Source organism: Durio zibethinus, chromosome 23 (assembly GCF_047325235.1).
Source record: "Durio zibethinus cultivar Kanyao isolate XHJ-2024 chromosome 23, ASM4732523v1, whole genome shotgun sequence".
Classification (NCBI taxonomy): Eukaryota; Viridiplantae; Streptophyta; class Magnoliopsida; order Malvales; family Malvaceae; genus Durio; species Durio zibethinus.
Genome location: NC_143184.1, coordinates 4,390,561 through 4,665,285, shown reverse-complemented (window position 1 = coordinate 4,665,285; position 274,725 = coordinate 4,390,561). Strand labels below are relative to the sequence as shown.

Here is a 274,725-nt window from a genome sequence, read left to right as displayed (position 1 = left end):
CGGGGCAGAGGAAATTAGTACACGAGAAAAATAATTACATATATGAGATAAAAACTATCAATTCTGTATATAAATATTGTTCTCAAGGAAGCCAAATGTTTCAACTTCCACACATTTTATCTCTAGTAATAACTAAACCATTCATGTTAGTTGATCACAAGGACTTCAATTGTAAGCATAGCATCAAAAATAATCTTGTAAAGTAGTGACACATAATCACTTAACAGTGGTTGATAGGCTTAAATGGTGTATATATATACATACATACATACGTGTATATATATATATATATATTACTCTCTAGTAATTTAAGATATATTTTCAGACATAAATCCGCCATGAAAACACTGTTATATGTAAAAACAACAATATTCAAGCAATAAAATAATCATAAAATAACATCCTTATAAAATAAAGAATACAAGGATGGTGAACCCACCTTGTGTGCCACAATTTGAAGGGAAAGCTTGTTTGCTTCAAGATCATAAACATATGTTGAGTCGTCACTGCTTCCGGCAACAAGTTCTTGTCCATCAGTTGAAAATTTCACAGAGAATATTCCAAAAGAATACCATCCATCATCATCAGCAGAAAAGTCCAATCCTTCATGGATCTCCTGAAAAACATAGAACGCCAAAAATGTGACCAAAAATATTGTCAGGAAAAGAATGCTTGGATGAATATAGAAAGACATACTCGATCAAAATATTTCATGTTGTTCAACCTTAAATCACAAAGTCAATATGCTACCCCCATAAGTATGATCATTCTAGTTACTCTATTCGGTCTCAACTTTTAAAGATATACATATATCTAATTGTCATGTTGGGAAGTTGTCATCCTGAACGATTACTTTCCTGACCCAGGAGTGTCTGAAGCGTTGACATAGGTCCTGATGGCCCAATTCCTAAATTCTAAGCATGGGTATGGGAACAAAGCCCATTACCAAATATCTTTGTTATGCACATATAAGTTTCTGGAAAAGCTCCGCTTCATGCTAATGAAATCATTATAGGCACGGTTAGACTGTTAATAACAAGGTTTAAAAGATGTTACTTATGAACAGAAGACAATCAGACACTGAGAGAACTAAACTGCCAACTCCAACTTAAGTGCTTTTAGTTGCCACCATGAGAATTTTGTATTTCAGTCTCCAATGTGAAGCTAGTAAACTAATTGTCAACCGGATTTCAAAGACTAAAAAGAAGAGGCATATTACCGTGATGTTTGCAAGGGACTCTGAGGCAGCAGACCCAACATTAACAATATGGACCATTGGTGATATGCTGGTATAAACCTGAAACGAGGAATAGAAATTTGATTAAGATATCAGCAACAAACACGATATTTAAGGCCATTTAGATATGAACCTTTGACTCACCTAATGCAAACAATATTACAGCAATAAAATAAACAATAGTGTGTTAAAAAATAAAAACCCACATGTACGAAAACATTCATTCTTTATTTAGAGTTTGAAAGAAACTAATCCAAGTTAATGTCCTTAATTCTGTATCTCATAAATCATTAGAAAATGATTTGCTCAATAATGATGGTTGCTTTTCAATTACGTGTTTTTTCCATCTTTATTCCTTGAGTTTTTAATCTTCTGCATTATTTTCACTTTGTAGGTTGACTTTAGGTGAGCGAAGGAAAAAAGAGTAGCATGTTCAACACAGACTATCAACCTAGTTATCAGTGCATAAAACCATTACACGAAAACTTGAACATTAAAGCAGACAGATGACTAGATAATGAAGGAATGCAAAGGTGCATGCACAGACATGCAGACAAATCTATTTGTGGACTACAGGCTCTGTACAGGCATTGGATTCATCCTTAAGCATAAGTCCCTGTAACAATATCCTATGTTTGTTCATTTTTAGAACATAAAACAAGGATCAGGAAACCAGAGAAAAAAAGTTCTATCTGGTATTGTTTTGTCATGTCACATTGAGAGTGAGACAGAAACATTCTGTATGATACTGGCACTAATGAGTTTGGAACACAAAAGCTATCTGATTTTTCTTATCACCATCAATCTTTGTAACGAGACCTAGAGTGCTGCTAGAATCCTTAAAAATTTAACCAAAGGTGACATAAAGTGGGAAGATTTTAATCCATTTAGTGCACAAAGTGGGACGACTTTAATCCATTTAGTGCTTGAAATGCATTATCTTGGCCACAATGATCCCTTTCATATTTTACTCCAGAATATTCTGTTTCATAGAACTAGCATTTCCCCAGCAGAATATATGTCAAATATAGTAGTTTTCAAAAGAATTAAGTTGATAGGAAGGAAGACACTGAGCTCATGTAAAAACCAGATAGGGAGAGTTCATTCCAGCAATAAATTCCCTCAGCATCACAAATTTTGCTTAAAATAATGAGCAAAAGAAACACAATTTGGAATGATCAAGCCATCTCTTGCATGCAAATATAATTAATCATATCTAATCAAAATCACAAGATAGCGCTGATCTGGAGAAAGGGATGTGTCAGTAACTGTCCAACGCAAACTTTTAGCAAGAATGTTCTTCTGAACCTTCCAGCCTCTATCCACATTGTATATTATAATATCGCTTCCCTGAAATCAAGCATTCACAATCAATTAAATCAAACCTATTACTGCCTATGATCCAATCAATTCAATGTCAAGTCAATCTCACTCAGATATAAGACAATGAACAAAAGAACCTGAAACCCAGCAACAAATAGAGAACCATCACCTTAAAATTGAGAAACATAAGCCCGGCTGGTCATCTGGTCTACAAGCCAAGGACCATTTACCGGCAAATATCTGCTAAGCACGTGACAACAATCTGCTGATGAGAATCTTCCTCTTCCTGAATAATTTCCTTCTTGACCTGCCAACATCATCACTGGGGAAATAGGTAATTTCCACTTTCCAGGCATGAGTTGACGCAGTCGTTCATGAGGCCCTGATCTGAGGTTTGTAAGCTGGGCAATCTCATGGTCGACATTATGCAATGGTTTGTTGGACCTATTACTGCTGCTGGCTTCATTGGTGACATTATCGCCATCAAACAACTCAGATTCTATCTCCAGCCTACTCATGGCATACCCCATTTCATCAATGGCAACACCATTGGGTGTAACAAACATTTTAAACATAAAAGCCCTGGCGATATTTTCCTATGACAAATGCATTAACACATCTGTTAAACCTTCATACCAAACATATTTATTTTGGGTTCCTAACATGTCAAACCTGAAAAAAAGAAAAACAGATAGAATTGGGTATATGAAGAGATTTAAAACCAAAAGCAAAAAGGATTTATAACAGACAAACAAATTCATGATCAATAGTCAAGACAACGAGTTTCGGCACAGTTTGACCAATTTTAAGTCACTTTCATACCCAAAAAAAATGGTGTACAGATAAAACCCAAAACAATGAAAAGTATTGGCTTTTAATTAGATTCATACGTAAAAATCACATCTTTGTATAGTGTACCACCTTAAATTTAGTGATAAGCATGAAATTAAACCAAAACCAGGTCCCAATACAAGTCAAAAGGCAAACGTTCATCTTTAGTTACTCAGAATGTCTTCAGTTACCGCCAAGTCAAATTGTTTGCACGGTACAGAATACATTCAAAACAAAAGCAGCATCCAAAGATTCGATCGTTAAACAAAAAGAAAACCTAACTCACTTGAACATAAGTGACAACTAACAAGAAAACTGCATAATAAAAGAAAGATTATAAAAGTAAAAATGAAAACATAAGAGTTGGAAAGTGGACAAGAGTGAACTGAAGCTTGCCTGTTTGTTCTGTTACAGAGTTGAGAAATCTTTTGATAATGCTGAGATTTGGTCCGAATAGGGGTTCAAAAAAAAAATTTGGGAAAATATATTTTCTGGGTTGTGACTTATGGCGTTGTGTTGTTGACGATTTTTTTTTTACGAGTGGGTGCCATAAGCGTACTTAATCACTTAACATATTGAAACGCGTCCCTTCACCATGTTACTTCCAAAAACGGTGTTCCATTTCCATCCCATGCTCTAACGATGTCTTGCCCTTTTCCCGTCTCATCTCCACACTTCTTTTTCTTCTCATAACAAATGTCATACTAAAAATCAACATTCTCAATAGCTGGGGTTTCCTTCCAAATGTGCCACAAACTTTCCAATCATTTTTTTTTTCTTTTCGAAATAATAGATTTAAACATGAAATTGAAATCTTACACTATTATAAATAAAGTAAATAATTGATTATTAAAAATGAATATTTATTTTTAAGTTATACTAACGATCAAATATTATATTCATATAATTAATTAATAATTTATAACTTAATTAAATAATAAAATGCACACAAAATAAAACTTGAATCTAAAACTTTAAAATTTTAAAATCTCTTACTGCTGAATCAAAGTTTTATTGATTTAAAAATGAATATTTACTTGTTCAAGACAAAAGACCTTTTTTTTTTTTTTGTAATTATAGAACTTTTTAATGAACCAGATGTTACTATTATGATAAGATTTTTTTTTTTTTTGAGGCATACATAATCAATTTATTTTGGTCCTTGAAGAAAATAGATAAAAAATTCTTTATATTTTCACCCCGATTGAATAAAACCTGTTTAAGTTTAACAAAAGAGAATTAATGGTTAATTTAGCATTGAAATTGAAAATTGTGTTCCATTTAACAGTTACTTTTGATTCAATTTCATTTTAGACAACAAAAATGCAAATTTTCACTTTAAAATTTTAATTTATAAATTTAAAAAATATTTAAAAAATATTTTTACTGTCAATCGTAAATCATAATTTGTGTGTGTAAAATAATTTTATTATTAATATCATATCTTTAAATTTTTATTATTTTATGCATATTTTTTAAATATTTTAATTTATTACAATAATTTTTTACAATAATATCAATATTGCAGTTGCCAGAAAATTTTGTGCCAATCTGCCTTTAATATTCAATTGGATTTCAACGCATCAGCACGATTGAAGAATTTAAGCTGCGCTTGTCAACTGATGGTCTTTAGCTCCTGTGGAAAAACGCTGAACTTCATCCGTTTTTTAAACTTTTTTATCCTTCATTTAATATAATTTAACTTTTTTTTATTTGTATTTAAAAATAACAAAATAATTTTATTAATTTATTATATAATAATAAATAAAATTTATTATTTATATAATAAATTAATATAAAAAAATTTATATTTATATTACAAATTAATAAATAAACAAAATTGTATTATAAAATAATAAACTAGTATTTTTATTAATTTTTTAATTATTTATTAAAAAATATTATTTATCATAAAAATAGTTTAATAACTTTTAATTATTTATAATTTTATAGATATAAAATAATTTATAATTTTTATTATATACAAATTTTCATCTAATATCTTTAATTTTTCTATTATAGTTTATTTTATCTTCACTGTTATATTTATATATAAACATATATTTTCATTACAAATTTTAATTTTATTATTTTAATAATTAATTTCACCTTTATTATTATTTTTAATTTCACAACAATCAATCTCTCTATTAATCCAAATGGATGCTCAGGCCTTTAAGATTATATCTACGGCCGGTTTTGTTTCAGAAGCACCGCCTCCCGACCCAACCCGGTTTCTCCAGTCAATGGGACCGCACGGGTAAATTAGAATCCGGAGTCATTGCCTCCCCAACCTTTTTGATTTCAGAATCGTCCGATTCACTAAAACCCTCCTTAAACCCTAAAAGGAAAAGCATGCGTCCGTTAAAATCACAATGAAGCGCGTGTTCAAAATCTCAGACGCAGCAGCCCAAACAGAGCTGCTATCAAATCTCCACAGGCACCCGTCAAAACCCAAACCTTTAATCCCAGTTTTATTCAATCTTCCCAAATCCTCTCTTTACAAATGTTATGGAGACGCTGTTGCCCCGAACAAGCACCCTCCGCTGCCCAATAAATTTCCCAGCAACATTATGGACTTGTTCATTGACAAGCTTTCTCAGGTGGAGCCCCAACCGCATCTCACAGAGAAGCTGACGCGGAAAGTGATTCAGTTGAGAGATGAATTGGTAAAGAGTGTTGATTGTTTGGAGGAAGTGGTCAGGGTTTTGGAGGAGAAAGGTGATTGGTTACTTGGGAGTTGTGAATCTCAGGGTGCTGTGCGTACTAACCATGCTTTTTCCGAGTTATTGAAAATTTTGAATTCTTCGCCTAATGTGGCCATGGAGGTATGTATTACTATTTTCCCTCTTTTCAGAAGAAAATTCATTTGTTTGAATTTAGGGTGAATTTGTCTAGGTTTTTGTTATGGATTTTTTTTCTTTATTAGTGTGGTTTTATTTTAATGCTTAATTGGGGGATGTTTCAGAGCTCCATTGTAGAATTTTGTTTTCATATTATACTGTTCTTCAGGTGTTTAATTGGAAGAGAAAAAAGGCAGAGCAAGGTTATCCCATGACCGCGAAAGAATATGTTAGTGGTATCACCATTGCTGGCAGGACTAAGAACGTAGATCTTGCTTTTGAGCTCTTTGCTGAGGCTGCTAGTAAGCAGCTTAAGAAAAAGTCTACTTACAATGCGTTAATGAGTGCCTATATGTATAATGGTTTTGCTGAAAAATGTCAATCAGTGTTTCGGAATTTTAAGAGGGAAAAGAATTTTAGTCCTTCAATTGTGACATATAACATTCTTATATCACTCTTTGGTCGTTTGATGCTGATAGATCACATGGAGGCAACATTCCAGGAGGTTCAAAATTTAAATCTCGCTCCTAATATAAGTACCTATAACAATTTAATTGCTGGTTATGTGACTGCTTGGATGTGGGATAGCATGGAAAGAACTTTTCAGTTGATGAAGACTGGACTGGTTAAGCCTGATATTAACACTCATTTGCTGATGCTTCGAGGATATGCACACTCGGGGAAATTGGATCAGATGGAAGAGACATACCAAATAATAAAGCATCACGTTGATGACAAGGAAATCCCATTGATTAGGGCCATGATATGTGCATATTGTAGGAGTTCTGTCAAGGATAGGACCAAAAGGATTGAGGAACTGTTAAGGCTAATTCCAGAGAATGAATACAGGCCTTGGTTGAATGTGTTGTTGATTAGACTTTATGCTCAGGAGAATCATTTAGAGAGTATGGAGAACTTGATTAATGAGGCCTTTGAGCGCAAGACTGCTGTATTGACAATACGTTTGATGCGTTGCATTATCAAAACTTATTTCCAATACAATGCTGTGGACAAACTGGCAAATTTTCTAAAGCGCGCAGAATGTGCTGGATGGAGAATCTGCAGGTCTTTGTACCACTGCAAAATGGTTATGTATGGTTCACAGAACCGCTTCGAAGAAATGGAGAATGTCCTCAACGAGATGGACAATTTCAAGTTGGTTTACACCAAAAAGACATTTGTGATATTGTACAAGGCATACTTAATGAGTGGTAACAGACATAAGGTTGAAAAAGTAGTGGGATTGATGTGCAAACGTGGCTATGTGATTCCTTTGGGAGCATATCTATCATAAAGCTTTTGTGCAGCAATATTCCAGCAGAAGTCGCAAGAAACATTTAGCTAATCAGCATTTCTCGTTCATCATGATCATAACACAGAATAGAGATTTCAAATTACCCATAGGTACACATCTGGTCTCGGTATTGCTCTTGATTGACATTCTCTCCCTATTGATTGGTGTTTCATGAAATGTTGTTACTAGGGAAGGATACATTGTGTAATTGAGCCCTCCCCTACTGCATCACTTGAGCTCTTATTTCCAATTTTTATTGTTTCGTTCAGCTGCCACAATGGTCTTTCAGATGTTGTGAAACTATTCTTCATCTTAATAACAATCATCATTTGGTCCAAAAAAATTACTTTACGTTTGCACTCACTAGACATCCTTCACCAAGCCTAAGATCTAAACTTTATTCTAGTTTGTCTGAATTTATGCAAACACCAATAGTAGCTCCAAGGAGGTTGGGAATAAATCTGACCTGGTGGACTTTTAAAGGATTGCCCTTGTAATTGGTCCGCCAGCTTTACAATTAGTTTAGGAGAATTTGTTTCTGGTGGGGAATTACAAGGTTCTAAGAATGACTTGAGAAGGCTATAGGAAAATATAACTGGAATTGGACTCCGTAGTTTCTGTAAATATATTCAAGGTGTCACTTTCTACCAAATGTTCCTGCTTGTGTCACACCCCGCGTGGCTTCTGGCCTGTGACACTTGCTTATATCTCTATTATTCAGTAACTATCAGAATATCCTGCCTGTATGCTAGTAGACATATAGTGGGCTTTATCTTACCCAGTTAGATTGAAAAAGGAGTATGAGCTGCTGCTTTCGACTATTAGGTGGTTCTACATGTCTAAACCTATAACATCTATATTTCAGTGGTTGATGGAACATTGGAACATGTGGGACTGCCCTGGGTTATATTAAGTAATTAATTGTTTGTTGAATGCCAACAGATTATTTTGGTGACCTAGCTGTTTATTGCCTCTCTGTCCTACAATTTACACTAACTTAACCTGGCTAGTGTCATCTATCTTTTGAATTGAAAGGAAAGGGAGCAGGAGGGATCATGCATTTCTTGATCTATAAGAATACCTCTACAGTGACACTTATCTCACTTGCTAATTTCCTTAAATTGCCTCAACGCAATTTCAGGAACTTACTTCATCATAGCAATAAAAGATTATTTAACTTGGTAGTGATTAGATGCAGTCTAAAAATCATTCCAAGTCTATCTACCTAGCAAGCTGCTAGTTGAAAATAATTCTGAAACCCTAAACCCTGGGCATTGTTTTTTTCTATGTTATGACGAGAAATGTGAAATTCTACATTTTATCTGATTCACTCATGTTGAGTTGAATAATTGCTCATTCTTTAAACTAAATGAAGATATTCATAGTTCTTTGTGTTTATTCATATGGTTATATACTACGATTGACTGGCTATCCATGTAATTGCAGAAAGTTCTACATTGTTTGATGGGCTGAGACTACCGGTAAGCTGATTGCCACAGAGAGTGAATAAAATCCACTAGAACATTGAAGATCTTATGTTTTCTTCTTGCATGCTTCCTGCCTTTTGACAAACCATAGGGGTTATAAAAGATATAACTTTACCTTAAATTAAAGGAGTCGTAAAGCTTGTCATCTGTGAGAAAGAGAGCTGAAGGTGGCATCTAAGGTTCAATCTTGGCAGTCATTATTCGGTACATATTGAATGGGATGATCTTAGTTTACTCCATTAGTATGGCAGCCAATATTCTCATTTTCATGAGTGTCAGTTTTTTTTTAACACCAAATACTTGATAACCTGCTGAGTTAATTCTCACCCTTTTAATGACCCAAGTTTGGCAGTAAGGCTAGGTTCATATTACTGCTAACAATTTTGTTCTCTCTATAAATTTAAAGTAAGACCATAAACCACCCGACATATGAACATTCCCGTGAGTTACGTGGAACTTAAATAGATCTCATACTTATAAAGAGTTGGGATTTTATAATAATAGATCATACAATAATAAATTGTTAGTCATATGATTTCATATAGTTGACAACAATAAATGAATTCATATGGTTACATGTAAAAGTGAACTGTTTAGTCCACTCTAACTTAGTATGATTTGTTCTTTTTCTTGGTTTTGGAATACAAAACAGGCCTCACATGATGATAGTGTATGTTGAATTTCATGCTAGATTTATACTTTGTTTAAGCATCATGTCATCCAATAGAGTAGACCTTTTAGATTGGGGCCCAAGTTTTTGCCTCGAATCTTAATGAGCAATGCTGTGCGACTTTTTCAGGCCTGGCCATGTCTTGATGGGATTTTTTGTTTGTGATTTCACTTGTTAACAGTTGAAATATTTTATGTACCCAGTCGCATGGAATGCATCAATAACTTAACTGAATAAAATTTACTTGGATCTATTGGGATGGAAAGAGTTTAGGTGTGGGTCGTCCGTACAATTGGATCCAGTGTTGCTGTCGAGCGACTGTGAGTGCCGACTCTTTGGAAAAACCAGTTGACCTCTCAGATTTAATTAAGATTTAGCTGTGGGCTATGGGCTGTGGCAGCTGTAAAAATAACATGTTTTCCTACTTTAGGAAGCACATTCTTTGGTGTCAACTGAGTAATATTAATTTTTTGGATTTTTTTTTTGTGATGATATAACCACATTTACACGCCGGTGAAAAACACTACTCGAAATTCGGTTGAACCATGTCGGAAGCAAAGCTGAACAAACCGAAAAACTGTACGTGCAACAATACAGGAAACATGTGGAAACATGTTTGAGATGGAAGAAACAGGTTAATGCCACCCCTGCCAAAGTTTTCGCTTCACATTCATTTCCCTTCAGGGAATTTCCAACATCTCATGTAAGTCGAGTACTAGATTGTTTTTCTTATGGTTTTGCCTCCAAATATTCTACTCATGTTTTTTACTAGTTTTTCTGTTCAAAGCCCATTAATTGCTCAACAGTGGTTGGTTTTTTGAAATTGAAGATACAGGCATGAGACACACCCTCAGAAAAAATGAAAAAACAAAACTCACTATTGGTTGACTAAAACCACGTAAAAAAAAAACTCAGTATTTGTGAAGTGCTTTTGTCTTTCATGTTTGTTGGATTGATGTCATCTTTTTCATCTTTTATCATTCCCCACCTGTCTCTTTTTCATGCATAGAAAAGAAAAAGCTCTGTTCTGGAAATTTCAAATTTTTGCATGTGAATTCAACTAACTCCATTTGATGCCAAAACTTGAAGTTTAAGATTCTTTCTTTCTTTCTTCTTTTCTTTTTTTTTTTTTCCTTTCACTTTCATATAATTTTTTCCACCACCACCACATTTTTTTATTTTACTATGGCAATCCTTTCCATTTTCCTTTTCGGGCTTATCTATACTTGTCAGCCTTATTCTTGTATTTACTCATGTTTTATTCTTGTTGTCCACTACCGATTCCTCTATCTATCGCTCAATGTTTTCATAGATTACTATTTAGAATACATTTTTAATGTGATTTAAAACCTACATTGATTAACATAGCATTTATCATCACAGCAAGTCAAAATATTACTAACTATTTTACGATTTTAAGGTTAAATTTTCATGTCAATAATTTATTTTTTTTATAAAAACAATTTAAAAATAAATCTTAACATCTTACTTGCCTTGAAAGGATTGAGTATAAATTTATTAGTTACAAAAACTTATTTTATTGTCTTTTGAATTGTGATCGAAATTTGAATTTGAAATATTTAATTTTGAAATCAGATTTAGTACCACTGAATCAATGACTTAGTGATTAAATAAAAAACTTAATTTAATTGTATTAAAAATTAACCATTACTTTAAGAAATTACTATTTTTTTCACTCAAATGTAATTTAAGATTAAATCTTTTTCAATTTAGATGACACGACGATGATATTAGATACACAATCAAATTAACAAAAAGATCTAAACCCAATACCAAATACATCTTAAATCAATAAATTTCAAATGAATTAATGATAAATGCACATTTTTAATTGGAATAGAAAGGACCCTCAGATTGATAGAGTTGAAGGGTAGAGAGTTTTCAACTTAGATCTTAGTGTGAGGCTGAAAGAATAATTTAGGAAGGGTGACTTGGGAAATGGAATAAAGATTAGTGTGAAAGGGGGAGCAAAGTTTCAAGTCGGCAAGCAATGACAATAGTAAAGTAGTGGAACATTGTGAGGCAACTGAGGAAGTAGGTCAAGGATTTTGTTCCTAATCTAATCGTTATTGAATAAAAAGACAGTTTCTTGACAATGACTACACCTTGTCGTATTAGAGAATATTTTTCAAAGACATAAACAGTTAATTCACAATAGGACAGCCTCATAATAAGACAATGAAGAAAACAATGGATGAAATTCATTGGTCATTGATGATCTTAATTTACACAATAAAAGGTTAAAGAACAAAAGTTAATATGATGAAAATTAAAAAGAGGGTGAATATTTTGGTGATTGGCAGATGCAAAAAACTAAGCATATATTCTAAGCAAAGGCCTCAAAAGTCAATTGAAGACAGGGTTCCATGTCCTTGTCTAGAGCTTACCTCTTCCTACCACTTAGTGGCCATTAAACCCTTTAAAGCAATCCAACAGCCTGAATTTTAAATCTTTTTTTTTTGTTTTGTTAGAAGTTTTTTCAAAAGTGGTCCCTCAGAGTACTTCCAAAATTCCCAACCACTATTTGAAGAGTTTCCTTTCTAACATTAAAAAAAATAATAATAAATAAATAAAACAAATTTCTCTTGGATTTGGCCATTTATCTCAAACTCCAAAAAAAATCCATAGACGAGCTGACAAGATGTCTCCTAAAATAAAGAAAAATCAAAATTGAACCGAAACGATGTGGGAAAGATGACAAAACCCACGATTTTGACTTTCAATCCAATCATCATTTTATTATTTATGCTTCCAAAAATTTTTGATTGGTTGGGGATTTGGTTTTGTCTTTAGAGTGACGAAAATGGTTGCCTACGTGGTCCGCCACGCCACACGCCATCTTTGTGCACGCTTTCATTACATTTACAAATTACAACTAAGCTTTTCACCACCAAATTTGAGTTTTAAATCCTTGAAGGGAAACGCCTACCAAATTGGCATTCAATCAAGTTACTGCTACCAATCATCTAATCCTTTCTTTAATTAATTAATTATTTAAAAAAAATTTTATAAAGTAGTTGAATTTTCTTCTCAACTGTCAAGTATTTATTAGAGTGGAAACGATTGGCTGAATGGTTGGTTGGAAAATATTGAAGCATATAATAGTATATGAAATATTATCTATAGTTTCTCATCTTTTCGTGACGCATCTGGTACACAAAATAGATAGTTAAGATGCCCCTCATGTAAGCCAAAAAATCATGCCATTTTCTAGGGGTGTTTACCTTGACTTGGTAAAACAAGTATCCTCCCACTTAGAAATTTAAGGGTCTTGCAGGCTTACCAAGTTCAAGGTTCCAACTTGCCAATGGATTTAAAAAAACCAAACCCCCTACAATATGAATCCTGTGAACACAACGGCACTTCATCATCGATGGAGATTTTTATCAAAAGAAAAAAGCATTTGCCATGCCTAGCAGACAAAAGACCGACTATCTGAAACCTACCGCTGGTTTATTATCTCATCCCCTGGATACGCACTGCAAAAAGCTTGTTGAATAAGGAAAATGCCTCTCCATTCCAATATAACATTTTGGTTTCGAAGGATCTGCTTCATCATAACAAGGGATGTGGCGAATAAAGCAGAAAAAGATCGAAAACTTGGCTCTTCAAGAGATGTTTGATACCCAGAAGCAAAGTTTGACAGAGAACAAAATCTTTATATTTAACTCTAGAACACAAGTATATAAATTACAAGTTCATAACAAGATGGATATATTCCAATCCTTGTTCTGAAATTAGTGCTAAACAATTACCAATTCTTTGAACCAATTGATCAACCACCAAACATTTACCCATACACTTCTCTTTGTGGCCGGAAGCTGACTGGGGTAAGCATTTTTATATCTGGCGGCTCAGCGAATGCCATCAACTTTATAAACAAGTTCCTATCCTTGGAACCAATGAAACAGGCCTTCTCACAATAATATCTTTATCCATCTAAAAGAAAACCTTAGGAAATCGTCTTCCAAGTGAAAACAACCGGTCCCCAGAGGTGAAGAATTCGACCACCACCACCACAAAAATAAGTAAGAAGTAATAACACTACAAAAGCTTATAACTACACACCACGACTTCGAAAGGGAAAATACGGAGTGAATTGTCAAGCTTTGTTTACGTATTCTGCCTGTAGTTAAGGTCAAGTAGACTATTAACAGTTAGAATTCACGAAGTTCTTTATCTCCTCCATGAGGCAATAGAAGTGATCGTTATTAGGCAAGAAGTAGAACCCGATTGTAGCCTTCTCTAGGAAAAGAAGTTTCACCTTTTGACCGGATTTATCAAGTCCTGTAACATATGCTAATTGCCAATCTTGAATGAGATCCAAACCAGCTACAACAACAAGACTTTTTGGAAACTTGAGTCCTTCAAGGCTTCTGCCCCTGGGGCCAAACGGATTACACGCCGGATGGTCTCTATCTTCTCCTTCTGGTAGATAAGCTCTCCAATACCAATCACGGTCTTGCAGTGTGACAAAATACTTCCCATCCAATCTCTTTTCTGATTCTGTTCTCATCTGCCCACCAAACATTGGATGAAGAAGAATGTTACCTAATACCTCAACATCTGCTTCTGCTGCTCTCACGGCTACATGGTGAGCTATATTTCCGCCAGAACTATCTCCAGCCAAGTAAACATAGACTTTAGAATCCTTTCCACTTTGAAGCCAAGTTCTTGATTTAACCCACTTAAGAGCTGCCCAACCATCATCATATGCACAAGGGTATCCGTGTTCAGGTGATCTGCGATAATTTACAGACACCACAACAGCTTTACAAATGCTAACGAGGCGGCGACAAAAGGTGTCGTAGATAGCACTATTGGCAGAGGAATGAGTGAAACTTCCACCATGAAAGAAGACTATGACTGGAACAATCTCAGTGGTGCTCAAAGGTTTTTCAAGGTCCACAATGCCCCATTGAGCCTCATTCTGAGAAGAAGGCTGATAAACCCTGTTAAGAAGACCGGTGGCTCCATCGACATGATCAAACGAGAAAACCCCATCAACAGGGTTGATATTGGCAGAGACTTTGCGGTCAAGGAACTCCGATAAGTCTCTGTTAAAGGTTCCATCTGGACGGCGCTGTAGATTGTATGCTAGCTTGAAATTGGAAATGAGGACCCATGTATTCAACGGAACAACCCTCTACAAAAAACAATAGCATATAATCAGAGCAATTATAAGCTTTGCTCATCAATATTAATGCGCTCATAGACTTGAAAACTGAGAAAGAGACTGATCATATGGCAACGCAGAGAAAAATATCACCCAAAAAAAACCTCCATAGACCAGCAAGCAAATTGTGGGATGAGGAATATAGACTTAGCGCCAAAATAGGAAAAGAAGCAGTGGGGGCCAAAACACAACTCCAAAATCTTCAAATCAAAGTTGAATTTCTAACCTTTTCTTCAACCAAATTATTCTTGAACATAACAGACTATAGCAACATTAAAATTTTTGAAGAAAACAAAAGTAAAAATGTAAAATCAAAACACTCCCACAAATTATTCCGTTATTCAGAACAGTATATAATTGGACAAAAATTCGGTTAAAACCAACAATAAAACCCCGAGAAAAAGGTCAAAATCTTTCGAACCCAAGTTGAAAAAAAAAAAAAAGCAACTCGATTTGCTCGAAATGAAAGTCAAATCCCCCATAACATCAACTTGCTAGAATAAAAACTGTTGAAAACAAAACAAAGACCGTAAGAACAAAATCACCATTTAATCTTCCAAATAAACCCCAATTGTCTACCTAAAAGGAAAATGAAAGAAAATACCTTGGATTCATTGAGGTTGACTTCATTGCTACCAGCCATGGCTCAACAAACCAGACTCCAAAAACCAAGAAGGAAAACAAAAAGGAAGAGGATTAAAAGCCCACCTAGGAAATGAAACTAATCTTCACAAACGCAGAATCATAACAACAAACAAAAGCAAGAGTTCATCATGTGTATGCCCCCCCTTCTTCTCTTATCTGGTTTCTCGGGGTGTCTTTTCTTTGTACTAGATTATCACCCCAGTCCCCTCCTTTTCTTTTTGATTGATTCCTGGTTCTGAATTTTTTTTTTCTGAACAAGAAGAGACACTTCCTTTCTGAAACAAGGAACCTCCAAGAAAATATAAAAGAGAGAGAGAGAAAGAGAAAAAAGACTCTTCAAATAAAAGAGATAGAAAATGCAAAGCTATATATATATATATATATATATATCTGCGTTAAACAATGCAAGTACATAAAATATAGAGAGAGAGAGAGAGACAGAGAAGGGAAATGTTTTTAATGAGTCAAACGGGGGGGAGAGAGAAAGAGAGAAACGACGGAGGAGGACGTAGACGAAAGAGACGACAAGCGGGGCGGCCGAATAAACTGTTTATTTGGGTCCCACGTCCCTATCCCCTGCCCTTTCCCTTTTTTTCCTTCTATAAACTAACTTCATTTTTTTTTTCTTTTTTACATATGTATCAATATTATATTTTATTGTTTATTAATTGAAATTCTCTTTTTTTGGTTTCTACTTGTACTCCCGTTTGCTACCCAACATTTTCATTTTTATAGATTTGGCTATGGCTATTGCCACTCCTCCTTTCTGCTTCGGTTTTTTTTTTAATCATTTATCTGTTGTGTTTCTTTCCTTTTTTTTGAAAATAAGGATGCTTTTTTATCTACTAATAATAATTAGCATATCAAAATTTTATTTATTTTTGTTTTAGGGCAAAAAATAGTATTTTAGATAATTGTGTTTGTGATAAAAAAAAAAAGAAAGGATAATTTCACAATTTCGTATATTCCTTGTTCCATAAAAATTTGTACTTGAAGCTTGTACATAGGATCAATATTTTTTAAAAATATATAAAAAAAAAATGTAAAAGGGCGGTAATTCTTCGGACGGTTTCTGGAAATAGCCAAAATCTGGCCCTGGCAATAGCTGTACTGAACAGAAATTTTCGCTGGAAACAAATGAGAAGGAGACAAGAGTTTCCTGCGTGCGGCCGACGCCAAGGCACGTGGCGACAAAGGGTTCCGTCTCGACTCTTTTGCCCAAGCCCCCTCCTGAAATCCCGAAGCTACCCTCCTCTTCCCCCACAAAACCACGAAACAGCCACTGAGAACGACACGTGTTTGTCGGGGAGTGGAAAGCACGTGACGGCATGGTTTTTGTCAGAGCCTGGGGGCGAAGGCTTTTTCTTCTTTTTGTTTTTGGTTTTCTTCTGGGGTCATCTGGGCTGTGGATTTTGTCGTATTCCATAGGAGAGTGTATATATCTATCATTCGTGGGATTTGGACACGTGGCATCGTGGAAGCTCCCATTATTGACGGGCCCCACATGAACACACTTCCTCAAAGGTCTCATTTTTCAAACAAGTCGATCCGATTATCAAAGAAGAGAAAAAAAACTCTACCGGTTCCAGAACCATGATGGGCAATAAGCCCTCCGAAATCGCCACGTGTTCTCGTTTCATCCTGCTTTTGGGGTTAATTGATAGATTTTTCCTCTAATATATTAGGTGGGTCCTACGAATGAATCTCCACCGTTGGTTTTGTTTGATGAAAAGATCAAAGCCATGATTAGGGGAGCAAAAAAAAATGTTGACAAAACAAACTCGAAAGAAAACGCTGGGTACTTTATTGGAGACATGCTTATTTGTACTTAAAGCCAATCGGGACCATTGATTATTTTGTCTTTTCTTGAGTAAAAGTCTAACAAATATTGTATCCCTTACATTGTTTGGATTTGAATATACCCAATTGCCCTTAGATTTTCTTCTGTTCTTTCCTCCAATTTTTTCCGATCCAAGACTTTTTTTTTTCCTTCTTGCCCCCGCCTCGTATAGGCAATGAAAGAGAAAAGCACCAGTGGTTTTTTATAATCAACAATTGATAGTGACGATTGGATGACAAAACAATGAGAAAATATTAAAAATTAAATAAAATAAGATTTTCAAATACCAGTGTAAAAGAATAATCCAAAAACATGTAATTGTATGATATATATGTTTATTGACACATGTTACGTACAGCTTATCTTCTCCTTCGATATTGATTTTTTACCAAACTCATAGAATAAGTCAATAATAACTAAACACTAACAGCCAAATATCATCTTCAATCTCATTGATTTTTTCTCTATTAGAAGAAAAAAAAAATCATCAATAACAAAAATAGAGTCAAATATTTATTCATCACTCTCCAATTCTTTATTCCTCTTTGATTTTCACAAAAAAAAAATAATAATTTTAGTGTATTTTACAATAAAATTTTATTTTTATAAATTTAATATCCTTTCATGATTATAATTCCGATCATTATAAAAAAAAATTAAATATCTATATATACTATAATTAACATTTAAAAGTAACTTTCGAAAGAGCATTTAAATTAACACATCGTGAACTATTTACATGTCCGGTGATAATTTATTTTTAATTTTAATTAATTATTTCGATCACGTTACTTAATGTAAATTGTTTTTTAAATAACATTATGCAAAGTGAGGCCACCATTATTGTATAAGATAAAATAAGAGCATTAAATTTTCCTTAGTAAACAAATAAAATGAAACGAGTGGAAATGGAGTAACACAATCGCAAGCAGGAGCAATAATAGCCAATAGGCAACGGCAAAGAAAAAACTAATGTGTTGTCGTATACGAAGGTGGCTATGCATGTGCCACGCACACAGATATAGCCGTGTTGCTTTGTAATTGCTACTTCTCTTTTTCTCCGCTTCTCTACTTTCTTTCTTTCTTTTATTCATTTATTATTTTTTTTTTAATTTTCTTCTTCTTCTTGTCCAGCTTCAGACTACGTGTCGCTCTCTGTCTTTTGTTTAAGCCAAGCTATATATATATATATATACAATACAAAAATTAGTAGTTGTATTTATCTTTGGTTATGTTTTTGGGTTGGGAGCTTTTATTTTGTTTTTTTTTTTTTTTTTTTGTTCCAAAGCAAGTTAAGGTGCGGCCCACCTCAGTTTTGGCTGCTAATGCGTTAGGTCAACAACTAGGAACAGCTTTCGGCTGCTTCCGCCCGTTGGGTCAATTACCCTTTTCCCCTCTATCTACTGCAAAAATAAATTTTAAAAAGGGAAATTATTTATGATATTTTGTACATAAAACTTACTATTTACTACACAATTTAAAATTTTCGTGAATTGAATTAAAAATTTGTCTATATTTAGAAAAACTTTTAAATTTATATAAAATTTTAAAAAATCTCATTACTTATAATTTAAGAAATATATTTATTTTATTTTATATTTGATATATGTAAAAATTAAAATATAATAATTTATCTTTAAAAAAAATTTTAATTATATAATTTAAATAATTAATATAAATTTTAAAATTATAATTAAACATATAAATTTAATTTTATAAATTAAAAATAACTGTTTTTCGTTAGTAGAGAATTAAATAATTGTCTAAAAAAATATGAATCTTTTTTATAATTATTATCTATTTTTTATGTATAAATTAAATATAATATAAAATAATTATTATTTTATTTTATTAATAATATTATATTATATATTTGTTAATATATTTAACAGTAACAAAGAAACAAGAGAAATAACGTTGAGCACGTTAAGTAAATTGATGTATAATATCTGTGTTAATGACGTAGGCTGCCTGCCTCTGAAATCTGGCTGGGCTGGGCTGGGCTGGGCTATGTCGCATCTATCATCTGACATCAACGCATACATCATCACATTTTTCTCGTTGATTGATAGGATTCTGTCAATTTCTTCTCCTTCCTTTTTCTTTAACCTAATCCTATTTTCACATTATAATACCAAAAGTTTTTTATTACAACTTAAAAAAAAAAAATTTGTCTTTATCATTATTTTCTTAGGGCTTTTGGCGGTATTATGAATAAAGTAGAGAGCAGCAGCGACTTCCAAATGCTTCACAAGTTGCATACCAACTTCAGAGACTCAAAAACTCAAAAAGAAAAAGACTATCTTTTCATTTAATTACACACTGATCCCAAAAAGAAAAAGAAATTGTATTTTTGGCATGCCTACTTCAAGCACTTTACCTCCAACTAGATAATAGCCAAGCAATTTCCAAGTGGAAAAAGAACTGGGAATCAAGACAAAAACAATGTAGAATGAAATGTGATTTTGGATTGATTATGTTATTCTCTCCTTCAGAAAAACACAAAAATCATCATCACCTAACTCTTAACTACGTACAATGTATGTGTTTGGTCTTTGGAATGACTAGGTTATTTCTTCTTTTCTACAAAAACAAGCTTCACATGCCTCGTGTCTCACCTTTCATCAAGGGCTTTATCCTTTTATTATTATTATTATTATTATTGAAAGAATTTCAAAGTACATGGAATTCTAATTGCATAAATAAAAGTTGAATGTTTGAATCTAGCCCTAATATATATCTAGCACTCAAGGATTTGAAAGTATATTGGTAGGGTTAAGAATCAACCCATTAAGATAGTATATTTTTTAATCTCAAGCCACAAATCGATGTTGCCAATTTAAGAAAAATATTTTTTTATGAAATTATTAATATAAAAATTGTAATTATATTAAATATTATATATGAGAAATTAATTAATCAAATATAACAACTCAACTAATGAACAAAAAGTTTATAATTAAATAAATTTAATATAAAATCTCAAGATTTTATAATCTCTTTTTTTTTTTACTTTAATTGATAAATTATTTGTATCAAATGTATGAAAGTTTAATTAGTACAAAAATCTAATTTCTTAATATTTTATAATATATAATATCTTAAACTTAAATTTTGAAACTTTATCAACAAAGTTAATTCGTTAAACATTAGTGAGCAAAATTGATTATAGTACCAAATGTTTATCTAATTGCAGACATAAAAGGCATGGATGTATATACTCCCAATTCATTTTGTATTTTTGGCATGAATGTGGGGAATGAACTAATGTTTTGTATGTTGGGAGGAGTCAGTTCCATGAATTAGCCAATTGGGTTCTTGAGCTTGGTGCTGTGATAGGACACTCAGGAAACCTTTTTTTCTTTTTTTTTTGTTGTCCTTAATTAATAACCATAGATGTTAAAGGATTAGGGGGAAGTCACACAAATTACGTTTTCATCGTTTCACAAGTCAAATTCAATGGGAAAAAATAACAAATAAGTTTATGAATTTTATCATTTTATTTAAATAAATAAATCTTCATTACAAATAAATTTTTTAAAGTAAAAATTTATTTAAATAAAAGTTAAAATAATAATTTAATTTAATTTAAAAGTAAAATAATTCAAAAACTTTGGTAATATTTTAGTCTATTCAATCATCCTTCAAGAAAAAGGCGTGTTTAGCTACGTGTTGAGCCACTGCCTATTGTGAGTATTGTCGTACCTTTACTGATGCAATTGTTAAATCAAATGATAAGAACGAATCCCTGGCTTTATTTTATTTTATTTTATTTTTTGTCCTTTTTCTAATGTCTATATGATTTAAGAAAAGACGTTACGTAAATAAGTTGTTTTCTTTTTCATCTATTAAACAACAAAAAACTTCCTCCGTTGTTTTTGTTTTTCATGGCTATTCACATTTTTGTTTAAAGGTGCTAGAAATTAAACTAACTCTCAAAACGTTTCGAAAGCCAATGATGATTAGTATTTAAATTAGTCGGTAAAAATGGTTAGCCAATCCAGCATGAAAAAAAAAAAAAAAAAAACCCTAAATTTTGATTATCCCATGGTTCCATCAATTGTTACTAAACTTTGGTTTATCTAATAATAGTAAATGGATGGACTGAGTCAGAGTACATGCTATCGAAGCATTAATTAATTGGACCGTAAGCATTTGATAAATGATTAAACTCCGAATTTAATATTGTGATAGAAAAAAAAAAAAACATAATGAGTGACAGCAGTTGTGACAGCGGTGGCGAGGTTTAACCAGCAGAAATTGAAGATTATGAAATAAAATATAAAAAAGAAAACGACCGTGGGTTTGCCAACATTGGGTTCCCTACGGTGACAAAACTGGGTGTGCAGCACGTTTTCTCGATGTCTCAGCGGAGACATAGACAAAAACAATCTCCCTGCCATGAAAATTTTATTAATCACGGACGAATTTAGTGAATAATAAGATATTGTACGGTTTCTGAGGTGAAATGGAACTCGGTTTCTCAATGGGTTTCTTATTGATTGAAACTTGCAAGGACTTCCCTTCTCAATAGTTCACTAATTCCTCTGTTGACAAGAAAAAGAATGGTCAGCTCAATTTGGGACTGTCTTTGTAGTTTTAGCTGGAAAAAAAAAGGTTGGAATTTTGTAACAAATTGTCTTAGGAGATATCGATGATATTAGGACTTAAGATTGTTCTTTGGTTTATATAGTTGAGAGTAATCGGTTTTCTACTATAGTCAATGGATTAGTAGAATACACAAACGCATATTAGCATATAATTTGACAGGGAATTGAATGTTGAAATATACAATCCCAACTGTTTTCACCCTTTTGGATCAAATAAGTGCAAACACTCGTATTTGTTGAGGTCTTGGAGGAGATGGATTGGGCTGATTAGGGGAGGAATCTTTTGGGGCCTTGAACGAGTCGACTGAAGCTAAGAGAGAACAATCAGGAGGTGTTGTTCGTAGACACCGCTCTCTGGCCAATCTGGTATCGTAAGCCAAAAAAGCAAGCAGATGGAGCAATAAGAATAATTAAGAGAAAGAAAGCACGAGAGAGAGTGTGCATGAGGTCGTATAGAGAGTGTACCTCTTACGTTTACCTGTCTCGTATAGATGTAGCCGTTATCAGTGTAGCAATAATGTTGGATCTGTCCTTTCCTGACCTCAACGTTAGCCTTTATATGTTTAATAATTGAGAGGTATTAAGAGGCTGATTCACGACTCACTCAGAGAAATTACTACCTTTCGTATCACAGTATCTATAGCAAAGAGACTTTACCAAACAAGGAAAAAAAAAAAGAAAATAAATGGCCTAAACATGCATGTGGATGAACAACAATTACTTTAACTCCATTAAAGGAGTTCAAATTGGAGTGGGTGGAAGGGAACTTAAAAATTCTTGTACCAACCTCCTCAACAGTTATATACGTCAAGATCCTTTGTGATAACGGATTGAACAGGTGCTGAATATCCCATCTCAAAAGTGAACAAGTTAAAATTAAAAGGCAATTCATTTTGCCTACTCATCAGTTTTATAGAGTAATGACAACATCTTTTAAGGGATCATAGTTCCTTAAGCAGATTTTACTTTGCAGGAAGCATTGCCGACCAACATGTTGCCTATTCAAGTTAGTGTTTACTGTTTAGTATGTGAAAGTTTAGTTCAAGTAATAACAGGAATTTATGACTTACACAATATCCAAAATTAGTTTATAGGTGCCCAGAACTGCTACAAAAGTAGAAACAAAAAAAATCTTCAGCAATCCTTTCCTGTTACTATCTTTCTCGAACTTGCAATCCTAAGCTTATCTTTGATATTTTATATGCTGCAATAGTATCTCTTCTGTCTCAGCTTTAACACTGCTTTCACCACTTTCTACATCTTGGTTGTTGGCCATTTGTTATCTGAAGCAGTAATGAAGGAGTGGGATCATTAAGATGAAAGGAGATTGTTTTGCTATGAGTATCTAGGCATGACATTAATGCATATATATATATATATATATATATATATATATATCTCCAAAAACTAGAAAGTACAAAAGAACATACTACAGAAGAAGTGTCTGTAGTATGTCCTGATATCCTGGAGGAAAAGGAAAAAGCTTAATTTCACATGGATTCCTTAGCTATATTCGCCAGTATATGCATTATTACAGCAATAGAAGAAAATATAAAGGACAGAGAGAACCAAGATACCAGCTTTAGATTGCAGAGGTTATACTAATAAATACAACAAGTTGCCTTATGCTCAAGACTGCAAATAAGTAAATTATTTCTAACAAACATATGAGTGCAACTCAATAGGATCTACTACTGATGGAAACTCTTTAGATTAATAAATCATCTTCATGTGGAAGATGATTGCAGATCTTTGGTATTGAAAACTTATGACCTGGTCGAAAGAACATCATCAGACTGCCTCCCCAAGCTTTCATAATTAGCCCTCGCTCAATGCATTATTTGTAAAAACTAAAACTATACGCAAGCATCGTTATTATCCATATGACATGTTGTAGGATAGCAAATAAGGCGATGGGTTTAACAATAGTTTACAGTAGAACATCAATTTGACAATTTTTGGAAGGGTTTTCTGCTGTGATCAGAATAGGTTAACTAGTTGAAAAAATCTCACGCATTCCTCGAAGTGAGGCCAAATAAAAAGACAAAAATGCCTCAAATATATCGGTTGTTAGATCTAAGAATAGCATTTCTCTTATTTCTGCACTCTGGTGAAGAGGAAGCTGAATAAAATAATCAAGGACACGAAGCCTTATTTGGTTGGGGCTATTCCATGTCAACCGTCAAGTTTCAAATTTTATGAAATCGATTAATGAACTTTTTATACACGTAAACATCATATTTTGTCTGAAAAATTTTTTGGTAATAAAATGAGCTTCATTTATAAAATTATGGGCCCAACAATTGAAAACTCAAACAAAAAAATTCTTGAACCTTGATTTTTAATTTTGATTATTAATTGAGTTTTGATTTTGATTTTTAATTTTAATTTTAGTTTTGATTTTCAATTTTGATTTTGTTTTTACTTTTAGTTTTCTGAGAAAAGGGGAAAAAAGGGAAACGTCAAAAAACAAAAAAAGAAAAGTAAAAAAAAAAAAAGACAGAAAATCAAAACCTGTGTTTGGTTTTTTAGAGAATTTTGGATTTTAATTTTGTGAAATTTAATGATAGATTAATTTAGAAAAACTTGATTCCCAATTCAATAAAAAAAGAAAGATTTAAAAACCTAAATCTTAAAAAATTTTCTTAGATTCGGTAAGATTTCCTAGTTTCTAAACTAAAAGGGGTTAAATCCCTGTATAAAGACAATCTGTCAGAATAAAAGGGAGGAGGAAGGAATGTAGAAGCAAAAGGGCAATAAAAAACTTTTTGGGTTTATATTTTTTTTGGGATTTGTGTTTAGGGTTTTAGATTTTTATTTTGATTGTTTGAGAATTGTAGTTTGATTTTGAGTTTAATCTTGGATTTCTAAAATTTTTGGTCTTCTGAAATTTGATTTAAATTTTGGGGATTGGATTGTTCTTTTTGTAATTTTTTCAGTGTTTTGGATTTAAATTTGAATTTTTTTATGGGATTTTGATTTTTTCAACGAGTTTACGTCAATTTCTAAAAAAAAATTGAGTTTGTTTAAATTTATTGACAATCAATTGAATGTTTTTTAGCATCAAATTCTAAAATTAATGATCGATTTGTAAATTTATCGACGATCAGTTAAATTTTTCAGTGTCAAATTTTGAAATTAGTGGTCGATCTTTAAAAATTCTTAAATTCTTTGTTTGAAGTTAGAGAGAGGTAGGAGGAATTGGGATCTAGAGATAGACTAAGCTAGGCAAATTTAAGAAAAGTCTTATTTTTTTGCCTTTGAGTGCAAAATGGTGCCATTTTGGGAAGAGCCAACCCAAGTGGATCCGCACTTAGACTTGGTAATGATCTAACGTGCGTGTAAGTTTTTTTTTTTAAATTCCAATTTTAATTTATTTTAATTTATAATTTTTATTTTTTGGATTATTTTTTGTTCTGTTTGTTTTAAGTTTTTTTGTTTTTTATTAGGATTAAAAAGAAAAAAGAAAATTTTGATAAGAATATTTATGATTGTATATTTGCTTGATTGGTTTTGCATGAAATTATGTATTTGCATGATTATTTTTTATTAATACTTGCATGATTAATATTCTCATAATGATTATATTTACTTGCATAATTAATATATTTATTTACATGGTTATTTATTATTGCATGATTATTGATTAATTTAATTGCAAGTTTGTTTGTATAATTTATATTATTATTTGCATGTTAATATATTTAATTACATGTTTGCATGATTATTTATATATTTAATTACATGTTTATTTGCATGATTTATATTATTATTTGCATAATAATATATTTAATTGCATGTTTGCATGGAAATTATTATATTTACTTGTATGGTTATTTTATATTTATTTGAATAATTACTTAATATATTTATGATTGCATGTTATTAATATACTTATTTGCATGATTATTAATATATTATTTGTGTGACTTAGTAATATATTTGCATGGTATTTTATATTTAATTGTATGATTATATTTAATTGCATAATTGCTAATATATTTACATATTTTTATATTTATTGTGTGCATAATTACATGATTATATTTAGCCACATGATATATTTATGTGATTATATTTGATTATATATTTGCATTGTATTTTTTATTGTATGATAATTAATATATTTGCATAAGATTCTCATATGAATATTTTAACATGATCTAAGTATGATATTTGGTATGATTTATAATATATTGACATGATAATTTTTGCATGATATGATTTTTTAATATTTATTGTATGATTGCATGATTACTTGATAATTTGATAGAATTTTGTATTACCATGTTATGATTTTGATTTGCATGATAAAAATCATTTTTTATTAAGGCTTGAGCAAAATAACATATAATTAATGTGATACTAAATTTGGGCATAAAAGGGTGCTAACATCTTTCATGTATGTAATCGACTCCAAAATATTAGTTTGGATAATATACACCAAAATCTATTTTTTTCAGGAATCTTTAATTTACAGTTAAGACAATCTTAAAAATAATAGATTCACGTAGGTGATCAGTCACACATAAAAAAATATATTAATGATAACTCCATAATTTTTGTGTATATTGGGAAATTTCTCAACCTAGACGTTGTGACAATATACAGCAACAGTCACAGTCCTCAGGTAAATAAGCAGTTTCTATAAATAATGGAACCTTTCTTTGTTGCATATACTTAACAGAAAACAAGCTAAAACTGAAAGTTTCAGATGATATATGGTAACACAGACTTAAGTTAGTGTATAGAAATGGTAAGAAACAGGAGAGATCTAGAAAGTTTTGTAATATGATTGTTTGGTTCAGCAACAGCTTGTGATATTACTCACATGGAAAGATTGCAATGGATCTTTGGGAGCTACTGGCAGTCTGCCAAAACTTTTACTTGACTAACAGGGGATGATATATATATATATATATATATATATATATATATATTCCTAAAAAGTGCAATGGAAGAGCTCCAATGCAGCATCTACTGACGCACAAATGCATTGGAAATTCGGAATTCTAGCTTTGTTCTTTCTCTAGTAATTTAATTAGATAAAGGGAAATGTGAAAGACTCTGAAAAAAATATAAGTCTGAATCATTCGAATAAGAGCTAATTTTACTTTTGAAATATGTATTATTTGCAGACTAGCAGTGCATTCAAAAGTGTAACACAAGCATGGTAATAGAAAAAAACAGATTAATAAACCTAATAACCAGTGACAGCTTTCAATAATAATAAAAAGAAATTACAGAAATGTCTTTTCACTACAAAAATTCAAGAGTTTGCCCATGCCAAACGAAAATATGAGCTCATAACAAGTATAAAATTCATTAGTTAAAAAGTTTTAGTCACAGATAGTTATGGAATAGTCAAATGGCAAGTTACTGTCATTGGATCCTACACCAAATTTCTAACCATCTTTCTGAGAACAAGCATTCAGTGTTCTCAATTCTAATCAAATTTCCTTGCATCATATTCATGGGGAATGTTGTGGGAAATTACTACATCCCAAGAGGAATGGTCTAAGAACTTTTGTTTCTTTAAAGCTATCTCCTCACCTCGTAGATCTCTGGTTCTGACGTTTACGGTTTAATCAGTCAAGGATGTTGTGTGTCTAAATGCTTTTTACCAAACCATACACAAGCGGTCAAATGCTTAACAAAACAAACAATTCAAAAAATACGAAGAGTTTACAAAAAAGAAAAGAAAGAGGTTTAGGGATTCCTCAATAATTTATCACAGGGAAAATATTTAATGGCAAGTTGGGGACAAATTAATAATGGAAGCTGATGTAAGTATAAGCATTATTATAAATGCAAACAAATAATTCCAGCCTACCCCAGGTTATTATAATTAGAATCTATGTTTATTCTTAAAGATCCCATCAAACAAATGATTAATCCTCATAAAAAAGAGAAAAAAAAATCATGTTAAAAGATAATATTTTAGGATAAACACAAAGCGTAACAGTTAGCCGCTTTTTCTTATCCGTTCAAACAGAAATGGTGGTCTCCCTTTGAAAATGTCACAACTATGAAAATTCCATGACAGTAGCAATTTTCAAAGATGAAGTGGTTGATCTTTCATCCATCAGGAAAAAGTGCCTCTTTTTCCTGCACTCCTCAAGGCTGCTCCTTGTTCAAACGATTAGAAAGCCACGACAATGACTCCTTCCTCTCATTTTCGAAGTCTTTCCTTACCTGCTCCATTTTCACACCACTCAAATGTATACCAACAAGTCAACATTAAATTAATCAATTAACTTTATAATAATCTAAAAGTAAGCAAAGAAGAAAGAGCATATTTTTTTCTTCTATCTTCATTTTCCTCTGCAATCAAATAACCCCTCCTAAATCTCAAAAGTTTTCCAGGGAAAGAGGCTGGAGTTAGCTATTCCATGGACAGGTTAGTGAAAGCCGATGTGAAAGAAGTAGAATTAGTCTTCATGGGAGGTCAAAAGAGCACCGCAGCTTTCCGTTTAACAAATCTTATGCATACCATGTCCGTGGCGGTTTCTTTAACCACCCAAAGTCCATCTTTCTTCTCTTTTAACAAGCCTTTTTCCATAATCCCTCCCCTCTCATCTTCATCCTATACTCTCCTCTCCCAGCGGTCTGATCAACCTCCTCTGTCCAATCCTCCAGATTCCATCGCCGTCAAAACCACCATGCTTCCTTTAGGCAAGGCTCATCATGATGATCTCCGCCACCTGTTTTCCAAGCCTGGAATCCACATATTCAAGGACGCTACTTTACCAATCTCCTTTGTGGGTCCTCATGTGATTCAACATCTCATTTCTAGCCATACCTATATCGCAGATGTTGATCTGTTTCTGAACAAAGCAATTTCTGGGTGTAGTGAGAATCAGCTCACATGGTTACTCAAATCAGCTGTCGTTTCAGGGGAACCTAATTTGGTTTGTTCCCTTATTGTTCATGGTGGAGATCTAAATGATAAGGACACTAAAGGAAGGTCCTTGATCTCCTTAGCTGTTGAAGCTGGAAATTTTGAAGTTGTCAATGTCTTGATTTCTTATGGTTGTGAAATTGATAATTCAGTTGATCATGTTTTGCACTATGCAGCAGCAATAGATAGAGTAGATTTGATAGATTTCTTATTACGGGCTTATAAAAATGTGAACTTGGATTCTGTTGACCTCTGTGGTAGAACTCCAATTCACATAGCTGCAAGTTACGGTTATACTGAAATGATTAGATTTTGTTTAACAGTTGGAGGGAACCCTGAAGTTTTAGATATTAATAGATGTACTCCACTTCATTTAGCTGCTCAGGAAGGTCATTTAGATGCCGTAGCGTGTTTGTTAGAGGCTTCAAATTATTCTAAATATGCTTTGAATAAACAAGGGAAGACTGCTTTTGCACTTGCTGTTGAAAATGAGCATTCAAATTTGTATGATTTGTTGCATTTAGGTGATGCTTTGAGCCGAGCTGCAAGGATTGATAATGTTAATGGGATAAAGAGTTTACTTGCTGAAGGTGCAAATGTGAATGGAAAAGATCAGAATGGATGGACACCTTTACATAGGGCTGCATTTAAAGGTGGAATTGAGAGTGTTAAGGTTTTGCTTAACCATGGTGCTCAGGTTAACCTTGTTGATGATAATGGGTACACACCGTTGCATTGTGCAGTGGAGGCAGGACACGTTGAAGTTGCTATGTTGTTGATTGCTCATGGAGCTAAAGCTAATGTGAAGAGTCTCGTTCCTTTGAATTCTGATTGTTTTAAGAATCACCCTTCTTATGTTCAACCTGTGTGTCATGAGAAGGAACGAGCTTGACTGGCTGTTTTGTTTATTTTTCTTTTCTTGTGGTAATTTTGAAACCTGTACAGAGGAGTAAAATTTTCATTGTATAATGTGGCTGGTGTCACTTTCTTTGGTTAGAGGGAGAAGGGAGAATGTTCTGCTCCCAACCAAGCAGTAAATCCAGTTCAGAGGATCAAATTTACATGCCCAAATGAAATGGGATTTTGCCTTTTATCAGTATTACTAGTTGCGTTAGGTTCAGTTTTGATAATTCAGTTTCCACCAAGTCCTGCCTTTTTGGCTGTTGAGAGAAATGAGAAAATTCATAATTTATTGGAGTTCAATTTGGCCTAAGCTAAGTATATAATCAAGTAGTAGAAATATAATATTGTGACGTTTCCATTGTTGGATCATTTCTATCACTCAATTGAGAAAATTGGTGAACGGTGACATCAGAAACTAGGCATGCTAATGTACATCAACTCTCACTACTGAAACCAGAATCATTATCAAATTATCCAACAGGTTGGGCTATAGTAATTTGCCATAGAGAAAGTCCATGGTGGATTATTGGGTTTGTGCCTTATTTCAACCAAGGACGGGTGGGTTAGTAATTGGATACAATAGAAACAGCCCAACTGAAAAATAAATTATTGTTAATTAAAAAGATTAAATTGAAATTATAAACTCTAAAAAATAAATAATATAACCAAAAGTTTTCACTTCCCGCCTACGCGTCTAATCTAAAATCAGTCGCACCAAAATTGAGCTTCCACGTTGGCGATCCAAGTGAATTCAAACCCAACCAATCAAAACACAAATCTAAAACCTATTTCCACGTTGGAAATCCATGTATCGAAAAACAAATTCCACGTTGGCGATCTGCGTGAAAGCCAAACAACCAATCAGAAAGTACCTTTCACTTCTATATAAACCCAAAGCGCAAAAAACCATATCTCCGTATCCCACCAAAAGCAATTTCAAACATTCCTAAATCTCACTTTCGCTTAATTTCCTCCTTGAAAAAAAAATTTCTTCATCCATGAGCTCTGCAGCAACAACAACCAAAGGAGGCCGAGGCAAGCCAAAGGCCAAAGCCATTTCCAGGTCTAGCAAAGCTGGTTTACAGTTCCCTGTTGGACGCGTTGCTCGTTTCCTGAAGAAAGGACGATACGCCGAGCGTGTTGGATCTGGATCCCCCGTTTATCTCTCCGCCGTCCTCGAATACCTCGCCGCTGAGGTTTATGAAATCGAAAATCCTCCATTTATGTGAAAACCTTTAAAATTTAAATGAAGGCATTAACTAATCTGTTTTTGAATTTCTAATCTCACAGGTGTTGGAGTTGGCTGGAAACGCCGCAAGAGACAACAAGAAGAACAGAATCATTCCGAGGCATATTCAATTGGCTGTGAGGAACGACGAAGAGTTGAGCAAGCTGATGGGAGGTGTGACGATTGCAAATGGAGGGGTTTTGCCTAATATTCATCAGAATTTGCTGCCAAAGAAGAATGGGAAGGGAAAGGGCGATATCGGTTCCGCTTCTCAGGAATTTTAGGGAGTATTCATTAGTACATCATGTCTCTTACATTGGTTGGGTTCTGTTGATAGCATGTGATGAAAGTATGGTTTTACATGTGTAAATCTCTTCCTAAGTAATGAAAGGGTAGAATTGAATTTTGTTCCAGCTTTTTGTGCAGTTGCTCTCTCTTTATTCATTCATGTTTCTAAAATGTCAGCCAATTCGAATTCCATTACATTATTATTATTATCGTTCTTCGACGAGCAGCTTTGAAGGGTGTTCGATGAATCAAGCTTAAAATAAAAAAAAAAACTCTGATAAAAGAAATGTGCACTAGCTGTCTGTAAAAATGGTTAAAGGAGTTGTGCCTTTATTTACTTTGTTTTGGGATACGAGTTATTTATGTTATAGCAGGTAGAAGGGAGAGGATGCTGTGATTGTTTCCCCTCGATGAAACTGTTCCGGCCACTCTGAGAATATAAACATGCAGTCCATATTATTAGAAACAGGCAAGACAACCTCGGATGGTCAAAAATAAATAAGATTTGCTTGGTTGTTGCGGACAAAACAGCGGCTCACGTGGTGGTTTGGGGGGTAGGAAGCGTGACGCGTTTGAGCCAGGTAACATTATTAGGATGGAGAGCGGCATTTTCTTGTACAACAAGAACAATTTGGTGTTGAGAGCAGTCAGAAGGTGGGGAGAGTTTACCATGGAATTTATGGAAACACCTAATATGAGAAATGGGTTCTGATAGATCTTATGGAAACAATTCAAATTTGTTCACACGTGGCAATATATAATAAAAATTTGTACACTTTTTTGATAAAATATGAGATTTTGATGTTTAAAATATAAGAAAGTTATAAAATTAAAACTTAAACTTTTTAAAAATTATTTTTTGTAAACTTTTTCCTTTTTAACAAAATTTTAAAATGTTGTTAAAAAATTAAAAAAATAATCCCAAATCCCTTACAGACAATTCCCATCTTCTAAAAATAACATTAACCAAACGCTAAAGAACTCGAGATCGGAGCTCAATGGTGGGGCCCAGATTGTTGGTCGGGACCCTGTCTTTTTTCTTCTATTTTTTGGTGGTTTTAAGAAAATTAAATGATTCTTTCATACATATTGAGAATGTGAAATAAGTGGAGGCCTAACGCTGGAGGGCGGATTTGTAGTCCCTATGTCGATAACCAAAAAACCAAAAAAAGAACTTAAAAAAAAAAGAGTCAAACGTTAGAGATGTCCGTAAATCCGTGATGCAAGGGGGATGTGTGTGTGTGCATCGTTCGTTTAGAATTTTATTGCTTTCCTCTTTGTTTTTTTTGCTTGTATATAGATGCGGAAAAGCCGAGTTCTGTAACAGTACGAGAGTTGATGGTCATTGTACTTCTCCTATCCTGTCGTCCTTCCGTAACAAATTGCCCATTAAATACCAAGCTGATTACTTCGAATCCCAACCCAGATTCGATAGCTCTAGTTGGCGTGACACTGACACCAGATAGAGCAAATTGCCCGTAGCATTATCAAATTCTTAATTCCCTCGGCAAAAAAAAAAAAAAAAAAATCCAAATCTTTGCCGCTTCCATTGTTAATTCATTTTCAGTTCTTGAGACAGAAAGGGAAAACATGGACCAAAAAGAATGAGGCAACATGCTCAACTCAAAGAATTAGCAAAAGCAAATCATTGAATTTCCGTATAAATTCAATATAACTTTGTACTTTTGGAATATCTTTCAATATCCTTCTTCATAGGTGTCCTGCATGAAATCCATTTTAATTAATCATCATACAACATCTCAGTAGAAAATGCATAAACAGATTCCTTTTTCCCACTCAAACTACAAAATAGAGTGGCGTACATTAATGTCTAGATTCAAACTCACAATAATTTGCTTACCATTGTAGCTGCTTTTAATGTGCTTCTGGTCAGGTTGTATTGGGATTCACCTTCTGAATACCTCCCTAGAAAGCAGAAATGAGATTTTTTAAAAAAAAGCCTCAATGATGATTTGGAGGAATCCTAAACAATGGAATATAAAACAAAGGGTTGGTAATCAACCTCCTGAAAAAGATTTAACCTGGGTATTAGGAGGACCACCATTAGAAGCCAAAATACTTCCCTGAAAGTATACCCATTGCAAGTGGGCTGTAGGCCAACAAGTTGATGCTATAGAATAGTGAACGAGTATAACAAAGAAGAATTTTTAAAGATAATGTAATAATAACAAACCTTTTTCATAATCTACATAAATGACTAAAACTAAAATAAAGAGTTAACAAAGGGAACTTCCAGTGAATATTCAGAGCCCTAACTCTAACTTTTTAGCAGAGAATGAATAAAGTATGTCTTTTACATGGAAAGCAGAAAATAAAGAATCCTATAACACTTCAATTATGAGCAGCAGCTCTAGGTGAAGGTCCCTTCTGTCAAATTCATATTACTGCAGAGGTAAACTCTGTATTTTTAATGATAAATCATATTTCAGAATGACAGTTTAATTATAGTAAAAAAGAATATGATGTAAGGACACGGAATGCATGACTTATCCTTATCACTTCTACGATTTTCCAGAGATTGGTTCTATTGAGATCCTATACATGATGAAATTAACTATCCTCTTCCCTTCTCAATTTATAAACATAAAACTTGCAGTATACCTCTCATGGCGACAGCCCTCAGCCATTCCAGAATCAAAAGTTTGGCAGAGCAAGTGGTATGAATTCTATCATAAAAGAAAAATATAAGCTGTTTATCAGCCTCAACATATACAAGGCAGCGAGAGACGGAGGATATATTGCTTTAACCACCAAAGCACAGACAACCTGCATGCATAATATCTTAGGGTAGCAAGCATTATTTTCTGCAAAATGAGAAAGAAACTGAAAAGAAAGAAAAAATAAAATATATGAACAATATTTAAGAAAGTTGATTTTATCTTTTCTCTGTTTGCATATTTTGTCTCAAATTGGCAACTCCACAACACCAACCTGTCCCCCAAGGAAATAAATAAATAAAGGAGAAGATCTACATACAAACCGATCAGGCCAATGGATTTGATAAAGATCAATGTAATCCATTTGCAGACACATTAAACCGCAAACTCAAACATGAAGCTATAGAGCATAATAGAATACAAACACACACAAAAAAGGCACACATAATATCATTCTCCTAGAAATAAATTTTTAGTTGTTATGTGTTGTGCATATACATACACATCACGGTACAAAAAATCGATTTGTATTAGTTATGCGCAGTCATGGTAAAACCAAATATGATGATGGTTAAGTTAGGTTATAGATAGCTCAGTAACTTCAGTTGCACTAGTGTGTTCTATTTATCCAATCTACAATCAGGTACTTCAAGAAAACCAAATTCAGAGAGGTATTTGCAATTATTATAACTTAATCATAAGTTACAGTTAAAATGTTGATTATCCAGAATACCCAAAGCACCGTTTCTAGGAAACAAATTACATAATTTTAAGAATGGGCCTAAATGAGTAAACTTAACATGCAAGGACAGTAGTCAGGAATTAGCAAGAGAATTCCCCTTGATACAAGTGATAACGAAATCATACATGGGATATTAGCATAAAAACATCATAATACACTAATTACATAGGAAAACAATTTCAAACAGTGAACAATCGAGACACATTTACAGTGCAATTGATGATACAGCAACCATAACATATGGAACTAACCTGCTATCTGTAGCCTCAGTAATATTCCTGGCACCTAAACACTTTGGCCCATCTCTAATCCAATTCATTTGCCCAGAAGGACCAGCAATCTGTCTCATAACCACTTGTTATGATCAATATTCAATGCAAAACTTTTAAAAGTGTGACAAAGATTAATGGATTGACAAATATACACCATTAGGGAAATACTCAGTTTGAAAATTTTGATTCCCACATGATGAGAATCATCATATCCACACAACCAATGCTATAAACTTCACAACTAACTCGCTGCAATTCTGGACACAGTCCTGATCAACAGACCAAAAGGTATATTAACAATATACACCATTAGGGAAATACTCAGTTTCAAAATTATGCTTCCCACATAATGAGAATCATCATATCCACACAACCAATGCTATAAACTTCACACCTAACTCACTGCAATTCTGGTCACAGTTCTGATCAACAGACCAAAAGATATATTAACAGCTAAGGGGGTGAAAAGCATAAAAAGGCATCCCTTTTCAATTTGAACTTATTCTACAACGTATATTATACTAGTGCCACATGCAAAACCTTGGATTGAAATGTTTGTCTAACTCTAAAAAGATTTAGTCCCATGCAGATACTGAATTGAAATTCTTCCTACTACTGAACAAAGTCTCACCCTGCAGGTTTAACCAAAGGACAAAACGCATGAAACTGATTTTCCTTTTTCTTCTTTTCTCGCAATGAGACTAAACTGAAGTATACATATCCGGAGTGCACTCATACACAAACAAAGATTAAGTAGGATAGGTACAAAACATCAAAATGGACACTGATAATTAGAGGACAACAACCACTTAGTTAAACATCTGATAAGGCAAGAAACAGAGCTAACCTCGGTAGCAAGGACAACAAGATCAAGGGAAATCTTCCTCTCTCTAACCCATTGACCAAAGTATTTCTCACTCTTCCCTTGAGTTTCAGCATGCTGAGGAACTGGATACCTATACTTGCAAAACAAAATATGAACATAAATATCCCAACGCTTAGAAACCAAAAGAATGCGAAAAACCCAAAATGAGTTTAAGGTAAGTAGGAGGAAATTGTACATTTCGGCAGAGTCAAAGAAGTTGATTCAGGTGTCAAAAGCTTGATCGAGAAGAAGAAATGACTGAGGAAGAAAGTTCTGCTCGCCAAAAGTCATTGCTTATAAGGACAAAACTCAGAGAGATAGAGACATTACTAGAGTTCCAAGGAGAGCCTTGAAACTGTCAACTTAGGAGCAAGGCTGTCTAGACGAAGGGACATTCCTCCTAATGTCAACCAAAACCCTGGAGAAAAATGGCGGGACTTATCAGATGAGAGGATAAAGGATGCTCCCCGGCTCTGCTACGAACTTCCATGCGGTCGTTTAATGAAAATTCCAATACCAGATATAATAAGCAAAAATGAAAAACCAATTGGAGATGCAGGGGATCAAACCCTGTACCTCTCGCATGCAAAGCGAGCGCTCTACCATTTGAGCTACATCCCCAATTGATATTCATCATCAAAATATCTTCCTTGGCAGGTTGTCTTTGCAAAGTATCAGAATTTGAATTTGACGAACAGAATAATCCGACCCATCATAAAACACCAGAAATATCACGGCCGGTGGTAAGTTAAGCCTAGCTTACTTGAAAGAAAGAAAATTATTGCAAATGCAAGGTAAATAGTATTAAAAACGTTGCTCATCTGAGAATTAATATTTCCAGATAAAAGACACCAACTTCCTCAAACATTTCATCAGATGAAAGTCTTGTTCTTATACATATTCATTTGATTCTATAAGAGAAAATGTAGCATTTCAATTTGCAGAACCTATATTCAACCAAAGCAAAACCATCCCAAAATTAAAACTATACAGGATCGATTGAAAGTTCAGAAAACAACCCATCAAGATCAATCTGATTCTTTTTTTTTTTTTTTTAATAATAATATTATAATAAAGTTCCAAAGCAAGGAGACTCTCTGACACTACAAAAATGAAAGGAGAATCTCCTAAAATTCTTGTGAAGCCGATCCAATATCACCCTTCCCTTTACCAATCTTCTTCGGCAACAGATTTTGATGAATGTTCGGTAGAACACCACCGTTAGCAATCGTAACAGTCCCCAAAAGTTTACTCAACTCTTCATCATTCCTCACAGCCAGTTGTATGTGCCTGGGAACGATACGATTCTTCTTGTTGTCCCTAGCCGCATTTCCAGCAAGTTCAAGAACCTGCAAACATAAAGAGAGTTTTTACATTCAAGTTTTTTAGTCCATACGGTCAAATTTCCACCTAATTGTTTTCGTTTTGGTCCGACCCTATTAAAGTAAATTACGATCACGGAAATGTTAAAAAGAATAGAGGAAAAACGAAGGGTACGGACCTCAGCGGCGAGGTATTCAAGGACGGCTGAGAGGTAGACGGGGGCACCGGCACCGACACGATCGGCGTATTTTCCGGCTTTGAGGAAGCGGGCGATACGGCCTACGGGGAACTGGAGGCCGGCTTTCTGAGATCTGGAAACAGATTTGGAGGATTTAGGCTTGCCTCTGCCACCCTTTGTTGATCCTGTTGAGCTCATCTTCGCTTTAAACCCTAGATTATTATTGTTAAGAAGAAGAAACAAATAAAATTGGGGCAGATGCAGAATGGAGAAATTAAGTGAACTTTTCTGTGACTATCAATGAGAAGAAAGGTAGGAATTTATAAAGGGAATGGGAAGCTGGCTTGCTGGCGGGGCAATATGTTTTGATTGGTTCAGGGGAAGAAGCCACGGATTGCCAACGTGGAATTAACATAGTAGTGATTTTTCCCTATTTTCCAATTTTCTATTTTTTGTATTGGGTTAATGCAATAAAGCGCCAAATGGGCCATTGCGACTGTTGAAGATAGCCACGTGGCTCTTCACGGAAGTTTTCTTTCTTTTTCTTGAGCGCCCCGTTTTATTGCGCCGCCAAAATTCAAAAACCCTAAACACGCCAAATACCTCGATTTTGCAGCAAAAATTGCAGAAATCAGCCCAGAACAAACAACAATAATCTCAAAAACCTTCCTAATCAAACCTAAACCACGAACCCAAACCCAAACCCCAAAATCCTAATATAGGTCTTCTTTCAAATCTACTCAAGCCCCAAACCTCGTTTCCTCAGTCTCTTTCTTCTCCTTTTCTCCTTTCCACACGGACCCACCTTTCGCTGCAGCCTAGTCCGCTCCCCTTTCTCTCTTCTCCCCTCTCCCCATCTCCGACGGGCGACGTTTCCTCCTCCTTCTCCGTCTCTCCTTCCGACCTCTCCGGTCTCTACCAAGTCTTCGATGTCAAAACCCGGACCCCACTTCGTCGCCTCCGGTCCCATACCGTCCGGTTTGTTTCGTTAAGTAACCAGTTCTTGGTAAGCCCCATTTACTTTCTGGCGGCGACGATGCTGTTGTTAAATTCTGGGATGTTGCTGGGGAAAGCGTGTTTTGGACCTAATGGGCATAAGGATTATGCTATGCGGTGATTGTAGTTCTGTAGGTGGTGATATTTATAACAGATTCTTATGATCATATTGTCAAGGTTTTGGATTGGAGAGTCGAAAATCGGAGGTAAGCTGTGGAAGCGAATCCTGGGAAACAGGTGGAAGATGTGATTCTTGTGGTGGATTAATTGCAACTGCTGGTGGGAATTCAGTAAAGAATTGGAATTTGTTTAGAGGAGGGAGGTTGGTTTATTTTATGGAGAGTGGGAATTCAAATAACGTTGTTACGATGGAATAGCGATCGCAATAATGTCATCATCGTCGTCGTTATAAAAAAAATGTGATTGAAAAATTTAATCACTCAATAATAATGTAATAAAAAATAACAATAATAATGAATCGTTATTACTATTATTTTATTTTTTTTATCGATATAAATTAATTTTTTTTTTTAAGTTTCAATCCAATTTCTTAATATTTTTAAAAATTAAAATAATAAAATAACGAAAATTGTAAAAGTAAAAATAAAAGCAAAAGATAACTTAGTTAATCAATTTTATTTTTATATTTTTAGTTTTAAAATTTATCTAAAAAATTTTAAAAAATAATATCAATTATTAATCATTCAATCGATAGTTATTTAAATTCAAATCAACTTCAAATCTTCAATTAACAATAAAAATAAAAAAATAAAAAAAATAAATTATCTATTTTTTTAATAAAAGTTTTATAAAATAATATTAAATTTTGTGTTTATAAAAATATGAGTGAAAAAGATAAGAGTATACGAAGGAGATGTGAAAAAAAAACAAAAAAGAGTTAGTTGAGTTGTTTTAAGGGAACAACGTTGTAAAAAGGTTGAAGATGAATAAGAGAAATTTTTAAAAAAATTTAAAGACTATTTAAAAGAAAATCAAATAGTGAGTCGAGATGTTAGATCTTGTCTCAGATAAAATGATGGGTGAAAGAATGGGATCAGATGAAATGGATGAGGTGGGTGCGTCAAGGGTAAAATGAAGTGGAATGCATTGGAGGTAGGTTGGAGATATATGATTTTTATTTAATTTTATAATTAATTTTATTAAAATATAAATTTAAAATTTTATAATTTTTTAAATTTTTTTTGAGAAAATTTAGTTAAAGAAATTGAGATTTTTTAATTTAAAAAATTATGAGATTAATAATTTAATACGATATATATAGAAATTTTAAATGAAAAATTTTAATAAATTTTTGTGTAAGCTAAATGAAAAATAATTAAAATTAAATATTATATTTTGATTTTATTATTTATTAATTTATAATTTTATATTTAAAATTTAATAATTTTTTTGTTGTTTTACTATTTATATTATTATCAATTCTTTTGCTATTAAATTAATTCTTATTAATTTTATTTTCATTTTTGTGTAATTATTGAATATTCTATTTATTATAATTTAACTAAAATTATGAATAATTATTTTTAGAAAATAAAAAATATAATATCATAAACTATTTTAAAAATCATTAAATAAAAATTTTTATAATTATAATTATAATTATTATATTTTATAACAAATTATGTAAAACTAAAAAAATTTATGATCAAGATGATGTTCATAACCATAATGATTTCTATTATATTCGAAAATACAATAAACATAATACAATCAAATATGACTGCTATTTAAATCCAGTCAAAATGAAACTATTAAATTTATGTAGGAAGAGTTGGGAAGGAAAATGGAGGTTAGGATTTTTAGTGTTGGTTTAGATGTGTATATGAAAGTTTTTGATTATGGTAAAATGAAGTTTACTCATTCCATGAGGTTTCCTGCTTCCTCTTATGTCGGTTAGCTTTTCACCCAATTGTAAGACTAGAGTGATTGGGACAGCAAATGGGAAAATGTAGATTAAACTGCTAGCAACATTAGTCAATGTAGCAATTCTCATGGTTGGATTAACCCCTGCAAAAAGTGTTCTACTGTTGCTTAAAAAAAAAAAAAAGTTGAAAACCTGGCCACAGCAATATCTGCATCTACCGACTACGTTGTATGCGGCGCCATTTGTATTTGTCCCCCGCTGGTCATTGATTATCATAGAATTTGGAGACCGGTATTACCTTTTATGAAACATAAAAGTTACAGTCACCAGCAGAGCTCCCAATTTTTGACAAGCAATGACCCATGTTGCGATTGTATGCAGCTATGGTATGATAGTTACTACGAAGGCAGTGAGTAATCGACAACAAGAAATGTGAATATTTCCTTAAAACTAAAAATTTCATTATATATAGCAGACAATGATTAATTAAGGCAGGGGATGCTGGACAAGGTTAAACAAAGGACGCCCGTTCTCCAATAGCACCCAACCGAGGGCAATGGAGGGTTTAAAAAAGCTAAAACTGTAAAGTGAAAACACACTAATCAGCTAAGCCTAATTCATTGTAGTTGGATGCCCCTGCAAGGTCAAAATCAAAGCAATCAAGTTAAAAATCGAACTTGTCACACCCAATCAGACAAGCATTAATTTTCTGCTTCAGGACATCAGAAAGGGCATATTACACGTGAAAATAAATCCTCTCCTCAAGACAAGGTTTAAAAACGTCAATCAACTTACCAAATAGGATATAAACAAACATAAAAAAGACTAAATCTTATTATGAGAAGTTCACCCGTTTATTACTTATTAGATAAAATGTAAAAGAAAAAAAAAAAACATTTTGCTATGCTCCAATATTATACCAAAACTTATATCAGGATTGGGTCTCAATAACAAGCTAACAATAGATCATAGCCAAAATAAATAATCAATCCTAAATGCTAACCTCTTAGGATCATATGTTTAATAAAAACAGATAGATAAATCAACATATGCTTAAGTGTACTGAGTACGTTTTACTTTGATAAGATGGAAAACTAGCTTTGTGTTATGGACATATTCACATCAAGGTTGGACGGTACTTTAACGTTGTCATATGGAACAGTTGCAAAGAAAATCCTATAATGGTGTTTCAAACAGAAACTGAAATTTGGGGACTATTAAGTTCCAATGCTGTTCCACTTCATAAATCCCCAAGTTATCGTGTCTTTCATACTTGTCAAAGTAATGATCAACAATAGACAGAAGCAGGTGCCTCAAACAACACATACAATGCAGTTGCAGTTCACATTCTAAATTCTCGTCTTAGCCAAAAGACCAATCTCCAAATCATGCATGGAAACTAGAAATGCATTTCATACCTGAAGTACTTGAAGCAGCTAAATTATCTGTTCCAGAAGCTCCAGTCCTTGACTGGCCTCTGTTTTCTTCTCTTGAGACTCGTAATGACCTAGGACTCAAGCGCATGTACCCAAAGGAGCATTCTCCTCTTCCTCATCTTTCTTATCTCCCTCACCCTGAGCATCTTCTTGGTCTGATGAGCTAGTTGACTCCTCTTCACTTGAATTGTACTCATCAAAATGTTTTTTCCCCTTAATATTTTGCCGCTTCGGGGGACAACCCTTACATCCTGCAATCGTCCCTTCCTTCTCATCTGCAATAAACCAGCTGAATTAGTTCTTGAATTAAAATACAAAGAACGGAATCATTACTCAACAATGATGATATGATAAGAAAACCACAATGCTTGGGAACATGTGATCAAATTTCTACTTCACATACAAAAGAACAAGAGAATGATTGAAGTGAGATTAACTAGTACCTTGAATCCCTTTGTTCTTTGCACACTTCTCTTGCAAACTATCATAAAATGCAGTGTAGTGGCACCACCTGCTTGGATCCTCATCTGTATTTACATTCTCTGTCCGCTTCTGGATATCCTGTGGACTACAAAATAATAAAATATTAAGTGATGCATACTGATCAATCCCTGTCCAAAGAATGAAATAGAATGTCTTACATTACATAGTAGAAATTTCTTAAATGGCTCGGATGTCAGGCACTGAAAGTCTTGATTCAAAATGAAGCACAAAAGCTTCCAGCAAAGACAGCTGTTTAGAAGCAGCTTGAAAAGGCATGCTCAATGCCTTAACAATTCTTAAATCTATGGTCTGTGCTTCTTCCATGCAGCACAGATGAATATTCCAGCAAGCCGAGCAGCCAGGTGCTTACAGTCCTAAAAAGACTCACATTTTAAGGATTCATCACTTTTTGAGGGTTCAACATGTCAAGGATAGACCTGGTGAAATGAAAAAATGGGCTCAACTACTAAAGGGGATATACAAAAAGAGAGAGACATATCATCAATGCTTCCAGTTCATGTCAATTTTAGGCTGGTCAAAGAGTATACTTCTAGCCTTCTATAATCTACATGCCACTCCTACAAACTCTGAAGAAAGCTCTTTGATTTTAAGTGGACAACACTCAAAGCCCAAGTAAAAGCTTTTCTGACTTCATTTCACTTTGATTATTTTCAAAAAATGGGACAAATATATTCTAAAAACAGAGCAAATTAGCAAATTTCAATTAAAAATGATTTTACAAACTCTTTCTACGTGAATATAGTCTCAAATAACCTATACAAAAAGCCCTTTCGGTCATTACTCCCAATAAGTGGCAGGGCTTTAATGTTTGCTTCATGTCTATGAAAAGAAGAAAAAGCTTTGTTTGTCTTCTCACTTCTTTTTTTTAATTGTAAGAGATGGTCAGTTGGTTTTGATGCTGAATCTCAGGGCTTATAATCAACCCTATTGAGATATCCCTTCATTAGGTACATGAGGTTAGTGCATAAAGTTGAGAAGCAAAGAAAAAAAATAAAAATTTCCAGCCGTAAATTAGCATACAAGTAAATATTTTTCAAAAAGACATGCTGAAATTAACATATACTGCAAAAATAAAAGAAATTGTAGATTAGTACATGAGGTCTGTCACCAATGACTAAATTTCACCACAATAATTGAAGTCAAGAATTCTACCCTCTTCAAAGCTTCTAGAAAGATTACAGAGATATCATCATCTTTTTTCTTCAGAACTGTGATCAGACTCTTTACAATCTCTACAATGCCAGCTCCACGCATCACAAAATGAGAAATTATCTCTGGAGCAAGATAATCCTGCAGCAGAAATTGGTTTTTGACTGAGTTTTGTAAATCAGAAATATAATGGGAAACAACAAGAAATGCCAAGAATGCAAGAAATAGCATAGCAAACACTGACCTTTGGAACCGTATCACTAGCTATCAACTTTGCAGCAGCAATCATGGCTGCATCTCTATTTGTCTCCTCAATATACTCTTTGTTAACATCTTCGTCTTCTGTGTCATCTGCAAAACATACGTTCAAGGTGTAACTAAACTTTGCAAATAAATAGCAACATGAAAGTTTAACATGAATTCTCATCAATGTATGCAGCCAACATCTAAAAGGTGTTAGTTAACAATAGGCAGGCATGGAAAAGTTACCTGGCTCCAGTTGATTTCAACCATATGGTGAGGGGTAATGGCCCGGTTAGCAGCAAGTTACAGATTTCAAAGATTGAGCTCAAAAAAGGAAATGAAAGAAATCATCACCTGAAATTTTGAGCTGTTGCTCGCAAAGCCTCCAGAAATTTTGAAGAATAGGAGCATCTGGACAAATCCTAACTTTCAAGCTTTGTTGACAAAAAGTTAGTCTTCCTAAACAGACAGCAGACATCTGCTAGCATAGTACAAGCCTGGGTCATTAGATGAACTTCATTAGAGAAAACAGTAAACGGTCTTCTGGAATTTTCTTTAAAAAAATCATATATTAAGGCAAAAGGATTAACCTGCAGGCTAGTTGATTTCCAGATTTTCCACCTTCCCTGACTTCAGGAGGAGCATTAAGAAAGTACTCAAATTCCTCGAACAAGATGCCACATTTAGACAGGAGAGAGGATAAGGATCCTTCAGAGACAGTTTCACTGTTTATAATAGAGTGCAAAGACCAGGCAACACCAAGCACATATTGAGCAGCAGAAAACTAACAACCTAAATGAGAATGAACAGCAGTTATGAACGAATGCAAGGGACAGAAAAAAAACAAAATGAAAGATTTTTAAATTTGCTCATTTAACTTACTTCATCATCCAAGTTTCTGAAGCTGTGAAAGATTGTGATACTATCTCCATATAATTGATACAGGCCTTGATAATTGAAGCTCACACAACCATTTTAAATTTACAAGAAGAGAATTCATCCTCTCCATCCTGTAAATTTAAAACTTGTCAACTGTATACATTCGGTTAACAAGGCCACAATCAAGAACAAAAGGCCCAGATAGAAACATACAATCACTTCTTTAATAGCAGATTTAAGCTTATCAATAAGTTCATCTTCAAGCTCCTTGAATTTATTATGAGCAAAATCATGCAGCTCTCCTAGACTTTCAGTGAAACAGAATTTAATAGCCTTCACACAAGATCTCAATGTGTCCTTCTCACCATGCTTGAAAAATGCATCTTTGATGAGCTGAAGAATAGTTCTGAAATTCTAGAAGGGAAAGCAGATCAGTACTAAATATGAAAAGGTACAAAAAACTATCTCATAACTGACATTAACAAGCAACTTTACCACCTAACTGTTCCTGTCTCTTCAAAGAATGAAGCTCAAGGTTATAAACACAATAATCTCAACCAATGATGGAATTTTGGCCTCATCAGCCATGAATTTATGCAGAAGTAATGGGTAGTTCTTCATCATGGCAACAGTTATATATCGCCTGTTGCTTTCAAATATTTCCTGGAATTTTAAAAAAAGACAAATTGAGATTTAGTCATCTTTGTGAGAGGCAATACAATGCAGTGAAAATCATCATACTAGTAATGCAAATACAAATAATACTGCAATTAAATCCTTATATGAGCTAAGGAGGAATGATAATAAGGAGTAAGAAACAAAGAATTTAGATACTTTTTGAGGTAATATTGCTTCTGATTATCAGAAGCTGGAACAATCCTCTCTCCAACAGCCTTTCTGACAGAAGCAAAAAGAAGCCTACTCAGGTTTGTTGCATGTTCATCAGCTATTAATGGATTCTCATACAAGAGCATGGAGATGATACACTTCCAATCCTCCAAAGCAAATTACTTAATTACCAAAGACAGTATATAATTAGGGCATATAAATGCCATTTTGAATGCCTTGTACTTTTACTTAATGATGAGGTAATTGTTCCTCAGAAGCATGTAGGCCAGATTGATGGAGGTGGAGCTGGAGGTGGAGGTCAAACTTGGAAGTAATTCCTGGGACACTCCATCTAACTAGTTTTCCTTTGTAACGACCATCACAACCACTATTGGCATTTTAAAATTTCAAAGTAGACTGCCTCAAACATTCACATGCACCACATGTACAAAAATGTCTTTGGTAAAGATAAATTTTGAAGGATGAAAACTTTCACGAACTTAGACTTCTTTGTTTGTTAAATCATTAAATGTTATTTCCCTTCTTCTTCCTCATAAACATTGCATGCAACAAATACAATACCCAACCTTGCTTAAAGCCTCTAAATCCCCACCTTAGGATGTAAATAAATCTCCGATCTGTGCCTATTGCCTCCCCTTCCCAACCTGTCACGAGCAACAAGGAAAATACTCTTCATAGAACAACACTACAAATATGTACTTAAAAGGACCAATTTTATGGTAAGAGCAAAATGTAGAAACCCATAGCCAACATAAACTAAGATCATAAGCTTCATTCATAACTCTAGGGATCTTCAGTAGAAGCATATAAATTTAAAGATTCAAAAACAAAAGAAATTCAAAGTCAATTACCGATTTATCTCTCGTCCGCTCTTTTCGAGACATCAGAAATTCCCTCAGCAGCTCGACTTGGCTTACTTTTGGGACGAATTTCTTCGAAATCCTCGGGTGAACCCTCCCATTCCTCTAGGTTGGGGCTCCCATCATGGGCATCGCTACTCCTTTCTTGATTCTCCCTATTGTTACCGTTTGCCTCACGAGGTTCATCTCCACCTCCTCGAGTTTGAAACCTAGCCCTTTTTTCACCAAAATTAGGTCAACTGATATACTACAAGAATTAATTTACATGCGCAGAAAGAGAGAGAGAGAGAGAGAGAGAGAGTAGACAACTACCGAACGACGAGTAGTAATTGTAGGGTCGAGGCGCACCGTCATCCATGACCTAGGATTTGAATTACTACTAGAGAACTTGACCGGGACAGAGAGGGAGAGAGAGAAACGGATATCTGCCCTGAGATGGACCGAATTAGCAGAAATAGAGGAGAAAATGAAATCTCCCGCCAAACGATTTTGTTAAGTTCTAAGGGCCGTGAGATCTTAGTGATTGGAGGCGAGGGTAATTTAGTGTGAGAACGTCAAGGACTCGTAGTATGGTAAGTGGTAACGGATACACTTGATCAAGTCGCCGCTAAGGCGCTACACTAACTCTACTATTTTTAAAATAAAATAAAATAAAATAAAATAAATCAACAAGATAGAATTAAATGCTATAGTAACGGTGAGGGTTAATTTGGATTTATGTTCATTGTTTTTAATTATTTTATTTTTTAATAAATAATAAAATGACCGACTGCACGAAACCTATTATATCACATTTTACATTTCGATTTTCATCCTTTTTAATTTATCTACTAATGTTACTTTTTTTGTATAATTAAAAACATTTAAATGAATAATAACATAATGATCTTGTTTTGTATCTTAATAATATAATAACCGCGTCAACTTCTAACAAGTAAAGCTTATTTGGGCCAAAAAAATTATTATTATGTAAGCTTATTACAAAAGATATAAATAATGAAAAAAATCTGTATCAGTAACAACTTTATATATTGATATTACAGATTTCTTTCAATGTAAATGATTACTTGAAAACGTTTGGAAAGAACAAATTTTTTTAGTAATATAAACCGATTCAACCAAAAATGTATTGGAACATAGCAGGATTCGCCTTCCATAGACACACCAAGCTCCGCAATGACAGATATTTCACATCATAATTTCTATGTATCAGGGACACTCAAACCTAAAATGAAGAGTCATCAATCTGACTCGAGTCACTTTCGGATAAAAGAAAAAAATCTAACCAGTGGATCACTTTTCAGCTTTGAATCTAAAGCACAATGTTGAAACTGTCGGGAAACTGTCCAATTCTTTTTAACTTGAATCTGTCGATGAAAAGGCTCCTCTGTACCAAGGGACTTAGGGTTTTAATCATAAATCAACTGCAATTGCTAATAGCCTAGTAAACAATGGCATAAAGTAATTTGTAATAATCATAAATATACACTACATTCGATAAACATAGAAGCATGTAAGTAACATCAAGATGTGTTGGCCATGGACTCAATTAGGAGCTGATAACCTTCTGGCACGGCTGTCTGTGTGTTAACACACTCGGCAAGTGCAGGTACGTCTGAACCAAGGCCATGAGACATGGCCAGAAACAGCAGCAAATGAAAATCCGAAATTCTCTTCACAAATGGAAGACTCTTTGTTCTATCTAGATGACTCTTCAGTGTCCCCATTGTCACATGGTTGTTTCGGTTCTCAATGGGAAATGTTGAGGAAAGAGGTCCCTGCGTTAAAAGCAACTATAAAAATGAGTTCCAAAGTAATAGAGGAAGGTGAATCTGCAGCATATCAAAATTGCATGTGCATAATTAAAAATCTCCCCCCCCCCCCCCACTTTCTCTTTCTTCACAAAAAGAAAAATAAAAATCGTCAAGTGATGGTGAGCATCAATCTAATGGACCCTTCCTCTTTCTTAACAAAAAGAAAAAGAAAAATAGTTAAGGGGTGGTGAGCATCAATCTAATGGAGATATATCGCCGGCATTTAACCTGTCCAACCTAAGAAATAAATACATTAGAACCACTCTTGTTTGCAATGAAAGACTAGCAGCAAATGCAGATGATAACTTTAAGGCACATGACAACTCTGCCGGCAGAAATTGACATTGGATGGTGTTTTTTGGAGCCTTAGTATGAGTGTTGCACATAGTGGAGTTTCCTTAAATTTGGAGGGCCATACCTTCATTGCTAGGTATAGTTCCAGGCAATCCATAAAGTTATCATGAACCAAGTAATCAATTGGTATCAAACCAAGTTAAGATTTCGTCCAACAAATGCACTGCTACTAGGAGTTGAATTCATTGGATACAGACTCTAGAACTATAGAGGCTATTTATAGCATATATCACAAAAGAAACTAGATGTATCGGTTATACTTACATAAATACTACCCGTGACTGAAGCCAAAGGCAACTTCCAATTTTCCACCAAACTTAGACTGACACCAGAATTTCTAACCTGGACCTCACTTGAATAGTAAAAATGCTGGCTATAGTAATTGATTAATCAAATACATGGTTTCTTTATTGCGTCTATCATGTAATCCAACCTAAATATCATGGTGTACCAACAGCAGGAGCTGCAATCATTTTCCTTTGCTGTAGGTCAGTAAACCATCTATAATTTTAAGGGAAGACCTTTATTTGGCATCCCTATTTGCTTCTTTCTTGGTTTGACAAAAGCGTCCTCTTAAGCTATAACCATCATATATATAAATATCAATCTATCTTCTGGACATGGTAAGCAATTCAAGAAACGAAAGACACAGTAAACAACTCCAAAGAAACTTCTCCATGATGGCTGCACATTTGCAACTCCACCTTCCATTCCGGGACTATTTAACAATGAACTCTCTTGCGAACTGTTATTAACCTAAATGTGGCCTTCCATTAGCTTTATATGTTACTTTCTTCTTCACATACAAAACTATGTGTGCCACAAATGCTAGTTGATAACATTTTGCATGCCTCCTCTCAAGCAATTCAACGGCTAAAATTATAGTGACACTGGTCTAAACTAGAGGTGTAAACTAGCACCGTGAATTATGTAAACTTCACATGCAACACTCACACCTTGTAGGTTAAAAGGTTAATTAGAAACAACAACAGAAAATGAAAACAACCGCAATTATTAACTATAAAAAGCAACTATTTCTACAACATTAATTGATTAAATCAGATAATGAAAAAAAAATTCCGCACCTGATGGTCGAAAATCTTTACAACCACCAAGAAGAAATCATTATCAACCTCCTTAACATCCTTTCCACCAACGACAACATCTTTCTTCATCTTTGAAAGCTTTGGATCATCATCCTCTACAAACTCTGTCACAAACCACCCTTCCTTAAATAACTCAACACACATATCACTCATTTGAAAAGCCTCAAAATGTACATCCGCAGCCCCATCTTCATTGGCTTCCAGCTTCACCACAACAGTTACCCATTCCTTCAGCCCGCTCTCGGCGTGAAGCTCTGCCACCTGTAGAACCTCCCTGTTCGAAAAATTATAGTCCTTTTTGCCTTGCATTATCGTCTGGGTAAAAATAAACCCTACTCTCTTAATCCCTAACCCTGCCGCAATGGCATCAACCAACTTCTCTTCTTCGGGATTCCTTAAAAGGATCAAATCGTCTTCCAATCCTTGTTGAGGTGGCTCGTAAATGAAATCAACTTCCACTCTACCTTCTTCCGAGATGGTGCCGTACATGAACCCGCCGCGTTTGATAGCAAACGCCAGCGTTTCATTCACGTATCGTTGGAAAGCGTATGCGCAATCGCGGTCAAAGGAAACAGAGTCGCAGTGAGGGGATTCCTGGCGGGTGATCCGGGTTTGTTTAGCGATGAGATCGTCCATGGTCATTTTACGGCCGAATGATCCGGCGGGAGACACGGCAGGGCCGCCGCGGACGGTGCGTTCGCCGTGATAGTAAAGATAAATAATGGAGCCGTGAGAGAGGTTTAAGGCGGAGAGTAGGGTGCAAGGGTCGGCCATGTCGGTGAAGCGGATGAGGTCGGCGGGGGTTTTAACTAAAAGAAGATTTTTATCAGTGGAAAGGGTTTGGTTCTGGATGGAGATTTGGAGTTGGGATTCAATTAGGGTTTTTAATTGGGAGATTGATATGTGAGGGCCATCGACTTGGATCCGTTCAAGGCCGTCTCGACTGCGGATTCTGATCATCATCTTGGAATCGAGACGGTAGCGTTTTGAAGGCTAAAAGAGTTAAACGAGTTTCAGCTGAGATATGAGCTAAAAAAGAATTATGGTTTTGGCTATTTTCTTTATAATGGAGAAGGGAAAGTGACTGTTGGAGACGACAAGAGCTTGCAGTGAAAGAGTTGGGATTCTGATGAGAGTTCCTTTTTGGTGATCGCTTGTATACTATAAGATTGGCTTTTCTTATACCCAAAACGTCACCGTTTTTTATTTGTAAACAGTCCAGAATTTTCTTAAGCAGTTTTGGGACTTGAGTAACACGATACAAGCAAAAGTTGGTATCCTAACTTAAAACTAGATGAGAATTTAGCCCCGTGATTCAAATTTATTAATTTTTTTTTAAGAATAAAATTTTAAATTTATTAAATTTTTTTTTTATAAAATTTTAAATTTATTAAATTTTTTTTTAAGAATAAATTTAAAAATAAATAAATTATTCAATCTTTCAGGATCAATAAATAATCATCAATAAGATTCAAATCCAAAATTTTTTAATCCAAAAAAATAAATTTAATTAATTAAATCAACCACTTATTAATATTTATTGGATATTATTTTTTAAAAATAAATATATGAATTAATTTTAAATAAAATTTGAATTATTATTCATCAATTTTTAATAAAAGCAAAAGTTAGAATTTAGAGTTTGTTACTTGCACATTAGAAATAATACTGGTATAAAAAAAAAAAAAAAAAAGCCAAATAGAACATATGCAAGATTTAAGAAAGAAATGGTGGACTTTTAATGGTAATGCTTAAGCATTAGAATTTTATTTAAAGAGTGGCTTGTTTAAAAACCTTAATACATTAAAAAATTATTTGATATTTAGTAAAATTTTTTAACTCTAGGAATGAGATTAAGATGATGATATATATATTTTTTATTTTTTTTAAATATACATTAAAATATATATATATTCATATTAACTCCACTTGTAAATTTAAAAAACTTTATTATTAGTAGATTTGATAATTTCTAGTACATTACAATGACAGAAAACAATTAAATTGCAGAAACAAAGTGACTGACGGATTAATTAACAACATAACATTTCTTCCTAATCTCCCCTTCAGTCCCTGTGAGAACTCCAATGGCTCCCATCTTCTTCATTGCCACTGCAAAGTCTTTGAAGAATTTCGATGAGTCAAGCATATCGTTGACAGTTTTGACGGCGTGATTGTTTGTCAGAAGGGCGGCATCGGATTCGAAGAGGCCCATATGTTGCTTGAGGATAACAAAATAGTGATTATCAAACTTTAGAGAGCTACCAGGATCCATTTCCACGGTGGTTGTGTTGTCACTAAGGCTTCGGCATTTGGTCTTCAAGAAAGCAGCATAGGTTGCGTTCAACGAAGGATCTTGACCTCCTCTTCCAGTAAAATTGTATAGCCTGGGGCTGAAGGTATTGCAGTGGCCTCTTCCAATCGTATGCCCACCTGCATTTTTTCCAATGATTTTCTGTAAGTACTTCGGCAATTATAGTCCATTCAAAATTTTTATTAAAATGCTCAGAATTGCACACTCTTGCTCGACTTGGATGATCTGCTTCTTCTAGTTTTGTTTTCTTATTAAAGAAGTTGACAAGTTCTTTAATTTAATAATCTTGACTTTTTGCATGCAGCCTTCATTCTTTCTTTTACATATGAGAAAATATGATTCGAACATAAATTTAAACCTTTATTTTTATAGAAAAAGAATTTTCTAGACATGATCGCAAAAGGGCTTTTGAGGAAACTGAGACTGTTTTTATGGTCACCCAAATGTTCTGTTCAGTGATATTTGTTTCTCTTGTTGTTCAAAAGAACTATTGATTCTGTCTTCTTTCCATCTTATATATCTTAAAAATTCATTGGATAATGTACCTGATAAAACCACCAGGTCTTGCACATTGAGGCCTTTGATAGCAAAGTTCCGAACGAGACTGGTGAAGTTGAAAAAAGGGGAAGGAAGATTAGCCAATGCCTCAGAAATTCGTGACACTGTGCCATCTCTTCTACCGGTAAGAACTTCCCACAATGGTTTTTTGAACTGCAAGTTAATATTCAGTGCACTAGTTATATGCTTTCATCTGTCGAAAAATCACTTCTTTTTAAGGTTTTTGCTTAACTTACTTTATATGAAACTGAATCCCTGGCAGCCAAGGCCAGAACATCAGCACAAGATACTACTCCTGGACATTCCTTCTCCACTTCTGCTTTTATATCTTCAATGACATCGAAACCCGACAGGCTTAGGTTCGGAACTGCCTGCTTTTCGGCAGTGTTGTTACTTGTCGAGTTCAACAAAATTGAAGCTTCACAACCCTGAAAATTAATTTCCAATAACGTGTAGGCATTGAGATTAACATATGCACCATTAATAACCAAATGTGCTACTACACAATATTTAGAAGCCTTACCCTGACAAAGCAATCATGAAAATGCATTCTCAGGAACTTTGCTGGCAGGTCGAGATTCTTAGCTACATGTTTCTCGGTAGCGTTCTTGATTATCTCCTCTGCATCAGGACAGCTAGCCTTGTAATAATTCTTCCTAAGCACACCTCCATGGCAGGTCCCAAGAACTCCAAAAACTACAACACAAAGCAACAGGAGAATGTGACTCTTCATCATGATATCTTTAGAAGAAGATGTAATTCAAGTGAATCTGGCAATGCAATAGGCACAACCAGCTCTGCCTTTTATACTTGTGTTTCGGCATTTTTCCGGTTAAGCAATGTATATTTTAAAGAGACTTCTTCCAAAATCCAGTTAAGCAATGTATCTTCCATCTATCTCTGAGTTACTATATTTTTATGTCTCTTAAACTATTTTATCCATGTTCTGATTTTTCAATCCAAAATGTATAGTCAAAGTCAAACATCTAATGTGAGACAACTATTGTAAAATTAAATGGCTACTTTGGCCTCCCCCAGATTAATATATTTGTAAGTGGCAGGGAGGTCTTTTTAATCTCTAATGATTAAAGAATCCTTCACATTATGCCTGAGTTTGCAGCTAAGGTCTCGTTTGATATCGTTGAGATTGATAATACAATAATGGTGGTATTTTATAACCTGGATGAAATTAAAACCATTGCTTAAAATAGAAGTAGAATTTTTTTTCTCAGTACGAATTAGCATTACAAGCTTAAAATAGCAGAAGTCAACGTTACATATATACTAATCCAGAATTCAGATCAAAGCATGATTACTCTTTTAGAAAAAGAATTATATGAAATTTTTATAAATGAAATTTGTGAAACTTTTTATTATCAATGAGTAAATAAAAATAAAAATTAATAGATTAAAATGTCTTTTACATAAATTAAACATAAAAATTTTGAGATAAATTTAATAAATTTTGATATATTTATTAAATAAATATTTTTAATAAAAATATTGATAAAATTTTTATCATTAAATAAATATTAGTCAAATTTAAATTATAAATAATATTTTAACTTTTTTACATATTATTTATTTTCACATTAAATTTTATTAATCTATCAATTTAAAATTTTCATTTATTCATTTTTAATTAAAAAAATAAAACCAAAAAACCTCACTTATAAATTTTCAAATAAATTTTATCATTTTTTAACTAGGCAGAAGTCGCCTCTCGACATGCTCGCACAAATATTTTCTTTTTGGCTTCCCAAGGTTTTTTCTTAATCAACTTCATCGTGCTATCATCAACAAAATATAATAATTATTATTAACTACCATGTTGCTTGCATTTAAGACTGGCATGCTTGATATATTTATTCTTTGCGTAATTATAAACAATTAAGATTGACTTCCAAAGAAAAAGGGAATAGCAATTCTATAAGTTGATTCAAACATGTAGGTGTTCGAAATTGAGATATACATAAATACATTCAGATATATATAAAGAGGAAAAAAATTTAGAAAAATTATCACATTCATTAATAGTCTGATCTTTAAATTTAACAGGAAGAAAAATAATTTAAAGTATAATAAAAATTACATGAATCAAAACCAAACTCGTCCCATAATCCAATGCTAATTATAAAATAATGCAGCTTTCGTAGTTGTTTCTTACATCCCAGTTGTAATTGTAATATAATAATAATTACGGTGCCTCGTTTGACTGGATGGAATGAATCTAATCAAGTAGTAGAATTATTTTTGTTCTTTAGAAATAAATCAAGTGGCAAGATTAGATGCATTGACAGATTTTTAATACAATAAAATACGACAAAACATTTACTATAACACACGATTGCTTGTGGTTTAAGCAGGAAAAACACATGTTCAGGGAAAAAAACAATCTTTTTGTTGCGTTGCCTTCACACCACTAATTAATGCTTTTTCAAGTCACCGTCTGAAATGTTCGTAAGTCAGGAATTCAAGTCCATCTGTCCAAGCCCAAAATAAAATCAACGAGCTCAATTAGATACCCAAAATTCGGGCTCATCAAATTGTACTTGGTGTTAGAAAATTTCAAAGCCTTGGTTGATTGAGCTGACTACCAACTTTGGTGGGATCCATGCCAAATTTCTCCACCCCATTACATAGAGTTGGGCCACTGTTGGGTTGACTCAAAAGTATATATACTTTTGAAGTTCAATGATTTTAAATACTGCGTGTATGAAAACAAGAAATAATCCGAAACACGAGCTTAAATTTTTACTTTTGTTTTTGGGTTTTCAGCAGACCATAGGTCCACAAATAAGAAATCTTTGCCGGCCGGCCCTTCTCACCTAGCTCACCCCAGTACAATGACCAAAATGACCTTCACCCAATCCTGTTTTGGTTGCTCTCTTTGCAATCACTGTTGCTTCTGTTGGCTTTGGTTGAAATTGTTTGATTTCATGGCCGACATCTAAAATATTACTATGTGAAAGGCATTCTAATGGCTGCTACTTATATTAGTAATAAATTCTTCACTACAAAAATATATTCACAAGTTTTTTTTTTTTATTATTTATAAGAATAACTCAAATCCGAGCTTCAAGTTACAAGTCCCATCATATTGTATTAACTTTACTCACGCAAAGGACAGTTGGAATCAGAAGATTCCTTGCAAATCTGAAGCGTATATCCAAATATCCAAATACTGTAAAAAACTATGGCTATTGAGCTCAAAATTACTGTATTTTTTTGCTACATTCTTGATTTGAAAGCATTCGTGGCTGCTCTTTACAGAGAAATTCATTGGCTGGCTTGGCTTCTGCTTATTAATGGGTGTCTCTTCTCTCCATTGCAGTCTGGACTAGAAATTAAAGGGATTAATTGCATGAAAATCCTCAAGCACAATCTATAATCTTATAAGTCCTGGAGAAAGAAAGAAGCCCCAAAGATTGTTAAGAGGATACTGATATAATTACAGAAGCAAGATTGATTTTCATTTGTATATTAATTTCTTCAGGTTACAAAACCATGTTTTCTATGTACAATTGACAGTATATTCAAACAATTGAATAAACAATGGAAGAATACCCAGAAAAAAAAAAAAAAAAAAAAAAAAAAAAAAAAAAAAAAAAAAAACAGGGAGAAAACTGAAGAACATGGAGCAGAATGAATGAGATACATAAAAACTAAAGAGGACTGGAGAAGTCATTTGGGTAGTTAGAAAAACAAGAACAAAAAAGAAAGGAAGAAAATCCAGATTTTAAGATGCCAGGCAGGCTTCCCAAAATAGCCTGTTCTTTTCCATCTCATTCATGGTTTTGGTTGAATCAACAGAAACAGCTGATAATTTCTTTTCTTTTGCCACTACTCCATTAATACGCTGATCATCCCTGCACTTTTTATACAAATGAACCTCCTCTTGCTCCACCACCTCCCCATCCTTCTCATCTTCATGATGATCATCATCACCAACATTTGCTAATTTGTTTTCTAAGCTATCAAGCTCTCTAACCCCAGGAAGAAAATCAGATGTAGTATCACAGCTGCATGACTCAGCATCATCATTATCATCTTCTTCAGCATGGTTGACAACAGACATGGCAGGATCAAAAAAACCAGCTTCTGAATCACCGGTTGCCTCGAAGAGCAAGAACGAAGAGACATCAAAAACTTTACTTTTAATGTCCATATCTAATTGCCAACACTAGATCGAACAACACAAACAAAAAGTACAAACTTTGTTTTTAAGTCTTTCCAACACAGCAGAAATTTTTATATAGCTAATCGTAACAATTCAAATAATATCAAGGAAGTTGTCTATAAAAGGACATGAAAAGAAAAAGAGAGGTGGGCTGCTGCTGCTGCTGCTGCCGTGTTTGACACAGGGATTTTCTATTGGATATCAATATTAGCAGGATGGCTGCTGACTTAAAAGTTATATTTTATGCAATGGAGAAGAAAAGATATTTGTATTAAAATGGAAGTGACATCTGCCTTTTTTTTTCTAGAAGGAATACTCAATGTTGAAATGGATGGATCACAGTTCAGACCCACCATTCTGGAAAAAAACAAAAAAACACTTCCAGAAGCAAGTGTCGACGCACGGATTTTACGTGTTCCTGTCTTGGACTTTTCAAAGTAGATGAGATCATAGGCTCATTTCATTTTTACCTATTCCTCTCCCGTGATTTTATTATAGTCGTAAACAAGCACCCAAAATTTTCCACTACATATGAAATATCAGGTTGATAGAATAAATAATCCAAAGAAAAAGACAGTGCTTTGAATCATGTTTGGAACACAATTCAACAAATGTGAGTTTGAAATTATTGTTGTAAGATACATATACTGCGACAATTGAGTGATATTTTGGGTTATTTTCAACTAAAATTTTCAGTTTCTGGATGATAAAAAATCAAAGAACTATTCAAACAAAGAAGACTTGTAAAGTGTTTATTACTAGTCAATAGTCATCTCACAATTTTGTTAACGTTTGAAACGTGGATTACAGTAAATAGCGACAACCCATTTCTGAAAATGATTGAGCGAATAGTAGTTGTTGTAAGAATTAATATATAATAATCTAAGAAAGGAAAATTACTTGTGCGGCTAAGCTGAAAAAAAGGTTACCGAAATGTACAAGGTATGACTTTTTCGTTGTGGCACAGGGGGTGTTTTCTAAATAACGTGCACCAAATGTATACTGCAAAATTACATGGAAGATACTATGTTTATGGCAGTTTTTTGGTTTGCTCCACGTGTACAACAATCGGAAGGTATTTGATTGTTTTCATTTTCTGGCAGAGCAAGTCTTTTTCTTTTTTTTTTGCTTTGTTTGTTTATTTTTAAAGAAAGTCATGACATAACAAAAGAAAAAAAAATTAAGATCTAAAATTTAGATTTAATAAATATCATATTTTAAAAATAATTACAAAAATTAATTGAATTAAATTATATATTTTTTATATTTCATTTATGCTCTTTTTACTTATTAATAAAGTTTAATTACGAATTTCTTTCATTCTTGATTTATAACCATTTTAATTATTCATAAAATATTTATTTATTTATTCCGTAAGTGAAACTTGTCTATCCTTTTTTAAATTCCATTTCTTGTATGAGGACTAGTTCAAATGGAAGACGATGATATTGAGTGTTTCAAATCAACCAACTTAAGCAAAGAGTTCTTGTCTAATGAATGAGGAAGTTACGTATCAACTTACTACTTAAGAAGCATTCTAAGTTATATATGCATTGTATATTTGATTAATTATAGTATTTTGTAGCATTCGAACTTTTTTTTAATAGCTAATGCATTTTTTCATTCAAAAATTAAATTCGAAATTTTAATCTTTCAATATATATTAAAAAAAACATTTGTAAACCACTTCGAGAACAACAAATAATTTGATTTGATTTTAAACATAAAAAATCAAATTTTTATTCATGTTTAAACACGTCAAATTCAAAACGATAGATTCATCTGATCTTACTGAGCAAGTACAACAGGTTTATTGACGGTTTCAACCAGAAAGCAAAAGACTTGTTCTGCTTCAAAATTTGACATTTAGATAGTAAGTATCAAATAAATGAGTTTGTAAATTTCATTGGTGTAAATCATAATTGATATTGTATAAAAAAGTAGTGATAAAAGAAAGAAGAAACGAGGCTGAACAGTCGAGTTTGGCATAGAATTGTAGGTTCAAATCTATCACCTGCTGGAAAGCACTCAAAACTCGCCACAAATCAAGAATGGGAAACGTGGAATGGCAGAAGAGAAAAGAATCATGAGGAAGCATTGTGGATAAGGTTGATACTGATGGTGACCAGATTATGACCCACTACACAAACAACATTCATTCACGTCACTCGTAAAAAAAAAGAGAAGTGGAAAAATTGGAAAGGACGGCCAAAAGTAGGCAGCCAACAGATTTACAACAATCATACTCAAATATGAATACTAGGCTTTCTTCTAGATGTTAAGTGAGCATATGTAGTTCAATCTAAACAAAACAAATGCGTTTCTTTGCTTTGTCTACCTATATACAGTCTTATTTACAGGAAAAACAAGAAGAATAAAGCAGTGGGGATGCGCCAAACACCCACAGGAATATTTTGACAAATGGCATGACAGAGAAGAGAGACGCCTATGGAATGAACTGAAATGAACAAAACAGCACCTGTTGTCAAGAAATGGGGGCAGGACGCTTCAACATAGTCCAAACTTTCCTGTCAGATTAAAATGTCCTCATCAGTGAATAAATGAAACTTGAATATCAATTAGGGCGGTATAAACTACTTGGAGCTAAAAGTTAAGGAAAAGATTGCTTCAAATTTTAGTAGCAGGGATAGTTTAGTGGGTGACAGGTGCTCAGATTGAGTAAAGCATTTTATCTTTAGGTCACCGTAAAACATGCAATTCCAACTTCGTAGAACTTGCAGCATAATCTCAACAAAATAAATGATGGTCACGATACATAGCATCCTAGTCTCATTGCGTATTCAAGGTTTTGGATAAGAATATGGGCATTTGCAACCAGATATGCTTGATGCTTTCCTACTTTCAACAATACCAGATCAATAACATCATTTGATGATATGCTTGATGCTTCTGAAAAGAAATGCAATACAATGCTGAAATACATCACCCGCGAAGCTCCAATTCAACCTTTCAAATACACTAATAATATCAGGTGGACGCATAATTTGCTAATGTAAATGGTGAGAAAGCAAAATAAATAAAATGAATCCCAGACACACAGCAAGACTCATCTTCCAGTTGTTCAGCCTTCTATGATTTTTCCAGGTATGACGTTTTAAAATATTTACCAGCAAAATAGTCTACCCTCAATAATTAGTTCTTTATATCAACTTGATATTGGCAGCAACCAGCAATACTACAATTCAGTATACCTCTAACCACGCAATGCCCCTGAAAAAGACCAATTCTCATGCAGTTATGAACTAATACAAATAAGCAAGTATAAAATCAAAGGATATATAAAATGGCGGAAAAAGTTCATCATGTCAGAAATAGTTCTGCACAAACTGAACGAGGCTTGTGAAAGATAGTCAGAAATTAGCAAGATCCAAGCCCTACACTACAGTAATTCCGATTTTAATCCAAGTGATGTCATGATGATGATTCTCATAAATGACATAGATGGTACCTTAATTGTTGGTAATGCTTCTTGATCCCAGGACAAAGAACACTCAACATACAAGCAACAAGCATTACCTGAGATGTTGGGTCCTTGGTTATCCTGCGACAGCAGATGTACTCAGGCAGGAGAATACTCAATTGAAAGAGCAGAGCATGAGAAATACCTCCACATTTCAACGGAGTATTGGATGGGAACCATCAAGTTAATATATCTCCAACATCTTGAACCAAACCACTGAAAGCAAAGATTTGCATACTGGAAGTTAAGTTCAAAATTCAAATATCTTACATATTTCACAACTACAAGTAAAATATGTAAAGACTAATTTCAGGGAAGGGAAACAAGTACGTATATGACAAATCTTAATTCCGGTAAAAATCTGCATGGGACAGACTTGGAGGGATTACATGGCAAGATGGACAGAAAGGAAATCACATGCAAAAACCTCAAAGATAACAGGACCTCAATGTACAGATGATTTTATAATACCTGAATGTCATAGATCAGAATGCATTTCTAAAAGAAACTTGGACAATCACTTCAGACAACTTGGATATAAACAAACCCACTACTAAAGCCATTCTTTTCTAGGATAACAGGAAGCTGCTCTTTAAAAAAATATCAGCAAAAATAAATTGCCCCAGTGAACAGAAGAGAAGTGCTTAAGTACAATGCTCTCGAGTGAATATACACAGGAGTTGAATAAACTCCCAGAATGTACCTTGGTGAGGAAAAAAAATCAAATTGCAGAAAAACAAGTTATTGAATGTGGAAACAATACATTTAGGGGACATTGAATCATGATGTCCCCACAAGATTAAAATAAGAACAGATATTCTCAAGGAAAAATCAATAAATTAATAATTAGTGTCTAAATGGAATTCAATGATACACAGAATACAAATCGTGTAGGCAACGAATGCACCATGAATTACAAGTTTCTGGGATTTTAATCCCATGAAGCAATTACAAGAAGGATGGAGTGACACATATAACCACAGGTTATCCTCAATCCACCCAAAATGCTGATACTGAAGTCACCAGTCAGTCAATATATCCAAGTTCCATGTTGACCACATGTTACAGACATTTTCTGCTTCCTTCCAAGACTCACCTCCCAATCAATAAGGTTTGTTCTGTTTGTTGTCTCTCTTAAGCTGAACCTTCAGTTTCTTACCACCTAATTGGCATCCATTCATCATGTTTATTGCATTTTGAGCAGCTGCTGGAGAGTCGTAACTAACAAATCCTGCAAAGAGGGGGTTCTTGAGAGAGAAAATTCCTTAACACTATATCAGATTAAGAGGTAAAGATAATGCACATACCAAAACATTTACTAACCCCCGTTGCTTTGTCAACAAAAACCTTTGCACTTAAGACCCTACCAAATCCTTGAAAAGCGGTAGCCAACTCTTGATCACCAAAATCTTGAGGTATGTGATAAATAAATAGATTTGCACCAGGTGGACCTAGGTCAGAGCATAGACTAATTAATAACATGCCACCACCAAGATTGGACTTTTTGAAAGACAACAAAAACCAAGATGACCATAGATAGCAAACCTTCAATCTGACCTCCTGAACTTGTACCAGCACTGGAAGATGATGAAGAATTACTGCTTGTATTTGCTTGTGGCACTGAACCAGGTGAACCAGTCAATGGACTGTGGCTCATGATTCCCCCGGGATATGCCATGGGGTACTGAACACCTGTCACAGCTGGATAAGCCGATCCCACATAACTTGCAGGAGGCATAGCATTATTTCTAGGAGCAATATTGGGAGCGAGGTCAGGTGTGATTCCTTGCAATGCACCTTGATTTACTGGAGAAACCATATTGTGGAATGGAGGCTGATTCTGCATTGGTGGCAAGCGGTACTGCATAATTCCATAACTTCCTGGAGCCTAAATAAATAATGAGATGATCAATCATATTTAGATATTAAATGCTCAGTCAAAACATCATACAAACAAAATTAGACAATCCTCCGTAACTTGGTTAAAATTGGAGAAAATAGAATCACTTATGAGACCCAAAATATGTTAGATATCTATGGTCATCTTGGTTTCTGTAAATCAGCATTTGAAAAACCTACCTGATATCCATAACCATTGTATGGAGGAACATAACCCATTGGCATGGCTCCAAACAATGAAGGATGTTGTGAATCAGCATTTGGTATATTCAAAGCTTGAGATTGGGCTTTCTGGGCCCTCCGAGCTTGTCTTTCCTTTTCTGTATCTGCCCATTTGACAACAACAGGGACACTTGAGCCCTAAAACAGCAGAAGATAAAGATCAGAATATGATACCCCATTTTTATTCAAGAATAACTAACACACTACTGGACATGATAAGAAAAGGTGCTACTTAAGGCAGTGGCTACTACCTCCTTAACTCATATTTGGATGCCAAGAGATAAAGATATGCCTTTGATTAAAGAGTAAAGGCTATTTATCTGGTACAAGAATGCAGTCTAATGAAGACAAGAACTTCCATTGTATCTACGCATTCCAAAATCCACTATGTTATAGCAGGAAATTGCAGATGTAAGCCCAAGTGTGACTTGATCAAGACAAAGATAATGTGCTTCTACAGAGAGCCCATTTGGTTGACAACTTTGATACTAAATGCAACATGCAACAATTCACGACAATGAATTTGGTTTTGTGGCTTGCAATTCATAATAGGGTTATTAAGCCACAGAAATCATCTTTTATGCATGTGCAAATGATTTCCAGGTTTATATTGGAAACTTTAGTGACTTGAGTTCTTGCAAGTGCTAACACCATGAATTAAGTGATAACTAAATTATGATGTCGTAATTCATTCCTATGAACAATGACCATGTAAGATACCTGATTAGTACATAATCTTTAAGTGCTTCGAAACACTTATTATGCAAAAGATACCATATAAAACAGGAGTAGGTACTCAGAACAATGTTTGAGCTAATTTGTTGATTTTCAACAGCAGGAACATGTACAAAATACAAACCTCCATTTTATGCTTTCCATTAATGGCCTCCAGGGCGTCAAGGGCTTGTTCTTTTGTCTCATACTTCAAAAAGGCACAGCCTGCCATAAAGAAACCAAAACAGCTACAATTCAAATACTGCAATCAGCTTAAGATTGAGGTTTTTATGGTTCATACAATTAAGCACTTAAAATGGTTTTCTTCTTTTAAAAAAAAAAAAATAAAGAAATAAAGAAAAGGAATCCGATATAAAAGAAAAAGTACCTTTACTTGTCTGTTGAGAACCTCTTAGGATCTGTATTTCCTTTATGGTTCCATAGTTAGAAAATAAAGCAGAAACTTCAGCTTCCGAGACATTCTTTGGCAGCATGCCAACAAAGAGTTTGTGCTCTAGATCCATCGGGCAGTAAAACAAAGACACAATTCATAATTTAGTCAAAGATTTGATATTAAAAAAAAAAATGAATCACCAAAGTGTGAATGAGGATCAATTCTGCCAACCTTGTAGGAAGCAGAATTATAAGCAATTAATTCACTGAAGTTATACATACCTAATCTTTCCAACTCGCCATCTGCATACTTCACTTGTAATGGACTAGAAGCCTAAATAGGACAAAAAAACAGAAACATGAGTTCTAATCAGGGAGGTAACAAGACTCCCACTTAGTAAAAGTAATCTCCAAACACAAATATATTAAAGCAGACATAGGTGATTGCAATAAAGTACTTCATATTGGATTGTCCCTAGATTTTTCATTAAAAGTTGTATAAAAGGACCGAGTTGTTAATCACTCTAAACCTAGATCAGGGATATGCCATGTTGTATAAACAGCCATATCTTATACCACCATATCAGAATGCATGATGATCAATCATGAAAATAAAATGTGAATATGACTTGCCACAACGCACATCAACACCTGAGGCATAAATTTATCCGGTCACACTAGTAACCACCTAATGATACATCAGTGTTAAAATCAAATTTATCCCGGTCAAGCAAATTATACATTAACACTGTGTCCCAGAAGAGACACTCGCTTTGTTTCTCTTTAGATTCCTAGATCTGTGCTTATGCACAATTATCTAATTCTTCTGCTATTGTTTAAAATCTATCAGATCTAACCTGTACAAGCAATTATATATTGAGCATTTTCATTTATGATCTGCGCTTATATACTTTTAATTGCAATATTACAATTGAAATTGCGAGATCCTTTCAGGCTCGTTTGTTTGTCCAGCTACATGCAGATATTCATTTCTTTTCTACATTGTGGAGAAAGAAAGCACTGATGTGCTTCCAGTTCATACATCATAACTACGCTACTTTGATACAGCAGCTCATTTCTATGGTAAAAGGAAAAAAATATTGCAAGAACAAACAGGTGGTCTAAATGATAAATAGTCAACAACTAAGGCATATAATGGAACTCAGGGCAGTGAGTCAGACAAGGCAAGATCTTGGTTATATTGTGAAAGAGCAAGAAAATAAGCCCAGCTCATATTGATGTTACCTTATAATTGTTGAAAGGTTCATCTCTTGATCATGCATTTCCTTAATTACATTAATACACAAAAATGCTTCCTCTTATTCCAAAAAGCTGCAATATCACCTCATTCTTTTCTTTTCAAATTATATACTTTCACTCATTATGTTGACATTAGTAGCCAGACCAATTCATTTTTATCAGCTACCTCCTTGTTTTCAACTATAGTATAATTCTTAAGATAATCTAAGCTTTTATTTGCCCCAAGATTTTAATAAGGTCAAACAAATCTGAAAGGTATTGACTGACATAAAATGATAACAAGACAAATGGCTGGAGAGTAGTTAGCCTTAAACGACAACCTATAAATAGAACTCCAAGACCAATTGTTTGCTTAATTATTTGAAATTCAGAAAATTCATGGTTTCAATAACCAAATTATCCTGTTTCTTGTCCAAATTATGTTCTATAAAATTTAATCTCCAGTATATAAAGCCCCAGCCTTCATCTTCTACACAGTAGTAAAATTTCTCAAAACTCCATTTCATCAGAAAACAACCAGGTGTTAAGTGGAAAAAAAAAAACTAAGCTTACAGCATGCTGGAATTTGATGTAGTGATCTCCTTTTCCATTGTCTCTAAAACTCACGATATCAATTTACTACAAATGAGCTTTATAAATAATTATCAAACTTACAGTACTCTACATTCTAAAACTGCATTATTAGCATGTACCCTAGTCGGCACAATGAAACAGTTATGAATTTCTACTGAGTTCGTCACAAATACCAAATAGACACAAGTTTAAGGTACTTTTACTGGATAGTTAAGACCTAATTTCATATGATGCAAGCTGTCAGTATCAAAAACGTATAAAGCAAGCAAGAGTCATGCCACAACCACAATATCCAAAATGCACTAACAATTTTGATTGCTTCAGAGTTCAATAGTCAAATAGAGTGGACAGATTTCGTCCTCAGGCGCTACATTTGCATGTCAGCTTGTCAGGATAAGCTACAAGCGTCAAGTTAATTACAATAAGCTAAGATCACTACAACCAACTTTGGACAATAGCAGGTAGATTTTCAGAACAATAACTAACAATGTGGCAATGAATCACTAGAAATCAAGGCAATACAAGGAAACAAAATTCAAAAATTGAACTAACCCCAGGCAAAGTCTTCTTATTATGACAGGCATTGACTGCCTTATCGGCCTCTTGTCTCGACGGGCATATAACAAAGCAACATCCTTAATCAACATAGAAAAAAAAACCCACGAGAAAATAACTCAAAATTAGGGTTCCAAACATCAAAAACCTCACTAAAACACCGCAAATCTCACTCCAAACTAAACGAATCATACAAATCACTAAAAAAAAAAACAACGGCAAAAAGAGAACGAGAAATGTGAGAGATTAGAAACTTCAAAAAGAAATAATAAACTAGAAAAAGAAAACAACAAGGTTGAACCTCTAGAGGTGCGAGTAGCCTTGTCTTTGATGATGTTGACTTCGTCGACCAAAGCAAACTCTTTGAACATTGCGAGAAGTTGAGCTTCCGTCATATGCTTCGGCACTTGACCAACGAACAGCTTCACGCTCTCTTCGTTCGTTGATTTCTTCTCCTTTTCTCCCTCCGCCATTGATGCCTCTCTTCTTCCTCTATTTTCTCTGTTTTTTTTTTTCTCCGAATTTTCTTTTATTTTCTCTCTCTAGCGGAAAGAGAGTTTATTTGTTTTTTTTGGGGGGGAGGTTTTCTTGATGGCAAAGTTGGATCTTCAATGGATTTATTATTATTTAATTAAAATAGCTGCAAAGTGGGGCTAGTGTTTGGGTTTATTTACGATACCGCCCTTCCAGCTGCGCAAGTCGATGTCCATGTACTTGTACAGTTGTGAGCTGGAACGAGGATTTGAACACTGAAGGAAGGCCGATGTTGAATGACGTATTTACCCTTTTCATTTTCTTTGCCTTATTTGGTAATTTTTATTTTCACTTTTTGGTGATTCCAATCCGCTGTCTTGCTTTGGAAAATTTTATGATTTATTCTACCAAAAAATTTATCATTTGCTAAAAAGAACACTACAACTTAAAAAAGTGCAAGGGAATGTTTTAGTTTTACGCTGACATCCAGAGTCCAAGTCATTTTGAATTTTTTTTTTCTTCTTTTCGAAACCAATTTATTTTCTTAGGGCAATAATATTTATATTTCTTAATTCTTACTATATAATAACCCTACAAAAGATTTACTAAATCTCCAACTTTTCTAATATAATTAAATACATTTTTTTGTGAAATTTGAAGAAAAAAATTTTGTTGTTTACATGAAATTACATGATTTATTGATATCTTATTTTAGCTAACTTTTAGTTTATAATTTAAAATTTATGATTAATATTTTAAATTGATTGAATAAAATGAGTATTATTTTTATAGTACTTTTGCTTGCCATATTTTACTAATAAGTAGCACAAATATCACTTAAAATAAAAGTTCAATATTTTACTAATAAATCACATAAATATTGATAAAATAAGTATTATTTTGATGTCATGAATATGATTTATTTTTTTAGAATGATTAATTGCTAATTATATTTAAATTATCATTCGAGCATTTAATTCAATGGTATATGTGTTCTTTATTCAATGAGTGAATATGAATTTTAATTCATTTAAAATAGTATTCAATAGTATTTTTTAAATTGTTATAATAATTTAATTACTAAGATAATTTTATCACTTATAATTTAAAATCAACTTATATAGTTAATAATTATTAATTATTAACATTTAAGAGTTAAGAATTATAAATTTATTATAATCAAACATTTATATTTTATATTACTGAAAAATCAAATATTATTTTTTAAAGTACCAAAATAAAATATTTTATTAGTTGCACAAATTAATAGTTTCAATGTTATCAGTTTAAATATAGTAATATATAAAATATTAGTAATATTTTATTAACTTTATAATAAGGTATAATTAATTTATTAAATTAGAAAAAAAAAGCATTTATTGATAGACAAACTAACATTTATAATATAAATAATGCAAAAAACATTTGAATTAAAAAAATAAAATTAAATATATTAAAATTATAATAAAAGACAAATAAAAACTTTTAAATTATGTATAATATTAAAAATAAATCAAGTAATTAATTTTTTAATTTGGTACAATAAATATTATTTAAAAAATATAAAAATTTTATAACATAAAATAATTATAATTTAAAAAAATTAATTGACACATTAAATGAGTAATATTAGTTATATAATTTTACAACTTTACTTTTATGATAAAAATTTCTCGCTCTGAAAATTATATTACTTTTCAAAAAAAGAGTTTTTGGCAATACATCCTTTTGATCGGTCAAGATGAAGTAGCGACACTATAAAAATATATATATATTTTAAAATTATTAATTTACTTTTAAACTCTCTATATTACATATCTGATTAAAAAATAATATCATGCATTTAAATTCTCTTAAACTCACAACTTTTAAATATCAATTTTAATAACATATCAACTTATCAAAAAGATAATTAAGCTAAATATATATTTTCTCAACGCTCAAATATTGGTGTGACGCTATGTTTTTTTTTTTTGTATTTTGCATTGTTTGACACGTTTATGCTTTTTAAGTGAGTTAACTAATATTAATAAAACCCATTCCTTTTTTTTTTATCCAATTAGGTTTTAAAGAAGAATATTTACCTTGTCAAGTAGTTTGGTAGTATTACCAAAAATAAAAAATGTCATCGGCCATTTAAACTCAAATTTTTTAAGGAAAGTAAAAGGTTTTATTGTAAAAATAGGGAAAACAATATAATAATAGAAGTAATAAAAAAAAAAGCTTGTAAAATGTTTTGTTCATAGTAATTCCTAAAAAAGCAAGGCATCATTTTTTTCAAAATTTCCCTTTTCTAGATCAATCCTATCCTATATAAACTTAGCTATTCTAGGTTATTCTAACTTGAATATCTATTTTATAAAATTTTAAATATAAAAAAACTATAATTATAATTAAATATTTTATTTATATAAAAATTATTTAATAATCAAATCAATCAATCAATTAATAAATCTAAAAATAAATAAAATAATTTAGTATAAAATTAAATCAAATTCATAAATAATAAAACTTAAATATTTATTTTATTAATAATACTTTCCACCTTCAATAAAAGTAAAAAGTAAGAAGCAAAATAAAAGCGAAATTGGAAAGAAAAGAGGTTGACGATTGACAAAAGCAAATGCTGTTTGTCAGGATCATTTTCAGTAGTAAAGGAGTACGGATACCGTTATACGTTGTGAGGAGGGAATCCGAGCCGGAGGGTAAGAAAGTAAAAGCGAATGGAAGGGTGCAGCGGTAGATTAGCGTGGAAACCAGGCGCAAGAGATAAGTGCGCCAGACTGTCCCGCCAACGCACGCCTCTTCTTCGACTTTCTCCTCTTCCAAAGGTTCCAAACCGAAAATCTAGTATGATTTTATTTTATACTAAATTTATCGTCAAATGATTGTATAAATATAGTAGTAATTCATTTATTTGCGAGTACATGCCTACATGGTGTTAATGAGAAGGAAAAAAAAATTGAAAACTATTTGATGGGACCCTGTTCCTGCATCCCATGTTGGACCAGCTGTAAGGTCAAAATGCCATAAGTAGACTGATGGTGACTTGGTAGCTTTGTTTCAGGGCCGAAAACCAGATGTACTTGAACTTAGCCAATAGCCACTAATGGATTCCCATGGCATTGATTGGGGAACTAAATGGAAACTATGGGCTATTTTTAAAAGAATGTCAAAAAGTCGGGCACAAAAGGTCAGAATCCAAACCATTTGTTCACATGATATAGGAGGATATTTTGTCAAAACTACATTATTAAATTAATTAATAATAATAAAGAATGAGACCTACCAATGCGTAAACCAATTGTCTTGGTAATTACCTATAAATATGTTTGAAAATTGAAAAAAAGAACAAAAAGATGGTTTGTTGATGGAGCAGTTGGGCTGGGTAGGGTGCAGTGAGGATTTTGCAAGTGGCAGCAGCATATTGAGAAATTAATCATAGGGTGGATGTGCAAATTGAGGAACTGATATGATAAAGACAATCTGTGATATTAAGGTTGGAGGCAATAAAAGTTTTCATAAGAATAGGTGGATGAGATACCTTAAGAAAAGAAACTCTCTTTCTCTCAAAGCAAAAATGAGAGTTGGTTGTACCTAAACCTTTTTAATGCCAGTCAAAACATGCACCAACAAGTCTGGTTTCCTGCTTGTTCCTTACAGGGTTGCCAGCCGAGTTCTGCCCTGCAATTCACTTTGAAACGATGTGATAATCATAAATTATTATCAATCATTACTTGTAAAAGACCTTAACTGTTCAGAAACCAAGCAAGAAAACTAAGGGCTAAAATATCAATATGAAAAATGCAGACAAGATTACCTATCTTTCATCAATTACCATAACTGTAAGTAAACCCTTTTTTATTAGAAAATATTTATAAAAATAGTAAAACATGTTAGATAATAGTTGACAACAACACCAAATTTGGCTTCATGATTATACAGCCAAAACCCCATATACAAAAGTGATGAGAAAAATAATGAGTAATGTGAAAAAATTAAGAAATAAAATTGTGTAGAAAATTATGAGAAAAATTGAATGTATATTAAAAAACTGCTTATTAAGAATTATACAAAAATCTTAGGTTTATATACAACTAACTAGGGGTTAAACTAAGAAACTAAATCTTCCTAAAAAACTAATCTTATAATTGAGAAATTGTCTATTCTAATTTTTTGTCCTTAATCATAGGGATACAAATGCTTAATTCTAGAGATAGAAATATAAATATACAGATTACAAAATTTCAACTAGCTATAAATAAGTGTTTTTTCACACTCTCCCTCAAGCTAGTGAATAAGTGTTTTTCATTTCCAGCTTGAAAATAATTTTTCGAAATGTTGCACTACTGAGACCTTTAGTCAACATATCTGTAAGTTGACCATTGATTGATACATAAGGTGTACAAATCAACTCATTGTCTAGTTTCTCATTTATGAAATACTGATATACTTTAATGTGTTTTATTTTGTCATGTTGCACAGGATTTTGTGCAATACTTATTACAGACTTGTTATCACAGTAGAGTCTTATTGGTCTATCTTACTTGATCTTCAAGTCTTCTAGGATAATCTTTAACCATAGTAGTTCACAAATTCCTTGAGCCATTGCTCTGAACTTTGCTTCAGCACTTGATCTTGCCATTACATTCTGTTTTTTTCTCCTCCAAGTCACAAGATTATCACTTAAGAAAGTGCAGTAGCCTGAGGTGGATCTTCTATCAGTTACTGAATTTTTATAATCAACATCTGTATATGCTTCTAGAACTAGCCCTAAATTTTTTTTGAATAAGATACCTCTCTCAGGATTGGCCTTTAAATAGCTATGCATAAATTGACTTATCACACTCACAGCATATGTTATATCAGGTCTAGTATGTGAGAGATAAATGAGTATTCTAACTAATATTTGGTACATCTCTCTATCTACAGTAGCATCTTCATTGGCTTTTTCAATTTTATGATTAGGATCTATAAGAGTATTTGTAGGTTTACATGCAAGCTTCTCAGTTTTCTTCGAAAGATCCATCATATGTTTCTGTTGTGAGATGAAGATAGTGAGTTACTTCAATTCTTAGGAAGTACTTTATTCTCCCTAGCTCTTTTATCTCAAATTCTCTAGCCAAATACTATTTTAGAGATTCTCTTTCTTTTTCATCATCTTCAGTTATAATTATATTATCAACATATACTAATAGAACTGTGATTCACCTGAATCAGAGTGCTTGATAAACAATATGTGATCTTCTTGACTCTGTTTATATCTCATTGCTAGCATTACTTTGATAAATCTCTCGAACCAAGTCCTAGAAGACTGTTTAAGGCCATATAAAGCCTTTTTTTCAACTTGCATATTTTATTTGCTTCTAGATGACCTCCAAATCCTGGTAGAACCTTCATATATATTTCTTCTTCCAAAATATCATGTAGAAAAGTATTATTTACATCAAATTGTTGAAACTGCCAATTGTAATTTGCAGCAAATGATAACAAAATCAGAACAGGAAGATAAAGCTTAACAAAATGATAATAATGGGGGGCAAAAAAGATGAACTAACAAACTTTACAGTTTTTCTGAGCTCACCATCTCAAATATATCCAAGCATTAAGAACTTTCAAGTTGAAATTAAAAATCAGAACAGGAAGATAAAGCTTAACAATAAATAAATGCCTTGCAACTAACTCTACAGCTTCAGTCCAATACCATCTGGATAATACATGTTATTCCATTCTCCACAAATTTAAACTAACATGCATAAAAAAATAAAAAAATAAAAAAGAAACAATGGAAACTTATGTACAATCTCACCCTTTATGAAGTCCTCTGGAGCCTTCTGTACGCAGAACCTGAAACCATGAATGCAAATACATTGGAAAGAACATCAGTTGTGTATTTATGGGTGAAAGGTCCACCACGTGTTATAAATTTTAAATAAAACAAATGTTTAAGACATAGCATGACTTGGAAATAAACTTTGTCAAACCTTTAGAGGCCATATCAACCAACATCTAAAATGAGGTTAAATCTATAATCTCTAACCTCCAACACCCCCAAAGAAGTAAAGGCCCCAGAAAATGACATACTGATTCTTAGCAATTCTCTTTTGATTTTGGTAGAAGCTCTCAGCAATGCCACTATGTCCAACCTCAGTTCTTATGGTTAAAACAAGTAGAATATCCAACAAGCCCCAGTGTATTAGCATGTAACAAACAAATGTGTAAATGAGATAGTAGAAAACCTCGACAACAACAAGAGACCAAACTTGGTAGGTTAGAAATTGGGAAAACTTCAATACAACAAGGCATAAATTCTGGACACTATGAACCAGACTATAAGCATATTATAAGAAGAAGAGCAGAGGAGCATTAGATTTCTTGTTCTCTTAGGGTATTGAAGGCAACATTATGGTCACAACATCCATGCTATATAGCTCTAGCGAGCAAAAAAAAATGTATTTAATTGCAGCACCAAAAGAAACTAATAAAAGAGACTTGGAAGTACAAAAGAGAAATTTGAAGTGAAAAAATGAACAATTCAAAGAACAATGATGGAGGGAATACATGAAAAGGCACATAAAGTAAAACCAATTCAATACCTGATATGCACAATGAAATCCATTTTTATAGCTTCCAACACTTTCTCATTGCAACATAAGACGGGTTTTAACCATCTCAATGGTTGCTGTAATTAGGGTGCTCACCATGCTAGCAATTGTACTTGCACTTCAAGAGATGCAAAAAACCCAGGAAAAAATAATGGCAAAAAGAAAAGCTTTCACCAACATAATGGCACATTCTAAAACATTAAGCTGATAGTTAAAGTATCAAATTTAAACCCTTGTTCTTGTCTCTAAAACCAAATATTTCCTTGAGTTAAATTATTTACTATTTCCAGATGTTTATTTTTTATTACAAGTTTCAAGTTCATCCATAACTTGTCAACTTTAACGATTTATATAATAAGGCCAAGAAGAGAGAAAACCTATGAGCAGTGTCATACGTGAGATGCAGATAGAATCCTTCTTCAAGAAGTGTCCATTTCACCAATATTTGCATTAATAGAATTTTAGAAAGATTTAAAAATGGAAAAGAAATATGAAACAGACACTCTAGCTAGATGATAAATCAAACATGAAATAAATCATCCAAAAACTTTGAAAATTACTTCGTGGATATTTAAACTGAAAAACAGTATGCTTAGAAATTGACCTGCTTGGATTCATCATATGTTGCAAGCTGTGAAGCAGTCAAAGCAGCAGCTCTAGCTGTTGCAGGGCCAACACCCTTCCAAAGAGCACCTATTCCCTCTTTGGAGACAATGCTGCATATTTCTGCAATTGGCCCTCTTTGTCTTAAATCTCTTTTCATCTGTAATCGCACCTGATGATAGAAAACTATTTCTTAGATCCACAATGACCTTAAAAGATCAGAATATGTAACGTTGTAACACTAACTTCTGAACTTCCACAGGATTGGTCATGGCAATTGAAATGGCACCAACAAATGCTCTGGATGCAACCCTGACCAAGATGTTGGTGGAATCAAATGCCCATTCACAGGCATATTTTGATGGTTCATACAAGCCTAGACGGAGACTTCCATATAGAAGAGGCCTGGTCAATGGTGGCATCAATCCAGATACAGAGACTTTGGTCCTTCATTTTTCAATACTTGAATGAACAATGGTCCCTGCTTACGTCCATATAAATAATGAATTCAACTCAATTGAATCGGATAAACTAGATAATCATCATCAGGAAACTAAGCTGAGAGCGTTGGTCAAATACCTTTCCAATCAAAGGACCCCTCTGACCAACATGCTGCCTTTGGGGCCTAGCTTTAAGCACATCTGTGCTACGAGCATAGATAAATCAATTAGCTATAGATTCAACAAAGCCAAAATGATTCCTACTTCAAGAAATTTCATTTCATATGCCATTTTATGCATTCTTGTAAGTTTATGTTTTAATTTTAACTTAATTCCTCTCAAAATGGTATACTATAAACATTTTAACTTAAATGCATTCTGTACTTCATGTTTGAAACTTAAAAAGGAAAACCTTTCCTTCAAGTTCAGACTCTGTGTTTACTGATCATTCTCAATAATTAACAAAAAAAAAAAAAAGCAAAAAAAGACTATTTCTTTTTACAGTCATTAACTTTAAAAAAAAAAAAAACTAACTAACAGACGGCACTATCCGCAATCCCTCATAATAGCATTCAAACCATGCTTGAAATGCAAATTGGAGACCTCTCAATTACGTAAATGTCATACTCATTCCCAATCATAGCTTAGACAAACTTTCCATCAATTTTAAAATTCTCACTTAAACAACATTATTAAGTGCCACAGCGCAATGCACCAAGAACCAGATTTGGTTTATTCATTAGTTTTTTTTTTTTTTTTTTTGGGGGGGGGGGGTTAAAAAGGCGAGATTAATCATTACTTGAAAAAATCAAGTTAAAGAAAAAAAAAAGGGAGCCTAGAGGATGTGTAAGGCCGTTGGCAACTGCAACGGAGATTCCACTGGTACCAAAGTGATAAAGGGCACCCGACGAAGACATTGCTCAACTCTGCTTCCGGTTAACTTTAACGGTCCCTGTCATGGAAAATCAAAATCTCAAAATATCATTCACATTTTCCTTGACTTTCATTTCGTTTTCTTGGTAACCAAAAAGAAGAGAAGAAGATGTGAGGAGACTTGAAACCGACCTGAAAATAAAGGAATTTCGAGAAGCCGAATTGCCATCCATTTATGTTTTTGTGTTTCCCACTTTCTTCCGATAGTTTGGTTTTCTGGGAAAAATGTGCGGTATGAATGGCGTTTCCGATGGGAGAGGGATTCTGTTATGGAGTTTGTGTCTTAATGGTCGGTGGAAACGGCGCCGTCTTCTTTGAGCGTTTTTGGTTTGTAATTGTGATTGGCGTGCCAAAAAGTACAAATTGGGCTGCGGATTGCGATTGGTAGCCGTTGCCTGCCTGCATGGGTTTGGGGAAAAGGATGGATAATTGAATTTGATTTTTTTTTTTTTTGTTACATAAAGCAAAATCTTAGTATAAGTAACAAGGGAGGGACAAATTCAGTTAGAAGTCATGTCTTTAATATTTATCATTAGGTTAAAGACTTGAAGACAATTAAAAGAATGATCTCAACTCAATATTTGTCTTTGCATGATCGCTATTCACTACCAATTGATAATAGGACGATAAATCTATCCAAAATCGTTGGATTTTCATCCGATCGGATGTTATAAAATATTTTTTTAAATCAAATTTTAAATCAAGTCGAGTGGATTTAGGTAAATTCATCATGATTTGATTTGATATATATAAAATATATATTTTATTATTTATTTAAATTTAATTTTATATATTTTATTTTAATAAAATTATTATTTAATATTTTAATTTAAAATATTAACTTAATAAAATATTATATTTATATATAATTAAAATATAATTTATATTAAATAATATTTTATAAATATTATATTAAATTTGGTTTATTAAACTAATTTTAAATCAAATTAATTATAATTTTATATATTTACAAATCAAATATAAAAAATAATATTTTCATATTAAATCAAATATAAATTTTATAAAATGAGGTTGGAGTTGAGCAAAAATTCATCCTATGTCGACCCAACCCATTATAATCCATAATTACAAACCAATTTTATTTTTGGTAGACCAATCAAAATTACAAATCAAATTATCCTTCATTGAAAATTATAATTAAAAAAAATAGCTGACAGCCATGATTTATTATTAAAATGTTAAAATATTAATTTTAATGATCACAATTTAATTTTTATGATTTTAAAAATATTAAAAATAAAATTCACTTAAAATATGTTTATTAAAAAGAAATAAATATTTAAAATTATTCTTAAATAAAATAAAATTAAAAAGGAATATAATCATCACACATAACAATTAATGAATATAATGCATATAAAAATAATAAAATTGAAGATTTGATTTAGTAATAAATTAATTTATGAAAAATTATCTTGATAATAAAAATTTTTAATTATATAAATAAAATTAAATGATAATATATGTTTTCAGTGTATATTTAAAAAAATTAATTAAAAAAAATGAGACATGTCTTTTGAAACTCTTGTTAATATATCAAATAATTTTTTAATTTATTTCTTATTTAAAGATTTAAATTTGATTTTTTTAAAAATTATGCTTGCTAAAAATAAAATACAAATAACTGCATGAAAGTTTATTATAGTAGTTTAACTTATTTGTATTGATTTAAAAATATGAACACAAATCAAATTTTGAGTGATTAGTTAGTTAAAATGATTTTATTTAAAAAAAAAAATAGAAGTATTAACAGCAAAACTGCCGTACTTTATAAATAACGTTCCTAATTTATTAACCGTCGTATGTGATGACCAATTAGCCAATCCTGTCCGTCAGATATTTCATCACGATTCCTAGGACCCTCAATTACAGATCGTATAAATCCACGCACTAATCAAATTTTCTAGAACGCAGGCAAAATCCGATTTTCTTTGTTTTTGTTGTTCCTTGTCTTTGAGCTAGGGTTGTGGTTTTTTGCTCTATACAGCGGTCAGGTGCGCGCTTTCCTCTCTAGCGTTTATGATCTGCAATCAGCTTCGATTCTGAGTTTCTCACAGCCATGCCTCGGTAAGGATCTTTACCAATTTATTTAATCTTAAAAGAAATTAGCATTATCACTCGGAAACTTTTTTATTAACATTTTATGTGTATGTCTATTTGGATTCAATTTGCAGTTATTATTGTGATTATTGCGACACTTATTTGACTCACGACTCTGTAAGTTTTCTGATTCTGTAGTGTATTTTTTTTCCTTTTATCTGTTTATGTTTAATATAATTCTTTCATATTTAGTTTCTAAACAGGTTTTTTTTTTTAAATTTCGAAAATTAATTATGGTTTATTAGTTTGCTTGTTTCATTTAGAGAAATTGCTGAAAAATTATTTTATTGGGTTAAATTTCAGCCATCGGTTAGAAAACAACACAATGCAGGTTACAAACACAAGGTAATTAAAGAGATTTTTCTCTTTGTATTTTATTTAGTTATTTATCTTGTGAATTGTACATTTTTGCTCATTCTTTGTGTAATTTTAGGCAAATGTTAGAACGTACTATCAGCAATTTGAGGAGCAACAGACCCAGAGCTTAATTGACCAAAGGATCAAGGAACATCTTGGCCAAGCTGCAGCTTTCCAGCAGGTTGGAGCTGCTTTTAATCAACATCTAATGGCTCAGAGGCCCCGACTTCCTGTTCTTCCAACACCTGTTATGCCTATTCCAGGAGGTGCACCATTACCCGTTAATCAACCAATGATCCCAGGGATGAGGCCCCCTGTTCTGCCAAGACCAGTTCCAGGTGCTCCAGGTAAGATTCTGATCATCTATATTATTCTTGTTGTTGCTAATATGAGGTTTGGGTATTTGGTTGATATATGTATACTCGATCACGAATTTATGTGGTGATAGTGAACTTAAAGAATTTTCTTTTGTGTACATGTTACCATAAAGCTGTTGTTTTATATGGCGAATACCTTGTTTCATTTATTCTGTCATCTTTCAATCAAGGCATTGGCTTTTCCATTCTAGATCTCAATTGCACTTTTAGGATGGAATTGATTTTTTTTTTTTCTTTTTGGTGACATTGCCAGGTTATGTTCCTGTTCAAGGCATGCCACCAATGGTGGGACCACCAGGTGCTCCTTCCTTGTCTGGTCAAGTAAATGGCCTTCCGCTGCCTCCTACACTGGCTCCACCATTGACAGTTCCTGGAACTGCAACAACACCTACTTCTTCTAATGGAGCACCCACCATGGCTATGTCTACACCATATCAGACCAATCCTGCAGTCCCAACAAGTGGAGGGTTTGACAATTTCAATGCCAATGCACGGCCCTCTGAAGCTAATCATTAATCTGTTTAAACTTGCATGCTTTGCTTCCATATTTAAAGTAAGAGCTTAAATAAGCACATGTATGCTATTGAACATGAAGCTTTCCAATGATTAAGGGTGATGGTAATATTTTTTAGGAGGATAGCTTGATATTAGATTTGAAGCATTGATAATTTTATAAAAGACGAAAAGAAGTAGACTCATTTACTTTGACGTTTTTTTTTTTTTTTATGGCAAATTTGTCTTCTGGGAAGCATATAAACTTTGCAAAAGAATATCTGGCTTCAAATTGTTTTAGGCCAATGCAGAAATTCAAAGTTAAGCCAACAGGTTTATCACTTCACTATTTGGGATTTTGCATTGGTTTGGTTAAACATGATTTGAATTGTGCCAAAATAATGTAAATATGTCACCATTCGCCATTTGGGATTACGATGATTGTTTTTGCCCCCTTTTTATGATTGCATTATTCTCACAATGAGGGATCCTACCTTATAGTTTTGAAACTAGACCTAATGAATGAAGATTCTGTGTCTCTTTGATAACTTTTACCATGACCATAATATTTATACAGGCAATCAGAGCCAACTGGCATTTCTCGAGTCTGATGATGAGTTTTCATTCAAACTTCGGTTTGGTGTTTTTTACAGTGTAAATTGCATCAAGTTGTTTGATGCTAAATGGAAAATGTGGTTAGATTTTGATTGCAATGCAGTTGAAAGTTGCTGTTACCCCACAGGTCTGGAGCTTCTCTTATATGTGCTATTTGTAAAGAAATGAATATAACTAGCTGCCTCTTGATGATTTGATATTTATGCAGCCTCGTCATATTTTTATGTAGTAATGGGAGCTTCTCCAGTTCTACTTTTTCCAGGCACCACAAATCATTATTACCATATAATGCTCATGCTTGAGGACTCTTTTGAGGAGCTGTAATTGCCGCACCTCGTTGCTCATTCTAGCAGTTGGATGTCATCTCATGCTCTGGCTGACTAATTTCAGTTACCCTTGTAATCAAGAGGAAAAAAAAAACCATTAGATCAACTCCTATCAAATTATCAGGGCATATTTTTCTAATCATGATCAATTCTTTTTGATCAAATTTTGAGGCTTTTCTTACATATTAACAAAAATCTCCCAAATTAAACAGGAAAGCAAGCAAAAATAAAAATATTAAAAGAAAAAAAAAGATTATAGGACGGGGACTGAGACACAAAGATAAGAATGTCGGTAAGGTTGTGATATCATCCGTTCAATTTCCTGGGACCTCCGTTTAGTGCTGGATTTTCTCTGTGATGGATAATCATTTGCTGGAAGATTGATTTAGACGTCTTATAAATAAGTTTCCCTTCCCTGAGGACGGAAATCGACGAGGGCAATTTGTCTAGGTGTGCGTTTCTCAATTAGGTCCTCGATTAGGTACCCAAGTTTAAGATCTCGAAATTCTCTCTATTAGGCAAAATTTTTTTTCTTTTACAATTTTAAACCCTGTTCCGCTTTCTCTGATCACTCTGTCTAAACGCAAAAAAAATATAGCGAATGAAATTTGAATTATTTTATTCCAAGTGGCATCCATGCCCTCTCTTTCCGAAGTTGAAAGACGAAGATGCCCCGGTACCGTACTCGTGTCCGTCGTTGCTGTCACTTAGACTGCGCCATGCCAAAAAGGGTATACCTTCAATTACAAACATCAAAGTAAGGGGCGTTCCGAGAATCGAACTCGGGACCTCTCGCACCCAAAGCGAGAATCATACCACTAGACCAAACGCCCAGTCGGCAGTCCAGGGGAATTTTTATAATATATAGAAAGCTCTGAAGACAATTTATTAATTAAATTATTGCAGATTTGCAGTAAGGAAAGTAGTTAAAAGTCTCATAAAATTACGTAACTAATTTTATGAGTAACTTGATTCCTTTACGTTGAAGTTTCAACCAAAAAGAAAATGCCCTTCTAGCTTGTTCACCAAAGGCGCTTTACTGGCAAAGATATTTTCTTCTGTCATGTTAGGAAAGTCAAATACGCTAAAGATAACAGTTGACGAGTCCCAATGACAAGATTACCCTAGCAACTTTACTAAGCCTTTCTGTTCATTTATGGTTATATCATAGGTAAAATCAAGTGAATTTGGTTCAATCAATGATACATTTTTGCGACAATTTATAGCGATATCTTTCTTCTCTGTCTCTTTTGTTAGTGGCCCTGATTTGGCAGAAACTCAAAATGGTTTACCCATCTTCCCTCTCACTCTCTCTCCCTCTTTCCTTTCTCAAACGCCATAGCATGTTCAGGATTGGATTAAGGTTTGTCTCTTTTTTCTTTTTTTTTTAAAGTGTATGGGTCTTCTTCTTTTGCAGTTCCGAGTCATTTTTGAGTTACAGGCAGCTCCTGTGTTTGCACAGCTCCTTCATCTGTTGCACTGTTTTTTTCTGGGATTCTTTTCCTCTTTTATTTTCTAGTGTAAATGTACAGCTTATTTTTTGTTTTGCTATTGTGAAAACAGCAGAAATGTCTTCATATCTAGAGCTTCACTTGCTCAGAGCTTTTTAAACAGGGAACTGTCGACACAAACTGGAAGGTATGTCAATGTTCTCAACTCTCAAATCTCAATCCTTCTTTTTCTTTTTATTCCAATTATTGGTTGTTATACTCTTATATTATTGCATTTTCATTATTTTACCAGCTAAATATAAATTATTTAGTAGAGATCTAATGATCCAGACACAAGCTCTGGAAGATGCCATCAGACGGGAGGGACTATGCCCTTCTAAAATATTTGACTAGTTCTTTGTCGGCCTAATATATATATATATATATTTCTTATATTTACAATTCATAGAAAAAGTACAAAAATGAATTAGACAATCATTTTTAATTAAAAAAAAAACTTTAATTTGTAGTGCATCATATTGAAATGAACGTACTTACAGAGTTTAAAGCCGTTACAACTTACAGAGTTATGGAAAGGCCTGAGGTGAAGGTCCAACCTAACTGCCAACTCCCTCGGCCTTTGCGTCTGGATTCGAGTTGGGCAATGTGTGCCAGTATGCCAGTTTTATAATGTATAAACATTTTAATTTTTATAAGTTAGTTTGATCATAAAATAAATAATCAAAGGCCTACTAAGTTTTCAATTTGAACCCATAAAAAATGGTTTTCTATTTAGTTTAGTAGTTCAATTATATTGAAAACCCAAATAGCTTTAATTATCCTTTATCATAGTAGATAAATGTGGGCCGTGTCTTAAATTGCTATTTTTTTCTAGTAATACCCGCCTTTTTGGGCTTGAATTGGGAATTCCCACTAGACTTTTACAGTGATTTGTTTAACTAATTAAAGAATGCACGTCTAAGCTTTGAAGATACCGATGGAAAGATAGCATTTGTACATCTTCTTTGAATTTCTACTACATATAAGCTACAGTATTTAGTTTGTTAGGTTGCTGTAATTAAAATATTTCATTCTTTGTATACTGCTATCAAAGCAAGCTAGAGGGCAAAGTAGCATTAATCACCGGGGCAGCAAGCGGTATTGGCAAGGCAACTGCAGCAAAATTCATTAGTAATGGTGCCAAAGTTGTCATTGCTGATATTCAACACCAACTTGGGCAAGAAATAGTGAAAGAACTTGGACCCAATGCCACTTTTATTCCCTGTGATGTAACAAAAGAATCAGATATCTCTGATGCTGTTGATTTTACCCTCTCCAAACATAAACAACTGGATGTTATGTACAATAATGCTGGGGTACCTTGCCATACTCCTCCTAGCATTGTTGACCTTGACCTTGCTGCTTTTGATAGAGTCATAGCCATAAATGTGAGAGGAGTCTTGGCTGGGATCAAACACGCCTCACGTGTGATGATCCCCTGTAGAACTGGCTCCATTCTGTGCACAGCTAGTGTCGCAGGAATGATGGGTGGACTAGCTCAACATACTTACAGCGCGTCCAAGGCTGCTGTTATTGGAATTGTTAAGTCCATGGCGACAGAGCTATGCCAGCATGGAATCCGCATCAACTGCATATCACCTTTTGCAGTCCCAACTCCTTTTACAATAAACGAGATGAGCCAGTATTATCCACACGTTGATGCTGAGCAGCTTGTGAAAATGATACATAACTTTGGTGAGTTAGGGAAAGCAACATTGGAACCGGATGATGTAGCTGATGCTGCACTCTATCTTGCATCGGATGATGCAAAATACGTTAGTGGGCATAATTTGGTGGTAGATGGAGGTTTTACATCATTTAAGAGATTGCAATTTCCTGAACCAGATAAGGTGCAGTAATTTTATAAATGCTGCCCAAAGGATACATTTTGAATAATGTGTTGTTTGTTTACTTTGAATTATGAGCTAATTGTGCGAGCCTAATTACAGTAGTTGATTGTTTGTAAAAACTTAAATTGACATTTGCGGTAAGATGGATGTGGAGTTGGAAAGATTGGTAATCCCTTTAATTATACTTAAATTTAAAATACCGTCAGTTTATATTTTAAAGGTATTTTGGTATGTAATAATAAATAATAATGTTAAGTATGTTGGATTTTTTGCACATGTAACTTGGTCGCCCAAATTATGTTTATATTTATAGGCCATAATTTATTAATCTAGTTGTTTTTTTTCGTAGTGAAAAAAATTTTGCTGCAAGGTTGACATAACTCGTACTTTGAGAGTGGACGCTACAAACTTGGGTGTTCTATTTTTTCTTTGCATTTGCTTTATTATGGCTTTCTGCTACAGAATTTTATCCTTAATGAGTAATGTTCCTGGAATTTATTATAGAAGAGGAATAATTAAGAAGTCAAAAGTTTCAATGAGAATGCAACTTTGTCTCATGATTCTACCATCTGCAGATTTTCCAATGTAAAAAGAAGATTTGTAGGTACAACAAATCGCAGAAAAGAGTTAGAAAAGAGTTAAAGACAGAGTGTAACTACAAATCGAACTCGAAGCACTACCAAGTTTAATCAGTAAATAATGAGTAATTACTTTCAGGCCTTCAACCCGATCAACAACTCAACCTACAGCCGATCTATTCGTTGGATAATCAAGTTAACTGCTGCATTGGCAGACGAGAATGCGCCATGAAAACTTTCCTGATAAGAAATTGATTCTAGTTCTCTAGCCATCTTCAAAAGGATCTCACCGATGTCTGTTTGTTTCTCTAACAAAGATTGATAGTACGACCGGGCAGCAACCTTGCTGATCTCCACGTTTGTTTCCTCCGGGCAGTATTCATCATCCAACCATTTATGAAGGGTAATTCTAAGCCATTCAGATTCCTACAAATGGTATTATGATAAAGTAGATAAATTAATTCTTTTAGCACGAAAGAACTTCACAATTCATTCAACAAGGCCATGAAAATTGCAAACTAAGAAATCAAATGACTTTAAGCTACGAAATGGAATCAAGTAATTTCAAGATTAGTAAAAAACAGTATTTCCAATTATGAGTAGTAAAATGAAAGTGAAATTTCAATAATGGGTACCTCCATGGCCTTGGAAGGGAGTAACCAGTGGTCTGGAACTCTCAGGTCTTGAACTAAGGTTTCTGGGTCTTGTCCTTGCTGATTCTCTCGTGGCTCTGAAGAAGACTGAGATCTTAGAATAATGAGCGACCTTTGGATTCTTTTGACTGGAAAATTAGGGGTTAGTATTGAAGGGGGTTTCCGAATTAGCGACCGACGGAGGTTTTCGGAATTTGAGATGGTAGCCGTTGCGGTTGCAAAGGAGAAACATATGGATTTCATTGCTTGGTTAATTATTCCTATTTTTCTGATGTTTGTGTTTGGGAATTCCTTGTTTCGCGAAAATGGAAAACGGGGATAATTTCTCAGTTCAGTTGATATTGACGGGAGTTTGTCAGTTGGGAAAAGTAAATATTATCCACTGTCATTTTGGGATAACAAGTCCTGTGAAACGACACCGTTTTGGTCTAAATTATCTCATTAATACTGGTTATAAAAGCCAACGAATAATATATATTGGTACCCAAAAAAAAGGAAAAAAAAATTATGTATATATATTTGAACCCTAATTCAAAAGAAAAATGAATATTGAACCTTAAATGCGGGTCTTCAGCCCAAGTGCTTAAACATAGACAATCTGAAGCTGCGAGGCAATAGTGAGAGACCATTTAAAGATAGTTATAGAAGTTCTAAGCAGTAATATATATCAACAAGAAGCGTATTAGCTAAAGATACCCATTGGCCATTGCCTTATTCCATAAAATCCATTATCCATATTTGACGGACCCTAAACAAGGCGTGAAAGCTCATAATCCATATGTAATGTCCATGGCAGCATTCAGAGATGCAGTATCCATAGACTGAATCTCTTTAAAAACAACACAACTAAAAGAACAAAAATCTCCATTCATACAGTGTGCATTGGCATTATTCCTTCGCATAGGAAAGCATTAAACAGACCTTACCGATGATTTAAAAGACTTCAGCAAAGACCTTTTAGTGAGATGTTGGATTTGGTGAGCTCGGATTCAGCCTGTCGATTTCTTCCTTCGGGAGGATGACTATCCTTCGGACCTCACACTGAAATTTCCTGTAATTGCAATAAGATCTCGTTAAAGCAAATGTTATAAAAAAATTGATGACATACATTCTTTTGGGAGTTGGAGAATGGGTTGTTTTAAATAGAATTGTGTTTTGTTTTGCACTTAACTGCCATGGGTAATCTCCAATCAGCATCATGTCTCCTTCATCATCAGTATAGGTTACATGCCAGCCGCTGCTTCCATCTATCAATCTTCCTTTAAAATCAAACATGTGATCAAGCTCACAGATGAGGTCTTCATATCCATCAAATCGAGTGAGATCAACTGATCTTCCAAGAGCAGTTCCATACTTGAGCACCTAAAAGATAAAGGAATATGGTCTCAGAATCAATTTCAGAAACAATCAATGTATAGATAGTTCAGGTTGCAAAAAAGGAAAATCTGGAGAACAAAGAGCCATGATTGCTAACTCCATACGAGTATACGACATCCAACAATCAATATGCAATTCAACTTAAACAAAGAATTACACCTAAACCTCCTCATTTAGAAACGCTTTACCCATTGAGTAACCATTCCTGTCGAGTGAAAGTTACCTGAGCATGAAGAAAAAAGAATGCAAAGCAGATGGATTTTCATTCTTGCGACCACGGAAAAGGTGGAATTATTTAGAAAAGCAGAAGTACCTTGGTGCAACTCCGATTGCTAACAGAGCAACAGTTGTTGCAGTGCTTGCTAGATGTAACCATTGAAGGTTCTGAAACACTTGACTGAGATGTTGGATCGATGGAACAAAGACTTTCAACCTCACTAGAAGTGAGAACTTGTGGTGAAGGGAGCTCTGGTGGACCATTAACTAAATTTACTCCAAAAAGCATGTATCTGTGACCACCATTTGGTTCGTACAGTGAAGTTTCATTTTCATTGTTTAGTTCCAAATTTCTCCATTTCTGAGAATTGACATTTGGAACTTCAACTTTTCTTCTAGCAAGAGAATCATCACGAACTCCATAGGAGGAGGATGTTGGGGGCCAATTATTTTGAAGACCCAAACTTGCTACTTTTCCACCTGTAAAGAGATTTGTGCCGCTGGTAAATTGATCAAATGAATTGCAGATAGGAATCTGAACCTCTAGTTGATTCTCCATCTGCTGTTGCATTGAGGCCCAACCAGGATTTTGTGGGAGAAAATGCGGTAATGGTTGTCTTAGTGCACCCGATTGATTCGCATCTGTGTCACTATCTTCTTGACCTTGCATGACTCCTGAGCTACTTTGAGATTCATATTTGACTGAACCATGCCACATTCCTGGTAAAATGGAAATTATCGTCAGTAGCTGGAAAGACTGCCGACGATAATATAAATCTGTAAAACTAATATGATCATATTCCAGATCCAGATCTAGAGGGATCTCCTTAAACAGTCTATCTTGAATCCAGACAAGAATATAGATAACCCACCATTCATAAGCAAGCTAGAAAACCCTGGGGATGATGCATCATCAGTACGAACCCTCTTTTGTTGATGCAGAATGGAAGGTTTCTTCTTGTTAGTGAATTCCATTGGAACAATGTTCCAAGGACAAACTCTTTCAGGATGCAAAATTTCACCCGCTGTGGGATCCCATTTCACCTAAAATTGTAGAAGTTCATGAATAGATTGAATATATAAATATTAAATTAGAAATGGGTCATGCAATCATGCATGCAAAAGAGCACATGTTACCTTCAGACATCTCCATTCAGAATTGGGCCACCTAATATGATCTACATCTTCAATGCTGATGATAGTGCCGAGGGCTCTGGTTTTAAGATGAGTGCATTAGGTTAAAGGGAGCTGGGAATAACATGCTTCAAATAATCCAATAATATGCAACTAACTAGTTGTTTATTTGCTAGGTTTTGAAATACTAAAAAGGAAATTAGACCAAATTGTAGCATTATGCCATTCAGTTCTGTGAAAGATTATGATAAAATTGTCCACAAATCATAGGGTGGGTACCTTTGTTCCACACATTCTTCGCCTTCAAATTGCATCCTAACTCTTGTCCCAATGCAGTAGTCAATTTCAGCAGACTTCATATACTGATCAAGTGGGATGATAAACTCAGAAGAACTTGTCCTGCAAAGATGCAAGAATTAATGCCTTGCTCTTTCAGTTCCAGTGTGAGAAGTGAAGTTTTATAATACATTGAACTTTGTGTTAGAATGTCAAAACTTACCAAGGACGGTAGTAGACAGTAAACATGCTTCTGGTAGAAAAGGCATGGAAAGCGCTGGCAAGTATGCCATGTCGCATGCTGTGGCCAGATATGACGGGTATTGATGTATTGTTCAGTAGTGTCATTGCTCGACGAACTCCGACACGAAACTCTCCATTTTCCCCTCTAGAGAACAATCATTTCTTCTTGTAATTTTTGTTTTATTCATCACTTAATATAGCATATACCATAAAACCAACATTTTAAAAAAGAAATTCCTTCATAACTTCCCAAACACTATGTCCGTGTAAGCATGCATATGATATATAGCTAGACTTATGTCTAAAACACAAAGCATGTAGGAACACAAAAAGGAAAAGCTTGTACAGAAATGTGGGCACTTTTTTTTTTTTTTGGGGGGGGGGGGGGGTGGGGTGGGATGGGATGGGGTGGTAGGGAGAGAGAGAGAGAGAAAGAACCTAAGAAAGATAAATGCATCCCCAGCAACTAGCTTCTTTGATGTCACAAATGTACTCCAACCACTGCTAAACAAGTGCCTTTTTGGCTGACCTACATTTGATGGGAACAAAGTCCATAAGGAAACTAACTATATGAAATAGGTTCCAAAAGAAACAAAGAATAATGCAAAATCATCCTTTCTAAAGAACATTAGGACAAGCTGCACTTCATACAACTTAATGCAAGTACGTGAAAATTTCATTCGCGAAAACTAGGGGCTTCTTTTCCTTCTTTAGCCCTTTCTATCAATAGAATAATCAGAAAGTTTCAACCAATAGCCCAAATTTAAGTTAGTATTTCAATAATCATGGCACTCAACCTAAGTGCTTGAACAATCTTCGTCTATAAGTACTATGTTACTTTAAGACAATATGTGGATATTTTTGAGACATCCATAGTTACTTTCTTGGTGCAATGAGTTGATCATGGTAATGCTTAAATATCCCAGGTTTAAAATGTAGATTAGTGGTAGAAAGATTATGGTACCACGAAAAATATGGCGAAAGCACCACTCAAAACCATGCAAGTCTATTGCGACCAATTCCTGCTGTGGGGTTTGCTGAGACATGTCCTGCAACAATATGCATAACTTAATAATTCATGAATGATATGGCCTGTTCAGATCAGTTAAGACTTCCCTGATGCGGTAAAACCGGTTCCACAAGTGAAAGAATCGTGCAGAAAACCATAAATATATAAGCCTGAAGACTGGAAGTCACGAGTCTGCAGGCTATTTCTTTTCCACAAATAATTTGATTACATGGTGGACTACCAAGTTACATGATTCTGCACCCTTTGTTTGAAGAACAATTAGTTTTAAGCAGCTTCTTAAATGTCAAGTATCTAATCTTCAAAACTTCAAAAGTATTATGTTTTGAACATGAATGCACAAAAAAGACAAAAGAATCACATAAAAATACCAACCAGGGGTGGAAGACACCCATCATCAACATGTCGCTTTGGAATAGAGAATCCACCATGTGTGCTTGTATCAGATGGAGTCAGTTTCTTACTAAAGAACCGTGAATAAGCATTCTGAGGTAAAGCTTGATAATTTCTATGCTCCACACTTAGCTCATCTTGCTGTTAAGGCAGGAAAAAGCATTAATCATACAAAAGATTTAGGAAAAAAATGAACGTGAACTGAATCTAGTTGCTACATCATCTGAATGCATCAAGCGAATTCCCCTCATTTGGAAAATAAAAAGGATAATTACCTAGGGTGAGTCTAAAGCAAAGTAAATAAAATAAAGAAACTCTTAGCATCTTAACGTATATCTAACCTCTGCCTCAGGAAGTAGCACAATTTGTGCAAAGACCTCATCTGTACCAGGTTCTGCCTGAAATGACGCAATGAAGCATTATAAACAACTTATAATGAGCTTGCATAGTTACATGCACACAACTAATTATAACCTCCCGAAAGGGTAACCCGTCCATTTTTTCCAATTAAAGTCACTAGGAGACAATAAAATGTACATTTGCGGGGGATACCTTAAGCAGAACATGCACCACTCTGCAGAGGATCTTAGAAGGTAAATTGTAGATGGGCATTTCCATCGTCCCATCTTCCTTCATATATGCCTCGACCTGCATCAAAAGCTTAATCATCAAATATACAAATGAATACACAAGCAAATATTTATCAATACAATTTTTTTTTATCAGACTCAGGACCTCTAACTTTTTCTTTTCAATAAAACTATAGCTCTATTAGTGTGCAAGTGTAACTGGGAAAACCAAAGAAAAAATTGCTATTGGAAAGAAAATCATCCCAGTTTCAATTCAGATTATACTTAGTAATTAGTTTATTCAATAAAGAAGATGAACTTCCTATTCTAATGTCATCACACATATCTTACAGTAGTATTGTGAAATCAACTTTATGATTATGATTTTTTTTTATACTTTACATAATGGGATGGGTCCATTTTTCATTATATCTCAAGTTTTAAGGGGAAAGAGAAAAGCCTTAATTAATCATTGGCTTAAGGAGAATAAAAAATTTGCTTAAACGGATGGAGAAAAGAGCAAGTTATAAAGGGGATAGAACCTGTTCCATGTGACCTTGAGGGAAGTACAAAACCTTTTCTCCAGTGCGTGGCACATAAACTGTTGGACCCGCGCATGCATGCCATAGTTTAATATACAGATCATCTTTTTCTCCTGATTTCACGACAAATCAAGCCACAACCCTCAAAACAAAATCAAACAATAGTACCTCAAAGCACAAAAAATACCAAAAAAAAGAAAAAGAAAAGAAACCAGTTCTGCTGATCAGTGATGAATAAATTGAAACATAGGGGACCCGTTCTACAGATTAAAGAGCCTAGAGTTGGGACAAAAAAACAAATGAGATGATTGACTAATTTCCACTGTATGTCACTACATATGAGGTTGAAACAAGATTCAAAAGAAAGAACAAAAGTCGATGCGGTTTATGACTTCTACGAAGAATAATCTTCACCAAACAAGTTCAAGCAAATTAGGAAAACAAAGATAAAGTATTACATCTCATAATTCTACAGTGAACAACAGAAGAAGCTAGAAGTCAAGTTTATTGAACATAGTCTTGATAAACAAGCGTTAGGATAAATAGTTATGGGGAAAAAAAAAACCAAAATTAACAGAAGTTTATAAAGGAAGGAAATAACATATTGTCAAGGGACTGATAACCATGGTTATTTGGAGGACGCAAGCCATCGACGTCGATACGTCTTCTGGAGTGAGAAGGAACCTTAGCGTTCAAACCATTCCGTTCACCACCCATCGCTCTTTCTCCTTTCTCTCTTTTTATAAAACCAAAAGATGGAGTATATATCAAAGAAGAAACCTCTATCCTTGAACAAGGAAGACGCAGCTAATAAGAACAAGGGAGAAAGAGAGGAAGAGAAGAGGCAAAGGTTTGTGTATGTTTAAATTTTGTAAATAAATAGCAAAATGACAAAAGTTGACAGAAAGAGTCCCTAAGAATCAGGCGGTCCCATGTCACCACAGAAACAACCTCTATCTTTCACCCCCGCCACCACCAAGTACCCCCCAGCCCCCTCTATTCCCCCAATTCTCCGTTTTGTGATGATTACTAATGCGAAAACGTTTTCATCGTGTGCCCAAAGTGCATGCAAGCAAGATAGAATAGAGAAAGGTGACAGTCACTGGTACCATTGTGTTGTATGTGTCTGTCTGACTGACTCTCACCCCGCATACTTTTTTTTTTTAGTTGTGGTTGGGATGTTGATCCCTGGCGATAGTTGCTACTTTAGCCACCGATAAATCCCAAGTGCTTTATTGTCCTTTCATGCACATGCATGCGCGCATCGCCTCTGGAACTCTGGCATTCTCCGCCTCTTCTTTCTCCCTTTCGAATATTTTGAGGAAGATTTAATTAAAATTATATACATGTTAACATAATACTGAATCACAATAGCATTAGTGCATTAACAAATAACAACCGTTGATTTTGGATGAAGATGTTGTTTTGGCTGTGGGTCCAGGGCGTGTTCTGATGGGTCATGTTAAAGATCATGGAGTTTGGAGGCTTGGTCTCGTCGGTTATTTGTCTTTCTCTTTGATTGTGATGGCCTAATCGATATTGGGATGGGATCCTGAGCCTTGGCTTGGCTGCATGGTGGGTTTGTCTTTTTAATCATCCTTTTGGGACAAGTGATTATAGGGACCAACCACAGCTGGCTTCATCTTTATTACGTGTCCAATGTTGATCTGTTAAGCATCCAGGGGGTTGCAAGCATGCCCTCCATCTGGAGACCAAGCTGCCCCCAGATCCTTTCTACTTCTTTTGTAACTTTAAAACACATGGGATTAAATCAAATTAACATAAGACGATGTTTGTTTTTTATTCCATTTTAGTATTGTTTGTCACCACGGATATGGGAGGTTATTTCACTCCGGGGCATAAAGTAAATTTTAACAAAAGTTTATATTAAATTTACATATGATTTATAAAAAAATTGGTATAAATATTAAAAAAGTTCATGAACTAAAATTAAATAATTTTCTAATCTCTTATTATTTAATTATAATCAATTAAACTTTTAAATATATATATTTTTATCCATTAAACTTTTATTAGATAAAAATTAATTAACCGTCAATATTTATTTTCATCAAATCAAGAGTTTAATTGGATAAAAATATATGTTCATTGGTTCAATTGAATGAAAGTAAATATTTAAAACTCAATTCAATATAATAAACTAATAAAATTTTGAATAATTATTTAATTTTTATTGAAGGGCTTTTTTTTATATTTAATTCAAATAAATTATTTGCTGTGGAAATAAAACATATATCTTACAAACGAAAAGTCTATTTAAATAAATGATAAGATTAGTTTTGGTGATATTGAAATTAATTATTGAAGTGATAAAATTAAAATTAATGATTAAATATGTATTTGAATGGAGGTGAAAATGAAAAATAAACATTAAAAACATTTATTTAAAATGAATAAAAAATTATTTTAATATATATTTTAATTTTATTTAATATTTAAAAAATAATTACTTAAGAGTACACTTGAACAAAAAAGTTAATAATCTAAGTAGAAAAAGAATGTTATTTTGTAAATTTGTTAAAATTATTTTAATCTTAATAATTTTTTAAATGCATGAATAAAGTTGAGTTAAAAGAAATTAATGAGTACAAAATTGTTCAAGATGAGATGCGGTGATTCAGTGTATCCGTTCTTTCCCATCAACGGAGGTTATTCCTTTGTTGTGTAAAGATAAACCGAACCGTAACAAAATTATCCAACTAATAATCGCAGTGAATTTGAACTAAAAAAATGTTTAATAGCACTATATCGTAACTACCGGTAATTCAAATTAAATAATAATATATTTAATTTTTATCAACTTAATTAAAATTTGACAATGCTTTAGTTATATTAAACATTTTAGCAGGAAAAAAAAGCCAAAAACTGCTAGCATTTTTCTTCTTTTTTCAATACTCTACCACCAATTACTAATGGGGCAGAGTGATATGGAGCTGGAAAGGAAATGGAACAGATTTAGGTTTGGTAAACTTAAAAATAATAATAATAATAATTATTATAATTGTAATTAAAAAATTAATAAAAAATTAATATTAAATAAATTTTATTAAAATTAATATTTAAATTCATCTAATGATTAAAATTTAATTATATTTTATTAAAAATGCAATCCCATCCAAACATAAACACAGTGACTTGTGAAGGGAGAGTAAAGGACATAGAGAGTGGAGCAATAACAGTGGTGAAACGACGCGTCTAGCTCTTAACAAGCCGGCTGGGAAAGCTAAATAAGCGCCGGAGTTCAAAGTAAGTAACCAATTGAATAAAGCTACGCTGTAACGCCATTATTCTAAGCTTGGCTGCCCAACCGTGCCCGTCACGGGCTGCAATGAAACAGGGCCGACAAGCAGGCAAGTTACAGGATGGCACGTAGATACGAATCCGTCCTACGAGCTTTGTCTATTGAGATTTTCAAGTCTGGTGCAAGAAAAAATTATACGAAATAGTTTCATTACATTTTTTTATTTAAATGATGTTATATAATTATATTATTAAAAAAATTTTAATAATTTATTATATATAATATTTGATGATTAAATAGTAAATATTTATTTTAATAAATTACCAATTTATTTTTTAATAATATAATTATACTATATGATTTAAATAAAAAATGCATATTACATAATATAATTTAAATAAAAAAATATTAATGTAATATAACTGTTTCATAAAATTTTTTTCCTTATTATTTATATCATAGGTAGAGCATTAATTAATTCGAATCTAAAAGAAAGAAAATTTATGGTTACGTTATCTCTGCCTCGCGTTTTTGTTCCCTTTGGCTTCTCTTAGGCCTCGAGAAGGCATTGCAGTTGATAACCTAATGAAAAACCCCTCTTTGGCAAAACAATTATGAATGTTAGCAACAAGAAAACACTTTGTCAGAACCTTATATATACCTCGGATGGTTAATTCTCTCTTAAATAGGATAGAAAAGTATCCCAACTTATGTTTTCCGTTTCATATCTTAATAATCACAAAAATCTTTAACATGACATAAAAATTTGGATTCGAATTAAGTCTTTTCATTTTCTCTTATAATAGAGCTTTTGTTTCCATTGAAACAAAAAAATAAAAAAAAATCCCCAAATATGGGTAATTTGGACCTAAATGTCTACAATTATTTAATTATATTTATAATTATATAGAATCTTTCAAATTTTATATAAAATTTATATTTATAAACAATAAATTTTATGTAATTTTTTATTATAATTAAATAATTATAAAACTATAATAAAAAATTATAGATAAAATGCATCAGAATATTTTCATATGGAAGTAATGTTTTTTCTAAATTCTAATGCTAATATAGGGAGTACTTGTTGATTAAATTGGCGTTTTAATTGTCTATCAAGATTGTGAAATTAAACCAATTTAGATAAAGAATTAAAAACTAATATAATAATAAAGAATCATATGAAAAATATTTATATGATAATAATTTCTTCTCTTTGCAACTTATTATATGCTATTTTTATCAACCTTGGAAATTGTATGTCTAAATTTTAGGCTGACAAAAATAGCATAATTAACATTATTTTTGTGTCACTACCAATCTATGTATAAAGTGATATATATACAGTACTTTAATGTATACTAAAACAATTTATAATTTATAATTAATGTAAATGATAAAAAGATGAGAAGAAAATAACATTTTCAACTATCTAAACAAGAGAAAAAATGAGATGAGTGAACACGGTTATTTAAAATTGGAAAAAAATAAACAAAATAAAATATTTATAAATATTTAAATTTAATTTCTCTTTAAAATTTTTTTTTAAGGAAATTAAGATACCTTTATATATTTTCGATAATCTTTATAACATTTATAGCATTTTACTATTTTTGATAACGTTCGTAGATTTTTATAATCTTTTTAGTATTTTATTATTGTTATAACTTTTATATTGTTTTTAATAATCGTTGTAGTTTTTTTTTATATAATTTTTTGTAGCATTTTTTCTATAACTTTTGTTATATTTTTAATAACATTCAATTATTTTTATAATCTTTGTAACGTTTTTTTAATATAATTTTTTTAATTTTTAATAACATATTAAGTATTTTTTAATATGTGTAGTATTTTTTATAATCTCTGCAATATTTTTAATAATCTTTATAATATTTCTGATAACATTTATAACATTTTTTGAAATTTTTTTATAACTTTTATAATATATTTGATAACATTTTATAGTATATTTTGATTATCTTCATGGCACTTTTGATAACTTTTGTAATATTTTTGTAATCATTATATTATTTTAAATAATCTTTATAGCATTTTTACAATATCTTTTATAATCTTTATACCATTTCTTATAATTTTTGTAAATTTTTTTATAATTTTTTCTTTTATTATATCAATGAAAATGGATAGAATAATCCAAACTTTGTGTAGATCCATTGGGTAACGTGAATGATAATCTTTTACTCGATAAAATTTGCTTAAAATGGAAAAAAACTTTAATTCAAAAAGCTCAATATCTGTGAAGAAATCAGAAGAAATTCACAAAATCATAGAAACTCGGTTCATGTGTTTTCAAATGAATTTCCTTGCTTAAGCTGAACTGGTGAGGATTGCAAAGAAAATTGAGACTTGTACTGAATAGTGACAAAAATTATGTTGTTGCCCAAGAAATTGATGTTAGTTTTTTTAATTTCGTTATTTATTTATTTTTGTTTAGTTCGAACCTAAGCTTTCATTATTTTTTAAGAATTTTTTGTTATTAACGGTTTATTTAGATGAATGACGAGATTAATTTTAATAAAATTAAAAATAATAATTGATATGAAATTAAAATTAATAATAAAATATATGTTCGGATTAAAAAATAAAAAGACAGTGAAATAAGAATAAAAAATGATAATTAAAAACTGAACCTAAAAATAAAAATGAAAAACAAAATAATGCACAAAATTGAAAATAAAAGTGCAGTTGGTGAAATTCTTCTCACTAGACTTAAAAAATCTAGTGGAGGATTAGAGACAAACGTATCTCTATGATGCTCTCTAAACACCGTCATGATAGGATTGAAACTAACAAAAAGTGCAACTCGCACTGAAACGTCATGGGGATTTTTTTTTTTTAATATTTATTGATATAAAAAATTTAAATATTAATGAAAAGTGATAACATTTATTTTATGATATGGTGGTCAATATTTATTCAATTCAAGGTGAAAATTATTGTATGAAAATGTTTTTTCATGTTAATATAATTTAAAACTTTATCTATTATATGTGTATTAATTTCAACATTAATTAATAAGCACATAAATAATATTATTTTTTAAAAACTAAGTATAATAATTTATAATTATTCAAACAGAATTCAATTAAGCTAACATGTTCATTAAATTGTCAATCCAATAAAAATTCATCAATCCATTGTTGTAATTCAGAGTGTACACCTTTAGAATAAAAGTGAGACAATATTGTTTTTAGAAAAATATTTTTTTTTTCATAATATTGAAATTATCTAGATATACCATACTTAAGGTTGGCAATACATCGAGTCGAGACAGGTTTTTATTCGTCCCAAATCTAATATAATTTTATATTTATCAAACCTGAATTTGATCCAATTTGAATTTTATTTTTATTTTTTTCATACTTGAACTCAATTCGATTCGATATTGTATAAATCGTATCCAACTTGAAATTAATAAAATATTATTTTTAAATATAAAATATTTATTTTTTTAATATAAATATTTAAATATATATTATATAAATAAATAATTAAATAAATAATAAAAAAATAATTTTTATATAATATCGAGTCGGATTTACCTAAAACTTGAATCCGACCTAACTTCAAATTTTTTTTAACATTATCTGACTCGACTTAAAACTCAATTTAAAAAAAAAAAATCGATTTTATAAGGTTAGATTGGATCAAAACTCGTAAAAATTGAGTTGCCAACCCTAACTATATTTACAAGTTACAATAAATAATTTTTACTTAATTTTTTAATTTATGATAAAACAAAATAGATTATGGTATAAAAAATTATAAAATGATAGAAGACATTAATAAAGCAAGTTTAAAAAATAAAAAATAAAATAGCTTTTTTATTTTAAATTGTGAATTATAGAGAAAAAATAAAAAATAATATATAAGAATGGAATAATGTTGTTTTGGAGCAAACTGAGATTATCACGTTAATGCAAAAGATGGTGGAGTGGTTAAGGAAAATGAACTTTTGACGTTAATATCATGCCACTATTTTACCATAAAGTATAATTTTTGTATGAACATAAGGTTGTGAAGAAATGTACATAATATTATTCAATTGAAGAATTTAAAATTTTTAATTTTAAAAAATGCATATGACTAATTGTCTTTTCATGGCATTAAAAAAAAAAAAGCGTAACATGGACGCCAAACATTTCTTACAGGCACTTCTCATTCATGGATTTGTCTTTTTATTTCTCTTAAAATAGGGAAAAAAAAAGTTTCACGGTTGCCTTTCTCTTATTTTGACTGGAGCTTTTTATTCCAACTGGTAAAATTTTGAGCGGAGCATCCAAGAGCAGTGGTAGGGTTTTGACTGAAGCGTTCTTCTGCAATGGTAGAATTTTGATTGAAGAGTATTTTTTTTGAACGGTAACATTTTGAATGGAGCGTTCTCTTTCACCGGTAACATTTTGACCGAGCGTTAAGTTGATAGTATAATTTTGACTGGAGCGTTTTTCTGTAACCGTAGAATTTTTTATTGTTCTTCTGCAACGGTAGAATTTGACTGGAGAGCGTTCTCCTCCAACGGTATAAAAATGACTGGAGCGTTTGTTGGGAAGAAATTTCCCTCTTCTCTCATCCATTTCCCACTTTCTTTCACTTCAACACTCTCCCTGGAAGCTTTCTAAAAAAGCCATTGGAAACCTAGTTACTTTTCTTCTTCGTCATGAAGGCCATCCAAAACCTACTTCAGTTATTCCGTTTCTTGCCATCGGCGTCTCGCCCCTTCCACCTCCACTCCTTATTTCTCCCTCAACGAGCTCTCTTAACTCTCAAGAGAAGCTCTTCGACATCTCCGCGTAAATCCAACGCTGAGGTAAACCCTAACTTTTATTTTCTTTACGTTTGATTTCGGTTTCTCTTTTTTCAAATTCCGCTGAAACGGATGCTACTTTATTTTGCAAAAATTCACATGTTATCGATGTTTAATTGTTCATGGCTTCTTTGATTAGTCGCTCATTTTTTCTAGTTTATTTAAACGTAGATTTCGTCATTTAAGATTAGGCAATTTGCAATGTGGTTTGTGGTTCGTTTCTGCCTCTTGGGTGAGAGTCTGGTATTATGAATCAGTTCAATAGTGTAATTTGATTTGCACGAGTCGGTGAAAATAATCTGTTAGGGTTTAAGAATAACGGCTGTTTGATTTTTCTCAATTATAAACATAATTGCGCTGTAACGCCATCTAAGTGAAATGGCCCATCAAATGTTTTATGTGGTCAGCAGTGGTTTTAATGCTTTCTTAGAATGTTTGATCAGCAGTGTCTTAAATCTTGTAGTCTCGAGAACAATTTGCTTAATTTCTTTCATGTGGATTAACAACTTAATAATTCGGTACTATCTTTTTCCTCCATAGCATTTGAAGGTCACTAGTGGCGAGAACTTAAATCAGTTAGTAAATAGCAATATACCATGACATTCGAAGCATCAATGGGCTTCAACAGTTTAGTTGCTTAGAGTGGGTTCCTTTTCTTTCGCCTTGATTTTTTAATGGTTTTTTGTTGCTATGATTTTGAATCTCAAGCCAAAGACGTCCTTCATCCTCAACCACCACCTCCCCCTTTGTCCTTCTTAACTATTTATTTTATATTTGGGATGCAGTCTGGCATTTGTGATATACTTTTATAGAGAAACCATATATAAGTGTCTGTGTCTGCGTGCTTTTGTTAATTTATGAGAATTTAATTTCATATTCTTATGATGGTTTCTTTCCCCAAAGTAAATAAATCTAGCTGAATAAGATGTTATTGTCTCAACCACTCAATATTCTTATACATTTTCAAACAAAATATATTAACTGATACAGCTATGGTGTGTCTGGGATTTAGGTACAAATGATGAGATATTACGTCCAGATGGTTTTGACTAGATATTAAAAGATGAAACCGCAAGTGTTAGCTTTTTTGACCTTTGTCAAGTAATTTTTTGGTTCTTTCACTTCTATCTTCAGGCATTTTTGTGTCATTAAGGTCCTCAAGTTATCTTGCAATGTCATCACTTCTGTTTTTTGTATTTTTTCTTAGCCAATCCAGATCTGGTCTGAATGATCTTATGGGTTATAGTTGAACAAGTTAAATTCCATTAGTACTTTATTAGAAAAATAAAAGTATAAAAGTAAATGAATTACTAACCTATATAGTTTTCTCATCAAATAACATACTACTTCAAATTAAGATATTTGTTTAAGATGCCTGTAAAAGTTATAGCTATATCAAAGGAAGATTTACACATGTTGATTCACATCAGTAGCTAGCAAGGTATCAGTTGAAAATATGATAAGGGATGTCCAAGCTGTTCAGGTCACGAGTTGTACTGCTTGTTGGACATTGTTAAGATCTTGCAGGTTACTTTCTTCTCATGATTTAATGGACAGGTTTTAGCCAGAGGTTTTAGCCAGTGCTGCTTTCAGTAGAGAGTAAGGAATATTGGAAAGGAGCCAAACCACTTCGCTTGGGACACTTGCAACGACTTCAGGTTTTAAAAATTTTCTTTCTCTTTTTGCTGATCTTATAACTATTCTCTCAGTGCATTTTGCCATACCTCATACTTCATCATGAATCTTAAAGACAGTCCAGTTGATTAATTGCTTTGATGAAATAAGTAATTGTTCAGATTCAGCAGAGGAACTAACACATGATAAAAGAAACTTCTATGGTCTTTTGATTTTTTTTATTTGGGTCAGTAATATGACCTGCCATCAAATACCAAATGACTATAGCTGAATAATTAAAAGTCTAGGAGTAAACTAAGCATTTACTCCATGTTTCATGGTCATCTAAGGTCATAATAAGCAGTGTGTAACTGTAATGTCATTGTGAGAAGTTCCACATACCTGCCTTATCTGTGTTAGGCATGAGATATATGACATAATGCTAGATGGCATGAAGTCTTATGCTTAGGACTTCAAAATGGTAACATAAAATTTGTTCTATTTTTCTTTTATCAAAGTGACATTGACAATTCCTTGAATTCACAGTTCTGCTTTTATTACAAGGTTTTCGAAGCTTTAGTGAATTATGCTAGGGTGGTGATGCTGGTTTTTTTCGTTTTCAAGTTTTTTGAGCTGTTTCTGTTGTGGGACATCCTTAATGAGGACCATTTCAGTGACAAAGGGTTATCATGTATAGAGGTTTGATTCACCCCTTCAAAGTGATAATGACAAGCATCCATTTGTTTTTGCCTCAGCCTTATTACTACTTTGATGCCTATATCTTTTTTTTTTTTTTCTCCTTTCTTACCAACATGTTAATTGAATAACAGTATCAAGTTTCTTACTGATATTATATCTTCAGGTCACTTCATATTGATGCGGCAATAAGTCCTGTGGGTCATTGAAATTTATATATCTAAGCCTTGCATCATGTCTCTTTTCGAAAGGTGTTACCCATATCATTGTGATAGTCATTGTTTGGTAGATTTAAAGTAATAGTGGTGGTTGAGCAGGGAGAGTGCATTGGGGTTGCATTTCAGGTACATCTTCTGTGTCGGTTTTGCATGACTTAAAATTTGTGGATTTATGCCAAATTCTGCTATGAGATAACTCTTTTTTTAAATCATTTATTTAGTTTAGTTTAATTTTCACTTTGTTTCATAATGCCATTGAGAATGGTCAAGTACAAAATGTATACCATGCAAAAGTAAAATGCATTCCTTAAAAAATTTGTAAAAATGTCAAAGAGGCATGGTATTATGTGACAGGAGGATATAGTACTCCTTGTTCTTGCTCCCTTTCAAATTTTGGTATGCTTGTTGGGCCAATTTTTATTTTATCAACTATTACTCTTTTCATCATGTGCTTTTGCTTGCGCTATATACAGTCCCTCTTTATCTTTCCCTCCCCCTAACTACCAAATATTATGTTTTAACAGGAGACTTCCTTTAGGTTTACAGATCTGAGGATGCTCAACATATTGGCTATGGAATACCAACTATGGTTCTATCTCATTTTCTGAATGACTATGAGAGGAATGGGAAGTGTACAGGTAAAAATCTCTTCATAACTTAAACAGACTCTTGGTCCTTTTTCTTTGTGTGTGTGTGAAATCTGCATGCACTCTTTGATTTTGAGAGGTATTGCATTAGCTCTTCCCTCTCACGTATTGCACAGGGATATCATTGTGAATGCATAAGTTAGTTTAGGTTCAATGGTCCATGTGGTTTCCTTCGTAAGCCCTATTTGAAATATCAAATTGTTGTTTAACCATTGATTACCGTTGTTTTTGTGTGTTGCCCTGTAAAACAAACTCTGTTTTGGTCAAACAGTTGTTCAGTCGATTTATTCACCATCTCATTCAAAGACATTATAATTTTTTTTCAGAAAAAAAAAATCCCGTAGTTTAAAATTGTTTACAGCAGGCGAACAGAAAAATCTAGCCATTTCTTTGGTGTGCATAATTTTATGATAATGATATTTGATAGCATTACAATTTATCAATGCTTATTATTAGTATTATCTTTAATTTTTGGTGAAGATAAGTTTTGATAAATGAAGAACTGAGTTGAATCTTGAGTATGGAGTGGTGGAATTATTTAGACTGAGGCAGCTATTTCGGGGTATTTAATTGGGGGCTGTGTACTTAGGGATGGCATTGGAGCCTGACCAAGCTCCGGTGAATTTTGTTACTTTTTTTGTGGCACTCCTCTGTTCCTGCATTGTAATTGGTTAATCTTCTGGAGAAAAAAACAGATGGTTTAATGAGTCGATAACTGTGCTTGCCATTTTGAGTTGTTCAAATCACTCCTTACTTAACAACCTGTAAGGTCTGGAATAATGCAGGTTAATAAGTCTTTGTTTTGGTTGTTGTTTTAAAATAATTTTGTATGGTGATCATTTTGGGGGTAATTGCAGGTCTTATTATTTATTCTGTTTACCACTGAAGGAAAGAGTTCACACGTTCTAGTATTTAATGAGGAGCTTTTCTTTATATATCTTCTTCCTCCTATCATATTCCATGCCGGGCTAGTCTGACTTATGTGAAATTATCAAATCTTTGCTTTTTGTTGCCCTCAACATATTGATTGTTGATATTACAACTATCATTTAAATATGATGCATCATATTCCCTTTGTTTTTAGGGGTTAAAAAAATCTTGAGGTGTTTCATAATCATATTACAACTATCAATTGTCATTCAGGTTAATAAGTCTTTGTTTTGGTTGTTGTTTTAAAATAATTTTGTATGGTGATCATTTTGTGGGTAATTGCAGGTCTTATTATTTATTCTATTTACCACTGAAGGAAAGAGTTCACACGTTCTAGTATTTAATGAGGAGCTTTTCTTTATATATCTTCTTCCTCCTATCATGTTCCATGCCAGGCTAGTCTGACTTATGTGAAATTATCAAATCTTTGCTTTTTGTTGCCCTCAACATATCGATTGTTGATATTACAACTATCATTTGAATATGATGCACCATATTCCCTTTTTTTTTAGAGGTTAAAAAAATCTTGAGGTGTTTCATAATCATATTACAACTATCAATTGTCAGGCTTGTTTTACTTTTTATTCAGTTTTATTTGCTACTTTCTTTCTTGAAAACTGAAGTTCCTCCGGCCTTTTTCTAATCTTTTTATTGTTGGAACGATGTGTTTCATAATCTGGTCTTTTTTAATCCACCAGATTCCTGGTCAACAGGAAGCAATTTTTCCATAACTTTGTGATGATCACTTTGTTCAGTGCTGTCGATAATTTGATGTCGTTTGTTATCATATCTATTGGTATATCCAAACTTTTAAAATATTTTAGTTTTTAAGGAAGACTCTTTAGTTTTTATTCAATTTCATGCATTTGTAAAGACAATGTGGACGTATTTAAGCCTCAGCTTCATCTGATTGACTATTTTTGCTTTTTGCTTGTTGCATGTATTTGCACGCATCTATTTATACTGTTTATACATAATATGTTCAAGGGTTTGGATTCAAAGTTTGTTTCTGACTAGGAAACTTGTAATGCTGCTAATACTACAGCTACTCCAAAATTTTGACTAAACAAAAAAAAATTTATCTAAAGCTTAAATCAGACCTTATATTTGATGGATATATTTTTCTTTAAGGGAGGATTATCATTATGAAAAATTTAGAAGTTCATTCTTCAGGCTGATCACCGTGAAAGCATATTAAGTATAACAAGCCTCCAAATGAAGTTGAGGATTATAACTTCTCTGGCATTTTTATACACATTGTTAGATGTCTTGCATTATCCCTAGGAATATCACATGTTTGATGCTCTCTAGGTGTTCATAAGATAATGTTCAATTAAATGAACTATAGGCTTTTTTATAGAACACTGCCTCTATAAATTCCATTGCTTGTTTAAGTTTATAATCAGCAACTCAGCATGACACACTGCTTGTTAGAAATGAGGACCGGTTCAAAAAAAAGATTGACTGTAGTAATTGCGAGTTCCTAGGATTGTAAATACTACCTTTTGGTAGCCAATTTTTATCTTTTCCCTTATATCAGGCAAGAGTGTTTTTTAGGCTAATAGTGTTGTAACTTTTAGGCAAAAGAGTAAAAAGAACCCCTGAAATAAAATTTAATAATCATCCAAATCCCTATCTCTTTTTGCAATCAATTAAACCCTCAAACATCTATTTTCACCAATTTAGCCTTTGTTAGAGGAAAAATAGTGAACTATTGAAATTTTGTTTGAGGACTTTTTTGACCTTTTAGCCTAACTTCTATAATTGTCTCTTGTCTCAGGTACTGTGCAATTATTTAAGAACTTGGATATTGGTTTCCTTGACATTGGAGATGTATCTTGGTAATGTCTGCATCTTTAATTAAAGTTTGCTAATGTTTCTTTAAAGCTTACTTTCAACTGATATGCAGTTGCATGTAGGAAGATATCATTTAAATTTGGGTCAAATTATTCATCCTTGCATTATGAAGTAGCTTTCAATATGAAGCCCAGGAACAAATGATTCTTAATTCCTTTCCAAGGATTTTTGGCTGTTTGAGATAAGAAACATGCATATATTTTATTTATGTATCTAACATAACATCAATTTCACTTGTAGGTTGGATTAATAAGTGCATACATCATAAAGAAATTGTACATTGGCTGGTACAGGCAAATGATTAACAATTCTTGCTGTCTCATCATTTTATGATGCAAATTTGATTAACAATTCTTGCTGTCTCATCACTTCATTTTGTTAAAATGAAAATGTATGCAACTTTTAGTCGGTAGATTAGTTCAGCTCTATGTTAGAGTGCTTCAATGTGTGTGTTGGAGTTCCACAACTCTCTTGGTAGGCATTTTCTGTTTAGAGCTTTAACAAGCTCTAATAAAATTTTGCTTGTCAAATGTTTGCAAATTTATTAATGTCAGCAATTGTATAGAATTGGAAACCTATTGACAAAAGTCACCAATCTAGATTTTCACATAATGGATTATTAATTAACTCATAGATGATAAATTTAGGTTATACTTGTTTATTATGATGTTAGGCAGAGCTCATGATGGCTCAAAAACTAAGAAATCTTACCACAATGCTACCTCTTAGAACTCTCATCACAATCTGTTGTTCTCTCTCTCCGCTTCTCACTCAATGGCTTGCTGTGTCATCTAATCTATCTGCATGGCATGAGAATCGTAAAGCTTTATACAAATAACATTTCCTTTTCATTTTAAATTAAGTAGCTAACGTTCTTCCAAATTTCAGGCATTCTACTGATCATGAAGTTGCTTTCATGACTCTCATGGCTGCCTTTCATATATGATGGCTGAAGTAAGGATCTAGCTTTGTAATATTTCAGGTACTGTCTTTACCTTGCATGTCATATCCCTATTTTCTTGATAACAGTGTTGGCAATTGTATTCTGTTTTTCAGTTGTTCAATTTGAGCAGCATTCTTACAGTGTTCTTTTGTGGGTTTGTTATGTCACATTGCACCTGGCATAATGTGACTGAAAGTTCAAGAATCACCAAAGTATGGTACTTTGAAATTGACTTCCCAATTGTTGAAAGTTCTCTGTTTTTATCTTCATTCTCTTTTATTTATTTAGTTACCCCTTGTCAAACCCAAATAAACATGTTTTGACATTCTTGTGCTGATTATTTGATCATTGCAGGCATGCTTTTGCAGCATATCTTTCATATCAGAGATTTTCATCTTTCTGTATGTTGGTATGGATGCTTTGGATATTGAGAAGTGGAAAGTTGTTAGGAAAAGGTACTGCCTATATTTTTGGCCAATGGCATTTGCATTAGATCTTGTCTTGCTGCGTCTTACCCTGTTGCATATGTAATTTTAACATATTGACTCTTTTTACCCTCGTTTTCAACCATCTCAAGAAATTTATTGTATCTTGTCAAGTAATGTAGTATAATGTAGTATGTGTATCAGTTATCATTGTGTTTGTAATTTGAATATCAAATCAATGTCTCTCAGTAGCCATTTTTCATTTGGATATTTCATGTGTTTTTGTAGTCCTGGAACATCTGCCGTGGTGAGCCCGAGACTGCTTGGTTTGGTTCTACTTGGACGGCCAGCTTCTGTTTTCCTCTATCCTTTATATCCAATTTAATTAGAAGGTCTCAGAGTGACAAATTTACATTGAAGCAACGGGTTGGTGTTGAGAGTTATGTTTTGAGTTTTCCTTCCCTCTGACACACTTGATGCACTTAGGCGGGCAGGGCTCATGCGAGGTTCTGTGTCCGTGGTGCTTAGGTCGTTCGATTAATGATATCAACACTTCTGCAGTTTGATGGACTTTATTGTCCAAAAGTTGGTGAACATATTTCAATGAGTGTCTTTGGCATCAGTATAAGACAATAGTTGTAAGAACTTTCATCTTCTCAACACGAATTGGCTGGAATTGTTTGCCTCGAGAGAGGAGATAAAATGCTTACGGTGTTAGGGCAAAAATATAGCTAAATTTTGGTATCTAAGTGCCTGACCAAATAATGATGCGTATTAAGAGGAATCTGTACCAAAAATTTGTGAGTTTTTTGGTCAACCACTGTGCATGCAGACATTCTTTTCTGTGTAAAGGATACCATCCTTTTCCCATCGAGGAACTCGCTCAGGCCATGTTAAAGCCTGCTCGCGTGGTACTCGCATCTCTCTCGAATAACAGAGAAAGTGATTATTCATAATGATGGCTTGAAGCAGCACAACCTCGGTTTGGTTAAAACGGTTTATATCGTGCCTCCATCTTGTTACATATTCGACACATGCATTCAAATATAGATGCATGCATATGTACATAGGCACAAAGTCACAATTCACAAAAATGTGTTTTACTTGGAAGAATTTTTTATTCCTCTCGAGTAATACTATATAACACAAAAAATTCATTTTTTAATCATTGAACAGTCAACATAATTCATATGGTTATTGTGAGGTTTGAGAAGCAAAATCTTGAACCGTGCAGACATGGCAAGTAATTTCCAGAATTTGGTAGCTATAAAAGTTGTAGTAACATACATTGCCTTTTTACTCCAATACCATGACATGTTCAAGACAAGGGCATATATGTATGTATATATTCCTTCTTTCTAGTTCTAGGGACCTGAAATGAAGGAAAATTTCAATCGTTACAAATAAATTATACTTGGTATATGATTCCTCGTTCAATGGAATGATTCCATTACAGAAGTGAGTTGATATCATTGGCTATGTTCTCGGCATCAGCGCTAGCCCCATACAATCCTCTTCTCGACAATCCAACGCAGTACAAACCATTCTTTCCCTTCCAATGGTTTGGGAAACTCGGTTTAGGAATTCCATCATCATTCAGCAGGTAATCATCTCCCTGCCTCAAAACAGTAAACTTGTTTTAGTTAAACAAGGCAATGTTCAATAATTCTTCTAAGGATGCAATATTATGATTTTAAACTTGTTGATTTTGATTTTAACTGTTAATGCTGTCCTTCTTCTTGGTATATAATAACATTGTTTGTTTTCTCTCCTTTGAAAAGGCAAAACTAATATCATGTTATACCTCAAGCCAGATATTTGTGGACCGCTTGAAGCCAGTGCATAAGACAATTGCGTCAAAGGAATGTGTTTTGCCGTTCTCGAACACCACCTCGTTGTCTCTTATACTCGATATAGCTGGCAATACCTGCAGCGGATTATGTATATTTATATATGTTAACGCCCATTAACAAATTTAACATCCAATTGATTCGGACTTCAAAGAGGAAAATTAAGAAAAGTAAAAAAAGGAGGTTTGGGGGCGAAGGGTTTTTCTCTTTTTGTTGGCTTATTATTTCAAAAAAAAAATCCTTCAGTTCAGGCCCAATATTCTTCTACAGACGGACCCATGCCACATTTACATCAATGGTTGATTTCCCCAACCAGGAAATTTGTAAGGAAAAAAATTTGAAAAGCAGAAGAGTTTCTTTGGTTTTTAAGCAAATTGAGACTGCATTTCCTGACACGACAGAGGCAGACGTCAAGTCAACTCATGGTTCACCAAATTCTTGTTGGTTCAAGTTGTTACCATCAACTCCTCATTTTTTCAATTACCAAGGGAGGAAGCAATTGAAGTCAATCTCCAATCCTTCAAACGTGGCACCAATTTCTTCTAGCCAATTAATCCGCTATAATTAATGACAATGAACTGAATGACTACCTTGACGGCTAATGTCAATGTCCTACTCTTTCTTCGGAATAAAAAGAAACGTTTAGGAAACATTTTTTGTTTATAAAATATATTATTATTTTCAGTTAGTAGTACAAGAAAAGAGAAAAAAGAAAGGAAAATTGTATATTTAAGTACTATATTCCTTGAAAAAATCAAATGTTACCTGAATCTTCCGGGACTTGATCTTGTTATGGGTTCCTACATCAAAAACAGGGTACTTGCCATAGGCAACTTTCATGAAAAATGGACCCTGCTTAGGTCTGGTAATTCCATACTTGGTCAAGTCCCCGTAAACAAGCTTGCTGAGCATGACCATCAACGAGTCCACCATGTTAACTGGAATATACTTCAAAAGAATTAACCCCAAGTACACCATCCCCTTGGAAAGAATGTGAACCTGTAGCACCATATCCCACATATAAAATATGTAAAGAAAGGCAGACTTTGGAATTTGGATTCTCTCCAATACGTCAGAGAGTCAAGTTTGATTCGAAATTAACCAAATTAATGAAGAGAAAATTATCAGATCAAAATTAAACGAGGTAAGTATCTTTTTACCGGGCTGCGCACAACTATAGATGTTTTGGCACCGTGATTTGCCAGGTCCAGTGCGATCTCCATGCCAGAATTGCCTGATCCAACAACCAAAACATTATGATCTCTAAAAGCCTTGCCATTTCTGAACTGGGTTGAATGGAGAACATTTCCAGGGAATGTATTCAATCCTTCAATCTCAGGTTTATAAGGGTTGCTTGTTTCTCCACTAGCGACGGCCAAAAACCTCCCTGTGAACTCCTCAACCTCACCAGAACTCAAGTTCCTGGCCTTAACAATCCATTTCTTGCTTGCTTCATCGAACTTGGCCAACACGACGCATTTCCGGTACAAAGGACTGATCTCAAAATAAGAAACGTAATCATCCAAGTAGCTTATGAATTGTTCTTTGGAGATAAATCTTGGATAAGAGTCGGGAAATGGCATATGAGGAAGCACACAGAATTGCTTGTCTAAGTGAAGGTGGAGGCGATCATAGGCATATTTCTTCCAAAGAGAAGCAAAACAATCTTCTCTTTCAAGGATTATGTAAGGGATTGATTGGAGTTTAAGGCAGGCCGCCGTGGCCAGGCCAGAGGGGCCGGCCCCGACGATAATGACCGGTTGTTCTTGCATCGCTGGAGTCACTGGTTCTCTTAGTTTGGTAGTGCCAAAATGATAAGCAAAATGGCTCTCAGATCAGGGCATGGAAACAGAGATGTGGGGTTAGTTTTATACTATCGTATTAAGTCATAATATTAGACAAATACTTAATTATAACTAGTTGTTTACACTTGAGGTATCTTTCGGTTACTAACTCTACAAATTAAATAGATCATAAAAAAAGATTTAGAAAATATATAAATAAATAAATGTAAGTTCTCGATATGAACTTTCTTAAACTAGTTGAAATTTTCTATCAAGAGCTTCGTTGGATTCTTGTTAGATTCAATTCTTAAATGCTAAAAGATCAAAAACAAAAAATATATATAAGATTAAAGATTTATATTTAATGCATTGTTAGCATATAAATTTTATACACTATCAGTGAATAAGATGATGATATCTTATTAATAAAATGAATCAGATAATACCGTCTCATTAATAATTAAATTTTTTTTAAATATTAATTTTTATATATTTATTTTAGAGATTAATATTTATTCATTAATAAGATGACATATAAAATTTATACATTGACAGTATATCAATTATAAATTCTAAGATTAATTAAGATATAATTTTTTACTTTCTTTAATTTGAAGTATTTATGTATTAGTGACTTGTCATTTGCTGCTTTAAATTGAGTTGAGTTGTCACCTTAATTAAATACATTTATTTCTTATTTAAAATATACATCTATCTTTGTATTTTATTTTTAGGCAATAACTAAATCTTTATGCTTTTTGGTTTCTGAAATTTTAAGCCTTATTTATTTGTTTATTTCAATATATGCCATCAAGGCTTATGGTGTTTAGTTTTAAATAAAAAGAAAATTAATTAAACCACCTGCTGGTATATATAAATATATAAGATGTACACACAAAAAATTTCAATATTTTAATAATAATAATTTTTTATTTACACATATAGAAAATGCATAATTTATATCTCGAATATGGACAGTGCCTACCTAGTTGATAATTAATTTTGGCAACAAGAATTAGCTAGAAAGAAATTTAATCCATTATTATTCCTATTAAATTCATTTAATTTAGATAGATACACTTAGCTTGTTACTGCTTTGAAAATTGTGGTTGCGTCTCTATCAACCGTCCCCCTTCATTAATCACCAAAAATTTTAAAATAATAATAATAATAATAATAAATATTAGTAAATAATTTTCTGGTAATTCGTGAATTTCAAAACTTATCCCAATTTTCATATATATATATATATATATATAAAAGTAAAAAAAAAAAAATCTTTTTGAATTTCAAAGGTGACATTACTTGACGTGCAATTCAGGCTTATATATGCATCTGCCAAATTGACAAATTAGATCATATTACATATATAGCATGCAGAACCAGTTATGTTAAGGTTTGTGGGGTTTGATTGAAAATGATGATTCAAAAAAGAAAAAACAAAAACCCAAGCCCCTGCCCCTGCCCCCGTACTATTTGAAATTATCAAATATGTTACAGTATATTTATTTAATTAGTTAGGTCCGTTAAAGAGTTGACAATTCAATCTGAAATTGATAAATTTTGATCCGATGTAATTTTATATGATTGATTTTTTTTTAAATCAAGTTTTGAATTGGATTGTATCAGATATTGTTAAGAAAAAATCGTGGTCGGATTGGATTCGGGTTATAGGTAAATCCGATCGAATCCGATATTATATAAAAAAATTATTTTTTAATTTTTAATTTATATATTTATATTTTAAAAATAATATTTTATTAATTTCTAAACGAATCGGATCGGATACAATTTATACAATATCGAATTTGAGTTGAATCCGTATATAAAAAATAAAAAAAATCGGATCAAATTTGGGTTCGAATTTTATAATTATAAAAATCAAATCGGATATGAAGAAAGCAAAAACCCCTATTCGAAAAGAGCAAAAACCCGTCCTCATTCAACTCGTTGACAATTCTGTCCCTCATCGTACAAATCCTATAGATGGATAAAAATTAAGCTAAGGTTTTAATTATTTTGATTGCAAACACAAATCTATCATTTACCATTGCTTATGAGACTATATACATGCATTGTTTGAATTACTGCTTTTCCACCTATCACTTGTCACGACTACTACGTGGATGATAAACTCAACTTTACGTCTATTCTGTTTAGGTTATTTAAAATGATATTTGTATTTAACAACGAAAATGATATTTTAGGTGCAAATTAAGCGATGTATATACAGTAATGCAAGAGTATTATGTTGTTGCAATCCATGATTTTTTTTTTGTTTTTTTCTGTGATAACAAGTGAATTCGAAATTTTTAATTTTAAAATCGATTTTGATATTATTGAGTTAATAATTTATCAGTGGTTACTTTTGTATTCTATTAAACCAGGTTAAAAAAGGTAAATCCTAGCTAAAATTTATAAGTTTATGGAATTAATTAAGTTGTGATAAGAATTGATAGTATATATTTTATTTGTTGTTATAATGAGGTGTTTTTAATGGTTAGAAATATGAAAACTTGAACATTGAGAAGAGGATGGAGTAATAAAACTTTTTTTTAAGATGAAAAAAGAAAAAAAATTCATTATTTATTTCAAATTAATTCCATTTGGATAATGATAAAAAAAAATGATGAAAATGCAGGTTAATGCCCAAATTTCTAGTATTGCATTGTTTTTGGAAAACGCAAACTTTCTGACATTTCAGTAATAGTAGTAGCACAGCTGAATTTTCTCCGAGGTTTGATAATGGTGTTCCAGCGACAGCATTAATGATTGATGTATATGTATACTCAAATATGCATGCAGTGACAACGAAAAAAGAAGGAAAAAAATGTAAGTTCTAAAATTTGAAATTTAGAGTTTACGGCGAAACATCAGTTGCAAGCTATGTGTGAAATGATTTGAGGATTAAGTTGACATTGAAGTTTGCAAAAATTCACGAGATAATTGAAGAGCCCTCTGTTGAAAAGAAAGTGGGGGGTTTGGAGTGGAAGGGAAGCAAGAAAATCTTTACATTTTTATCTGTCTCCTTCTGGTTATTAAAATCAACTTTTTTTTTTTCATGGTCTGGTCTATCTTGCTAGCTACTTTCCAAACAACGGAAAATCCAAAGTCAATCTAATGTTTCTTGTGGGTCTGGAAGTCATACATGAAGGAGTGCAATCCTAGCAAGACTCTAATAAAGGTCTCAGCTCTCTGAAACAAATGCAGTTATCTTTTTCTGTCCAGGACAAAAGCCAAAAAGGATTATTGCAGCTTTTTTCCGGAGCAATTCACTACACTCCATTCCCCTTGTTCATTTTAAGAAATCATCATTTCCCTTTTCTTTTTGGTTTGTGCTTTGTGGGAATTAAGTCATGAACATGTAGGAGATCTGATATTGGTCATGAAATATGTAATCTCATTGCAAAAAAAAGAGAGGAAAAAGTTGTTTGTTCACATGCCTGTCAATGATCCTTTTTTATTCAATGAATTCAGGATTTGGGTATGATTTTGGGCAAGCATGTTACAATTTTTCTCCCAACAAGAACCCATTTTGCATTTCCTTGTGGGTTTCTTTCGTTTGCTAATCTGATAATTCTTACGTTCATATTTTACTTCAATGCGTATCTAGTTTGATCTCATGTGATAGGTTGACAAAGGAGGAACTAGATTCCAAGTTCTTCAATACATTGTGCTCCTTCCTTGAAAACCAATCAGAAGAAGAATATTCTTGACAAGGAGGATTGCATGATAATCTCCTTCATTATATCTTAGCCAACTAGGTTCATTTGCTCACAGTTTTCAAACTTATCAACAAGACTTAATTGGCTCCGAGACAAAGGAGATAGAGACTGATTGAAGGCGTTCTTATAAAAAGTCGACATAAAAGCCAGGCCATGAAGATCTTTTAGAAGATTGTGCACATGTTTTTGCATTAGCCTTCCCTTTTTTGATTGAGCTGGACCTAGCCATTATCTTTAATCATAATTAAATTAAAAGGTTAACGATGGTCTAACGAGGGTCATTGCTGTTCGAGAATAATTTGGTTTGAAGAGTGGGACAAAAACTTAAGATTAGTTTAGCCAACCCCCGGAATAACAGGATCATGACCCCCATGTTCTTCAAACTTGAACTGACAATCAAACGGGGGAAAGACAAATCTCAACAACATTAACAAACTTATACATATGGATCTTACCTTTATGGTCACAACGCAAAGCCATATAACTGGATCTTAAAAATTGACACAAAGAAATCATAAATTTGGTCATCTCATTCATTTTGCAACTGATCTTTGTTTTTCATTTAAATTTGAATATGTTGAAATCGTCAGGCAATTATTGCGTACTCTTAGATATCAATTTGTGCTATAATTCGTTCACCAATATTAGAAAAATTACAAACCATCACATCAATTTTCTTAAAAAAAAAGAAAAGAAAATAACTCTTATGTCAAAGTGAATAGTAAGAAAATTCACAATACGTGTACAACGTACCTTAATTTAAGAATGTATTAGTTGGGGTAGTTGAGTTACGATATAACAAGTATTAGTAGAAAGTTTACTTGTATAACATAAATCTGACATTAACCATGTATGAAATTCAAACGGCCAGTGATTTTTTAATCGTCAAATGGCTTAAGATAGTCTGTTTTGTAACCACAAACAATTTGATAATGGTGTCCATATATTGCCATTAGCCATGTTAGGACTAATCCGTTTGCTCCCCTTGCTCCGGATCAATAATAATGGTGTTTCGTCCTCACGAACTAAAGGCACGAACATACCACGTAGAGCAAAAGAAATTACGTATGGATATCGTTGTCCATAAAAAAAATAATAATAAGTGGGGTGGGGGGGCAGAGAGCTTTGGACCTTCTATTTTGCCTTAGTCAATTAGCCGAAGGATTTTTTTTTTTTTTTTTACCATGAACTTTGACAACAAGTTCAAGCCCGATGATGGAGGCACTAAGATTCTCATGATCCATAGCTGTAACACTTGGGTTTTTCATTTTACCAAGTATTATTATCTTTGCAGGCAGCTTTTGGCCATTTTGTTCTGTTTTCTTATTATTTGTATCCAACTGATATGTGGACTCTAGCCTGGTAGCCAGCCTAGTAGAGAGGTTTTATAGGTTTTAGCTTTGGTTTTAGGGTTTAGACTAAAGTTTTCATTTGGGTACTAAGGAGACAAAATTGTTGAACAGTCCAAAAGCTAGAGGACATAATTAGCTTAAGACACAAACTGTTACTGTCAATTTCGTCAAATGGTATTCTCAACCAATCAAAAGATTTTTCAAGCTTATTATATATTTAAATTTAGATTTGTTGATTTCATGATGATAAATTTGCAATCTCATTTCACCAATAACAAGGGTAATTTTTTTTTCACATTTCACATTTTCAAAGTTAACCATACTTAATTGCATCACAAATTTCGCAGTTCTTTCTTTTTTTTTTAAATTCTATTTAATTGAAGCAAGCTATATGCTTATATTCCGAATTATATACTTATACACGGAAAAAAAAGTTCAAAATTTTGTCTTTCCCATAAAATGAACCTTGTTTTTTCCTTTTTTTTTTTTTTCTTCTCTCTGTTTAAATTCACATAACAAAAACCACTTTCACTGACTTTTTTTTTTATTTTTTTTAATTTTTCCCCCAAATTTATTAAGCCTAAAATGAAACTTTAAGCAACAGAAAAATGTGGCACTTTTCCAAAACCAGGCATTACTCAGACCAATTATAATGTAGGATGTTTTCTACTCCATTGTCCTGACTCAAAGTGTTGTAGAAACTGACAGCAAGAATGTCACGGACGTCGAAAAATAGCATAAAACAATCAAAGAAAAAGGATAAAAGACACCCGATCGTCATGTGCTCCACAAGAAAATTACATATCCACATTGTCTTGTAGCCAATCTGCGGAGCTGTATTTTACCATCCAAGTTGCCAACCACAACATTCTTTTGACATACACCTTCTCTCTCTCTCTCTCTCTCTCTCTAAGTCCCCACCAGCGCTTCCTCAGCATAAAACTATTAAGCCTTAATCGTGAACCTCAATTCTTCTCATAGTTCTCTCTCCCTCTCTCTCTCTCAGTGCATTCATTAATTGAAGTTTCATAATTAGAGAATTGATACCAATTCAATCATTCAATGGCTTCCCATTTGTTACCCGGGGGAATATTGTTCATGGTCTTCATGGCTTATTTTTCTTCACTAGCCTTATCTTCATCTCAGGTACATGTACTATACTCCACCATATCAGCTGCACCGACATTCTTGCCAAGTGCTCCTCTAGCATCTTCTCCTAGTTTACCCCCAGATATTCAACCTTTGTTCCCTACTCCTAAAGGTATGGCACCCTCTCCAACTGATTCATCACTGCCTACAATCCCTTCAAGCCCCAGCCCCCCAAATCCTGATAATATTTTGCCTCCTGCTCCTGGTTTTGCACTTTCACCTTCTGCCTCTTTGCCAGCATCCAATTCAGTTTCTCTAACTTCAGGCGGAGCTCTAAAACCAACATTGTTTCTTGGTTTGCTGGTATTTTGCTTATTGCAGCAGTTTTCTGGTGTGTGAGGTATTCTTGGTAGCAGCAGCTTTTTTATGTTTTTTTTTTTTTAATATTGCTTGATGTTAGGTAAATGAAGTGTATGGCATTGTTGCGAGCTGTGATTAGATAATAATGTCATATATATAAATACATGACAAAACGGTACATATTGCTTGGGAAGTTTCTCTATCTAGTGATTTGTGCATGTGGATTTGGTCGTACGCTGGCTTTAACTGTTCTCGTTTCTTAATCTAAAACTCTAAATCACTAGAAATGTAGCATAAAGATTTTTGGGTCACCAATAGGAGCTCTGTTTTGGTACAAAGTGCTTATATAATTAGCAAAAAGACTACATTAAGTTGAACTTTTGTCAGGTCAAGGAAAAGAAGAATAAAATTCGAACAAACGAATAGCAAAAACAGATCACTTTCTCAAACACATATTAACTAAGTTGAGTTCAAAGGGGAGGATTCCCCCACATCCTTCCATGTACAACAACTACTTCTAATCTGAAATGCTATGTGTATATAGACGCTACTAGTTGCCTGAATGTTATGTAACCTAACTAAAACCACAAAGCAACAATACTAGCACGAGACTTCTGAGATCCGTTAAATAACATCCCCCAAAGTCCTCCCTTTAATTTGCCGAATTCAACGGGACTCCATTTCCTTGAGGATTCATTTACAACACTCTTCTTGAGCTCCATATTCTCATCCTTGAGCACTTGGACAGCCAAACTCAGTTGTCTGATCACCTCTCTCTTCTCTTCATCTTTTTGCATTAATTGAACCTTCTGAATGTTGTTCTCTTCCTTAAGTTTCTCTACTTCTTCCTTTAACTTCATCACTTCATCATCACAGACCTCACTTGAAACTTTTTCTGTTACTTCTTTGTCAAGTAGGGGTCCATCTTCCTTGTCAACATCTCCTTTTATTACTATATCTAATTCGTATTTGTCTTCCGGCTCAGGATCCTCAACTTCTTCCTTAGGTTCAACTTCATGTTCAGGGTCCTCAACTTCAGATTCAGCATAGTCTTCAGAATCAAAAGTCTCGGAGCAGCTATCATAGGTTTTTTCAGTCACATTTATTGTCTTCTCTGAGCGGTACTTCATGGAAGAAAAAGGGGATCCCAATGTTGTTACGAGGCGAGTTCGAGGGTCTGACTTAACTTGATCATATCGCTCAGCTAGTGATCGGTGGGCTCGGTAGAAATCTCCAATCAAGCTAATCAGCTCAGGCCGTTTCTTGTAATACATTTCTGCACGTTGAGCAAAGGAATCTGCATCTTCCTCGATCAGCTTTAGCATTTCCTTTGTCTTCTTGTCCAGCTCTGCCCTTGATATAAACCATTCCATCATTTAAGCAAATGGAAAGAACAAACAAAGCATGCTAAAAGCAATTCATTTTCAGGAAGTTCAAAAGTGTTCAATGTTACTGTTTCTCTCTGGTAATCTCCTACATGGAAAACATAATTTTCTGTTTGTTCAATCAAGCAATGATCTTAAATGGCAAGTATATACAAAGAGAGGGAGAAAAGAGAAAGCAGAAAGAAATGCTGCTTAGAAAAGAAAGCAATAAGTGCTGATTAAAATATGAGCACACGGTCCTACCCGCTTTTTCACTTCTTACAGAACCTATATTTTGTTCTTTAGAATCATCCTTTTGTAATTAACCTGATTGCAATGGGTTCAATTCATTATTAGTTCATAAGAGAATTGCTTTGAGAGGCCTAATGACTTGAGCTGCAAAGGTACCCCTAAAAGTTAGTTGGAAAGAGGAAAAAGAGGGAAAATAACAGAGCTTGGTGGGATTTCAATTTCGGGGCCCTATACATTGAGGGCCACCCATATGTACACACCAAAGCTTGTCAGATCTCAGACCACAGAAATTAGAACAACCCTTCAAACCAAGGTCATGAAGCCCCTCAAAACTGGAACCACAGGCCACTCATTCGAGTACCAGCACATCATGTCTTTGGACCTACACCATCACCACATCTTTGGCTAAAGGTCAGAGTCCAGTACCAAGCAATTCCAGGTTGTTAGCCAGTCCAATACCAAGCAATGTCAGGTCTCTAATTTCAAAAGTTGTATCATGAATCCTAGAACTAGACTCAACCCTAGCTTCTGTTGAAATTTTGAAAGAGATATAGGATTATGTGTACAGCAAGAATACCGGGTATTGTCTACCCCATATTGTACTCCTAGAGTGAAAATAAAAATGTCTCACATTAAAATAACGACATCTCAGGTTTCCATTAAGTCTACTGGTGTCCCAGAAATTTTTTTTTTTTTTTTTTAAAGGCCTTTACTGGTGGAACCTTCTGTTTCCCACATATAGTGGCTAATTAATCAAAAAGAATAAGGCCCTACCAATCGGGCATCTTGCAGTCACCAAAACCTTCTTTAGAATTACTTAGTAATGTATGTTAAGTACTATTATTAGTACAAATTAATTTGTTGTTCCCAGTCCTCACCTTTTCCATCCAACTCTCATGAATCCATTGCAGTCCCACCACATTAATATCTTATTTTTATCTGAGAAAAAAGTGATCTACCACCTCAAGGTTAACACACAGTCTTCTCACTATTTCATTTCGCTTATAAGTCAAACTTTTTTACACGCCTATAAAGTGACACTGTAGAAAAAGCAATTAAAAAAACTGAAATATTCAAAAAAGAAAAAAAAGCACATGCCTCCCCAACGGTCAAGAAACAAGAAACATCAAGAAAGCTTCAATAATAAAGAAACCTTGTATTTCCAACTGCTAGCAACAAATGCAGGTGTTATAGCACAAAAAGAAAAAGAAAAAGAATATCTGAGATAGTAAAGTAGAAAGTAAGATGGGTTTTACCAGAAAGAGTGGATTGAAGCCATGGAGAGCGCTTTGAGCCGTTGTGATGACTATCAAACCACCACCACCGTGATGTTTCCATCTTGTTCATCATTTCCACCATCTCTCTCGTCTCCTCTTTAACTTAACATAAAAAAAAAAAAAAACCAAAGGTCAAAACTTAAAAAGTTGAAACTAACGCCTAACAGACAGTTTCTCAAAGAGAGAAGCGTCAGATTTTACAGTAAAGAATGACAAAAATGAACGGATAAGAAAAAAAAACTACCCCTCCTTATGCTTGTAAAGGCGACAAAACAAGGAATAGTGTAGGCACGAAAACGAGAATAAAAAGGCTAATATAGTCAATTTAGACATAAAAAAAAGGCGGAAATTTCAACATTCAAACCTGTCTGTCATACACTAAAACCAACTTAACACTAAAAATTTACCAACACATAGAAAATTAAAGACAGAAAAGATTTATATGGAAAGAAATCTTCTGCTTCAATCTACTGGACCCTTACAGAATTCGGTTTGGATTGTTAAAGTCTTATTCCCACCAATAAAATACAATCACTTTTAATATGGGAGAGACCTCACTGTAAACTGACTTCCATTACTGGACAGAGTTTTAACTTCCAAGTTCACTAAACCAAAAGGAAAGAGAAAGAGAAAAGAGAACCCTTTCTATGCTGCTACTCAAAGATTCAAGAAGAAGGGTTGCTGCAAATAGATGCATATAGAAGGTAAAGAGTTAGAAGAAGGCTACCCAGAAAAAGACTTATTGGTTGTCAGGTTGAGAGAAAACGAGAGGGAGCGTTCCTCTTTTGTCTTGCTCTCTTTCCTGCTTTCACTCAGGACTCTGACTACTGATAAAACTGAGAGATTGACATTGAAGACATATATAGTTTTAAATACGATTTCCAATCACTTTTCACCACGTGTTAAAGGCCGAAGATTTCGCATGCTCCAATGCCGTGGGAAAAAAAATTATTAATTGAAAATCACTTAATTCCCTTCAATTGGGCTTTTCCCTCTTCACCAAAGTGTCCTCCATTTGCATCTGCCGCCCCCACCCAAAATTTTTAAATTGTTCTTTCTTTATACAATTAATAATCACAAGTTTAATTAAACTTGTGGAACTCGGCAAAGTCTATTTGGGTGAGTTTTGTTGGGTGGGGGTGGAGTCTCAGGGTTGGGGGCAAAGTCTATAATTTGGCTGTTTTTCAGAAAATTAAATTGAATTGGATTGGGTTGTTGAAGATGGACATCATGTGGAGCGTACCCTGGGTTTATAAATAAAGCAGAAATTTTCGATTAACGGTCGAAAATATCAGAGACAGAAGCCAGAACCTCCCAATTCTGATTCATGAATGAAGCCAAAAGTGGTTACTTAAATAATAAAGAGATTCTCCCTTGACAACTGGTCGTCTCGCATGAATTAAGAAAGAAATATTAAATATTTAATGCCATACTTTGTTGAGAATTAGGACAAATTAAATGCCAAATATCAACATCTGGATCTTAATGGAGCAAAGTGTTTCACAAACCCACTTCAGAATTCCTCGTCCTCCACCTACACTGCTGTTACTGACAGCCATTAAGAAAAAAATCTTAACCTTTCGATATTCTTACTCTTGCTCAACAAAAATGGGAAAAAAAAATCATAGAATAGTCATTAGCAAAGCAATTCTCAAAAGTGTTTTACAAGTACTCTAGGAGAATGTTTGATTTGAGATAATTTATTTAAAAAGTTATGATAGTTTTTGTTCAATAATTATATCATTTTATTTTATAATAATTTAAATAATAATTTAAATTTTTTATATGACAATGATATTAAATCACTGATTAATAAAAATTATTATTTTAAACAATTTAAAGAATAAAAAAATTTTATGTCATTTTTAATATTATTTTTATCTAATTTATTCTCATAAAAATTAACAATGTCTCAAAAAGTTGATCTCTAAAAATTTAAAATTTTAGTTTTTTTAATCACTTATTTTAAAAACAATTTTGTTTTAAAATTATATTGACTAAAAAATAATAAATTTATTTAATAAAATTTTTAAAAATTATTTTTATCAAAATTGATTTATACTTTATAATTTTTTATAAAATAATATTTAATTATTTTATAAATTATTTATTTAATAAGTATTAAATATTTTTTTATAAAATTATTTTGGATGTTTTATATTATATAATTTATTTTTTCATATAATACTAAATAAAGCCAAAATTTTCAATAACAGTCGAAAATATCAAACAGAAGCTATAGAACCATCCAATTCTGAATCCTAAATGAAGCTAAAATTGTCGAATTATACTAAAGAGATTACCCTTAACAACTGATCGTCTGACATGATTTAAGAAAGTTGTAAATTAGGACAAATTAAATGCTGGGTTTTGCCAATCCCGGTTAGTTTATACATGCAGAATATTGAATATTTTACACGTTGCTGTTCTCAGGGTAGACTAAGAATATTTGATTAGAGAACAGCCAGATACAAGGATCAATGCCTGCAAATCATTTTTCTTCACATGCTCATCGATTCAAGAGACTTCATGACTCTCTGGCTTCACAAAACATTCCTTGTAACTACATTCTCGCCACTTCTAAGCATTGAGGTGGAATGTTACAAAGCTAACCTACATAATTCTGAATCGAGGAAGAGAGTAAAAACATACCATCATCTCTCTGCTGTCACTTTTTCCCCTATTCTGTATCGTTTCTAATCCCCATATGCCTTATATTGCATTCAAAATTCAGTGTATTGTATTTGTAATCAGTGAAGAAGTGGTTCGGTTGGTGAGCCAGGAGCATCTGGCGCAAAACCTCTCCCACCAAACAAAGGACGCATGACACTATCATCAAACTTCCGCCAGTAGTAGTGGACAGTATTAGCCGGGGTAGTCAGGAGCATGCGTAGGCTGGTTGGACGAGGAATGTTGTTGCCACCCGTTTCATGATCTGCGGTTTGCCCGTTGGCAGTAAGTGGTGGGTCTGTCATCGGCTTATATGGAAAAGATTCAGAGGACGTGGTGCTGCTTAGGTGCTTGCTTGACAGAAGCAGCCTTATTAGAGGCTTTGTCATTAATCCAAACACCTGAAACAGAAAAAAAAAAAAATCAAAATCAAAATCAAAATTTTAAGTAACGAACATTACTGGTTAAATTTTATGCAATGTTATTTTGGAGCAATCTTCCAAAGATTTGGTAATAAACACAGCAAATTGCCAGGGGTAATTGTAGTTTTAGAGACAAGCAGGAGCCCAGAGTCATTACTTATTCAGCAGCTCAAAAACAGAATGTTATGCATAAATCCCTGAATAAAGTGGTAAGATATCAAATCTTTGCATGCGTTAGTGTAAGCATGGTTATTGACTTAATATCAAGGAAATAAAATGCTATTGAGGAAAATGTTTTAGAAGGAATCACAATAAATAGCGACATAAAATTTCCAAACTATCAAACCTTGAGAGAGGCGTAAGGTTGGAGAGAAACCCGGGCATTAGAACAACCCATTAATCAAGATAAAATTTTTGTTAACAATCTTATCATTACTGAGAAACAGTCCCAACTTAAGGATAAGTCCTTACCACAGTACTGAAAAGAACAACAGAGATGGTGCTGGTTATCATAATGGCATTTCCAAGCAATTGAGTACGCCCCGATCTAGTAAACTGCATATAAATCAAAAAATAACTTTCAACTTAGGGAGAAAGAATGAAAGTGAAAGAAAAATAATTAAACAAACTAGGTGGCTATGTTCCAATTATTTGATTCCATGCATTCAAATAGAAAAGGATGCAATCCTTTACACAGAAAAGAATGTCAGTATAACATGCCAAAGCAGATGCAACTGGCAATGACAGCAATAAATGCATAGGGGTTGCCCAACAACTGACAAATTTTTGGTACAGATTTCTCAATTTACAAAACAGCATGATGCAGCATTCCTCTTAACATGCATCATTATTTGGTCTGGCACTTAGATACCAAATTTAGCTATATTTTTGCCCTAACACTGTAGGCATTATCTCCTCTCACGAGGCATACAATTCAAGCCAATTCATGCTGAGAAGATGAAAGTTCTATCTTATTACTATCATCTTACACTGATGCCAAAGACACTGTTTGAAAAGATTTGTGTTCACCAACTTTTGGACAATAAAATCCATCAAACTGCAGAAGTTTTGATGTCATACATCCTATCACCTAAATTTACCTGATTATAAGCAAGTGCCACAGACACAGAACCTCGCATAAGCCCTGCCCACCATATTGTAACCTGTTTGACTTGAATATGTCAGAGCATCAAGTATGTCAGAGGGAAGGAAAACTCAAAACATAACTCTCAATACCAACCTGTTGGTTCAATGTAAATTTGTCACTCTGAGACCTTTTAATTAGATTGGATATAAAGGATAGAGGGAAAACAGAAGCCGCCCTTCCGAGTAGAACTAAACCAAGCAGTATTGAACTCACCCCAGCAGATGTTCCAGGACTACAAAAACAAACAAACTATCAAAATTAAAACCAGCTACTGGGAGGCATTGATTTGATATTCAAATTACAAACAAACACAATGATAACAGATGCACATACTATATTATACTATCTTTATCACGTGACATGATATATTGAATTTCTTGAGATGGTTAAAGACGACGATAAAAAGAGTCAATAAGTTAAAATTATATATGCAACAGCGTAAGACATGACAAGACAAGATCTAATGCAAATCCCCATTGGCCAAAATCATAGGCAGTACCTTTTGATAACAACTTGCCACTTCTCAATATCCAAAGCATCCATACCAACATACAGGAAGATAAAAATCTCTGATATGAAAGATAATGTTGCAAAAGCATGCCTGCAATGATCAATAGTCAGCACAAGAATGTCAAAACATGTGTATTTGGGTTTCACAAGGGGTAACTAAAGAGAAAAAAGAAAAGAGAAAGAAGAAAATTATAAACAGAAAAAAAATTTCAACATTTGGGAAGTAAATTTCAAATTAACATACTTGGTGGTGATTCTTGAACCTTCAGTCACATTATGCCAGGTGTAATGTGACATAACAATCCCACAAAAGAACACTGTAAGAATGCTGCTCAAATCGAACAACTGAAAAACAGAATACAATTGCTAACATTGTTATCAAGAAAACAGGGATATGACATGCAATGTAAAGACAGTACCTGAAATATTACAAAGTTAGATCCTTAGGCACAAGAGTCATTAAAGAGAATACTTACTTCAGCCATCATATATGAAAGGTAAGCCATGAGAATCATGAGAGAAACTTCACGATCAGTAGAATGCCTGACATTTGATAGAACATTAGCTACTTAGTTTGAAATGAAAAGGAAATGTTATTCATATAGAGCCTTATGATTCTCATGCCATGCGGAAAGACAAGATGACAACAGCAAGCCATTGAGCAAGGACAGAGTGAGAACAACAGATTGTGATGAGAGTCCTAAAAGATAGCATTGTGGTAAGAATTCTTAGTTTTTGAGCCACCAAGAGCTCTGCCTAACATTGTAATAAAACAAGTATACCTAAATTTATCACCCATAAGTTAATAATCCATGACAAACAATCTATTATGTGAAAACCTAGATTGGTGACTTTGCCAATCAGTTCCCCATTCTAGACAATTGCTGACATCAATAAATTTGCAAACATTTGACAAGAAAAAAATTATCAGAGCTTGTCAAAGCCCTGAACAGAAAATGCCTACCAACAGAGTTGTGGACTCCAATCCACACAATGAAACACTCTAACATAGAACTGAACTAATACTACCAACTAAAAGTTGCAATCATTTTCATTTTTAACACAATGAAGTGATGAGCCACATAAACAGGGATAATAAAGTAACTCAAATTTCCATCATAAAAGATAAGACAACAAGAAAACTTAATCATTTGCCCGTGCCTGCCAATGTACAATTTCTTTATGATGTATGCACTTACTAATCCGACCTGCAAATGAAATTGATGTTATGTTAGATAATATAAAATAAATGCATGTTTCTAATCTCAAATAGCCTAAAACCCTTGGAAAAGGGATGGAATCAATATGTGAAGTTATTTATAATGAAAGAGAATGAAAGATACCACACAGCAGACTTAATAACGCAAAAAAAATTGCAATAAGGCAAATAGCATACTCAATTTGTAATCAAAGCGCAAGTTTTCTTGGAGAAAAACAAAGGATAAGACCTCTTTATGGTTCAATTCAACATCAAGCAGAAAAGCCTAGAGTTTCTAAAAATAACTTAAAGCCAACAGCCAGTTTGTGATAATCTAAAGATAAACAGCTCGTTGTGATGGTAATTGACACTATTTGTTTGAGTAAACCCTAATTATGTGTAATCACAGTTTAAGAGAAGAAAAAAAATACAAGTCTAGATTGTATTGAACATTGACTTAATCATCTCTTAGGTCTTTCTTTGGAAAGACTAAAGTTAGAAATCTCCTTGACACAACCGCTTTTAATCCTTGTAAATAAATGGAAAATTTGCTGCACTTTTTTCAGTTAATTGACTGGTCATATAGGTCTGATACCAGTTTTCGCTTGATGTGTAAAGATTAGAAAGATGATTTTTTGTAATGTACCATTGAACTTAAAGTGTGAATTGAGCAAAACAAAGAATATAAGATCAAATGATGAAACAAATTTTGCAACCAGGAAAACGATAGGAAGACACATGCATGGAAAGATTCAAAAAAGAGAAAGAAAGGACTCACCGCTACTCCTAGCAATGTGCTTGTAATAAAAAAGTATAAGAAGTTTCCCATGAATTCCATAAAAATGCTTGAGGTGATGTGAGAGAGGTCAAATTTCTGAATTGCATTAAAAAGTACAATTGATGTGGCATCATTTACCACACCTTCGCCAAAGACTATACTGTATAGAAGAGGCGTCTCATCCTGATTAAGAACCTGTACAGAAAATACAAGATTTATTACACAATGTTTGTTTAACTATTCTTTTCACTTTCATAAACCGAATAAATATGTATACCTGCAAAGTGCAAACAGAATCTGTGGCTGAAAAGATTGCTCCAAGTGCTAAAAGAAGAAAGTAATCTTAAGAGTCAAGATAGTCATACAGAACTCAAATGAAGCAACAAGTTTAATTAAATAATAACTGTGATGCCTCTAATAAACGTATAACAAATCATTATGAAAAGTAATCTCAGACCTGGTTTTATGAAAAGCATGTGTCTGTGTATGTATGTGTGTATGTGTGTATGTGTGTGTGCATGTATTTTGCATAAAATATCTCACCTCCTATGAGATGAAAAAGTACATGGAGTATACTAATTCCAAAGAAAAGATATTAAGAATCATTTGTTCCTCAGCTTCATATTGCACGCCACTTCAAAATGCAAAGATAAATAATCTGACCCCAAATTTAAATGGTATTTTCCTATACACAACTGTGTATCAGTTGAAAGTAAGCTTTTAACTAAGAAACATCAGCAAACTATTAATTAAAGATGTAGACATTACCAAGATAATCTCCAATGTCCAAGAAACCAATATCCAATTTCTTAAATAACTTCATGGTACCTGAGACGAGATAATTATAAAAGTTACAAAACTATTAGCCTCAAACACACTCTTGCCTCGTACTAATCAGGGAAAAGATAAATTGACAACCAAAAGGAAGTATTTACAATCGGTAGGAACTTGCAATAAATGCAGTCAATCTTTGTTTTGAACTAGTCCTCATTTCTGACAAACAGTGTGTCATGCTGAGATGCCGATTACAAATGTAAACGAGCAATTGAATTTATTGAGGCAGTTTCTATAATTAAAAAAAAAAAAAAAACCCATTCATTTAATTGAACATTATCATATGAACACCTTGAGAGCATCAAATGTTTTATATTCCTTGGGAAATCCTGACAATATAACCATAATGCAATATATCATTAAACAATGTGTATAAAAATGCCAGAGAAGTTAATCCTCAATTTCACTTAGAGGCTTGTTATACTTGTATGCTTTCGAGGTGAGCAACCTAAAGAACAAACTTCTAAGTTTTTCATAATCAACATATCTTGAAGATAATCCTCCCTTTTCTAAATGAAAAACATAGCCATCAAATCTAAGGTTTGATGCCACCTTTTAAGTAGTAGTAGTCAACATTTGGGGGACTAAAGCATAACAAGGTGCCTAGTCAGAAACAAACTTTGAATCCAAACCCTTGAACATATTATATATAAACAGTATGAATAGATGCATGCAAATACATTATACCTGCAACAAGCAAAAACAGTCAGTTGCATGAGGCTGAACAGGTCCACACATTGTTTTTATAGATGCATGAAATTGAACAAAAGTGGAGAAATTTTCTTCAAAACTAAAATATGTGAAAAAGTTTGGACATACCTATGGATATGATGACAAACGATATCAAGGTACCAACAGCACCAAACAAAATGATCGTCACGAAGTTATGGAAAAATTGCTTCTTTTTGACCTGGAATCTGGTGGATTAAAAAAAAAACAGATTATAAAACACATCTTTACCACGATAAAAAGATGACAAGGGCAGGAGGAATTTCAATTTTCAAGAAAGACAGTAGCAAATAAAAGTGAATAAAAGTAAAACAAGCCTGACAATTAGTTTCCACACCCTGCAAGAATTTTGAACCTTACCCGGCATTGAATATGATAGGAGGAAGAAGATATATAAAGAAAAGCTCCTCATTAAATACTAGAAGGTGTGATCTCTGTCCTTCAGTGGTAAACAGAATAACAATACCAGTACAAAGACCCTGCAATCAATACCAAAATGACCACCGAACAAAAACCATTAATCTGCATTAATCCAGACCTAACATAATAGCAAGGTTAATTAAATAAGGAGTAATTTGAAGTTTGAACAACTCACAATGGCAAGCGCAATTATCGACTCATTAAACCATCGATTTTTCTCGAGAAGATGACCAAGTACAATGCAAGAGCAGAGGAGTGCAACAAATAAAGTAATAGAATCCACTGGAGCTTGGTCGGGCTCCAATGCCATCCCTGAATTCTGGGGAAGAACGAAGCCCCAATTAAATACCCCCAAATATCTGCCTCAGTTTAAATAATTCCACCGCTACAAACAAAAAGATTCAACACAGTTCTTCATTTATTAAAATTAATGATCATATCTCGTTAGAATAATAAATTAAAATACTAAAATAACTCTTCACTAACAAATTAAAGATAATACCAATAACAACCATTAATAATCATTTAGGTGCTGCAAATCATTATCATAAAATTAAGCGTTAAACCAAAGAAACTGCTAGATTTTTCTGTTTGCTTGCCGTACAATTTTAAACTAAGGAAATTTTTTTAACCAAAAAAAAATTTGTAACGACTTTGAATGACACGGGGGAAAAATAGACTGAAGTCAATGCAACGATTTGACCAAAAATAACATTAAATTTTAAAAATATTCTTTTCTTTATTCTTTTCCGCTGCTTTGTCAGAAACCAAACAGGATAATGAATCAACACTGTAAATCACAGAATAAGCCTGGAAACAACAATTTGATCTAACTTTCTTACGCTACTTTCTCATTGCACTTTATATTTTAAAAAGAGACGGGTATTAAGAAAACTTAACGGCTAAGTATCGTTTACTTCTCTCAGCATCTAAACAAACAAAAGGAAAAGGAAAAAAACAAAAACAAGAAGTAACTTACCACGAAAATACTAAGAAACTTCGGCGAAAGCGAAAGAAATTAAAGAGGATCACTGTTTTTTTTTTTTTTTTGGGTAAATGAGAAAGAGGGCTCTCAAACAAAAAATGAAAAATAACACGAAGCAGAGAATTAAGTAGGAAAGCACCTGAAGGGTGAGGATGCGAATGTTTCGTTTTATTGGGAAACGTTGCAAATACCGGCACGAGACGAATGAATTGATGGACTTTTAGAAGCTGTAGTTGCGGACACGTGAGGCGTTGGACTTCCCTTTATTTTCTACCGTACGATCTTCAGATCGAATATCATGAGGAATCGTGCAGAATTAAGGTTTTGATGTGAGAGCCTAGAGCATCTTGGTGTGGACTCTACGCTAACTTTTATTCTTTCCATACTTTAAAATTAATATATTCCTTTATAAAAAATTAAAAGTACTTATTTGGTTTGGGAGACAGCCAAAGTCAACTTGGGGAATTATATTTTACTTACTTTGACCTTCTTCACTTTACCGACTTTTTTTTTTTTTTTTTTTTTCAACATGGGGAAAGTTAACATACTTTTTAAAAATAATTTTTTACATATTTATTAATAAAATATTCTTTTTTTAATTTATATTAAAATAAAATTTTATTTAAAATCAAATTTTGACATTTGTTATAATAATGCCAATTGATTTTTTTTTTCCACATGGAAACTAATGTGGCTTAAAAAATTATTTTTTGAAACAAAATTTTAATACTTTTTTCTAAATTTTTAGTTTTATTCCCATCAACATCCACATCCTAAAAAAATTTTATTTATTTATTTTAATTTAAAAATTTTATCTACATCATCAAATCACATCAATTCTCAAGTCGACAAAAAAATTTTAATTAGCATTCACTCTAATAAAAATCAAGTTTCCACATAAAATACAAGTTTATATTGATATAAATAAAATATTAAAATTTTATTTAATATAATAAAAAATAAATACTTAATTATAAAACACAAATTTTAGGAAATTTTTTTATTAATTTAGCCCCTTATTTCAAATTTGTTGAGTATGACATCCTCATTTATACAAGAAATTAATTTTTTGTATATAATATTGTTGACATATCAATCTAATTGAATGTTTATAGAAAACATTTATTTATTTATCAAATTTTGGTTTAGCATATTCCTGGTTTACAGTCTTTCGGATCCTCAATATAAATAAAATGTTGTTAGAAAATATTTAAGTTCCATTTATTTAATATTTAATATTTTTTATTTTATAAAAAAGTAAAAAAAAATTAAAAATTAATTAATTTAAACTAAACGTACGAGTATTTTATACTTACAGTAATAATTGTTACGGTGATTGGATGACTATTGAATGCTTTTTGGTTACCTTTTTGGTTAAAGACTTTAGTTTTTATATATTTATATAAAATAAAATATATTACAATTATATATACTATCTTAAAAATTATTTTTTCATTATGCATCATTCGTGATTAAAATTAATTTTGATTGGCGATTTTATGAATTACATACACGTATTGTCTAATGATTAACACTTGACTAATATTTTTAATTCGTTATTTATGAAATTGATGTTAACTAATTAATATTATTAAATCATTGAATTTTTCAAAACGCAAACATGTACAAAATTTTCTTTAAAAACAAACATGCAACCTACCAACGGATAAACCAAGTAATACAGAGTGTGAAATTGGAAGGCTTTTAAACTGAAGTAAGGCGTGAGAACCCAAAGACCAAAACAAAGCCGGATCTAGGCGGCCTTAGGCTCAGGATCAGACGAAGGGGCAGTATTGGATAAGGAGCAGATGGGACCCATTCTCCCACTGGCATTATGGTCTAGGTCCCCTGACCGAAGCTCCACACGCCACCACACAAAAACCGCACCAAACGCGAAGCCTTAACTTTCTCCCCTCCTGCACCTGCAGGCTTCGACCCCCTATTTCTCTCTATCCTGGGAACTTAGATTTCATAGAACCCCATTCAAAACCCGGGATGTTCTTGTATGTGCTTTGATCTTTTTAAGGTTAGATAAATTGTTTCAATTTATATTATCTGTTAGTTTTATGGGTCTTGGTTGGTTAGGATAAGGGGAGAGATCTGGGGGAGTTTGTTTGAATATTGTTTTGTTAAGTTTGTTCTTTTTTTTTCTTTTACGGCTGACTTTTGTTCAGTTACTAGATTTATCACTCGAAGGGTAAATTTTTGTAGTATAGATAAAATTCTAACCTTTTGGTGCTTAATGTTGTGTCTATATGCTATTTCTAGGTGCGAGTAATGGTAATCTGCGTTATTTTGGAGGGGAACTGATGATGATGGGGTGCTGGCTCACTTCAATTGTTGGATTTTTTTTCGATCTTATTTCACCTCTGCTTCTGGATCACGTTATTTAGTGCTTATTAGCTTATTTGTGTATGAAATTTGAGAGTTTTTGGAATGTGGGTTGATTCGACTTTTGGATGATATAACTGCACAATTCAATAATTAGTGTCTATTAGGTTATGCTTTTCTGTACAAGAGCTGCGATTTGGGAGGTTTTATGGCGTTTGGCGTAGAGAATTGGAAGAAAGTTGGATGTTTTCAGGTGCATTGTTGAGTTATTAGCAATTTTAGAGGTAAAGTGCATTGTTAAGTTATCATTGGAATTTTTAGGGTTAGGAGTAAGGAGGCCACCAATGTCGTTTAGGAGCATTATCCTGGACATGAAGGGGGAGTTGGGGAGTATATCCAGAAAAGGGTTTGATGTGAAGTTTGGATATGGCATGAGATCGAGGTCACACAGGGTAGTTCAGGATAGCTCGGTTCCAGTTGGTGCGTTCCAGCAAAGTTGTTGGGCAACCATGCCGCCTGAGCTGTTGAGGGATGTGTTGATGAGAATAGAGGCATCGGAGAGCACTTGGCCTCCACGAAAGACTGTGGTTATTTGTGCTGGTGTATGTAAGAATTGGAGAGAGATTATGAAGGAAATTGTGAAAACCCCAGAAATTTCTGGCAAGTTGACATTCCCAATCTCATTGAAGCAGGTAGTAGATGTCATCCTGTACTTTTTTCTTTCATTTTAAGTACATTTTATTTTTTATTTGATTGAATTGTTTTTGTTTGGTTATTATCAGTCTTTAAGCCATTCTGTTATACTCTGGCTTTGAATCTTTAGTTCTTCTTCATCTTTTTTATAGGTTTGATTGAAGTAAGAATATTTTAGTGGCAATCCCTTTTTCCTGTTACACTCTCTTTATATGCATGGTGCTTTCATTAGTGATGGTTGGATGGTGCTCATAAATGATAAAAATTTTGGGCAATATTTACCCTTCTGCCAGTTTGTTTGAGCTGAGATCTGTATTGCATTCTAGGACTGCCTCGTTATACTCTTTAGGAAGTTTAGGAATCTAAAGTTGGAAATATGTTGGGTAACATATCAGTATCCTGCTACATTACAACAAGTTTTCTTCTTAAGTTATTGCATCATGAATTTTAAATTCTAGTGATGAAACTGAGAATATGAAATTCTCCTTCATAATGTCCCAATTTTTCCAAACTGTTTGTGCTCGTGAGATCAATTGTGAACTTGAGGGTTCTTTGGAATTATAATTGCTTGGAAGGTATCGAAGTTAATATGGAATAGACTATAAGCTCTCTGTTTGTACTTGGAACAGTATTTATTATTTCGTTAATTATCTGTGAATAAGTAATTGGAAGTTAGGACACATGTTCACAGTCTTTGGTTTTTCTTTTTCCAGCCTGGTCCAAGGGACTCCCTCCTTCAGTGTTACATAAAACGGAATCGTAGCAACCAAACTTATTATCTTTACCTTGGCTTGAATCAAGGTTAGCTGTTTTTGTTTATTTATTATTATTATTATTTTGTGCAGCATTAGGGAAGGTTGGTGTCGTGAACTTTACTCTCAAGTCTCATGATAGTCACTTGTGCTGCTTGGTGCTGTTGTCTTGACAGAGGATTTTGCTTATTTTTGTTGATTGAATTAAAAATATTAAGGACATATTATGTAGCTAGATTCATAGAAAGTTAAGTGGCTTAACTATTTAATAATTGTGTTGAGTACCTTGTTTCTCTTTGGGTATCTTTCTTATGTTTATATGTGAAACTGTTTTGCTTTATGTATTTTCTTGGCAGCTTCCAATGATGATGGAAAGTTCCTTCTTGCTGCAAGGAAGTGCCGCCGTCCTACCTGCACAGATTATATCATCTCACTGAACGGAGATGATGTGTCAAAAGGAAGCAGTACCTACATTGGAAAATTGAGGTATTGTCAGCTGGAATATGATTCAACTGATACATTACTCATTTCGGAAATCTAAACTTAACTTGACTTTCTTTGGAAATCTAAACTTAGCTTGATTTGCTTTAACAGATCAAACTTTTTGGGGACCAAATTCACAATCTATGATGCTCAGCCTCCAAATGCTGGAGCCAAAGTTATTAAAAGTCGCTCCACCTGGCCAATTAATGCAAAACAAGTTTCTCCTCGTGTCCCAGCTGGCAACTATCCTGTGGCCCACATCTCGTATGAGTTGAATGTCCTGGGTTCTAGGTAAGGTGTATGTTGAAAGTTGCTCTTTTTTCTCTCTTTATATCTGGGGGCATTCATCATTCAGCTCCTCACTGGTTTTTGTATGCTCACCAAAATTAACATATTCTGGAAAACAGAGGTCCAAGGAGAATGCAGTGCGTCATGGATGCCATCCCAGCCTCTTCTATTGAGCCTGGAGGTATTGCTCCCACACAGACTGAATTCCTACACAGTAATCTGGATACCTTCCCATCACTGCCATTCTTTAGATCAAAATCAACCCGCCCTGAGAGTTTCCAATCCAGACCTTTGTCTGGCCAGAAAGATGGAATGCTGGTATTAAGGAATAAGGCACCCAGGTGGCATGAACAACTGCAGTGCTGGTGTCTGAACTTCAATGGACGGGTGACAGTTGCTTCAGTCAAAAATTTTCAGCTGGTTGCATCTCTGGAGAGTGGAATTGCTGGGCAGGAGCATGAGATTGTCATTCTCCAGTTTGGAAAAGTGGGGAAAGATGTATTCACAATGGATTACCAGTATCCAATCTCAGCTTTTCAGGCATTTGCTATATGCCTTAGTAGCTTTGACACTAAGATTGCTTGTGAGTGATTTGCAAACAGGTATGAGTCTAACATAACTCTTGGACTTTTGACAACTTGAATCTCGATATAAGCATAATTTTTTTATTTTTCAACTTTGGGACAAATAGTTAAACCTGTTTTGCTAACTGTTGGTAGACCAAATTTCAACTTTGCTGTAATCTGTTGGTTTAATCCATATTTTAGGGTTTCCTTGTGCCCTGGAATTCTAGATTATGTGATTTAAACATCCAGATATTAGATATAATACCGTACTTATAGAATCTGTCTGCAATCATACCAAAAAGAAAAAAGCAACCGTCCTGTGAGTTTGTCAGCTGTAGAAGTGACTTGCCAATACTGCCTCTATTCACTTTCAATAAGCATATTAATCGGAATCCTGCATTTGCTTTTGGATCTCAAGTAGTTGAAGCCCCTGGTTTTGAACTGCAGGTATTGTCAGATGCAAAATAGTTTGTTTGCAGGGTAATAGTCATTCTATGGACTTGGAATGTTCGGCTACAAGGTTTCTAGGTACTTCAGTGCTTTCAGGTTTCCATAGGAGCTGTTAGTATTTACCTTCTATTTAGTTCTTTGCTGTACATATAACTTTTTGTCTTAAGAGCGAGACATGACTGCTATGTTGGTTGCATGCTTTGCTAACATGCATGTCTGTTTGATCATTGAGTGAGAAACTAGAAATCTGACTAATGGTTTCATGAATTTGTTAATGGGGTTCCCTGTTGGAGATTTTTGTGCATTTTAGATGTGCACTTTCTCATTTATCAAATTGTGCTCCTAAATGTTAATCAGAAAGTCCTTTTAACAGTTTGGCATAATTGTTGATATTTACTTTTCAAGTTCTGGGTTAATCTTTTGCCTGTGCTGAAGGTAAATGGTTGCATGAAGTTAGCCTCCTCGAGTTTGGGACTTTTTTTTTTTTTCTCTTTTATCGAAGGTGGATTTGGTTTGTCGTACACTTTATCATAGGACTATTTAATCCTGCAAATGAGAGATATATTTATCCTTTTGAATGTGAATTTTGTATAGAAGTTCATCCCTTTAGGAATTTGGCATTGGAGCTGCTTTAATATATACAAATTCATAGCCAATAACCCAATACCAGGAGGATAAAAAGGAGACTAATTGGCTAAAAGTTATCTCAGCATCTCAAATTTCAAGGCAAAGTTGGACTGTCATAGAGTAAATTAAAGAAAAAAAAAAAGAAACAGAAAATAGAAGCTGATTATTTTGCCTGGACACTTTTGTTGGGGGGGGTGGCGACGCAAGCTTCTGGGATTCCCCTCTAACTTGCACGTATTACTCTCTAAGCTTCCATTTGGGTCCTCGAACTTTCTACTTGTGGAATTCCTTTACATACCCGCAAAGGGAAATTCATTCCTTGGTACACCCCAAACTCCAATCATAGACTCGTTCGACCAAAAAAAAATAAATTTCCCAATTGAAATCAGCACCCCAAGTAATCGGCTCTCAGCATATATTAATGCTGATACAACCCCAGTTTGCATAGTAAAAGTTGAAAATGGTATTGGAAACAACAACAAAATGGACAGCAGTGGAGAACGAGTAAAACTATATCATAGAGTCTATTGTAAGGCACAACACAACTAAAGCAGCAGCCAGCAGATGACTGCTGTTCGACAGACAAAAGAATTTGAATATGAGGGAGGCCCACCAGGGCAAGGAAGACCATGGCCGCGTGGTCCACCAAAGCAGTCCTGTCGTAGCCAACAACAGCAGACTGTAGAAGCCGCAATCCAAAACAATTTAAGTTCAGAAATTTTAGTTAAAAAGAATCAAAGGGCAGTTAACTATAAATGGGAGGAGAATGGAGAAAAATTGATTGCTTAGCAAGAAGATTTCATGATGCACAAGCCATTATTAGCAAAGCCACCAAAGAAACCACCAGACCAAAAATCCAGGGCCGAAGGGATCTCCAGGCCCTTGACCCCAGCCAGGACCCCACTCACCAGGCCCTCCTCTTCCTCCTCTCCATCACCAGGCCCCATTTTCTAGTCTGTCTTCACCACTTCCACCAACAGCAAGGGCCCCAGGGACCTCCAGGCCCCGGATCCCAGCCAGGACCCCACCCACCAGGCCCTCCTGGTCCTCCTCTGCATTCACCAGGCCCCATTTTCTAGTCTGTCTTCACCACTTCCACCAACGGCAACCAGGCCCCATTTTCTAGTCTGTCTTCATCACTTCCACCAACAGCAAGATGTTAACAGAGAGAGAATTTCAATCTCGAAACGCAGGTATCTAGATAGGAAAATGAAATATCAAGTCCTGTCCTCTTCTTGAGATATTCGCAAAATTCATCGAACTAGTCTGGACACATTATGTAGGTATAGGAAGGGAGTTTACTCATGGGGTAAGCTTTAAGCAACACTATACCATCGTATGTTAAGGATCAAGTGTTTGGACTCTCACAACAAGAAACCTACCAATCTAATTATGTAACTAATATCTTTCATTGCCCCTTTATGTATCATTCAAAGCTACATCAACGTATATATATGAAAAAATCACACTTGTAGAGGGTACGAAATTCCCTCATTTCAACAAGATTTAACCTGCCAATTATAAAACCTATTGATTCAAAACCCTTAGCAATTTGCCAATTTCTTCTTGTTGGTCTTCACACGGCTATGGAATCCTTTTAAAGTGAATGAATTGGTTCTACAGGGCTTGGTACCGTCAAATGTTGTCAATTCCATCGGATTTTCAGTATATTAGCTTCCTTCACTTCCTTAGTCCTTTTTTTTTTCTTCTATGGGGAATTTTGGAATACAAGTCTTCATAGATTACGCCTTCTCCATGTTAATAAAAGGGGCAAAAACAAATCAATTAACAGAAAACAATAGCATCCCAAAATAATAATAAATAAATCTGATTTCTTTTTTTTGTCAAAAAATAAAAATAATTTTAGGGGAAAAGAAAAGGTTCAAATTAAAAGGATTAAAAAGAGAATAGAGAAGGGAAAAAAATATATATATATATATATAATAATTAAGAAAAGCCTCAGATTAGCATTTTGGCACATTCATCAGCGCAAACAACAACCCATGCAGAAGGATCTACTTCTACACGGTGCGCTTTTTTTGTTGTTGCAGCTCAGCCTCATTTCTTCTCGTCATCAGCTTTTTTTCTTAATAAAATCCTACTTACTGAGAACTTCTAAAAAAATCATTTCTTCAAATAGAAAAAGAAACAAACCAATAAAATCATCGCCCAAAGATTTCAACTTGGCAAAAACTAAAACTCAGCCAAGAAAGAATCGATCACAGCTACGACACGAAGATTTAAGTTTCGGCTGCCATTAGTGAGGATGAAGAAATCAAAAGCGAGCATATATAGGGAGATCGGGTTAGGGTTTGGTTTATACCATACGGGCTCTTATTGGCCCGCCCAATTTGATTATTAATGCCTTCCAGGCTCAATTGGGCTTTCAAGCAGTTGGGTCATTTTTGTACATTAACCATCTCAGACCCACTGTTATTTAAGATTGTCGTGCAGCTCCTGCACAGCTAGCGCTGTGCCAGTGACAGTGCCTCTTTCATCATGCTCACATTATTATACCAAAAACCAATCCTGGAAATCCCACTGTGCTTGAACATTGACACTGAAAGGCCAGAAACTCCCAACCATTTTCAATATACATATTTTTTTTCAGGCGTTTTGCTTGCCTGCCCTGTAATTTTAGAAACTCTACTGATAAAGGGCAATGATAAAAAAGTACAAATTCTACTATTATAGCCAGAAAATTTTGCTGTTTATTAGTAGAAGATTTGGCCCCTTGCATGAGGATTTAATTGCTCAAAAATGCTTTGATAAATGACACCATGAAGCCACCAGGTTCTGGTCTATGGGGCATCAAAGGTCTCTCATCTCTCATTTCCTCATCACCATTGACTCTCAATGCCAAAGTGACCCTACTGCTTAAAACTGGGTTCTTCTCAATGTTTAACGCTAGCTCTACCAAATGCATTGCTCCCTCTTCTTTTTCTTTTTTCCTAAGTTGAATCACAAATTACTTGGCAATGGTTGAAAAAAATTCAATGATAGTAAATTTCTCTATTAAGAATTAGGAAATGACATGAGAGATGGTGGTAAAAGTTGTTCAAAGAACATCATTTTTGTTCTTCTACTAGGATTATAAACATGTAATAGATAAAAGTTAACAGTAAAGAGCAAAAACTGTCCTGAGGCCGAACCAAAATGGGCCACTTTCTCGGACATCAATATCAGAGCATCGTAAATAGAAAAATAAAGAAACCATCATATCAACGACGAAAATAGGGGTGACCCATAGGCTTGATCCTTGGAGAAGTGGTCCAAACTTAGGGGAACCCGGCCGAAAGTAGCTTAATCACTGAATTGGTTTGATTGGGACTCGGAAGTCTCGACAATCAGGACCACTAAAATTTAGCCATTAATTGACCCCCCCCCCCCCCCAAGAAGAGAAGAAGGTGGGTAAGGCCCATGATAAAAACTGCTCGTATCCTGGAGATGGAAATGATAACTCAAAGCTAACATTTGGTGTGAGGGTTCACCAACTGATGGTCCCATAGATTGTGGCAAATAATAATGCTATCCATTAGCAACATTTGCACTCCACGTTAGATGGGAGAAGATATATGATCATTTATGGCCCAAATCTAGTTCTTTTAATTCATGAAATCGGAAGTCACCGAGGAAGTTGGCAATTTTGGTTGCAACACATTGATAAATAAATAAATAAATAAATAAACAAAATAAAATATATTTTTTAAAATTATGTCAATTAGTGGAAAATATATATAATGTGAATTTTATTTTGGTGGATGATTAAAATATTCCAGGTTCAAACAGTAATATGCTTCAAAGTCCAATCATATACTATCTCTTATAAGACACATTGACAACGGTTATTGATTGCCATATAAGACAACACCACAGAATTTTCCAGCAAATTTTGACTGCCTGCCGGTTTATTCTTTTCTCTTTTTATCTTGGTGGTTGCTTAACCAAATGAAATTGCCCCAACCTCAAGCATGCTGAAGCTAAAGTTGTCATCTAGTAGTCAAAGCTTGTAAATAACTTTCGTATAGTCTGTCACCAGAACAATGAGAACATGATATGTTGCTACTTTTTCGTGCTAAGCCAAGGACTAAAAATTAAGAAAGATAATGACTGATTCTACACTTTGTTGGTGATAATTTAACGTGTCTCAAAACTTTGAGGATACGTTTAATATATAAAATTATAATAAAATAAAATAAGATAATATTATAAATAAAATTAAATTAAATAATATTATCTTATTTTATATTTAATGTGTCTAAAAATTAGAATATGATAATTTATTTATTGATAAAAATTATTTTTTTAATTTATACAATTAAAATTATTAATATAATTTTTAAAGGTATAATAAAATATGTAAGTTTAATCTCATAAATTTAAAAATAATTATTTCAATTTTGAGATAATTAAATTATTTTATATCAAATGAACGATCAATTCTTCTTGTAATTCAATCATTTTTCATATATAAACTAAATATAATATATAATGATTATCATTCTATCATATTTATCATTTTATCCACGTAACATTACCTTAAATCTGAAGCAATTTAAAATATTGAAATTGATGTTTTTTCTTTCTTCTCTATCATGGATTTGAATCCTTTATGCACTCTTACTTTTTTTTTATTTTTTGAAAAAGAATAATATGGACTCTTTAGTATCATATTCTTACATTTAAATCAAATAAAATGCTCACATAAGTACCCGTATTATTATATGTAACTTAACTCATATTAAAAAATAATTTATTTTACTTACCTGAAAACATTAATTCAAGTCACTCGTCTTAAGATTTTGAAATTATTATTATTTTTTTTAATTTTTATCACGAATGAAAATATCAATGAGTTGTTTTGATTTGTAAGTTTTTCACAACAAAATTTTTGTTTATATTTTTGCTTTATTGATATTAAAACACGCTGTTAAGCATGAGTCTTGCTCGGCGTGCTTTTTAGATATAGTTTTGACTTTACTATCAATATTTTAATATTCTAAAGCAATCAAATCTTTTTTTTTTTTTATAGAAAATCACAACAATGTTTGAAACTGAAACAACGTATCCTTAGCATTCCTCTGTGTATGAATAAATCCAAACCAAAATCAATAAATTCAGAAGCCTAACCAATTATCAGAACATAAATAAAATTGCTTAGATTAGATAAGAGCTGAGCTTAACCAAAACCAGTCTAATCACTTGCAATTATGCATCAGCCGCACTACTCCATCTCCATGCGCGTTAATTTCATGGAAATCACTCATGACATTTATTTTTCTTTTTTCAAAGAGAGAGAGAGAAGTCAAGTATTTTGTTTATTAAATTGTACGTATTTGTCGCATTTGGTGCCGGATTTGGTACAGTCAAAAAAGTCTTTATTGTTTGATATCAAAGTTATTATCTTAAAACTCTCAGTGCGTGATCTTAAGGAAGCCAACTTTAATTGAAATTTTACTTCTAAAAAGCATATAAGCTCTTTTGAAGGACGATTAGACAAGTAGAGTAATTTCAATTCACTTTCAATTTTATTTGCTCCATTTAAGATTTTATACTAATTCTTTTGAATCACATTTTTACGTGTCGAATGAAAATTAAAAAGTCAAAGCTAAATCAGTGGTGAAATTAAGCCACCCATCTCGCCACATTTATTTCAATTCTAGTACCCCTAATTTGATAGCCCCATAAATCAAGTAACATTCCTACTTTGTAAGCAACTTCGTCTCTCTCTTTTTTTTTTACATAGTTAATTTCACACGTTTTTTATGTTTAAATCTCATTAGATGTAGACTTTATTTAATTATATATTAATTTATTAATTACTAGTTAATAAGTTTAGTTTTTATGTATATTAAATGTTTTTATAATATTATAAGGAATATTCTTAATATATTTTTTTGTAAAAAAAAATGTTTATATGCATTTAAAATTGTATTTTCGAAATATTTATAAAAAAAATAAACTTTGAGTACTAAATCAACCTTTAAATATTATTTGATTACCAATGAATATATGTAAAGTGAAGCAGTCAACTGTATGGAAAATAAATGGTAGCAAATCATATGAGGACACGCAGCGCAAGTACGATCATTGGGTTTAGTGTCAGTGATCATCATGTCATTGGTCAGGGAGGCTGTTACTTTTGCGAAGCTTTCTTTTTTTATACATTTCCTTCTTAATTTTAATAGTAATAAATAAGATTATATAATAACATCTTGACTTTGTTTTTTTTTTTCATTTTTGGTAAAAAAATTTAAAGAAGGCATAAAAGTATTGAGAAAAAAAAAAAAAGAGGGTGTTCAAAACATCACACCACTGAAGTTGATTGGACAGTGCAGGGCCGGCCGTAGGGGGGGCAGACTTGGCCGCCCTCTAAGTCGAGCCAGTTTTTCTCTCATCGACGGGTCCCTACTGTTCTTGCTTCTTGGGCTTCTAACCCTCTTTGGGTTTTTCTGTCCAGTAACCTTTTTTTCTTCTTGTACTCCTATCGTTTTTACCCGATTATAGCAGTAATTTTTTTTTGGTTAGCCTTCCTTTACTTTTTACTTCCTTCAACTTGGAGTTAAGATTAGAGTATTCAAATTGGATTTTGAACTGTTCATTTTTTACTGTATAAAATTTTGTCTTTTATATTATTATTTTTTAAAATTTTATTTTATTTATTATAGTACTGAAAACACAAGTATCTGTTTAGTTATGAAATCACTCGTATGGTATTAAATCAAAATTTTGAAAAAAAAAATGAAAATCTTTACCTATTTTCATTTATCAACTCAATTGATTATGCACATATATATCTATTACATTAACATAAAATTTATTACTTTTAATATTAATGTAAAATTAAAACTTTAAAAAATAATGTCAACTTTAACTCATTTTTATTTATTAAATATATTTATTTATGAAAAGTCTTTCAATGAAAGTGGAATTTTTATTTTAAAAAATGAATGAATCTTATTAACATTTATAAAAATATTTAAAATGATAATTTAAAAATACAGTGAACATATATATATATATATCTATTTTCTTTGGTTACATTTTTTTCACATTTGTATTTTTATATATTATAGATATAAATTATATTTCATTACATTACAAAATTTATATATTTATGTGTATAAAAAGCCATCGTTATTTGAGTTACATAATAATATCATATATTTATAAAATTAAATAAACAAAATATTTTAAAAATTAAAAAAAAAAAAGCAACAGCCTCATTTTATCACTGTATTTTTTTTCCATAAAAAGAGGATATATATCTCCAAACTTTATGTGATCAATATTTATAGTAGTGGGATGTAAATTATTTGAAAATATTTTTAATTTTTTTAATTTAAAAATAAATTAATTCTTTAATTTTTTTAATTAAGATAAAATATGTTAATTTTGAATTCAAACAAAATAAAAAGCCATATCAAAATGGGGTCTCCCAATAATTGGGTAAACAGTTATATTATTACCAACTCTCGTTAACTTTTTGGACATTGCGTAAAGCCAAAGCACCTACCCTCCCAAAACCACATTATGTGGAAAGAAGACTTCTATTCAAAAACAATACTAGCTTTTTGCATTTTTTTTTTTTTTGGAATTTGTTTGATAAATATAATATAATATATTTTTTTTTGTGCCTTATTTCATTGATATTTATGTTGTTAAGGTTGAAACGTTTTCTACATTTGTGATTATAACATTTGAAAATATTTAAGATGGTTTTATAATCAGTCAATGATAGCATTAGCTTTTGTGAAGATTCCCCAAAGTGGGAGCCATCAAACTACAGTAGTCAAGTGCCCTCCCCTTCCTCTTATCATTTCTTACTTTTTTCTCTTTGTGGTCAAGAACGGCTTTACCTCTGTTGCATTATTACCTTATACATTATAAAAAAAAAATTTAAATAAAAAAATTTCATCATAGGTCACTCAATTTATTAATAAAATATTAAAATTTAATTATTTATAACTTTAAATATTACAAAAATAAAAAAAATTTCATGTATTATACTATATTTAAATTAATTAATTAATTTTATATGTAATAATATTTTAATCTAATTTTTTGAATTTAAAAACTATATTTTCTTACAAAAAATATTTACACATTCAATTTTCTATTTTAATTTAATTTTTTATTTAGTTTAAACTCTACCAGTAACAATTTGTTTTTTTTTTATTCAATTTTGAATTATATAAGATGGAATATTAAAATGTAAACATTTTGCTCATTTCTCACGACTACACGCATACACATATATATAAATATTTATATAAACATTTGATAACATAAAAAACTGTTCATTGAAGTTGTTTAGCTCTTAACATTTTTAAATAATTGAAAGTATGGTGATGACTATTCCACTAATAGGAATGACATTAACATAATAGAACTTCGCTTTCCATCACGAGTAGCTTTTGTTTTTATATTGTGATTTAAATCATTTGACGTGCAAAATGATTTAAGGAAAAAATCATATTTTATTAAGGATTTATTTAGATTCTTAATCATATGATATACACTATCAGTGCATTATAAATTTTACCTTATTAATTTATTTTAATATAATTAAATATTTATAATTTAAGAATATTTATTTTTAAAAACTTTAAAATTTTAAATTTACTAATTAATGGTGTGATAATATTATAATATACTAATAGTGTATAATCAAATATAAATTTTATATTAATCTCTAATTAATATTAAAATTTTTATCTTTTCTACATGTTGGAGTTAGTGTCTATTGATAATATATATATAAAAAAAAAAAAAAGAAACGAAAAAGGTTAGTCTCTATTGGCTTTGTGCTATTTTATTTTTATTTTGTTTCAAACAAGCTCCTTTGTCTTATAGAAAATTCACAATTAATCTATCTTTAATTACTTTATTTAGTAGTCAAGTAAGCTTTAAATAAGATATAAGATTGAAGTTCGATCCGAATCTCTCTTTCTTCTCTATTGATGTAAGGTTTTATCTCCCTTAAAACCAAAAAAAAAAAAGAGAAAAATATCACAATCAATCATTGTCATTTTTCTCTATTCCTATTCCCCCTCGCACCGAATTGTAACTTGTAAGATTGGTAACATAATAACGTAAGTTACTTGCATAAATGGACGGTGTGATTAAAGTAAATAATTAATTCACCCTGTTGTTTTATTGTTTACTTTTGAATTCATTATTTATTGCTATAAAGTAAAACTTTAAAGCATAAAATAAAAATAAAAATATTAACAACAAATGTTTGTTGACTATAACACAATAATAAATGCATATTTCTTAAATGTCAAATTTGAAGTTGATCCAAGGTGTGATGGATGGGATGAGAGGTACTTAGAATCCATTAGTAAATGCATGATGTTGGACATCGGCATCAAGGATCTGATTGTAGGAACACCATTAATGCTTTAACTTCATTGTCACTACCCTCGCCGATGCTGCTCGCTTTTAGGCCAATATTATTAATTGGGTTCTTTAGAGCCGTCGAGTTTCAGAATTTATGAGGTATTTACTTTTTTTTTAATAAAAGAAATAACAACCCTTTTTTCTTCCATACGAAGAAATTTTAAAAATAAAATCGATACATAATTTTACGTCTAGACAAGATTGGCTGTCTCTATGATTCAAAAAGCCTTTGAATGACATGCCCTTGATAAACCTCAAATTAAAATTAAGTTTATTAAGGTTTTGATTGATGTTTTTGTTTTTATTATTTATTTTATGTTCATTTTTATTAAAAAATAAATATTAAAATATCAATAGTAAATCATTTTAATACATGCAAATCAAACATGAATAGATAGAAAAAAAAATGATGAAACTATAAATTTTGTTAATCTTGTAACTTGCAAGTTCCATACGTGTGTCGGCATGGATTTCGGTCCTTCATTAATTCTTACAAAGCGGTAGCTAAATCCTCGCTACGCATTTCTTGTTCTCCGACCCTTGACGTTGGACAAAGCGCTTCACGTGCAAAGGATTAACTATATATTTATATAATAATATTTCTAATAATAATTATTATCAAAACCAATTACTCTAAGTTAGTAAACTAACAAAAATATTTTATAGATTTACTATAGGTTTAGGGTTCTAGACTGTACATGATACTACGACCGAATACATTATAACAAAGTCCACCAATCTCAAATTCTTTAATAATAAACTCAATTACTTCTTTATTATTAATTTTAATTTTTTTTGTTGAATTCGATTTCCTAAAAGATTTCAAAAATTTTAGATTGACGGTATCACCACACCAGCAAGAAGTATACAGCAAAGTCCAAGCCATCCCACTCGAGATTCCCGGAGAACCGTGCGTGGGCTTAATTATTAATTACCATTATTATTTATTATTAAATTAATCATCCAATTTTTAATCTTGATCGCGATTTCTTCCCATTAAACAATGGGTTTTACGTGCTGGACAACTCAGTTCTTCCATTCTTTATTAAACGAATTATTACCTAAATTTCTGAGCAAAATATTTTGAAATTTGTTTTAATAATTTCATTTTTAATAATAAGTTTTTTTTTCCTTTTCTTTCTACTTTCGTTACAGTACAAATAGAGACAAGCTCTTACGGTTGCTATCGATCAGGACACTTACCCAAAAGAAAACGCCATCCAACCATCCAGATTTCTCTCTTTCTACCAACTTTATATCTGGGCCGTCGAGTATTAACTTCTCTCAGCTTTTCCGACATGGTAAAGGACAGCTCCATGGAGACAGTGCAATCCCATAATACTATGTCCTTTTCGCGAACTGACAACACTACCCTTCCATTTTATGAGAACGAAGGGTGAATTGCATGGTCCGATGAAGGGTATTTTTGTTATCTTAAAGACCAATTAAAGAATCAATTATTTTCTCTGATGCCATTGCCATGTACGTGCAACCTCAGTAAAATTGCGGGGACGCTTTAACCTTTTCTTTTTAAAATTTTTTTACCATTTGCTGGAAAAAGATATTTACTACATCGTGAGCCCATTCTCTAGGTTATGTAATTCGTCCGTACACTGTGAAAAGGACCCTGATCTGACGGTCTTGATTAAGATGCACCCTACACTCGTTTGTACTTTATTTATTATTTCTGGAATAACGCCCTTTTTGGACACAAAAAAACCAATTATAAAATAAATAAACTGCTAAGTATTTTAAAATTCTTTTCTTTTTTTATTGTGAAATTTATAATTACTATTACTACTTTTTTTTCTTAAAAAGAAACTGATTTATCATTGAGAGAAAAATCATCATCAATGCTCATCAATATCAATAATAATGAAATAAATCAAGGCCGTTAAGATGAATAAATTGATGGTGCAGTACAAGGAGGTCAATGATAGTGTGATATTCTGAATGCAACAGTTGAATATGATTGGACGGCCATGATGTCATGAAACCAAATTTCACATCAGATCATTCCTCATTGTTTTATTTCTAACCCCTTTCTTGTGGTCCCCGCAATATCCGATCCCTCAGATCCAGCCGTGCTCCTCGAACCATGAGATTCCTTGCACCACCACCTCTCCCCTACACATCATCACACTTTATCAGCCCCTACTTCCTCCCCAATATCTCGTCCCTCTCCCTTCCTATATATTCCTCAAAATCTCGCCAAACCACTGCCCCCACACACTCTTGCATACACCCGTTTTCTGCGGCTCCGCTTCGTCGCCAACGGATAAGATCTCTCCTTCCCACCGCCCATCCTACGGCCAACATCTCTTCCTCCCCAAGAGTCACTATCCTTAAACGTCCATTAGTATCCCCACATGAAAAAATTGAAACCTCCTTCCTCCTTTCTTTCGCATCACTTTTTTTTAACCATGGTTAATATCTAACCCTTCTTCCCAAAAAAAAAAAAATTCTTATCCTCTCCTATCCTATATCTGTCTTTCACTTCGCATTCTCTCTCTTTAGCTGCTTAACCACTGCACCTAAAAGCTTCGTTAATGGCGATTCAGATCTAAAAATGAACTCTAAACGTTAACAAAGCACAAATCTCGGCCTCGGCCAAACCCAAGAGCAAAATCGAGAAAAAAATTTTGTCTTTTCAATCAGAAGGCTTCATTTCTCTTTCTTTCCTCTCTGTGTGTTGTCTTTTCGATTTTTAATTAATGCAGAAGAAAATGGCGTATTCATTCCCCGATGAGGTGCTGGAGCACGTCTTCTCGTTCATACAATCAGATAAAGACCGAAACGCGGTATCGATGGTGTGTAAATCGTGGTACGATATCGAACGGTGGTGTCGGAGGAAGATATTTGTCGGGAACTGTTACGCTGTTAACCCTAGGATTGTGATCAGACGCTTCCCGGAAGTTAGATCCATAGAGTTGAAAGGGAAACCGCACTTTGCGGACTTCAATCTGGTACCAGACGGTTGGGGCGGTTACGTCTTTCCATGGATCTTGGAGATGGCCCGCGCCTACCCTTGGCTCGAAGAGATTCGGCTTAAACGGATGGTCGTTACAGACGAAAGCTTGGAGCTTATTGCTAAGTCGTTTAAGAATTTCAAAGTATTGGTGCTTTTTTCTTGTGAAGGGTTTTCAACTGATGGACTCGCTGCCATTGCTGCTAGTTGCAAGTGAGTTTGATGAACTCTTTTCACTTCTCCTCTTTGGGATTTTTTTTTTTTAGCTTTTGTAGTGAGAAAAAGAATTGAAGTTTGGATCTTTGTGGGAGTTAAAGTTGAGCTTTACTCAAATTTCTTTTTGCTTTTAGCTACATTTTTCTTAATGGAATTGTTTTTATTCTGTTTATAAGATGTCTTAAAAAAGATAAATTTCTCTTTAGTTTAAATGTTATCTAGTAGTGTAGATTTGATGCTTTGTTTCTTATTTTAGTTGTCTTCCTTTTATTTTTCTGCTTTTGTATTCTCAGATCTAAGTGGGGCTATTTTTTTTTTTTAATCTTTTTAAGACTATCTAACGTGTGAAATCTAGCGAAAATCACTTGTTCTTTTTCCTCGAGGATAGGTTGTTTTGTTTGTTATCATCTGATTCGTTTGGGGTTGTTTTCAGATTTTGAATGGTTACTTCCTGGGAAATGTGGCACTTCTTTTTTTCTCTGTAACTAGATTCCTTTTCTCTTGATTAGTTGTTATAAATAATGAATATCTTTTGTAAATTGGGGATGGAGGGAATAATTTTCCAACCTTTTACTGAAGTTTCTGACGGTCTTTTTCCATTTGCCCTTTCATTTGGTTATTTTTTTGTTCGTTAAAAGCTGTAAATATTTATGTTATTTTAATTCCATCTTGGAATTTTTGTATTCTTTGATTTGAAGAACTTTATTTGCTTGTATAGTGATAGTTATGGTTGACTAAGCAACGGGATTCTTAAAGAATATACAACTTTATTTTCTTATAAGTTCAATTGTAAAGAAGAAAGTAACTTCAGCGTGGTAGTCTTGCTTGTTTTCAATGACAATGACAGTGGTGAACTTCTAATTTTGTTCAACAACCTAGATCTTCTTGATTTTCTATGTTTCATTCTTGGATTTAATTTAGTAAAACTATAGTATTTGATTTGGCGTTTTTTCTACATGCAAAATTTTGTTTTTATTCCTTTTCTTTGTGCCTGCTATGTTATTTTTTATGAATCAATCTGCTTACTGATGCAGGAATCTGAGAGAGCTGGATTTGCGAGACAGTGAAGTGGATGATTTGAGTGGGCATTGGCTCAGTCATTTTCCTGAGACATACACATCCCTGGTGTCTCTTAACATTTCTTGCTTAGGATCTGATGAAGTTAGTTTCTCAGCCTTGGAGCGCCTGGTGGGTAGATGTCCCAACCTGAGGACTCTTCTGCTCAATCGAGCAGTGCCCCTTGATAAGATTGCCAACATATTACGCCGTGCACCACAGCTGGTTGAATTTGGCACTGGTACCTACACGGCTGAGCTACGCCCAGATGTCTTCTCATACTTGGCTGGTGCTTTTTCTAGTTGCAAGGAACTAAGGAGCTTGTCTGGGTTTTGGGAGGCGGTCCCAGCTTACATTCCTGCTATTTACTCTGTCTGCTCTAGATTAACATCACTGAACTTGAGCTTTGCTACTATACAAAATCCTGATCTTATCAAGCTTGTAAGCCTCTGTCCAAGTTTGCAGCGCCTTTTGGTAAGCTTATTTATGGTATCATTGTTTTATTTATTTATTTTTTGTTAGTGTTTCTCCTTTGCATTTGACTTTCTAACTATAATAAAAAGATTGAGCACTGCATTGAGATATTTCCAAACCCTAAACATATTGTGAACATTAGGTGGTCTAAGGATCCCATTTAAACTGTGCTGGTCTCATAAACATGTTCTGGTAAATGAATTGGATCTTGCTTCTGTCATTTTTTCTAAGCTAAGGTTATGCTCACAGGTACTTGATTACATTGAAGATAGTGGCCTGGAAGCACTTGCATCTAGTTGCAAGGACCTACAGGAATTACGGGTGTTTCCATCCGACCCATTTGGTGTAGAGCCAAATGTATCCTTGACAGAACAGGGCCTTGTAGCCATATCGTGGGGTTGTCCTAAGCTAGAGTCTGTTTTGTACTTCTGCCGCCAAATGTCTAATGCGGCTTTAGTCACCATTGCCCAAAACCGCCCAAACTTGACCCGTTTTCGTCTTTGTATAATTGATCCAAAAACGGTAGATTACCTGACCCACGAGCCACTTGATGTTGGTTTTGGAGCCATTGTTGAGCACTGCAAGGATCTCAGGCGCCTTTCCCTCTCAGGTCTCCTCACTGATCGTGTGTTTGACTATATTGGGACATATGCGAAAAAGCTAGAGATGCTGTCTGTGGCTTTTGCCGGAGATAGTGACTTGGGACTCCATCATGTACTTTCTGGGTGTGAAAGCCTCCGGAAACTAGAGATTAGGGACTGCCCCTTTGGGGACAAGGCTCTTTTGGCCAATGCTGCAAAGCTGGAGACAATGCGATCCCTTTGGATGTCTTCTTGCTCTGTGAGTTTCGGAGCATGTAAGCTGCTAGGTCAGAAGATGCCCAGGTTGAATGTTGAAGTAATAGATGAAAGGGGACATCCAGATTCAAGACCGGAAAGCTGCCCGGTTGATAAGCTCTACATATATAGATCTGTTGCTGGGCCAAGGGTTGACATGCCTCCTTTTGTTTGGACAAAGGATGAAGATTCTTCATTGAGGCTTTCTTGAGAGATTTCCTGTGAATTAGGCAACGTGTTAAAGCTCATTTGATCTCGAGAATGAATGTATCAGGTACACACTCCTTATGTTACTCATTGTTCCCGATTTAATTTTATGTAGCTTAATGTAATAGCAGACCTAATAGGAGTGGGAACATAATATGGAGGGTATAAATGGCGTGAGAGCTCGATTGCCACTCGTTTTACACCTGGCTGAGCTATTGGATACCAAGTAATGATTAATAAAGAGATGGAAACTCCAGTTGTTGTGTATTAGTCAGAGTTTTTATTTGTTTCCCCATAGTTACCTTGTATACTATTTGCAGACTTGGATGTTTATGCATTTCTATCACCTTTTTGGGGTAGTAATCTTGTGGATGTAATTGTGTCATTGTTAGCCTTATGGAGTAATAAAAGTTCCACCTATTCGACTCATCTTTGTTATGACCATGCTCATGATATTAGTATTGCGCATTGGTTGCTCGTAGGTTTTTTAAACCCCAACTTTGCTTGCTTGAAATTTGCATTTACTTGTTCTCTTCAACACCTTCAGAGAAGAAGGTCGGTTACTTAGGTATAAATTTGTTAGAATGATTTGCAGATGACGTATTGCTTTGTAGTGATCTAGAATTTGTGGTCTCAGCTAGCTATTATCACTGGCCATTTGTCTTTTAAAAGTATTCATAACAAGAATGATTTCTGAATCCATACTTGTGTGGCCGGAAAGTGGGGGTTTTTGAATCATTTCAGCATATGAGCATTCAGCCACCGATGCATCTGCATCCCGTTCGAGCCTGTTTCTTAGATTTAGGTTATCCCCAAGATTTAAAGGACAGATAGAAAATGAAAAGCCGCAGGCTACTTAAAACCCTTACTGTAAAAGTTGATAGTAGGCTAAATGTTATTAAAGCTCTTAAATTATAATTAAAAGATTATTTTAGTTTTTATTTTTTATTGTAATCAATCCTTTCAATAATTGAGTTTTTTTTATTGAAAAACTTATTATCATTAATTTTTGTCAATTAAAATAAAATTTTATGACATTAATAAAATAGATAAAATTTATTGTATAATGTAATTAATATATGTGAAAATTAAATAAAATAATTTTTTTTGTTCCTCTATTTTTAAGATTTTTATAAAGATTTAATTGATTGTAATTCGAGAATTGATATTAAATTAACGAGTGATTAAATTTCATTTATTTAAAAGTTTAATTAAGTCAAAATAGAAGATTAAAATTTGATTGATTGGAATAAAATATTAAAAGATTGAATGATTATTTAATTATAATTTAAAGTCGTGTTATGGTATTTGCTTATTGCCGTTGGTATTCAAAATTGTTGTTTTGTTACCTTTTGAATCCGACGGCTCTAAAGATGATCTTATTACAAGGTTGTTGGAGAAGCTTCATTGTTAAGCTATGCCCCGAGTTAGGCAAAGTTACTTTGGGATGAATCTGTCTCAAGTCGTTCTACAACAAAAGATTTTGTCTGTGCATTAGAGGACCTCTTCCACCACTGCTATGTTTTGTGAGAATACATGCGAGGCTATTGTATGCTTAAAAAAAATACTCCTTTTTTCTTCCCCCTTCCCATTATTTTGCATCAAGAAAGAGCAAGACTCCTACGACAAGAAGAAAATCTTTTTATGTTGTACGGAACAATCATTTTTAAAACGATCCAAGATTATAATCTAATCTGATACTTAATCTTATGATAATCAAACAATCCAACAGTACACCCAACATTTATAAATGATTTTACCTTCTTTACTTTCATATTTTACTGAGTCAGTAAGTAGAGTCAGAAAAAAAGGCTGGTCTCAGCTTCTCAGGTCAGGTGTGGGAGCTTTCACCTTATTGTTTATTATTTCATTTCATTTCTTTTTCTTTTTCCTCCTTCATGTTTATGAGCCTCGCCTCGACTGTTGCGCCACGTGATGGATTCTGTGACATTGGTTAGCGTCCACAACTTTTGCTTCATTCACGCTCTCTTTTCTACACTAGCACCTGCTCTCTGATGACCACTTACCCCCCCCCCTCTCCCTCCCGCTTCCTTTGGCTTTTGAATTGAAACATCAGATAAGACTAAAAAAACCCAAATACTAACCAAAATAAAATCATCTGTATTAAAGTTTGAAACCAAAAATAGAATACATTGAGACGGAAAAACAACATACTAAAAAAAACCGACCAAGGAAATCCTAAAATACACTAAAGAAATAGAAATATTAATAAGTAACGCTACTATTCTAGTTCTGTTCTTTTTTGGCCAAAATTCTAGCTTAAGAAGATGAAGAAATTGTACGAAAAAAGCAACGGGATTTTCTCATTTCGTGTGAGTTTGGTGAAATTATAACTGAGGGGCATGGAAATGAGGATGATGGGCACACGTTCGACGTATTTATGATGGATCATAATTCATCATTTAATATTCAGTGTTACTTATGATTGTTGCTGATGCTAATTTCATCTCTCTGATATATTTTTCTCACTGCGTTGATCCCTCATCATCATGATATCACACTGTCAAATTCTTGATGCTACGTGTCTCGAGGACAGACAGGACATCAATATTTGTTATGGGTTTGGTCCAGTAAAAAGTGATCCCCCACCCCAGTATTAAATTAAAAAAAGAATGCAAAAGGTGACCCTACTTTGTTTGCTGCATAATACTCTAACCAGCCGTAATCGTAGTAATAGCATTGAAATAGAAACGAACAAAGTTGCTGCAATTAGAGAATCATGATGGCACAAAGTGGCCTCCCGGACTGCAAAAATAATTACTACTTCTAATAATATTAATGCTCTGCAACATCATTTTTTTTTTACCTTTTGCATAGCTGTCCATTTTTATTTATTTTTGCCCTTTTTCATGTATCAGAGAGTCATAAATTTGTTCATGTAAATTTGCCTTCATCCAAGATGGTTACGAGTTATGACTGATGACTAATTGAATTGAATTTTCATTTGTTCTGATTTTAACCGAGTTTTTAAAAATTTTATCAGATTAACACCAACTCAACGTCTCTATGCTTTGATTTTATGTAGGAACCGCTTTGAGTTTGTTCGTCTCCTTGTTTTCATGGAGTCATTGCCGTGTAGATAGTCAAGGAAAGTCAAGATTTTGCAGCTAACAACTACATTGGAATGTCCCACAGGTCACTTCACATAACCAAAATGAAAGCAAATACTTTTACTTTTTACGATAAAATTTTTTCCATACCTGACTTTGACTTAAATAAATTTAAGAACCCCATGAATTGTTTTCCTTTCTCCTACTTCCCACTGGGGCAGAAAACAAATAAAAGAAACTGGTTTTCATAGCGTTGAAGATGGCGCAGTTCTGCATAGATATAAACGTTGACATCATGGGACTTCTCCTTGCTCTAGTTATCGCTATCGCTCTCATGCTCATCTGTGTCAACCAACCTCCCCGGCGACCCATGGTTGTTGCACATCGTATAGGTTGGTAAGGGTTGTGAAGGGATTTTCTTCTTCATCACAAACTTTTCCCAAATCGGCTTGTTTTTTTTTTTTTTTTGGCCTTTGTTTTTCAAGTTTGTAGTGTAGCTTGCCATATGCTGAGAAATCTGATTGTGCCACTGATATAGGGTTAAATTCTGATAGCAATCTTAATTTTTGTAACACGGTTTCTACGTGTCCTCTTGATAGGAAAGTGAAGATTAAATTGATCTTGTTGATGCCAGAATTCTCTCTTTTATGATGTCCACTGATATAGGTTTTACGATTCAGGTAGAAAAGCTAAACACTATTTGAAAAATTCATAATTTACAAGTAAGAACCTGTATACATAAAAGAACAAAAGGAAAACGTTTTCTAGTTAACAAATATGACAAAGTTATAGCAATTCCAGTCTCGCAATTGTTTACCAGAATCTCAATTTTCCACCTTTGCAAAACGACCCTTAATTCTTGTCCTGCTTTCAGCTCGAACCTTTCTTGATTCATACCTGATGTGCTTATCATATCTGTCACGTTCCACAGAAACAGTGTTTGCTCATCGAAATGCAGAAGATACAACAAGATATGGATGAATCTTAGAGAGGTAAAAGAATGTTCATAGATTGACCATAATACTTATGCAATAGGACAAACCAAAATCTGTGTCCCAACAGAAAAATAAAAATTCAAACAAGTCCTTATTATTCTGTTTAAATCAGCTTGATGCCAAATTCTCAAAAATCCAAAATAATTGTATCAAGGTGGCTTCACAGTTGACCCATGCACTTTTTCTATGCTCTGGCTCAATCTAACTCTAGCAACCAAAAGAAAAAGAATCGGTTATCAATCATGTGTTTTACTGCAGCGGCAGAATGAGGAATTAACTTTCACTACCGTCATGAAAACCATTCAATAGATAGTTTAATGTGTTTTTTCAGTTAATGCTTGATAATACAGATTAAAGAGGTCATAGTAAGAAACAAAGTGAAGCAATACCTCCTTGTTTTCTTTTTCTCCTTGTAGCGCGAGATTGCAGAGACTCTCTCCTGGCTATTTAACTCATGGACAGCAAACCTTGGAAGTGTTGATGAGGTTCCAGCAGCAATTTGATGTTGTTGTTCGTCTTCAAGACTATCATTCACATGGATAGTCCTACTAGAGTCTAGACGTTTATCAGGAACCATAGCACTTTCCTCAGTACAGCCTCTTAATTGTGAAAAAGGTAGAAATATTTGATTGCCCATCTCAACATTATCACTGAAGCATGGTGGTGGACTTGACTGCATGAAGAAAAAATAGAATAGCCCTCTATTTTTGATAAACGAGTTAATCAAATGGGAAAAGTTATATTTTAAGATGCTCTATAAATACCGAACAAGTGTATTGGATGCCAGTTAATAAAAGCAGATTAAATGCTGCAATCATTCATCGACATAAACTATAAGCCAAGAAAAAATATCTCGTTGAACATGAGAAGAAAAGAAAATGCTCACCTCACAAGCAGGAAATGAAATTGGATATACATCATATTTGCAACTTGTATGCACACTTCCTGGCTGCAAATTATCAGTTTCAGGTATCAGTGAATGGAATCCAATAATGGCTTCAACATCATTCTTTTCAAAGCTGAGGGTGGGTTCAGAATTTGCCAGTTCACGTAGTTGATGAAGTATCTCCTCCTTATGTTGTCCGCAAGAAGCATTACGATTCTGATTGAAAAACAACACACTGAAGCATGTTATATATTCAAAATAGTTAATTGCCAATAGGGAAGGCATTTTGATTCATATCCGACAAATTTCGACCCGATTCGATCTTTTAAAGATAATTTTTTTTTTAAATCAAATATCAGATCAGGTCAAGTGATAAAAAAAAAAACTTAAAGTCAGATTGGGGTCAAATTTTAGGTAAACCTAGTTTTATTCTACCCGATATATAAAAAAAAATTATTTTTTAATTAATTAATTATATATATAATTTTATATTTATATTAAAAAAATATTTTATTTATTTTGAGTAGAGTTGGATTCAGGATGAATAAAAATCAATTTCAACCTTATCTATTATCATCCATAATTACAAATTTTATTTAGGGATGACAACAAATTGGGTCGGGATGAGTTTTTATTTGCCTCAAACCCGACCCGAATTTATATACATAAAACTTAAACCGACTTGATCAAAAAATATTTTTTTAAAAATTTTTTATAAAAAAAATTTTTTATACCTAATCTGGTATTGTATAAATAGTATACTATCCCACTAAAAATTAATAAAATATTATTTTTAAAATATAAAACTTTATTTTTATTTAAATAATTAAAAAATTATATATATATATCAAATCGAAGATCAAATTTTCTTAAAACCCAACCTGAGCCAAAATTCATTTAACAAAAATGAACCCTGTAAAATCGGACCGGATTGAGCTACAAACCCTAATTTCATCGAATATATAACACCATAGAGCCTCATTCTCAAGGAACAAAATGTAGCAAAAGCTATGAAATTTGCGGTTAATGGTAAACAATTTATCTTTTTTTTTTTTTATTGAAAATTTTAAACAACTATGTCAGAAATAAAGACAGCAAAACCAGAATAAAATCAAGTTCACTAATTGAAATTGAACATGAAAAATTTAATCACGCTACAAACTCAACAGCACAAAAACAAGTTCAAGTAACAGCAAATATCACAACGCTCACCGACATAATTCTCTAAAACAAAAAGACAACCCAAAATTTCAAACTTCATCGAATCTTTAAATAACTATTCAGGAACTCTTCATTAGCATGCATGGCACTTGTAAAAAGGAGAACTTGATATTTACCTTAGGCAGAGGAGGAACATCCGTAGGATTAAACCCATGATCGAAATCACTCGAATCAATCAAATCATCAAAGCCAGAAATCACAGGAGTTTCCCAACTCATCAAATCCAGCAACCCATCATCTTCACCACCACCTCCACAGCCAACTTTCTCTTCACTCGAAACCGGAGCTTTATTACCCAAATGCTCAATCCCAAAAAAAGTAACCAACTCACTCACCGAACGACACCCAGTAAACCCTTCTAAAGGCCTCCTATCATGCAAGGAATATGAAGAAAACCTGTGGCTTTCCCAATCACAATTTGAGCAAAAAACAGATTGCTCTGTTTCGCAAAAGATCGAAGCAGGGGAATTGTCACAGGAGTCACACAGCTGTGACCGAGAGTGCCTGGAAAATAGTTGGTTGGCAGAGTGAACTTCCCTGTCGCATGAAAAACAAAGCTTGGCGGAGTCAGCTCTGCAATATAAAAGAGCTTTGGGTTGGTTACAATAATCACAGAGTCTCCTCTGTTTTTGGTTGTTTTTCTGATCAGTCATGTTTGGTTGATGGGTTGTGTTTCTTTTTTGTTTCAGTTTTTGCTTAAGAATTGAAGAAAGTAGAGAGTAATGTTATCGTTTCCTTCAGGTTTATTTTTTCCTTGCTCCTCTTGGTGAAAGTGATTTTTTAACTTTTATGATCGATCGGTTGTACCTTTCGATTGGGAAGACAGGACAGGACAGGGGCTTTTAGAAGTAATAAAATGTGGGTCAGGCACCGGAAAGTGGAAAGTTTTAGAATGGTCAGCAGAAGTTGGTCGACTAGCGCGGTGGATGGTGGTAGGGAAGCACGTTGCCCACTTATCTATCATCTAACATTACATTGATTTCTGAGTTTACAATTCTCTAAGGGGACGTATGAGTGCCACTGATCTCTTTATTTATTGTATTAAGTACTTGTCGATTTTATTCGATAAAACCGAAAATTTTTATTATGAAAAATCTTTAAAATCTTTTAAATTTTTTTAGTAAAACTTCAGAAAAAATTTCAAACTTCTTCTTCGTATTAAATTATTTGGATGGTATTGATTTTTACAAAATTTAAGAAAAAATATATTTAATATTAAAATTAATTTTTTATAAAATTAAAGTTTTGTAACTTTTAATGTCAAAAAATAAAAAAAAATTATTAACATATAATTTTAAAATATGAAAAAGTAAAAATTTTAGATGTTAAAAAAAGACATAATTTAAAATATTCATGAAAATGCTTGTACTTTCAAAAAAAATTTATTTGAATCAAATTATATATTTTAAAATTTATAAAATAAAATAATTATTTTACATTTAAATTTATTTAAATATATACAAAATTATATTTTACAACTTTTTTTGTTTTACAATTTGAACAAATATTTAATATATCACTTTATTGAATGACACTTGGATCAATCTTTTAATCACTTCATTGAATGACACTTGGATCAATCCTTTTATAAGTTCATTGAATGACACCTGGATCAATCCTTTGATTAACATGTTTTTTCTTTAATTTTAAATGTATTTTTGGCTTTTCATATATATATTTTTTATTTTACAATTTGGAAGAAAATAATGAATAGAAAGTAAGCTTAAGGCAGCCATGAAAAATAAATAATTAATAATAAATATTTATTATGGCAAAAAATAAATAATCATCTAAAAAATTAACTATTTCAATATTATTTAAAAATAACAATTCTAAAATAATTTATTTTTTATAAAAATATTTTATTTGATAGTTATGTGAACCTAAAAAATTTCATCCCTATCGCTGTTGTGAGTTTATATATTTTGTTAACTCGTATAACTTTGATCCATTAATTATACACTATTGCGAATGAAAATTTTTTCATTGTGGCAAAGGTAACATATCCAGACCTAACAAGGATCTACACTTTTTTTTTTTTCTGGCTTCATGTTTTCACTTGCTTTATTTTATTTTATTTAGTAGAATATTTTCTCCTTTCAGTTGCGGGCATATTGTGATAACATTCACATGCATCCTGTTAAGACATTGAACTGATTTCAGCACATAAAATGCTTTCTATGGAGATGGAGGCACCGACTATTTATGTTTATCATTGATTGTTACAAAAAGGGAAAAAGGAATACATGGGATTGGAAAATTCTAAATCTTAACATGCTACTCAACAATGGATCAATTAGATTTAGATGTATCAATGTCAAAAGGTCGAACTGAAATGCATTTGATTCATCTGCACAATTGTAGCTTATACAAGATGCAACTCAGAATAGCCTAATTTTACCGAAAAGAGGATGGTCACGGAAGGAACAATGTAACCTGAATAATCATAATAACGAGGCAGCCAGTATACAGATGAACACCATTTCAAAAGCAAAATCAGACTAACACAAACAAAATTATATATGTAAAGAAGTAGATATTTTTCTTGTGTCAAGTTGACGACTACAGAGCATGTTTATGGATTAAAGAATAACACACCCGCATGAATTCAGCTTCTGCATATCCTCCTTGCTCTTTTCTGCAGTGCACCAAAAAAGAAGGGAAAACAAGAAGTTAGAGGAAGTTTAGATCATCAGACCATAGGTACAAAAACAGATCAAAATATAGTGGGCATGCTGTACAGATTCTTCAGATGCAAGCAACAAAAAAGCAAAGAAAAAGAATTGTGACTGAACCAAAAGCAGAATGATATTACCGGAAAAGAGGGGTAGGGATTTGATGCCGATAATCCACATACAATAAAAAGAAATTTCATTTAGGACCTATGATTTCTTTCTACCCCTTTGAAGCCACATGAAGGAGTTGGCATGACTAATTTATGCAGTTGCCAGAATCCAAACCAAAATGAATACAATCCTCAACATGGTTATGTGAAATTCCATTAATGACAAATATAATGTTCTTTCCAGTGATGAACTGATGATAAGTAAAACTTAAACATGAATTGTTCGCATGTTTTTCCTTTTCACAAGCATGTACTAAATAGCATGAAAACAGCAACTACAAGTTTAAGATCATTAATGCATCATCTGCTTATTTGTCAAAAATAATTCAAATCAAGCATCCCTAAACCCCACCTGTATTTTGGGAAATAGAATGACAATATAGACAGGGTGAGGAAAATAGAAAAAGGCAAAATAAGCCTTGGGGGTTGTTACTGAAGTAGTCAACAAAACAAAACCTAAGTTCAGTTCATTTTCTTGCTTCTTTACTAACCTCACAACTGCTTTATGAGGTTTATTAAAGGGATTGCTTTGTGTAGCTGCTTTACTTAAAAGTAAATGAAAATCACAGAATTTCTTTATTTTGTTCCTGCCATTTTTATTTCTTTTTCTCGAGAAATATGTAGCAGGAAAGGGGAGGGGTTTTGCAGACAGATTTATATGCCATGAATTCAGCAAGGATCTAAATGCAAATCTTGTATGTGATGAAGAAAACAGACACTTTAATTCTAAGCAAACTTAAATACCAAGAAGATTTCATGAAATACATTCTCCCAAACACGTTTTTTCAAGAAAGAGAACTTGACAAACCTGTCTTCTTTTTTGCTAAAGCAGGCTGCACTACCACGTGCATTGTAATAACACCAACAGGAAGGTCACCAAATGTTATCATGGAATCAGCAAGCGTTTTGTTGTTTTCCAGAACTTTACCAGCATGTATAAGTTTCAAATCATTTATTGACTTTGGTGTGACTGTTTTGTCTGAAAAAACATGAAGGCTCCATTAATTCAGTCAGTTGTTGCAGGGGAGTAGCATCATCCAAGACATTTAAATTCAAATTCCATCGCTATAAACATTCATAAATAAGCCCCATGCATATATGAGTTCATAAACAGTGGCCAATATCAGCACTTTTCTTCAAGCTGACTGCTATCATCAAAATGAAAATTGAGGCTGATTTTATTTACATGCATGAACATTGTGGTTAAACCAATGTCATTCAAATGAGCTTATGCCAATACGGGAAATTGTTTTTTCGTAACATGCAGTCAATGCTCATCACCGAATTGATACTTACCAATAACGGGGCCCGCAAAAGACAATGTAGAAAATAAACTCAAAGAAAAGACCAGAAATACTGATTTGATACATATCAACATTAACAAGCACAATCTAACTGAGCACCTAGGATGTTTAATTCAATTACAAAATTCGGCAAGGAGTAAGTTAAGAGGAGGAAACATGGGAACAGAAAAAGAATAATAACCTTGGGGCCACTCAGCAACGATCTTTTGCTTAAGAGTTGCAACAGTCATCGATGATGCGTAAGTACTGTGCGCTATATCTGTCCCATCATTAATACGGAATTTAAGCTCAATAAGCTCCTTGCCCTCAGCCATAATAGTCTTTGCTCTCTGTTTCCCAGCTTGCAGGTCAAATGTGATAACAAATGAACAGTTTTAGTCCCAAAATTCAGTCTCCCCAGACTCACCTGCACAATAATTCCCCACGTCTAAAACTCAAACCTAAAACATTCACATTACTTAGAAATTATACTTGCAATCTTGCATAATCAACTCAATTGACCATCCTAGTTAAATTATGCAGACGCACAAAGAATTATACGTTTTCAATCATATTATCTAGAAAGCATAAAATGAAGAACTTCTTGTTACTTTTTTAAGAATTATTTTTCATACTCATGCAGGGAAACGCATACCTTATTTCAAATTGCATTATATTAAGCTAACCTCAATTAATCCTCTGGGAAATTTGTTTGGTAAGAGTGAATGCAAATCAACTGCCAGAGAACCTCGCCAACAGAGTGAACACTTCATATGATCTGATAACTAATAAGGTTCCCGGTCAATAGCTCTCGGCCAATGTTCCCTTAACAAAATGCAGAACTCAAACTCAAGAACCAGACGTATAAAAGCGACCACAAATAATAATAATAATAAAATAAAAAGATCTCAATATTCTGCTATATTCTGATTGGAGAAGAAAATTGAAATCAAACAACAAGTTTTCTATTAAATATTTAATTAACCAACAGGAAAAGGAATCAGAAAAGAATGTAATTAAAACCTAATGTAGACGAATTCGGGTAAGATTCCTGGTTTTCCATTCCTCTTTTTCTATTTTTTTTCGTTTTATCAATTCATAAAAACGAAATCACAACAAACATCGTTTTTTCTCTAATTCTTTTCGTTTTCTTTTCCGTCCACTTTTTTCACCAACCAAGCAAAACACGAGAGAATCAAGGAAAATCATCGGCAAACGACAAAAGATCAAACAAAAAAATAATAATCGAGAGAGGAAATAAAGAAAATACCTACTCAAGAAGCCATTGATGGAAGATCAGTGACAGAGAATCGAATTAACCAAAAGCCTTTTTTTTCTGGCCACTGTGTCGGTGTTGATCCCAAAAAAAACAAAGGGAGAGAGAAGTTTTCGTTCCTTGTTTGGAAGTTAAAACTTAAAAACAATTTTCCTTTTTTTTTTTTTACATTAAAAACAATTTTCTTTTTTCTCTCCTTCTCTTTACATTTCTTTTTTTTTTGTTTAATAATTCTTTTCCGAAAATCTCTGTGATAAGATGTCAAAAATCGAAATAGATAAAATGGTCGATCGAATCCAGAGCCAAATTTATACTTCTGCTATTATTTTACAGGCTCGATTGTCCTGAGGGTCTACAGTAGTCTAAGGCTCGTGAATTTCCCCGTCTTTGCTTGCCACGTCAAACCAAAATTGCTTGAAATGACTAAATTAACCTAACTCGTCACATGGCGCTCGATAATTAGCTGCTCGTATAATTAAGGCGGTTACCAACAAATAGAGAAAAAGGGGCTGGTCGTTACTGTTAGTTATTTTCCCCTGAATACCTGAAACTAATTTAACTACTTTTTTTTTTTTCAAGCCAAAAGCAAGGAAGACAGTGCAACCCAAATTCAGTAAGTTTCGACTTCATTCGATCTCTTAAAGTAATTTTCTTTTTTAAATTGGTTATTATTTGATGGATCGAATTTGATAATAATAATAAAAAAATCAAAATTAAGTTTTAGATAAATTTGATCCCACTTGATTTAATATATATATAATTATTTTTAATTAATTATTTAATTTTATATTTATATATTAATTTAATTTTATATTTATATTTAAAATAATAATAATTAATTTCGGATCGAGTGGATCAAATTAGATAAGATTTGAGTATGAAAAAACTCATTGAATTTGATCAAATTTAAATTATATATATAAAATCGAATTAAATTGGAGACGAATAAAAATTCACTAAGATTCGACTTATTATCATTCTTAATCAAAAAGAATATAAGCTTAAATCATGTGAAATTTTTTATTATCTAAAAACATTTTTATTATAAATATCAATAAATTAGGTGTACACTTATAAGTTATAAAACTTTAAACTCAGAACTTAATTAATTTATTTATATAATCAATTTTAAAAAATAATATTTTGTAAATTTAGATTAAAATTCTATTAGTTATAAGTTGAGGTTATATATATATATATATGGCTTTTGGGCCAAATGAAGAAAGTATTGGAGTTCCTATGCCAATATTTATAGCAGATCAATGGCCAGTGCCGTCAACTATCAAGCTTTTCCTTGTATACTAATTTAAATGTTTTGGTCCATCAGTTCAGCTTGGTCATTCCTGTAAAGCCAAGAGAGAATATAATCCGGAAGATGGTGACTGTGACACCCATGATGCGATTGCGATTGATAATTGCAACCCACCAAGGCAAGTGAAAGTGGGTGGGCAGAGAAAGGGAAGGAGGGAAAGTGCTTCTCTTCGTTCAGACATAGCTTTATCCCCAAATATTCAGATCTTTTTTTTATTTATTTTTTTGCCTCGTTGCTCTCTTACTTTAGTTATTGTGATGTGTGAAATATGTATATGATTATTTTTTCAAACTCTATAGTCCTGAAGATAAATCAAATTATCCTATAGACAAGAGAATGAATGCTTAGAGAAAACTAAGCATAGGAAGCAGTGGAAGAGCTCAGTGAGTTTCATATGGCAGAGACACAAGCAACAAAAGAAGTACAAGCTAGCATTGTTTGTAGTATCACAACCCAGGTTGGTATGTAGGTAATGTCTGATGATAGAACAGAGTGTTCAAGCGGTCCATCCCCTCTTATTGATGATCAAAAAGATTCAAAAACAGTTGAAAGGTCAGAGTCCCCACAGAGCATGATGGCAAGATTGAATATTAGAAAGCTGATGAGTTCCAATATTGTCTGATTCCCTTTGTAGAACTCCCCCTCCATTGATTCTGCTTTTGCCTTCTTTTACAGCATTCATATGCTTGTCTCCATATACAATGGAGGAATCTACTGTAGACATTATTTACAGAAAAGTTTTTTTCTTTCACTGTCTTCTGGATCGAATAGAATATTGCCTTAACTAAAACATTTATTGCCATGTAAATGATCAGTTCAGTCAGGAAGAATACATCATTACCAAGTTTTTGTTGAAAAGTCTGAGGTGAAGTTTCCTACCATTGATATCGACTGAGAATCACTTGTCTACCGTTTCAGATGAAAAAGAACAAAAGTAAATTAAATTAAAGAATAAAAGGCAAGGAATGCAATACCTTTCTTTATCTAAGATAAAGTTTGGAAGAACCAATGGTAGCAGACAAGAGAAAAAGTTCAGAATTTTCCTTTTAGAACTTTTTTTTTTTTTTGTTCAGGTGGAGGAATGCAATAGGGGTCTCCAAAGTTGACGACCTCAACTCCGGTTAGGTCCCTCCACGTAACAAGCTTTTGATGTTTCGGAAGTTATTCTGAAATAACTCCTTTTCAATTGTTCTTAGCTTGCGTATATTGAAAGATTGATCATGGGGGAATTTTATCATGATGCTTCAATGTAAAGCCCAATCACTTTATCACCAGTATCTAGCATTTTGAGATCTTACAATGAATGATGGACCATTAAATAAAAGATGGCATATTGCTTTGCAGAAACTAATTACATAAAGTTTATTCAAGTTTTGAGGTTCAGACTTGAAACACACACTCACAAATGATATTGTGATATGAAATGGAAATATCTGTAAATGCACTTTCGAGAGATGCTGCAACAATGAGAAGTTTGTTCATGTTCACGTTCATATATATATATATATATTTACATTTGTACATTATACAAAAGGCTTCACAATTGAACGAATGAATAAAATAATTGCAGAAAGTGATTCCTTGATGAGCGAGGCATCCGAGTATAATATACAGTAATAATTCAAATTCTGTTGAAAGCAAGCTCAAAAGCAGGAAAGTATATAAAGTTAACTTCTCATTAAGAAATAGATACGGATTACATGCTACAGAGCTAAACCTAAAGCTGCAGAGCATATGAGACGTAGAAAGCTACACAGACTACACAATACACAGCTCATGACTAGATGCTACTGATTTGAGCCAATTTTATTATTTCAGAGTGATATTGGAGTACTTAATTTAACACAAAGCCTGATAGGGCTTCAGCAAAGGTATCAGCCCTCCACCTAGATGGAGGGACATGACTTCGTTGGTGGAGCCCACCAGCTCTCCACCAATGAAGACCGCTGGAACGGGCGCGTTACACCCCAACCTCATAAGAGCTCTCTCCATTTCCCTGCCTTCAGGGTCTTGGTCGATCTCATGAATTGTAGGGGTTACCCCAAGCTCTTGAAATAGAATTTTGACTGCATAACACAGGCAACATGAGCTTTTACTGAATAGCACTACCCCTTTCTCTGAGGCCAATCTCATCACTTTGTCCATGTTGAAATCCTGATTGACAATGTTTGCTTAATATGTGCAAAGTTCTGTAATGAAGACAGAAAGTAACAAAGGGACAGAGAAAATGTTTAAGTTGGAGAAGTCCCTTGGTTACCTGTCGATTTCACTTAAAGCTTAAAGACCATCGGATCGAATTCAGACTGCATTCGATCCAAAGGTAGTAGGAGGTTGGCTTTTGGGAAGGTGAAGTGGGAAAGAGAGAAAAGGGTTCAAAGCTCAAGGTTGTTGGAAGTTAAGCTCCCATGCTGGAGTATTTATAGGGACAGCATAGAGTACACTCCTTAGTTTGAACAAGAACATTCAAAAGAAAATATGCTTTATCTAGATGCTAAAACGAATAAAGTTGCTTTATGGCATGGGGACTACTGCGTTTCCATGGGCTCAACAAGTTGGCAATCAAATTTTCTACTAAATATTACATAAACCGTCAAAGTGATTGACTGTAAGCCTTTAGCCATCTGATATTTACACTTTTGAAAACAGATGGTTCAAAATAACGATTAAGTGGCAAGATTTATTTACTAATGATTTCGCAACCAACGAGTTTGGCCTACTAACCATGTATTCAACTTATTTTTGTAGATTTTATATGGGCATGAATACTTTCTAATTTCAATGAAGATGTAACAAAAGTAGAAAATTCTGAGCCTAGCTTGTTAGATTAGATTCTCACAATCTACTCCTTTGAATCCTTGTGCAGAAAGATTGAGACTGTGATGGCTTTCGGTGGCTGTAATTCTTTACATTGCCCCACCAACTTGTATGATTCTTCCCACATGTGAGCACACATATGGGCTCACTTCACTTCATGCAGAGGGGTGCTTCGTTTTTAGATAGCGATATCACATATGAGAGTGAGCCTGTGGATGGTGAAAGGTGAATGGTCACACGTGTAATGACAACAACTCTTCCTTCATCGAGGGTGGAACAGGATTCTCCATTCCTCTTTTGTAAGAACTCTCTTCTTCTTGACGAAGTTTTTCGATTTTATTTTATAAAAAAATTTTCATAAATTTAGATTTAAGTATTTATTTATATATTATAATAAATTTTTATAACATCTTGATATAAAATTAGATTGTCACAAATTTTTTATATTAACATTTGACATTTTCGTCAAATCTAACATAAAATATAGACAAAAACACAGCATTATATTCACTAATCAAGATTATATTAGAGTTGAGATTTAAGAAATACTTTTCACTATATAGTACTTAATTCTCATAAGATTTTAAAAATAGCTCTTATGATGTAACATTTAATTCTCGTTCGATTGATAATTATTTTGATATCATTTGTGGAGATCAACGTATAATTTACAAGATTTATTCATTTTGATATGAAAATTTTATAATTTTATCTCACAAAAAAATCTTATAAATTTAAATTTAAATATTTACTTATATATTATAATAAATTTTTAAAATATTTCGATACGAAATTAAGGTGTCTCTCTCACGCTATCTTACACAGCTAAGAATATAGTAAATAATTGGCTTTACAAGTAGTGCACATTTTACAAGAGTATCCATGAGGTAGATACATTAAAGGTACACGTTTGCAAAATTATGAATAATTTAATAAGTGATATTTTTATGTATATCCATACCATAACTACATAAAGGTCCGTGCATGAGGATGAGCATCCATGCATGTAGGAACTTCCATGCATAATAAAAAACTAACTTTTTGGCCTTTAGGATTTAGATGGGGAGGAATAGAATGGAGGCATAAAAAGTTCAAGCATCAGCTTTTTGTCTCTCAGATAAGGCCATATCAATTGGTATAAAATCATCAAATAAACTAGCTGACTGATAACTGAAGCGTCTAGTCAATGCAAGGAACCGAGCAATTTGACGTCACTTTTAAAATTAATTAACACCTTAAAAAGAAAAGCACTGAAAATCTGCCATATCCTCAGGAATTTCATCAGCTTGATGTTGCTTCTGCGATAGTCAATTCATGACACAGGGGATTACTTTTTGTAAGTGGATAAGTTTTCGATTGGAATTTGGAACAATATTTTTTATCACCAGAAGAACAGTCATGTCCATTGTGGCCGTGAAAACTTTATTCTATTATAGTTTAGCTTGCTTAGGAGAAATTTTTAAAATATTATTCAGTGGGAATTTCTTGACACAGTCTGATCCTAGATTTGATTAAGGCCAACCATTATATGTCTGATTCTGATAGATAGTAAAGAACCCTACAAAGTGAAATGCCTGGTTACTTTCATAAGTCTGTACTTCCTGATGTGTTTTCATATCCCATGGAAATGGAAGAAGGCACCTGTAAACATTTAAGATAACGTGTACAATATATTTAACTATTTAGGTATTCTCGCTAAGTGTCATGCTTTCCATACAATGTATTCAAGGAACCCAAGAAAAAGCAAAGCCCCTAATACGACATTTTCTCTTTCAACAAGGTATTAGATTTATTTTTACAGTAGTACTAAGTTAGCAAATTTCAGTAGGCAAGTTGTTGTTAACATTGCTAGAACCAGATGGCCTTGGCGTCCATGAGCATTTGTTTCAGTGATCCATCTACGTGAAGCGATATGACATCTTTTGCTGAGCCTACAAATCTTCCACCTATGAACACAGCTGGGACTGAGGGATCACACCCTAGCCCTCGTAGAGCCCACTCCATGTCTCTCCCACTAGGATCATGGTCAAGCTCATGAATTGCAGGGCTAGCACCAAGCTCATAAAAAAGTGTCTTGATGCTATAGCACATACAACATGAGCTCTTAGTGAATATCACAGCAGCCTTCTTCGATGCCAGATCTCTTACTCTGTCCATTACGACAAGCTGCTTTCGTTGATTTTGTTAAGAAAAAAGGAAACAAATTCAATCTGAATAATAAAAGAAGATACAAATAGTGCAGCCAAGTGGCAAAAGAAGCTGAAAAGGTGTAGCAGAATTAAGCTTGAAAGAAAGGTGAACAGGCAGACAAATGAGCAGGCTTAGTGTAGGAAGCTTAAATGAGGTAAGGCTTAGCTCTGATGGACTTTGAGATTTCATCATCTCTTATTTATAAGGCCTGGTGAGAGAGTTGGAGTGCATTGTTTAACGCAAAAATAAAAGAACATAATAAGAACAATGTAAAAGGATAAAAAGAAGGAAGTTCCTTCAGATGTTTGTTTGGATAAGAAAAACCCTCCCCCATGATATGTTTTGATAGTGACGACCCTGTATACTATAAACAAGTTGAAATTAGTATCCATCGCCATATTGCTAAATCAAATTTCCTGGATTGTCCGTACAAGTAAATTGTGCTGGGAATATAATCAATAAATTAATCTTTAAACAGGAACCAAAAAAAAAAAAACACTTTCGGCTCTGGCTGGTAGCATCACAAATAAATAAATAAATGCAGGAAGGGAGACAAGAATAATGACACTTTAACGATATCAATAATAAAGTAGTACTAATAATATATTTTTCCACTGTAGTCAATTCCGAATGTCATTGACCTGGAATGGAATCACTTTCTTTAAGCTTGAGACATCGATTTTATCTGCATATTTTTTACGTAGCATGACAATGCTGATAATAACTGAAGAAGGTTCCTCACCCACCATCAAAATGCCATTTTTCCTGCTAAGTAATCTTTAATTCATGGACTGGGAAGTAAAGATCGTGCACTGATTGCATTTAAAGTTCAACTGATTATTATTACATTGTTGATGAAAGTTGCAAGAGCAGGAAAATGTTTCAAACTGCCTTTTTCTTTTGGATTTCATGTTATTTATTGGTAGATTGTCATGGTGGAATTGGTTGGCTGACGTAGAGAGAGATACGAGTTTATCCATTTCATTCCCACTTTGCTGCATTGGTCCCCCTCATCGAATTCATGGTATATAAAACATCAAGAAAGAGGAAAAGGGTTTTGGGGAAAGCAAAATGTCATGAAGTAAGTGACGCACAATTTGGTTAATTCTTTTAGTTCTTTTTATTAGCTTCAACAGCCAATTTTGTTTACTGATTTAGATAAATAAAAAGAAACAAAATGCTTCCAAATATAGATTATCTTTGTGTAGTCAGTGGGGGGAATATTTTGGGGCTTATCCATCCCTGTAAATTGCCTTTGCAAAGATGGCAAAGGGCAGCACACTTTAATTAGCAACGGTCGATGAAAAACCAGAAGAGAATAAAAAACGAGACTACCTACTTGGCCCTCCCATAACCATCCTAATCTTCATCGGCTAGGCAGTTGGTGCATCTTCTTTGTTTTGCGTCATCTCTTTCGCTATGTTTGGATGAATATTAGTAAAGTAAAAAAAAAAAACAAGGAAAGTAAAGAGAAAAACGAAAGATTTCTCAGAGGAATGTTTGGACGGCTGAAATTAATAAAAAAATTGAATCATAACAATCCTTGATTAAAAATTGAAAAAGAAGGGAAACGATTACTTATAATTATTTAGTAAAACATCAAATTAAAATGTAAAAATAATGTATAATATTTTTCAATTATAAAAAATTAAATATCTTTTAAAAATTTGTTATAAAATTTTAACCACAGTGCATGATACATGTGTTTAAATTAATTTTTTGGATATATTACTTAACTAGACAAATGATGAGGCAAATTATATTTATCATGTGACTTAGGATATCAATTTGATTTGTTTTTAATTGGTACATCAATTTGTTTACGATTATCTATATTGATTTATGTATTAAAAAGATAATATAAAATTAAATCGGTTTTTTTTTTGTTAGGGGTTTACTTTATAATAAGAAAACTTTATTTTAAATATAAAAACAATAAAGATATAATATTTATTTTAAATTTTTAAAAATTTTTTTCCTTTTCTCACAATTTGAGGTAATTAAAAAATAAAGGAACGTGAATGAAATCAAGGAGCTAAGTCCCTTCTCTTTCCTTTATTTTAATTTATGCGAAATCCAAATAAAAGAAATTTGAAAAAAGGTTTCCTTATTTTCTTTCCTTTGCTTTGCTTTGCTTTTCTTTTATTAACCTTAATAAAAACAAGAAAGCATTTTAATTATAAATTTTTATATATAATACTATAATTATTCAATCACAATCAATAATTATTTAAATAGAGTAGACTCTACATAATATTTTGATAAATCCTACAAAATTCTAAAATTTGATTAATTAATTGCAGTATAATTATTGTAAGTCATATGCTCCCTCAAAACATAAGTTTTAGCATGCAAATTTAACAAAAAAAAATAAATATATTTTATAATTTCATGTCAAACATTAATTGTGATATATATTTTTTATGTAAAATATTATATGAATATATAAATTTTAATATTTTAAACAATATATAAATACACAAATTGCATAATCTACTCTCAGACTCACAACATGATACTTGCTTGCCACACACTTATCGCTCTAATTAAAATATAAGATACATATAAATCTCTTAATCTTACTTATAAAATTAAAAAATTATACTATATAAAAAACACTAATTATATTAAAATTTGATTATCATGTTGTTGATTTAAGCCTATAGACAGAGCCTGGCAGTGCCTTTGGGCTTCAATTAATTTTACCTAAGGTGCTTTTACCAACAAAAATATATTGAGATGCAGAAATTGGAGCCCATCTCAGCCCACTAAGCAATTCTTTTTTGCTGCTTTTTTTCCCTTTTCTTTCTAACTTTTTTTTTTCCTTGTAAAGTTCCTAAGACAGCAAAATAAATTAAATAAATATTGGCTTTTTTTTTTCCTTCTTCAAGATTTCTAGGTTGTACTTGGACGCGAGAAAACCCTAGCTAACTCAGCCCCTTTTGTGTTTCTCTCCAAAGGTTTGCTTTTTCACTGTGTTTCGTTCATTGTTTAGTTATACTAGAGAATTGTAGAATACAAAAGACAATTATCAATAGAATGTCAATTGTATGTTTTAGTTGCTTTGCTTTTTTGTAGAACTAAGCTCCAATTTCAACTCCCGGTTAACAAATTATTAATATAATTTTCACTTTTGGGTTTGGTAAATGGCAGTTTGATTATAAATAAGAAGTGGGATTTCTGTTGCTAGTTGCTGTTTGATTTCAATTTAATTCATGTTTGAAATGAATAAATTGTGCTTTTTCTATTGCAATTGACTTTAAGATTCTGTTTAATTGGTTACTTTACTCGCATCGGAAGCTTCATAAATAGACACAATCATTAGAGTTTTGGCAAATGCATGGATTTAGAGTTCCAGAAGGAAGTTGCATAACTAAGCATTGTTTTTGAACATGGTTTAATGAAAGAGTTATACATTTAGGCATTTAGCAAGAGCATCAAGAAAGTTTATGTTGGCAAAAATGTCGGTTGTCTTCATAGATACATGGATAATCTATTTTGGTTGCACAACTGACCATGTGCATATTTGGAAAGCTGAAATCAAATATTGCAATTTCACCTGTTTAGCTGCATCCTTGTGGCTTAGACTAGCATAGCTGTTGTTTGATTGTAGCATATTCTTTACATGTCACCTTTTGTTCCTTATTGAGATATTTTGGATTTTTTTTTTTTTTTTTGGTATTTCCTAGTTCAAGGTTACCATTTCCTCTATGTTATCATCTACCGTGATTTTAGTTGTGCTCAGATGGCAGATGTTCAAGACATGGATGGCAAACCATGTGAAGAAAGTTTGACCTGTACATCTCAAAAGCAGGAAACTCGTGATGAAATGCTTTCTAGGCACAGGTAATAAGATCGTATCTAATTTACATTTTTGACTATCGCTATAGTTTTATTGATGGTTTTGGAGGATTGACTGATGTGCTTCCTGATTGCTTTCACATTTAATCTTAGTTAATTAATCCGGCTTGTTTCCTGGCACAATGTAGATGGTTTAACAAGAAGGCAAATTTAGTTGCCATTTATGAAATAAGCTGATATATGAATATTACTATGCCTTGATTTGACAAGTGTAATTCAGACAAAAATATGCATTTTGCTTGCTAGGATTTAGCCCACTGCATGTTTACTTGGGATTATTTTTTTCAACTTAAATACTATCTTTTTTCTCTATAATATTTATTTTCTCATCCTTTTCTGCAGGAGAGAGATATCTCAGCTGCAGAACAAGGAAATTGAGCTGAAAAAGGCAGCAGCAAAGGGTAGCAAGGCTGAACAGAAGGCTAAAAAGAAGCAGGTGGAGGAAGAGATCTCTCAGCTCTCTGCTAAGCTTAAGGAAAAACATGCTGAAGAGCTTGCTTCACTAGGCTACAGTAATGGAAATGATAAAAGCAATATTGACAATTTGGTGAAGGCCATAGCTGGAGTGTCTGTTATTCCTCAGCAGGATCATCCAAAGCCCAGCAAAGGTGCAAAGAGACGAGAGAAAAGAGCTCAGCAAGAAGCGGCTCGAGAACAACGAATTCAAGAAGAGCAGAGCAACATTGTGAGTGATAGAATGATTGAGGATGAGAAATTGGAGAGAAAACTCGAACCCCTGGGATTCACAATTAATGAAATAAAGCCTGATGGACATTGCCTCTACCGAGCTGTTGAAGATCAGCTGGCCCTTCTGTCTGGAGGTTCTTCTCCTTGTACATATCAAGAGCTGCGGGAAATGGCTGCTGCTTATATGAGGAAACATGCATCTGATTTTCTTCCTTTTTTCCTGTCAGAGAATACCGTAGATGGAGATTCTGATGATTCATTAGCAGAGAGATTCGAGAACTACTGTAGAGAGGTGGAGTCAACTGCTGCATGGGGAGGACAGTTAGAGCTTGGAGCTTTAACTCACTGCCTGAGAAAACACATCATGATATTTTCAGGATCTTTTCCTGATGTAGAGATGGGAAAGGAGTACAAATCTGATGGAGGGTCCTCTTCAGCTGATGGGACTATCAGGTTGTCATACCATAGGCATGCCTTTGGGCTTGGAGAGCACTATAATTCTGTCATCCCAAATTTGATCAGATAGGTATAATATAGTTATATGTGAAAGGTTCCCTTCTATGTGTATGTTTACAATATGATGTTTTCATGGAGCAAGCAGATGTTGGCTCTAAACTAAATTTTGAAACTTGGTTTTGATTAAAGTTATTGATGCATTATTATCTATCTTATTTTCGCATGACTACCAAAATGAACTACTAGTAACCGACTCGAAGGACGGGTCCACCATATGCCACTGGAGGCTGAATACGGGACCTACCAGAAGGAAGGGCCCTCTCTTTAGGGATGGTTGGGAGCTGAGCCCTTACCAAGTTCAAAAGGTACTAACACTATGATGAGGAAAATGAATCTAATTATTCTTTTTTTGGGCAATTTAGATAAGCAAATTGCTTCTTTCAAAAAAATAAAAAGATAAGCACATTGCTTATCTAATTATAAGTATCAACTAAATTGGAAAATAATGTTCCAACCATAGGGAATGACCACAAAAATGAAAAAACAAAAAAAAAGGGATTCAAACTTGGTGATTGATTTGTTTGGTTTATTCTTTTTTTGTTAAAATTCAATTTGATTTTTGTCCGGCAATACTGAAAATTATTTGGTTTAATTCAGTAATGGACTTTGTAATTGAAATTTTGAATTAATTTGACTCATCCGAAAATGAAGTTACCATTAATCTAATAACTAGAAAACTTAACTTCAAATAGATAGGTTCCAAAGACTGCAAAGTTTTAAAAGGCCTATGATCATTGGAAAACATCCAAACTAGGGAGTCTCTTTCATTTCTTGCAATATCAAAAGGAGAAATGCTGGAATGGAATGGATTACCCCAGAACAGACCAGAGTACACAGATAAGCAGATAACTGATTGACAATTACAAAAGGGCGAAACTAAGACGTGCGGGCCAAAACCCACCAACTTCACATCAGGCATAGAAGACAAGACAAGAAACATGGAATAGTGAGGCACGTGGTCCAAGAAATAGAAGAAAACAATTGCTCGACCGGGTACAACAAAGCCACCTGCTGTCATCCCCCTTAAGAATTTTGGTGACACTAGAAAGATTCAGCTTCCAGATGAAGATCATGATAATTTATATTTACGGAATAACTTGGTTCCATCAACAACAGTAAAAAGATGACAGTCGTTTTATCATGTGTTTTTGCATCTTGTTATTATACTGCCACTTGGAACTCTTGATAAGAAATGTTCTGGAAAATTCACTGGTTTGCTTTGCATCCAGAGAAAAAAAAATTTATTCTAGGGGCAAAGCATGCAACTTGTGGTTAATATCTTCTTTTCTAGGATACTAGAGTAGGTTTTTGAGTTGTGACAACTTAAAACCATTAATTCTAACAAGCACTGATTCAACAACCTAAATAAAACCCACGTTGCTGTGATGCCAAGAGCCGACTTCGCATTGTTCTTTTTTCTCTTCAAGTACTGCTACATGTAAAGTTGCATCCACCAAAGTTGACATTCCCCTACTATCAGTGTCTTTACCATATGTACTTCTTATCCTCGTTATCACTGTCTATCTCTCTTTCATGCAAATCAAAGAATATATTTGTGGAGTATTGCTTAGTGTGCTTATTAAATGAATGAATCAGAAAAAACTCCGAAAGAAAACAGAAAAAATCTCTGCACAAAGAAAAGGAAAAACTCCATGACTTCACATATTCTTTGATACATATTAAGCATATTGATCAATTAAATTAGGTACATTGATATGGTTGATATGTTTATCTAAACCGTTAAGCAAATTATTTTTATTAAAAAAAGAAAATTTCAAGTTCGAATCTCTGTTATTTGAACAATAATTAAGTATGAAAAAACAAGAAAAGCATTTTGGTAGAAGGCATTTGTGCCTGGCTGCTGATATACGTGGTGATATCTGGTACTCAAAGATTATTTACGCACAATGCCTTATACACTAAAAAAAATCAGAATTTTTTATGCTATCATCAGATAAAGAAGAAAAGCAGATGCATCATACATGTGACTCAAATTGGTGGATTGAAAGTTCCAGGATAAAGTGAGGATGGATCGAGTTGTTATAACATGAGAGATGATATCAAATTCTTTAAAAAAAAAATAAAATCTTAGTGTGTATTCTCTTTTGAAATGGGAATATATTCTGACTTAATAAATTAATACCAAAAACTATGCAGAGATGATGATAATATAAGCTCACATCAGAGAGATGATAAGATGAAACCAAATAGGCAAATACCCCATTCTTGAAATATATATGTAGTTCCTCGAAGATCTTTCCTAAGGAAAGTCAAATGACTTTAAGAAAGTAGTAATTCATCAATAGACCATGTGATAAATCTTATGTACCCAAAAAAAAAATTAATACCAAAATCTATGCAGCGATGATGGCAATATAAGCTCACATCAGATAGATGATAAGATGAAACCAAATAGGCAAATATCCCCTTCTTGACATATAATATATATATATATATATATATATTATAGCTCCTTGAAGATCTTTCCTAAGGAAAGTCAAAGGACTTTATGAAAGTTGTAATTCATCAATAGACCATATGATAAATCTTATGGAGTATCAAAGTATCAGCACAATATTTAACTGTTAAGAAAATTCTATATTTGCATCCTACAGTTGAACTACATTAAAAACTGCTAAACAACCATTATCTTCACATGCTATCCTGTGATTTGTTTGATTTGGAATTTGAGTGTCACATTTTTATTCACTGACAACGTATAGAATTTATATGCAGTCCATTAAATATAAACTCTGGTGTTTTCTGCTCCTTATTCACACAAGCTAGATAGCTACCACAAGATTTTGACAATTTGTCAAAGTTAGATTGTGTGATCTTATGATTTTTCTAAAAACCAGCAGCTAAATCAGCAAAAGTTGCTAGCAGCATTTTGCAGTGGAAGACTGGTTCCCTATTTGAATACATTAAGCTTAAAAAAAGTTAACTGATTCAATATCTCATTATCTTTTCTGATGAAGTTTTTCTGATCTTCTATTTGCATTAGTCAAATTGATGACCATAATTGGAGTTTAAAAAAGAGCTTAGTTGGTTCATACAATTACCCTTAAAAAGTAACGTCCAGCAAGTTTGAGATTCAAATCTCAATATTTACAAGTTCTCTATTTGTAGGATGTTACCTCCTTTATAAAGAAAAAAGCACATAAGTGGCAAAGATATGTTAAGAATCCGAATCTGGCGATTAGCCAACCCTTTTCTGTTGATAATTCATGTACTGCAAATAGTATTAGTAAAATGTTAGCCGCGTTCGAGTCCTTGTTTTGATGCAATAGTATATGGACTTTTGGGGTCACTGATAGCTGTTTCTTATATTGTACTAAAGTAACTAAACTCACCATTGGATGCCTAATTGATATTAAATCGACATTTTTCCATTTTTCAACCCAAATTATATGTTTAGTATAATAATAATAGGCATTTCCAATAGCTTAGTGCACTAACAATGGTGTTCCATGTGGAAGAATATCTCAGCTTCATTTCTTTCTTTGCAAGTAAATATGTAATGTGTTGAGATGGAGAAGTAGATAATGTTTGTGGGACTTCAAGGCATCTTCTTCTTTCTTCTTGTACGGCCATTACCTTTTGTTTTTGTAATCCTTCAATGCTATTAAGAGCAAGTGGCTCTCAAGTAAGCATCTTTTTCTTTCCAAGTTTCTCCTTTCCTTCTCTTTCTCTGTTGGCTTTCGGTTTTCTTGAATTGAACTTATGCGAATCTTGTTATGGAAAATAAAAAGTGCTATCCAATTGGACAAACCCAACTTCTCTTTCCACTTCAGCAAAGATGCCGCTATTGAAGATAGATGGAGAATTTTAGGTAGTTTCTATGGAAAAAAATCAGGAAAATACTACGGGAGAAGAAAGCCGGGAAAAAAAATAAAACCAGAAAGAGTTAATCACCTTAGTGGACACAGGGTTTCCACCCTGCTGAACATTTCAATTTCATTTCTGTAAACATCAATTACTTTAAGAAACTCAAAACTAAATCTTGACAAGCAATTTAATTTTCCATGGCAGAAATATTAGATTGGTTCTTATCAGAAATTCTTCAATTTTGGGGGGTGTCAAAGGAGAAACATCTCATGGTCAAGCATTGTTATGCTATTCCAGTATTCCTTACAGAAAGACTTTGCTCTCTTTTTAGTTGTTGACTATGTTAAGGATAATGCATTCATTTTAAATGCATTTATTGTCACATGTTGTGCATTAGCATACTGTTATGCAACTTGTTAGTACTAAATATAGGAATGTATAGATGTCTTTATTATTAATCATCAAGGGCAATTTAGGAATGATGCTCTGTTGGATTGTTTTATTCCTTTTCATTCTGTTCATGGACAGTATAAGTATGTCTCCAGGGTGGTTAGGTTCCTCATCAGGACTAAGCAGTTTAAAACTTTAAAGTCCCCCGAGAAGGTTTATAGCACTCACATTTCCAAGTACTCTTCTGATCTGCTGCATAACAATGGAAGTGATTACAAGGATGGTTGCTGACAGGCCAGTGGTGATCTTTAGCAGGAGCACTTGTTGCATGAGCCATACCATCAAGACTCTCATAAGTGGCTTTGGGGCAAATCCTAAAGTTTACGAGCTGGATGAAATTCAGAACGGGCAACAGATTGAAACGGCACTGCAGCAGATGGGGTGCAAGCCCAGTGTACCAGCTGTATTCATAGGTCAGCAGCTCATTGGAGGCCCTAATCAAGTCATGAGCCTCCAAGTCAAGAACCAGCTTGTCCAATTACTCATAAGAGCTGGAGCTATATGGATTTGAAACGTGAAGTAATTTTCTATACTCAAGTTCATTGCCATGCTGCTAAACAAACTCAAATAAGTGATATGGCTTTGTCTGTGTTTCCTTTTGGTTTTTGTAGTATATACAATGAGTACTATCACCGTTTAGATATTTTTGCAGAGCATCCTTGTACACCTTTTTTGGGGCTGGGTTGTACTAAATTTAGGAGGAACTTGTATTTTAACTTGCTCATGTAATATCCCTTGTCTGTGCTAAATAAAGGTGCATCTGCTATTATATGCTGTATTTAGTGGTTCAAACCTTGGACTTGGCATTAAGTTCACTATGTCCTGGGAACATTAGCACATTAAATACAGGAGCAGAAACAGAACAACAAGCTTCAGGTGAGCAGTCCATGTACCAGTAGCAGGAACTCAAAGTCAGCAAGGTAAACGACTTGAATTAACAAGGTTGAGTACTTACATTGTTGAGCTGTCCTGACTTTCTATTCCGGAGTGTCAAATAAGCTCTTCAATTGTATTATGCATTGGTGACCTTTTAATGGAAAATAATCTTGAAAAGCAGCCCCAAGTAATTGGAAATTGACAGATTAACTAAGCATATCAAGTTATGGACAAAAGAGGAAAAAAAATTACTAATAAGCATCTCTTGAGTATGATTCAGCAATGTAACTAATGCTGAGGAAGTCAACAAAGAGCAAAAGGGGAACTTCATGGCAAGTTCCCTTGCTTTTTAAGGCCGCTAACTCAAAAATATATATATATATATATATATAAACAATGCTGAAAAAGCAACTACATTAATGGCCGCTTTTAGTAATACAGTAGCTGGAAAGAAAGCAGCAGTCTCAACTAGAGCAGTTAGAACTCTTAGCCAAGCATGCGTCGCAGTGGCCAACGTGTCCCAGCCCCAATGGTCGTCAAAACACATCACGTTGACCCAGTCCAAGCAAGAGACTGGCGCGCATGCATGGGGTGGTTAAACTGAGTTGAAAAAGGTTCCAATTTCGACGATCTAACAAAAATATTAGTGCTGGGTCAATCTCGAAACCCAAAATGGCCTAAAATATTAGTGTTTCTTGTCAATTTAGAAAGAGATATCCGCATCTCAAAGCGTCCCGTTTCAATCTGAAGAACGAGCGACAAGTAACAACAGAGAGGGGAAGAGGAGAGGAAGGTGGATTTTTCAGTCTTCGAGCGGTTAGGGCACAGGCCAACCTCCAGGAGGAAGCTTCGACGGTGACGTTTCGATGAAAGGTTTTAGGTCGTAAATGAAACGCAGCGTTTTCATGGTGGGTTTTTCTTTCCTTTTTTTTTTTTTGTTGGGCTAATAAATAATAAAAAATGTGATGGCGGAAAAGGTTGTCTAATTGTCTTGTCTGTCAATCTTTCTACTTCATTCAAAAGCAGATTCTCACAGTCACATTTAGCAAATAGCTAGCATTTAAGATACAAGTTTTGACTACTTTTGCCCTTCTCTCAGACTCTCTCCCAAAATGTCAAGGCAATGATCTGACTGAACAAAGCAACTCCAAAATCAAACACTCAAAGCAACAAAAAAAAAAAAAAAAAAACAAAAGGGAAAAAAAAACCCTGCCATTAGACCACAAATTCCAGAGTCCACACTACACATAATTACTATACACTCTTCAGTTATTCACACCTTTTACAATTAAAATAGTCATGATACCGAGTGACGCCTTCGCCTTTGGAACAAGAATCGAGATTCTGAATTTGCTTTACCCCCTATAGGCTTCAGATTGTTGATCCTGAATAAGGATCTGAGCTTGCTTAGTTTCTTGGTGAATGATTTGAATAACTTGTTAGCAGGATGAGACCTGACCAACTCTTGTTTCATGGATACATGATCTTTTTCTAGGTCGGTTAGCCTCATTCTCATTCTTGCAACTTCAAGTTTCAGCTCTCGGTTCTCTCTTCTCACTGATGCATAGTTGTCTCTTGGTGAGATAGCTCCACTTCCTGCACCGCTGTTTGAACGTTGAGGGAACTGACCGTTGATTGCACCAAAGAAGAACTGATTGTGGCCTCCACTCATTGCATTCCGAAGCCTGATTTGCTCAAAATATAACACTTGGACAGCCATTTGCACTGGTAACCTTTCGTTCTGTGCTGCATGGCTACAGGCTTCTTGAGATAGTTTCTGACAGTCTATGGTTTTGCATAGTCTGTAGCGTTCAGAATCCTTTATGTTTGGATGAACCTGTAAAAAGAAGTAGAAAATGGTTGTAAGAGCTGGAAATAAAATTATGAAATACCTAAAGGTAACTTTGCTATGGAACTATTTAGTGCTTTCTTGTGAGATGCTCACTTTGAGGAAGATATCAACAGCTCTGTATAATCCATCACTAACAATGCGAGCATGGTCTGGAAGTAGTTCTGCTAGTGCAATGAATTTTGATGGCAACAAGTTTGTGTCTAGTGCAACTTCTGCAAGATAAGTGTCCAGTAACTTGGATACTTTGAGGATTGAACTTTGTTTAGGAGATCCTGGGCTGTCAAGATCATATGCCATTTCACTTTCATCTCTCAAGGGATTATCCTCATTATCATCCTCATCCAAATTCAAAAAGATGGAGAAGATCCTCAGGATTGACTCTGTATCATACATGGTTATATGATTGTTTCCGTTTGAATTGGCTGGTATTAGGATATCTTCAAGAATTGCCTGGTCAAGTTGCAGACTAATCCGCCTCTCCAAATCAGATCTGCAAGAAATGGATGCTGATGATGCTATTGCAGTTTTCAGTAAACTGGAGAGAAAAGCCATGGGAACTGGACTCTTCCTTGATTGAGTTGGCAGTAAGCTAACCATGGCTTCAACGATTACCCTTTGTTTCTTTTGCAGCTCCAAATCCAACAGGCTTCCATTTACAAAGTGAGGGTCCCTGACAACCAGACCTTGAAGAGAATTATGGTTGTAATTTATCAAAATTTTGCTGATCATATCCTGTTTTAGACCCTTCGACTTTACTGCTGATAAAACTCGTTGGAAGAAATCAAGATTAAAAACCGCCAGAGACTTTCCCCACCAGTCAGATGGTGTTTCTGGTTCCTTTTTTGGCGTAGCTTTTGATGAAAAATTGTGATCAAGTTTCAATAAGCCAGAAGTGAGCTGCTCTTTGCATGCATTATTAGCAATTGCATTGATAAGCCTGTTAACCAGATTGATCTCTTCAGTTATAGGCAAGAGGCTTTCACAACGGTGAAGAACAGATATCGAGCTCGATATGCTTGGGAGCACCAAGTCCTTCAGATAAGCTTCTGTACGAGCTTCCAGGTTCTTCTCTGCAAACTCTTCTGTCATTTCCAGGAAATATGATGCACATCTTAACATTGCAACGTTTGATAATGTAATCTCAACGTTTATTCCGTAGCAGAACTTTGCAGCCAGCTCAAATGCCTCTGGTCCACCCGGAACAGAAGAGAGATTTATGCGTGAAATTTTTGCATCCTTTGCATCAATCAACAACTTCCGGATCCTTCCACTCCGAGAAACTAGAGGAAACTGAAAAGAAAAATTACAACCACATGAATAAAGGTTCTATTAATTGCAATGGTGCAACCAGAATTTCTTAGCCACGAGGTAAAGACCTTTAAAATATACCATAACCATAAACCGGAAAAAATGAAAGAATAAATGCTGTTCATAGTTTTATTTTCAGTATTGGATCTCAAAAAGGATTTCCCACGATTCTGTGGCTCAAGGGAAGCATAGATTTTATACACATATGTTGTGAATGCAATCTTGAAATCATAAAAACACAGGTTTTTCACTTAAGGACATTTTTTTCACTCTGCAGTAATGCAGCGAATGTAAGTGAACCGTAGACACCATGATAAATTAGATATTTGCTGCCAAAAAATGCCAAAACAGATTCACCTTACCTTGTGAAGTGCAAAGCTTGATGCTCCTACCTCAATTGTAAGATCACTAGAAACATCAGAAATAGGCCTGCAAGATAGATAACTAGGTTAAATGATGCTGCATAGAGACTAAAAACTAGGAAATAAGAAAGAGAGATGAATGCATTTCTACATGCTTGTTACTGCCAATAAATTACATATCATATTGTTCCTTTTGCCATAGACATTCCCATGCTTGAACCCATAAATTCGCCACTGCTTCAGTTAATTTAAAGTTTATTTTACATTCATTGAACATCTCAATCTATGGTCAAAAACTATCTTGAATCCATGGCTCGACATGGAGGGCCCAGATGGGAAAACTGACAACTTATGGGTTGATGATTGTGTAGGATAAGAATACATTCCCATCCGGAAGCCGAGCCTCTTGTGCCGTCACTTTGGGTGGAAGACTTCCAAGGTCAAGATCAAGGCTCAAAGGGCTTGTTCTGTCACTCGACGCTGACTGTATTCGAAGTTTATCAGCAAGTGGTACTGTCTAATTTTAATTTTTACTAGAGGGGCCTCAGATGAGGCTCATAACAGACTGAAGCCCCTATGAAATGGGTAGGGAATCTATCAAAATGGCCTGATATCAAGCTTTAAGGAAAGCCTAGGAAATGCATGTACTTTTCTGATAACAGTTCGCTTTCCAGACTATTCCAAAATTATATATATATAAAAAAAATTGCACTCTTGCATAAGTTATGAACCTAGGAAATACGATATAACCATAAATTCTGCTGTTGTTCTTTTTCTTGTTGTGAGGATAAAGAATAAAGTTGGAAAATGTCACTTTCGAAATTAAATTCAAAATTTGAGTCAATTACTCAGGTTCCAGAAACTGTTTGGCAAGTAAACTCAAAGCTCCAATCTTAATTAAAAATACTATTGAATTTTTTCCCCTAAAATAAGAAAAAAAAAAACAAAGATTTTCAAAGTTCCATGCATCAGAAGTAAATATTAAATGCAGAAATATTAACAGAAGAAAAAAGAAAAAAAAAAAAAAAACCCACCAACTTAAAATCTAATAGCCAAGTTTTGCGTTTATACATCGTACAGACTAGAAGTAAACTATATACGATATGTACGTGTGGAAGTAACCTTAAAATCAATGTGCAACAGAATTAGTTTTTTCATAGACAACAGCAAAGAAGAAGAAAGTTACCATTCAGTGGCATGCCTTATGCTGGAACTTGGACGAAAATATCTCTTCCCAGATATACTTGGTTTCAGTTCAGCAACAGTAACAACACCCACCATCTTTCCTTGCCAAATTAATTCAGATTTCAGCCCTGGTACTTCCTGTGAAAGTTGTGAACAACAAGCTCCCACCAAGAAATTTTAGTCCTTCGAGAATCCGAACTGTTAACAGTATATTTTAGCAGCCCAAATATCTCTTTGTCAGTTCAATAGTTCATGGTTCTGCAGCTGACAGGTTGATTAAGGAAACCAATCTCTCTTTCTTCTCTTAATGATCTCTATTGTGGAAAGAGAAAGGCTGGAGTGAGGTAAAAGTTAAATGAACTCATGCAGGATTGAAGGGTAGTGATGACTTTGAATTATACTTTTAATGGAGTGTATATAATGCGCCTAATCTAAAGTCAAGAACGTGTTGGTGTGTGCTTGCACTTTTCGGTGAAAGGTAGGCCTTTTTTACAAGGTTTTTGTTTATTAACAAAAATATATTGCAGGATTCCTGAAGGGTTGCAGTGCTTTTTGGGGATGTAATCATGGCTAATGAAACTTACCCACATAAAAGAGACTAGCTTAATTTAACTCTGTATCATATGTAAAGTCTCATTAAAGTAGGAAATTAAGAGGATGAGTTGGATTACATGCATGTCATAATCAGTACCACTTTCCTCTGTCCATAGTACGTCACTCAAAACTACTTTAAATTTTGCAGAGGATATACCTCTTCAATTATGGACATTTCTGTGCCACAATCTCTAGGACATTACCTTAACAGGCTACAGTTTCCTGAATTTCTCCAAAGTCGATGTCATTCCTTCTGCCTTACACAAACTTGAGTGCAAAATTTGTAGTTTTGTACTGTTGATTTTGGACCAACATTTTTCTACTTTAAAAAGAGAGGATAGCACTGTTTACATGATTAAATATGACAAATGTAAATCCTAGTTAGGAAAAAATGTACGGATACAACCATTCTAAGCACAAAAATATTCATGTGAATGGTGTGGGTTTATTGTATCAAGCTCCACTTCCCTAATCCCCCAAACATACACATAATTTTATTGGGTAAATTTGGGTGGATGGCTGACTGTTGGATTAATTATGAACTAAGATTGCATGATCAAGTGATAATAATGATCCCATCAACTCATGTTTTTTTGTGTTTGGCGACAGTGAATGGTAGCATTTCATTAGCCACAAAGTATGTTGATCAAATACTAAGATGATTTGCTCATTTGCCTTTTTCTTTCTTGGTCCGGCTTGATAATTTTATATACATAATGAAAATTTTATAGGTCTCTTGTTACAAAAGACATTAAATTTTTTTTTATTACATTACTTTTGAGCAAAGCTTTAAACTATAGATGTTTGAACCAGGTGTTATGGCAACGAGCAGCCACATCTGAAAAGCTTAAAATATTGTTTCTCATTTTAAATATTTGGCAAACAAATTATTAAACGGGCAGCTGAAGAATTAATCATGAGACTTGCCTCAAGAAAGGTGGCATATATAATATATGAAATATTATCACTTCCTCAATTTTTGGCTTTGCAAAACTAAGTGTGGAAATACCCAAAAAAAAAAAAATTCCGAAGGTTTGATGATCAGAAATCTCACTTGCAATAGCAGGTTCATGTTGCTTTACGAAATGATGTTTCCTTCTCAAATCTAAGTTTTTGTTTTTTAACTCAGAATGGAACTACAAATACTAGATATAAAGAATAAATAAAAGAATGGTCAGCATCTTTGTTTTGGGACACATAGATGATCCATAGGGGGATTGAAAATTTTTTAGCCATCAAAATTCAAAACCTTGTTTGTCTTTTCTCCCTAATAATCTGTATCAGCAAGGAAAATGTCAAAATTCAAAACCTTGTTTGTCTCTTCTCCCCAATAATCTGTATCAGCAAGGAAAATGGGAGTACAGCCCAGAGACAGTGGTACTAAAAGCCAGAAGGGAATTTCTTTTGTCCCCCTTCTTTTCTTTTAGTAAATACAGGTGAAGGGGAAAGCAGTTTTGAATCATTAGTGCATGCAGGGGAGCAAAGGTGGTGGCTACAATTATAGTGACACAAAACATGTGAGCCCACACTTTCAAACCCCCCCCCCCTCCCCATGGCCATTGGAATGGTGGTTGCAGTACGTACTACTCCACATGCTGCACTGCATTTGCTCCTATGATCATAACATTGGTGCAAACTAAGAATGCGCTGATCGTGTGGGTGTATATTCTTAATTATGATCTTATTATAATCATTCTCCTTCTCAAAATAAACATAGAATGAACCTGAAATTCTTTTTCCTCTTAACCACTAACCTATTTGCATTCATTGCTGTTAGCCATTGAAGGGTTAATTTCAAATCATTGAACCATGGCTTGTCTAAGTGGCTTGCACGTGGGCTTGTTTCCTCCAATACCTCTTCAGCCCAATTCTTCACATTCAAGGGTGTTGAAAAGGATGTGAAGATTGCATTTCGAGCATTCTCTTACAAGGAAGTAAGAATGCAAAAATGTTAGCCTTCCAATCCGAGCTTTGACCCTCAAACAGGTTAAAGAAATTATATCAATTGAAAGTTGCATATAATATATATTTTATAAAAGCTATTCCTTTTAGTCTAGGGTTTTTTAAATCAGTTGCAATGATAGCCACAAGAGAAACTGTGTTTCTTTTTTGGTTGGGTAACAAGTGAAGCATATACGCCTTTATGGCCTTTTAGCCATAAGTCAAGCAAACCGGGAACAAGCTTTTTTATTTCAACAGGAAAACACATCACTTTAAGCCTGTCCTTGTGAGACCAAGACTGCTTATTGCGCATGCTCAAGTTTGAAAGTGATTTGATTTAGAGATGAAATAAGCTTGAATAATACAAATGAATGTGTATGCCCCATCCACACTTTTTATTCATCGAATCCAGAGAAATCATAATGGATTTTCTTTTTTCATTAATTCTATATTTTTTTTAGAAACTCTTTGATTGAGGTAGAACTTAGAAGAAATTTTTTAAGTTTTTTTTAGAGTTTTCTAATAAGATTACAGCACCTGTTTAATTACTTACTCAACATTGAGACCTTTGATTGATGTTTCTAGCTAGGTAGTGGGAATTGAGAGGCAAAATGACAAATTCACATGGTGAAAATCTATCTCATAGTCTACATAAAATAAGTAGGAGCTTATAAACGTATATAATTTTTTTCTTCACATTTTTTTAAATTATTCTTAAATGAAATTATTTAATTATATTTTTTTTTCAAAATTCTTCTCACTTTTTAAGACTTCAAATTTGAATATTCAAAAATTTTTAAAAATTTCCAGATTTACATATCAGCAAACTTTTAAAGTATCAAGAAGAAATATAAAAACTCACATGCATTGTTTGTCTATTAATATGTAAATGAATTTATAATTATTTGAAATAAATTATACTTTTTCTTTGTAATATATGAAAATTCTTCGTGAATTTTTTTTAACTAATTTTTTTTAAACCCTAAATATAACTTATTGCATATAAAAATCTAGTAAGTTATATAACTTACCAAATATTGATAAATTATAAAATTTATTGGAAATATATATCCAAAAATTTTTAAATTTAAATAAAAAAATTGTTAAATAATTTTATCTAAAAATAATTTTTTTTTAAAAATGGATGGAAAGAAAAAATGAACTGTTTAAATAAAAATATAAAGATTCACATGCATGAATTTTTTATTAATTTATAAATGAGTTTGTAATTGTTTTAAACAAATTGTGCTTTTTATTTATAATGTTACGAAAAAAGTTTTTCTTAACAAATTTTTTTTTTCTAAACCCTAAATATAACTTATTGGATATGAAAATCTGGTAAGTTATATAACTTATCTAATATTTTATAAGTTATAAAATTTACTAGAAATGCATGTCCAAAAATTTTTAAATTTAAATAAAAAAGATAATTAAGTAAATTTATCTAAAATAATTTTGAAAAAAAAAAAGAGTGAATGGAAAGAAAAAATGAATGTGTGTTTAAAACTACCGATGAAGTATAAAGCAATCATAATTATTTATTTATTTTTTTAAATTATTATCATTTTTTTTTTTGTCAGAGACCTAATACACCATCTATTAAAACCATGAATAATCTAACTTTTTTTTTGTGGCCACACATGTGTAATCTAACTTAGTCAATCTGATTTTGTATTATTCAATTAGCTTAATTCTTTGGTTTAGGGTTAATTTTATTTCTTAAAAAACGTTCTTTTGTTTGAATATAATATGCTTCCTTCAGTTTCAATTCAATATCTTAGTGAAAACCAATAAACGGTGGATCAATTGACCTCTTACTTTATAGTGGAACTAAGATGAATTTTTTAACACAGTAAATGCAATCTCGCTTTCTTACAATTCCAATCGGACAGAACTCAGAACATGTAAAAAATTTTGTTATCCAAGAATGGTAGAGTAAAATATTGCTTGCCTCAATGTTGGCTGCAATGTTCTACTCGGTATGCATGTTACTATCATAATCCAGAGACTGACCCAGAACAAATTCACATATCAGCCCATGATTGATGGATGGTGGCCTCAGCCAGCAGCAACCGCAAAGAATTGGCTCACTGAGCTTACAGCAAACACCCCTCAACACCTCTCTTCGGCAGAAGGAAGCACATCTTTTGGATTTACGGTTCGTGACAGACTAGAATAGGTAATTGGTTAACTTGTGCTGATTAAGGATAGAGATTGCCAGAACACTGTACGGGGAAAATCCAAGGAAAGTGCCTCCTTTCTAACGAGAATAGCGCCTAATGTAGATGGTGAAAGGGGCTTTTTTAACATGTACCCAAGAAGAGTTGTTCAGCAGAAACAAGAAAGTGACAAATAAGTAGCGAGCAAAAAGCTTTGGGATCTTGCTACGAGCATCACCCAAAGTTTTTGTTGCCATGAGATGTTTTGAGACTCGTCAAACTCCTTCGCCATAAATAAAAAGGAAAAACGCAATAAGCCATAAATTAACCAGTCCAAAACAAAACAGGGTATCAGGGAAATTGGCAAAAAGATACACAATGATAAATGCATTGTCGATGTTAGAAGTTCAATAGATTGCCGGGATTCTACAGCAATTCTAAGTTTCTAACCAGTAATCATATTATAAAGTGATTCTTGAGGTTCAACGATGTTTCATATATGTAAATCAATGAAGCAATAGGTTTCCATCTTCTTCCTATAAATAAGTTGAACCCTCAAAGATCGCACTTTGTCCTGTGTCTAACAAGTTGCAACTCCCTCGAGCCTTCCAAAGCTTTTCCTACGCGCACCCTCAAAGAATGTGGCAATACCAACACCTTTTGTCTCTGATTTCAAAAGATAAGCATAGCAATACCAAAATTGCAAGTATCTCCTTAAATTCTTGGAGGAGAGTGGCCTAAACAGAGAAAAAATAAAGGGAGGGGCATAGCGGTACTACACAGCAGGGTTGTCGGTATAATCAAGTGATAAAAGGCATGAAGAATAAAAGGCATGAAGAACAGTTAAGTCATACAAGGAACTGGCAATCCACTTCAATCTTCATTGCAAATATGGATGAGTATATAAAACATCAAGTTGAAAGGAGAGTCACAGGCTAACCTGATGTAATGGCTTTCTGTTGTGATTATTTGGAAGAGAGGGGTAGTAGTTCACATTCTGTTTGCTACAGAAGCTTATTGCAGATAATATTGACGGTAATAAAAAGTCAAACTAGGCATAAAAAACTACCAGTCCTATTGTGAGGTTAAGGCAGATCGGTTGATAAACCTTGCTGCAGAGAAATATAACTTTGCACAATTGACTATAATTTACTGAGATCTATTAACAGAAAACATATCACGGTTGGTGAAACCATATCTGCAAGATAATGAAGAATGGCTCTAGCATTTTACATCAATTTGAGCGACGAACCTCACCACTCTGTCTTGTGCTTCTACTACTGCTTAAAGGACCAGAACTCTGACTTGAAAATTGCAAATCAGAAAGGGGAACGGAACCTGTCTGCGAAAAAATCAAACCAACTGAACTACTAGATGTGCTTGCAGAAGAAGGAATTCTGCTCAAATAAGAATCCTTCTTAGAACCTGAAATCAGTTCAGGCCGTAATTCAGAAGAAGAGGAAGACGGGGCCAATGTAGCCAATAAAGACCCAACTGGATAGGGAGCAACAGGCATATCAATGAGAGATGACGCTGATGGACTATATCTAATTGTTCCCACCGGATGATCAAATTTGCATGTGGGCCCAAACTTGCACTGCCCATTCTGCAAGTAGAAAGCACAATGCTGCACCCCCTGCTTACAGGAAATAAGAATCAAATTAAAACAATTTTCAAAATATTATCTATAATGTGTTAGCATAGACACTGCACCTCAACATCACGATATGGTAAAGGTAATATACTAGCTGCTCAAGATAGCAATGCTAAAGCTGAATTAGAGAAAGGAAGAAAAAATAAAAACAAAATAGAGCATATCAAAGCCTGAACTGAATATATTTCCCACAATAAGTAGTCATAGTTAGATGATTATCCTTTCCTACCCACACATACAGAGTATTGGCATGGTGAACTCGTGAAGAAATTGGAATCTAACCAACCCTTGAGACTATTCCCCCATTTCCCAGTTATAAGCAAGGAATAAGATAATACCAAAAAGGAGAATTTGCAAAGTTAGGCTATCCAAAGTTTCACAAGATTGAGCAGTTGCAATGGACTAAAACATGAAGGCAATTTAAGAAGCAAATGATGGCCCATAATTGCCTCATTCCCAGTACCACAAAGTAGAGTTACCTAAGAATAAGATGGCAGATAATTGCTATAATAAAGTTTATAAGATCATGGTCGATTTGAAATTAGGGGAATGCAATAGCTACAGTGAGAACTTGCAAATGTTGATTCGGAATAGCATTCTTATAACTCTATATCCATTAAAACACTAGTGAAGTCTGTTAATAAGTATATTATCATGCTAAAATTGCTTTCAGGCAAATAGAACAATTCAAGAAGAGCCACAATTATTTTGCACCAAAACATAAAACCTTTTCAATTGACTAGATAACAAAGATTCCTGCAAAACTGAAAAATCAAAGCATATGCTAAAAAATATATAACAAGTTAACGAATTACGATCAGTCCATTCTAGATTTAAATAAAATTTTGTATGCAAATTTGATCAAGTAGTATATACTTGATCTGTCCTATCTAACCAAGAACCACAATACATGCAACGTAAAGGAGAAAGAGAGATAAAAGCCACATACATGCATGCATGTTTCTCAATCAGGGCAAGTTGTAAAAAGAGGTTGAGAGGATGGTCTATTAAGTCCAGCACTGAATTAGGAAGGGTGCAATTAAAGACCTCAGTATATAAAGTTAAAGGTGGCTATTAGATCAAACACATGTGCTTTCTAACCAAAAACATACTAAAAATAAATTATGATTAATAAAAACCTTGAATATGTGTCATTTACAGCATAGGAAACTTTGGTGGAGTTCGGTTGCCTATTTGAATAAACCTCCCAATCTAAACAAAAATTATATGCTGCTCTCCGCCATAAACTTGTGGAATCTTTCTAATCATCTCTCTTCTAGCCACAAGAATATTATAAATTTAAAACCTAGAGAAGCCCTCAACTAAAGTGCTCCATCATACACCTTCACTAGAGATCAAATCTAATATCACCAATCATCGAACCTACTAACATCAAACGATAAGTTATGGCCATAGCATACATTCTCCTCAAACTATACTGCTCTGAACCCAATATTCCTCATGAAGCTCTAACCAACCTAAGCCATCTAGTAAGCAATAATTTGATTCCTAAGTTCTGTACCTGGCAAAAAAAAAAAAACCTGGCAGGATGTAAACCATAAAGCTGTCAAATGTGTATGAAGAAATCTCAACCATTAATAGTGACCATACAGATGCCCCCTTAATCCTACACTTGAGCATAACCATTAATAATGACCATAGTGATGCCCTCTTAATCCTACACTTGAGCATTAAACTCCTATAAAATGAAGCACACCTAGCCTATATTTTAGAGAAAAAACAGTTCCTCAAAAAGAAAAAGTAAGATTAATTAAGAGGGAAAGAAAGGGCAAAAAAGCTGTCACTTTCTATCCCCTCTAAGGAACAAAGACTTCTAACTCCATAGCAGATAAATTAAAAGATACAGAATTTCAGATTTCTAAGGCAATCAAAGTCAATTTCAAAGGCATTTAAGATATATTAGCCTAACCAAACTTACTTTATAATGCAAGATCCAAGTCAAGATCTCTAATAAAAGCCAACTCTAAATGACAGTAATTATCATAACAGAATGTCATCTCGAACAAAAAACCACAAGATAAAGGATAAAACAAAGACAAAGAGACCAAGAATGTTCACATACTGGACGTAAAGGAAGTCCCATTGGGCTGAGGACGCAATTTGTTTGTGGAACAACCCTGTCTCTGGGATGATGATACCTACATGATGATCCAAATTTACAGTCACCAGTCCTCATATAGTAATGGCATTCAGGTTCTCCGGGTCTCTCTGGAAATGTTTGTTCCTTCTGGTTACTGCTTGAAAGGCCAGTAGAAGAGGGCAAGGAAGGATAAGGTCCTGCAAGTGAAGGTGTTGAAGAAGATAGTTGCGTTAGTCCATAAAGAGAAGTTGCTCCAACAGCAGGTTGCGCACCAGGAGAGAGTACTGGGCTTACAGGTGCCTGCACCAAGTAAGACAAAAACAGCTTCAGGAATCACATTTACTTTGGCATTATCTGAAAGCAATTATGCTGATCACCTACCGAGTAGTGACTCCAACCAGGAATAGGAACCACTCCAGGGGAAAACAGTACAGGACCATAAGCCCCTTGAACAAATGAACCAGGTAATAATGGAGGCCTTGCCACTCTGACACTGCTGGACGCCCCACCATACTGTTCAGGTATAGGGACTGAAGGAGACTGCACCGGCTGATAAAATTGAGGTGCAGATACTGGCATTGATGTGCCAGCTAGTTGAGGATGATGGAATTTACAAGTAATACCAAATTTGCACTGCCCCGTTTTCAAATAGTAGGAGCATTCTTTCTCACCCTGTTAAGGGATGCACATCAAATTGGTGTCTGGACGTTTTAAGAATCCTCGAAATAGAGAATACAAATTGAGAAGGGAAAAGAAAACAAGAAAAGAGATCCAAACCGGTCGTAATGGGTATCCATAAATATTCAATGGAACATGGCTAAAGGATCCACCTCCATGTTTTGGATGGTGGAACTTACAAGATGCACCAAATTTACAGGTCCCAGTTTTTAAATAAAACTGCATATATGCAACAAATAAAAAGCACAAGTTAAAAAAAAAAAGAAGAAAGGGTCTTTGCAGTGTTAATTAGTAAAAGGGTTGATTCATTAAAAACAATTTTGCATTTTCCATAAACCAATTTATTCTTTTACTTGACATGCAGGTTCCCCTGGTCGATCGGGGTACTCCCCTGTAGCTCTTACAGCAGCCTCAACCTAATTGACATCACAATCAAATAAATATGAGTGACTGAACTCTTTGACAAAGGCTTAAAGCTGAGTATAAGAAAAAGCTTACCACAGTTGGAAAACCACAGACTAATGAGAAGACCTAGGTAAATTCTCCTATTCTATCAAGAATTATCTATCCTCCATTTAATTTTAACAAGAAGAAATAAAGCAGGCAAGTAACTTATTTGTATCATGGAATTCTCATGCCCGTGCAACAAATAAAAAAGCCCTCAGGTTCACTATTAAGTTGAGGTGGGTCCAAAGGAAACACCATTCCATGGCATGATGTTCCCTTTGTTTGCTTCACTTACCCACAGATTAAACATATCTTTGGAATAAAATATACTATGAAATAAACATTTATCAACTAGACCAAACATCAGACAGTTTGGTATGAAATAAAGTGTAAGGCAAGGGCCAATGCAATTATCAGTGTCAGGGAAGATGCTGAAGAAATACACATAGACTTAAGGAGCAGGTCATTTAAATCCATAACAGAGGATGTCAACCATAACTTCTAAATTGCAGTATTCAGTTTCTATGAAGAAGTAAATATCACATTAAAGAAACTGTGTCCATCAAAGCCCCTATGAGTTATAAGCGACAAATATATATATATATGAACAAAATTATAGGGAAAAAATAATGATGACAACTACCATATAAGAGTTTCCTTCATTGTAGTGGTACACATATAGATTATAACAGGGAAATATTGTTATGCGCTACTATATTTGAAGCATCAAAACCTACCATGATAAGTTCCATGTTCCTATAGCATTTCGTACTTTCATTGTTAATCTTAAAATTAAGTACACTTAGTCACTTAGACCCCATTATCACTACTAGCAGTCTGATAGGACAACATCAATATATTTTCCTCATTCCATTTCACATTAATCAATATCAGTCCAATGCAGAACCAAACACTGCAAATGAAATCAAATAAACAAAGGAAAAACCCACTTATTCAAGAAAACGATAGAGAGATTTACCGCGGCACGGTTGCGTGGATGATTGTAACGGCACCTGTTACCATATGCACAAAACCCGGTTCGCATGTAGTAAACACAATCAGCTACCCCGGGCCGTTCAGGGTACGGCTCGGTGCCCCTCAACGACAATTGCAACATAGATTCTGCATTAGACCAAAGAAATACTAATAAAAACCCTAATTCACTCTCCACATTATAAAAACCCTAAAGCCCCAAATAAAAATAAGCTTTACCAAAGACACGTCGTTATAATGCAAGTAAAAAACAGGGAAATATAGTAAAAAGAGCGGAAATCACCTTCCAGGCCAGTTTCGGCACCGGCGGGGCTCCATTCGGGCTGGTGACCAGATTGAGACCCATTCCATGCCGGGTTTCGACCGTACATCTCCATCAAAACGGTTTTTTCTGTGGAATTCTGTACAGTAGTACTTACCGACTTTACAGAAAAAAAATTTTAAAAAAAGGAGGTTCTACAGAGAATTTTGGAATGTTCTAGAATGATTGGAGAGAGCTCGATCGAGAGTGGAAATTTACTAAGAAGAATAAGGAGGAAAACGAAGAAGAACGAAGAAGAACGAAGAGGGAGATTCTTTCAGTGTAACTGAGCTACTGTTTGTTCTCTCTCTAGTGTCTCTCTTATGTTTGTTTCTCTCTAATTCCGTACGGTATGGGTTCGAGAGCCTTTTTTAGGTTTGTTTGATTTTTCTCGTTCCCTTTTTTTATTTTGTTTTTGCTCTCTAACTTTTTTTTTTGTTTACTTTTTTTCGTACCCGCCAAATAAAGCGCACCTGGAAAATTGGTAAAAACCGCGGGTTTTGGACATAAAACAGGTAACCGACACTGGTTAAAGCTGAAATGACCGTGTAACCCTCCGATTTTGTTCGGGCATCGTCGTACTTTTAACCGCTTTATGGCTGACAGACATAGGTGGCAAGTGGGGCTTTCGTAAAAGCCGACCGTGTTAAAGGACTTATGCATCACGGGGACAAATGTGTAATTTGGACTACAAAGTGTACGAGCTTAACAATTTGTAGGGGAGGCTCTGCTTCTCGGAACTGGAGCGTAAGTCACGAGGAAGAGAGCATTCATTCAGGGAGGCGAGGCCTGTAGCCTTCGGTCCAGGCCACTAGGCCATAAACATTTGGACACGAGATATTAATGTTTGGCACTAGACCATGCTGAATTGCATCTATAAAAACAATAATATGAGGTATAATTTTGTACAACTTTCAGTTCAAAAATGTTATGTGATTTATTTGGATCAAAATCGGTTTGATTTGTTCAGACCAAATAGCATATCGATTTGCAACAACAAATAACTTTTCGTCTAATGAAAGTTTCTAATGTAAGCGAATTATAATTTCTTAAATGATTCCAACTACCTTTAATATCAAATTTTACTTCAAAATATTGTTTGTCGATCAAACTCATTAACATCTTTACCATAGATTTATGAAGAGTTTTGATGTTTGGGTCATTTCCAATTTGTCCAATCAAAATGGTTATGCTTTGGTTATTTATAATTTTCTTGGTCAATATATGGTTATGGTTTTAGGACCTTGCCTACTCTAGACTTGCCACGTTTAAACGTTGCTGCTGTTGATTTTATAGGCTCGCTATCGGAAAATTAATTATGAAACCTGGTCATGACATAGTAACATTAAATGAAGATATATTTATATTGATATTAAATTATTAATTGATGCATAGTATTATTAGGATGTGTTTTACTTTTATAATTCTTTTTTCTATTTAAGGACAACAAATTTTTTAATCAAATTCTTTAAACGAATGTTACATACAATAATCATTCAAAGATTTTGGTTTTAATTTTTCCAATAGAAGAATAGTTGATTGAGAACATATTTATATTCCATCACACATTGATAAAATTTTAGAAGTTTGGTTGATTACAAGAGTTGCCTATTGTTGAAATAATTTATTTTTTTATAATTATTCTTTAAATTAAATTATTAATACATAATATTATAAAATTTTAAAATATAATCAGTGAAGTTAATCACGTGTAATAAGTATTTTATTAGTTATATATAATTTTGATATGTATTTATATTTACAATCTATAAATTATATTAAATTTATCTCTACTCATCTGTACAATACCAACTAAAATTTGATATAAAATACGATTTGAAGGATTATTAAGGTATTTAATTATGTAATTTAAGATCATTTTTGAATTTTGACATATGTGTTTTAAGTTAATTGTGTTATTTATTTTTTTAGAGGTTGTTTAGAACTTTAATTAACTTTAATTGATTTATGTGAGTTATCCCAATTTAGTATAATTGAGTCATTTGGAATTTTAATATATAATTTTATGTCTATTGTGATATAAAATATGACATTGAATATAATTAAGATTTGTTATTATATAATTTGGGATTGTTTTTGACTTTAAGAATATATTTTTAAGTTGATTGGGCTATTTTGTTTTTATAGAAATTAATTATTTAGACCTTCAACAAACTTTAATTTAGGTATCTAATACTTAATTATTTATTATAAAATTCATTTAGGATTTTGAGAAATATTTAATGGGTTTAATTTAGATATTTACGTCATTGATTAAGAAATTTTGGTGAAGATATTTCTTAAAATATCAAAAGAAGTATCACCAATTACAATAAATTATTATGTTGACTTCTCAATCACAGTTTTTTTATGTATGTCACTTTTAATATTATTTGATTAATAACCAATGTTGCATTTTATTATTTTTGTTGTATGTACATGTACTTTGTTATATATTCTTATTTATATCATTGTATGTGCATATACTTTATTACATATTTTTTTTATTTATATATTATTTATATTTATTGATTGATATAATTTATTTTGATCATGACCATGCAAAATGTTCCTGAACAAAATGTTGTCTTTCACTAGTTAATGTAATAATTGTCTCAAAATTTTTAAATTTTATTTAATCATTATACTTGCTAAAATTAAGATAAAAAAAGTCAATCAAAATAAAATTTAATCTATATTTTCAAAATTGATGGTTTAAACTCTAATAGTGCAACTCTTTTTATCATCAAATCAGATAAACTAATATATATCACAGTACTTAATTTTGAGCAATAGGTTATATTGTCATATCATATTATAGTAATTTTCAACAAAGTGAGTGATTAAAGAAAAAAAAAATGTATGTTTCTTGCGGTAGTTGCTTTTGCCAAAAAACGAGCAAGAATGGAACGTTATCAGATGGGGTTGGGTTTGGGTCAGTTCCGCTAAGCCACCGTGTCTTTTCCTTAGCCGCTCGGTCAAGCCCTCCGGTCTCTCTCGCTCTCTTCACATTTTATCCGCCACAAAGATAATTATCTCGAATTTCTCTATCAGTTATATTAGCTGCAACCGCAGCGATGAACAGCTTTACAATGAGCTCTACAGCTCGAATATTCACTACCTTCGACCACTTCCCAGTTCGACGCCGTTTTACTCTTCAGTCGAGAGGTTTGAGGGCGGCCAGACCTTGGCTTACATTTAGAGCACCGAGAATCGTTTGCATGGCTGTGCGTTTGACAAAATCCTCATCGTTTTAAATTGAAAAAACAGAGCTGAGATATCGCTAAAGTAAAATTGTTGTTTGGTTCTCCTTTTCTCCTTTTTATTGATTTTTTGCAGGCGCCGTATCTGATAACGAAACTGGAATCTGCAGAGAAGACGTGGAAGGAATTATCGGTACGGTTTTTAATTTCTCTTTCTCGTTAATAAGTTTTGATTATTTGAAAAATGAGAGTGTTTCAGTTGTGTGTTAGTCAAAATTTTGATCGACCTGATGATAATCTAGTGTTGGGAATCAAAATCAGGCATGGTTTCTATTGGTTTCATCGGCAGAGAATAAAATTGCTTTGAGAAAGTTAGTCAAGCAGATTAATCCAGTATTAAGGAGACATAAATTTTGCCAAAAAGAAAAATGGAAATCCAAATTGGCCTAATCAAACCAGTGTAATATAGCCTCACGTGTTTTCATAAATGAAAATTTATTCAGCTATTGCGGGCTAACCTAGAAGGTTTGTCTTTTACTTTGTCCTATAGAGTAACAGTTGCTACATCTTTGGGTTGTTGTTCATTTTAGGCATCTACTGTTTGTGATATTTAAAGCCCTAGGCTCAAGTTTGGGGATGATTGTGTATCTGAATTATATAGGAGTAAAACTACCTATCCAATGTTTCTCTACCTTAGGCACGAAATTGTTATTCTCTATGCCATTATATAGTCTCTTAATACAGTTGTTTATGTAAGGTTTGTTTTTCTCGAAACAATGGTACTACATGTTAGGCTTGCTGATCCCGATGTTGTCCCAAATCCCACCGAATACCAAAAACTGGCATGAGGTACTGGATTTCATCTTGCTTCCTCTTACGTTGGCTACTGCACTTAATTGGTGGTAATTAGAGTTTTCATTGACATAACTTTCGTGTTCTATTTTCTTTTGATGGATAGGTTGTCTCAATATTTAGGAGATTTAAGGATTGTGAGAAGCAGTTAGAATAGACCAAAGGTATTTTTGACAATCATCTTATTTAAAATGTTTTTACTATAAGATAAAAACATTTCAACAACTTGATCCTTTTTCTTCTTTACAATTATTTTTTCAGCTTTATCAGAAGAGGAGGCCACCGATGAAGATATGGTTGAGATGATAGCATCTGAAATCAACTCGTTATCTGGTCAACTGAAAGAGCTTGAGAAGAAGCTTAAGGTTTTTGCCCTTTCCATATCTCTATAATTATTTTCAATATTTAGGCGCCACTTTCCCCCTGAATAAGTTGTGTCAATTGTGTGCTTAGTCAAGTGCATGATTAGAAGTCTTGGTTACTTTTCTTTGCATTGCAAAAAAGTTTCATTGGTTGGGTTTCAACAATTTGGCACAAGATTGATACGATTGAACTATTTCTGATTGCATAAATTTTATATAATATTGTTCATTGATGAGCATTAGCCACTATTGAGCCGTATTGTAGAATCACCCTGTTCTTTTTGTCATTCTAATTTTTAATTATCCTTAATTGTTCTTGGTTGAAAATGTCCTACTACTGTTGCTTATGCTATCTTTGCTTTTTGCTGCCTCTAATTAGTCTCTCAAACTACTAAGTTGCTTCTGTGTTGGCAGGTGCTACTGCTTCCAAGTGATCCTCTTGATGCAAGAAATATAATGCTTGAAGGTAATTATTATCAACATCTTTCTTAATCTTGTTGAGAAGATAATTAAGAAATCAAATTTCTAGGTTGCGGTACTTTCAGGCTGTACCATTGTTATCCTTCACATTTGTGCTGCATTTTAAGCAATTATTCATGTCAGAAATATGCTATATTTTCATTCCTTTTGGATGGATAGTTCTATCTACTTAAGCATTGGCCTGCATAAAAGTTTTACTTCCCATGTAATATGGATAGTAGTTTTAAATGCATCACCTAATGGAATTTCCTTCGTATTCTCACTTCAATGAACTGTGCTTGTCCTCTTTTTTCCAGTGAGGGCAGGTACTGGTGGTGATGAGGCTGGACCATGGGCCGGTGATTTGTAGGTACATGTTTCTTTTATCCATTCAGATTTATGGCTGGGAATCATGCCTTATAATTACTTTGAATGTTTTAATTCTGTCGAAAAGCAGTTGTTATCTTTATATCACAGAAGTGGAGAGAAAATTTTACAGGTGAATTAAGTAGAAAAATTTTTTGGTGTTGAAACAGGAAACCATTTAATTTCTGTTTCCACTTGTTTTTAGCATTACCAGCTTCATGGAACTAGGCTACAAGATACATTTTGATTTTTGTTTTCGACCAATTTTCTGCTATATGTTGACTAGAGATTGGCTAACTGCTTTTAAACACATCTTAATGGACCTTAATATCCTTTGTCTCAATACCCAGGTCAGAATGTATCAAAAGTACAGTGAGCGGAACTCTTGGAAATCCAGCCTATTTTCATACTCTGAAGTATGTCTTATTGCAATAATATTAAATTTACTTTTTTTTTTTAATTTCGTACTAAAATCCGTGGGTGCCATTAGCTACTCATTCCGTCCAACCATAACTGGTAGTTAATGTGACCTTCAGTACTTATTGCCAAAAAAGTTTTAGTTAAAATTTTGTGTATAAGATTTCTAACATCACTAGTAGCAGCAAAAACATCCATCCTGTTGTTCTCAATATGACTGTCAAATTGTCTGGTATTTTTAAGGCTGAAAAAGGAGGATTCAAAACCTGTGTGATAGAGGTCAAAGGGAATCGTGTCTACAGCAAATTGAAATATGAATCAGGTGTTCACCAGGTTCAACCGACGTGTTCCTCAAACAGAAGCACAGGGCTGAGTGCACACTTCTACTGCAACTGTAGCCATCATGCCTGAGGTAGATTACATTTCAAACCTGAATCATATTTGCCTTGAGACATCTTCTGTGTGAAAGATCTCATCTCAATGTTGTTTTGAGTGAAGGAATAAATGTCTGTTAATTTAGCCTGTTGAAGTGTTACTAGCCTTTATTTGTTTAACTTAACGTTAGATTGCATTTTAGCTGCTGCATTCTATATATTTGATCTCAATTTTTTATTTTTTTTCATTTGAACTCACTTGTGCTTAAGATGAATTTTGGGTTAGGCTGATGAAGTTGAGGTGGAAATTGATCCAAAAGACATTGAACTCACAACTGCAAGATCTGGGGGTGCTGGAGGTATAAATGCACAGAATATTGATTGAATTATGATAAAGTGAGTCTCCGGTTCTTCATTTCTCATCTCCCTTTTCCCCACGGGTTTGAGAAGTTCTTATGCTTAGTTTTTATGCAGGCCAGAATGCCAACAAAGTGGAGACAACAGTTGATCTCTTCCATAAACCAACTGGAATCTGCATCTTTTGTACTGAAGAAAGGACCCAACTTCAGAACAAGAATCGTGCTTTAGAGCTGCTATGAGCAAAATTGTGAGGCTCAACTTAACTATTTGTGAGGCTCAACTTAACTATATACTGCTTTTGGGGTCTTTGTTTTTTGTTGTTTTACAGTGCTATTTATTTTACACAATAATTATAAATTATTGCCTGAGATAAGTAATCATCATCCGGGGTTTCATATTTTCTCAAAATTTGTTTGAATCTTCCTTTTTGGTCCATTCCTTATGATCCATGTCGTCCTTACAGGGATGAAATAAAAGTAAGGGAGCAGCAAGAGTTGATAAGGAATCAACGAAAATCACAGGTATGTGTTGGTTTGATGATGCTTTACATAGTTTCATGAGAGCTAATGACAGTGCTTTTTCATGTCTCCCTTCAAGCACCCCTATTCCACCCCCATACCTCCAATTTTAGTTTACATTAACAACTGTCTATGGTGTGTCCAATGGTAGGATGGTAACCTGTTTTCAACTTTTGTGGGGATCATCGTCATCATTATTAACTTTGAGGTGTTATGCGGTAGCTATGACATACCATTAACTAAACATTGCAATAATTGTTTTCTTAAGAGAATCTAGGGGAATCTTTTGTAAGTTTCCATGTATGTGGATAATGTGCTCACTTATGTGACGTAGTGACATTCTTTTCAGGACAATGTTTTGCCCTTTTCATTGTTTGTTGTTTCATATTCTCTCCAAATGTTGTTCTGACAATGTGATGGAGAGTGAGTGTGAAAAAGGAACTTTCATTTTTAGTCTCCTATTATTTAATTTAATATTGTATTAGATTGAAAAATAGGAAATTCTGTCTTTTTCTGATATAGAAAAGTAAACAAAAAAAATTTGAAGTGGATTTCTCAACCTGTGAAATAAAATGAAAACAAATATTACTATGTCAGGATATTGGATATTGGTGGATTGATAGACTTATATGCATAGGAAATATATTGATTCTGATTTTGTGTAATTGCTTTCTTCTAAATGAAATTTCCTTTTCTGTGATTGTTTTTTTTGGTATTAAACATTAGTGATTGGATTGAAGTGCCTTATGTATGTATCATATATGTCTGGGTATGCAGGTTGGTACTGGTGCTCGTGCCGAAAAGATTCGAACCTACAATTATAAGGTCCAGAGCTCTTGCTAAGTTACTTTTAGTTAATGTGATATAACACATTCACCCCCTTATAAAAACCAGATGTTTGAACTGAATTTGCACAATGAGATATGCGCTGAGGTTGTGTTTACGCCCAGCATGTATATATTTGCGTGCAGAATTACTGGTTGGTTTTGTTGCCTTTGTTAGAAAGACTAATGGCTGTCACTTGTGGAATCTGACAAGTATCATGCTGCTACCTTTTATCAGGACAATTAGGGTTACTGACCACCGGTTAAAGATGAACTTTGAGCTTACATCTTTTCTTGAAGGTGATATTGAGGATGCTGCTCAGGTGATATCTCTACCTCTATTTCTGTTTTCATTATACGACTCTCTCTCTCTCTCTCTCTGTGTCTTCCCAATATTTTGCAAAGAACATTTATCTTGATATCTAATTAGAAAAAGTAGAATAAGGTTCCTTGTGGTAATGATTTAAATTGTATTGCAAATTCTTGCCTTTTGCAGGCATGTACAACTATGGAACAAAAGGAACTCCTGGAAGAGCTTGCAGAGTGTGTTGCTGCAACAGCTGTCTGAACTGCAACTTTCTGTGATTTGCACAATTGGAGTGTTTGGATGTCAGTCAAGAATTGCAGTAAACTTTGAAGAAGTCAAAGAAATTACTCATTAACAGATCAAGAAAGCACCTAACATGCATTTCATGGCAGTGTTTTTGCTTGGATGGCTGAAATTTGTTCAAATACAAAGGTAACTTGACATATAAAAATGCAATGATGTGGTGCACAAAAGGTTTAATCTCGATAGATTGAAAGACAAATAATTTTCATTTGTAAGATTTATACTCTTAGATGAAGTTTTATTGTATTTATCCTATTCATTTATTGCCTGTAGAATGCAGATCCAATAGTTTAAAGAACATCAAGATGGACTTATAGATAAGAGATAAGTGTCGGATAATTTTGGCTAGAATTAGGTAGGGACTTGGAGCTGATGCACGGTCAAAAAACGAAGTTGCTCAATTTCTCCGGTTCATAAAGGGGCTTTTAAAAGTTAAAGCCCACAGCTAAGTGGGAAGCGAGTTTCACTGGGGTTTAGTTTCTTTAACATCCAGAGAAGTTCACCGTTACATCTTCGTCGTCGTTGTTATCATCAGCTCAAAATCTACAATGGCAATAAACCAAAATTTTCAGGCCGTTGCCATCCCTAGTCGAGGCAATGCAATTTTTAACATAAGCCGATTCGAAGAATTTTTTTTATTGTTTTATACTCGAATATGATATGATCTAATATTGTACTTGATTTGATTTTATTTAAAATTAATGAAATATTATTTTTAAATATAAATATAAAATTAATTAATTAATTAATTAAAAATAATTATATATATAAGATTAGATTGAATTTGTTTAATATTCGATCCTAATTTTTTTTATTAATATCCATTTTGATTCAATTTGAAATCTGAGTAAGAAAAGAAAATTGATTTTATCAAATTGGATCTGATCAAAATTTATCAAAGTCAGACTAAGCTGTCAATCTTACTTTTGGCTTCATTTTTTGTAATTATTTATTTTAAATTTCACCTTTAGCGTATTTGCAATTGCTTTTTTGACTAATATTACGGAGAATTCAAACTTATTTTCATTGAGGGTTAAACTGTTGCCTCTGTTGTCCTTATCATGTTAAGGCACAGATATAGTTCGATATGCAATTTAGCTTCAGCTCCTCCGCAAAATCTAAGATTAAAACATGGTTGTTGGGGAAGAAGATTTTGATGCGGAATATGCTCTTAATTCAAAGAACGATGAAACTTTGATCTTATATTTCTGAATGCTTGCATTTTCATATATTGGCTATCTCTTGTTGTCAAGAATTTTTGTTGTAAGGTGTATAAAATGGCTTTTCTTGGATTCTTGTTTGTATAGAATCAAAATTGTGGGTTTTGATTCTTGAATTGTGTAAGGACAAAAGTTACGCTCAAAGTGCAAACTTGCAAAATTGTTGCTTTCACTTCTGTATTTGGTGGCGATGGTTGTGGCTTCATCAGCCTCTAGGGATGCCCAAACATTTAGATCACAAGCCCACTTAACTATGTCAAAAGGTTGTTAGAGTGTAAGCCCAGGGCTTATGGCCTTAACTGAACATTCTGGGTCACCAGCCGGGCTCCAACACAATTGCTGTCGTTGAAACAGATTAAATAAATGACGTCAACGTCGAAAGAAGAAAAGAAGTAAAGGAGTAAAGGAAGAGACTTTCATCGATTTTCGTTCTTCATAGAAGAGCATCCGGCTGTGGACCCAGATAGCCATGTCATGTCCGCCTTAACTTCCCTATTTCTTCCAAATATAGCTACTACTTTCAATAATTGAATCAAATTAGGGATTTTGGCGGCGGTTTCAGGATGGTGGGGAGAAGGAAGCCGCTTGTGCTTTCTTCCACCAAAATTCTCGTCAACTCGGTACTGAGTTTCACGCGACTCAATGAAACCGATCCAACTAATCTTTCCGTTGATGGTTTGCGTTTAAGGACGGGGATTTTAAGGTTTTCGAAGGACAAAATTGATATTTCGGATTCCAAGTTAGCTTCTCTTGACGATTCTGCTTTGGTGGGACTATCTACTTCTGCATTGAAGAGACTATCAATAACTTCTGGTTCGCTGGTGAGTTTAAGATTCTGTTTTGGTTGCTTAAAAAAATGCTGGAAAAAAGAAAATAACGGAACTTTAAGCTTAATTCAAGTATCTGCCTTCGTAGCTCAGGCTTACGAGCATTTCTCTCTGGCTATTGTATCGCAATTTTTCTTTTTTGTTTGTTTATGCGCTGTTTGGTAGCTGGGAAAATGCTGTAACAAAAAAGAAAAAAAATTGTAACTCTTTTTTTTATTCTAATTATTAAGGTGCACGAAGTGAATTTTTAATTTGCGTTTGAGTGTTCTATTGTTTCAAGATCAAAATCTAAATCTTGAAATTGATGTCATTATCAATAAAAATGGAACTAATATACAGTAATTGTAATTTAATTTAATGTAATGTGATGATGATGATGATGATGATTGCAAAAAGAAAATCATTTACCTAATATGTTATAATGACTGACATCAGTTCCTTTTTTTTTTTTTTCTTTTTGCATTTCTTAAAAATTTTAGGTGCTTGTTAGAAACGAGGAGACAAAGATACAAAGAATTGCTCAGGTTGTTGTTTTAGATCCTCCGCATACCCATGTCGACACGTCTCTAAGCAAAGAACCAGTTTCCCATCCTCCACATATAATGCATGTGTTTCCGTCATACAATTTTCCTCAAAATGACTCAGTATTATTGGATTGTGACGTTGCCTATGTATCTCCTCTATTAGCTTTTAACCTTAACCTACACATATCATGCTTTAGATCTCTTGTCCATGAAGGGAAAGAGACTTTAGCATCTCTCTTCGAAGGTAATGTGGATGATAAGGCTTGTAGGGGAGACACCGATTCTTCTGTTATCAGTTTATGGTTGGAACCTTTGGCTCGACTGCCAAAATATGCATCACATTTAAGGGTTTCCTTTGTTAAGATACCAGAATGCAGTTCCCTGGAATCTTTGAGAGGAATTTCTTCTATTGAAGCTGAAGATCGCCAAGAAATGATTGATTCAGCATTACACAAGTATTTTGAAGTGGATAGATATTTAGCGAGGGGAGATGTTTTCAACGTTTGCTTAAATTGGAACTGCAATTCAGTCATTTGCATTCCTTGCAGCTCAAGATTGCAAAATTGTAGTGATAATATCATCTATTTCAAGGTAATAGTTTGTGTATATAAAACCAGTGGCAGGATATACACAGGGAATATTACTATGTTCCAGGTTGTCATCAGATAGTTATTCTTGTCTTCAGGTTGTTGCTATGGAGCCATCAGATGAAGCAGTTCTTCAAGTCAATCGTACTCAGACTGCTCTAGTTCTTGGAGGGAGCGCTCCATCCGCTGTTCCCCCCGATTTGTTGATCGCTGGATCAAAAAGTTTTGCCCCTTTTCAAGGGGACACAGTGAAGATTTTAGCATCCATTCTTACACCACCTCTATGCCCATCACCACTTTCTTTGAAATTTAGAGTTTCTGTTCTACTACATGGTCTGCCAGGTGCGCCAGATGCTATTCTGATGCCTTTCTGGCTTCTAAACTGTGCTACTTACTTAGTTCATAAATTTTAGTTTAATTTGGAAAATGAAATCTTTGATTGATGACACAACTTTGTAGTCCTTCTCTCTGGGACTGGAAAATCTGTGCTTGCCAAACGTGGAACTAGTTTTAACGATGCAATTCGTAGTGACAGCATAAATTATAATACAGATTGATCACAAAGAGGAGGATTGCTTTTAGTGTATGCATGCTCGTTAATGTATAGTGTAGTTGTGTCCTGATCAAGGATTTATTGCAGGTTGTGGGAAGAGGACTGTTGTTAGATATGTTGCTAAGCGACTGGGTCTACATGTGGTTGAATATAGCTGCCACAATTTGACGGCATCTACTGAGAAGAAGACCTCTGCTGCATTGGCTCAAGCTTTCAACAGTTCGCAAAGGTTAAGCACTTGACTTGTTGAAAACATGCCCAATTGCCAACAGTTGTTCTGCCTTTGCTTCACCCTTTGCTTCATAGTTATTCTGCTGCCTATAGTTAGAAATCTTTTCAAAATTTTCTAAAGCGTTAGTGTCCGTTCCTTTTGAATGATGTCATATGTTTGAATATGTAATATTGCTGTGTGTGTGTGTCTAAGTTTGGAAATATTTCATGATATGGTAGCTTCTCTGACAATTCAGTCAAGGTAATAGGTTGATTTAACTTCTTTCAGACTTGATGCTTATATGATGACTGATATCAGGCAAAATGAAAGCACCTAATATGGTTGTTCCTTAGCCTTTTCATGGGCTCACTCTCCTATTTATCTATTTGGTGGCAGATACTCACCAACAATACTTCTACTACGCCATTTTGATGTTTTTCGGAATTTGGCCTCTCATGAAGGTTCCCAAAGTGATCAAATTGGGCTTTCCTCTGAAGTTGCATCGGTCATCAGAGCTTTCACTGAGCCAGTTGATAATGATGAAGATGAATATGCTGAAGACAAGTCAAATGGTGATTTTGTAAGACCCTACTTCTTAGCATATATCTTTCAGTTGATTAGATTTTCAGGCATGCTTTCATTTACTTCTATTGGTTTCTTTTCCCATGATTTGTCATTATTGATGTGATATTGAGTTTTTCTTCACTGTCTATCTAAAGTGTTTCCTCCTGTACATTTATGTGTTCTCATGATTTGTCATTTCTTAGTTGATGAGGCATGCTTTCTGAACTTTGCTAAGTGTCATATAGATCTGTTGTATCTAGTCAGAACTTCAATTGGGGAATTGAAACAAGAAACAGAAAATTGATTTTGAGAATTTTGCTTGCTATTTGTTTTCAAGTACTTAAAATAATAATGCTTTAAACTTATCATTTATATGGTGTTGCTACAGCCTGGAAAGGATAATGATAATGTGGGTAGGCACCAGGTGCTGCTAGTTGCCACTGCTGACAGTTCTGAAGGTCTGCCACCAGTCATTAGGCGTTGTTTCAGCCATGAAGTAAGCATGGGTCCCTTGACTGAAGAACAAAGGGCTGAAATGTTGTCTCAGTCACTGCAAGGTGTTTCTGAACTCCTTTCTGATGTAAGTAAAGAAAACATATTCCATCTCCTATATTTGTAACTTTGGTTGAATTTCTTTATGAATAAATTGAACCTGAGCAGGGCAAAACTTTAATACTTTGAGTACCTCGTTTTGTAACATCTTTACACCATAACTGAACCCAACATTCAAATTTTATATGAAGGCTGACAGGGATGTCACCTGGTAAATTTATAAAATTGGGAAAAATAAATTGTAACTTGGATATTTTTTAGAATTATTATATGAATGAATAAAATCTCCATGTGTCTAGAAGCATTTTGTAAATTTTTGGATTGAGGTAGCCCCTTGCAGACTTGCTTAGAGGATTTTGTGAAGGACATAGTAGGACAGACATCTGGCTTCATGCCTCGGGATTTGCATGCTTTAGTTGCTGATGCTGGTGCTAACTTAATCCGGAGGAGCAATTTTCAAACTGGCAAAGCAGAATCCTCACAATCAGATTATCCTGATAGAGTTAAAGCAGTAAATGATACATCAAGCAATACTGCAGCTCATTCTATGGGGAAAGAGGACTTGGCAAAAGCATTGGACCAATCAAAGAAGAGGAATGCATCTGCACTAGGTGCTCCAAAGGTAACTTTTATAAAGCAAATTTAGAACATAATGTTATGTGATTGCCATCTGAAGTAGATATTTTCAAATTCTATGTTATTTTGGTATTCTTGGAGTGAAGAGATTCTTTTGATTGCTGAATGTAGAAAAGATCATTTGAGTCTTGATCTATTTGCTGCAGGTTCCTAACGTGAAATGGGAAGATGTTGGTGGACTGGAGGATGTGAAGAAATCAATTTTAGACACTGTTCAGGTGCCTTTTTCTGTATCTGTGATGCCTTTTTCCAATTATAGGTTATACTAATCTAAAATGTATTTGTCCTGAGTTTTAAAAGAATACCATTTGTTGAATAATTTGAACCCCTTCGTTCCTTTTCATGGGCACAAAATGGTATGTATGATCCTAGGATGTTTGTCAATTAATAACTTATCGCATAGATTATAGCAAGTTTTTGCTTGTAATACACATGAAATGGAACGTTTGGTTAAAAGTGACACTGATTGAGTATGTTGGCCATCTATTTTGTGCTAAGGAAAGGATATTCCAATTGGTTTTATCATTGCACATTATCTGGTCCCCATCAAACAGGTTTCTGTTCTGTTTTTGCTTATAGATGGTCCTTTTTGCTTAACTTTTGTTGTAATAGGAAGCCTGTTAGTCTGAATTCTTTTACTTAATTGTTATTTTTCAACCCCGCAGTTACCTCTCCTGCATAAGGATTTATTTTCGTCTGGCTTGCGAAAGCGTTCTGGTGTTCTTCTATATGGTCCTCCTGGAACAGGGAAAGTAGGTTCTGATGGATTACCAGATTTTCTCAACCTTCCAAATATTTATTTTAAGATGTCTTCTGTTGCTATTTTTTTTTCCTATTCTTATTATTTCTTCTTTAAATGTCAGACTTTGTTGGCAAAAGCTGTGGCAACTGAGTGTTCCTTAAATTTCCTTAGCGTAAAAGGGCCTGAACTAATTAACATGTACATAGGAGAGTCAGAGAAGAATGTTCGAGATATTTTCCATAAGGTAAACAAAAATAAACTTGTCTTGAGTATATAATTCCTTTCCTTGGTAAATTAGGTTGCATACAGGCTTTCAGTTTATGCGGTAACTCCAATGTTGTGATATTGCAAGTCTTGCAGGCCAGGTCAGCACGGCCATGTGTCATCTTCTTTGATGAACTCGATTCTCTTGCTCCTGCTCGAGGTGCTTCTGGGGATTCTGGGGGTGTTATGGACCGAGTGGTTTCTCAGGTGAAGGCATTCTTGCTATGACGTTGATTGATCAGCTCTCTTCAGTTTCACTTGTTACTAATGATGACAATTTTCACTTGTTGCTAGATGCTCGCAGAGATTGATGGCCTTAATGATTCTACACAGGTGATTTATGCTTGTTATGAAAATACTACATTCCTTTGCTTTCTGTCCAAATAGCCATGAGACTGATCTCCTTTATCGTTTTCCAGGAGCTATTTATTATAGGAGCAAGCAACAGACCAGATCTTATTGACCCGGCTCTTCTGAGGCCTGGTAGATTTGACAAATTGCTATATGTTGGAGTTAACTCTGACGCATCTTATAGAGAGCGGTTAGTTCATATCTTTGGACCTTTTCTTCTATTCATTCTTCTATGTTATATCTATTTTTAAATTTGATTCTTTTTTTTTTTATGTGGTCAATTCCATTCTTGGTCCAGAGTACTTAAAGCACTTACCAGAAAGTTTAGATTGCAAGAAGATGTATCCCTTTATTCAATTGCAAATAGGTGCCCACCAAACTTCACTGGTGCAGATATGTATGCCTTATGTGCAGATGCTTGGTTTCATGCTGCAAAGCGCAAGGTGAGTAAAATTAGCCCTTTCCACCAAGAAACCCTGTGAAGGTGTCATATCTTCGATGCCAAGACAATATACCTTGAGGGTTTTGATCTTATCATATATCAGGTACTTCAAGCACTGTAAACTAAATTCTTCTCTTCATTGCTTATAGCGGTTCTTTTTATGTAGGTGTTGAATTCAAATTCAGATTCTTCTTGCACAGATCAAGCTGACTCCATTGTTGTAGAATATGATGATTTTATTAAGGTATGACATGCTTCTTCTCTGACTAAGGGATCTTTGGGGGAATACATGTACAAGATTTTGGATTTTGGATTAGCAATAGATAGCTGAAGGCTAATAAAGAAATGAGGAGACATAAACCGTGAAGAGATGTGATTGAATTAGCATTAAGTGCAATTCCATGGTTATCACTGTATGCTAACTTTCGTTTACTATGATGAAAGATGTAGCTAAGCTAAGTGCACTTTAAAACACAAATCATGCCTTGGCATGCAGTACATGTTTCGAAGTCTAATCAGTCAGTGGATGGCATATCCTCATGATTCTTCAAACATTCCGGCATTTCAATTTGATATTTAAATGGATATAATACTTCTCTCTGTTTATACGTGAGTGTCTTATTTAGACGCCTTGGTCTAACGACTTGATGTTAATGTCCTGACCGTGTAGGTCTTGGGAGAGCTTTCACCATCCCTTTCCATGGCAGAGCTTAAGAAATACGAAATGCTTCGAGATCAGTTTGAAGGGTCTTCAAACTGAATGAAAGGTTAATTGTCAAATTTCTTATTACAAAAATACGTGAAATAAGATAAAGCATGCAAAATGCCAAGATCTTTTTTACTTGAAAAAGCATTAAGATTTTATATCATTCTTTGTGATAAGATGAAACTCCAAAATTTTGTATCATTGTCAATTTTAGACAGCGTAATATTGAAATTAAATGTCTTTTTCTTACAGTATTCCAAATTCCATGTTTCACATTTCAGCCTTCGAAAAAAGAAAGAAATCTCTTCTTTTGCTGGACGACTGTCATACCTTGTTACAGTTGTAACATGGTTTTAGTGTGTAAGCTTGGGCTTGTCCGATAGGATAGGACAAGTAAAATTAATGTCTCCCTTTAGATCATGATGTGCCGTTTTTAAGACTGTTTTGGAACATTGGCCATTGGGACATCACTTTCGACAGAAGCCCTCATTGCTATAATTTTATCCAAAAGCTACACCCACAAAGTTGGTATTTATATGTTTATTAATGACGCTAATAATTTCCAACTGCCTAGTTATAATTGTATTTCTTATTTTCAAAGTTCCAACATAATAACTGAAACAATAAAGGGTGCATAAACCAAAGCGTATCCATCATCCTCTCATTTTATTCCGGAAACCTAAAGAGGCCAACATCCATCGTGAATACGATTTGGGACCCAACCGCCCCAGTTGTCGATTCCACCACCATTTAGTTTTTTTTTTTTTTTTTTTCTCTCTCTTTCCTTCTCTTCCCCCTTGGAATTTTCGAAACATTTTACTTGGTCTCGAGCGAAAAAAAAAATGTACAAGTTAGACATACAAAAGTATGGGTTTTTTATTTTGAGATTATCCCTTCAAAGTAATGCATTTCGCCTTTGGGTTCAAACTTCCTGCTTCAGAGACTTGCATTTTTGCTTACCCTGGACTTCACTTAAACAAATTATATTTATTATTATTAGTATTAGTAATTTTTTTTTAAATACTCCAACAAAAGAAAAGTCTATTCTTCAAAATGGCAGCTTCATGACCAGTCAAACAAAGTAACCTTCCTGACTCTAGAACAGGTCTTAACTGCATTTGCCGGCTGCCTCTCAGCTCTCTCCCACTCGGTAGATTTCTACGGGCTGTCTCGTTGTCATATCTAATTTTCTATGTTGCCATTCTTACAATTCTATTGTTTTTGTTTTTTTTTTAAGTTTTGTTATGGCTAATTAAGCGTCAAGTATAACAACCTTCCTGATAGATATGGATTTTTTAGTCTTTCACACAAAGTTGCCGTTTTCCATTTCATTTGTATCTTGCATTTTTTGTTTTAAGTGTCAGGTTATTCTGTTTAAATTTGAATATCCGTTCCATGTATCAAAAGTTTAAATAAAAATATTAAACTCATCATTTGAAAAAAAATTTAATCTGTTTAAGAAAAATAGTCGAAGCTTGATTCCAAAAATATAAGATTCGAATTTAAATTCAATTTGGCTTGAATTATGTACTATATGCATTTTTTTATATGTATATATATTATATAATTATATTTATATATTACAAGTTATATTATAAAATATATATAATATTTGATATATTTTTGTGTGTAAACATTATAAAATATGTTAATCTATTCATATTTTTAAATTTAATAAAAATACAAAAATATATATATATATATTTGAAAAAAATTATTTGAATGTGTATGAACTACACTATATAATAATTTAGGTGAATTTGAGCAAAATTTGAGATATGAATTATTTCAACAATCATGTAAGGTGTTTGATATCATATTTTGATCTAATCTAAATTCGATTTGACTCAATAAAAAAGATTTTTATTTTTATAATATAAAAAAAATAAAAAAAAAAGTTTGGAATCCAAAATTATTTATTGAACCCAATGAACTTTACCATCATACTATTTACCATGTATGTATGTTAGCCATTTTTTTAATTCAGAAAAATATATTCGATTTATTTTTTTTAATAAAGAATATACATACATTCATTATTAAATTAATTACTCAAATACTATGTTGAGGTAATGCGACAACTAATATATATAATGTCTTATTAATTGCCGCCTACCATGAAATAAATGATGTTAAATCATTTATATAGTTAACTGTAAGAAAACCATCAATTTTATTAGTTATACTTATCTAGTAGTTTTATACTTTTATTTTCATTTGAAAATAAAACAAAACCGTAGTGATTGAGTTCGATTGGTTGAAATTCCAATGGATATAAATTCTTGAAAGAACTAGTCACAAGTGTTACTTTCATTTATTCCAGCCATTTTATTGTATATGTAGAATGTGGTGGATTATCAATCAAAGTTGGTTGACTCTTGGTAGCGTCAGAAATTTGGATAAGCTTGAAAGGTGAGTCATTCTATTAATTTTCCATGCAAAAGATTTCAAATCTCAAGCATTTATACATGTAAAAATAGGAAATTTTTGTTCTAATTTATAAAAAAAATTATTTTAAATTTTTATTAGCACTTTTTAAAGTTATTATGTAACGTAATATGTTCATCAACACATTGAAATCATTAATAAAATTATCAATTATTGTATTTAATTTAAAAATATTATTATTATTATAAATAGTATTTTAACGAATTTAAAAAAAAAAGTTAAAAACATTCGTTAATAAAAATTTTCTTTAATATAATCATGTATAAAGTCGTTTTATGTTTAAATAATTTTAAACTATTCTTCGTGATTTTTTTTAATTTAAAATTGTAAGACATTAAATTCGAATAAATAAAATAAAAAAATTTACATTTTATTTGTAAATTTAGATTTTTTTTTTTTTTTTTTTGTAAACTTAAGCAATTTTTTCAAGTTTTATATTCAAATCAAAGTAATGAATAAATAAAAATTAATGATGCCTTAAAAGTAAGACAAATTAAGAGGGAAAAAAAGCATAAAAGAAATTATTATTCCAAAATTCCAAGATGACGAAAAAACAGAAAGGAAAATAAGGGGTTGCCACTAGAACCACACAAGCACAAGGGCAAAATGGTTAATTTGATTGTTTTTGGGTCAACGCAAGAGTTGCGCAGAGCTCCTCTTTACCAAACACTGGGGTAACACAAATTTGTCAATTTTTTTTTTTTAAGAAATACAATGTAAATAAATAAAAAAGCGAAATTATTAATTTTCCAAGACATAAAGAGGAAAATAAGAAATAAATAAGAATGACACGCTGGATTTTGCCACCTAACAGATATGCGGCCGAGGAGTTATCAAAACCCACGCTCTTCTGGAAAAGTATACACAACCAACCCCTTCTGTAGGTTAGGAGGAGATTATTAAAATATATTTTATTTAAAATATTTATATTAAATTAATTTTAAAAATTAAAATTATTATCAGATTCAAATTTTTTTTTTTGATTGAGCTTAAAAAAAATTAAAATACTGTTAAAATATATAGTTTTAAATTGAAAAAAATATAAGTTAAAATAATACCATAAATATAAATTAAAAAATCTTTTTTTTTCCAACGTCAACTTTGAAAACTGAACTAAAATATAACAATCATATTTCATTATAAAACTTTTAGTACATGCAACGTATACAAGTCAAGGTTTTATAAATAATAATACTCAATAAAAAGTTTTTGATCATAAATATTATTAGGACATGAGAATCTCATGCATGCATTTATATGCCATTTTGTTATTAATGTAATATATCGTGTAATAAATTTTAAATTTAATCATGATGTCACATTTAAATAAAATAAAAGTGAATTAAATAAACTAATCATTATCATTTTTTCTTTGAACAAAATTTTTTATTTAGCTTGACTGGGATAATGATTAAGTATTTAAAAAAGCAATTATGAAACTTTAAAAACTTTTTCCCTAAAAGCAAAGATTTCGTGACACAGTTTCCCTTTGTTTCAAATGGAAATCTTGGTCTTGAAAGCGTTTAGTTAGATTTATTATTATTTTATTGTTTTTTGGTCACTTTTTTTTGAATTTCTTTGATAAGTGTGATTTGCACGCGCTAAATCAGCGCTGGAATCAGTCACCATCTGTTTTTTCTTCCGACATAACGCCTTAGTTAAAACGGAAAAAATAAAGGGAACAAAAGGTTAAAAACCCAAAATTTCACGCCCGGTTACAAGAGAACAGAAAACTATTTTCTCTTCTCTCTCTCTCTCTCTCTGAGGTCTGGTTAGATCATGTGGACTTAAAAAAATTATATTTTCCTTCAAAGACAAAGAAAGAAAAGAAAATTGAAAAAAAGAAGAGGAAAAAATAAAAAAAAAAATAAAAAACGCGGTTGCTCTTACACCAAAACCAGAGAGAGTCCCTCTCTATCTCTCTCTGTCTCTCCTTGTCTCTGTGCTTATCGATTCCAGCTAAAGAGGTCGAACCCAAAAAACTAATTTCCAGAGATCCTTGTGTTTAATTCGCTTTTTTTGTTTGGGTAAGTTGAACCGTTTTAAAATTTTGGTTAGGTGTTTGGATTGGTGATCGAGTTTCTGTTGCTGATCGAAATTAGGGCAAAAGTCCCCCTTTCTCTTTGGTGGGTTTTAGGGAGTTGTAAATAGTGGTTGGGAGAAACTTCTGTGCATCGAATAATAGAAAATTGCGTTTGAGACCTTGATAATTGGGGAGAGGTTTACTTTTTTTTTTTTTGAATTTTATTTTATTTTTTGTCGAATGATTTCCATAGGGAGTAACGATGCGAGGAAGGGGCTAGGGTTAGGGCTTGGTGGTAGAGAAATGGAAGAGGCTGAGCTTGAAGAAGGAGAGGCTTGCTCTTATAATAACAATAACGATGATTATGATGGCATCGCCGACCCCGTAAATGATCTATCTTCTCTCTCTTACATTGTAAGAAAATTTGGCTCTTCTTTTTCAGAACTGTAAAAAGCTTTCCTTTGTTTTTGTTAACTAATGTGTAAATGTGTGGACTTGTTTTTATTTATTTATTTTTGTTGCGTTTTAGAACCAAAGTTAAAACATTAACATATTTTATGCCGATTAATTGCAATGTTGGATATTGTAACTTCGATTTAAATGTCTTTACTGTTTAAGAGTGTTGCTTATAGAAATATAAGGTATGGATTGGTATTTTAGTTTTTTATTCTAGTGTTGCAATTTATGTTTTGGTTTATGATGGAGGTATCTGGAGAATTTAGTTTTTAGGAGGTTTAATTAAGTGAAGAGAATTGTTTTCCGCCACGTGTCTAGCGATGTCATGAATGAAGCTTTTTCGTGTAGTGGTGTATTAACAGTTTCAGGGTTTTTTGAGTTGCTGGATATCAGTTGTATACCTGTTTACTAGAGAAGGCATTATTCTTAAATTTGTTCCCGTGTAAGGTGGGTGATGTCTAATTATGGTAATCTTGAATGTAGCTCGGGGATTTCCTAATTGGAAGTTAGGAGGGTAAGATTCAAGTACATTAGTTAGCTTATAGCCTCACGGTGTATTACTGCTTCTAGAGGATTTGCCACTAACAGTACGACATAGGACTATATGTTTGTAGACCTTTCCCATTGTCTTATTTCATGTCTGATACTTGTTCTCAGTCTCTTGCTTTATGTTTTATGATCTCTTAGTGATATGTGGCTCCTGTAATGTTTTTGAAGGATGAGAAAATTCAGCATGTTCTCGGACATTTGCAAAAAGATTTTGAAGGTGGAGTTTCTGTAGAGAATCTGGGTAAGTTAAAACAAACAGAGAATCATGGTTCTAGTGAGGTCAAGAGTCACCATAATTTGGAGTTTATAACTTGAAATTGATGATTTCTGGGATTGCTGACATTGCCACAGGCGCAAAATTTGGTGGATATGGATCATTCTTACCTACTTATCCACGTTCTCCTGGTTGGTCACGCCTGAAGAGTCCAACAAAAGTTCAAAGCTGCAATGCACCTGGATCCCCAAACAATATGCAACTGGAGGTAGAGTTTTTCTCAATCTGTCTCTTCCCCCCTCCCTCTGGAAATATAGTTCATTTCATATAAGAGAGGAATCTTTCTCAGGATCTTGGTTCATTTGTGAAGTCCAAGTTAAAGTGAGCACTTATTTTGTTTAATTATATAGGATGGCCGTCATAACTCAGCATGTTGGCCTAGTGGTTCTCAGTCACTGAGGTCTGGAACCCCTCCTACAAATTTTGGAACTCTACCTGCTTTGAAGTTACTGTCTGCATGTGGTTCGATTAAACAAGAGGTCAGCTTAACATCTACTCACGATGATGCGCTTGCCTCTAGGTGCGGATTTGCAAACAAGAAAGATGCCAATCTGCCAGACCAGAAAACATTGAAGGTGCGAATCAAAGTGGGTTCAGATAACTTCTCAACACAAAAGAATGCTGCAATCTACAGTGGTCTTGGCCTTGACGTCTCACCATCTTCCTCCTTAGATGGGAGCCCTTCAGAAAGTGAAGGGATGTATCGAGAGACTCAAGAGCCGTTATTTGAATCTCCAACCAGTATTCTTCGGGTAAATCCTCCATTTACTATTTTTTTAATCTTCCCATGAATAGAATGTTTCTTTTTTTCTTTAATCTTGTATCTTCTTACATTTGATGTACCTAAAGTGAACAGTTTTTTTTTTTTTTTTTCCCTGGAGCAGCTTATGACTTCCTTCCCAGTGCCTGGTGAGGCACTACTATCACCTCTCCCTGATCATCTGCTTAACTTGACTGTAAAGGAGAAGATTCCAAAAGAGAATAGATCTGATTCTGGAAAGGGTGATGGAATACTATTGGGAGACAAGAAGGCAAGGTCAGTGGAGAAAAAGGATTTTCCAGAAGAAAGAAAGAGTGGCAATAACAGGGTAACAAGGAATGAGAATGGTCTTGTGTCAAAGACAGAAGTAGATATTGACACAATGGCTTGTGAGGAGCTTGTATCAAAAACATTGAAGCTTCCTCTTTTATCTAATTCATTTTCTGCTGTTGACAAGGTAAAAAATAAGAGCATAGCAAGAAACAAAGGTGTCCATGACGCAGCCATGGGGGAGTCCATGGAGCCAATACTTTCCCAAGAGATTGGCTGGGAGAATCGGAGGGCTGGTTCAGCTGGAAAGGTTTTGGAGGAACAGAAGACAAGCGTTCCGGATGATATTTCTGGCTATGCAAGAAAAGATGGGTATAATAAAGCAGAAAAAACTTTTGATTTTGTCAAAACCGACTCTAATACGCGAAAAGGTGGCAAAGCTCTAAATAGTGAACTGGTAGATCCACTCAAGCAGAAGATCATTCAGAGAGCTACATTGCATGAGCAAGACAATATTAAGTTGCCTTCTGCAAAGGAGTATACCTTTTCTGGTGGAAAAAGAAAATCAAAAGGCAGTCAGGATCATGGCAGTTTAGCCGTAGAGGCACCAAAAGAGAGCTTGAGGGTTGGTTCTTCTTTGATGCTGAAAAATAAGCAGACTGCTCATGTGAACAATTATATAAACAAAAGGGAATCAGGAGACCAAAAATTAGAAAGGCCTTTTCGAAAGGCTGAAGATAGGTATAGAGATTTCGTTGGAGATGTCGGAGAATCAGAACAGGAAGAGAACCAAACGCGTTCATTGGAAATTCATTCTGAAGATCTGCTGAAGGAAACTGATAAGATTGAAAAAAATGTATCAGCCATTAACTTTGCACATAATGATAGACTAAGTGGTAAAAAAACTGAGGATTTATTGGCAAATGAATCATACGCTGGAGCAACTGTGGATGGTGCTTCTAACACTGCCAATGTGAATGTTGCTGGAAATTCCCTTGCAACTGCAGCCCCTGTATTGATAAAAGAAAATTGGGTTTGTTGTGATAAGTGCCAGAAGTGGCGTCTTCTTCCAATTAGCATAAATCCTGCTGACTTACCCGAGAAGTGGTTATGCAGCATGCTTAACTGGCTGTAAGTTCTTTATCAGCAATGCTTCTAAATTTTTATAAATGTAAGTTTTTTCATCCATATGTATTGCTAAAATTGTGTTGGACTGAACATGAGACCGTGGGTGTTGAAAGTTAACTTTGTGATGAATTGTGGAAAGATATCTCCCTATTTTTATCTCTAATGTTGTTTGTCTTGTAAATGTTTAGGCCTGCAATGAATCGCTGCAGTGTTGATGAGGAGGAAACTACTAAAGCTGTTTTCGCATTGTATCAAGTTCCTGCTTTAGAGAGTCAAACTAATCTGCCAAGTAATCCCGGCAGTATTATGTCCAGATTACCCTCAGCTGATGCCCTGCAACCTGATCAGAACCAACGAAATTTTGGTTCACATGCCACACCAACTGCTGGAAGGAAGAAACATGGTTTAAAAGAAATATCAAATGCAATGGATAAAGGTGGGCCAACTCCTATGATGAAGAACATGCAGTCATTAGTCCGATCTGGAACCCTAACTGATGTGACTCGATCTCTTGTGGTAGGTGAACCTGGTTTACAGCATCTAAGCAAATGTGATTTGCCTGTCGAGAAACACAAAAATAAGCACAAAGAGAAGCAAAAAGTGTCGGAACACAGTTCTGATGGAGGTATTCTTCTTAAACAGATATTTATTGTGCTTGTAGAACTTGTTTCTAAAACATATAATATGTTGCTTTTATAAAATATGCAAATAGGTGATGCCAAAACTTCAAAGATGAAGGGCAAAAGGATCACTGATCAAGATTCTTTAAGGGCCTCCAAGAGAATTAAAGCTGAAAGTTTGCATCTTGCTGACGAAGATTGGATGTTTAAGCATGCTGGTAAGGGTGGGCCTAGTGCAAGTAATTGTTTGCCTACCACATCTGTAGGAAAGGATCAACCTAAACACAGTGAACATTCTTCTTATAAGGATTTGAAGTTAGATAAGGACAGGCAATGGGTCTCTGGTAAAAGACCAAAGAACAAAGTTCAGGTTTCCTTAACTAATGGATCACTAGATCTGGCGAATTGTGATGGTGGCGAAGTTTCAATAAAGAGGAAAGTTGATGAATGTATTGATAGTCAATTATATACAGGATCCCTCCAAAGTATGAGTAATCACCTACAGGATAGCAGAGTGTTTGTGAAGGAAGAGTTCAGCGAGAATGACTACAGGAGGGAAAAGAAGGCTAGGGTATCTAAGTCTGGGGGGAAGGATTCCTCTGCAAGGAAAAGCAGTGGCAAACAGGAGAAGAAAAATAGACATACAAAGGATCACCGAAGTGGGCAAGATCGAGGTAGCACTCTGTCCCCACGGAGCTTGGATGGTATGGATTCGTTGAAAAGGGATTTTGGATCTGCCCAACCTTCTTTAGCAGCTACCTCAAGCTCATCTAAGGTTTCTGGTTCACGTAAATCAAAATCTGATTCACATAAATCAAAACCTGGCTTCCATGAAATAAAAGGCTCACCAGTAGAATCAGTTTCATCATCTCCTATGAGAATTGCTAAGCCAGATAAACTTCCATCTACGAGGAGGAATGTTGCAGGGAAAGATGAGTCTCATGATGCTGGTCTTTTTGTTGCAAGTAGTCCAAGAAGAGGCTCAGATGGTGAAAATAATGGTAGGAGTGACAGATCAGGGATGGTAAAGGAAAAGACTTCTGTTACAGCTCAACATGGGTCCCTTGAGTCCTCTGTATTTGATGTTCAGGATAAGGATGGTGGTCAAGTAGGTGGTAGTAAAGCTAAGACGCTTATTGAGTCTTCTCCTGATATCCAAAAAGGCCAGTTTATGAATGGTGTTGTTGATTATTTAGGCCAAGAGGTTCACTGTGCTGGTAAATCAACAAAAATGGATGAACCCTGTGATGAAAAAAACCAGAATGACAACCATGGCAGTGCCAATTTCTCTCAGCCAAGGAAGTCAGGTAAGGGATCCTCATGGTCAAAGGATAGGAGTCGTAGTTTTAAATCTGATTCTGTTGATGAACAGCAAGAACGTGTGCCTTTGTATGAGGTAAAACATAGGGATGGTATAAATAAAATTCAGGAGAGGCTTGGAGTCAAGTCTGATGAAAGTGAGAATAGATTTGTTGATGATAAAGAATCTCTGGGGAAATTGTCCGGTGAGACTAGTAAAAGAGAAAATCAATCAAATGTTGGTCCTTCAGATGCTAAACCAGATGCCACTGGAGGTCAAGATGTAATGTCTGCTGTGAAGCAGAATATTATGCAGGACAGCAATGGTGAAAAATATACCAAGAGGTTCCACTCTGACAAATCGGATCACGCAGAAATTGCTTCTGGGAGTGGGAACTCAATATCATTACCACCCTCTGGAGGAACCCAAAATGAGATGCTGTCTTGTTTCCCCCGGCCAGTTTCTGGGTCCCAAAAGGGAAATGGAGCTGATGGATCTCAAGGTAGTGATGCATTGAAGGTACAAAAACAAATAAAAAAGGCTGATCATCAAAATGGGACTCAGCACAGTAATTCAAGGCATATTACATCAGGTGGATGTAGGATCAGGGATGTTGATGCCCCAAGTCCAATGAGAAAGGATTCCTCAAATCAGGCAGCTACCAATGCTTTGAAGGAGGCTAAAGATTTAAAGCATCTGGCTGATCGTGTTAAGGTTTTACTTTACTGTTTTCTTGTAACTTATTTGTCCCATTTTTCTTTTGACCTACCCTTCAGTAAGCTTTTTTTTCTTTTAACTTTTAAAACTTCCCTCAGAACTCTGGATCAAATGGGGAGAGCACTGCACTCTACTTCCAAGCAGCACTGAAGTTTCTTCATAGCGCTTCTCTAGTAGAATCTTGCAACAGTGAGAGTACCAAACATGGAGAGATGATTCAGTCTGTGCAAATATATAGTAGCACTGCAAAACTTTGCGAGTAAGTTAAACATTAGGTGCTCTACTTGGTGTTCTCTTCTCTTTGTAACACTTTGTTGGAGCTTGATCTTGTTTTAGTTGAAAAATTTCTTGCAACATGGAATCTTATGTTACTGCTTTTGATTGGGATGATTTCATTTTCGTGGTGCTTAATTTTATGTTTGTTTACCAATTAATGTTTCAGGTTTTGTGCCCATGAATATGAGAGACTAAAGGACATGGCCGCTGCTTCTTTGGCCTACAAGTGTATGGAGGTGGCATATATGAGAGTCATCTATTCCTCTCATGCCAATGCAAGTAGAGATCGACATGAGTTGCAGACAACTTTACAAATGGTTCCTCCTGGTAATTCAAAGAATCAAGAGATTCTACTAGCTGAAATTATTCCTGCTAGTCTGTGTAGCGTATAAACTTGTAAGTTGTTGTTTACTGGCACTTCTACACTTAGCAGTCAGGGAGCACCAGCCTATGATATTTACTCTGGAATTTTGTTGCTTAATTTGTGAGAAGACCTCTATTTCTCTGCATGAATGATTAGTTTTCTTGCTTACATACCATGAATGTGTTTTTGGTATCTTTAAATCGAAGAATCTTCAGACAGAATGTCCTTCTGGTTGTTTTTTGGTTGTTTTTTGTTCACACAGGCACACACAGATATGCATATTTGTTGTTTTGTTTTAGTTGGAGAACATGAGTTTGTAAATCATCAGTGTACTAGTTGCTATTTGACATGTAAGATGTACTAGTTTTTACAAATTTGGCTCCTAACTAAGTTTGGACATGCCATGTTGGTATGCTTACATATGAATATTTTCAAGTAAACCTACTCGTCAGTCCTCAGTCACCCCAGCCCCTTTTATCACCTTCTTTTGTATGTTCCTTTATGGACATTAAATTTCTTTATAAATAATGTTAATATTGCACTGAATGAGACAAACTGACAGTGAATTTAATTTCTTTTCTTGATATGGATTGTTGTTTTCATATTAGGTGAGTCTCCTTCTTCTTCTGCCTCTGATGTTGATAATTTAAGCCACCCAACAACAGCAGACAAGGTTGTTTTTCCAAAAGGTGTTAACTCTCCCCAAGTTGCCGGAAATCATGTTATTTCTGCTCGAAACCGTCCTAACTTTGTGCGCTTGCTCAATTTTGTAAGTGTAATTTTGCTTGTTTATAATTTTGAAAGTGTAATTCATGCATCTTAGTATGGTACGAGAGTGAAAGCTTTATTGCACACCTATGCCCCCCCCCAACTCACCCACACCTTTTACCCCAAAACTGTTTTTCTTTTTGGTCTAATGCCCAAAATTTTTTTCATTCTCTCAAACCTTTTCTACTCTCTGTACCTTGACCCATAGTCTACTGATTTCTGTATGTTGAAATTGCACATATGCTCTAGTAGCTTTGTGCTTTCAAGCACAAAAAGGTTTTGTAGTCATGCCCATGAACTATGTCTGTTGTCTCTCTCTTACTACCTACATCATGTCATTTTGTGCATTACGGCTTGTATATCTTATTTTAGTGTAGTGATCTATCATTACCAAAAGCAAATGTGATGATTTACAGGCACAGGATGTAAATTATGCTATTGAAGCTTCAAGGAAATCACGAATTGCTTTTGGAGTTGCTAATTCAAGTTTGGGAGGGGCTGAAAATGGGGAGGTTATATCTTCTGTGAAAAAAGCTCTTGATTTTAACTTCCAAGACGTAGAGGGACTGTTACGCTTGGTACGTGTGGCAATGGAAGCCATTAGCCATTAAGAAAACAAATCTGGTTGGTGAGGATGATTTTATACTAGGAGGAAATTTCACTTTGATGGTATATCTTTGGGTATGAAGTCCTAGAGGGCCAAAAGAAAAGGGGAAGGGCAGTTCTTCCTTCTGCGAAAAACTGGCAAGTGCCTGCTTTCCAAAACTCACTGTACATGTATGACAAGATAAATCTGGGATTTTCAGTATATTCTTTCACAAGCTGCAACTGCATTCTGACTTGGGACAAGCCCTGTTAATTTCCTTCTCAAGTTGGTATTGAGGACTTGTGATTCATAAGGTTTATATGCGAAAGTTTTCTAAGTTGTATAAATAGGTGATTATGCTCAAAAAGAATTGTGGTTGAAGAAATAATTTTGTATAAAGATAGAGAAGCCAACAATAGTAGATTGAGGTGGATTGGTAGAAATTCCAATTGTAGAGTTTGCCATTATTTTGGCGTCAGTGTTCCCTGGAGGGAGTTTTAGTTCACTGACTAATTAATTTGTTAATGCTATTTTACTTGGAGACCTCTTTAGGAAATACAGTGATATACAGCAGCATGTGCTTGCTCTTTTGCCATAGGGACTGCTGTTTTCTCATTTCAAGCACCATGAAACAAGTCACTATAGTTGGCTTTCTCAGGTTTGCTACTCGTCCTTAAAAATAAAATTTGCTACATTGAGTTAATTTTCTTTCCTTTTTCCTTGTCCTTGACCTTGTCCTTTTCCTTTTTGATTTCTGTTTTCTGTATTTTTTCATTTTTACCGTCATTATTTGTTTTTGTGCAGGTCAGCTGCTGTAGTACCTGTCATGGTATATACTTATGATTAATCAAGATGAGTTGAAAGAATACAGGCCAAAAATATTTGGTGCAAAATCACCGTGGTAGAGATCCAAACAAGGTTGCAGAAATTCCTTTTTTTCTTCCCTTAAAAGGTTGGTGCAATCTTTGTTGTTTATTTGATTGCTTCATGTTCTGCTCTAGTGCTTTGGCATACAGTTGCTTCTAACCGTTCTTATTTTTATGGCAGTAAATATTTATGTATCATAAACATATCTTTGAGTGGTTCTCAATTTGGAATGTGGCAAGTGCTATTGTCTTCAAGTTGGCCATCTTGTTGCTGATAGGTAAAATCTCTTTCAGGAACCATTATTCTTCATTTATTGAATGGCTATTCTCTTCTAAATTTCTTGCTACAAATTGTTGGACTTAGGAGGGGCAAACAGTTTTAATAACTCTCATTAGTGGACTAAAGAAGTCCTCGCAAGTAACCGCTACAGGAGTCTATAAAATATGCTGATAATTGGCCTTTCTTCAAGGAGGCCTGATGATGCTGGCTGCAAGTGAGGTACCTCAATGGAGTTTGAGCTGTAGCTTAACTCCAACCACCATGGGCATAGTGGTAAACAAAGCCAGTAATCTAAATTCATGTCCATATATTATTGGGAATCTTAACCTTTTACTGTGTGACACCATCTGGCTGACTCATTTTTATACATTAGGAGAGTAACTTATCAAGCAAATTTTGAAAAATATGAGATCATTCAATGATTGAATAGGTGACTCGCCAGTGAACAAATTAACATTGCATTAATGAGTGTTGACACATCTGTTTGTTGAATTTAGCAGTTGATGTTGTGCTGCACTCTCTGGATCTATTTGTTAGCCTGTTAGACACTTTGATGAGTACTAATTACCCAACATCATTTGATTTCAGGTTGAATAATTTGGGCAGCTGCATGAACAGCGACGCTGTCTAAGGATCGATGGCGAAATTGCTTCTTGTCCGCCCTCCTTTCAACCCCTAAATATCTCTGTTGCTAATCTATAGGTAACATTTATAGGACAATTTTGACCCTTTCTTTTAAATCATTACTGCTCTTCTTCTCCGAATGTACATAGGCATAGGCATAACAATGACATTTATTATTCGAAGTCTCTTCATCAATAAAATTGAAGCCGCTTTTGGTTATGTATCTCGGTAACTTTGACCTTCCACATTTGATGGATTGTTGTTGTGTTTATCAATCGCTTTCAAGTCATATTTATGAAAAAGTAGAGTTATAATATTCCACTTATGATTTCTAAAAATATATATATATATATATATATATTATTTAGTTACATTAATTTTATTTTTTTTAATTATTCTTTCTTTTTCTTACTTTTATTCATTAAAAGCAATTATAAAATCATATCTTTATTTTATAAATAATTAATAAAAAAATAAACATTTAATTTTACAAAACATACCAAACAAATTTTATATCATAAATATTTTCAGTTTTTTATCTAATAGTTAAGAAGGTTTAGGTCCTCAAGGAAATGTAAAACGAAAATTTGAATCTCATTATTCTAATGGAAAAAAAATTTATATAATAAATTATCTAAATTTCTCAAAATTGAAAATTCACGTTTGATTCAAAGATTGTGCGGTCGTTGTCATAGATTTGCCGTAGACAAACGCCTTTAATCCATAGTGAGATTTTTTTTTTTTATGTTGAAAAAATTAAAGGTAGAAAATCAAATGATAATGTATCGGATTGAGATAAGTTTTTGTTCGAATTAAACTCGATCTAATTTTATATACTAATTACTCAAATTTAATTTGATTCAATTTTAAAATATTATTTTATATTTGATCTAACTTGTATACGTATAAAATCGTAACTGATTTGATTTGAAATTAATAAAATATTATTTTTTAAATATAAAATATATTATTTTTAAACATAAATATAAAATTAAAAAATATATAAATATAAAATTAAATAAATAATAAAAAATATTTATATATATATCATATTGGATCAAAATGTATTTACCTAAAACCCAACTTGACTGACTTTTAAATAAAAATAATAATTCAATCCAACTTAAAACCCGATTAAAAAAAATCTTATTTTATAAGTTTAGGTCAAAACCTGATGAATTCAGAAATGTTAGACTTGAACCTAAGACCACTTACATAAAAAAAAATGATCCTATCATTTGAACCTATTATTTACCTACTATTAATGAAGGATAAAATAAAAATTTGAGATATGAAAAAAATTCAAATGTAGATAATAAAAATGGTAACAAATTGGGTTGAATCAGATTTTTGCTTACACCGAATTCAATTTAATTTTATATACTAAATATTCTAATATAATTGGATTTGATTTTAAAATATTATTCTTATATCTAATTAAATCCATGTACCTATAAAACCGTAATCGATTCAATTTAAAATTAATAAAATGGTACTTTATAATATAAAATATAATTTTTAAATATAAATATAAAATTTAAATATATATATATCCATTCAATCAAGATGAATTTGATTAAAACTCAACCTAAGTTTCATTTTTTAAAAAAAAATTCAACCCAATCTAAAATCCAATTAAAAAATCTCTTATTTTATAAGATCAAATTGAATCGATACCTATCTTATAAAATCAAATTGAATCGATCAAGATTCCATAAATTCGAATTAAATTATCAATTCTAATAAATACGTTGCTCAATCCCTCAAATCATCAAATCAAACTCTAACAAATGCGTTACTCAATATCGTATCCAATACCATAAAGAACAACGAAACCACTTGCGTCGAAAAAAAACCGATCCTATCAATTGAGCCTACTACCGATAAAGGATAAACAAATATTTATTACATGATTACAAATACTTCCGTAATTTTAAGTTTGGTTTTAAATTTTATTAGTAGTACAATGTCTGGATCTACCATTGTCCATTGCTACCAGATTTTTATGGAAAAGAAACTATTTTTTCACAAAAAGTGAACTACTAATGGTAATATTAATACCAATAATAAAATTTAAATAGACAATTAAAACTTTCTTGAGCTTTACATGATACTACCAAAAAAAATGCAGGATTTCGGTGGAGGATAAATCATCTCTGACTGCACCACTACCCATGTACCATTTGCAAAGACCAATTTTAGGCCAAATACCTATACATGTTTGGATACTCCTTGTGTCTCTCCAGATAGTCTCGTGTGATTAGATCTTCCATCCGCTTTTTGATGGCTGTAATATCTGGCTGCAAATTCCAAGCACATCATAAGAAGCTTGTGGCAATTTGACCCCCAAAAATAATAATAATAATAATAAGACTTGGTTGTCGGTCATTTTGGTGCTAAGAAACTCCAATCACTACCCCTTGTTTCATCTCTTTTGCTTTTACATTAAAGGACCAATCACCTATTTACTTCCTTCTATTTCCATGCATGTGTTTGATCACATACACCTTCGAACACAATATTCTTATCCAATGTGATAACCCCATTCTCCCCATTTCATCCCTTTTCGTTTAAAGAAAAATCCATCACCTATTGTGACTCGGATACAAGCATCATGTTAAGTGCAAACGAATATGAGATCCCAACCATTTTTTACCTTTCTACCCAAATCTCATAGTAGACCTTGTCTTCTAACTTTTTATTTTTTAAATGATTATTCTCATAACTAACGTTTCTCTCATAAACTACACATGAAGGGTTGGCATACATAAATACCTTGAACATGCGACTCAACTGCTCAACACACTCTAAAACTAATTGTTGGTGGCCCAAAACTTTCCTGCTCTTCATTATGCGCACAATTGTGGCATCAATAGCATAACGCCGATCTTTATCAACATCTTCAACAACTTTCTTCCTTTCAACCACAGGAGGGAGAGGAATCTACATAGCATAATTTACATGTTTATTTCCAAAGCTAAAAACTTATCATCCCAATAGATACTGCAAGCAACAATAATATAAAAGAGAGAGTTGCAAAAAATGTCCCAGACCTTAATCCTCCTCAACTTGTCAGTAAACTTAAAGTTGAACTCAAAGTAGTCACTCTGGGAAATCGTTTTTGTGTTTGGCTCTTTACTTAGAATCTTATACTTGGCACATGACAGCGAATGTAGTAGTCTGACCAAGTCATCATGGGTCGAGTTCAACTGAGCCATGATCTCTGAATAGCTCAGCCGATCAGAAGCATTAAAAAGCAGAAGGACAGCAGCCTGTTCACATAGGCAACTGAAAATTAGATTTCACAAAGTTCGAAGCTGAACACCAGAACCGTCAGATAAGAATCCAACCCAAATCACAAATTTTTAATTTAAAAAGTGCGCGGTCTTTTTACCTGATAAGTTGAAACAATCAATTCTATAGTTTTTTGCTCGAACTTGCCATTAATGTGGCAAGTTCCCAGTGAGTATATCCATGTAAGCTTTCTGTGTTTTGTTTTTGTTTCATAAAATCCTTTGAAAACTTCCACACATTTGACCTGAAACAATGATATTCCCAAGTATAAATAAAATTTCTGAACACAAGCTGGAGTAAGAAATTTAATACTGTCATCATGCAATAACATGCTCAAAGTCATTATTACCATCTCAGCAGGGAGATTGAGATCAAATGATTTATAACTTGGCCAGAATCCTGTGGTAAGAACAGTAACTGTCAAGTCAATCCCTGGATGTGCAGCAGAGTTATTCCTAAGATAGTCCTCAAAGCTGGCCTGGTTTTCCCTTGCCAGTGTCAGATCTGTGACCTGTTAGGAAGGTAGAAGACAAGTTTCATCACAATTAAAACCATAATCAATGCCAAACAAATAAACTAGGCAAAACCCAGGCAGACTACCATGCCCTCCATCTTAGAGGTGAACTGTCCACCACATTGTTGCTTTAGCTTAGTCAGAATACTCCTTTCATGATCATCATTAGCACTGCGGTCAAAAAGCAGTCGCCGAGCAAGCTTCTTCCTGTCAATGATTGCACACCATAAAGTTAGGATCAAAATGTATCATATATACTCATGCCATTACAATTTTTTTAACAAGTCTATAAGAAACTAATTGACAAAAAAAAAAAATAGCCTCACCTGTAGAATTCAGCAAAGAGGTCTTTATCACTAATATAGGCCAGCAGCTTAACTACCTGCAGAAACCAAACAGATAACTCAGAATCAATTTCAGATTACCATAAAATTAGCACCAAACGGTTGATAAAGCTACCTTCTCGAGCGTTTCTTCAATGGCTTCATCACTTAATTTCTCACTTCCACCCTTCTTGAGAATATTATCACAGAAAGTAGCCAAAAGCTCTGCACTTGAGCTTCCAGTAACAGTTTTGTTGCAAAATACCTCAAAAGCCTCTTTCAAGGCCTATTGAACATTTCAACAAGGCATGTGTTAGATGAAACGATTGAGCATGATCCATGTTACAAATTTAGGTATTCCAACACAAACCTTGTGGAAAAGAGTATGGTTTTGAAAACAGTCGGTCACATATGCCATATACTTATCATGCAACTCTATTATTTTCCTGATAAGGACCTGATGACAACAACACTACCAATTTTCAACATTTATGTTGATTGCAAGAGAATCCATTGCTGTAAAAGCTGGGATATTTACCTGTTCCTGCACACCAGGAGCATTTGAGGCCTGTGGAAATACGGTTGACTATCAGCACTTAGAACCAGACAGGTGAATATTCAAACTATAAATTATGTAGATTACTATCTATTTATCCCCCAACAATAGGAAAATCTTAGTCTGTGGTAGTTGTATTTAACTCTTTCCCTGTTTTTCCTAAAGAGTAATAACAAGGAAAAGTTTGCAGTTGGCATGTGAAACTTAACTGTTAAGAGAACTTTACAACTACAATAATAAATGAAGATAAATAAACACCATGCCAGATATAGGTTTAAATATCATTCTTCCACCTATTCTGTTAGTTTAAAAGAAAAAGATTTCATCCCATCACAAGCACACAATTACTATCTAGCAAAAATCTTCATGAATATCTTCAGGACATAAGGAAATCAATAAATGTATCCAGCAATTATACCCGCTATCTAAATGGCCTGTTGAACCAATACTTGCTATCAGAGGAGGACAATAACAAAATTAACCTGGTTACTTGCAGCATCTTCTGCCTGTTGAACCAAGGCTGTACCTTCAGCAGTAACATGCTGCAAAAAGAAAATGCTAAGAGAGAGTCAGTAAAATCATAAAGCACTATGAAAAAGATGGTCATTTAGCATGCAGAATATTGTAAAGAGAAAATTCAGACCTGCTTGAACATATTAGCAACAGGATCCAGGCCTCGAGGTATTTTACAGTAAAGCCTGTACATCCTAGAAAGATCCTCCACCTACAGAGTGTAAACAAAGTCAAATAACTATCTCATTTATACATTTCCCAAAACAAACAGCCAGAAGAGTAAGCATTGCTAGCAAAGAAACAAGGTTGAACAATATACCTTGTCATCTCTAAGCAAGGCCCTGCATCCAGAATGCTCCTTTTCAAGTAGCCGATTTGCATATGCGACCAACAACTCATGTTGCACTTTCTAGACAAACAGCAAAAGGCTATAAATAAAGTGGTCTAGGAATTATAGAGCTGTCTTCATAGAAACTGTATGTTAATTCTTATTCCACGTAATTAGATACATCAAAAACTTGAAATCTCAATTTCTAGGTAGCTTGAAGAAAATAGATAAAACAACCAGACCTTCCCACCTAAAGATAATTCACACAATTTCTATTGTAATAGCTTACTGACAACTTTCACGCATCGAACAATATTCATTTAAGTCAACTCTTACAGCAGACAATTAAACAGATTTTCTCTAAGGAGAAGAAAAAGTGCACCATCAAGCCAAACTTAGGCAACAGAAAAATCTCTTCATTAACCTATAAACTTCCAACCATTCAACTGACCTCTGACAGTTTCTTCTCACTGCTTGAATGCAGGTAATGAGACACTCTGTCCCTTTCCTTCTTTAAGCACTCTTCAGACTGCAATTATCATTAAAATAAAATATTTTAGAACCATCCATGTTAATCAGGGTGAAAAACTTCTAACCTATAAAAAAAAACTAAACAGTTAAGCACTTGCCTTCAACATGTAATCCGGACAAGAATCTACCTCAATCCAGCTTGATGCCTTTCGTGAATAGTACGCACCAGTATCCTCAAGCATGTCTGCTTCAAAATCATCTTCGTAACGATCCATTAGTCCCATGCCAATCTCAACAAAAATATCTAACACATTCTTCAGTAATGCTCGGTCTATGTGCTCTCCTTCACGTTCTTTATCAATCTGATACGAAGAAACCATTATTCAAGTTTTTATTCAAAATGCAACCAAAAATACAATAAACCATGATGCAATGATGTAAACTTACAAGGGCAATTACAGCATCTCTGACTTTGGCATGCACTTCCTGATATACCTGAAATTAATAAAACGGATAGAAAACGATGAGTTAAAAGTATATTTGAAATAATGGGCAGCATACATTACAGCATATTTGTATTGGATATAGGTGTCATTAGAAGAACTAATAACGAACCAGATCACGGAAGCAGGTCAACCCAACTTCATTAAGTGCAGGAAGTGATCTCCGGGCAATGAAGTAGCGATCAAGGTAATGGAAGAATCGTGATAGCCACCTGACCATTACTTTATGGTTTGCCCATCTTTTAACAAGCTCCCTCAGCATGAATTCATCATGCTTCTCTCTTAAAGATGGCAATACCTGATTTTCAGAAAGGAGGAAATTTGAGACCAACAGATATTTACCACACAATGTAGATGATGGATAAATAACTCATAGGGTTTCTATTGAGCAGAAAACTATTAAAAGAAAGATTTAAAAAAGTATCCAACAATAAAACCAGACTTAAAAAGAAATTAACAAAGGAAACTAGGAACTGAAATCTTTAAACAACAATATTATCCATAGAACATCAAACAAATGCAACCAAAGTTCTAGGAATATAGAAGCTTAAAATATGCATCGTAAAGATGCTGGTCTAATCGCTTTGTCATACCATAAAGAAAAACATATGGGGATTTCAATAAGATTTTACAAAGAGAGGACCAATTACATTAACATCCTCGAAATTTTAGCAGTAAAACAATACCTACAAAATAAACTGAATTTTATATAAAACACTAAACTATCTATACTCAGATCAGTGGTCAGCAACCGATGGCTGCCATAACACCAAATTCCTTACCGTGGAAGTAATATATTCTTCAAATGCCTCTCGATACTTGTCATAAAGCTGTTGAGAATAATCATGTGGCGGCTTTTGAGTACACATGTTGTAGATAGTACTGTAGTAATTCCAAATAAGGAAAGACAATTAGCATAAAAAATTCCAGTTAAATTTTTTGGCCACCAACAAAGAAAAAATACCAGATAATTACAAATAATAACTAAACGGGCTTAAAAAAGTCAACAAAACTGAAAATAAGTAAATTATGGATACGTGTAAAGCATCATATATTCTTCTGAGCTAAATGGAGGCTCAGATAGTCCTTCCAAAATCCTCTTCAGCTTTCTGATCCCCTTCTGCATATAATCCCATCCTTGATCCAATTCAATAGTCTTGCGCTCCATTTTTAAAAGAGCCAAAATTTCGTCGAATCAAGATCTATAAAAGCATATAACAAAAAAATCAAAACCTCGAAAATCAAACAATTAAACCACAAAAAATAACAAAAAACGTGCATGAAAATTGGGCAAAAAAAATTCAACCACAAACAAATTCCATATAGATAAATTAAATAGTGATATAACAGGAGATGCAGATCAAACAATTACTAAAAAACGGGCGATAAAATCAGAAGGAGCAAAAAATGGCCAACAACCAGGAAAAAAGCATATTTATAAACAATGTCACATCAGACGTCATGGAAATCCATGAATGAATCGTACTCGTAGTTAATCACGCAAAAGATTAAAAAAATAAAAAAGAAAAACCTAGAAACAACTACGATTTCAAAAGAAATAAATAAAAAAAAAGAACCGCGACTTGAGATTACCTATTACAAAAAAGCCAGTAACGATCAATGGAACTGTGAAATATAAGCAAGAATCAATCATCAATATTTTTTTTTTAAAGAGAAACAAAACCCTAGCGAAAAAAATGAAATAATCGGAAAAAAAAAGTACGAGAGATACAGTCGAAATTGAGAGTGCTTCAGAAAACGAAACCCTACCCATATTGTTAAAGAAGAGCAAAGGGCAGTGAAATATGAAAGAACTGAGAAATAAAGAACCAGTGGACTTTCTAGCTTGTGTTGTGGTTTTTAAAATAGGGAAATTAAATTTTACCGAGAAGGATTATGATTTGCTAGACGAAATACCGAGTTACAGTTCCTTTTTTACTCTGTTTACCGCATATTTTCTCTTCTTTTTATTTCGGGCCAGACTATTTCTTTTTGTGTTTTAGTATATACTGCTAAGTTTTTTTTTTTTTTTAATACTCCATACTAATTTGTAAGTTATTATTCCTTTTAATTCGTTAATTCTCACAATTTTATTTAGCAAAATAAATCTTACAAGTTGAATGAAGAGAAAATAAATATTGTATTTCAAATTGAACTTTAATACACAAATTATATAAAACTGATGATTCCTCTTTGAAATCATAACAATTTGTCTATCATTCTTTTTAAGTAGTTAGCTATGGTCAGTAGAGATAAGCAATTGTCTTTTTTCGTAATCTTTTGTTTTATTTTCTTTAAGAAAACAAATAATCTAATGTATACTATTTTTATCGTAAGTTGTTGATATGGCAATACGTTGCTTTTTTTTTAACATTGATTTTTTTTTTAATTATTTATAACATTTAAGATTTTAATTAATTATCAATAAATATATTTCATATTATTTAAAATTTGAGTTTATATTCATATCTACTATATTTAAATGTTCATTTATAAATCTAAGATATTAATGAATATAATTAAATATAGATGAATATACTTTGATTGTCATGAATTTAAATATTCATGAATGATATTTATAAGGGTGCTTCTAAATGCATCTTTATTTTTTCTCTTTACATATATTTTTTTAAAATTATCTTTATATAAAATTACTTAATTATTTTTTGTCATCTCAATTTTAAAATTTTTAAATATGTATGTTCGGTAAATTTTATAACTTACTAAATATATTTATCCGATAAATAATATAATTTATTAAAATTTTATATCTAATAAGTTATACTTAGAATTTAAGGAAAAAATCATTTGAAAAACAAAAATCTCATATCCTAAAAATTTTTTACACCATTACAAAGAAAAAAAATAGATTTGTTTTAAGTAATTCCATATTTGTTTACAATTTGATAGACAAAAATTATGCATGTAAATTTTTAATTTTTTCATGTAAACCATTTGAAACAAAAACTTTAAAAACATCATAATATGTAAATCCGAAACTTTTAAAAACTTTTGAATTTATTAATATGGAAGCTTAAAAGTGGAAAGGGATTCGAGAAAAAGTAATTAACTAATCTCATTTGGAAATAATTTTGGAAAAATAAAAGTGAACAGAAAAAATAGGTGCAAATAGAAACTTATTATTCATAAATTTAATTAATTGTACATAAATGTATTTTGTGTTTCATATCATTTAAATTTTAAAATTAAATTCATATTTATTATTAATTAATTATTAACCAAATTAAAATTGAATAAATCTAATTATTTATGATTTTAATCATTCATAAATTTATTATATTCATAAATTCAATTAATTATAAATAAATATATTTAATATTTAATATAATTTAAATTTAATATAGTTATTAAATAATATAAATGCACATAAAATCATCGCACTTGATCAGAATGTAAACCTAGTAAAAGCTTACTTTATCTATTCAATTTTAAGCGCTTTAACAGTACTCATTTTTTCCTATCATGCACCGATTTCTGCGATGGTAATTTAAAAAGGCTTTTGTCTGACAAAAAACCAAATGGCTTTTTCTATTTTGTCAGTTTGAAAAGAAATTAAATTCACTGTCAGTTTGTCTCATTCAGTGCAATATTAACATTATTTATAAAGAAATTTAATGTCCATAAAGGAACATACAAAAGAAGGTGATAAAAGGGGCTGGGGTGACTGAGGACTGACGAGTAGGTTTACTTGAAAATATTCATATGTAAGCATACCAACATGGCATAGGGGTGGAATAGGGGTGCTTGAAGGTGGACATGAAAAAGCATTGTCATTAGCTCTCATGAAACTATGTGAAGCGTCATCAAACCAACACATACCTGTGATTTTCGTTGATTCCTTATCAACTCTTGCTGCTCCCTTACTTTTATTTCATTCCTGTAAGGACGACATGGATCATAAGGAATGGACCAAAAAGGAAGATTCAAACAAATTTTGAGAAAATATGAAACCCCGGATGATGATTACTTATCTCAGGCAATAATTTATAATTATTGTATAAAATAAATAGCACTGTAAAACAACAAAAAACAAAGACCCCAAAAGCAGTATATAGTTAAGTTGAGCCTCACAATTTTGCTCATAGCAGCTCTAAAGCACGATTCTTGTTCTGAAGTTGGGTCCTTTCTTCAGTACAAAAGATGCAGATTCCAGTTGGTTTATGGAAGAGATCAACTGCTGTCTCCACTTTGTTGACATTCTGGCCTGCATAAAAACTAAGCATAAGAACTTCTCAAACCCGTGGGGAAAAGGGAGATGAGAAATGAAGAACCGGAGACTCATTTTATCATAATTCAATCAATATTCTGTGCATTTATACCTCCAGCACCCCCAGATCTTGCAGTTGTGAGTTCAATGTCTTTTAGATCAATTTCCACCTCAACTTCATCAGCCTAACCCAAAATTCATCTTAAGCACAAGTGAGTTCAAATGAAAAAAAATAAAAAATTGAGATCAAATATATAGAATGCAGCAGCTAAAATGCAATCTAACGTTAAGTTAAACAAATAAGGGCTAGTAACACTTCAACAGGCTAAAATAACAGACATTTATTCCTTCACTCAAAACAACATTGAGATGAGATCTTTCACTCAGAAGATGTCTCAAGGCAAATATGATTCAGGTTTGAAATGTAATCTACCTCAGGCATGATGGCTACAGTTGCAGTAGAAGTGTGCACTCAGCCCTGTGCTTCTGTTTGAGGAACACGTCGGTTGAACCTGGTGAACACCTGATTCATATTTCAATTTGCTGTAGACACGATTCCCTTTGACCTCTATCACACAGGTTTTGAATCCTCCTTTTTCAGCCTTAAAAATACCAGACAATTTGACAGTCATATTGAGAACAACAGGATGGATGTTTTTGCTGCTACTAGTGATGTTAGAAATCTTATACACAAAATTTTAACTAAAACTTTTTGGCAATAAGTACTGAAGGTCACATTAACTACCAGTTATGTTTGGACCGAATGAGTAGCTAATGGCACCCACGGATTTTAGTAAGAACTTAAAAAAAAAGTAAATTTAATATTATTGCAATAAGACATACTTCAGAGTATGAAAATAGACTGGATTTCGAAGAGTTCCGCTCACTGTACTTTTGATATATTCTGACCTGGGTATTGAGACAAAGGATATTAAGGTCCATTAAGATGTGTTTAAAAGCGGTTAGCCAATCTCTAGTCAACATATAGCAGAAAGTTGGTCAAAAACAAGAATCAAAATGTATCATGTAGCCTAGTTCCATGAAGCTGGTAATGCTAAAAACAAGTGGAAACAGAAATTAAATGGTTTCCCGTTTCAACACCAAAAAATTTTTCTACTTAATTCACCTGTAAAATTTTCTTTCCACTTCTGTGATATAAAGATAACAACTGCTTTTAGACAGAATTAAAACATTCAAAGTAATTATAAGGCATGATTCCAAGCCATAAATCTGAATGGATAAAAGAAACATGTACCTACAAATCACCGGCCCATGGTCCAGCCTCATCACCACCGGTACCTGCCCTCACTGGAAAAAAGAGGACAAGCACAGTTCATTGAAGTGAGAATACGAAGGAAATTCCATTAGGTGAGGCATTTAAAACTACTATCCATATTACATGGGAAGTAAAACTTTTATGCAGGCCAATGCTTAAGTAGATAGAACTATCCATCCAAAAGGAAGGAAAATATAGCATATTTCTGACATGAATAATTGTTTAAAATGCAGCACAAATGTGAAGGATAGCAATGGTACAGCCTGAAAGTACCGCAACCTAGAAATTTGATTTCTTAATTATCTTCTCAACAAGATTAAGAAAGATGATGATAATAATTACCTTCAAGCATTATATTTCTTGCACCAAGAGGATCACTTGGAAGCAGTAGCACCTGCCAACACAGAAGCAACTTAGTAGTTTGAGAGACTAATTAGAGGCAGCAAAAAGCAAAGATAGCATAAGCAACAGTAGTAGGACATTTTCAACCAAGAACAATTAAGGATAATTAAAAATTAGAATGACAAAAAGAACAGGGTGATTCTACAATAAGGCTCAATAGTGGCTAATGCTCATCAATGAACAATATTATATAAAATTTATGCAATCAGAAATAGTTCAATCATATCAATCTTGTGCCAAATTGTTGAAACCCAACCAATGAAACTTTTTTGCAATGCAAAGAAAAGTAACCAAGACTTACAATCATGCACTTGACTAAGCACACAATTGACACAACTTATTCAGGGGGAAAGTGGCGCCTAAATATTGAAAAAAATTATAGAGATATGGAAAGGGCAAAAACCTTAAGCTTCTTCTCAAGCTCTTTCAGTTGACCAGATAACGAGTTGATTTCAGATGCTATCATCTTAACCATATCTTCATCGGTGGCCTCCTCTTCTGATAAAGCTGAAAAAATAATTGTAAAGAAGAAAAAGGATCAAGTTGTTGAAATGTTTTTATCTTATAGTAAAAACATTTTAAATAAGATGATTGTCAAAAATACCTTTGGTCTATTCTAACTGCTTCTCACAATCCTTAAAATCTCCTAAATGTTGAGACAACCTATCCATCAAAAGAAAATAGAACACGAAAGTTATGTCAATGAAAACTCTAATTACCACCAATTAAGTGCAGTAGCCAATGTAAGAGGAAGCAAGATGAAATCCAGTACCTCATGCCAGTTTTTGGTATTCGGTGGGATTTGGGACAACATCGGGATCAGCAAGCCTAACATGTAGTACCATTGTTTCGAGAAAAACAAACCTTACATAAACAACTGTATTAAGAGACTCTATAATGGCATAGAGAATAACAATTTCGTGCCTAAGGTAGAGAAACATTGGATAGGTAGTTTTACTCCTATATAATTCAGAAACACAATCATCACCAAACTTGAGTCTAGGGCTTTAAATATCACAAACAGTAGATGCCTAAAATGAACAACAGCCCAAAGATGTAGCAACTGTTACTCTATGGGATAAAGTAAAAGACAAACCTTCTAGGTTAGCCCGCAATAGCTGAATAAATTTTCATTTATGAAAACACGTGAGGCTATATTACACTGGTTTGATTAGGCCAATTTGGATTTCCTTTTTTCTTTTTGGCAAAATTTATGTCTCCTTAATACTGGATTAATCTGCTTGACTAACTTTCTCAAAGCAATTTTATTCTCTGCGGATGAAACCAAGAGAAACCATGCCTGATTTTGATTCCCAACACTAGATTATCATCAGGTCGATCAAAAATTTGACTAACACACAACTGAAACACTCTCATTTTTCAAATAATCAAAACTTATTAACGAGAAAGAGAAATTAAAAACCCTACCGAAATTCCTTCCACGTCTTCTCTGCAGATTCCAGTTTCGTTATCAGATACGGCTCCTGCAAAAATCAATAAAAAGGAGAAAAAGAGAACCAAACAACAATTTTACTTTAGCGAAATCTCAGCTCTGTTTTTCAATTTAAAACGATGAGGATTTTGTCAAACACACCGTCATGCAAACGATTCTTTTAAATCATTACTGCTCTGTTGCTAATCTATAGGTAACATTTATAGGACAATTTTGACCCTTTCTTTTAAATCATTACTGCTCTTCTTCTCCGAATGTACATAGGCATAGGCATAACAATGACATTTATTATTCGAAGTCTCTTCATCAATAAAATTGAAGCCGCTTTTGGTTATGTATCTCGGTAACTTTGACCTTCCACATTTGATGGATTGTTGTTGTGTTTATCAATCGCTTTCAAGTCATACTTATGAAAAAGTAGAGTTATAATATTCCACTTATGATTTCTAAAAATATATATATTATTTAGTTACATTAATTTTATTTTTTTTAATTATTCTTTCTTTTTCTTACTTTTATTCATTAAAAGCAATTATAAAATCATATCTTTATTTTATAAATAATTAATAAAAAATAAACATTTAATTTTTCAAAACATACCAAACAAATTTTATATCATAAATATCTTCAGTTTTTTTATTTAATGGTTAAGAAGGTTTAGGTCCTCGAGGAAAATGTAAAACGAAAATTTGAATTTCATTCTAATGAAAAAAAAATTTATATAATAAATTATTTAAATTTCTCAAAATTGAAAATTCACACTTGATTCAAAGATTGTGCAGTCGTTGCCATAGATTTACTGTAAACAAACCCTTTTAACTTACAGTGAGATTTTTTTTTTTTATGTTGAAAAAATTAAAGGTAAAAAATCGAATGGTAATAGATTGGATTGAGATAAGTTTTTGTTCGAATTAAACTCGATCTAATTTTATATACTAAATATTTAAATTTAATTTGATTTAATTTTAAAATATTATTTTTTATTTGATCCAATTCGTATATGTATAAAATCGTAATTGATTTGATTTGAAATTAATAAAATATATTATTTTTAAAGATAAATATAAAATTAAAAAATATATAAATATAAAATTAAATAAATAATAAAAAATATTTATATATATCATATTGGGTCAAAATGTATGTACCTAAAACTCGACTAACTTTAAAAAAAAAAAAAAAAAAACCTTAACTCAACCTAAAACCCGATTAAAAAAAATCTTATTTTATAAAGTCGGGTCAAAATCCGATAAATTCAGATTACACCTACTATGCTAAACTACAAATTATGTTAGACTTGAACCTAAGACCACTTACATCAAGAAGAATGATCCAATCATTTGAACCTACCATTTACTTTTTATTAATGTAGGATAAAATACAAATTTGAGATGCGAAAAAAATTCAAATGTAAATAATAAAAATGGTAACCAATTGGGTTGAATCAAATTTTTGCTTACACCGAATTCAATTCAATTTATATACTAAATACTCGAATCTAAGTAAATTTGATTTTAAAATATTATTCTTATAGCCAATTTAATTTGTGTACCTATAAAACTGTAATCAATTCGATTTAAAATTGATAAAATACTACTTTTTAATATAAAATATTATTTTAAAATGTAAATTTAAAATTTTAAAAATATATAAATATATATAAATATAACATTAAATAAATAACAAAAAATATTTATATAATGTTACTTTTTAATATAAAATATTATTTTTAAATATAAATATAAAATTTAAATATATATATATACATATAAATATATATAAATATACAATTACATAAATAATATATATATATATATATGTATATATCTATTCAGATCAAGATAAATTTACTTAAAACTCAACCTAACCTGAGTTTGATTTAAAAAAAAAAATTCAACCTAATCTAAAATCCAACTAAAAAATCCCTTATTTTATAATATCAGATTGAATCGATACCTATCTTATAAAATCAAGTTAAATCGATCAAGATCCAATAAATTTGAATTAAATTATCAATTCTATAAATACGTTGCTCAATCCCTTAAATGAAATCAAAATATACCATATCCAATAACATAAAAGAACAACAAAACCACTTGCGTCGAAAAACACCCGATCCTATCAATTGAGCCTACTACCGATAAAGGATAAACAAATATTTATTACATGTTTACAAATACTTCCGTAATTTTAAGTTTGGTTTTAAATTTTATTAGTAGTACAATGTCTGGATCTAGCATTGTCCATTGCTACCAGATTTTTATGGAAAAGAAACTATTTTTTCTCAAAAAGTGAACTACTAATGGTAATATTAATACCAATAATAAAATTTAAATAGACAATTAAAACTTCCTTGAGCTTTACATGATACTACCAAAAAAAATGCAGGATTTCAGTGGAGGATAAATCATCTCTGACTGCACCACTTCCCATGTACCATTTGCAAAGACCAATTTTAGGCCAAATACCTATACATGTTTGGAAACTCCTTGTGTCTCCCCAGATAGTCTCTTGTGATTAGATCTTCCATCCGCTTTTTGATGGCTGTAATATCTGGCTGCAAATTCCAAGCACATCATAAGAAGCTTGTGGCAATTTGACCCCCAAAAATAATAATAATAATAATAAGACTTGGTTGTCGGTCATTTTGGTGCTAAGAAACTCCAATCACTACCCCTTGTTTCATCTCTTTTGCTTTTGCATTAAAGGACCAATCACCTATTTACTTCCTTCTATTTCCATGCATGTGTTTGATCACATACACCTTCGAACATCAATATTCTTATCCAATGTGATAACCCCATTCTCCCCATTTCATCCCTTTTCGTTTAAATAAAAATCCATCACCTATTGTGACTCGGATACAAGCATCATGTCAAGTGCAAACGAATATGAGATCCCAACCATTTTTTACCTTTCTACCCAAATCTCATAGTAGACCTTGTCTTCTAACTTTTTATTTTTTAAACGTTTCTCTCATAAACTACACATGAAGGGTTGACATATATAAATACCTTGAACATGCGACTCAACTGCTCAGCACACTCATTTACTAATTGTGTCTGGCCCAAAACTTTCCTGCTCTTCATTATCCGCACAATTGCGGCATCAATAGCATGACTCCGATCTTTATCAACATCTTCAACAACTTTCTTCCTTTCAACCACAGGAGGGAGAGGAATCTACATAGGATAATTTACATGTTTATTTCCAAAGCTAAAAACTTATCATCCCAATAGATACTGCAAGCAACAATAATATAAAAGAGAGAGTTGCAAAAAATGTCCCAGACCTTAATCCTCCTCAACTTGTCAGTAAACTTAGAGTTGAACTCAAAGTAGTCACTCTGGGAAATCGTTTTTGTGTTTGGCTCTTTACTTAGAATCTTATACTTGGCACATGACAGCGAATGTAGTAGTCTGACCAAGTCATCATGGGTCAAGTTCAACTGAGCCATGATCTCTGAATAGCTCAGCCGATCAGAAGCATTAAAAAGCAGAAGGACAGCAGCCTGTTCACATAGGCAACTGAAAATTAGATTTCACAAAGTTCGAAGCTGAACGCCAGAACCGTCAGATAAGAATCCAACCCAAATCACAAATTTTTACCTGATAAGTTGAAACAATCAATTCTATAGTTTTTTGCTCGAACTTGCCATTAATGTGGCAAGTTCCCAGTGAGTATATCCATGTAAGCTTTCTGTGTTTTGTTTTTGTTTCATAAAATCCTTTGAAAACTTCCACACATTTGACCTGAAACAATGATATTCCCAAGTATAAATAAAATTTCTGAACACAAGCTGGAGTAAGAAATTTAATACTGTCATCGTGCAATAACATGCTCAAAGTCATTATTACCATCTCAGCAGGGAGATTGAGATCAAATGATTTATAACTTGGCCAGAATCCTGTGGTAAGAACAGTAACTGTCAAGTCAATCCCAGGATGTGCAGAAGAGTTATTCCTAAGATAGTCCTCAAAGCTGGCCTGGTTTTCCCTTGCCAGTGTCAGATCTGTGACCTGTTAGGAAGGTAGAAGACAAGTTTCATCACAATTAAAACCATAATCAATGCCAAACAAATAAACTAGGCAAAACCCAGGCAGACTACCATGCCCTCCATCTTAGAGGTGAACTGTCCACCACATTGTTGCTTTAGCTTAGTCAGAATACTCCTTTCACGATCATCATTAGCACTGTGGTCAAAAAGCAGTTGCCGAGCAAGCTTCTGCCTGTCAATGATTGCACACCATAAAATTAGGATCAAAATGTATCATATATACTCATGCCATTACAATTTTTTTAACAAGTATATAAGAAACTAATTGATAGATATGAAACTAATTGACAAAAAAAAAAAATAGCCTCACCTGTAGAATTCGGCAAAGAGGTCTTTATCACTAATATAGGCCAGCAGCTTAACTACCTGCAGAAACCAAACAGATAACTCAGAATCAATTTCAGATTACCATAAAATTAGCACCAAACGGTTGATAAAGCTACCTTCTCGAGTGTTTCTTCAATGGCTTCATCACTTAATTTCTCACTTCCACCCTTCTTGAGAACATTATCACAGAAAGTAGCCAAAAGCTCTGCACTTGAGCTTCCAGTAACAGTTTTGTTGCAAAATACCTCAAAAGCCTCTTTCAAGGCCTATTGAACATTTCAACAAGGCATGTGTTAGATGAAATGATTGAGCATGATCCATATTACAAATTTAGGTATTCCAACACAAACCTTGTGGAACAGAGTATGGTTTTGAAAACAGTCGGTCACATATGCCATATACTTATCATGCAACTCTATTATTTTCCTGATAAGGACCTGATGACAACAACACTACCAATTTTCAACATTTATGTTGATTGCAAGAGAATCCATTGCTGTAAAAGCTGGGATATTTACCTGTTCCTGCACACCAGCAGCATTTGAGGCCTGTGGAAATATGGTTGACTATCAGTACTTAGAACCAGACAGGTGAATATTCAAACTATAAATTATGTAGATTACTATCTATTTATCCCCCAACAATAGGAAAATCTTAGTCCGTGGTAGTTGGATTTAACTCTTTCCCTGTTTTTCCTAAAGAGAAATAACAAGGAAAAGTTTGCAGTTGGCATGTGAAACTTAACTGTTAAGAGAACTTTACAACTACAATAATAAATGAAGATAAATAAACACCATGCCAGATATAGGCTTAAATATTATTCTTGCACCTATTCTGTTAGTTTAAAAGAAAAAGATTTCATCCCATCACAAGCACACAATTACAATCTAGCAAAAATCTTCATGAATATCTTCAGGACATAAGGAAATCAATAAATGTATCCAGCAATTATACCCACTATCTAAATGGCCTGTTGAACCAATACTTGCTATCAGAGGAGGACAATAACAAAATTAACCTGGTTACTTGCAGCATCTTCCGCCTGTTGAACCAAGGCTGTACCTTCAGCAGTAACATGCTGCAAAAAGAAAATGCTCGGAGAGAGTCAGTAAAATCATAAAGTACTAAGAAAAAGATGGCCATTTAGCATGCAGAATATTGTAAAGAGAAAATTCAGACCTGCTTGAACATATTAGCAACAAGATCCAGGCCTCGATGTATTTTACAGTAAAGCCTGTACATCCTAGAAAGATCCTCCACCTACAGAGTGTAAACAAAGTCAAATAACTATCTCATTTATACATTTACCAAAACAAACAGCCAGAAGAGTAAGCATTGCTAGCAAAGAAACAAGGTTGAACAATATACCTTGTCATCTCTAAGCAAGGCCCTGCATCCAGAATGCTCCTTTTCAAGTAGCCGATTTGCATATGGGACCAACAACTCATGTTGCACTTTCTAGACAAACAACAAAAGGCTATAAATAAAGTGGTCTAGGAATTATAGAGCTGTCTTCATAGAAACTGTATATTTCACGTAATTAGATACATCAAAAACTTGAAATCTCAATTTCTAGGTAGCTTGAAGAAAATAGATAAAACAACCTGATCTTCCCACCTAAAGATAATTCACACAATTTCTATTGTAACAGCTTACTGACAACTTTCACGCATCGAACAATATTCATTTAAGTCAACTCTTACAGCAGACAATTAAACAGATTTTCTCTAAGGAGAAGAAAAAGTGCACCATCAAGCCAAACTTAGGCAACAGAAAAATCTCTTCATTAACCTATAAACTTCCAACCATTCAACTGACCTCTGACAATTTCTTCTCACTGCTTGAATGCAGGTAATGAGACACTCTGTCCCTTTCCTTCTTTAAGCACTCTTCAGACTGCAATTATCATTAAAATAAAATCTTTTAGAACCATCCATGTTAATCAGGGTGAAAAACATCTAACCTATAAAAAAAAACTAAACAGTTAAGCACTTGCCTTCAACATGTAATCCGGACAAGAATCTACCTCAATCCAGCTTGATGCCTTTCGTGAATAGTACGCACCAGTATCCTCAAGCATGTCTGCTTCAAAATCATCTTCGTAACGATCCATTTGTCCCATGCCAATCTCAACAAAAATATCTAACACATTCTTCAGTAATGTCCGGTCTATTTGCTCTCCTTCACGTTCTTTATCAATCTGATACGAAGAAACCATTACTCAGGTTTTTATTCAAAATGCAACCAAAAATACAATAAACCATGATGCAATGATGTAAACTTACAAGGGCAATTACAGCATCTCTGACTTTGGCATGCACTTCCTGATATACCTGAAATTAATAAAACGGATAGAAAACAATGAGTTAAAAGTATATTTGAAATAATGGGCAGGGGCAGCATACATTACAGCATATTTGTATTGGATATAGGTGTCATTAGAAGAACTAATAACGAACCAGATCACGGAAGCAGGTCAACCCAACTTCATTAAGTTTAGGAAGTGATCTCCGGCGAATGAAGTGGAGCTCAAGGTAAAGGAAGAATCGTGATAGCCACCTGACCATTACTTTATGGTTTGCCCATCTTTTAACAAGCTCCCTCAGCATGAATTCATCATGCTTCTCTCTTAAAGATGGCAATACCTGATTTTCAGAAAGGAGGAAATTTGAGACCAACAGATATTTGCCACACAATGTAGATGATGGATAAATAACTTTCATAGGGTTTCTATTGAGCAGAAAACTATTAAAAGAAAGATTTAAAAAAGTATCCAACAATAAAACCAGACTTAAAAAGAAATTAACAAAGGAAACTAGGAACTGAAATCTTTAAACAACAATATAATCCATAGAACATCAAACAAATGCAACCAAAGTTCTAGGAATATAGAAGCTTAAAATATGCATCGTAAAGATGCTGGTCTAATCCCTTTGTCATACCATAAAGAAAAACATATGAGGATTTCAATAAGATTTTACAAAGAGAGGACCAATTACATTAGCATCCTCGAAATTTTAGCTGTAAAACAATACCTACAAAATAAACTGAATTTTATATAAAACACTAAACTATCTATACTCAGATCAGTGGTCAGCAACCGATGGCTGCCATAACGCCAAATTCCTTACCGTGGAAGTCATATATTCTTCAAATGCCTCTCGATACTTGTCATAAAGCTGTTGAGAATAATCATGTGGCGGCTTTTGAGTACACATGTTGAAGATAGTACTGTAGTAATTCCAAATAAGGAAAGACAATTAGCATATAAAATTCCAGTTAAATTTTTTGGCCACCAACAAAGAAAAAATACCAGATAATTACAAATAATAACTAAACGGCTTAAAAAAGCCAACAAAACTGAAAATAAGTAATTATGGATACGTGTAAAGCATCATATATTCTTCTGAGCTAAATGGAGGCTCAGATAGTCCTTCCAAAATCCTCTTCAGCTTTCTGATCCCCTTCTGCTGCATATAATCCCATCCTTGATCCAATTCAATAGTCTTGCGCTCCATTTTTAAAAGAGCCAAAATTTCGTCGAATCAAGATCTATAAAAGCATATAACAAAAAAAATCAAAACCTCGAAAATCAAACAATCAAACCACAAAAAATAACAAAAAACGTTCATGAAAATTGGGCAAAAAAAATTCAACCACAAATAAATTCCATATAGATAAATTAAATAGTGATATAACAGGAGATGCAGATCAAACAATGACTAAAAAACGGGCGATAAAATCAGAAGGAGCAAAAAAAGGCCAACAACCAGGAAAAAAGCATATTTATAAACAATTACTATAACATTTAAAACAAAAAAAATGAACAAACAAACATTTAATTTGAGGTGTCAATTTAACTTTATATATATATATATATATATATAGATAGAGAGAGAGAGGCTCAACTTAGATCAATATAAAATTTTTTTAGTTTTTATATTTTTTTAACTATTAATTGCCATAGATCCAAGGATGAAAGACAAAAGTTAAAAAAAAATGATTTAATCTCATCCTTAGATCTATTAAAATTAATTATTAGACAAATTAAAACACTTTTTTCAAATTAGTTATTTCAATTAATCCAAAAAATGAAACTAAACTATATTTCTCTTTGTAACTTGTCTCTTTCATCTTTTGAATTTATTGAAACTAATGGTTAAAAGAAATATAAAACTAAAAATTTTTATATTTTTTTAATAATTAATTTTAATAGATATACATGATGAGATAGATAAGTAAAAAAAAAAAAATTAATCTCTTTAGATCTATTAAAATCAAAAATTAAAAAAATAATTATTTTTTTGTATAAATTGATCTCTTCTCATATACATACATATACATATATATATATATATAGATATATAACACACTAGGAGATTACAAAATTTTGGGGGCCAAGAATCCCCTGATTACCGTTATGATCCACCCTCCAAGATGATTAAGTTAACAAACTACAGCAAAATATTAAAAATGCAAAGAAAGAGTGGTTACCTGGATTGTTCTTTGGGTGATCAAGAACTGCATTCAGTGAGACAAAATCGGACAAAAGCGGAAAACAAGGAAACTTTTTGGTTGAAGATCAGAGCAACGGGACAAAAGCATAAAAAATGAGCAAAAACGTTTTTTTCTTCTCTGAGAGTCAATAACGGCAACGGTAACACTGAACCTTTGCAAATATAAATATATATAAATTTTTTGTGAGAATTTCGAACAGAAGGGAATGTTGGATTGCTCTTTCACTGAAATTATCTTGTTTTACCAATTAGCAGCAGGGGAGGAAGGAGAGAGAAGGTTTCTGCGGGAGGACCAAATCAAAGGAACCACCGTCACCAGGTACTACGGTTTTTCAAAACTGTGATTTTTCTGGGATGATTGAATCATGAAACATGATACTCATATTTTCTTCCAAGGCCAAAAAAAAAAACAAAAAAATCTTACAGCTTCCTTCCAATATTTTCCAATTTGCTTTCTACTAATCTGTTGTTTTAATAAGGCGAGGAACGTCCTCTGTCATGGACAAATGTCACTGGGCCTTTTTGGCCGTGTATTTTAAGTTGGAGCACGTCTCGGAATGTCCCGTCTGAGTATCATTGTTGTCCTTCAAGACTAGGGGTTGACTAGGGCGAACCTCTCGTAATTCTTCATTTAAAAAAAAAAAAAAGGCTGGTTTATGCTTTGATAATGCATTTGACCTGCAAATCTTGAAATTATGAAATTCTTAGAACACAATTATCTAGTGCTAAAGTGGGGAAGTTTTTTCTTCTCCAGAAAAAGGCTGAGACCATATCTTCCAAAATGAAGGAAAAATTTTGTTTGCTTTTGAGCAAAATAAGAAAAAACGAAGGAATATATATTTTAATATTACTATGTCATTTTAGAGGGGAATAAGAACCATAAGCCAAAATGCCAAGAGGAAACAACAAAAAATACTTCCATCAACAAGCGTGTTAAAAACTTGTCCATTACTTATGGCACCAAAGTAGTAGTTAACAAAATTTTCGTTTGATAATTATAAAAAGTAACAGTAGGTGATACAGTATTAGAGGATATCAATTATAATTTTTTATTATAATTTTATAATTATTCAATCATAATAAATATAAATTATGTAAAGATTTGTTGGGGGCCCATGATTTGTTGCACCTGTCCAGTCTAGGCCGTGATGTCAATATCCAACGTCAAATTTTATGTCGTTAAATTACAAAGTCCAAATTGCCATTACGTATGAATTCCCATCATATAAACATAGAAAATTAGAAATTCGGGTAATGACAAGTCCTGGCATAGCAATTTCGTCATTAGAAAATTGAGAAGGAGCTTTCAAATGTATTTAGCGTGGGTTATAATATCCTAATAGATATTCCTGATAATTTAAAATATAAAAGATGATACAACATAATTACTATAAGTAAAATTACTTAATTATCTTTTATCATCTCAATTTTAAAATTTTTAAATATGTATGTTCGGTAAATTTTATAACATACTAAATATATTTATCTGATAAATAATATAATTTATTGAATTTTCATATCTAATAAGTTATACTTAGAATTTAAGGAAAAAAAACATTGAAAAAAAAAATCTCATATCCTAAAATTTTTTTACACCATTACAAAGAAAAAAAAAAAGATTTGTTTTAAATAATTCTATATTTGTTTACAAATTGATAGACAAAAATTATGCATGTAAATTTTTAATTTTTTCATTTAAACTATTTGAAACAAAAACTTTAAAAACTTCATAATATGTAAATCCAAAACTTTTAAAAACTTTTGAATTTATTAATATGGAAGCTTAAAAGTGGAAAGGGATTTGAGAAAAAGTAATTAACTAATCTCATTTGGAAATAATTTTGAAAAAAAAAAAGTGAACAGAAAAAATAGGTGCAAATAGAAATTTATTATTCATAAATTTAATTAATTGTACATAAATGTATTTTGGGTTTCATATCATTTAAATTTTAAAATTAAATTCATATTTATTATTAATTAATTATTAACCAAATTAAAATTGAATAAATCTAATTATTTATGAATTTAATCATTCATAAATTTATTATATTCATAAATTCAATTAATTATAAATAAATCTATTTAATATTTAATATAGTTATTAAATAATATAAATGCGCATAAAATCATCGCACTTTATCAGAATGTAAACCTAGTAAAAGCTAACTTTATCTATTCAATTTTAAGCGCTTTAACAGTACTCATTTTTTCCTATCATGCACCGATTTCTGCGATGGTAATTTAAAAAGGCTTTTGTCTGACAAAAAACCAAAAGGCTTTTTCTATTTTTAATGCACAAGCATCATCATAAATAAACCTATAATTGTAGACCTTGCAGTATTAGATATAGACATACATGTATAAAAAAGGATAAATACAGTAAATATTTTTTTTAAAGAAAAATCCATAAGTAAATAAATTATTTAATTATAAAATTATGGTAAAATATATCGTATCTAACAGTTTAAAATATATTATTATTATAAATCATGCATTCGAGATAATTTTAATATGTGATCGTCGATAAAATTCAAATCCAATAGCAAATGTTCATTTTTACGAAAGCTAACTCTGATTTTATAATATGTATGTGATATTAAATTTTAAAATTTTCACATATACAAATCATTATTTAACTTTTTTTTTACATAATAAAAGAATTCATTATCTTAAAAAAAAATGAATGATGAACATTTTAAAAAAGTGAATATTAATTTGAAATTTTTATTTTAAATTCTATATAATTATTTTCAATAAAAAAATTACAAACTTCATTTAAAACATCTCATTTGCCCTTTATAATAAAAAGTTAAGAGAAGTCAAATCCTTTTCTTACTAATTAAATCTCACTTCTTCCTTGCTTCTTTAATTATTGTTATTATTATTATTTGTTATAAGGTAAGTTTCAGTGAATTAAGAACGACATATTTACTCAACCAATTACTCACAACCAAGCTCAATACAAAATTTGTGCATTTCTTTTTCTTTTTTCTGATTGATGAACAAGATAATTAGGAACTGACGTAGGTCTTTTTCAAGTAGCAAAAGAAGCTGTTAATTATTCCACCACAAAGAAGGCATTGATCTCTTTAATTTTGTAATTGTGGAGATAATAAGTATAGGTGAATTGTTCAGGAAATTGGAGTCTTCACAAGTTCTGAAACTGCTGCCGGCATCCACTGATGATTCCACGAAGAAGAACATCCTTGGTGTATCTGGTTCCCGTATCCTTGTCATTGTTTGGTTGTGTTTATCAACCTCCCTGTTTCCTCTCTCTTCTCTCTTCGTTATTTATTTTTTGAGCAGGTTAGGGTGATTTATTTATTTCTTTTACCTTGTAAACCATCCAAATAAAAAAAGGAAAACCATTTGTTAAGGAACAAGGTATCTTATCAGTTTTAACTCTTAATGTATACTCTGTAGTACCTTTTGGTCATTTCTTTATTATACCTATCAAGTATTTTATCATATGAAGTCATGCACATTAGACATGTTCATTGCTATTCATATAAGTTAAAAGATGTATGCTCGGCATCTTTTTTTTTTTCACCAGTTAGAGTTTGGATTTCTTGTTTGTATGGGAGATTGATTGTATCTCATCCTGACTTAGGGTTTGGACCTTTTTTTTTGGGGGGGCGGGGGGGGAGGGGGAGGGTTTGAGTATGGGAATTATTAATTTTATTGATTTCTTTCCTGCTTGCTAGTCATGATCCATTTGCTTGAACTTCATGCCTATCTATTCTTCTGATTTACCGTTCTCTATCTTAATCGCTTTATAACATGCAAGATGATATATGTGCAATTGTATAGTTCCTTTCAATAGTTCCATTCAAGAGTAGCACAGTGCCTTAGCTAGTCCAGATAGCAGAGAACGCAGGAAGGTTCAGTTAGTGGAACAGCCAGGGCAAAAATTGGCTGGCAAAAGCTCGCAGACTAGAACAGTACCTATTACTCAAAGTCGCCCTATGTCTGCTGATGATATCCAAAAAGCAAAAATGCGTGCTTTATATATGCAGAGTAAACATGGGAAAACTGGCTCGTCTAATGGAATGAATGAAGCAAAGAGTGAAGGTTTCAACAAACCTTCAACTTATCAGGCTAACTTTTCCCCACCAGTTTCTAATGTGCCCTCTTGGCCTGCTGAAGAACAAAAGAAACCTGTAATTCCCCCCAAAACTTCTAACAGGCTGGAAAATTCTCTTGATCCAAAACAGACTATGGATTCAAAGGAGTCCCCATGGGAGAAATGCCAGAAGGTCAAAATCCCATGGCAAACACCACCAGGTAAATTTGCTATTAGTGTTTTTTTTCATCGGTACCTTCTGCATTCTGTTAACACACTGAATTTTAGATGGTAGTGAGTGCTCCTTAAGTAACTTCCACAATTATCATCGATGAAGACTCAATTGTATCTTTGCAACCATGGACTCCTACTTCCTTTCATCCTCATCCCATCGCCCACAATCTTTTTCCTTTTCTACCTTTTTTTTTTCCCAATAGGAATAGTTAACAGCCTGCAAATTTTAGTTTTGCATCACCCCTTTCCAAAAATATTGAAAATAAAAAAGTTGTTACAAATATTTCTCTTGATATGTGATGATATTTAAAATAATTGTACCGTTGGAAATATCCTCCTGTTAAAAATATTAGGATTAACGTTGACAGAATGTATTTGATTCTTGGTCTATTGCAAAAGTTTGTTCTACACTTGATTTTTTTTTTATGTGTGCACCAAAATGGGGAATGTGCTTGCAATAGCTTAGTAAAGTGCTTAGCGGCCCATAACCATAAAAATAAAGGTGCTGGTGAATTGTACATCGAAAAGTTTAGCGGAGAAAATGAAAACCATTAGTTTAAAAATTTGGTGACAACTAGTCTTGGTAGACAAAAATTCTTATTCGGATAATGAAGTTTTTGCTAACATTAGTGGTTAGTCCGAATATCATAATCTCTAGTAGAAGGTTTTAATTATTAGACATTGGAGGACAGTATTGTTTCAGTATTGTTTCAGATAAGTTGAGGGTGGCAGGGATTTTTTGTTGAACTTTTGACTTTTACTTAGTTGCTGATTTTCACTGAGTGCAGTACCTTTCAAGGGCATTTCTTCTTCATCTCACCATTTTTTATGATTTTTTTCTCCCCCTAACCACCGTTCCAACCACGATAATATAACAACCTTCTTCAGTGGTAGGCAAGGCAGTCTGTGACTATAAGACAAGCAATCAAATCGTATATCTAAAACTTTCTAACTATTTTGATCTTCCTTCTATTACTCTCTCTAAGCTTTTTAGGTAGATATTCTTTTTTTTTTTAATTTTTTATTGTTGGAATCATCTCACTTATTTTAATTTATCTGCGGGTTTTAGACTGTTTAAGTCATTTTCTTTTATGCAGAAGTAAAACTCAACGACCTTTGGAGAGTTGGTGCTGGTGAGAATAGCAAAGAGGTTGATGTGCAGAAAAACAGAAATTGTACAGAGAGGGAAACTTTCTATTACTCAAACCAGGAGATAACATCTAACCCCAAGGAACCATGGGACAGAGAAATGGACTATGATGACACACTGACCCCAGAAATCCCAACTGAACAACCACCTGAAACTGACTGTATAGAAACACAGGTTGCCCTGGGTGAACATGTAAATAGTACAGATACTTTGGTACCTTCCTCCCAAATTGGTGGTGGCGTTGCAGCCGAACCAGATCTTGAGTTGTTAGCTGTACTTCTGAAAAACCCGGCTTTGGTTTTTGCCTTGACTTCTGGCCAAGCTGGTAACCTGACAAGTGAAGAAACAGTGAAGCTGCTAGACATGATTAAGGCTGGTAATTCAAACGATACTGGTAAAAAACTGGAAGAGAAGGTTGAAGTGTCTCTTCCATCCCCAACGCCATCGAGCAATCCTGGAACGGTGCGTGATATAGGCTTCTACCAAGAATTTATTTTCAGTTTCTCAGGGGTGGGCGGTGCCATCTGTTATCTCCTCGTTGCTCTCCCTTGATCCATATTTCACACATAATTAAAAAGAAAAACTACATATAGGAATCCGCATTCACTGAAAAGAATTAAAATAAACCGGGTAGAAATAAGGTTAAAAGTGAGGCCTGCAATAGAAAAATTGCAACCAATTTGATGTTTAGATGGGAGCATGCTCACATGGGAGAGAGCAATGGTTCAAGTCAACTATCGATGGCTATCTTCATCAGTTAACCAGAAGGGGAAAACGTGGCAAAGGATAGAACAGGTTTATTAGGCCTTGTGGGTTCATTTTTACAGGACCCTTTCACTGCCTGCATGTATAAAACTGTTGACCGTGGCCTAAGCAACGATATATGTGGACCCTCATATCATTGCTACGTTTTTAAAATTATAGATTATAGTATTGTTGTACTTTTTAAAGTATGATAATGACGGCTATCGCTATTATGAACTAACTTTGGTAGCTTGTTTAAGTATAAAAATTCTCTGATTTAGACTGATTATCGCTGTCATTTCATTTTATCTTGATTGCATTTTTTGTTTAATGTGCAGAGTGAATGGAGACCGGAGACAGTCAGGAACCCTTTTTCACAGCAAAGTCAAAAGAGAAACAGAGTTGTTCAGGCTTCTCTTGGAGTTGGCACCGCCACTCCTGTTGCGGAAAGGCTTCCTGCTACCAGCATGGCGGCGCTACAACAAGAGGCAATGGCCCTTCATTAGCTCAACAGCTTGCAGCAGCCATGGCACAGTTGTTGCCTCAATCAAATGCCATCATTCCTGAAAAGCAATCTCCTAATGTTGCTTTTTCACACCGTGGTCTTCCGTCCAATTATCCTGCTATACAACCACCAGCTTCCGACGTAGCCTTAACCATGAAAAATCCACCCCCTGTTAACTCTTTAACAAATTTATTAGATGCAGCTGGTCCTTCATTGCCGGTTGAAACCATGAGTAATGTGAAGCGTGCAACAATCTCCATAACACCAAATGTACCAGAAAAAATGCACTCTTCATTTTCTCTGTCTCCCTTGATGCCAACACTGTCACGGCCGCAACCACAGCTACGGCCACAACCACCCCATGTATATGATCCTCCTCTGCAAACTCATTTATATTCATCTAGACCCCCAGTGGATAACATAGGTCCGATGTCTGATCCTTGGAGAGCCAGGCAGAGTTTGGCTTCTAATCCTCATTCTCAGGCTAATCAAAACAATTATAATGCATCGTTTGCAGGATTTGTGCAGCCTCAGTTGCGATCAGGTCCTCCACTAGAAGGGAATGAGTATGTGGGCAATGAATGTTTTGAGTCATGGAGTCCAGAGAATAGTCCAAATTGGTCTTCGGAGTATGTGCCAGGAAGGAACTACCTCGAAGCCAGAATGAATTCCGAGTGGAGTTATAGACCTGACAGGTCATGGCTAGGGAATTCTCCTGGGTACAGGGACCACAACGGACAGGGAAATAGAAGATGGCGTGACAGAAAATGACGAGACTTGCCGGCAATTTTTGCCTTGGGTTGGGGATGCCGGCCTGTACACAGTGAGTTTTCTATAGTAATAAAATTCTTTGGTGGGTAAAGGTGGAAAATGGAAGGCAATACCGGAACGTTATGTTCACTGGACACTACAAATACTAATTGCGGCTTTCTGGATTTTCCAGGCTTTGTGCTTGGTATTCAATTTGACAAGCACATTCAAAGAAAGGAATACAAACTTGTGAGGAGTTGCCCTTTGTGTTTCTCTATCTCATCCCCCATGGACTAACAGTTTAACGGTGGATTGGACTGGGCCAATTTGGACTCAAAATCTTGAGCAAAAAGTCGCTTAATCGCAATAGTAAATGGACCCTTCCTTTTGATTGTGAATGGACTTGTTTTGGGCCTTGCTGCATGACTTGAGAACAATCACCTGTACTAGATTCTATACTTTAAAAATATTTATGGCACCCGATTTTATAAAAAAAAAAGGAGAAAATCTGCACTATTTCTAGAATAAAATAGCATTTTAATTTGAATGGCATGCTATTATTCTGCTAAAGTAAAAGAAAAAAAAAAGGGGAGAAAAAATAAACATGGTGAAAAAGAAAAACTGAAACTAGGCTATAAATTATGAAACCGAAACTAGGCTATTAATTATGAATGTGAACCAAGACTAGCTAGCCCAAAAATAAACCCACAGAAAATCTCGTTGTGGGCCGTGTTGCCATTTTAGCGTATAAGTAACACGAAGGTTGCGTGCACCGAACGCTGGCAAACAAGGTGAATATAGATTTGGATGGGTTTTATTATAACCTTCTAAGCAGCAGATTTCGACCGTGTTGCCTTGTTCTGACGAAGTTCCGGTACTTGGATACTGTCACAGCTGGTTCTGTTAGAGTAGCTACCCAAACTCAAACACCAGCCAGGTTGCATGATTCAATTTTTTATTTATCACAATTTCTGAGCAAGAGCTCTGAAACAAGAATGGGATTCAGGTTCCAATTTCTAAATCCCATGTGCCGATCCTACCTCTCAAGACGGTCTTCACCCAAAAATCTCTGCCCCGATCCCATTGTGATCCAGTCTCTCAATCCCCATTTCCAAGTTTACCATCGCCCGGTCTTCTCTGATAACCCCAATTACAACATCCCAAGACGGTGGCATTTGGGTCATTCTCATGATCACCACCATAACGTAACAAAGGAAGGAGAAAAAATATTCCAGTTGGGTCTGGGAGCGGATATCGGTTTAGCTACTGCTAAAGCTTTGACTGGGTATTTATCCGGAAGCACCGCTATCATTGCTGACGCCGCCCATTCAATTTCTGACGTGGTAAAAACATAGTCCTGTAAGACTTTATTAGTTAAAACTTGGAAGTCAAGCAATTAATTTTCCTCCATTTTTGTTTGTAGGTTCTTAGTGGGGTTGCTTTATGGACGTTTAAAGCTGCAAAGGCTCCCAAAGACGAAGAACACCCATATGGTTACTTATGATTGTACCTACACTCTACTCCATTGTCTTAATTTTGCTCATATTATTGAATGTTAATTATGCTTTTAAGAGTTTTTTTAATAATAATTTATTTGGTTTCCTAAATTTCCTTGTTTTATGGTTAGGACATGGTAAGTTTGAGACCATTGGGGCCTTGGGAATTTCCTGTATGCTTTTGGCAACTGCTGGTGGTATTGCTTGGCATGCTTTAGAAATCCTAATTGTATGACCACTTTTGTCTTTCTTCCTATTTCTTCTGATTTAAAGAGAATAAGAGTAAAATAAATTTCAATATAAAAAAATGTCCTAAAAATCGAGATATACATGACTGAGAAAAATGGTTATATTTGAATGAAACTGGTTTGGACCTTACAATAAGTCAACCTTCTTTGTGTACAGGGGTTGTTGTCCACTGCTCCTGAAGTAGTTAATAATCATTCATTGGCTCACGGGCAGAGCCATCATCATGGAATTGATATGCATCACCCTATACTAGCGTTGAATGTGACCATTGTAGCAATATGTGTTAAAGAAGGGTATTGAGCTTCCTTTTTGCCTGTTCTACTCTCATTTCTTTCTCGATAATATCTCTGCTTTTTTTCTTTGTTTCATGTGTGATTGCTTCTCCAAATATTAATATCTATATGTTGACATGTAGGCTTTACTGGATAACAAAAAGAGCTGCGGAAAGGCAAGGCAGTGGACTGATGAAAGCAAATGCATGGCATCACCGTGCAGATGCAATTTCATCTGTAGTTGCACTTATTGGGGTTGGTAAGACTTCTCTTTGGTGGTTTTCTATTTTATCCTGTGTGATATTGGGTAATGCCTAGCTGAGTTAGTTATGAGCTGGTAAGCAATGCAAAATGGATATCATTGCTTTTGGTTTGAGGATTGCTAATTAATGTTAGTGGCTTTAGCATCTGGCTTGTTCTTTGCCCTTACATTGTTAGCTTAGAATTTGTCTAATTGGCTCTCTTCTAAATGAATTCGCACATTCAAGTTATGCTAACTATGAATATATTTTTTTTCTTGATTAAAACATTTTCTAATTTCTTCATCATGCCATTGTATCTATAAATTACTGAAATTTTAATGGCATCCTTTATGCCCCTTTTTCTTTGAAAATCTCTCTCTCACTCTCATTCTATCTTGTTGGGGGTGGTTGGTAGTTGTACTTCATGCAAGTGAAATTAAAACTTCACTGTGCTTGATTGTTTGAAGTCTGAATTATAAATTACATACTAAACTGGTTTCCACCTTCCTTCCCTGTCCCTACCCTGTACAATGTTTAAATCTTTTCTGCGGATTTCCTTAAATTGAATTTTATTTAAGTGAACAATCAATGACCTCATGCCTTGTCCAATGATCCAGGAGGCACTATTCTTGGAGTAAAGTTTTTAGATCCTCTTGCTGGACTGGTTGTCTCAGGAATGATTCTAAAAGCTGGACTGGAAACTGGATATCAGAGGTGCATTGCTTGTTGTCATTTATATACGCTCCCTTTCTCTTATTGTATGCTTTATCTTGGTGTCATTTTAGATTTGTAATTTTTCAAAGTGATTGTAGCTGTTCGGCAATTCAAAAGGTCAAAATTCAAATTGCATCAATCAGTATGGAAATAGTCAAACATACCTGATGTTTAAGGTCTAAAATTTCAATGTTATCAATCAGTATGAAAATAGGCAAACATAATGTTATGCTTTAGGTTTAAAATTTTTGCATTTATTCTTTTTCTTGCTCAATGCCAGTATTTGGGTTGCAGGTTCAAGTTATCATGCTCATGTCTTCTTGATTGGTGGATTTGTAGGTCACGTGTTTTATTGGTGTTTCTTCAAGGCTTAATTTAGTAATGATCTTGTATTTTTGTATTACAAGAGTCTGATGATGTTAATAAAGTTGTGACAATTGGTTGGCTCATAAGATCATGTTTGTAGCCCTATGACAAGTTTTGTTTCGTTGGAAGTTTGTCAGTAATATCTACCAAATATTTAAGAATAGTTTGTTGTTTGATATGACCCGGCTGTAGCCTATAGATAGGTTGTTGCTTATATATAAAAAAAAAAAATCCATAGTTGACATGTTTTTTTTGGCCAACTTTGAAGTGTTCTTGAACTTGTCGATGCTGCAATCCCTGCGGAACAGTTGGAGCCCATAAATCAAACAATTCTGCTAGTTGAAGGTGTCAAGGTAACTACTAAAATTTGTTTGCTTCTTTGTTTATGAAGACCAGATAAAGCACTAAACCTAAAATAAGTTTCTCAATAATAGAGATCATCGATCTTGATGCATGCACCTGGTATTTGATATTGTGATCTGTTGGCTTGTTACTACTGGTGAAATATACAATTAAGTTATGCCTTTTCCTTTCTTGGCAGTCTCCCTAAGTACTCTTTTAACAAATGTCTGTAGGGATGCCATCGTTTAAGAGCAAGGAGAGCTGGTTCTAATCTATACCTTGATGTACATATCGTGGTGAGTTTTTGGTACATTTTCTAGTGCCAGTGAAAATCGCAAGGAGAATATGATTAGAAAGTATAAAAAATTACCTCACTTTTGTTAAGCTTGCTGAGGATATGATGTTTAATAGAGCAGAATGAAACAATGTGATTCATATAGCTAACCGTAAATAGTCGGATAGCGTTTGTTGCTACTAGTACTTTATATTGTTGGTTTTTTTGCTTGACTGTTAAACTGCCTATTTGAGATTTCCTGATGCCCTTTGTGATTTTCCCCTTATTTTTGACATGTAGGTCAATCCCTTTTCTAGTGTTAGTGCTGCACATGGCATTGGTGAAAACATTCGTCATCAAATTCATGAGTCCCACCCTGAAGTGACTGAAGTTTTCATACACATAGGTACATTACTTGGTTACTTCATCACTGAATTGGTTGCAACAAATTTGTTAAGATGAGAGCTGTAATTTCACTATTTTGTGTTGAAAGATGACCATCTTTAAAAGAAAACTGATTGTTAAGGGAAAGAAGAAAAGAACTTTCCCTCTAGGTAATTACATCATTTGTCTTTTGTTGATAATTTCTTCTGACTTCCATGGACCATTTATTCTATTTTCAGCTTGATAATTTAACCTGTGGTATGGAGAAACAATTGATCTTGGAGCAAGTGATTTTTGGCCAGTGTAAATACTGAGCTAAGATGTACTTTAATGGCGATTAGCATTTAATTTAACTTTTTTTTTTGCCCTTTATAATATTGTGGTTTTAGGCATAGATATCTGATACCATGCTGAAGAGATTACTGGTTATTGGACTGTAAAATTGATGCAAGAACTGTCTTTGCATCACCAGTTGTCGGCGTCTTTGTTCTGATCAACTTTCTTTTTACCTTTTGGAAAGTGTAGATCCTGCATATATAGAGTTCTCCCCCGACGTAATGGACCAGAAAGAAAGTTTGAAGAGAATCGAGGAACGGAATAATAATATTTCTGCCAGGGAGGAAAATGTTGAAGCAATTGTTTCTAGCATATTTTCATCAAAGTTTCCAGAGGTACCTCTTCTCATTTTGTTGAGTGTTTTAAGTGTAGGCTCAATTATAAATAAACTATGCTGTGGATAAAGGTGTTAAGCACTGAAGTCGGAGTAGCAAGGTGAAATGTGGTTTGGTAAAAAAAGCTCCAGTTCTAAACTTTAACCATTGTTGGAAGGGAAATCATGAATTTTGTTTTCATCTTGTTATTTTTGCCTGTTATTCAAGCCAACACCACACTACTGCTTGGGGAAGAACTTGCTACTTTATTCTTAAAACATTTTTAATACATTTTTTTGTTGAATACATGAATTTTGCAGAAATTTATGGTTGAACGCATAACTCATCACATGTTACAAGGGAAGATATTACTGGAAGTTGAGTTTAGCATGCCCCCGGATATCATGATTCGGTACAAGCTCTCTTTCATTTTTCCTTTGGCGGTTTGTTCAATATATATGTGGATTAATTTTAAAAATATACCCTATGGTAAAGGCTGAAATGAAAATATCCCCTAGATTTAATACGTGATACTTAACTACTTTATGATTTGTTATATTGTTTTTTTTACCAAAATCTGTTATTTTTTCCGTTTCTTTTTAATTTTTTAATTTTTTTTCATCTAAATTCATATTGTCTCTCTAAAAATTTATTTTTTCTTCCTAAACTCAAATTAATTCTCTCTCTAAATTAAAATCATACGACGAGAGGCAAAGTGGAAGAGATCGGCTGAACATGAGGTAAAAATCAACTTTGATGGTGCTTTAAATACAGAGAGGAACGTAGGAGGAACTGTTAGGGGAGGGTCTTAGGAGCAGTGTCCATACTTGTACCAGGAATTAGGGATGCAATAATAATAGAGGGAATTGCTATCTCAAAAGCGGCTGAGTTTGCTTTTGCCATGGGATGGACAAACATTGTGCTGGAGGAAGACGCGCAAGGAATCATTGGCCAGATCACTGACCAACAAGAACATAATTTGTCTTTAATTGGAAACCAAATAATGGAGGTCCAATATGGTCTAACCAAGTTTCAGAACTGGAAGGCAATGTTTGTTCAGAGAGAAGCGAATGAGGTGATGCACAAGTTGGTTAAAATGGCAGTGAAAAATGTGGAGACTTGACAGTGGCTTAATGTTTGCCCAGTGGAACTAATAGGCATTGTAACCCAAGAGGCTGTTTATAGAATTAATGGAATGACTTGCTTTTTTTTTTAAAAAAAGGTGAATCTCATAATGGGCGATTGAATTTAAACCTCAATCTAGTTGATTTATACAACAATATTTTAAAAAATAACATTCAAATAATATTTAACATGTCTGGTTTTGTTTGATTTTAGAGAGAGAATTAGTTTGATTTGAGAGAGAATGAATGAATTTAGATGAAGAAAAAAAAGAAAATTTAAAAAAAAAACAAAAAAGTAATTGATTTGAGTAAAAAAATAATGTAATAAGTCATAAAATAGTTAAATGTCATATTTTAAATTTTAGGGGTATTCTTTTTTTGGCTTTAATCATATGGTGTATTTATAAAGTTTATCATATATATATATATATATATATATATATATATAGGGATATCAATCTTATTCGTATCTAATGAGAAATTTGACTTTTTATCTGAATGGAGATGAGAATGTGTATTATATTGTATTTACAAGGATGGGTATGAGTATGTGTATGATTTCAAATTTTTATTAGATACAAAGATGGATAATATAATACCCATCTCGTATCTGTACCTTATATATATTTTATATACATTTAGTAAATAGATTTTTTAGTAAATATAAATTATTTTATTATATTAATTAAAATTAATATATTTTTATTGAAAAATATATTAATATATGTTTATAAAAAAATACCAAAATATACAAGATAAAAAAAATTTTAAAAATAAATTTTTATTTTTATTTTTTTTAAACGTTGAAGGGTATGGTGAGTACTCATATTCATTAAATACTTGCGGAGATGAGGATGTGAATAAATTTAAAATATTCATTGAATATAAATATGATTATAGGTATAATATAAAAATATAAAAATGAGGATGCAGAATGCTCTACCTTACCTATCGACATTCCTATGTATATTGACTTGAGGATGCGAAATACTTTACTTTACCCACTGATATCCTTATATATATCGAATACCAATTTCTTTTCCTTCCTCATTACAGTGATGCTATGGAAGCGGCGAAGGAGGCAGCGAAGGAGATACTGAATGCAGCTTCAAACATTGTTCATGTCAATGTTCAGCTAAGATTGGGAAGTCCAATTCCGCAGTTCAAGTATACATAGCAAAGTTTCAATTGTTCAAAAAACCAGGACTCTCTTCCTGTGGTGTTTTCAGTACCAATCGAAATTATACACATTGTTTTCCATACATCTTTAGCAGGAAAATTAATAAGTAATATTTGATTTACTAAAAAGCGCTTATGTAACCCCTGCATAAACCTCTTATTGTAAGTAGTACGCATAAACCTCTTATTGTATCAAGTAATCCAAATGTTTTTATCTCAATAAGATGACTTACATAAAGCTTGAAAAAAGTGTCTGTTTAAACTCAATTGAGTCAACTTTCAACTGATTATTATTATATACTTTTTTTTTTAATTTAAAATCCAAGTTTTACATTTGAATTTTGTTCTCAAGTCCTTCTACCCCAACCCAAAAAAGCTGGTTTGCTATCTATTTATTTTATCTTTTTCTTTTTTTTTTTGTTAGTAAATTAAAGTTTCTCATGTTTCTCATTCATTCTATTTTTTTTTCATTTTACAAGCGTGTTCTAGTAGAATTTTATTCTCTTGTCACAAAGTCTTGTCTCATATATATATATATTTATGTATGAAATATGTACAAATCAACACCTTTGAGTAAGGAATACCTATTTGAATGATTACTCATATTGAAATTTACAAAATCTTCCTTTGAAATATCTAAGAAATTCCCCTTTTAATTTAATATTTTTTCATTGTTTTTGTTTTCATTTTTAATTGACATAAACCCAATGCAAGTAGAGATCGACATGAGTTGCAGACAACTTTACAAATGGTTCCTCCTGGTAATTCAAAGAATCAAGAGATTCTACTAGCTGAAATTATTCCTGCTAGTCTGTGTAGCGTATAAACTTGTAAGTTGTTGTTTACTGGCACTTCTACACTTAGCAGTCAGGGAGCACCAGCCTATGATATTTACTCTGGAATTTTGTTGCTTAATTTGTGAGAAGACCTCGATTTCTCTTCATGAATGATTAGTTTTCTTGCTTACATACCATGAATGTGTTTTTGGTATCTTTAAATCGAAGAATCTTCAGACAGAATGTCCTTCTGGTTGTTTTTTGGTTGTTTTTTGTTCACATAGACGCACACAGATATGCATATTTGTTGTTTTGTTTTAGTTGGAGAGCACAGGTTTGTAAATCATCAGTGTACTAGTTGCTATTTGACATGTAAGATGTACTAGTTTTTACAAATTTGGCTCCTAACTAAGTTTGGACATGCCATGTTGGTATGCTTACTATATGAATATTTTCAAGTAAACCTACTTGTCAGTCCTCAGTCACCCCAGCCCCTTTTATCACCTTCTTTTGTATGTTCCTTTATGGACGTTAAATTCTTTATAAATAATGTTAATATTGCACCGAATGAGACAAACTGACAGTGAACTTTAATTTCTTTTCTTGATATGGATTGTTGTTTTCATATTAGGTGAGTCTCCTTCTTCTTCTGCCTCTGATGTTGATAATTTAAGCCACCCAACAACAGCAGACAAGGTTGTTTTTCCAAAAGGTGTTAGCTCTCCCCAGGTTGCTGGAAATCATGTTATTTCTGCTCGAAACCGTCCTAACTTTGTGCGCTTACTCAATTTTGTAAGTGTAATTTTGCTTGTTTATAATTTTGGAAGTGTAATTCATGCATCTTGGTATGGTACGACAGTGAAAGCTTTATTGCACACCTATGCCCCCCCAACTCACCCACACCTTTTACCCCAAAGCTGTTTTTCTTTTTGGTCTAATGCCCAAAATTTTTTTCATTCTCTCAAACCTTTTCTACTCTCTGTACCTTGACCCAAAGTCTACTGATTTCTGTATGTTGAAATTGCACATATGCCCTAGTAGCTTTGTGCTTTCAAGCACAAAAAGGTTTTGTAGTCATGCCCATGAACTATGTCTGTTGTCTTTCTCTTACTGCCTACATCATGTCATTTTGTGCATTACGGCTTGTATATCTTATTTTAGTGTAGTGACCTATCATAACCAAAAGCAAATGTGATGATTTACAGGCACAGGATGTAAATTATGCTATTGAAGCTTCAAGGAAATCACGAATTGCTTTTGGAGTTGCTAATTCAAGTTTGGGAGGGGCTGAAAATGGGGAGGTTATATCTTCTGTGAAAAAAGCTCTTGATTTTAACTTCCAAGACGTAGAGGGACTGTTACGCTTGGTACGTGTGGCAATGGAAGCCATTAGCCATTAAGAAAACAAATCTGGTTGGTGAGGATGATTTTATACTAGGAGGAAATTTCATTTTGATGGTATATCTTTGGGTATGAAGTCCTAGAGGACAAAAAGAAAAGGGGAAGGGCAGTTCTTCCTTCTGCGAAAAACTGGCAAGTGCCTGCTTTCCAAAACTCACTGTACATGTGTGACAAGATAAATCTGGGATTTTCAGTATATTCTTTCACAAGCTGCAACTGCATTCTGACTTGGGACAAGCCCTGTTAATTTCCTTCTCAAGTTGGTATTGAAGACTTGTGATTCATAAGGTTTATTTGTGAAAGTTTTCTAAGTTGTATAAATAGGTGATTATGCTCAAAAAGAATTGTGGTTGAAGAAATAATTTTGTATAAAGATAGAGAAGCCAACAATAGTAGATTGAGGTGGATTGATAGAAATTCCAATAGTAGAGTTTGCCATTATTTTGGCATCAGTGTTCCCTGGAGGGAGTTCTAGTTCACCTGACTAATTAATTTGTTAATGCTATTTTACTTGGAGACCTCATTAGGAAATACAGTGATATACAGCAGCATGTGCTTGCTCTTTTGCCATAGGGACTGCTGTTTTCTCATTTCAAGCACCATGAAGCAAATCACTGTAGTTGGCTTTCTCAGGTTTGCTACTCGTCCTTAAAAATAAAATTTGCTACATTGAGTTAATTTTCTTTCCTTTTTCCTTGTCCTCATCCTTTTCCTTTTCCTTTTTGATTTCTGTTTTCTGTATTCTTTCATTTTTACCATCATTATTTGTTTTTGTGCAGGTCAGCTGCTGTAGTACCTGTCATGGTATATACTTATGATTAATCAAGATGAGTTGAAAGAATACAGGCCAAAAATATTTGGTGCAAAATCACCGTGGTAGAGATCCAAACAAGGTTGTAGAAATTCCTTTTTTTCTTCCCTTAAAAGGTTGGTGTAATCTTTGTTGTTTATTTGATTGCTTCATGTTCTGCTCTAGTGCTTTGGCATACAGTTGCTTCTAACCGTTCTTATTTTTATGGCAGTAAATATTTATGTATCATAAACATATCTTTGAGTGGTTCTCAATTTGGAATGTGGCAAGTGCTATTGTCTTCAAGTTGGCCATCTTGTTGCTGATAGGGAAAATCTCTTTCAGGAGCCATTATTCTTCATTTATTGAATGGCTATTCTCTTCTAAATTTCTTGCTACAAATTGTTGGACTTAGGAGGGGCAAACAGTTTTAATAACTCTCATTAGTGGACTAATATGTCCTCGCAAGTAACCGCTACAGGAGTCTATAAAATATGCTGATAATTGGCCTTTCTTCAAGGAGGCCTGATGATGCTGGCTGCAAGTGAGGTACCTCAATGGAGTTTGAGCTGTAGCTTAACTCCAACCACCATGGGCATAGTGGTAAACAAAGCCAGTAATCTAAATTCATGTCCATATATTATTGGGAACCTTAACCTTTTACCGTGTGACACCATCTGGCTGACTCATTTGTATACATTAGGAGAGTAACTTATGAAGCAAATTTTGAAAAATATGAGATCATTCAATGATTGAATAGGTGACTCGCCAGTGAACAAATTAACATTGCATTAATGAGTGTTGACACATCTGTTTGTTGAATTTAGCAGTTGATGTTGTGCTGCACTCTCTGGATCTATTTGTTAGCCTGTTAAGACACTTTGATGAGTACTAATTACCCAACATCATTTGATTTCAGGTTGAATAATTTGGGCAGCTGCACGAACAGCGACGCTGTCTAAGGATCGATGGCGAAATTGCTCCTTGTCCGCCCTCCTTTCAACCCCTAAATATCTCTGTTGCTAATCTATAGGTAACATTTATAGGACAATTTTGACCCTTTCTTTTAAATCATTACTGCTCTTCTTCTCCGAATGTACATAGGCATAGGCATAACAATGACATTTATTATTCAAAGTCTCTTCAGCAATAAAATTGGAGCCGCGTTTGGTTATGTATCTCGGTAACTTTGACCTTCCACATTTGATGGATTTTTATTGTGTTTATCAATCACTTTCAAGTCATATTTATGAAAAAGTAGAGTTATAATATTCCACTTATGATTTCTAGAAATATATATATTATTTAGTTACATTAATTTTATTTTTTAAAATTATTCTTTCTTTTTCTTACTTTTATTCATTAAAAGCAATTATAAAATCATATCTTTATTTAATAAATAATTAATAAAAAATAAACATTTAATTTTCAAAACATACCAAACAAATTTTATATCATAAATATCTTCAGTTTTTTTATCTAATAGTTAAAGAAGGTTTAGGTCCTAAAACGAAAATTTGAATCTCATTATTCTAATGGAAAAAAAATTTATATAATAAATTATTTAAATTTCTCAAAATTGAAAATGCATACTTGATTCAAAGATTGTGCAGTCGTTGCCATAGATTTGTCGTAGACAAACCCTTTTAACCCACAGGGAGAATTCTTTTTTTATGTTGAAAAAATTAAAGGTAGAAAGTCAAATGGTAATGGATTGGATCAAAATAAGTTTTTGTTCGAAAATTTGATCTAATTTTATATATGAAATATTTAAATTCAATTTGATTGAATTTTAAAATATTATTTTATATTTGACCCAACTCGAATATGTATAAAATCGTAATTGATTTGATTTGAAATTAATAAAATATTATTTTTAAACATAAATATAAAATTAAAAAATATTTATATATATTATATTAGGTCAAAATGTATTTATTTAAAACTCAACTTGACTTGTTTAAAAAAAAAAAAAATTAATCCAACCTAAAACCTGATTAAAAAAAATCTTATTTTATAAGGTCGAGTCAAAACCCGATGAATTCGAATTAGACCTACTATGCTAAACTACAAATTATGTTAGACTTGAACCTAATACCACTTACATCAAGAAGAATGATCCTATCATTTGAACCTACTATTTACCTACTATTAATGAAGGATAAAATATTAATTTGAGATGTGAAAAAAATTCAAATGTAAATAATAAAAATGATAACAAATTGGGTTGAATCAAATTTTTGTTTATGTCGAATTTAATTCAATTTTATATACTAATTTTATATACTAAATACTCGAATATAATTGAATTTGATTTTAAAATATTATTCTCATACAAAATATTATTCTCATACCCGATTAAATTCGTGTACCTATAAAATCGTAATTAACTCGATTTAAAATTAATAAAATGTTACTTTTTAATATAAAATATTATTTTTAAATATAAATATAAAATTTAAAAAATATATAAATATATAAATATAAAATTAAATAAATAACAAAAAATATTTATATAATATTACTTTTTAATATAAAAAATTATTTTTAAATACAAATATAAAATTTAAATATATATATATAAATATACAATTACATAAATAATATATATATTCATATTTAGATAATTTGCTTAAAACTCAACCTACCCTGAGTTTGACTTTAAAAATAAAAATTCAACCCAATCTAGAATCCAACTAAAAAATCCATTATTTTATAAAATCAAATTAGATCGATACCTATCAAATAAAGTCTAAGTTGAATCCCTATAAAATCAAGTTGAAAATCCGATCAAAATCCAATAAATTCGAATTAAATTATCAATCCTAATCCTAATAAATACGTTGCTCAATCCCTCAAATCAAATCAAAATATATCATACCCAATAACAAAAAAGAACAACAAAACCACTTACGTCGAAAAAAACCCGATCCTATCAATTGAGCCTACTACCGATAAAGGATAAACAAATATTTCTTACATGTTTACAAATACTTCCGTAATTTTAAGTTTGGTTTTAAATTTTATTAGTAGTACAATGTCTGGATCTAGCATTGTCCATTGCTACCAGATTTTTATGGAAAAGAAACTATTTTTTCTCAAAAAGTGAACTACTAATGGTAATATTAATACCAATAATAAAATTTAAATAGACAATTAAAACTTTCTTGAGCTTTACATGATACTACCAAAAAAAATGCAGGATTTCAGTGGAGGATAAATCATCTCTGACTGCACCACTACCCATGTACCATTTGCAAAGACCAATTTTAGGCCAAATACCTATACATGTTTGGATACTCCTTGTGTCTCTCCAGATAGTCTCGTGTGATTAGATCTTCCATCCGCTTTTTGATGGCTGTAATATCTGGCTGCAAATTCCAAGCACATCATAAGAAGCTTGTGGCAATTTGACCCCCAAAAATAATAATAATAATAATAAGACTTGGTTGTCGGTCATTTTGGTGCTAAGAAACTCCAATCACTACCCTTTGTTTCATCTCTTTTGCTTTCACATTAAAGGACCAATCACCTATTTACTTCCTTCTATTTCCATGCATGTGTTTGATCACATTCACCTTCGAACATCAATATTCTTATCCAATGTGATAACCCCATTCACCCCATTTCATCCCTTTTCGTTTGAATAAAAATCCATCACCTATTGTGACTCGGATACAAGCATCATGTAAAGTGCAAACGAATATGAGATCCCAACCATTTTTTACCTTTCTACCCAAATCTCATAGTAGACCTTGTCTTCTAACTTTTTATTTTTTAAATGATTATTCTCATAACTGACGTTTCTCTCATAAACTACACATGAAGGGTTGGCATATATAAATACCTTGAACATGCGACTCAACTGCTCAACACACTCTAAAACTAATTGTTGGTGGCCCAAAACTTTCCTGCTCTTCATTATGCGCACAATTGCGGCATCAATAGCATAACGCCGATCTTTATCAACATCTTCAACAACTTTCTTCCTTTCAACCACAGGAGGGAGAGGAATCTACATAGCATAATTTACATGTTTATTTCCAAAGCTAAAAACTTATCATCCCAATAGATACTGCAAGCAACAATAATATAAAAGAGAGAGTTGCAAAAAATGTCCCAGACCTTAATCCTCCTCAACTTGTCAGTAAACTTAGAGTTGAACTCAAAGTAGTCACTCTGGGAAATCGTTTTAGTGTTTGGCTCTTTACTTAGAATCTTATACTTGGCACATGACAGCGAATGTAGTAGTCTGACCAAGTCATCATGGGTCAAGTTCAACTGAGCCATGATCTCTGAATAGCTCAGCCGATCAGAAGCATTAAAAAGCAGAAGGACAGCAGCCTGTTCACATAGGCAACTGAAAATTAGATTTCACAAAGTTCGAAGCTGAACACCAGAACCGTCAGATAAGAATCCAACCCAAATCACAAATTTTTAATTTAAAAAGTGCGCGGTCATTTTACCTGATAAGTTGAAACAATCAATTCTATAGTTTTTTGCTCGAACTTGCCATTAATGTGGCAAGTTCCCAGTGAGTATATCCATGTAAGCTTTCTGTGTTTTGTTTTTGTTTCATAAAATCCTTTGAAAACTTCCACACATTTGACCTGAAACAATGATATTCCCAAGTATAAATAAAATTTCTGAACACAAGCTGGAGTAAGAAATTTAATACTGTCATCATGCAATAACATGCTCAAAGTCATTATTACCATCTCAGCAGGGAGATTGAGATCAAATGATTTATAACTTGGCCAGAATCCTGTGGTAAGAACAGTAACTGTCAAGTCAATCCCTGGATGTGCAGCAGAGTTATTCCTAAGATAGTCCTCAAAGCTGGCCTGGTTTTCCCTTGCCAGTGTCAGATCTGTGACCTGTTAGGAAGGTAGAAGACAAGTTTCATCACAATTAAAACCATAATCAATGCCAAACAAATAAACTAGGCAAAACCCAGGCAGACTACCATGCCCTCCATCTTAGAGGTGAACTGTCCACCACATTGTTGCTTTAGCTTAGTCAGAATACTCCTTTCATGATCATCATTAGCACTGCGGTCAAAAAGCAGTCGCCGAGCAAGCTTCTTCCTGTCAATGATTGCACACCATAAAGTTAGGATCAAAATGTATCATATATACTCATGCCATTACAATTTTTTTAACAAGTATATAAGAAACTAATTGACAAAAAAAAAAAAATAGCCTCACCTGTAGAATTCAGCAAAGAGGTCTTTATCACTAATATAGGCCAGCAGCTTAACTACCTGCAGAAACCAAACAGATAACTCAGAATCAATTTCAGATTACCATAAAATTAGCACCAAACGGTTGATAAAGCTACCTTCTCGAGCGTTTCTTCAATGGCTTCATCACTTAATTTCTCACTTCCACCCTTCTTGAGAATATTATCACAGAAAGTAGCCAAAAGCTCTGCACTTGAGCTTCCAGTAACAGTTTTGTTGCAAAATACCTCAAAAGCCTCTTTCAAGGCCTATTGAACATTTCAACAAGGCATGTGTTAGATGAAACGATTGAGCATGATCCATGTTACAAATTTAGGTATTCCAACACAAACCTTGTGGAACAGAGTATGGTTTTGAAAACAGTCGGTCACATATGCCATATACTTATCATGCAACTCTATTATTTTCCTGATAAGGACCTGATGACAACAACACTACCAATTTTCAACATTTATGTTGATTGCAAGAGAATCCATTGCTGTAAAAGCTGGGATATTTACCTGTTCCTGCACACCAGGAGCATTTGAGGCCTGTGGAAATACGGTTGACTATCAGCACTTAGAACCAGACAGGTGAATATTCAAACTATAAATTATATAGATTACTATCTATTTATCCCCCAACAATAGGAAAATCTTAGTCTGTGGTAGTTGGATTTAACTCTTTCCCTGTTTTTCCTAAAGAGTAATAACAAGGAAAAGTTTGCAGTTGGCATGTGAAACTTAACTGTTAAGAGAACTTTACAACTACAATAATAAATGAAGATAAATAAACACCATGCCAGATATAGGTTTAAATATCATTCTTCCACCTATTCTGTTAGTTTAAAAGAAAAAGATTTCATCCCATCACAAGCACACAATTACTATCTAGCAAAAATCTTCATGAATATCTTCAGGACATAAGGAAATCAATAAATGTATCCAGCAATTATACCCGCTATCTAAATGGCCTGTTGAACCAATACTTGCTATCAGAGGAGGACAATAACAAAATTAACCTGGTTACTTGCAGCATCTTCTGCCTGTTGAACCAAGGCTTTACCTTCAGCAGTAACATGCTGCAAAAAGAAAATGCTAAGAGAGAGTCAGTAAAATCATAAAGTACTATGAAAAAGATGGCCATTTAGCATGCAGAATATTGTAAAGAGAAAATTCAGACCTGCTTGAACATATTAGCAACAGGATCAAGGCCTCGAGGTATTTTACAGTAAAGCCTGTACATCCTAGAAAGATCCTCCACCTACAGAGTGTAAACAAAGTCAAATAACTATCTCATTTATACATTTACCAAAACAAACAGCCAGAAGAGTAAGCATTGCTAGCAAAGAAACAAGGTTGAACAATATACCTTGTCATCTCTAAGCAAGGCCCTGCATCCAGAATACTCCTTTTCAAGTAGCCGATTTGCATATGCGACCAACAACTCATGTTGCACTTTCTAGACAAACAACAAAAGGCTATAAATAAAGTGGTCTAGGAATTATAGAGCTGTCTTCATAGAAACTGTATGTTAATTCTTATTCCACGTAATTAGATACATCAAAAACTTGAAATCTCAATTTCTAGGTAGCTTGAAGAAAATAGATAAAACAACCAGATCTTCCCACCTAAAGATAATTCACACAATTTCTATTGTAATAGCTTACTGACAACTTTGACGCATCAAACAATATTCATTTAAGTCAACTCTTACAGCAGACAATTAAACAGATTTTCTCTAAGGAGAAGAAAAAGTGCACCATCAAGCCAAACTTAGGCAACAGAAAAATCTCTTCATTATCCTATAAACTTCCAACCATTCAACTGACCTCTGACAATTTCTTCTCACTGCTTGAATGCAGGTAATGAGACACTCTGTCCCTTTCCTTCTTTAAGCACTCTTCAGACTGCAATTATCATTAAAATAAAATCTTTTAGAACCATCCATGTTAATCAGGGTGAAAAACTTCTAACCTATAAAAAAAACCTAAACAGTTAAGCACTTGCCTTCAACATGTAATCCGGACAAGAATCTACCGCAATCCAGCTTGATGCCTTTCGTGAATAGTACGCACCAGTATCCTCAAGCATGTCTACTTCAAAATCATCTTCGTAACGATCCATTTGTCCCATGCCAATCTCAACAAAAATATCTAACACATTCTTCAGTAATGCTCGGTCTATTTGCTCTCCTTCACGTTCTTTATCAATCTGATACGAAGAAACCATTACTCAGGTTTTTATTCAAAATGCAACCAAAAATACAATAAACCATGATGCAATGATGTAAACTTACAAGGGCAATTACAGCATCTCTGACTTTGGCATGCACTTCCTGATATACCTGAAATTAATAAAACGGATAGAAAACAATGAGTTAAAAGTATATTTGAAATAATGGGCAGCATACATTACAGCATATTTGTATTGGATATAGGTGTCATTAGAAGAACTAATAACGAACCAGATAACGGAAGCAGGTCAACCCAACTTCATTAAGTGCAGGAAGTGATCTCCGGGCAATGAAGTAGCGATCAAGGTAATGGAAGAATCGTGATAGCCACCTGACCATTACTTTATGGTTTGCCCATCTTTTAACAAGCTCCCTCAGCATGAATTCATCATGCTTCTCTCTTAAAGATGGCAATACCTGATTTTCAGAAAGGAGGAAATTTGAGACCAACAGATATTTACCACACAATGTAGATGATGGATAAATAACTTTCATAGGGTTTCTATTGAGCAGAAAACTATTAAAAGAAAGATTTAAAAAAGTATCCAACAATAAAACCAGACTTAAAAATAAATTAACAAACGAAACTAGGAACTGAAATCTTTAAACAACAATATAATCCATAGAACATCAAACAAATGCAACCAAAGTTCTAGGAATATAGAAGCTTAAAATATGCATCGTAAAGATGCTGGTCTAATCCCTTTGTCATACCATAAAGAAAAACATATGAGGATTTCAATAAGATTTTACAAAGAGAGGACCAATTACATTAACATCCTCGAAATTTTAGTAGTAAAACAATACCTACAAAATAAACTGAATTTTATATAAAACACTAAACTATCTATACTCAGATCAGTGGTCAGCAACCGATGGCTGCCATAACACCAAATTCCTCACCGTGGAAGTAATATATTCTTCAAATGCCTCTCGATACTTGTCATAAAGCTGTTGAGAATAATCATGTGGCGGCTTTTGAGTACACATGTTGTAGACAGTACTGTAGTAATTCCAAATAAGGAAAGACAATTAGCATAAAAAATTCCAGTTAAATTTTTTGGCCACCAACAAAGAAAAAATACCAGATAATTACAAATAATAACTAAACGGCTTAAAAAAGCCAACAAAACTGAAAATAAGTAATTGTGGATACGTGTAAAGCATCATATATTCTTCTGAGCTAAATGGAGGCTCAGATAGTCCTTCCAAAATCCTCTTCAGGTTTCTGATCCCCTTCTGCATATAATCCCATCCTTGATCCAATTCAATAGTCTTGCGCTCCATTTTCAAAAGAGCCCAAATTTCGTCGAATCAAGATCTATAAAAGCATATAACAAAAAAAATCAAAACCTCGAAAATCAAACAATCAAACCACAAAAAATAACAAAAAACGTGCATGAAAATTGGGCAAAAAAAATTCAACCACAAATAAATTCCATATAGATAAATTAAATAGTGATATAACAGGAGATGCAGATCAAACAATGACTAAAAAACGGGCCATAAAATCAGAAGGAGAAAAAAAAGGCCAACAACCAGGAACAAAGCATATTTATAAACAATGTCACATCAGACGTCATGGAAATCCATGAATGAAACGTACTCATAGTCAATCACGCAAAAGATTAAAAAAATAAAAAAGAAAAACCTAGAAACAATTACGATTTCAAAAGAAATAAAAAAAAAAAAAAGAACCGCGACTTGAGATTACCTATTGCAAAGAAGCCAGTAACGATCAATCGAACTGTGAAATATAAGCAAGAATCAATCATCAATATTTTTTTTTTTAAGAGAAACAAAACCCTAGCGAAAAAAATGAAATAATCGGAAAAAAAAAGAACGAGAGATACAGTCGAAATTGAGAGTGCTTCAGAAAACGAAACCCTACCCCTATTGTTAAAGAAGAGTAAAGGGCAGTGAAATATAAAAGAACTGAGAAAGAAAGAATCAGTGGACTTTCTAGCTTGTGTTTTGGTTTTAAAAATAGGGAAATTAAATTTTACCGAGAAGGATTATGATTTGCTAGACGAAATACCGAGTTGCAGTTCCTTTTTTACTCTGTTTACCGCATATTTTCTCTTCTTTTTATTTCGGGCCAGACTATTTCTTTTTGTGTTTTAGTATATACTGCTAAGGTTTTTTTTTTTTTTTAATACTTCATACTAATTTGTAAGTTATTATTCCTTTTAATTCGTTAATTCTCACAATTTTATTTAGCAAAATAAATCTTACAAGTTGAATGAAGAGAAAATAAATACTGTATTTCAAATTGAACTTTAATACACAAATTATATAAAATTGATGACTCCTCTTTGAAATCATAAAATTTGTCTACCAATCCTAGAAGAGAAGTAGGGATATTTCCAAGTCCTTCTCATTCTTTTTAAGTAGTTAGCTATGGTTAGTAGAGATAAGCTTGACATTTAGAAAGTAATTGTCTTTTTTCGTAATCTTTTGTTTTATTTTCTTTAAGAAAATAAATAATCTAATGTATACTATTTTTATCGTAAGTTGTTGATATGGCAATACGTTGCTTTTTTTTTTAACATTGAATTTTTTTTAATTATTTATAACATTTAAGATTTTAATTAATTATCAATAAATATATTTCATATTATTTAAAATTTGAGTTTATATTCATATCTACTATATTTAAATATTCATTTATAAATCTAAGATATTAATGAATATAATTAAATATAGATGAATATACTTTGTTTGTCATGAATTTAAATATTCATGAATGATATTTATAAGGGTGCTTCTAAATGCATCTTTATTTTTTCTCTTTACATATACTTTTTTAAAATTATTTTTAAGTAAAATTACTTAATTATCTTTTATAATCTCAATTTTAAAAATTTTAAATATGTATGGTCGGTAAATTTTATAACTTATTAAATATATTTATCCGGTAAACAATATAATTTATTGAATTTTCATATCTAATAAGTTATACTTAGAATTTAAGGAAAAAATAATTTGAAAAAAAAAAATCTCCTATCCTAAAAATTTTTTACACCATTACAAAGAAAAAAAATATATTTGTTTTAAATAATTCTATATTTGTTTACAATTTGATAGACAAAAATTATGCATATAAATTTTTAATTTTTTCATTTAAACTATTTGAAACAAAAACTTTAAAAACTTCGTAATATGTAAATCCGAAACTTTTAAAAACTCTTGAATTTATTAATACAGAAGCTTAAAAGCGAAAAAGGATTTGAGAAAAAGTAATTAACTAATCTCATTTGGAAATAATTTTGAAAAAAAAAATGAACAGAAAAAATAGGTGCAAATAGAAATTTATTATTCATAAATTCAATTAATTGTACATAAATGTATTTTTGTGTTTCATATCATTTAAAATTTTAAAATTAAATTCATATTTATTATTAATTAATTATTAACCAAATTAAAATTGAATAAATCTAATTATTTATGAATTTAATCATTCATAAATTTATTATATTCATAAATTTAATTAATTAT

The 274,725-nt window shown here is 33.3% G+C and overlaps 34 protein-coding genes, 1 long non-coding RNA gene, 2 other non-coding genes and 12 pseudogenes across 114 annotated transcripts in view; 20 read left to right on the top strand and 29 right to left on the bottom strand.

Annotated features, from left to right (window-relative positions):
- LOC111314200 (LEC14B protein-like) overlaps window positions 1–3,937 on the bottom strand; it is a 5,956-nt pseudogene extending 2,019 nt beyond the window's left edge. Inside the window, exons 1-5 of the transcript XR_016332675.1 lie at window positions 3,788–3,937; window positions 2,730–3,232; window positions 2,507–2,587; window positions 1,220–1,297; window positions 440–616 (exon numbers count right to left, since the gene is read on the bottom strand). The product of XR_016332675.1 is annotated as an LEC14B protein-like (transcript). The remainder of the gene's footprint in view (window positions 1–439; window positions 617–1,219; window positions 1,298–2,506; window positions 2,588–2,729; window positions 3,233–3,787) is intronic.
- Window positions 3,938–5,558: 1,621 nt separating this feature from the next.
- LOC111314199 (pentatricopeptide repeat-containing protein At2g30780-like) lies at window positions 5,559–10,456 on the top strand. 3 transcript variants are annotated; one of them, XR_016332294.1, is made up of 4 exons: window positions 5,559–6,219; window positions 6,404–7,638; window positions 8,975–9,009; window positions 9,867–10,456. XR_016332294.1 is itself a non-coding variant. In XM_022915324.2 (2 exons), the coding sequence occupies exons 1-2, from the start codon at window positions 5,767–5,769 to the stop codon at window positions 7,526–7,528; spliced, it is 1,578 nt and encodes a 525-aa protein (XP_022771059.1). In that variant the 5' UTR covers window positions 5,560–5,766; the 3' UTR covers window positions 7,529–8,934. The 3 variants fall into 3 exon arrangements, 1 of the variants encoding a protein (XP_022771059.1); XR_002693122.2 differs by lacking the exon at window positions 9,867–10,456 and having other exon boundaries at window positions 8,975–9,254; XM_022915324.2 differs by lacking the exons at window positions 8,975–9,009; window positions 9,867–10,456 and having other exon boundaries at window positions 5,560–6,219; window positions 6,404–8,934.
- Window positions 10,457–13,344: 2,888 nt separating this feature from the next.
- LOC111314198 (gibberellin receptor GID1B-like) lies at window positions 13,345–15,887 on the bottom strand. The gene is made up of 2 exons (XM_022915322.2): window positions 15,487–15,887; window positions 13,345–14,852 (listed from the first exon to the last, which is right to left on the bottom strand). Exons 1-2 carry the CDS (start codon window positions 15,523–15,525, stop codon window positions 13,857–13,859), a joined length of 1,035 nt encoding a protein of 344 aa, XP_022771057.1. The 5' UTR covers window positions 15,526–15,887; the 3' UTR covers window positions 13,345–13,856.
- A 12,350-nt stretch (window positions 15,888–28,237) lies between these two features.
- Window positions 28,238–30,081, top strand: LOC111314196 (protein VAPYRIN-LIKE pseudogene; annotated as a pseudogene). Its single transcript, XR_016332580.1, has one exon. The product of XR_016332580.1 is annotated as a protein VAPYRIN-LIKE pseudogene (transcript).
- A 339-nt stretch (window positions 30,082–30,420) lies between these two features.
- LOC111314197 (histone H2AX-like) lies at window positions 30,421–31,422 on the top strand. Its single transcript, XM_022915321.2, has 2 exons — window positions 30,421–30,977; window positions 31,072–31,422. Exons 1-2 carry the CDS (start codon window positions 30,780–30,782, stop codon window positions 31,291–31,293), a joined length of 420 nt encoding a protein of 139 aa, XP_022771056.1. The 5' UTR covers window positions 30,421–30,779; the 3' UTR covers window positions 31,294–31,422.
- A 122-nt stretch (window positions 31,423–31,544) lies between these two features.
- LOC111314195 (uncharacterized) lies at window positions 31,545–36,530 on the bottom strand (annotated as a pseudogene). The gene is made up of 7 exons (XR_016332581.1): window positions 36,051–36,530; window positions 35,837–35,945; window positions 34,969–35,057; window positions 33,920–33,984; window positions 33,321–33,428; window positions 33,159–33,223; window positions 31,545–33,018 (listed from the first exon to the last, which is right to left on the bottom strand). The product of XR_016332581.1 is annotated as an uncharacterized LOC111314195 (transcript).
- TRNAA-UGC (transfer RNA alanine (anticodon UGC)) lies at window positions 36,403–36,475 on the bottom strand. Its single transcript has one exon. It is a non-coding gene; the product is annotated as a tRNA-Ala (tRNA).
- A 123-nt stretch (window positions 36,531–36,653) lies between the features above and the next one.
- LOC111314194 (histone H2AX) lies at window positions 36,654–37,978 on the bottom strand. The gene is made up of 2 exons (XM_022915315.2): window positions 37,356–37,978; window positions 36,654–37,203 (listed from the first exon to the last, which is right to left on the bottom strand). The coding sequence occupies exons 1-2, from the start codon at window positions 37,551–37,553 to the stop codon at window positions 36,982–36,984; spliced, it is 420 nt and encodes a 139-aa protein (XP_022771050.1). The 5' UTR covers window positions 37,554–37,978; the 3' UTR covers window positions 36,654–36,981.
- On the top strand, window positions 37,621–38,842 carry LOC149512131 (protein SLOW WALKER 1 pseudogene; annotated as a pseudogene).
- A 1,992-nt stretch (window positions 38,843–40,834) lies between these two features.
- Window positions 40,835–45,421, bottom strand: LOC111313061 (sister-chromatid cohesion protein 3-like; annotated as a pseudogene).
- Window positions 45,422–47,269: 1,848 nt separating this feature from the next.
- Window positions 47,270–50,576, bottom strand: LOC111314192 (NPL4-like protein B). Its single transcript, XM_089752595.1, has 2 exons — window positions 49,410–50,576; window positions 47,270–47,934 (listed from the first exon to the last, which is right to left on the bottom strand). The coding sequence occupies exons 1-2, from the start codon at window positions 50,391–50,393 to the stop codon at window positions 47,680–47,682; spliced, it is 1,239 nt and encodes a 412-aa protein (XP_089608721.1). The 5' UTR covers window positions 50,394–50,576; the 3' UTR covers window positions 47,270–47,679.
- An 866-nt stretch (window positions 50,577–51,442) lies between these two features.
- Window positions 51,443–53,038, bottom strand: LOC111314189 (peroxidase 56-like). Its single transcript, XM_022915313.2, has 4 exons — window positions 52,826–53,038; window positions 52,539–52,730; window positions 52,290–52,455; window positions 51,443–51,863 (listed from the first exon to the last, which is right to left on the bottom strand). The coding sequence occupies exons 1-4, from the start codon at window positions 53,036–53,038 to the stop codon at window positions 51,460–51,462; spliced, it is 975 nt and encodes a 324-aa protein (XP_022771048.2). The 3' UTR covers window positions 51,443–51,459.
- Window positions 53,039–55,753: 2,715 nt separating this feature from the next.
- LOC111314187 (uncharacterized) lies at window positions 55,754–57,165 on the bottom strand. Its single transcript, XM_022915310.2, has one exon. The coding sequence runs from the start codon at window positions 56,468–56,470 to the stop codon at window positions 56,042–56,044; it is 429 nt and encodes a 142-aa protein (XP_022771045.2). The 5' UTR covers window positions 56,471–57,165; the 3' UTR covers window positions 55,754–56,041.
- Window positions 57,166–58,658: 1,493 nt separating this feature from the next.
- LOC149512130 (uncharacterized) lies at window positions 58,659–60,178 on the bottom strand. Its single transcript, XM_089752156.1, has 4 exons — window positions 60,109–60,178; window positions 59,952–60,044; window positions 59,695–59,713; window positions 58,659–59,010 (listed from the first exon to the last, which is right to left on the bottom strand). Exons 1-4 carry the CDS (start codon window positions 60,141–60,143, stop codon window positions 58,837–58,839), a joined length of 321 nt encoding a protein of 106 aa, XP_089608282.1. The 5' UTR covers window positions 60,144–60,178; the 3' UTR covers window positions 58,659–58,836.
- A 602-nt stretch (window positions 60,179–60,780) lies between these two features.
- On the bottom strand, window positions 60,781–66,195 carry LOC111314186 (RNA-binding protein BRN1). The gene is made up of 9 exons (XM_089752155.1): window positions 65,881–66,195; window positions 65,577–65,659; window positions 63,474–63,525; window positions 63,187–63,312; window positions 62,944–63,023; window positions 62,043–62,222; window positions 61,509–61,851; window positions 61,271–61,414; window positions 60,781–61,194 (listed from the first exon to the last, which is right to left on the bottom strand). The coding sequence occupies exons 1-9, from the start codon at window positions 66,050–66,052 to the stop codon at window positions 61,067–61,069; spliced, it is 1,308 nt and encodes a 435-aa protein (XP_089608281.1). The 5' UTR covers window positions 66,053–66,195; the 3' UTR covers window positions 60,781–61,066.
- A 2,746-nt stretch (window positions 66,196–68,941) lies between these two features.
- Window positions 68,942–75,070, bottom strand: LOC111313412 (uncharacterized). Of its 16 annotated transcripts, none has more exons than XR_016332739.1 (7): window positions 74,767–75,070; window positions 73,841–74,653; window positions 73,508–73,742; window positions 73,263–73,433; window positions 71,863–71,900; window positions 69,598–69,747; window positions 68,942–69,208 (listed from the first exon to the last, which is right to left on the bottom strand). XR_016332739.1 is itself a non-coding variant. In XM_089752915.1 (7 exons), exons 4-6 carry the CDS (start codon window positions 73,419–73,421, stop codon window positions 69,671–69,673), a joined length of 264 nt encoding a protein of 87 aa, XP_089609041.1. In that variant the 5' UTR covers window positions 73,422–73,433; window positions 73,508–73,742; window positions 73,841–74,653; window positions 74,767–75,068; the 3' UTR covers window positions 68,942–69,539; window positions 69,651–69,670. The 16 variants fall into 16 exon arrangements, 11 of the variants coding, with proteins under 11 accessions (XP_089609041.1, XP_089609042.1, XP_089609040.1 ...); XR_016332737.1 differs by having other exon boundaries at window positions 68,942–69,539; window positions 69,651–69,747; XR_016332738.1 differs by having other exon boundaries at window positions 68,942–69,539; window positions 69,657–69,747.
- Window positions 75,071–76,565: 1,495 nt separating this feature from the next.
- Window positions 76,566–78,197, top strand: LOC111314183 (C2H2 and C2HC zinc fingers superfamily protein). The gene is made up of 5 exons (XM_022915306.2): window positions 76,566–76,722; window positions 76,830–76,872; window positions 77,059–77,100; window positions 77,189–77,459; window positions 77,743–78,197. The coding sequence occupies exons 1-5, from the start codon at window positions 76,715–76,717 to the stop codon at window positions 78,003–78,005; spliced, it is 627 nt and encodes a 208-aa protein (XP_022771041.2). The 5' UTR covers window positions 76,566–76,714; the 3' UTR covers window positions 78,006–78,197.
- A 156-nt stretch (window positions 78,198–78,353) lies between these two features.
- On the top strand, window positions 78,354–79,064 carry LOC111314184 (uncharacterized). 2 transcript variants are annotated; one of them, XM_022915308.2, is made up of 2 exons: window positions 78,354–78,723; window positions 78,826–79,064. In XM_022915308.2, the coding sequence occupies exons 1-2, from the start codon at window positions 78,504–78,506 to the stop codon at window positions 78,918–78,920; spliced, it is 315 nt and encodes a 104-aa protein (XP_022771043.2). In that variant the 5' UTR covers window positions 78,354–78,503; the 3' UTR covers window positions 78,921–79,064. The 2 variants fall into 2 exon arrangements, with proteins under 2 accessions (XP_022771043.2, XP_022771042.2); XM_022915307.2 differs by having other exon boundaries at window positions 78,805–79,064.
- Window positions 79,065–79,683: 619 nt separating this feature from the next.
- On the bottom strand, window positions 79,684–79,755 carry TRNAP-UGG (transfer RNA proline (anticodon UGG)). Its single transcript has one exon. It is a non-coding gene; the product is annotated as a tRNA-Pro (tRNA).
- A 331-nt stretch (window positions 79,756–80,086) lies between these two features.
- Window positions 80,087–82,423, top strand: LOC111314181 (NAD(P)-binding Rossmann-fold superfamily protein). Of its 2 annotated transcripts, none has more exons than XM_022915304.2 (3): window positions 80,087–80,285; window positions 80,489–80,560; window positions 81,467–82,423. In XM_022915304.2, the coding sequence occupies exons 1-3, from the start codon at window positions 80,206–80,208 to the stop codon at window positions 82,269–82,271; spliced, it is 957 nt and encodes a 318-aa protein (XP_022771039.2). In that variant the 5' UTR covers window positions 80,087–80,205; the 3' UTR covers window positions 82,272–82,423. The 2 variants fall into 2 exon arrangements, with proteins under 2 accessions (XP_022771039.2, XP_022771038.2); XM_022915303.2 differs by having other exon boundaries at window positions 80,486–80,560.
- Window positions 82,424–82,820: 397 nt separating this feature from the next.
- On the bottom strand, window positions 82,821–84,097 carry LOC111314182 (plant/protein). The gene is made up of 3 exons (XM_022915305.2): window positions 84,049–84,097; window positions 83,476–83,898; window positions 82,821–83,266 (listed from the first exon to the last, which is right to left on the bottom strand). The coding sequence occupies exons 2-3, from the start codon at window positions 83,734–83,736 to the stop codon at window positions 83,006–83,008; spliced, it is 522 nt and encodes a 173-aa protein (XP_022771040.2). The 5' UTR covers window positions 83,737–83,898; window positions 84,049–84,097; the 3' UTR covers window positions 82,821–83,005.
- LOC111313060 (auxin response factor 2B-like) lies at window positions 83,886–90,701 on the bottom strand. 2 transcript variants are annotated; one of them, XM_089752151.1, is made up of 14 exons: window positions 90,380–90,701; window positions 89,271–89,383; window positions 88,712–88,807; window positions 88,501–88,557; window positions 88,142–88,300; window positions 87,704–87,788; window positions 87,178–87,268; window positions 86,720–86,884; window positions 86,500–86,619; window positions 86,224–86,299; window positions 85,959–86,130; window positions 85,184–85,806; window positions 84,665–84,855; window positions 83,886–84,544 (listed from the first exon to the last, which is right to left on the bottom strand). In XM_089752151.1, the coding sequence occupies exons 1-14, from the start codon at window positions 90,420–90,422 to the stop codon at window positions 84,451–84,453; spliced, it is 2,085 nt and encodes a 694-aa protein (XP_089608277.1). In that variant the 5' UTR covers window positions 90,423–90,701; the 3' UTR covers window positions 83,886–84,450. The 2 variants fall into 2 exon arrangements, with proteins under 2 accessions (XP_089608277.1, XP_089608278.1); XM_089752152.1 differs by lacking the exon at window positions 90,380–90,701 and adding an exon at window positions 89,894–89,987.
- A 6,149-nt stretch (window positions 90,702–96,850) lies between these two features.
- On the top strand, window positions 96,851–99,827 carry LOC149512129 (uncharacterized). Of its 2 annotated transcripts, none has more exons than XR_016332456.1 (3): window positions 96,851–97,360; window positions 98,915–99,015; window positions 99,596–99,827. It is a non-coding gene; the product is annotated as an uncharacterized LOC149512129 (long non-coding RNA). The 2 variants fall into 2 exon arrangements; XR_016332455.1 differs by having other exon boundaries at window positions 99,536–99,827.
- Window positions 99,828–99,847: 20 nt separating this feature from the next.
- On the top strand, window positions 99,848–105,639 carry LOC111314180 (sodium/hydrogen exchanger 3-like; annotated as a pseudogene).
- Window positions 105,640–105,943: 304 nt separating this feature from the next.
- On the bottom strand, window positions 105,944–108,418 carry LOC111314178 (putative indole-3-pyruvate monooxygenase YUCCA10). Of its 2 annotated transcripts, none has more exons than XM_022915299.2 (4): window positions 107,698–108,413; window positions 107,303–107,536; window positions 106,492–106,614; window positions 105,944–106,302 (listed from the first exon to the last, which is right to left on the bottom strand). In XM_022915299.2, the coding sequence occupies exons 1-4, from the start codon at window positions 108,307–108,309 to the stop codon at window positions 106,138–106,140; spliced, it is 1,134 nt and encodes a 377-aa protein (XP_022771034.2). In that variant the 5' UTR covers window positions 108,310–108,413; the 3' UTR covers window positions 105,944–106,137. The 2 variants fall into 2 exon arrangements, with proteins under 2 accessions (XP_022771034.2, XP_022771035.2); XM_022915300.2 differs by having other exon boundaries at window positions 106,160–106,306; window positions 107,698–108,418.
- A 5,876-nt stretch (window positions 108,419–114,294) lies between these two features.
- Window positions 114,295–115,131, top strand: LOC111314177 (uncharacterized). The gene has a single exon (XM_022915298.2). It carries the CDS (start codon window positions 114,461–114,463, stop codon window positions 114,884–114,886), a length of 426 nt encoding a protein of 141 aa, XP_022771033.2. The 5' UTR covers window positions 114,295–114,460; the 3' UTR covers window positions 114,887–115,131.
- Window positions 115,132–115,270: 139 nt separating this feature from the next.
- On the bottom strand, window positions 115,271–117,842 carry LOC111314175 (protein NETWORKED 3C-like). 4 transcript variants are annotated; one of them, XM_089752241.1, is made up of 2 exons: window positions 117,720–117,842; window positions 115,271–116,320 (listed from the first exon to the last, which is right to left on the bottom strand). In XM_089752241.1, the coding sequence occupies exon 2, from the start codon at window positions 116,221–116,223 to the stop codon at window positions 115,426–115,428; it is 798 nt and encodes a 265-aa protein (XP_089608367.1). In that variant the 5' UTR covers window positions 116,224–116,320; window positions 117,720–117,842; the 3' UTR covers window positions 115,271–115,425. The 4 variants fall into 4 exon arrangements, with proteins under 4 accessions (XP_089608367.1, XP_022771032.2, XP_089608366.1 ...); XM_022915297.2 differs by having other exon boundaries at window positions 115,271–116,200; window positions 117,720–117,835; XM_089752240.1 differs by having other exon boundaries at window positions 115,271–116,195; window positions 117,720–117,830.
- A 2,183-nt stretch (window positions 117,843–120,025) lies between these two features.
- LOC111314174 (sodium/hydrogen exchanger 1-like) lies at window positions 120,026–127,726 on the bottom strand. Of its 3 annotated transcripts, none has more exons than XM_089752237.1 (15): window positions 127,573–127,726; window positions 126,624–126,833; window positions 126,389–126,507; window positions 126,119–126,216; window positions 125,234–125,293; window positions 124,743–124,789; window positions 124,466–124,660; window positions 123,651–123,697; window positions 122,966–123,032; window positions 122,734–122,834; window positions 122,479–122,580; window positions 122,073–122,211; window positions 121,933–121,995; window positions 121,304–121,387; window positions 120,026–120,811 (listed from the first exon to the last, which is right to left on the bottom strand). In XM_089752237.1, exons 2-15 carry the CDS (start codon window positions 126,756–126,758, stop codon window positions 120,491–120,493), a joined length of 1,578 nt encoding a protein of 525 aa, XP_089608363.1. In that variant the 5' UTR covers window positions 126,759–126,833; window positions 127,573–127,726; the 3' UTR covers window positions 120,026–120,490. The 3 variants fall into 3 exon arrangements, with proteins under 3 accessions (XP_089608363.1, XP_022771026.2, XP_022771027.2); XM_022915291.2 differs by having other exon boundaries at window positions 127,428–127,574; XM_022915292.2 differs by lacking the exon at window positions 125,234–125,293 and having other exon boundaries at window positions 127,428–127,574.
- Window positions 127,727–129,297: 1,571 nt separating this feature from the next.
- On the top strand, window positions 129,298–133,580 carry LOC111314172 (tubby-like F-box protein 3). Of its 4 annotated transcripts, none has more exons than XM_022915283.2 (7): window positions 129,298–129,459; window positions 129,702–130,456; window positions 131,171–131,258; window positions 131,566–131,695; window positions 131,804–131,983; window positions 132,100–132,582; window positions 133,432–133,580. In XM_022915283.2, the coding sequence occupies exons 2-6, from the start codon at window positions 130,109–130,111 to the stop codon at window positions 132,569–132,571; spliced, it is 1,218 nt and encodes a 405-aa protein (XP_022771018.2). In that variant the 5' UTR covers window positions 129,298–129,459; window positions 129,702–130,108; the 3' UTR covers window positions 132,572–132,582; window positions 133,432–133,580. The 4 variants fall into 4 exon arrangements, with proteins under 4 accessions (XP_022771018.2, XP_089608365.1, XP_022771016.2 ...); XM_089752239.1 differs by lacking the exon at window positions 133,432–133,580 and adding an exon at window positions 132,994–133,371 and having other exon boundaries at window positions 129,298–129,436; XM_022915281.2 differs by lacking the exon at window positions 133,432–133,580 and adding an exon at window positions 133,026–133,371.
- Window positions 133,581–134,117: 537 nt separating this feature from the next.
- On the bottom strand, window positions 134,118–135,943 carry LOC149512128 (uncharacterized; annotated as a pseudogene).
- Window positions 135,944–145,249: 9,306 nt separating this feature from the next.
- Window positions 145,250–149,214, top strand: LOC111314169 (protein TRANSPORT INHIBITOR RESPONSE 1-like). The gene is made up of 3 exons (XM_022915270.2): window positions 145,250–146,209; window positions 147,247–147,742; window positions 147,992–149,214. Exons 1-3 carry the CDS (start codon window positions 145,743–145,745, stop codon window positions 148,787–148,789), a joined length of 1,761 nt encoding a protein of 586 aa, XP_022771005.1. The 5' UTR covers window positions 145,250–145,742; the 3' UTR covers window positions 148,790–149,214.
- A 3,319-nt stretch (window positions 149,215–152,533) lies between these two features.
- LOC111314170 (zinc finger protein CONSTANS-LIKE 13-like) lies at window positions 152,534–155,735 on the bottom strand. The gene is made up of 4 exons (XM_022915271.2): window positions 155,075–155,735; window positions 153,738–153,953; window positions 153,241–153,524; window positions 152,534–152,771 (listed from the first exon to the last, which is right to left on the bottom strand). The coding sequence occupies exons 1-4, from the start codon at window positions 155,609–155,611 to the stop codon at window positions 152,681–152,683; spliced, it is 1,128 nt and encodes a 375-aa protein (XP_022771006.2). The 5' UTR covers window positions 155,612–155,735; the 3' UTR covers window positions 152,534–152,680.
- A 1,532-nt stretch (window positions 155,736–157,267) lies between these two features.
- On the bottom strand, window positions 157,268–160,636 carry LOC111314171 (membrane-anchored ubiquitin-fold protein 3-like). Of its 4 annotated transcripts, none has more exons than XM_089752879.1 (5): window positions 160,357–160,632; window positions 159,742–159,911; window positions 159,289–159,513; window positions 158,612–158,782; window positions 157,268–157,596 (listed from the first exon to the last, which is right to left on the bottom strand). In XM_089752879.1, exons 3-5 carry the CDS (start codon window positions 159,419–159,421, stop codon window positions 157,541–157,543), a joined length of 360 nt encoding a protein of 119 aa, XP_089609005.1. In that variant the 5' UTR covers window positions 159,422–159,513; window positions 159,742–159,911; window positions 160,357–160,632; the 3' UTR covers window positions 157,268–157,540. The 4 variants fall into 4 exon arrangements, with proteins under 4 accessions (XP_089609005.1, XP_089609003.1, XP_089609004.1 ...); XM_089752877.1 differs by having other exon boundaries at window positions 159,773–159,911; XM_089752878.1 differs by having other exon boundaries at window positions 159,773–159,911; window positions 160,361–160,624.
- A 2,696-nt stretch (window positions 160,637–163,332) lies between these two features.
- Window positions 163,333–164,076, bottom strand: LOC111313410 (monothiol glutaredoxin-S9 pseudogene; annotated as a pseudogene). The gene is made up of 2 exons (XR_016332454.1): window positions 163,932–164,076; window positions 163,333–163,828 (listed from the first exon to the last, which is right to left on the bottom strand). The product of XR_016332454.1 is annotated as a monothiol glutaredoxin-S9 pseudogene (transcript).
- Window positions 164,077–166,145: 2,069 nt separating this feature from the next.
- Window positions 166,146–167,075, bottom strand: LOC111313409 (glutaredoxin-C11-like). Its single transcript, XM_022914083.2, has one exon. It carries the CDS (start codon window positions 166,643–166,645, stop codon window positions 166,337–166,339), a length of 309 nt encoding a protein of 102 aa, XP_022769818.1. The 5' UTR covers window positions 166,646–167,075; the 3' UTR covers window positions 166,146–166,336.
- Window positions 167,076–169,488: 2,413 nt separating this feature from the next.
- On the top strand, window positions 169,489–171,892 carry LOC111314167 (OVARIAN TUMOR DOMAIN-containing deubiquitinating enzyme 5-like). The gene is given in 4 exon segments (XM_022915266.2): window positions 169,489–169,638; window positions 170,424–170,524; window positions 170,882–171,726; window positions 171,729–171,892. Coding segments are annotated over 3 exon segments (981 nt in total). The 5' UTR covers window positions 169,489–169,638; the 3' UTR covers window positions 171,764–171,892.
- Window positions 171,893–176,147: 4,255 nt separating this feature from the next.
- Window positions 176,148–176,917, top strand: LOC111313408 (monothiol glutaredoxin-S6 pseudogene; annotated as a pseudogene).
- Window positions 176,918–177,889: 972 nt separating this feature from the next.
- Window positions 177,890–181,922, bottom strand: LOC111313407 (BTB/POZ domain-containing protein At1g03010-like). Its single transcript, XM_022914081.2, has 4 exons — window positions 181,605–181,922; window positions 180,419–180,485; window positions 178,842–180,038; window positions 177,890–178,733 (listed from the first exon to the last, which is right to left on the bottom strand). Exons 1-4 carry the CDS (start codon window positions 181,697–181,699, stop codon window positions 178,194–178,196), a joined length of 1,899 nt encoding a protein of 632 aa, XP_022769816.2. The 5' UTR covers window positions 181,700–181,922; the 3' UTR covers window positions 177,890–178,193.
- A 5,226-nt stretch (window positions 181,923–187,148) lies between these two features.
- Window positions 187,149–192,854, bottom strand: LOC111314166 (zinc finger CCCH domain-containing protein 32-like). The gene is made up of 7 exons (XM_022915264.2): window positions 192,454–192,854; window positions 192,157–192,299; window positions 191,084–191,146; window positions 190,830–190,949; window positions 190,434–190,724; window positions 190,035–190,352; window positions 187,149–187,933 (listed from the first exon to the last, which is right to left on the bottom strand). Exons 1-7 carry the CDS (start codon window positions 192,545–192,547, stop codon window positions 187,532–187,534), a joined length of 1,431 nt encoding a protein of 476 aa, XP_022770999.1. The 5' UTR covers window positions 192,548–192,854; the 3' UTR covers window positions 187,149–187,531.
- Window positions 192,855–195,241: 2,387 nt separating this feature from the next.
- LOC111314165 (peptide chain release factor APG3, chloroplastic-like) lies at window positions 195,242–201,091 on the top strand (annotated as a pseudogene). Its single transcript, XR_016332665.1, has 15 exons — window positions 195,242–195,698; window positions 195,811–195,867; window positions 196,432–196,523; window positions 196,633–196,690; window positions 196,788–196,891; window positions 197,303–197,354; window positions 197,665–197,717; window positions 198,064–198,129; window positions 198,374–198,542; window positions 198,791–198,863; window positions 198,979–199,111; window positions 199,328–199,385; window positions 200,160–200,207; window positions 200,445–200,529; window positions 200,703–201,091. The product of XR_016332665.1 is annotated as a peptide chain release factor APG3, chloroplastic-like (transcript).
- A 1,334-nt stretch (window positions 201,092–202,425) lies between these two features.
- Window positions 202,426–209,569, top strand: PEX6 (peroxin 6). Of its 7 annotated transcripts, none has more exons than XR_016332344.1 (17): window positions 202,426–202,857; window positions 203,343–203,978; window positions 204,073–204,316; window positions 204,615–204,756; window positions 205,135–205,318; window positions 205,691–205,882; window positions 206,195–206,476; window positions 206,637–206,708; window positions 207,156–207,242; window positions 207,354–207,476; window positions 207,593–207,703; window positions 207,791–207,829; window positions 207,916–208,037; window positions 208,146–208,392; window positions 208,456–208,533; window positions 208,960–209,056; window positions 209,277–209,569. XR_016332344.1 is itself a non-coding variant. In XM_089752168.1 (17 exons), exons 1-16 carry the CDS (start codon window positions 202,600–202,602, stop codon window positions 209,047–209,049), a joined length of 2,805 nt encoding a protein of 934 aa, XP_089608294.1. In that variant the 5' UTR covers window positions 202,426–202,599; the 3' UTR covers window positions 209,050–209,056; window positions 209,277–209,569. The 7 variants fall into 7 exon arrangements, 3 of the variants coding, with proteins under 3 accessions (XP_089608294.1, XP_089608295.1, XP_089608293.1); XR_016332346.1 differs by having other exon boundaries at window positions 207,585–207,703; window positions 208,146–208,290; XM_089752168.1 differs by having other exon boundaries at window positions 208,146–208,290.
- Window positions 209,570–213,331: 3,762 nt separating this feature from the next.
- Window positions 213,332–223,523, top strand: LOC111314157 (cysteine-tryptophan domain-containing zinc finger protein 3-like). 15 transcript variants are annotated; one of them, XM_089753016.1, is made up of 17 exons: window positions 213,332–213,470; window positions 213,720–213,880; window positions 214,640–214,712; window positions 214,823–214,953; window positions 215,096–215,145; window positions 215,266–215,497; window positions 215,630–216,906; window positions 217,092–217,339; window positions 217,424–217,528; window positions 217,616–219,537; window positions 219,639–219,799; window positions 219,983–220,143; window positions 220,789–220,949; window positions 221,365–222,192; window positions 222,339–222,486; window positions 222,582–222,678; window positions 223,269–223,523. In XM_089753016.1, the coding sequence occupies exons 2-14, from the start codon at window positions 213,770–213,772 to the stop codon at window positions 221,557–221,559; spliced, it is 4,827 nt and encodes a 1,608-aa protein (XP_089609142.1). In that variant the 5' UTR covers window positions 213,332–213,470; window positions 213,720–213,769; the 3' UTR covers window positions 221,560–222,192; window positions 222,339–222,486; window positions 222,582–222,678; window positions 223,269–223,523. The 15 variants fall into 15 exon arrangements, with proteins under 15 accessions (XP_089609142.1, XP_089609138.1, XP_089609140.1 ...); XM_089753012.1 differs by having other exon boundaries at window positions 215,096–215,497; window positions 221,365–221,692; window positions 222,087–222,192; XM_089753014.1 differs by having other exon boundaries at window positions 217,092–217,528.
- A 1,665-nt stretch (window positions 223,524–225,188) lies between these two features.
- LOC149512127 (cullin-1-like) lies at window positions 225,189–234,031 on the bottom strand. 5 transcript variants are annotated; one of them, XM_089752113.1, is made up of 21 exons: window positions 233,899–234,031; window positions 233,647–233,704; window positions 230,844–231,008; window positions 230,589–230,688; window positions 229,919–230,104; window positions 229,751–229,798; window positions 229,462–229,665; window positions 229,284–229,361; window positions 228,824–228,913; window positions 228,635–228,715; window positions 228,474–228,533; window positions 227,974–228,003; window positions 227,806–227,892; window positions 227,572–227,721; window positions 227,439–227,494; window positions 227,199–227,319; window positions 226,948–227,109; window positions 226,699–226,842; window positions 226,358–226,576; window positions 226,080–226,247; window positions 225,189–225,604 (listed from the first exon to the last, which is right to left on the bottom strand). In XM_089752113.1, the coding sequence occupies exons 3-21, from the start codon at window positions 230,972–230,974 to the stop codon at window positions 225,503–225,505; spliced, it is 2,217 nt and encodes a 738-aa protein (XP_089608239.1). In that variant the 5' UTR covers window positions 230,975–231,008; window positions 233,647–233,704; window positions 233,899–234,031; the 3' UTR covers window positions 225,189–225,502. The 5 variants fall into 5 exon arrangements, with proteins under 5 accessions (XP_089608239.1, XP_089608240.1, XP_089608242.1 ...); XM_089752114.1 differs by lacking the exons at window positions 233,647–233,704; window positions 233,899–234,031 and adding exons at window positions 231,400–231,432; window positions 231,577–231,640; XM_089752116.1 differs by lacking the exon at window positions 227,806–227,892.
- LOC149512126 (peptide chain release factor APG3, chloroplastic-like) lies at window positions 233,468–236,604 on the bottom strand (annotated as a pseudogene). Its single transcript, XR_016332293.1, has 10 exons — window positions 236,485–236,604; window positions 236,317–236,375; window positions 236,116–236,219; window positions 235,653–235,704; window positions 235,290–235,342; window positions 234,878–234,943; window positions 234,468–234,636; window positions 234,147–234,219; window positions 233,899–234,031; window positions 233,468–233,704 (listed from the first exon to the last, which is right to left on the bottom strand). The product of XR_016332293.1 is annotated as a peptide chain release factor APG3, chloroplastic-like (transcript).
- A 2,704-nt stretch (window positions 236,605–239,308) lies between these two features.
- LOC111314159 (cullin-1-like) lies at window positions 239,309–246,682 on the bottom strand. Of its 4 annotated transcripts, none has more exons than XM_022915244.2 (20): window positions 246,044–246,571; window positions 244,934–245,101; window positions 244,681–244,780; window positions 244,009–244,194; window positions 243,835–243,882; window positions 243,546–243,749; window positions 243,368–243,445; window positions 242,918–243,007; window positions 242,729–242,809; window positions 242,568–242,627; window positions 242,068–242,097; window positions 241,900–241,986; window positions 241,666–241,815; window positions 241,533–241,588; window positions 241,274–241,394; window positions 241,023–241,184; window positions 240,774–240,917; window positions 240,458–240,676; window positions 240,180–240,347; window positions 239,309–239,722 (listed from the first exon to the last, which is right to left on the bottom strand). In XM_022915244.2, the coding sequence occupies exons 2-20, from the start codon at window positions 245,065–245,067 to the stop codon at window positions 239,621–239,623; spliced, it is 2,220 nt and encodes a 739-aa protein (XP_022770979.2). In that variant the 5' UTR covers window positions 245,068–245,101; window positions 246,044–246,571; the 3' UTR covers window positions 239,309–239,620. The 4 variants fall into 4 exon arrangements, with proteins under 4 accessions (XP_022770979.2, XP_022770981.2, XP_089608465.1 ...); XM_022915246.2 differs by lacking the exon at window positions 246,044–246,571 and adding an exon at window positions 245,207–245,365; XM_089752339.1 differs by lacking the exon at window positions 241,900–241,986 and having other exon boundaries at window positions 246,044–246,682.
- LOC149512125 (uncharacterized) lies at window positions 246,023–253,785 on the top strand (annotated as a pseudogene). The gene is made up of 7 exons (XR_016332370.1): window positions 246,023–246,079; window positions 246,319–246,385; window positions 246,546–246,596; window positions 249,144–249,290; window positions 249,928–250,350; window positions 251,461–251,975; window positions 252,596–253,785. The product of XR_016332370.1 is annotated as an uncharacterized LOC149512125 (transcript).
- A 556-nt stretch (window positions 253,786–254,341) lies between these two features.
- LOC111314160 (metal tolerance protein C1-like) lies at window positions 254,342–260,885 on the top strand. 3 transcript variants are annotated; one of them, XM_022915249.2, is made up of 12 exons: window positions 254,342–254,855; window positions 254,936–255,005; window positions 255,140–255,237; window positions 255,414–255,550; window positions 255,673–255,788; window positions 256,389–256,485; window positions 257,120–257,204; window positions 257,427–257,489; window positions 257,768–257,873; window positions 258,377–258,522; window positions 258,822–258,913; window positions 260,682–260,885. In XM_022915249.2, exons 1-12 carry the CDS (start codon window positions 254,508–254,510, stop codon window positions 260,800–260,802), a joined length of 1,479 nt encoding a protein of 492 aa, XP_022770984.2. In that variant the 5' UTR covers window positions 254,342–254,507; the 3' UTR covers window positions 260,803–260,885. The 3 variants fall into 3 exon arrangements, with proteins under 3 accessions (XP_022770984.2, XP_022770985.2, XP_089608466.1); XM_022915250.2 differs by lacking the exon at window positions 257,427–257,489; XM_089752340.1 differs by lacking the exon at window positions 258,822–258,913.
- Window positions 260,886–261,182: 297 nt separating this feature from the next.
- On the top strand, window positions 261,183–264,949 carry LOC111314161 (cysteine-tryptophan domain-containing zinc finger protein 3-like). 4 transcript variants are annotated; one of them, XM_022915255.2, is made up of 6 exons: window positions 261,183–261,565; window positions 262,212–262,372; window positions 262,786–262,947; window positions 263,509–263,614; window positions 263,761–263,874; window positions 264,691–264,949. In XM_022915255.2, the coding sequence occupies exons 1-4, from the start codon at window positions 261,553–261,555 to the stop codon at window positions 263,518–263,520; spliced, it is 348 nt and encodes a 115-aa protein (XP_022770990.2). In that variant the 5' UTR covers window positions 261,183–261,552; the 3' UTR covers window positions 263,521–263,614; window positions 263,761–263,874; window positions 264,691–264,949. The 4 variants fall into 4 exon arrangements, with proteins under 4 accessions (XP_022770990.2, XP_022770989.2, XP_022770987.2 ...); XM_022915254.2 differs by having other exon boundaries at window positions 263,761–263,908; XM_022915252.2 differs by having other exon boundaries at window positions 262,786–263,113; window positions 263,761–263,908.
- Window positions 264,950–266,681: 1,732 nt separating this feature from the next.
- On the bottom strand, window positions 266,682–273,389 carry LOC111314158 (cullin-1-like). 6 transcript variants are annotated; one of them, XM_022915241.2, is made up of 21 exons: window positions 273,234–273,389; window positions 272,942–272,974; window positions 272,384–272,548; window positions 272,131–272,230; window positions 271,459–271,644; window positions 271,291–271,338; window positions 271,002–271,205; window positions 270,824–270,901; window positions 270,364–270,453; window positions 270,175–270,255; window positions 270,014–270,073; window positions 269,514–269,543; window positions 269,346–269,432; window positions 269,112–269,261; window positions 268,979–269,034; window positions 268,738–268,858; window positions 268,487–268,648; window positions 268,238–268,381; window positions 267,897–268,115; window positions 267,619–267,786; window positions 266,682–267,142 (listed from the first exon to the last, which is right to left on the bottom strand). In XM_022915241.2, the coding sequence occupies exons 3-21, from the start codon at window positions 272,512–272,514 to the stop codon at window positions 267,041–267,043; spliced, it is 2,217 nt and encodes a 738-aa protein (XP_022770976.2). In that variant the 5' UTR covers window positions 272,515–272,548; window positions 272,942–272,974; window positions 273,234–273,389; the 3' UTR covers window positions 266,682–267,040. The 6 variants fall into 6 exon arrangements, with proteins under 6 accessions (XP_022770976.2, XP_089609240.1, XP_022770975.2 ...); XM_089753114.1 differs by lacking the exon at window positions 273,234–273,389 and adding an exon at window positions 273,081–273,179; XM_022915240.2 differs by lacking the exon at window positions 273,234–273,389 and adding an exon at window positions 273,119–273,179.
- Between the last annotated feature and the right edge of the window lie 1,336 nt (window positions 273,390–274,725).

What these genes read in the sequence shown, in the direction of transcription:
- LOC111314194 (XM_022915315.2), bottom strand. Translation starts at nt 37,553, where the DNA reads ATGAGCTCAACAGGATCAACAAAGGGTGGCAGAGGCAAGCCTAAATCC. An exon ending in TTGAATACCTCGCCGCTGAG is followed by an intron (nt 37,204 to 37,355) that starts GTCCGTACCCTT and finishes TTATGTTTGCAG; the next exon opens with GTTCTTGAACTTGCTGGAAA.
- LOC111314172 (XM_022915283.2), top strand. Translation starts at nt 130,109, where the DNA reads ATGTCGTTTAGGAGCATTATCCTGGACATGAAGGGGGAGTTGGGGAGT. An exon ending in ACCTACATTGGAAAATTGAG is followed by an intron (nt 131,696 to 131,803) that starts GTATTGTCAGCT and finishes TTGCTTTAACAG; the next exon opens with ATCAAACTTTTTGGGGACCA. An exon ending in TTGAATGTCCTGGGTTCTAG is followed by an intron (nt 131,984 to 132,099) that starts GTAAGGTGTATG and finishes TCTGGAAAACAG; the next exon opens with AGGTCCAAGGAGAATGCAGT.
- LOC111314192 (XM_089752595.1), bottom strand. Translation starts at nt 50,393, where the DNA reads ATGATGATCAGAATCCGCAGTCGAGACGGCCTTGAACGGATCCAAGTC. An exon ending in TAAAGATTTTCGACCATCAG is followed by an intron (nt 47,935 to 49,409) that starts GTGCGGAATTTT and finishes CTTTTAACGCAG; the next exon opens with GGACCTCTTTCCTCAACATT.
- LOC111314189 (XM_022915313.2), bottom strand. Translation starts at nt 53,038, where the DNA reads ATGATGAAGAGTCACATTCTCCTGTTGCTTTGTGTTGTAGTTTTTGGA. An exon ending in GGGATTCAGTTTCATATAAA is followed by an intron (nt 52,456 to 52,538) that starts GTAAGTTAAGCA and finishes ATTAACTTGCAG; the next exon opens with TTCAAAAAACCATTGTGGGA. An exon ending in AGACCTGGTGGTTTTATCAG is followed by an intron (nt 51,864 to 52,289) that starts GTACATTATCCA and finishes GAAAAAATGCAG; the next exon opens with GTGGGCATACGATTGGAAGA.
- LOC111314158 (XM_022915241.2), bottom strand. Translation starts at nt 272,514, where the DNA reads ATGGAGCGCAAGACTATTGAATTGGATCAAGGATGGGATTATATGCAG. An exon ending in CCTTGCTTAGAGATGACAAG is followed by an intron (nt 270,256 to 270,363) that starts GTATATTGTTCA and finishes TACACTCTGTAG; the next exon opens with GTGGAGGATCTTTCTAGGAT. An exon ending in ACCATACTCTGTTCCACAAG is followed by an intron (nt 269,262 to 269,345) that starts GTTTGTGTTGGA and finishes AATGTTCAATAG; the next exon opens with GCCTTGAAAGAGGCTTTTGA.
- LOC111313407 (XM_022914081.2), bottom strand. Translation starts at nt 181,699, where the DNA reads ATGGTGGGTGTTGTTACTGTTGCTGAACTGAAACCAAGTATATCTGGG. An exon ending in ATAAGGCATGCCACTGAATG is followed by an intron (nt 180,486 to 181,604) that starts GTAACTTTCTTC and finishes TCTATCTTGCAG; the next exon opens with GCCTATTTCTGATGTTTCTA. An exon ending in CAAGCTTTGCACTTCACAAG is followed by an intron (nt 180,039 to 180,418) that starts GTAAGGTGAATC and finishes TTTTCTTTTCAG; the next exon opens with TTTCCTCTAGTTTCTCGGAG.
- LOC111314169 (XM_022915270.2), top strand. Translation starts at nt 145,743, where the DNA reads ATGCAGAAGAAAATGGCGTATTCATTCCCCGATGAGGTGCTGGAGCAC. An exon ending in GCCATTGCTGCTAGTTGCAA is followed by an intron (nt 146,210 to 147,246) that starts GTGAGTTTGATG and finishes TTACTGATGCAG; the next exon opens with GAATCTGAGAGAGCTGGATT. An exon ending in CAAGTTTGCAGCGCCTTTTG is followed by an intron (nt 147,743 to 147,991) that starts GTAAGCTTATTT and finishes TTATGCTCACAG; the next exon opens with GTACTTGATTACATTGAAGA.
- LOC111313412 (XM_089752915.1), bottom strand. Translation starts at nt 73,421, where the DNA reads ATGAAAAGAGATTTAAGACAAAGAGGGCCAATTGCAGAAATATGCAGC. An exon ending in CATATGATGAATCCAAGCAG is followed by an intron (nt 71,901 to 73,262) that starts GTCAATTTCTAA and finishes TCATGGTTTCAG; the next exon opens with GTTCTGCGTACAGAAGGCTC. An exon ending in TCCAGAGGACTTCATAAAGG is followed by an intron (nt 69,738 to 71,862) that starts GTGAGATTGTAC and finishes AGTGAATTGCAG; the next exon opens with GGCAGAACTCGGCTGGCAAC.
- LOC111314186 (XM_089752155.1), bottom strand. Translation starts at nt 66,052, where the DNA reads ATGGCGGAGGGAGAAAAGGAGAAGAAATCAACGAACGAAGAGAGCGTG. An exon ending in GGCTACTCGCACCTCTAGAG is followed by an intron (nt 65,660 to 65,880) that starts GTTCAACCTTGT and finishes ATGTTGATTAAG; the next exon opens with GATGTTGCTTTGTTATATGC. An exon ending in TTCTCAACAGACAAGTAAAG is followed by an intron (nt 63,024 to 63,186) that starts GTACTTTTTCTT and finishes TCTTTATGGCAG; the next exon opens with GCTGTGCCTTTTTGAAGTAT.
- LOC111314166 (XM_022915264.2), bottom strand. Translation starts at nt 192,547, where the DNA reads ATGGAGATGTACGGTCGAAACCCGGCATGGAATGGGTCTCAATCTGGT. An exon ending in ATCCACGCAACCGTGCCGCG is followed by an intron (nt 191,147 to 192,156) that starts GTAAATCTCTCT and finishes GATGTCAATTAG; the next exon opens with GTTGAGGCTGCTGTAAGAGC. An exon ending in CTGGTTGGAGTCACTACTCG is followed by an intron (nt 190,353 to 190,433) that starts GTAGGTGATCAG and finishes TACTTGGTGCAG; the next exon opens with GCACCTGTAAGCCCAGTACT.
- LOC149512130 (XM_089752156.1), bottom strand. Translation starts at nt 60,143, where the DNA reads ATGGTTCCCATCCAATACTCCGTTGAAATGTGGAG. An exon ending in TACTCCGTTGAAATGTGGAG is followed by an intron (nt 60,045 to 60,108) that starts GTATTTCTCATG and finishes CTGCTGTCGCAG; the next exon opens with GATAACCAAGGACCCAACAT.
- LOC111314197 (XM_022915321.2), top strand. Translation starts at nt 30,780, where the DNA reads ATGAGCTCTGCAGCAACAACAACCAAAGGAGGCCGAGGCAAGCCAAAG. An exon ending in TCGAATACCTCGCCGCTGAG is followed by an intron (nt 30,978 to 31,071) that starts GTTTATGAAATC and finishes CTAATCTCACAG; the next exon opens with GTGTTGGAGTTGGCTGGAAA.
- LOC111314170 (XM_022915271.2), bottom strand. Translation starts at nt 155,611, where the DNA reads ATGACTGATCAGAAAAACAACCAAAAACAGAGGAGACTCTGTGATTAT. An exon ending in ATGTTCCTCCTCTGCCTAAG is followed by an intron (nt 153,954 to 155,074) that starts GTAAATATCAAG and finishes TTTTTCAATCAG; the next exon opens with AATCGTAATGCTTCTTGCGG. An exon ending in TTTCATTTCCTGCTTGTGAG is followed by an intron (nt 153,525 to 153,737) that starts GTGAGCATTTTC and finishes TTCTTCATGCAG; the next exon opens with TCAAGTCCACCACCATGCTT.
- LOC111314159 (XM_022915244.2), bottom strand. Translation starts at nt 245,067, where the DNA reads ATGGAGCGCAAGACTATTGAATTGGATCAAGGATGGGATTATATGCAG. An exon ending in TTGCTAATATGTTCAAGCAG is followed by an intron (nt 242,628 to 242,728) that starts GTCTGAATTTTC and finishes TTCTTTTTGCAG; the next exon opens with CATGTTACTGCTGAAGGTAC. An exon ending in TTGAAGAAACACTCGAGAAG is followed by an intron (nt 241,589 to 241,665) that starts GTAGCTTTATCA and finishes TGGTTTCTGCAG; the next exon opens with GTAGTTAAGCTGCTGGCCTA.
- LOC111314187 (XM_022915310.2), bottom strand. Translation starts at nt 56,470, where the DNA reads ATGGACATTAAAAGTAAAGTTTTTGATGTCTCTTCGTTCTTGCTCTTC.
- LOC111313409 (XM_022914083.2), bottom strand. Translation starts at nt 166,645, where the DNA reads ATGGACAGAGTAAGAGATCTGGCATCGAAGAAGGCTGCTGTGATATTC.
- LOC111314174 (XM_089752237.1), bottom strand. Translation starts at nt 126,758, where the DNA reads ATGGCATTGGAGCCCGACCAAGCTCCAGTGGATTCTATTACTTTATTT. An exon ending in ATTCTGTTTGCACTTTGCAG is followed by an intron (nt 124,661 to 124,742) that starts GTATACATATTT and finishes TTTTCTGTACAG; the next exon opens with GTTCTTAATCAGGATGAGAC. An exon ending in TTGTTCTTTTCAGTACTGTG is followed by an intron (nt 120,812 to 121,303) that starts GTAAGGACTTAT and finishes TTTCTGTTTCAG; the next exon opens with GTGTTTGGATTAATGACAAA.
- LOC111314199 (XM_022915324.2), top strand. Translation starts at nt 5,767, where the DNA reads ATGAAGCGCGTGTTCAAAATCTCAGACGCAGCAGCCCAAACAGAGCTG. An exon ending in CGCCTAATGTGGCCATGGAG is followed by an intron (nt 6,220 to 6,403) that starts GTATGTATTACT and finishes ACTGTTCTTCAG; the next exon opens with GTGTTTAATTGGAAGAGAAA.
- LOC111314157 (XM_089753007.1), top strand. Translation starts at nt 213,707, where the DNA reads ATGATTTCCATAGGGAGTAACGATGCGAGGAAGGGGCTAGGGTTAGGG. An exon ending in CAAACAATATGCAACTGGAG is followed by an intron (nt 214,954 to 215,095) that starts GTAGAGTTTTTC and finishes TTAATTATATAG; the next exon opens with GATGGCCGTCATAACTCAGC. An exon ending in CTCCAACCAGTATTCTTCGG is followed by an intron (nt 215,498 to 215,629) that starts GTAAATCCTCCA and finishes TCCCTGGAGCAG; the next exon opens with CTTATGACTTCCTTCCCAGT.
- LOC111314175 (XM_089752240.1), bottom strand. Translation starts at nt 117,822, where the DNA reads ATGGTGGAAATGATGAACAAGATGGAAACATCACGGTGGTGGTGGTTT. An exon ending in GCTTCAATCCACTCTTTCTG is followed by an intron (nt 116,196 to 117,719) that starts GTAAAACCCATC and finishes TATCAAGGGCAG; the next exon opens with AGCTGGACAAGAAGACAAAG.
- LOC111314161 (XM_022915252.2), top strand. An exon ending in TTGTGCGCTTACTCAATTTT is followed by an intron (nt 262,373 to 262,785) that starts GTAAGTGTAATT and finishes GATGATTTACAG; the next exon opens with GCACAGGATGTAAATTATGC.
- LOC149512127 (XM_089752113.1), bottom strand. Translation starts at nt 230,974, where the DNA reads ATGGAGCGCAAGACTATTGAATTGGATCAAGGATGGGATTATATGCAG. An exon ending in AAGATGCTGCAAGTAACCAG is followed by an intron (nt 228,004 to 228,473) that starts GTTAATTTTGTT and finishes GTATTTCCACAG; the next exon opens with GCCTCAAATGCTCCTGGTGT. An exon ending in CTCCTGGTGTGCAGGAACAG is followed by an intron (nt 227,893 to 227,973) that starts GTAAATATCCCA and finishes TGTTGTCATCAG; the next exon opens with GTCCTTATCAGGAAAATAAT.
- LOC111314177 (XM_022915298.2), top strand. Translation starts at nt 114,461, where the DNA reads ATGGCTTCCCATTTGTTACCCGGGGGAATATTGTTCATGGTCTTCATG.
- LOC111313060 (XM_089752152.1), bottom strand. Translation starts at nt 89,987, where the DNA reads ATGGGTGGTGAACGGAATGGTTTGAACGCTAAGGTTCCTTCTCACTCC. An exon ending in ATGGGTGTCTTCCACCCCTG is followed by an intron (nt 87,789 to 88,141) that starts GTTGGTATTTTT and finishes ATATTGTTGCAG; the next exon opens with GACATGTCTCAGCAAACCCC. An exon ending in GCAATCGGAGTTGCACCAAG is followed by an intron (nt 84,856 to 85,183) that starts GTACTTCTGCTT and finishes TTTATCTTTTAG; the next exon opens with GTGCTCAAGTATGGAACTGC.
- PEX6 (XM_089752168.1), top strand. Translation starts at nt 202,600, where the DNA reads ATGGTGGGGAGAAGGAAGCCGCTTGTGCTTTCTTCCACCAAAATTCTC. An exon ending in TCTACTACATGGTCTGCCAG is followed by an intron (nt 204,317 to 204,614) that starts GTGCGCCAGATG and finishes GATTTATTGCAG; the next exon opens with GTTGTGGGAAGAGGACTGTT. An exon ending in TTCATGCTGCAAAGCGCAAG is followed by an intron (nt 208,291 to 208,455) that starts GTGAGTAAAATT and finishes CTTTTTATGTAG; the next exon opens with GTGTTGAATTCAAATTCAGA.
- LOC111314181 (XM_022915303.2), top strand. Translation starts at nt 80,206, where the DNA reads ATGGTTTACCCATCTTCCCTCTCACTCTCTCTCCCTCTTTCCTTTCTC. An exon ending in ATGTTCAGGATTGGATTAAG is followed by an intron (nt 80,286 to 80,485) that starts GTTTGTCTCTTT and finishes TTGTGAAAACAG; the next exon opens with CAGAAATGTCTTCATATCTA. An exon ending in CTGTCGACACAAACTGGAAG is followed by an intron (nt 80,561 to 81,466) that starts GTATGTCAATGT and finishes CTGCTATCAAAG; the next exon opens with CAAGCTAGAGGGCAAAGTAG.
- LOC111314171 (XM_022915276.2), bottom strand. Translation starts at nt 159,421, where the DNA reads ATGGCTGAGGGCAAGGAGCTTATTGAGCTTAAATTCCGTATTAATGAT. An exon ending in CGTTGCTGAGTGGCCCCAAG is followed by an intron (nt 158,783 to 159,288) that starts GTTATTATTCTT and finishes ATGTTTTTTCAG; the next exon opens with ACAAAACAGTCACACCAAAG. An exon ending in TTTAGCAAAAAAGAAGACAG is followed by an intron (nt 157,597 to 158,611) that starts GTTTGTCAAGTT and finishes GGTGCACTGCAG; the next exon opens with AAAAGAGCAAGGAGGATATG.
- LOC111314178 (XM_022915299.2), bottom strand. Translation starts at nt 108,309, where the DNA reads ATGCAAGAACAACCGGTCATTATCGTCGGGGCCGGCCCCTCTGGCCTG. An exon ending in CTATAGTTGTGCGCAGCCCG is followed by an intron (nt 107,537 to 107,697) that starts GTAAAAAGATAC and finishes ATGGTGCTACAG; the next exon opens with GTTCACATTCTTTCCAAGGG. An exon ending in TCAAGTCCCGGAAGATTCAG is followed by an intron (nt 106,615 to 107,302) that starts GTAACATTTGAT and finishes AATCCGCTGCAG; the next exon opens with GTATTGCCAGCTATATCGAG.
- LOC111314160 (XM_022915249.2), top strand. Translation starts at nt 254,508, where the DNA reads ATGGGATTCAGGTTCCAATTTCTAAATCCCATGTGCCGATCCTACCTC. An exon ending in ATGCTTTAGAAATCCTAATT is followed by an intron (nt 255,238 to 255,413) that starts GTATGACCACTT and finishes CTTTGTGTACAG; the next exon opens with GGGTTGTTGTCCACTGCTCC. An exon ending in TGCTAGTTGAAGGTGTCAAG is followed by an intron (nt 257,205 to 257,426) that starts GTAACTACTAAA and finishes AAATGTCTGTAG; the next exon opens with GGATGCCATCGTTTAAGAGC.
- LOC111314198 (XM_022915322.2), bottom strand. Translation starts at nt 15,525, where the DNA reads ATGGCTGGTAGCAATGAAGTCAACCTCAATGAATCCAAG. An exon ending in TCAACCTCAATGAATCCAAG is followed by an intron (nt 14,853 to 15,486) that starts GTATTTTCTTTC and finishes TGTTTTTTGTAG; the next exon opens with AGGGTTGTTCCGTTGAATAC.
- LOC111314184 (XM_022915307.2), top strand. Translation starts at nt 78,504, where the DNA reads ATGAAGATTCTGTGTCTCTTTGATAACTTTTACCATGACCATAATATT. An exon ending in AAGTTGCTGTTACCCCACAG is followed by an intron (nt 78,724 to 78,804) that starts GTCTGGAGCTTC and finishes ATATTTATGCAG; the next exon opens with CCTCGTCATATTTTTATGTA.
- LOC111314183 (XM_022915306.2), top strand. An exon ending in CTTATTTGACTCACGACTCT is followed by an intron (nt 76,873 to 77,058) that starts GTAAGTTTTCTG and finishes GTTAAATTTCAG; the next exon opens with CCATCGGTTAGAAAACAACA. An exon ending in ATGCAGGTTACAAACACAAG is followed by an intron (nt 77,101 to 77,188) that starts GTAATTAAAGAG and finishes GTGTAATTTTAG; the next exon opens with GCAAATGTTAGAACGTACTA.
- LOC111314182 (XM_022915305.2), bottom strand. Translation starts at nt 83,736, where the DNA reads ATGAAATCCATATGTTTCTCCTTTGCAACCGCAACGGCTACCATCTCA. An exon ending in TCCCTTCCAAGGCCATGGAG is followed by an intron (nt 83,267 to 83,475) that starts GTACCCATTATT and finishes TACCATTTGTAG; the next exon opens with GAATCTGAATGGCTTAGAAT.